At 42.0% G+C, this 288358-nt stretch overlaps 1 protein-coding gene across 1 annotated transcript; it reads right to left on the bottom strand.

Moving 5' to 3' along the window:
- Positions 1-60461: 60461 nt before the first annotated feature.
- On the bottom strand, positions 60462-214950 carry TACR3 (tachykinin receptor 3). Its single transcript, XM_075860611.1, has 5 exons — positions 214409-214950; positions 150390-150575; positions 123398-123548; positions 64930-65126; positions 60462-63960 (listed from the first exon to the last, which is right to left on the bottom strand). Exons 1-5 carry the CDS (start codon positions 214852-214854, stop codon positions 63639-63641), a joined length of 1302 nt encoding a protein of 433 aa, XP_075716726.1. The 5' UTR covers positions 214855-214950; the 3' UTR covers positions 60462-63638.
- Between the last annotated feature and the right edge of the window lie 73408 nt (positions 214951-288358).

The following is a 288358-nucleotide window of genomic DNA, read 5'->3' as shown; positions in this document are numbered from 1 at the left end:
ACGCCCCGATGTACGCACATAATACACGCCCACTTGGACTTTTACTTTTAACCACACCCACTTGGACTTTTGCAAGCCTCATTTGCATAACTACAAAAATGGTCATAACTTGGCCAAAAATGCTCGTTTTTTAAAAATAAAAACGTTACTGTAATCTACATTGCAGCGCCTATCTGCTGCAATAGCAGATAGGGGTTGCAAAATCTGGTGACAGAGCCTCTTTAAGCATTCCCCTAATATTTACTAAAAAGTGGCCTCAAAGTTTAGCTCTAAAAAGATTACTTTTCTTTTATGATATTTGTGCTCTGTATTGTATAGTTTTTGTTACTTTGTTAATCACTATAACACGACCCACATAGGATTACCTATAAAATAAAATATTTTATTTCTTTAAGTAACATACACTATAAAACAATGCTATTTACAGTGAGAGGATTGATAATTTTGGCATATGTGTGTTCACATAGAATTTTTTTCTCATATCTCATATCTGCTGCTGCAATATGCTAAAATGTATTCTAAAAGACTCATACATAAGACCGCAGGGAGCACTCTATTTACTTAACAAACTTAATTAGGACAGCTTGGTATTTGCAAAATAAAAGTGATGCAACAAATTTCCAAAAAACCTCAGTATTTTGATCTTATTATAGTAAATACAAATAAATAGCATATTAAGATGTATCACAAGTTTGTATGTATTTATCAGGGAATTTGATAATTCACTAACGTAATATTATCAGAGTTGCACCTTTTACAAAAAGTAGATATAAGATGAAAATAAGTCTGTGGGGATGTGGGAAATTTAAAATACCCTGTCACTTCACTGCAGGCACGGTCACACCATTGGTGCCAGCCTATATGCAGGATATTGTGATGCCTATTAACATTTTATGACAGCCTCTGAGAACACTGCATTCATAGAAAACAAGTTGTCATAGACAGCATCTTTATAATCCTAGCACCACAGAGCAACGGATGGAGGTCTGAAATTCCCTGCAGCACCGTAGGGACACTAAGGGCACGTCCAGACGTAGCAGAGTTTTTCCGCTGCAAATGTTGGTGCAGATTTGGGGCAATTACGCAACGAATCTGCACCAACATTTGCATATTTGACAGGTAATTCAGACGTTGCAGAAAAGACAGCGGACTTGCCACATTTTTCAGTTTTTGCATTGCAAAGGCTGAAATCCGCAGTGAAATTCCGCTTCTTCTCCGCAACAGACAGTGCATGCTGTGGAGGAAAAATTCCGCACCGCAGCCTATGGTCCGCAACAGAGTTTTCTGCAACGTTTGAACTAACTTGCCTAAAAATGTATTGAAACAACTGTAAAAAACGGCTGCTGGAGAATTCCACTGCGGACTGTCCGCAGCAGAATTCCACAGCAATTCCGCCACGTCTAGCCGTGACCTAATAGATCACTCCTGTTTGAAAATATGATCTGATAGGATATAATTCCCTAACATAATCCTTAAAGTGGGCTCCAAACCAGAGCTCCATTCAAAATGTAATTCTCATTGGCCATATTACATTACCATACAAGTCTGTTACAGGTCTACCTGTTGTGACACTCAATACAAAGTTGGGAGCTACTTCTGAAGAAAGGCAAATTTATCACATTGAGAAATGACTCTGTATAAAAAGATGATTATGAATGCTACATATTGTTATCATTTAAAAAAAAAAAAAGGGGAGATATATATATTTTTGCAGTCAATTGTTTTTACAGCTGCTACGGAACTGTTTTGCTTTTTTTTCTGCATTTTTGCCAAAATAAAAATTTATATAAATTAAATGATAATATAAATGTAGCAAAAAACTGGCACCTACATAAAAGTACAACTCGTCCTGCAAAAAGCAAAGTCTCATACAACTACATCGAACAAAAAATAAAAAAAGCTATGAGAGCTGGGATGCAAACAGGGAAATATAAAAAAAATGTTGCTATCCTCAAGGCCAAAATTGCCCATGTCCTTAAGGACTTAAGATGAATTACATCAATTAAAGTACAAATTTATTGCGTACCCTAAGGTGACAACCTTGTTTCAAGGAAGTGCCTTAAGGCACTATTCGTGCGGTATCAAAAAGTAGAGGATCTTCACGTCAATACTTGCAAGAAGACTCCCCTGTTTCACTGTCACCCCCTCTAGTCTGCATAAAGGGTCCATACTGTCACACGTATGGGATGGTAAGCCCTCTACAAAACCCCTCAAGATCTAATACAGGTATATTTTTGGGTTTTGAGTTAGGCTATCAATCCCCAACCCAATGGAACTTCCTTTTTGTCAGGCTGTAAAATGTTGCGATATGTGCATGTGGTGGGTACAAAAAAAAAAAATCACACTCAGCTTCCGATATTTCTTTTTGGCCTTTATCCAAGATGTTCTTTAAATAATTTTACATTTCAGGAGGGAATTAATCTTACAGAGTTGATAGCATTTGAGGTAATTTAAAAGTCTAAGGCCCTGTTCACACAAAGGTTTTTTTGCAGGCAGGCATATTTAAGAAATTTTGGTGAAGATTTTGACCTGCCTGCAAATTCTTGCCACGATTTTTGCAGCGTTTTTCGCCCGCAGGCCATTGAGCGCCACAGGCAAAAAAACACAGCGAAAAAAAGCTTTCTCTGCCTCCCATTGATTTTAATGGATGATCAGAGGTGGAACCATGGCAAGAAAGAGCATGCTGCTTTTTTTTACCGCGAGAAGCTAAAAATCACAGCGGAAAAAAAACGCCTCAATAGGAGGAGGTTTCGGACATTTTTTGCCGCTGATGCCGAAATGGTTTCCGTGTCAAAATAAGCGTGAAAAAACTCTGTGTGAACTTGGTCTTAGAGACATCTTTTGATAGTCCTCACTTTTACCCCCCTTATTCAATCTTTTACCCATGATCTCTTTATCTATTGGTTAGAAATACCAGTGTTTGCTTCATTGTTAGGTTGTGTAGTGTTTTATTTGGCATGAAGAACATCATACAAAAGGATTAATGCTAGAGATATCATTTATTGGTGCCATTTTGTTAGTCTTGCAACGAAGTGAGTTAAAGGGACTCTCCCCTCTGTCCCTTTCCATACTCTCTAGCAATTCCACGTGTGGTAACTCTTCTATTGGTATGCCTAATAGTTGACAGTCACAAAGGTCTTTTTGTCTACCAAATTTGTGCCATTTAAATTTCAGAATGAATAGGCTCACATCTTTTGTCCATATGCATTTGTCATAAGAGTTCGGACAGTTTCTCTTCCAATAACTGTTTTCATTGTAAATTAACAATAAGCATTTTATTCTCTTTGCATATGTCTAATTCATGTGGGGTCATTGGGTGGATAGTTTTTTCTCAGGGTTGCCCCTTTCATGGTAAGTGCTCTGCTGTATAGGTAAAAGTGGAGGTGGAGTATAGGGTAGGCGATCCTTGCAACCACTGTGCCTCTTATTATTACTACCTTTAAGGGTATGTTCACATGCTTAGCAAAAAAACGTGTGAAAATACAGAGCTGTTTTCAAGGGAAGACAGCTCCTGATTTTCAGGAGTTTTTCAGCGGTGTTTTTTACGGCCGTTTTTTAAGCTGTTTTCTATAGAGTCAATGAAAAATGGCTCCAAAAACGGCTCAAGGAGTAACATGCACTTCTTTTTCGCGGGCGTTTTTTTCCCCCGTCGGAAAAGAACGCAGTTTTTCCCATTGAAATCAATGGGCATATGTTTGGAGGCGTTCTGCTTCTCATTTTTCGGCCGTTTTTGTACCCCAGCAGTTACAATGGTAAAATATGATTGTTGTTGAAAAATGTCTGTATTGCTATAATATAATTTTTTTAGTAAGAGTAGTAAAAGTTAAGTTAGGACCTTATTGGTGAATCTACAAACAAACCATGTATGTAGTCTGATCCTTCAGCCATACTTTATTTCACTACAAAAGTATAAATAATACAAAAGTATAAATAATAAATATAGACAATCCTAGACATAGCCCTTAAATGCTCTGATATGTCATAGATACATAAAAATGACATTGGTGAAGTGATCTAGAAACACCACAGATTTCCAGAACGAAAGGTCTTCATGGAGAGCTAAAACCTCTTTGAACTGCTTAGATTTTTGTTCCTGAAAATCTGACACAACATTTTAAGAAAAGGAAAATTCCAATCAACTGCTTGGAATGATGTGTCAAATTTACAGGAACATAGATACATTAAGGTATAGTCACACGTGGGAGATTTGTTGTAGAAATTTCTGCAACTATCCCTTTTATTTTAATAAATCCTTGCAGAAATCCATGCACATCCTGAAGAAAACACCTCATTCACACGTATGGGACGGATTTTCAGTCTCAGAAATTTCTGTAACAAATCTGCCCTGTGTGAAGGGGGTGAAAGGGGTTTATCGCTCTGCAGGGCCATTTTGTTCTTAAAACAATTGCTGGTCACAAAATTGCTGGTACAACAGAAGATCATTTTGGCTTTCCAGCTGCAGGAGCTTCCACTGTGCTTTGTTTGACAGAGCTGTAATACAACGCTCATATAATTCTATAGGACCCTATTGTACCTCCGTATACCTTCGATTTCAGATGGAGACATACAGAGGTTTTGGATTATATTAAATTTGACAGAAAAAAAAATCTTGGCATGTTCCATGAAATAATTCCTTAATTTGACGCCATACAGACCACCATACATAGGCAGTTAACTCTATACATCCTCTGTTCACTGCTCTGTCATGTGCATTAAGCCTTTGTCTCCCTTTCTGTACCTCCATTCGCTTACTTTCTTAACATAGTAATGTAATAATTTAGCATAAACTACTGACAAAGAAAAACCATTGTTTTAATGTGAAACATCTTGTTGTTTAATGCTGCTTTGCCTGGTGATTCTTTATTGAAATCTTAATTAAATGCAAATGCGCCATTAGTAAGTGCCATCTGTTCATATTGTAACTGTATGTCAACCTGGATTAAAATAAGGATTTCAGGAGAATATAGGTGAGTATGTGAAAATAAGATAACATTACTTCCACCCCTATCATGCTGTATCCAGGAAATTATTTTAGAAAGACCTTGCAAAGGAGGAGTTATTAATTTATAATCCTGTTCAGTATTAGGGCATGGTCACACGTGGCGTATTTCTGCAGACACTGTCCGCATCAATGCTGCACATAATCTGCGTTACAGATTCCTTTGCGCCTTTGCCTAAAATGTGCAGTAAATTGCTGCGGATTAGTCGCTGCAGATTCAGGTGAAGAGTACATCCTGCTCTCTTTTAAAACATTCCATCTCAGTCTGGCTATAGACCTCGAAACACATAGGCCCAGCCAGAATGATGAAATATCCTGTTTATAAAAGCAATCCGCAACGCAACACACATAACATCTGCAGATTTCATTGCATAATTTTGCAACTCCATTGAAGTCAATGGAGAAATTCCGCCACAAGTACGCATCAAGTCTGCAACAGCCAGCGTATGCTGCGTACACCAAATTCCGCACCACAGCCTATGGTCCGCAGCTGGATCAATCCTGTACAACCCTAGATTCATTCATTGTATTGCTGATCCTTCCTCTGTTCAAGTATAATTGTATGTTTCAATTATCTGAATCTTCCTATTATATGTTTAAAATAAAATACCCACAATGTGTCTATTTTTGCTTCAAGTTGAAGACTAGGCATGATTTGTGTAAAGGATCTGCCAGACACAGCTTCTGTGTCGACGCCCGTGGGTAATCAGTCTGCACCTGCTCCTAAGTCTGAGAGAGTGACACGATCTTCTACCAGTCAGGCTGGGAGGCTGAGGAGTAGGAGAGCCTATAACAGCCTGGCCACACGGAGCTAGCTCCCGCCCTCTGTCTATTTATACCTACATTTCCTGCTCCTCCATTGCCTGTGATTCTTTTCTGTTTCCTGGCTCTGCTGCTCCTGCTATGATTATTGACCTTGCTTCATTTTTGACCCTGGCTTTACTGACTACGCTCCTGCTCTGCGATTTGTACCTCGTGCACTCCTGGTTTGACTCGGCTCGTTCACTACTCTTGTTGCTCACTGTGTTGCCGTGGGCAACTGCCCCATTTCCCTTAGCTTCTGTGTACCCTTGTCTGTTTGTCTGTCGTGCACTTATTGAGCGTAGGGACCGTCGCCAAGTTGTACGCCGTCGCCTAGGTCGGGCTGTTGCAAGTAGGCAGGGACTGAGTGGTGGGTAGATTAGGGCTCACCTGTCTGTCTCCCTACACCGTCATTACATAATCACAGGCCCATATACCTTTTCTACCCTGGTCCCTGACACAACTATGAACCCCCTTGAGACCCTGGCTCAGCAAATGCAGGGCCTCTCCATACAGGTCCAAGCCCTGGCTCAGAAGGGCAACCAGCATGATGCTACCCTGGTAGTGCCCCCCACCTCACCTCTTGAACCCCACCTCAAGTTGCCTGACCGGTTCTCAGGGGACCGGAAGACTTTTTTCTCCTTTCGGGAGAGTTGTAGGCTCTATTTCCGTTTAAAGCCCCACTCCTCAGGTTCTGAGAGCCAGCGAGTGGGTATAATTATGTCCCGGCTCCAGGACGGGCCCCAAGAATGGGCCTTCTCCTTGGCTCCTGACGCCCCTGAACTTTCCTCTGTTGATCTTTTTTTTTCCGCTCTCGGGCTCATATATGACGAGACTGACAAGACTGCCTTTGCCGAGAGTCAGCTGGTGACCTTACGTCAGGGTAAGAGACCCGTTGAGGAGTACTGTTCTGACTTTAGGAAGTGGTGTGTAGCTTCTCGGTGGAATGACCCTGCCTTGAGGTGCCAGTTTAGATTGGGTCTGTTAAATGCCCTGAAAGACCTGTTAGTTAACTATCCCTCTTCTGACTCCCTAGATCTGGTTATACAATGACAGAAAAAACATTAAAGCGCACAATAGTGCATGAAACTGTATATACAAGTGTGAACAGAGTGCAAGTGATGCTAACCTGGTGCGGTTATGCTGGGAGCATAACATCCAGTGGAGCAGAATCCGAAATACCTGAACGGTATGATGGTATTGGAGTAGGGTTGCAGCCCAGGACCCGGTTTGAGAACTTGGCAAGAGGTCTCAACGTTGATATAGAAGGAATAAAAGAAAAAGAACGGGTACTTTCCAGGCGCTACCGATCGGAATGATCATCCGTGATAAGTATAAACCATATGTCTCAAGGATGGAGATAAGGTCAGTAGTTGAAGGATTTATTTGTGCAGGTATATAAAACAACAGCAGACTGTTTAACAGCGGACTGTTTTGAAACCGGACCGGTTTCTTCCTCGGGTAGCATACAAATGAATAGGTGGGTGGGGTGTCAGTTAAATAACCAAGTTAAAGGTCGGTTTGACGTAAGAACTACCGGGTCAGGTATACAAGTCAAATCTGTTAAGCATACGTATGAAACAATACACATAATTTTACAAATAATTACAAACAATTAGATAAAAATGTTAGATAAAACAGTGTCTGTGTTATATTTAATACTTAATTGACTTCCAATTATTATATAATAAATAACAATTAAAAAATTCCTTTATTATTATGGTTTAAAAAATATATATATGAATATGTTTTATCTTAAAAAATGTGTGTGAGTTTTTCTGGGAAACAAAAAATACCTCAACAAAATACCATGAATTCATGTTCATTTACAAAAGGGAGCTCAAAATGTAGTAAAAAGAGATGTTTATGCTGTTCCAGCATACTTACTACAGACATTTTTCGATCAAATCAAACGAAAAATGAATATCAAATTGAAACACATCTAAACTGTCAGTCAAATTATGTAATATATCTCATCAATTGCATTTGCGGTCTCCAATACGTGGGAAGAATCATACAACCTTTTACACTGTCGTTTAAATAAGCATCGCTCTAATTGTAGAAAAAAATTCCTTCTACACAGTATCTCTAAACACTGCACTTTATTTCACAATGATGATTTTAACTGTTTTAATATCATACCCATTGAACATATAAACGAAAGCCGAGTGGAGAGGTTCGACTCACTCTGTAAAAGAGAAATCTACTGGATATATAAACTTAAGACCTTAAAACCTGAAGGTCTTAATGAAATCACAGAGATAATAATTTAATAAAACAAATTTATCTTAGATGAGGTCCATTGGACATAAATAGTTAATAAATTTGTTATATATTACAATATATTCTTTAATAACCGGCAAAGATTGTACGAAAGAAGAAAACATATACCTCTAATAACAAGAGACATAAAATATGACCACTCCGATTCAAAGAAGTACTGAAACAGTCTTGAAAGCAGGATTGAGATCAGAAAAGAATCAGTACACCTATTACTATTTGTTATGAGAAAAGCACATTTGCAGTGAAAGCGCATATAAACATATATATATGCACATAACATACAAAAAAAACTATTAAATCAGTTTTCTTAGCTTAATACCTACAAATCGACACAATTAATCTAAGAATAAAATAAAATGAGCAAAAGTGGAATTTATACTTCAGTACAATCCCAAGAATAATTGAAAAATAAGATGATACTCCATTTGTATGCTGAGCTTCTTCTATGACAATTACAGATGCGAAATAAACAAGATTTTAAACCACAGATAGATCTTAAACTATTAATATAATAAGAAAACTATCGAAGATATCTTTATAGATCCTTTTACCAACTCACACACATTTTTTAAGATAAAACATATACATATATATATTTTTTAAACCATAATAATAAAGGAATTTTTCAATTTTTTAATTGTTATTTATTATATAATAATTGGAAGTCAATTAAGTATTAAATATAACACAGACACTGTTTTATCTAACATTTTTATCTAATTGTTTGTAATTATTTGTAAAATTATGTGTATTGTTTCATACGTATGCTTAACAGATTTGACTTGTATACCTGACCCGACCTTTATATAAAAGAGTATCCGGCACACCAATATAGAAAAAAAGGTATTTTTTTATTTTGTTTTTGTTTCTAATGCCAGTGGCAGAGTGCGACGTTTCGGTCTAGGTGACCTTCATCAGGCACTGAGCCGTGCTGGGCAACTGAATTGACGAGCGCTAGTGGTGCTGATAGCGGCTGGCCGCTGTATCATGGCGCCATGACCCCCCCATGATGGCTCCCGAGGTTCCGTTGCTTCATTCTTCCACGGAAAACTCGGATGAACCTATGCAACTCGGGGCCTCTGTGTCCCCCCAACAACGTAGAGCGTTCCGCAGGAAGAATGGTCTCTACTTCTACTGTGGGGATGACAAGCATCAAGTGAACAACTGTCCTAGGCGTAAGAATAAGCAGCCTGAAGAACTTCCGTGCCTAAGTGACCATCGGGGAGGTCATTTGGGCGCACAGGTAGTTCCCGTATATATGAAACCTAATAAGATCTTGCTTCCCTTTCAGGTCTCTTTTGAGGGTAGGTCTGCCACCGGCAGTGCCTTCGTGGATTCAGGGTCTTCTGCTAATATTATGTCTGTGGAATTTGCTATGTCTCTAGCTATGCCATAGATTGACTTGCCTAAACCTGTCCCGCTAGTGGGTATCGACTCTACTCCTCTTGCTAAAGGTTATTTTACACAGCATACCCCTGTTTTTGAACTCCTTGTTGGCTCCATGCATTTGGAGCAGTGCTCTGTACTGGTGATGCAGGGATTGGTTTTAAGCCTACCCTGGTTGCAGATGCATAATCCCATGTTTAACTGGATCACTGGGGATCTTACCAAATGGGGTAATGAATGCATGACGTCATGTTTTTCTGTTAATTTTATCTCTCTCCCTGAGGAGGTGAACATTCTACCTGAGTTTATTCAGGACTTCGCTGATGTTTTTTCTAAAAAGGCCTCCGAAGTGTTACCACCTCATAGAGAATTCGATTGCGCAATCGATTTGGTACCAGGAGCTAAGCTCCCTAAGGGTAGGATACTTAATCTCTCTTGTCCCAAACGTGAAGCCATGAGAGAGTATATCCAGGAATGCCTGGCCAAGGGTTACATTCGCCCCTCTACTTCTCCGGTAGGTGCTGGCTTCTTCTTCGTAGGGAAGAAGGATGGTGGCCATAGCCCGTGCATTGACTACCGAAACTTGAATAAGGTCACTGTAAGGAACCAGTATCCCCTTCCTTTGATTCCTGATCTCTTCAATCAGGTTCAGGGGGCCCAATGGTTCTCTAAGTTTGATCTACGGAGGGCGTATAACCTTATCCGCATCAAAGAGGGGGATGAGTGGAAGACTGCGTTTAACACGCCCGAAGGTCATTTCGAATACCTCGTCATGCCCTTTGGGTTGTGTAATGCTCCCGCGGTCTTCCAGAATTTCATAAATGAGATTTTAAGAGACTACCTGGGGGTATTTCTTGTAGTGTACCTTGATGACATACTTGTGTTTTCCAAGGACTGGTCCTCCCACATTGAGCATGTCAGGAAGGTGCTCCAGGCCCTTCGTGAAAGCAAACTGTTTGCTAAAACCGAAAAATGTGTGTTTGGGGTGCAGGAGATACTTTTTTTGGGTCAAATCCTCACTCCTCATGAATTCCGCATAGACCCTGCCAAGGTTCAGGCTGTGGCTGAATGGGTCCAACCTGCCTCCCTGAAGGCGTTACAGTGCTTCCTGGGGTTTGCTAATTATTACAGGAGATTTATTGCTAACTTCTCGGTCATCGCTAAGCCTCTTACGGATCTTACTCGCAAAGGTGCTGACCTCCTCCACTGGCCTCCAGAGGCGGTCCAGGCTTTTGAGGTCCTTAAGAAGTGCTTTATCTCGGCCCCTGTGCTGATTCAGCCTAACCAAATGGAGCCATTCATCGTGGAGGTTGACGCCTCCGAGGTGGGAGTGGGTGCTGTCTTGTCCCAGGGTACCAGGTCCCTCACCCATCTCCGTCCCTGTGCTTACTTCTCCAGGAAGTTCTCGCCCACTGAGAGTAACTATGATATTGGCAACCGCAAACTCTTAGCCATTAAATGGCCATTTGAAGAGTGGCGCCACTTCCTGGAGGGGGCTAGGCACCAGGTAACGGTCCTTACTGACCACAAGAATCTGTTTTTCTTAGAATGTGCCCGGAGGCTAAACCCGAGACAAGCTCGATGGGCGTTATTTTTTACTAGATTCAACTTTTTGGTCACCTATAGGGCTGGGTCTAAAAATATTAAGGCTGATGCACTGTCACGTAGCTTCATGGCCAGCCCTCCTACGGAGGAAGATCCTGCTTGTATTTTGCCTCCCGGTATAATCATTTCTTCTATTGATTCTGATTTAGTCTCCGAAATTGCAGCTGATCAAGGTTCAGCTCCCGGGAACCTTCCTGAGAACAAGCTGTTTGTTCCCCTGCAATTCCGGCTAAGGGTACTCAGGGAAAATCATGACTCTGCACTATCTGTCCATCCAGGCATCCTGGGTACCAAGCATTTCATTGGCAGAAACTATTGGTGGCCTGGGTTGCTTAAAGACGTTAAGGCCTACGTCGCCGCTTGTGAAATTTGTGCTAGGTCCAAGACTCCCAGGTCCCGACCAGCGGGCTTGCTATGTTCTTTGCCCATTCCCCAGAGACCTTGAACCCATATCTCCATGGATTTTATCACCGATTTGCCTCCATCTCAAGGCAAGTCGTGGTGTGGGTTGTAGTAGACCGTTTCAGTAAGATGTGCCACTTTGTGCCCCTCAAGAAACTACCCAATGCTAAGACGTTAGCTACCTTGTTTGTCAAACACATCCTGCGTCTCCATGGGGTTCCTGTCAATATTGTTTCTGACAGAGGGGTACAATTTGTTTCATTGTTTTGGAGAGCCTTCTGTAAAAAGTTGGAGATTGATCTGTCCTTCTCCTCGGCCTTCCATCCTGAAACTAATGGTCAAACTGAGAGGACTAATCAGTATCTAGAACAATATTTAAGGTGTTTCATCTCGGACTGTCAAGATGATTGGGTCTACTTCATTCCCCTCGCCGAATTTTCCCTTAATAACCGCGTCAGTAGCTAGTCAGGGGTCTCCCCCTTTTTCTGTAATTTTGGGTTTAATCCACGTTTCTCCTCCGTTTCACCTGGTAGTTCCAACAATCCTGAGGTAGATGTCGTTCATCAGGAACTGTTCACAGTCTGAGCCCAGGTTAAGAAGAACCTAGAGGCGTCCCAGAGCATACAAAAGACTAGAGATAGAAGACGTTCTGCTAACCCTTTGTTTGTGGTCGGGGATCTGGTGTGGCTATCTTCTAAAAATTTGCGCCTTAAAGTCCCATCCAAAAAATTTGCTCCCCGATATATAGGGTCGTACAAGGTCATTGAAGTCCTTAACCCTGTCTCCTTCCGACTGGAGTTACCCCCGTCTTTTCGAGTACACAACGTGTTTCATGCCTCCCTCCTTAAATGCTGCTCCCCGTCCTTGGCTCCCTCGAGGAAACCTCCGGTCCCTGTTCTCACCCCTGAAGGGGTAGAATTCGAGGTGGCCAAGATTGTGGACAGCAGGATGGTCCAAGGCTCCCTCCAGTACCTGGTACATTGGAGAGGATACGGGCCTCAGGAGAGGACTTGGGTACCCGCCCGGGATGTTTACGCTGGGGTATTGCTCAGGAGGTTCCATCTTCGCTTCCCCAATAAGCCAGGTCCACCTAGAAAGGGTCCAGTGGCCCCTCTTAAAAGGGGTTGTACTGTAAAGGATCTGCCAGACACAGCTTCAGTGTCGACGCCCGTGGGTAATCAGTCTGCACCTGCTCCTAAGTCTGAGAGAGTGACACTATCTTCTACCAGTCAGGCTGGGAGGCTGAGGAGTGGGAGAGCCTATCACAGCCTGGCCAGATGGAGCTAGTTCCCGCCCTCTGTCTATTTATAACTGCATTTCCTGCTCCTCCTTTGCCTGTGATTCTTTTCTGTTTCCTGGCTCTGCTGCTCCTGCTATGATTATTGACCTTGCTTCATTTTTGACCCTGGCTTTACTGACTACGCTCCTGCTCTGCGATTTGTACCTCGTGCACTCCTGGTTTGACTCGGCTCGTTCACTACTCTTGTTGCTCACTGTGTTGCCGTGGGCAACTGCCCCATTTCCCTTAGCTTCTGTGTACCCTTGTCTGTTTGTCTGTCGTGCACTTATTGAGCGTAGGGACCGTAGACCAGTTGTACGCCGTCACCTAGGACGGGTCGTTGCAAGTAGGCAGGGACTGAGTGGCGGGTAGATTAGGGCTCACCTGTCTGTCTCCCTACCCCGTCATTACAATTTGTATTCTCTTGTTTTTTCTCCTTGCTAGAAACAGTTTATTTACTGGTGTCCAACCACAGTATATTTCACATAAGAAGATAATATAAACTTTTTGCATATAAAAAAAATGAACCTGACTCAATTTGACACATTTAGCTTTCTCCTCTGAAAACAACAACCCCCAAATCTGGAAAATAGTATTTTTATTGATATATTCAAAATTATGTTTTAAGTTTTCCAATTGTCTTGCGTTGTTTTGATGATCTGTAAGGTTTTCTCTTGTGGGCATCATTCACTTAAAGAAGTTGTCTCGTCAGGAGGACTCTTTCCTATAAGGTCATATGAAAGTTATGGAGGAGGATCCTTCGCTTGCTAACAAGCAGCAACTCTCGATCTAGCAGATGAGGTCTGTCCATGTAGTGCATGGGTGGCCATTCATGCGTGCAATACTGCATTTCCCCTGTCGCAGTTAATGTGAGCAGTCAACGGCAACTTCTACCAGCAAAATTCAGTCAAGAATATGCAACATAGAGAAAAACAGTTTCTTGTTATGCTTGGGGAAATTAATTTTGATAATGAATTGTTTCTTTTGCAAAGTAACACTATAAAAACAACTATTGTTTTCTGTTAGTCGATGTTGGTGTTTGAAGTTTTTTAATACGCCTTTTTCGATTGCTTCTTTTTGCTCATGATTGACCATTACTTTATTCCTTATTATTAAAAAATGAACAAGTTAAAAATGTTTTTTTCTCTTAAGAAATGGATCAGCTAAGTTTATTTAAATTATTTGGATAACCTATGGATTGTGGAAAAGTAGAGACTACTATGTATTATGTTGTGTCTCCTGGTTGCTGACTATTTTGTTTCTTGGGTAATATTTAGGCTAATTTTCCAGTGCATTTTAACACTTTCTGAAGTAAAGCTTAAAGTGGTATTCCCATCTCAGACATTTATGTACAGCTCCAAGTTACAGTGAAAAAGTGTAAAAATAAAAGAATAAAGTTCCTAACAATCCTTTCTGACAAAAAATGAAATCAATAAATATACATAATATAGCTCAAACCCACAAACCCATCCCCCAGAGCAATCACTGTCATACCGCTAGCCAAGACCCAATCACCTTAAATTGCACATGTAATACTTCAAAATGGTAGACAATGACCAAAACTAAGAAAAGGTCTATTTTAGGGTAACTCTACATTATTACCAGAAACAAAATAGCTAAAAAATAAAAAAAACATATTGTTTTAAATATTTTTTTTCAATCTATAAGCCTACAAGTTTTAAAAAAAGCAAAAATTATGTATATAATAATAATAATAAGAATAAAAACCTGCATTGTTAAAAAAAAAAAACTAAAACAAATAACTACAGCCATTAGCTAGTGCCTTCTCTGCTCCTAGCTCTGGATGCGGAAAAGGCATTAGACCGGGTTTATTGGGGCTATTTGGAGGCTGTTCTCTCCCGGTTTAGTTTTGCAGGTTTTATCAAATTAGCAATTTTAGCACTCTACTCATTCCCCTCAGCTACAATATTGACTTCTAGACTTCTCTCAAACTCTTTCCCCATTACTAATGGAATTTGTCAGGGGTGCCCCCTATCTTATCTGATTTTTGCCATGATGATGGAACTTCTGTCAGAGTCTATTAGACAAAATCCCTTAATACATGGTATTCAGGTTGGGCATTAACAGCACTTTCCCCCCAGACTCCCTTACCAAAAGTGCAAAATACACTGGATCTTTTTGGGAAACTTTGTAAAATAAGATCAATCATAGTAAATCTCATATTTTTAATGTAGGTCTAATCCCGTAGTACACAAACTAACATTCAATCTTTTTATCCCTTTCAGTGGAATGATATTAAAATGTCATATTTGGGTATTTTTCTTAACAGTTCCTCGAACCAGATATTTAAACATAATTACACGCCTTTCCTTACCAGTATCCCTCAAACTCTTAACTGATACTCTCATGTCTCACACCCCGGGAAAATTATGATTATGCCCATCAATCTTTCCTTATTTTGTACATTATTAATCCCCCTTCCAAGAACCTTTTTGAAAAAACAGCAAAATATAATTAATGACTTTATTTGGACAAGTGAAAAACAAAAGTAAAATTTCCTATGATTATTAGAAAATGTAATAAGGGTGGTATGGGTGTACAGATGTATTAATATACCATTGGGCACAACCAATTATGCTTTTGGTGATCCCCGATCTCACGTAAAAAATTGTCCCAAATTAAACAAAGTAGGTTGCACCAACCTATTATATCTCTGTTGGACATCAAACCGAGTAATCCTCCTTGTTTCGAAGCTCTTTGGTTTCCAAGCTTACAAGCTTCTATGTCTGCATGTAAGGCATATTCCAAAGTTCTGACCCATGTTGCACTCACACGTTTAGGTAATCTGCCTCTATCGTACTTGCTGACTGAATTGCCATATCTTTTACTTGAAAATTGTGTTTCCTCAGAAATTACACATGTTCGGTCTTTGTATTTGATGGCTCTCAGTTGCATGCATTCCGATGATAAACCCATAAATATTGTGCTAACCAAGATATCTCCGTCCTTCACATATCGTGTCTTCTTTAACTCGTTATATACTAGTGGAGGTAACTCCGACTTTTATGACAACTTAATTACTTACTTATTGGTAGATAAACCCTCCTTCTTTATAAAATGGAAATCTGAATTTAAGCTATCTTTTCCTCTTGGAAATTGGTGCAGAGCCTTTAATTGGACCAAAAAGGTTTAGAGGTATGTGAAATACTGGGAGAAATCCCATAAACTTTTATTAAGGTGGTACCTAACCAGCTAAATCCAGCCAATCATACTCGAAGCTATACTGGAGGGGATGCAGACTTAAAAGTTCATATATATTTATATCTGGTGGCATTGCTCTGTTATGTATTTATTCTAAGTTGATATATTTAATTTAATTTCCACAGTATCTGATCTGGCTATAGCACTGTTTCTTAAAAAAAGGAGAATATCCCACTTAAAGCGAACGTGTTGGTGAGCCATATCATCATAACTGCTCGTCTAATGATTGCTAGATCCTGGAAGACTGCTGTGGCCCCCTCAATTCCCGAAGCTATAGTTATAGTTAAGAGCTCCTTTGATATGGAACATATGTTTGCTCTTAGAGTGCACAAGTTGCCTGACATGCAATCCAAGTGATAATATTCCTTTTTTTCCTCAAATAATGGGCATCTCGCGTCACCCTAAGTACTATTGAATTTCTTTGCTTACTGCACGAATAGATTCTTATTTAAACTCAGGTTGTCCGTCTTATACAAAGTAATTATAATTTGTGTATCGTAGTTTGTGATCTCTATTCTTGGTACTGTTGTAACTATTGGGTTATTTGCCTATTTTTGTATTTCTTTTTTATAACATGATATTTGAATTTATATTTTACTATATATGGAGGTCTGCCTAAGTTCCTTGGAAAATGGAAGTAATGCATTGATACCCTTGATCCCAACAATAAAAATGATAGAATTAAAAAAAAAAAGAAAAAAAGATATGCTATAATTGCTTAATATGCGGTTGTAAATGCTTCTAACCTACATGTGATATGTGTGATGATGTACCAGGTGGAGTTTACTATGGTTTTATGATTATAATTACTATTTTCTTTTCTTTACCTTTTTTTCTTTTTTGCTGAAACTACTGTGGCAGCTTCTATATATTTACTCCCTACGCAGAGATTCACTGCTGTTTTTATGAATAATGTATGTATGTATGCAGTTACTAACTGTTTATTTGATCTGTCAGAATGTTCTTTCTACAGTAAAATCTCAATAAAAATTTATTGTTGAAAAAAATAAAGTTACAGCTTTCTAACAAAGGTGGGCTAAACGGTGTCTAGTCCTGACGGCTCAAATAGCCTGGACCTGAACCGGTCAAAAACTCCACCAGATGTGCGGAACCTCATGAGCAGGACAGGTGAAAGAGATGTGAGGTCGGGACAGATAGAAGCAGAACAAGAGAGAATAGTAACAAGATGTGTAGGGTGTTGATGCCAATATAGTGTTTGTTTCACCATATAAGCAAATATAAAGCACATGACCACACTGCTATTTAGTGATTATTATAATGGGTATGTCACATGATTGTATTACCTAAGCCAGAGGCATAGTTAGGTTCTCCTGCACCCGGGGGAAAGATTCAGTTTGGCCCCCGACACCAACTTCTTTCCCGACATCTCCGTCCGCCTCGCCATGTTTTATTTCTCTATCAATCAATGAGATGTAATTTTTTGTTCAAATTTTTTTTAATGTAAAGCATAAATTCATTTGTACATTTTACAAGCAATATAGTTACATAATATAACAGTACATTAAAAGAAAATAAATAAAATAAGTCAGTGCGTCTGACTAAAACAGATTGTATAACTGAGGCTAATCAGGCTATATGGTGACATAATGAACAGACTCCCCTTGTAGATAGTGCCACACCCCCCCTAAAGATAGTGCCTCACACAGCCCCCTGTAGATAGTGCCACACGGCCCCCCCTGTAGAATTTTGCCACACTCCTCCTTAGTAGATAGTGCCACACACACCCCCTGTAGTGCCACACATACCCTCCTTGTAGATAAAGCCACACAGTCCCCCTTGTAGATTGCCACACACATACCCTGTAGATAGTGCCACACATCCCCCTTGTAGATAAAGCCACACAGACCCCCTTTGTAGATAGTGCCACAAAACCCTCCTTGTAGAAGGAGCTACACAGCTCCCTGCTGTAGATAGTGCCACACAGCCCCCTTGTAGATAGAGCCACAGAGCCCCCTACTGTAGATAGTGCCACACAGGCCCCTCTTGTAGATAGTGCCACACAGCCCCCTCTTGTAGAAAGTGCCACACAGCCCCCCTTATAGATACCAACACACGGCCCCCCTTACAAATAAAAAAAACTTGTACTCACCTAGCCCCATTCCCACAACAAATGGAGCAGATCCACAGCCTACTTAGTAGCCTATGAGATGGGACCCTTACGTAGGTTGGCATGATCCATTGACGTCATCGCACCGGCTTGAGCAAGGATCCTGTCCCAGCGCCTTAGCGAATGAGAGGGCAGGGAGCTAGCTCCTTGCTCCGCCATAGTAATTAACTGTATCTGCATTCTTAGGACATAGATACAATTGAATTTGGCAGTCGTCTAATGCCGGTGCAGGCAAAGCCACCGGGAATGAGGGAGCCCGTGCCGCCCGGCACAGGCCCCCTTTCCTCATGCTGCGGGCCCCATAACAGCCGCTATGGCTGCTAGAGCGGTAGTTCTGCCACTGGCGGCAACTGTATCAGCAGGACCTGGTCAGTAGTGACATTGCGGCGAACCCCCCTTCCTTCCCTCCCTCCTAGTTGTGCCCGCGGCACATGCCCTGCCTGCCCCTTCCCATTGCAACACCCCTGCCTAAACACATCTTGTAAATATAAAATGACCTGGTTCGCAGGGTCCACATTGTGCGATTTTGTTGTTTGTCTGTTGTGCATTTAAACGCTGCGCAAAAAAATTTTGGCCATGAATTTACACATCACGTATTTGTTGCAGTATTTTGAGTCAAAACCAGTATTGGATACAGTAGGAAGGAGAAGTATAAGTTATTCCTTCATATTTCCCTTTTTTTTTTAAACCACTTCTGGCTTTGGTTTTAACCTCTTAATGACGCAGACAGTTTCTGCATTTTTATTTTAGTTTTTTCCTCTCCATTTTTCAAAAGGCATAACTTTTATACTTTTCCGTCCACAAAGCCGTATGATGGCTTGTTTTTTGCGTGACTAGTTGTAGTTTTTTATGGCAGCATTTAATGTACGATGTAATGTACTGGGAAACTGAAAAACAATTATATTTGTGGGGTGAAATTGGCAAAAAAAACGCGATTCCAGCATTGCTTTCTGGATTTAGATTTACGGCATTCATCGTGTGGTACAAATGGCATGTTAAATTTATTTTATGGGTTGATATGACTACAGCGATACAAGATGTATATAGTTTTTTATGTTTTACTACTTTTATAAAAAAAAACTATTTGATAAAAAAAAAAATTGTGTTACCACATCCTGAGAGCCATAACGTTTTAATATTTTCATTGATTAAGCGGTATGAGGACTTATTTTTTGCAGGGTGAGCTTTAGATTTTATTGGTATCATTTTCAGGTACAGGTAACATATGAATCACTTTTTATTTCATTTTTTTGGGGAGCTAAAATGTAAAAAAAAAATAGCAATATGGGTGTTCTTTTCTTTAGTAATTTAATAATTTTGACTTTTATGGACGTGCTGATATCAGTTGCTTTCATTTATTTTTTTTTAACATTACTTCGGGGGAAAAAAATGGGGAAAGTTTTTTTTTTTTAATATTGTCATATTTTTTTGTACATTAAAAAAGCCTTTATTTAACTGTATTTAATATATTTTTAAGTCCCTGTAGGGGGCTTGAATCAGCGATAGTTGGTTTGCTTGTTTTATATACAGCAATATATACTGCAATGTATATCGTGATTTTGAAGGGCTTAAAAGATGTGCAAAGATGGCAGACCTGAGGGTCTTGATTAGGCCCCAGGCTGCCATGACAACCATCGGCACCTCGCGATCGTGTCGCGGAGGAACCGATGGGCTGTTGGAGGAGGCCGCCTTCCTCTATGTAATGATTTAGACTCCGGGGTCACTATAGAATGAATGTGAAGTCACCATTTTTGTCAAGATTTTCACCAAAATTTTTTTGCCTAAGCCATTTTTTTAAAATAAATTATAACAATGATATTAATTCAAAAGTTCTCAGCAATTTTTTTATTTACAAACGTCCTAAAACATTTTGATTAATTCTTAGTACAGTTAGTAAACGCAAAAATTGTTATGTTAAAGTTATTAAATAGGATTTTAGGTAATAACATGGTACATTAAAGATAAAAATGCTACCAGAAGAGAAAATCTTGCCCAATGGGGGGGCCATTTGTAATCTTAACAAGTATGTTTAACTTAAAGCATCACGCCATTGAAGGGAATTATGTAGTGTCTCTTTATGTCTTGAATGTTTAAAATGTCAATGAGTCACTGCTGTGAGGTCGCACACTCATAAACCCCTCCAGCTGTTTAAATCTCTTGTTTTGCTTTCCTTCCAGTTATGGAAAGATCAAACGTGATGGATCATTCCTGAATGCCAATCCTTCTTTAGTTGCGGATGAGCAAACACATTAATTGTTTGGTGTATTGTTTCTGAGTGACAGCTCTGAATATATTAACTAAAGCAAGCAATATTCTATAAAGGGTTATATATTCCCAAGAGTATGAAAGAATAAAAGGTTGTAATTAATAGGCATGACAAACAGTTGTTTTGTTTTTTTTTGCTATTAGGACATATGGTGTGTCTTGGGTTGAAAAAAATGTAGATTTGAGAGCAAAGCACAGTTTGGTCTTACCGTTATTGTTTTCTTTGCCACTGTATATTATCTTTAGTATATTTAGAGAAATTTTCAAAATATGAATTTGTAATAATTATAGCCTAACTTGAATTACAAAACCACTTCTCCATAATCTCAAGTCGGCCATACATAATAGATCAGGGGTCTCAAACTCGGCCGGGTAAGTGGGCCACATATAGAAAAAAATTCCAAGTTGACGGGTCACATTACTTTCAAATTATATACAATACAAAATTATTGTTAATCAATTAGTTATTTGAACTACTAAAATAATATTACATTACTATAACAATACTACATTACTATAATAATACTACATTACTATAACAATACTACATTGCTATAATACTATATTACTATAATAATACTACATTACAATAACAATACTACATTATTATAATAATACATTACTATAATACTACATTACTATAAGACTATATTACTATAATAATACTACATTACTATAATACTACATTGCTATAATAATGCTACATTACTATAACAATACATTACTATAACAATACTACATTACTATAACAATACTACATTATTATAATAAAATATTACTATAATACAATATTACTATAATACAACATTACTATAATACTATATTACTATAATACTACATTACTATAACAATACAACATTGCTATAATACTATATTACTATAATAATACTACATTACTATAACAATACTACATTACTTTAATACTATATTACTATAATAATACTACATTACTATAATACTATATTACTATAATACTATATTACTATAACAATACTACATTACTATAATACTATATTACTATAATAATACTATATTACTATAATAATATTACATTACTATAACAATACTACATTACTATAACAATACTACATTACTATAATACTATATTACTATAATAATACTACATTACTATAATACTATATTACTATAATAATACTACATTACTATAACAATACTACATTACTTAAATACTGCATTACAATAACAATACTACATTATTATAATAATACTACTACATTACTATAACACTACTACATTACTATAACAATACTACATTACTATAATACTATATTACTATAATAATACTACATTACTATAATACTATATTACTATAATAATACTACATTACTATAATAATATTACATTACTATAACAATACTACATTACTATAACAATACTACATTACTATAATACTATATTACTATAATAATACTACATTACTATAATACTATATTACTATAATACTACATTACTATAACAATACTACATTATTATAATAATACTACATTACTTAAATACTGCATTACTATAACAATACTACATTATTATAATAATACTACTACATTACTATAACACTACTACATTACTATAATAATACTACATTATTATAATACTACATTACTATAACAATACTACATTACTATAATATTAATACTATATTATTATAATATTACATTATTATAATAATGCTACATTAATATAACACTACATTACTATAATAATGCTACATTACTATAACAATACAACACTACCATAACAATACTACATTACTATAACAATACTACATTACTATAATAATACTATACTATAAAAGGGGAGACATTTCCTCAACCTGTTGCAGGAAAATTTTATGGGCCAGTTTGTGGAAGACCCGACTAGAGGTGAAGCTCTGTTGGATCTGGTCATTTCTAATAATGCAGATCTTGTTGGGAATGTCAATGTTCGTGAAAACCTCGGTAACAGTGATCATAATATAGTTACATTTTACCTATACTGTAAAAAACAAACGCAGGCTGGGAGGGCAAAAACATTTAATTTTAAGAAAGCCAATTTCCCCAGGATGAGGGCTGCAATTCAGGATATAGACTGGGAAGAACAAATGTCAAATAATGGAACAAATGATAAATGGGAGATTTTCAAATCTACTTTGAGTTATTATAGTGCAAAATTTATTCCTACAGGTAATAAGTATAAACGACTCAAATTAAACCCCACATGGCTTACACCTTCTGTGAAAGGGGCAATACATGACAAAAAAAGGGCATTTAAAAAATACAAATCTGAGGGTACAGCTGTAGCCTTTGTAAAATATAAAGAGCTTAATAAAATCTGTAAAAATGTAATAAAATTAGCAAAAATACAAAATGAAAGGCAGGTGGCCAAGGATAGTAAAACAAATCCTAAAAAATTCTTCAAGCATATAAATGCAAAAAAGCCAAGGTCTGAACATGTAGGACCCCTAGATAATGGTAATGGGGAGTTGATCACAGGGGATCAAGAGAAGGCAGAGTTACTAAATGGGTTCTTTAGCTCTGTATATACAACAGAAGAAAGAGCAGCTGATGTAGCCGGTGCCAGTGCTGTTAATATATCAGTTGATATACTGAATTGGATGAATGTAGAGATGGTCCAAGCTAAATTAAATAAAATAAATGTGCACAAGGCTCCGGGACCAGATGGGTTACACCCTAGAATTCTTAAAGAGCTTAGTTCAGTTATTTCTGTCCCCCTTTTCATAATATTCAGAGAATCTCTAGTGACTGGTATAGTGCCAAGGGACTGGCGCAGGGCAAATGTGGTGCCTATTTTCAAAAAGGGCTCTAGGTCTTCCCCGGGTAATTATAGACCAGTAAGCTTAACATCCATCGTGGGGAAAATGTTTGAGGGGCTATTGAGGGACTATATACAGGATTATGTGACAATAAATAGCATTATAAGTGACAGCCAGCACGGTTTTACTAAGGACAGAAGTTGTCAAACTAACCTAATCTGTTTTTATGAAGAGGTGAGCAGAAGTCTAGACAGAGGGGCCGCTGTGGATTTAGTGTTTTTAGACTTTGCAAAGGCATTTGACACTGTCCCCCATAGACGCCTAATGGGTAAATTAAGGACTATAGGTTTAGAAAATATAGTTTGTAATTGGATTGAGAATTGGCTCAAGGACCGTATCCAGAGGGTTGTGGTCAATGATTCCTTCTCTGAATGGTCCCCGGTTATAAGTGGTGTACCCCAGGGTTCAGTGCTGGGACCACTATTATTCAACTTATTTATTAATGATATAGAGGAAGGGATTAATAGCACTATTTCTATTTTTGCAGATGACACCAAGCTATGTAATATAGTTCAGACTATGGAAGATGTTCATGAATTACAGGCAGATTTAAACAAACTAAGTGTTTGGGCGTCCACTTGGCAAATGAAGTTTAATGTAGATAAATGTAAAGTTATGCATCTTGGTACCAACAACCTGCATGCATCATATGTCCTAGGGGGCGCTACACTGGCGGATTCACTTGTTGAGAAGGATCTGGGTGTACTTGTAAATCATAAACTCAATAACAGCATGCAGTGTCAATCAGCTGCTTCAAAGGCCAGCAGGATATTGTCGTGTATTAAAAGAGGCATGGACTCGCGGGACAGGGATGTAATAATGCCACTTTACAAAGCATTAGTGAGGCCTCATCTAGAATATGCAGTTCAGTTCTGGGCTCCAGTTCATAGAAAGGATGCCCTGGAGTTGGAAAAAATACAAAGAAGAGCAACGAAGCTAATAAGGGGCATGGAGAATTTAAGTTATGAGGAAAGATTGAAAGAATTAAACCTATTTAGCCTTGAAAAAAGAAGACTAAGGGGGGACATGATTAACTTATATAAATATATTAATGGCACATACAAAAAATATGGTGAAATCCTGTTCCTTGTAAAACCCCCTCAAAAAACAAGGGGGCACTCCCTCCGTCTGGAGAAAAAAAGGTTCAAGCTGCAGAGGCGACAAGGCTTCTTTACAGTGAGAACTGTGAATTTATGGAATAGCCTACCGCAGGAGCTGGTCACAGCAGGGACAGTAGATGGCTTTAAAAAAGGGTTAGATAATTTCCTAGAACAAAAAAATATTAGCTCCTATGTGTAGAAATTTTTCCTTCCCTTTTCCCTTCCCTTGGTTGAACTTGATGGACATGTGTCTTTTTTCAGCCGTACTAACTATGTAACTATGTAACTATGTAACTATGTAACTGTAATAATACTATATTACTACATTACTCTAATAATATTACTTTACTATAAGAATACCACATTACTATAATAATAATAATACTACATTACTGTAATAATACTATATTACTATAATACTACATTACTATAATAATACTACATTACTATAAGAATACCACATTACTATAACAATACTACATTACTATAATACTATACTACTATAATAATACTACATTACTATAAGAATACCACATTACTATAACAATACTACATTACTATAACAATAATACTACCATACTATAATAATACTATATTACTCTAATAATATTACATTCCTATAAGAATACTACATTACTATAATAATACATTACTTTAATAATACTACATTACTATAACAATACTACATTACTATAATAATAGCTCTAGGTTTAAACTTAACAGAAATTTGTGAGATTTCTCCACGTTCTTATTTCAAAAATTCAGTTTTACAGTTTAAGTGTCGCTAAATGCAGTCCGACGGCTCAGTTGGCATCATTTGGCAGACACGCAAATGTCAAGATTAGGCAGCCCCTTTTTAGATAGTGCCACAGAGCCCTCTATAGGTAATGCCACAGTGCCTTCTGTAGATACTGCAGCAGTGTCCTCTGTAGATAATACCACAGTGCCCTCTGTAGATAATGCCACAGTGCCCTCTGTAGATAAAGCCACAGTGCCCTCTGTAGATAATGCCACAGTGCCCTCTGTAGATAAGGCCACAGTGCCCTCTGTAGATAATGCCACAGTGCCCTCTGTAGATAAAGCCACAATACCCTCTGTAGATAATGCCACAGTACCCTCTGTAGATAATGCCACACACCCCTACGTAATGCCACTGTGTCCTCTGTAGATACTGCCACACACCCACCCATAGATAATGCCACAGTGGCCTCTGTAGATAATTCCACAGTGGCCTCTGTAGATAAACAGTGCCCTCTGTAGATGCTGCCACAGTGCCCTCTGTAGATGCTGCCACAGTGCCCTCTGTAGATGCTGCCACAGTGACCTCTGTAGATACTGCCACAGTGCCCTCTGTAGATGCTGCAACAGTGCCCTCTGCAGATAATGCCACACACACCCCTTGTAGATAGGGCCACCCCCCAGTAGATAGCTCCATTGGGGCTCGCTCTAGGAGTGGAATCCCCAGCCAGAGCATTGCCTCTGCTGGAGGAGCCCCTGGCATCACTGTCCATACACAGTGACGTCAGGGGATCCTCCTGGACTGGAATTTGATTTCAGGGGCAACGCCAGAGTCCCAGAGCGGAACACTAGTATAGTGGGGAAGCCACTGACATCAGTGTCCATATATGGACAGTGACGTCAGGGGCTTGCACAGAACTGGAGTCCTGGAGCAGAGCCGCTTCTAGCACTCTGCCTGGGATTCCAGCTCTGCTCCTGACATCACTGTTAATATATGGACAGAGATGTCCGGGGCAACCCCAGAGCTGGAGTCCCGGGCAGAGCGCTAGTAGCGCACCTACTGGGACCCCAGCTGTGCTCCTGACATTGTCAGGGATCATTACCATGTATATTGTTTGAAAAATATTATCCTCACACATATGTATATACATTTCAGTTCTTTGTGTAATATACTGATATATATAACAAGTTCTTTGTTCATGTCGGACACACCTATGGAAGACACCGCCCCCTGGAATGCAAGAAGAGTGAGTCTGAGAAACTGGTGGGGGCGTGGGCACTCCCACATCTCTGGGGAGGAGGCATGTGTCTCTTTCTGTGTTTCTTTGTTCTGAATAAAAAGTTTTTTTTCAGTCTTCCTCCTGACAGAGAGGGAAGCTGTACCAAACATCTGTGTGGTGTACTTCTCTCCAGGCATGCCTTCAGCTTTCAATTTACAGAGGTGGTTATTCGGTGTGAAATACGGACCTGACATTATCACTGTCCAGGTCTTGGGAAGCCCTAGAAATCAATATCCATATGTGGACAGCGATGTCAGGGGATTCCACAGAGTGCCGGGGCAGAGCCTATACTAGCGCTATGCCCGGGACTCTGCTCTGGGGAAGACCCTGACAACACTCAGGAAAAAGGGAAATAAGAATTGGACTGTTGGATTCTTTTGTTTATAAGAAGATAAGCCGCTGTCAAAGGCGTCTGAACCGAGCATGCATGTGTAATGAGAAATAACTGTCGGCCGAACATGTGGCCATCCTTAGGCATTTTAGACTACCATAATACATTATAATTTAAGAGTCCCTATTACATCCACAATATCCGGACCCTGTGCAGGTTTGCTGAATTAAACTTTGATTATCATAAAACCCTATGATGATTTAAGTTCATGGAGTAGAATCACGTGTGGTTTGAGTGTTTGGCAGTAATGTGGCTGCATTTTTTGGTCGCAAACTGGTCTAATAAAAACAAAATACTGTGCGACATGATGCTGAATGTTTTTTACTTAAAGGGGATATACCATATCAGGCATTTATGGCATATTGTGTGGAATATCCTGTGGTGTTGCCAGATAGTGTTGCCAGCCTCTACGTAACTCCCTAAAGGTCAAAGCCCCTTACTTTAAGAGTTTATTTTTGTCAGAAAGGGCTTGTAAATACAAAGCCCAAAACTCTAGCTATTGTACACAAACTTACACAAACTTACAGGGCCGAGCGGTGGATCGGGTGTTAGTGCCGTTGCCTTCCAAGATATTGCTTGGAGATTCAATTCACTTGCTTTTAAGAGTTCCTTTTTTCACCAAACTATTAAAAACTGCAAAGATTAATGCTCCAGTAAGTGCTGAGAGCTGACTCAGCGGTTAGTGCATTTTTTTTCTTTAATGCCCACACAAGTGCATTTTTTTTTTCTTACACTGATCTCAATGATCTCTCTATATTTTGGGGTGATAATTTTTTTCACCCAAGGTCTGGACGTAAATTTCTAATCCAGGGCTTCTTTACATGTTAATCCACTTTTGAAGTCTATTTAACCCGTTAGTGACCGGCCCATAGTGTTTCTACGTCGGTCACTAACGGGCCTTATTCCGATGCAATAGACTTTTTACGTCGCTGCATCGGAATAAGTAAACAGAGCAGGGAGCTGTCAAATCTCCCTGCTCTCAGCTGCCAGAGGTAGCGGAGGGCTGGGGGCATCCCTGTTCAACTGAGTGAGATCGATATTAGTATCGATCTCACCCGTTTAACCCTTCAGATGCGTGACTAGTAATAAAGTAAAAAAAAAGTTTAATAAAGTTAAGTAAAGAAAAGGTGAAAAAAAAATTATGAAAAACCCACTTTTCCCCTTACAAACTGCTTTACTATTAAAAAAACTAAATAAAGTAAAAAAGTTACGCATATTTGGTATCGCCGTGTCCGTAACGATCCCGACTATAAATCTATTACATTATTTAACCTGCACGGTGAACGCCGTAAAAAAATAAATAAAAAACTATGGAAAAATTGCTGTTTTCTGTGAATCCTGACTTTAACTCCTTAAGGACGCAGCCTAGTTTTGGCCTTAAGGCTCAGAGCCCATTTTTCAAATCTGACATATTTCACTTTATGTGGTAATAACGTCGGAATGCTTAAACCTATCCAAGCGAATCCAAGATTGTTTTCTCGTGACACATTGGGCTTCATGTTCGTGGTAAAATTTGGTCGATACATTCAGTGTTTATTGGTGAAAAATTGCAAAATGTAGAGAAAATTTTGAAAAAAATTGCATTTTTCAGAATTTAAATGCATCTGCTTGTAAAACAGACGGTTATACCACCCAAAATAGTTACTAGTTCACATTTCCCATATGTCTACTTTAGATTGGAATCATTTTTTGAACATTCTTTTATTTTTCTTGGACGTTGCAAGGCTTAGAACATAAACAGCAATTTCTCATATTTTTAAGAAAATTTCAAAAGCCTTTTTTTTAAGGTACCTCTTGAGTTCTGAAGTGGCTTTGTGGGGCCTATGTATTAGAAACCCCCATAAAACACCCCATTTTAAAAACTAGACCCCTCAAAGTATTCAAAACAGCATTTAGAAAGTTTTTTAACCCTTCAGGCATTTCACAGGAATTAAAGCAAAGTGGAGGTGAAATTTGCAAATTTCATTTTTCTTGCTGAATTTCAATTTTATTCATTTTTTTTTCTGTAACACAGAAGGTTTTACCAGAGAAACACTACTAAATATGTATTGTCCAGATTCTGCAGTTTTTAGAAATGTCCCACATGTGGCCCTACTGCGCTCGTGGACAAAAACACAAGCCCTAGAAGCAAAGAAGCACCTAGTGCATTTTGAGTCCTCTTTTTTATTAGAATATATTTTAGGCAGCATGCCAGGTTTGAAGAGGTGTTGAGGTGCCAAAACAGTAGGAATCCCCCAATAGTGACCCCATTTTGGAAACTACACCCCTCAAGGAATTCATTTAGGGTTGTTGTTACCATTTTGACTGCACAGTTTTTTCACAGCACGTATTTGAATTGGGCTCTGAAATGAAAAAAATGTCATTTTTTCCAATAAAATGTCATTTGTGATCAAAATTTCTTATTTTCACAGGGAACAAAATCCCCCATTTTGTTGCCCAATTTGTCCTTAGTGTGGCAATACCCTATTTGTGGTGATAAACTGCCGTTTGGGCCCATGGGATGGCTCAGAAGGAAAGGAGTGCTATATGTTTGTTGGAGTCCAGATTTTGTTGGATTGGTTTTCGGGTGCCATGTCGCATTTGCAGAGCCTCAGAGGTATCAAAGCAATGGAAACCCACCAAAAGTGACCCCATTTTGGAAACTACACCCCTCAAGGAATTCATTTATGGTTGTTGTTAGCATTTTGACCACACAGTTTTTTCACAGCACCTATTTCAATTGGGCTGTGACATTAAAAAAATGACATTTTTTCCAATAAGATGTAATTTTTTACCAAAATTTCTTATTTTCACAGGGAACAAAATACTCAATTTTGTTGCCCAATTTCTCCTGAGTGCATCAATACCCCATTTGTGGCAATAAACTGCCGTTTGGGCCCATGGGAGGCCTCAGAAGGGAAGGAGCGCTGTGTGTTCTTTGGAGTACAGATTTTGCTGGTTTGGTTTTCGGGTGCCATGTCGCATTTGCAGAGCCCCAGAGGTATCAAAGCAATGGAAACCCACCAGAAGTGACCCCATTTTGGAAACTACACCCCTCAAGGAATTCATTTATGGGTAATGTGACCATTTAGACTCCATAGTTTCTTCACAGAACTTATTTGAATTGGGCTGGGAATTAAAAAAAATATATATTTTTTCCAATAATATGTCATTTTAGCTCAAAAATTCTTATTTTCACAAGAAATAAAATACTCCATTTTGTTGCCCAATTTGTCCTGAGTGCGGCAATACCCCATTTGTGGTGATAAACTGCCGTTTGGGTCCATGGGAGGGCTCAGAAGGAAAGGAGCGCTGTGTGTTCTTTGGAGTACAGATTTTGCTGGATTGGTTTTCGGGTGCCATGTCGCATTTGCAGAGCCCCAGAGGTATCAAAGCAATGGAAACCCACCAAAAGTGACCCCATTTTGGAAACTACACCCCTCAAGGAATTCATTTATGGGTGTTGTGACCATTTTGACCCCATAGTTTTTTCACAGAACTTATTTGAATTGGGCTGGGAATGAAATCAAAATTATTTTGGTTCAAATAATATGTAGTTTTGGCTGAAAATTTCTTATTTTCACAAGAAACAAAATACCCCATTCTGTTGCGCAATTTGTTCTGAGTGCCGCAATACCCCATTTGTTGTGATAAACTGCCGTTTGGGCCCATGGGAGGGCTCAGAAGGAAAGGACCACCATTTGGCCTACTGGGGATTTTCTAGTGCGAAGTCATGTATGCAGAAGCCCCTGAGGTACCAGTACAGTTGAAACCCGCAAGAAGTGACCCCGTTTTAAAAACTACACCCTTAAGGCATTCATCTAGAGGTGTAGTGAGCATTTTGACCGGAGACCTACACCCCATAAACTGTAATGTGGGTTCTCCCTGGTATGGCAATACCCTACATGTGGCTGTTATCAGCTGCCTGGACACACAGCAGGGCCCAGAGGGGAAAGACGAGGGGGGATAAGCTGTGTGGAGTGCATCAGGGTAAGTAAAATTGGGGTAAATTATAAACCAAGGGATGTATGATAAATTTTAAAACACTCTTTCATACAGAGCTCTGGTTATTCGGGACACGTGTCACATTGATATATTGTGTCATCCATTATCGCCCTCTTATAGCAGACTTTGCACCTCTTTTGACTTTTTCCCTTCTTGCCAGTTTGGGGAACTTCTCCTGGAAAGTGTTGCCCTGGTACGATGCGTGTGGGCTCGCTTCCAGAAGTACTGGGTGCCCCCCCTTCTTGGTCCCTAAAGATTAGGTTCTTGATAATCACCTCTTGAAATTCCAGGAAAGTTCCGGTCTGGCCTGCACATCGACGTAGCATGTACGCATTGTACAAAGCCATCTGTATGATGTGCACGGCCAGCTTCTTATACCACACCGCATGGCGCTGTAGGGCTTCAGGGCTTGATCTTACAAGTCCACCCCTCCCATGTACCTATTGTAGTCCAGGATGCAGTCTGGTTTGGGGGTGGCCTTTCCTTCATATATCCTAAACCTGTAGGTATACCCTGATGCACTCTCGCAGCTTATACATCTTCACGCCATACCTTGCCCTCTTACCCGGCAGGTACTCGCGGAATTGAACCCTCCCTTTAAAATGTACCAGGGACTCATCAATAGAAATACACTTCTCGGGGGTGTATGCTGGGAAAACCGGGCACTGGAACGGTCTAATAGGGGTCTCCGTTTATACAAACGGTCAAAACTGGGGTCATCTCGGGGTGGGCACGGCTCATTATCAGTATAATGTAAGAAGCAAAGTATTGCCTCATTTATTTATTTTTTTAGGTTCCAGTTCAGTTCTGAAGTTGCTTTGAGGGGCCCATATATTAGAAACCCCTATCAAACACCCCATTTTAGAAACTAGACCCCTCAAAGTATTCACAACAGCATTTAGAAAGTTTATGAACCCTTTAGGTGTTTCACAAAAATTTAGAGCAAAGTAGAGGTGAAATTTACATTTTTTTTTTGTCAGAAAATCCTTTTTATACCATTTTTTTTATAACACAAAAGGATTTATCAGAGAAACGCAACTCAATACTTATTGCCCAGATTCTGCAGTTTTGAGAAATATCCCACATGTGGCCCTAGTGTGGTAATGGACTGAAGCACCGGCCTCCGAAGCAAAGGAGCACCTAGTGGATTTTGAAGCCTCTTTTTTATTAGGCACCATGTCCGGTTTGAAGAGGTCTTGTGGTGCCAAAACATTGGGAACCCCCCAAAAGTGACCCCAATTTGGAAACTAGACCCCTTGAGGAATCCATTGTAGTTTTCTTGGGGTGCATGCGGCTTTTTGATCAGTTTTTATTCTATTTTTAGGTGGCGTGGTGACTAAAAAACAGCAATTGTACGATTGTTTTTTTTTTCTTTTTTTTTTTACAGCGTTCACCGTGCGCTATAAATGACATATTCACTTTATTCTACGGGGCGATACGATTACGGCGATACCAGATGTTTATAGTTTTTTTTTATGTCTTATGGCGTTTGCACAATAAAATACGTTTTGTAAACAATCATTCACTTTTTGTGTTGCCTTATTCTAAGAGCCAGAACGTTTTTATTTTTCAATCAATAAAGCCGTGCGAGGACTTATTTTTTGCGTAACGAACTGTAGTTTTGTTCAGTACCATTTTTAGGTACATGCGACTTTTTGATCTCTTTTTATTCCATTTTTTGAGAGGTGAAGTGACCAAAGAATTGTGATTGTGGTTCGGTTTATTATTATTTGATTTTACGGCGTTCACCGTGCGGGATAAATAACGAAATAATTTTGTAGTTCAGGCCGTTACGGACGCGGCGATACCAATTATGTATAGTTTATTTGTTTGTTTATATATTTTTATTAATAATAAAAGGACTGATAAGGGAAAAAGGGGGATTTTTACTTTTATTACTTTTAAATCTTTTATTTTCTTATTTTTACACATCTTTTTTTACTTTATTACTTTGTCCCACTAGCGGACATGAGGACAGGAGGCCCTGATCGCTATTCTAATACACTGCACTACATGCGTAGTGCAGTGTATTAGAACTGTCAGCTACTCACTGACAGCAAGCATAGTGGGTCCTGACGTTGTCAGGACCCACTAGGCTTCCGTCTATGGCATAGCCGGACGCCATTGTTTGGTGTCCGGTTGCCATAGTCACCATCGCCGGCCGCTATCGCGTAGCAGGCCGGCGATGGCAGCTTAACCCCTAAAAAGCCGCGATCTCTATAGAACGCGGCTTTTAAGGGGTTAATCAGCGGGGACACAGCGATCGGTCCCCGCTGTAGGAGCTGTGACAGCTGCTGAACAAGACAGCAGCTGTCACAGCTCCTGTATGTGTCGGGAGGACGGCCGAAACGGCCGTTACTCCCGAGACGTACTATTACGGCATGGAGCGCGAACGATACAGCTGCCATGACGTAATAGTACGTCAAGGAGCGGGAAGGGGTTAAAAAAAAGTGATAAAAAATTATCAAAAAGTCGCATTTACTCCAAACTGGTACAAATAAAAACTACAAGTCTTCCTGCAGAAAATAAAGCCCTCATACAATTGCATCGGCGGAACAATAAAAAATGTATGGCTCTTCAAATATGGAGACACAAAAACAAATAATTTAAAAAAAAAAGCATTTTTACTGTGTAAAATAAGTAAAACATACAAAATCTATTCAAATTTGGCATCGGTGTAATCGTAACAACCCGCTGAATAAAGTTAATGTGTTATTTATACCACATGGTAAACGGCGTAGATTTAGTACGTGAAAAAGAGTGGCAAAATTTCAGTTTATTTTCTATTCCCCCCCCCCCAAAAAAAGTTAATAAAAGTTAATCAATAAATAATATGTACCCCAAAATGGTGCTATTAAAAAAATACAACTTGTCCCGCAAAAAACAAGACATTATACAGCTATGTCGACACAAAAATAAAAAAGTTATAGCTTTTGGAATGCGACGATGGAAAAACGTTAAAATAGCTTGGTCATTAGGATTTAAAATAGGCTGGTCATTAATGGGTTAATTAAGTACCCATGTGATCTCGTGTATGTGAGTGAAACAATGCAACATACAAGAGCAAATTTCTAAACTCAATGACACCATTTGTTGTAATGTGCACCTATTATTGTGGACTGTGTTTTTTTCCTTGGGATAACTGTGTATGGTGGGATCATGTAATATCCCTATGTGGTTTCTTACTTATTGTATTAAGCAAGATGTCCTGTATAGTATTGTAAGTTGCTATACTGATAGTACTGACATAATTGTGAGTGTATTCTAATGGCCTCTATAACTTTCGGGAACCTTCTAGTTGCAGGAACCTTTTACATTTTCCAGAGGTTTTGCAAGTGTTTCTGCAGATTTCAATGAAGCCATTCTCTACCCTGGACGTGTAGTTCCACCTGCCCCTCTGCTATATAACACAGATAGAGGAGGTGTGTGTGTCAGGCTGTGTGTGAGTCAGGTGTGTGTGAGCCAGCTGCGACGCTCTCCTTACTCAGCATGCCTGGTGTTGTGGATCTTGGAGGAAAGCTCCCAGTATAGAGGATCTTCAGGAGGATTTTGCCCCCAGTTCTTCTGAAGACTGATCAGACATCATCAACCATATTTAACCACATCCTGCTGCTTGTTTAATTTGTCAACTGTTCATTGTGTGGAAATAAAATACTTTGTTGGTGCCATAGGTATTTGTCGTCTCGTGACAATTACCTATTCCATATAATTTCCCGGAAACCAGACACACAGGCCCACATTTATCAATGTATTAACGTCTTTTGTTTGGTGCATTTATAATGTCTAATTTGCTTTTGCGCAACATTTAGAATTTAGAACCATTTGTGCCATGCACATCACTTGCGGCTTACTGCGTAAAAGTGAAAAAAGGCGCACATTTTTGACAAAAAAGGCAAGTGGCAAAATTTGCGCCTTTTTTAAGCTACTAAATTTGTATTAACCTAAATTCCCCCCATCATATCAATAATGTAGTCTAGCTTTAACTTAGAAATCGGCTAAAATGATGCCACTTTTAAAAAACTTGGACCACAATCACTTAGTTATGTTGCCAGATCATTGAAAAGCCTTATATACCAAGGATAGGCGGCAACAGGATCACTTTATTAAAAAACAAAAGTCATATTGGATCCACGCTTTACAAACAATTGGGTTTGAATAGAAAGTATGAAGAGAGCTATATCTAGAAAAAAGCATGTAGGTGATTACAAAAACAGGTTATACTTTTTTTTTTTTTATATAAATTGCAACTTTTTTTGTAGTGTCACTTGGATTGTGGATTATTTCATTTTACTAACATTGCTTATTTGTTTATCTCTATCTTAGGCGTAATAATCGTGACCCAAGAGGAGGTAGTTCAACATATTACTTCTTCCTTATGCTTTTTTTTAAATATTCCCTATACCTTTGTTACGTTATCCACCGTGGGATCATACACTATATGGACAAAAGTTTTGGAACACACCTATTAATCATTGAATTCAGCTGTATAATTTAGTCCCATGGCCACAGTAGTATAACATCAAGCACCTAGCCATGCAGTCTCCCTTTACAAACATTTGTGAAAGAATAAATTGTTCTAAAGAGCTCACTGAATTAGAGTGCAGTACTGTAGTAGGATGCCACTAATGCAACAATTCAGTTAGTGAAATTTCTTCCCTCCTAGATATTTCACGATCAACTGTGTGTGGTATTATTGCAAAGTCGAAGCGTTTAGGAACCACATCAACTCAGCAAGGAAATGGCAGACTACATAAAGCTACAGAGCAGGGTCACCGAGCGCTGAGGCGAATAGCACATAAAACTTACCAATGCCCTGCTGATTCGGTAACAGCAGAGTTCAAATCTCCTCTGACATTAAGATCAGCACAAAAACTATGCCCCGGGAGCTTCATGACATGGGTTTCCAAGGGCGAGCAGCTACATGCCAGCCTTACATCATTAAGCACAATGCCAAGAGTGGTGTAAAGCACAACGCCACTGGAGCAGTGGAAATGTGTTCTCTGCAGTGACGATTCACGCTTCTCTATCTTGCAGTGTGATGGACAAGTCTGGGTTTGACAAATGGCAGTAAAATGTTACCTGCCTGCCTGTAAAGTTGTGGGATAATGCTATGATGTTGAATTTCAGGGGTTGGACAAGGCCCACTAGTTCCAGTGAAGGGAAATCTTAATGCTTCAACATACCAAGATATTTTGGACAATTGTAGCTTTCAACTTTGTGGGAACAGTTTGGGGAAGGCCCTTTTATGATCCAGAATGACTGTGCCCAAGTGCTCAAAGCAAGTTCCATAAAGGCATGGTTGGGTGAGTTTGGTGTGGCAGAACTTGACTGGCCTGCACAGAGTCTTGACCTCGACCCCTTTGAACACCTTTAGAAAGAACTAGAACGGAGATTGCGAGTCAGGCCCTCTCGTCTAACATTAGTGTCTGACCTCACAAATATTCTTTTGGATGAATGGGCAAAAATTCTCACAGACACAATCCAAAATCTTGTAGGAAGCCTTCCCAGAAGGGTGGGAGCTTTTTTAAATGCAAAGGGGGGACCAACTCCATATTAATGCCTATGGATTTAGAATGGGATGACATAAACGCTTCTGTAGTTGTAATGTGTAGGTGTCCCAATACTTTTATACATATATTGAATGTTGTATGTGCTAATCTACCCTTATACTTACGTAAATAGAGATCTAAAATGCTACATTTTTTGGCTTTTGAGAATATCAGTTATTCATTTATTAGAATTAGAGATATATCCTAGAAAATCTCTTGTAGGCGCTTCTCCAACATGTTAAGTTCACACATTACTTACCTCCTGCCTTAGGGCTTTCTGTGTAGAGGTTTCCCTGGCACATGCATACTCATTTCCTCTCCCAAAGGCTTCCTATTATGTTTTTCCACTGTGATGGAACGTGGTGCCTGCGCTCACTTCTAGCAACGGCTTCCTGTTAGGGGGTTGTCAAAGCACCAGGGTAGATGCATGCACATTTACTATTTGAGAATTTCATGGCTTTCCTCTCAACAGCCGTAACTAAGCATGCACCACCATTTATATTATCATGTCTGCCCTAATTTCTTGAGGTTATTCAAGTTTATTTCTTTAACATGACATCTGGCTTTGACTTTTTATATTTGTTAAAATACTTTGAAGTTTGTCAGATTACTTTTTGTTTCTAAAGTATACAGTAGTAGATGGAGGATAACTTTTCTTTATCATCTATAGCCCTATTATCATATGGATACACCATTTTTTTCATACACTTTTTCTATAACTGTTTGGGTCAATATATGCCGTGTCTTTATATTTCTTTAGGGTGAAATTATTGTATTATTGCATTGCGGTTCGAATGAGTATATATTGTCATAATTTAGAAACATAGATTACCTTGTACAGGGTGGACCATTTATATGAATACACCTAAATAAAATGGGAATGGTTGGTGATATTAACTTCCTGTTTGTGGCAAATTAGTATATGGGAGGGGGGAAACTTTTCAAGCTGGGTGTTGACCATGGCGTCCATTTTGAAATTGGCCATTTTGTATCCAACTTTAGTTTTTTCAATGGGAAGAGGGTCATGTGACACATCAAACCTATCGAGAATTTCACAAGAAAAACAATGGTTTGCTTGGTTTTAACGTTACTTTATTCTTTCATGAGTTATTTACAAGTTTCTGACCACTTATAAAATGTGTTCAAAGTGCTGCCCATTGTGTTGGATTGTCAATGCAACCCTCTTCTCCCACTCTTCACACACTGATAGCAACACAGCAGAAGAAATGCCTCCCGATCTGACCCCCTTAGACTTTTATCTTTGGGGTCATCTGAAGGCAATTGTCTATGCTGTGAAGATACGAGATGTGCAGAACTGAAACTACGGATACTGGAAGCCTGTGCTAGCATTTCTTCTGCGGTGTTGCTATAAGTGTGTGAAGAGTGGGAGAAGAGGGTTGCATTGACAATCCAACACAATGGGCAGCACTTTGAACACATTTTATAAGTGGTCAGAAACTTGTAAATAACTCATGAAAGAATAAAGTAACGTTAAAACCAAGCACACCATTGTTTTTCTTGTGAAATTCTCGATGAGTTTGATGTGTCACATGACCCTCTTCCCATTGAAAAAACTAAAGATGGATACAAAATGGCCGACTTCAAAATGGCCGCCATGGTCAACACCCAGCTTGAAAAGTTTCCCCCCTCCCATATACTAATGTGCCACAAACAGGAAGTTAATATCACCAACCATTCCCATTTTATTTAGGTGTATCCATATAAATGGCCCACCCTGTACATTGTTCTTTGTATAGTTACATAGTTACATAGTTTGTACGGTTGAAAAAAGACATATGTCCATCAAGTTCAACCAAGGGATGGGAAAGGGGAAGTGGGATGGGAAAGGGGAGGTAAAAAATGTCTACACATAGGAGCTAATATTTTTTTGTTCTAGGAAATTATCTAAGCCTTTTTTAAAGCCATCTACTGTCCCTGCTGTGACCAGCTCCAGCGGTAGGCTATTCCATAAATTCACCGTTCTCACAGTAAAGAAGGCTTGTCGCCTCTGCAGGTTGAACCTTTCTTTTTCCAGACGGAGGGAGTGCCCCCTTGTTCTTTTAGGGGGTTTTACATGGAACAGGATTTCACCATATTTTTTGTATGTGCCATTCATATATTTATATAAGTTAAAGAGGCTCTGTCACCAGATTTTGCAACCCCTATCTGCTATTGCAGCAGATAGGCGCTGCAATGTAGATTACAGTAACGTTTTTATTTTTAAAAAACGAGCATTTTTGGCCAAGTTATGACCATTTTCGTATTTATGCAAATGAGGCTTGCAAAAGTACAACTGGGCGTGTTGAAAAGTAAAAGTACAACTGGGCGTGTATTATGTGCGTACATCGGGGCGTGTTTACTACTTTTAATAGCTGGGCGTTCTGAAGAGAAGTATCATCCACTTCTCTACACAACGCCCAGCTTCTGGCAGTGCAGATCTGTGACGTCACTCACAGGTCCTGCATCGTGTCGGCACCAGAGGCTACAGATGATTCTGCAGCAGCATCGGCGTTAGCAGGTAAGTCAATGTAGCTACTTACCTGCAAACGCTGATGCTACTGCAGAATCAACTGTAGCCTCTGGTGCCGACACGATGCAGGACCTGTGAGTGACGTCACAGATCTGCACTGCCAGAAGCTGGGCGTTCTGAAGAGAAGTGGATGATACTTCTCATCAGAAAGCCCAGCTAGTAAAAGTAGTAAACACGCCCCGATGTACGCACATAATACACGCCCACTTGGACTTTTACTTTTCAACACGCCCAGTTGTACTTTTGCAAGCCTCATTTGCATAAATACGAAAATGGTCATAACTTGGCCAAAAATGCTCGTTTTTTAAAAATAAAAACGTTACTGTAATCTACATTGCAGCGCCTATCTGCTGCAATAGCAGATAGGGGTTGCAAAATCTGGTGACAGAGCCTCTTTAATCATGTCCCCCCTTAGTCGTCTTTTCTCAAGGCTAAATAGGTTTAGTTCTTTTAATCTTTCCTCATAACTTAGATTCTCCATGCCCCTTATTAGCTTCGTTGCTCTTCTTTGTATTTTTTTCCAACTCCAGGGCATCCTTTCTATGGACTGGAGCCCAGAACTGGACTGCATATTCTAGATGAGGCCTCACTAATGCTTTGTAAAGTGGTAATATTACATCCCTGTCTCGCGAGTCCATGCCTCTTTTGATACACGACAATATTTTGCTGGCCTTTGAAGCAGCTGATTGACACTGCATGCTGTTATTTAGTTTATGATTTACAAGTACACCCAGATCCTTCTCAACAAGTGAATCCGCCAGTGTAGCTCCCCCTAGGACATATGATGCTTGCAGGTTGTTCGTACCCAGGTGCATAACTTTACATTTATCTACATTAAACTTCATTTGCCAAGTGGATGCCCAAACACTTAGTTTGTTTAAATCTGCCTGCAATTCACAAACATCTTCCATAGTCTGAACTATATTGCATAGCTTGGTGTCATCTGCAAAAATAGAAATAGTGCTATTAATCCCATCCTCTATATCATTAATAAATAAGTTGAATAATAGTGGTCCCAGCACTGAACCCTGGGGTACACCACTTATAACTGGGGACCATTCAGAGTAGGAATCATTGACCACAACTCTCTGGATACGGTCCTTGAGCCAATTCTCAATCCAATTACAAACTATACTTTCTAAACCTATAGTCCTTAATTTACCCATTAGACGTCTATGGGGGACAGTGTCAAATGCCTTTGCAAAGTCCAAAAACACTATATCCACAGCGGCCCCTCTGTCTAGGCTTCTGCTTACCTCTTCATATAAACAAATCAGGTTGGTTTGACAGCTTCTGTCCTTTGTAAAACCGTGCTGGCTGTCACTTATAATACTATTTATTGTCACATAATTCTGTATATAGTCCCTCAATAGCCCCTCAAACATTTTCCCCACAATTGATGTTAAGCTTACTGGTCTATAATTACCCGGCGAAGACCTAGAGCCCTTTTTGAAAATAGGCACCACATTTGCCCTGCGCCAGTCCCTTGGCACTATACCAGTCATGAGAGACTCTCTAAATATTATGAAGAGGGGGACAGAAATAACTGAACTAAGCTCCTTAAGAACTCTAGGGTGTAACCCATCTGGTCCCGGGGCCTTGTGTACATTTATTTTATTTAATTTAGCTTGCACCATATCTACATTCATCCAATTCAGTATATCAACTGATATATTAACAGCACTGGCAGCGGCTACATCAGCTGCTCCTTCTTCTGTTGTATATACAGAGCAGAAGAACCCATTTAGTAACTCTGCCTTCTCTTGATCCCCTGTGACCAACTCCCCCATTACCACTATCTAAGGGTCCTACATGTTCAGACCTTGGCTTTTTTGCATTTATATGCTTGAAGAATTTTTTAGGATTTGTTTTACTATCCTTGGCCACCTGCCTTTCATTTTGTATTTTTGCTGATTTTATTATCTTTTTACAGATTTTATTAAGCTCTTTATATTTTACAAAGGCTACAGCTGTACCCTCAGATTTGTATTTTTTAAATGCCCTTTTTTTGTCATGTATTGCCCTTTTTACAGAAGGTGTAAGCCATGTGGGGTTTAATTTTAGTCGTTTATACTTGTTACCTGTAGGAATAAATTTTGCACTATAATTACCCAAAGTAGATTTGAAAATCTCCAATTTATCATTTGTCCCATTATTTAACATTAGTTCTTCCCGGTCCATATCCTGAATTTCAGCCCTCATCCTGGGGAAATTGGCCTTCTTAAAATTAAAGAGGCTCTGTCACCAGATTTTGCAACCCCTATCTGCTATTGCAGCAGATAGGCGCTGCAATGTAGATTACAGTAACGTTTTTATTTTTAAAAAACGAGCATTTTTGGCCAAGTTATGACCATTTTCGTATTTATGCAAATGAGGCTTGCAAAAGTACAACTGGGCGTGTTGAAAAGTAAAAGTACAACTGGGCGTGTATTATGTGCGTACATCGGGGCGTGTTTACTACTTTTACTAGCTGGGTGTTCTGATGAGAAGTATCATCCACTTCTCTTCACAACGCCCAGCTTCTGGCAGTGCAGACACAGCCGTGTTCTCCAGAGATCACGCTGTGTCACCATTCACAGGTCCTGCATCGTGTCGGCACCAGAGGCTACAGATGATTCTGCAGCAGCATCGGCGTTTGCAGGTAAGTCGATGTAGCTACTTACCTGCAAATGCTGATGCTGCTGCAGAATCAAGTGTAGCCTCTGGTGCCGACACGATGCAGGACCTGTGAGTGACGTCACAGTGCTGCACTGCCAGAAGCTGGGCGTTGTGAAGAGAAGTGGATGACACTTCTATACACAACGCCCAGCTAGTAATAGTAGTAAACACGCCCCGATGTACGCACATAATACACGCCCAGTTGTACTTTTACTTTTCAACACGCCCAGTTGTACTTTTGCAAGCCTCATTTGCATAAATACGAAAATGGTCATAACTTGGCCAAAAATGCTCGTTTTTAAAAAATAAAAACGTTACTGTAATCTACATTGCAGCGCCTATCTGCTGCAATAGCAGATAGGGCTTGCAAAATCTGGTGACAGAGCCTCTTTAAATGTTTTTGCCCACCCAGCCTGCGTTTGTTTTTTACAGTATAGGTAAAATGTAACTATATTGTGATCACTGTTACCGAGGTTTTCACAAACATTGACGTTCCCAACAAGATCTGCATTATTAGAGATGACCAGATCCAACAGAGCTTCACCTCTAGTCGGGTCTTCCACAAACTGGCCCATAAAATTTTCCTGCAACAGGTTGAGGAAATGTCTCCCCTTTGCAGTTGAAGCCGAACCATGACACCAATTAATATCCCGGAAATTAAAATCTCCCATTATCACTACAGTGCCCGCCTGTGCAGCCCGCTCCATCTGTTTAGATATTTGATCTTCTATCTCTTCAGTTATATTGGGGGGTCTATAGATTACACCAAAAGTAATTTTTTCAGTTTTTACCTCCCTTTCTAGTTCCACCCACAAGGTTTCAACCTCCTCACAGTATTCACCCACTATTGTCTCATTCACACTCGCCTTCATATCGCTTCTCACATACAGACATACACCACCGCCTTTCCTATTTGCCCTGTCTTTCCGAAACAGTGTAAAACCCTGTAGATTTACAGCCCAATCATGTGAAGAGTCCAGCCATGTCTCAGCAACACCAACTATATCTATATCTTCTTCCAGTATCAAGGCCTCCAGCTCCCCCATTTTGCTTGCTAGACTTCTGGCATTTGTGAACATACACTTTAACTTGCCTTTAAATGTTTCACTTTCAGTATCAGAAATGTGATTATTTGACATTTGGGCCTTTTTATTTTAACTGCTGTTTTGTAACGAAAGGATCTCCTTATCTTGTTGCCTAGTCCTCTCCCCACCGTCTGTTTCTCCCCCCACCAATATAGTCTGACCCCTCTCTAACCTAACTACCCCTTTATTTTCTACATTGGCCTCCCTCCTCAGCCCTAGTTTAAACACTCCGCCACCACAGCTAGAATTCTCTCCCCCAGCACAGCGGACCCCCTTCCATTTAGGTGCAAATCATCTGCAGAATACAGTTTGTACCCCAATGAAAAGTCAGCCCAGTGCTCTAGGAACCCAAAACCTTCTTCTCTACACCAAGACTTAAGCCATGCATTTAACTCCCTGAGCTCCCGCTGTCTTTCCTGTGATGCGCATGGCACAGGCAGTATTCCTGAGAATACAACCTTGGAGGTTCTTCCCTTCAGCTTGTAGCCTAGTTCTTTAAAATTATTCTTAAGGCTCCTCCACCTACCATTTATTCTGTCATTGGTACCGAAATGGACCACAACAGCTGGATCATCACCAGCCCCTCCCAGCAATTTGTCCACCTGTTCCACCACATGCCGAACCCTGGCACCAGGGAGACAGCAAACCATTCGGTTGAGGCGGTCTTGGCGACAAATTATTCTATCCGTCTTCCTGATTATAGAATCCCCTACAACTATCAACTGTCTTGGCTTACCTGCATTACCATCCCGCCGACTACTAGCTGGGCTGTTCTCCCGGCTGTTAGGGAGATCAGTATCCACTAGGGCTGCCATTTCTGAGACCGACACCCTCGCATCATCACCCAACTTGGCAATTTTGCTTGGCATGTCAGAAACCGGATCGGCCTTCCTTTTCTTTGACCCCTTTCAACTGCCCCTAACTACATTAACCCAGCTACTTACCTGATCCTGCTCACCCATGTCTTCAACCTCCAGTTCTAACCCACTAACTGCATGCTCCGTGAGCAGCAAGCTCAGCTCAAGATTGTCTATCCTCCTCAGTGTTGCATTCTGCTCCTCCAGATCTCTAATGCGAGCTTCCAGGTGACCAACATGCTCACATCTGCCAAAGAGATATTCACCCTGGAACTCCGGCTCCAGTCGTGTATACATATGGCAAACTGTGCACTGAAGAAAACCTCCAATCTTGCTATCCATTATCCAAGTTACAACAAAACAGTGAACAATTGTCAAAGTAAAAGAAAAGTAGAGTACTTACTGGGGCTTCAACTCCTCTTTTCAACTCCGGTTTTAGAACTCCACTTAGATCACAAGCCACTTAAACTACCAAGCTCAGATACACTTTAAAATGCAGAGACTGCAGGGACGTGTCTTGCTGAGCTCCGTACATCCAGTGGACCCAAATGCAGCCTACAAAAGTTACTCAGACCTCAAAATGGTCAAGATTGGGGACAGTAATGCTAGGGATGCGCCGGAGACTTGCACTCCAGTTCCTTCTCAAAATGAAATGGAGAAATTCTTTAAGAGAGAGCCTGCTTCTCTCAGAAGCGGAGTCCCAAGATGGCACCGTCTTCCCAACGTCAGTGAGAGGACGAAGTCTCAGAAGCCTCTGAGGCAGAGAGTGAAGCAACGAGCATATCAGCAGACTCACCATTAACGAGAGCTTTCTTCAAACAGGTACTAGCGAAAGCCTTAGAGCCTGCCATAAAGGACTTAGCTGACATTAAACAAGTGGTCTGGCAAATTGGCCACAGGGTGGAAGTCTTAGAAAACTCCCAGGCTGCGATCCTGGAGTTTAATGGAGCTACTGTACAAAGTTTCTCCTCCTGTCAGACTGCTATTAACACCACTTTCAGATTTTTAGAGGACCAGGAAAATAGAAGCCGCAGAAATAACCTGCATTTCCGTAGTGTCCCCGAATCTGTGTCCACGTCATTGAAAGGGCCCATCGGGCTCTACGTCCAAGGCCGAAAGCAGATGATCCCCCTAAAGACATGATTTGTCGCTATCTCAACTTTAAAGTGAAAGACATGATCCTCTTTAAATCCAAGGAAGTTGCTCCTTTCCTATTTAAAGGTACAGTGATCTCGATTTACCAAGATTTAGCCGCTGCCACACTGCAGAAACACAGGAAGCTTAAGCCTCTAACTGACCTTTTAATAAACAAGAGAATTCTCTATGGATGGACTTTCCCTTTTTGACTTTCATTCTGAGCTTAGGGTCGGTGATTTACCATCTCCTCGTTGGGAGACCTTGAGGAAGTCTATACTTGCCTTGGGACTGCACCGTTACCTATTGAGGACTGGGACATTGTGACTGATCTTGCTTCTCTCCATCAAGTTAAAATACCCCCTTCATTGCATCTCTCCCTGGTCTGCTGAAACAATTTGACTACCTTATATATCATGGTTTGGTAGAAAAAAAATTCTAATGTCAGTTACTCTCCATAAGCTTACTTACCTTATGCAAGTTTTGCAAATACTGCTCATCAGGGTATTTTTCACAGCCATCAACAGATTATTCTCCAAAAAGCTTGTATATCTAGAGAAATCTTAACCCAACAGAAGCCCTGTGCTAGTATTAGTTTACCCGACCCAGAAAAATATTACCATGCCATACACTTATCTAGGGTTATTGATTGGGTTCAAGCCCCCTCTTACAAACCATGGATATCAGTGGAACGGGCTCACGGAGTGAACCTACTCATTACGATGCGGGTGTCGGCTGTACGTTACAGCTGACAATTCAGAGTAACGAGCGATCCGGCACGTTAAATGCCGCGTTCAATAGCAACCACGGCATTTAAATCGTAAGAAAGAGGGGGCGACACCCTCTAACAGCTCATCGCTCCCCCTGCAATGCAATCGCAGAGTGGCGATGGTTGCTATGGCTGCCTGGGGGCCTAATGAAGGCCCCCAGGTCCGCCATCTTTGTGCTCCTATTAAGCGCTGCCGGCAGGGCTTAACAGAAGCCTGTCAGAATCACGATATACTGCAATACATTAGTATTACAGTATATAGTGCAAGCGATCTAATGATCGCTGGTTGAAGTCCCCTAGGGGGACTAATAAAAAAAGTTACAATTTGTAAAATGAAGTTTATTTATGTAAAAAAAAAAATATATATTAAAAGTTAAAAAAAAACCTTTTCCCATTTTCCCCCTAGAGCATAGTAAAAAATAAATAAATAAACATAATTGGTATCGCCACATCCGCAAAAGTCTGAACTATTACAATATATCATTATTTAACCCGCATGGTGTACGCCGTAAAAAAAAATAAAAACACCAGAATCTCTATTTTTTTGTCACCTTATCTCCCACAAAAAATGAAATAAAAAGTGATAAAAACGTTGCATGTACCCCAGGTATCATTAAAAACGACAGCATATCCCGCAAAAAATAAGCCCTCATGCCACTTAAATATTAAAGTTATGACTTTTGGCGACACAAAATAAATTTTATTTTTTATTTGTAAAAGTAGTAAAATATAAAAAAAATATATATATATTTGGTATCGCCATAATCGTATTGACCCACAAAATAAAGTTAACATGTTGTTTTAATTGCACAGTAAATGCCGTAAAAACTAAGCGCAGCAAACAATGGAGGAATCGCTGTTATTTTCATTTTCTACCCCACAAATAATTTGTTTCCTGTTTCCTAGTACAGTATATGTCCCAATAAATGGTGCTACAAAAAACTACAACTCGTCCCGCAAAAATCAAGCCCTCATAGGACTATATCGACGGAAAAATAAAAAAGTTATGGCTTTTGGAATGTGGGGAGGAAAAAACGAAAATGAAAATCTGAAAAATGCCTGCGGCGGTAAGGGGTTAATATTATTTAACAAAGTAGCTGTGGAGGGGGTGAAACCCTATAACCTTGGCAACGTTAAAAGTATGGCGCAAATTCTCTTCGACACCGGACTTTCGCGTTTTACCATCTCCTCTTTTACAGGTTGGGGACCTGTTGGGTCTTGCTCCATTAGCCTTAAAAGAAAGCATTCCTGGTTCTGTCACCTCCTCAGGTTCCCCTTTACCTCAGCTTCTTGACAACTCGGGGACTCGGGGAACGTCTTATATGACAATTCCCTTGCCTCTAAACTTGGGATTCCCCTAACTCATTCACCTTTGCTCTTCTTCATTAAAGTAAAAGTTCAGTCCTTTTGATTGTCCCATACAGGTTCTATACCCTTAAAATGATTTGGTAAATTGTTATCTCAGTCGGTTCCGGTCATCACACCTATTTCATTAATATATAAAAAACTGATATTCTCTACTCCCTCTTCCTCCCCATATTTTCTTAGAATATGGGAGAAAGACCTGTACAGAGCTCTGTCCGACTCTGAGATAACTCGTGTAATGTCTGCTCCGCATAAGATTTCCAGATGTGTTAGGACACAGGAAAATGGTTACAAGATTTTGTACTATTGATATAAAAGCCCAGATGTGACTTCTATATTCTGATATTTGTTGGCGATGTACCAAACATAGAGGTTCCTTCTTTCATATCTGTTGGTCATGTGACGAGATTGCAAAATGGTGGAAGGATAAAAAGGATATAAATGTAATTCCATCTGCCAAACTAATATCCCCCTTCTCTAGACTTAGCCCTCTTGTCGATAACTCATTCAAATGTCACCACTGCCGTGTCCAAACTTTTGGAGAATTTGTTGGTTGCTGCCAAACTTTTCATTCTGTCATATTGGCTTTCGGTGGAGATTCCTTCTATGCTACACTGGATTTCTAAGGTAGACCAAATATATTGATTTGAGGAAATCTCTTATTGGGAGACTCATTTCAGGGATGCTTTCTTGAAAATATGGTTGCCATAGAAGCATTTTAGAAAATTTTAGCAATTTCCATTTCTGTTGCCCTTTTCGGAGATTATACAATTTGTTGTATTATGTTATAACAATGATATTTTGTGTACTTTTCATCATAATTGACCGTCTATAATCCAATCTTTGTAATATCGACATTGTACTTGTTATATTACACATGAACGTTGGTTTTCTTTATTTTATGTACTGTTCATTTAAGTTTTCAATAAAAAACTTTAAAACTCAAAAAAAGAAAAAAAAGGTCCGGAATGGACTGGAATGTCGAATGAAGTATCTGAATTATGTTGTGGATTAAAAAGCTGATTTAAGTTTTACAATCACTACTTAAAAGTATAGAATCAAGTTAGTGAGCTATGGATTATTATCTACTATATAGTGGATTGAAGAATAATTCCAGTAAATACCTGAATGTTATCGGGGTGAACTACGAGCTGCACATTTTTCTGTAACATTGTATTCATGCTTGATATAAGCATCAGTACAACTACTGCCTGGTTCCAGTGATTTGGAAAAGTTTGGCTTTATTACATAAGTTATCTAAATTTGGGAGACTGTGATTCTAATGTTGATTGCCCATGTCTATAAATATAAACCTTTTTGAAGCATAAACTATAAATTACTAGCTTTTAGTTAGCTTGAAAAAAAAAATGCTGATTGAAAAAAGAATTTAAAACACTCAATCTTTATATGGATGTAGCAGGTTCTGGCCTTGCACATTTATGGCATATCCGCAGAAAGGTGCCAAGAAAGGTGGCAAATGGTGTTTTATATATATATGTATATATATATATATATATATATATATATATATATATATATATATATATATATATATATATATATTAAAAAGTGTGATAAATTTGCGGCTAAATTTGTGACTTTTCTTGTCCCCCACAACATTTGAAAATTGATAAGAAAAGTTTAACGTGGTCTCCAAGGATACCTAGATTAGGCCATAAACTATGGTGCAAAGTAAACAAAAAATGGCGGAAATATTGGGTAAAATTCTACGCCTGCTCATAGCAGGTTTAGATTTAATTTTCTGAATGTCAAAGAGAGTCTAAAGTAAGCCAAATTGATTAAGAGCCATGTCATTTTTAATAAATTTGTCTATGCAAGAGATATCTGGATCAGAAAAACATAGCTCCAACCCCAATCAAGATATATTAAGAAATGTATCGGCACAGGGGGGGGGGGGGCTGATGCTGCTCTGAACGGACGTGCTTCTCAGAGCTCCGGATCTCTGCATTGTAATCTGGGTGAATCCTGCTTCCACATTGCCCCAACGTGTGTGGGAATAAATTTTTACCAGTCAGCAGATTACAGAGGATGTTTTGACACCTTGATAAAGATTGTCGGTTCATTTTTGAAGTTGCGTCCTAGCGTTGCATGTGAAGCCGGTGCCTCGATTTTGGGGCTGTCCCGTTCGTGGCCTTACTCATTGCTGGAGTCTGCACCGGAACCTTCCACAGTCACTCCTGCCTGAAGTCTTGGAGGTGTTGCAGCAGGGATAGCAGCGGAGGAGGTATATTTTCCTGGGGTAAGCACTCCCTCCCCAACCCTAAGATCGCGGCCTACAAGCGTGGCTGGAGCCGGGGACTAAATTTCTGGCCGGACAGTGTTTTGGCACACGGAACTCACCACTGATCACAGAAACTTTCAGGTGGGCACATACATCTTCCACCAACACCTCCCCTGCACCCCTGGACAGTAACGAGCACTTTTTCCTGAGACGTGCAGATTATATAGTTGAACTATTAGTGGTTGGTGGTTCATTTGCTTATGTCTATCCCCCTCACCACCACTGCAGAGGCCAGCAATACCTGACCCACGCAATTTCTCATCTTCTGGGATTGCAGCTAGTAAAAGGCATAGCCTTAATTTTTTCTGGACCGTGCTGCCGCATGGTCTGCACTCACCCTAATGTTTATACGCTGCAGAGCTTGGCTCTAATTTTTTAGGGGACTTTTGCTTGCCTCAACATTGTGCTTAAATGTGACATCCGTACCATGCTGTTGTTTAAGCATGACTGCTCGTTAAGGTTTTTAGATGTACAGGGACATCTAACCTATGACAGAACATCAGGAGTCTTTTCTGTGAAATCTCTATAGGGGCTCTATAGGGTCATAACTGGCTTGTTCAACTTCTTGTTGGAAACTGCCATAGCAATGGTGAAAATTGGCCTACAAAAATCCAGTTAGTGAAGGAACTTCATGACATCAAACAGGATGTCCTCCAGATTGGACAGAGGGTCGAACAGCTAGAATCTACCCAAGCTCAGTTGGTTGATTATACGGCAGCTTCTTCCTAAATTCCTTGCGTGTCAGAACCATTTCAACAAGATGATCGACTGGTTAGAGGAACAGAGGGAGACGTAGCAACCTTCGTCTGAAGGTGGTCCCGGGGTCGATTCCCTCAGAAGCCCTCCCTGCTTCCGTCAAACATTTGTTTATTAGAATTCTGGGTGATTCCTACTCTCATGAGATCTCTATTGAAAGAATACACGGAGCTCTGAGGGCCAAGCCCAATACAGCGGATCCACCCCTAGATGTTGTATGTGTAACTTCTATGGCCACGGTCTGTCGTTCTAACTTACCCCTTGATGAGCGTGGCCATGGACGTCCTGCTGCTATGCTGCGTCGTCCCCCTGTGAGGTGCCAGCACTCACTTCCGGATATCGAACCTGTCTCTCGGAGAGTGCGCGCGCTCGTGCCCACTCTTAAAGGGGCCAGCGCGCGCACCTGAAAATCATCATCATCTACTCATGAACTCCTGGACTATAGGAGGGTCACCGCCCTTCGTATCCTCGCCTGAGCGTTTTCTGTCTTGCAAATGGTCTCCTAAGTGTCTTCCAGCTTCCCAGTGTTTCCCGTTCCTGTATCCTGTATCCTGTTTCCCATGCTATCTGTACGATCCTAGTCTACTGCCGTGCTGAGCTGTTGTCGTGTTGTGCTGCATCTCCACGCCTGTTCTACTACTCCACGCTTGACATCTACCTGCTGCCTGGTCCCAGCCGAGCCTGCCTTGCTACTGTCTACATTGCCTCAGGTACCCTTTTCTGGACTATAGACTCTATACCCAGTGGGTGCACACACCGCCTCGTGACAGTACACTCAGGCCATGGACCCCGCTGGTTAATTTAAGTGCATGTCACCCTCCCAAGCCATGCAGGCGGACCTGCAGGATCTCCGAACAAGACAGGATCAACTTCTTGTAGCAGTGGACTCCATGGCTCAGCAGCTAGGGGTGCTAACTGCTTCCATTTCCTCTATACAAGCTCCTCCGACCGACCCTCATGCTACTTCTCCTGGCGGTTCCGGTTCGGATTCCCGATTCTTGCTGCCATTACCTTCTTGGTTCCATGGAGACGCAAGTACGTGCAAGAAATTTCTGAACCAATGCTATATCCATTTTTCTCTGCACGCCCGAGAATTTCCGTCGGACGAAACCAAGATCGCCTTCATCATGTCCCTACTTGCTGGCAAGGCCCTGGCATGGGCGAACCCAAACTGGGAACGACAGGGACCCGAGACTCGAGACTTCCAGGGGTTCGTGCAGCTATTCCGTACTGTTTTTGAGGAGCCAGGATGTGTTTCGTCGGCAGCCACGGCTATCTTCAACCTTCACCAAGAGGACTCCTCCATGGGCGAATACACCATCCAGTTCCAGACCCTGGTGGGAGATCTGTCCCGGAACAATGAGGCCTTTGTGGCGTCCTTCTGGCATGGCCTGTCGCCCAGGATCAAGGACGAACATGCTGCCCGAGACCTACCACCTGCCTTGGACGATCTGATTCTGCTGGCTACTTGGGTAGATATAAGGTTCAGGGAGAGGTCTCATGAGATGCAACAGGAGAGACGGCTTCCTAGATTGGCGCCTAACTTTCAACAACCCCTCTTGCCTTCATCTACTGCTACGCCCGAGGTGCCGATGCAGGTTGATAGCCTAAAATTGTCTATACAAGAGAAACAGCGCAGGCGCACCTCAGGACTCTGTCTGTATCGCGGCCTCGCCGGCCATGTCTTGCGTCTGTGTCCACAGAAACCAAAAAAACCCAATGCCTAGGTTTGGTTGGAGAGACAACCCTGGGCGCTACTGCATTTAATCGTGAACTCTCTTCCAAACTGTTTATTGCCGTTACCATCGTCTCTGGCGAGAGGCTCCATCAGGTTTCTGCCTACTTGGACTCTGGCTCTGCAGCTAATTTCATCCGTGAAAACCTTGTGGATCTTCTCCAGTTGCCCACTATTCGCCTGGAAAGGCCGTTGGTCGTTGCCTCAGTAGATGGACTGCCTTTGCCTGATCCAGTTTTTTCCATGACCAAGCCATTGAGACTTCAAGTAGGAGCTCATCTCCCTGTTTGTTCTGCCCAAGGCCATCAACCCCATGCTGCTGGGTTTGCCTTGGCTCCGTTTGCACGCCCCAGTCTTGGATTGGAACTCCAGAGAGGTTCTCCAGTGGGGTCCCAAGTGTCTCGACCGCTGCCTGGGTCATATCCATCCACCGCAGCCTTCTCCGAATCAGTCATTGGCAGGGTTGCCTCCGTGTTTCTCTCAGTTCGCTGATGTCTTCGACAAGAAGGAAGAAGAGACCTTGCCGCCTCATCGTGCCTATGATTGTTCGATCAAATATATACAGTCTCTCCCTGTCAGAGACTCAGTCTATGTTGACCTATATTAAGGAGAATCTGGAGAGGGGCTTCATTCGTAAATCCTCATTCCCGGCTGGAGCCGGGTTTTTCTTTGTCAAGAAGAAGGATGGATCCCTCCGTCCCTGCATTGACTACCGAGGCATCAATCGGATCATGGTGAAGAAGAGGTACCTTTTGCCTTTAATTTTGGAACTGTTCGATTGCATACGGGGGGCAAATTTTTTTTCTAAACTGGACTTGCGGGGGGCGTACAACCTGATTCGTATTCGTCAGGGTGACGAGTGGAAGACCGCATTTAATACTTGTGACGAGCACTATGAATAACTAGATATGCCCTTTGGCCTGTGTAACACCCCCACGGTGTTTCAAGAATTTGTCAATGACATTTCTAGTGATCTCATCTATATCTGTGTTGTGGTGTATCTCAATGACATTTTGATTTTTTCCCCAGATCCAGTAACTTATCAGAGTAATGTCCGCCAGGTGTTGCTTAGTTTAAGGGAGAATCATCTTTATGCAAAGCTGGAGAAGTGCATGTTTGAAAAAAGATCTCTTCCCTACCTAGGCTACATCATCTCCGATCAGGGCCTCAAAATGTACCCTGAGAAGGTAAAGGCTGTCCTGGAGTGGCTACGCCCCCAAGACTTAAGGGCCATACAACGCTTCCTGGGATTCGCAAACTTCTACCAGCTGTTTAACCCCAACTTCTCGTCATTGACAGCCCCCATCTCTTCCCTCACAAAGAAGGGTATGAATGCCAAAATGTGGACTTCGGAGGCTGAAGCCGCATTTGAGACCCTGAAAAAAGCCTTAACGTCAGCCTCTATACTTCACCACCCTGATGTGTCCCTACAGTTTTCTTTAGAGGTGGACGCTTCCTCTGTTGGTGCAGGTGCACTTTTGTTCCAGAGGGGTTCTAAAGGCAAGACTGTGGTATGTGGCTACTATTCCAAACAGTTTTCTTCCGCAGAGCGCAACTACTCGATTGGGGATCGGGAGTTACTGGCCATCAAGCTGGCCCTGCAGGAGTGGAGACATCTACTGGAAGGCGCAGTCCATCCTATCCTGGTCTTCACGGATCACAAGAATCTGACCTATTTACAGACGGCTCAACGGTTGAATCCTCGTCAAGCCAGGTGGTCGTTATTCTTTTCTCCATTCCGGTTCGAACTCCACTACCGACCTGCCGACAAGAATGTGAGGGCCGATGCCTTGTCTAGGTCATTTGAAACAGAGGACACTGTGGAGTCTCCACAGAATATTATTGATCCTTCCTGCATCGTCTCTGTGAACCCTCTGTAGGTTAGAGATATTCCTCCAGGAAAAACTTTTGTACGTCTGGCAGACAGAGGAAGAATCCTTCGCTGGGGTCACAGCTCCAAGCTGACAGGTCACGCGGGGACTCGTAAGACCCAAGACCTAATCGCCCGTCAGTTCTGGTGGCCCACGCTGCCCAAAGACGTCAGGGACTTAGCCTCTTCATGCACGGTATGCACAGCTAATAAAGTTGCCCACTCCAGACCAGCTTGTCTTCCTCAACCACTGCCTGTGCCCGATGCCCCCTGGCAGCATGTTGGTATGGACTTTGTCACGAATCTACCTCTCTCTGCGGGTTGCAGTGTGATCTGGGTGGTGGTGGATCGATTTTCTAAAATGGCTAATTTTTTTCCCCTGACTGGCTGACCTCTTCATTGTTTCGTATCAAGGGGACCAGTTCACTTCAACGATTTGGAGAGCACTCTGTGGTCACCTTGGTGTAAAGTTGGACTTGTCTTCGGCCTATCATCCCCAGTCCAATGGGCAAGTCGAGAGGATTAACCAAATTATGGAGAACTATCTGCGGCACTTTGTTTCCAGACGACATGATGACTGGGTGCAGCTGCTTCCTTGGACAGAATTCTCCTATAACAACCATACTAGTGAGTCCACCACCTCCAGCCCGTTCTTCATAGTCTACAGTCAACATCCTCGTATACCTCTTCCTGTCTCTACTATGCCCCAGGTGCCTGCAGCTGACTCGACCTTCAGGGACTTTTTGCAAATATGGCAGAAGACCCGATCTTCTATTCTGCTGGCGGTGGATCGCATGAAGGGAAAAGCAGATACTAGAAGACGGGATCCTCCTCAGTTTCTTCCAGGTACGAGAGTCTGGTTGTCCTCAAAGAATATCCAGCTGAGGGTGTCGTCCTGCAAATTTGCTCCCAGGTGCCTCGGACCCTTCGAGATCCTGCTACAAATGAACCCGGTGTCGTACAAGCTGCGGCTGCCTCCTACACTCAAGATCCCTAACTCCTTCCATGTATCCTTGCTGAAGCCCGTGGTCCTGAACCGCAACTCCAGGACTCCTAGTTCCGCATTGGCTCCTGGCGGTTCGTCAGGGACTTTCGAGGTAAGGGAGATTCTAGCCACCAAGAGGGTGGGAGGAAGGACGTTTTATTTGGTGGATTGGAGGGGATTCGGCCCAGAAGAGAGGTCTTGGGAGCCAGAGGAGAACATGAATACCCCTGTCTCATAAGTAAGTTTCTCTCCCGTTCTGGTCCCAAGAAGAAGGGGCATAAGAGGGGGGATACTGTAACGTCTATGGCCGCGGTCTGTCGTTCTAACTTACCCCTTGATGACCGCGGCCATGGACGTCCTGCTGCTGTGCTGTGTCGTCCCCCTGTGAGGCGCCGGCACTCACTTCCGGGTATCGAGCCTGAAAATCATCATCATCTACTCATGAACTCCTGGACTATAAGAGGGTCACCGCCCTTCTTATCCTCGCCTGAGCATTGTTGTTGTTTCCCTTAGTCTGTCTTGCAAATGGTCTCCTAAGTGTCTTCCAGCTTCCCAGTGTTTCCCGTTCCTGTATCCTGTATCCTGTTTGCCGTGCTATCTGTACCATCCTGGTCTACTGCCATGCTGAGCTGTTGTCGTGTTGTACTGCATCTCCACGCCTGTTCTACTACTCCATGCCTGACATCTACCTGCTGCCCGCTCCCAGCCGAGCCTCCCTTGCTACTGTCTACATTGCCTCAGGTACCCTTTTCTGGACTATAGACCTTACCTGTTTGGCCAGCTGCCATCCCACTACGCGGTACGGCCCAGTGGGTCCACACCCTGCCTCGTGACAGTATGCCGTCACTTCAGCTCTAGGACCAGAGACGACATACTAATGTCAGCACAAGACTCTGAACCCATTATGTGGGAGGGCTCGAAGATATCTATTTTTCAAGATCTCGCTAATGTTACTCTCTCCAAGAGACGCCTGTTTAAACCCCTCACGGATCTGCTCAGACGGAGGAAAATTCTCTACAGATGGCTGTTTCCCTTTGGAATTTCCTTTGCAGTGGACGGGAGATGCATGATGATACGTTCTTACGGGGACTTACCTGAAGTTCTGCAAGCTCTTGGGACACCGGATCTCCAGGTCTCTGATTGGTCTGCTGTTTGGGACGTAGCTGCCCTGCCAACCATTGCTCCTTCCACCCCGTGGGAGTCGAGTAGTTATGGTAGAGCCGACAAATTCTGCAAGCGAGCTGGTAAGCGCACGCCTAAGGGAATTCTCATGGACTCCACCTGAATACCCTGATGGATTTCGTAATTCTGTTTCCTTTGATGATGACCCCGATTGCTGAGATGGACTGGTACCTATCAGGGGAAGTTACTGTAGTATCCTTTTTTCATAGGAAGACTGTTTGACTAGTTAGGTCAAGTTTATCTCTGAATCTTGTCATTCTGTTATTTCTATAAGATGTCTGTGAGTAGTTGTGGCTATTTCTATAGACCTGACCATATAATAACTGTTTCTGTCATTTTCAATTATTTGAAACCAATACTGTATTATTATTTGTTCTTTAAATGTCCCTGAATGCATCTATTGCATCTATTTTTAGGTATATATGATACCTTGGATTAAATTTACTTTATGTAGTTACATAGTTTTACATTGTTTTCTTTCTTTCGCGGAGAGTGAAGTTCTCCACATGTGTCCTACGACCTTTGCGTTATCTACTCCACAGGGTTAGGAGTATCCTATCCTACTGAGGGGGCTTTCTAGTCGGCCTATTTGCAATCTGACCTTGAGATACTCAGACACAATTTGAAGTCCTTATTAAATGTCAGATCTGCTAAGTTGTACCAGAGAAGCACCTTTAAATTCTATGCACACGGAGATAGGGGCTCTAAAGTCATGATTGCTCTTCTCAAACGGTGAACAGACCTTTCCTTCATTCAGTAGATTAAAACGACATCTGGAGATAGTGTTAGGGATATTGATAATATAACCAAAGATTTTCTTGTCTTTTATACTTCTCTGTACAACTTACCAGAACATAAAGACGCAGAGGTATTCACAACTGAATTTCTGGACTCTATTAATCTCCCCTCTTTGACCCTAGAGGTAAAAAAATCTTTGTTGGCTCCCATTACGCTGCAAGAATTATCACAAGTACTAAGTTCTATCCCCAATGCTAAAAGCCCAGGGCCAGATGGCTTCCCTATTATATATTATAAGAAGTTTCATCACATTCTTACTTATACATTTTTAAATGTGTGTAATGACCTTCTGAAGGGTTCCTCTTTACCTCCTCAGGCTTTGGAAGCACACATTTCTCTGATTTCTAAGGAGGGAAAAGACAGGTCGCAATGTGGTAGCTACCACCCCATATCCCTCCTCAACTCAGACCTTAAGTGGTGGTCAAAACTCCTGGCCAATAGACTTAAGCCCCTACTCTCTAAGATTATCTCCTCAGAACAAGTTGGGTTTGTCCCTTTAAGAGAAGGAAAACATAATACCACCAGACTCATCAATATCATACATCATGCCTCTACGAGGAAGATCCCATTGGCCTTATTGAGTACAGATGCGGAAAAAGCATTTGATAGAGTACGGTGGTCTTATATTCATGAAACTCTCTTAAAATTTGGCTTGCCCCTCCCTTCATCTCAGCTATATTTTCCCTGTATTCGACCCCTAGAGCACGAATCCACCTTAATGGAACACTTTCCCCTTCATTTGACATTGCCAATGGAACCAGATAGGAGTGTCCACTTTCCCCCACTTAAAAAATAGTTCAGACTGACTCCATTCAGGGTTTAAAGCTGGGGGGGGGGGGGATAGTACATTCTATGGCAGCGTTTGCTGATGATCTTTTGGTGATAGTTAGTAACCCTTGACAAGCCTTCCCTGACATTCTACAGATTTTTGAATTATTTGGATGGGTTTATAATTTTAAAAATAATTACTCTAAGTCTGAAGTATTTAGTGTAGCTATTGGTGAACAAGATGCTAGGGAGCTTAAAACGTTAGGTCCGTTCAGGTGGCTTGATTCTCACATTAAGTATCTGGGAATAAACCTACCTAAAAACACTTTCTCATTGTATGCATTAAATTATGCATCGCTTGCACAAAAATTTCGCTCACACCTAGGTTCATTTAATATCCCATTCCTCTCATGGTCAGGTAGGAAAAACTACTTAAAATCATATATTCTCCCTCAATTATTATATATTGCAAACCGTATATCTATCCGCCTCCCTAATTCGTTTTTTTACGGTCATCAGACAGATCTTCTTTAAATTTTTATGGGTTAATAAAAGACTGAGACTGCCACATCGTTTGCTGATACTAAAGCCTGCTGCAGGTGGCATGGGTCTTCCCGATCCTCAGTGATATTATCAGGACACTCACCTCTGTAAATGGTTATCTTTGCTTAGACCAAAAGATTCCTCCCCTGACTTAATTGCGAAAAGGGCAATGATAACTCTACTCTTTGGTGTAGCTCTGCCACACTTAAATTACCGCAAACATGCCACTAGGGGCACGATAGAGGTTTGTCGTAGGTTCCTTCCTTCTAAAGATGCCTCCAAATCTATTTCCCCCCTTATGCCATTGGGACTGAATGTTTTAGGCTGTCCGGGACCTATTTACAGTTTGTGGAAACGACTGGAGAATATTACAATTGCTGAAGCTTTCAAAGGGGGGAGTATATCGGCCCTACGCTCTCTGATCACAGACTTGGGGGGTGGATCTTTGGATTTCCTGCAGACTATACATTTTAAAGACACTGTTAAACAATTTTCAATAAAATTCCCCCAGATTGCTGAACCGTCCTGGTTAGAAGCGCTTCTACTCCTTCCCTCCCTTCCCAGAGGTCTTCTTTCTAGAGTTTATGTGGGACTTCTCCTTGAGGGAGCTCCTGATAAACCGAGTAATTTGTTAGCATTGGGAACGGGAGCTGGGAATGACCTTTTCCAGAGATTCTGAGACACTCTCGTGGATTCTCCAGGTGTGTTAGAGTTCAGGAGAACTTTCACCAGATGGTACAGGACTCCTGATTTTCTTTGCAGAGCGGGTCTTACCCCATCTTATATCTGCTGGCGATGTGAGGATTTGAGTGGGACCATGACCCACATTTGGTGGGAGTGTACACACATCCAGCCCTTTTGGAGAGAGGTCTCTCATACTATTGAGACTATTACCAAATCTGCGGTTTTATTGTCAGCTCCTTTGATGCTATTGTTGGCCCCCTCGGGTGATTTCTCTCCCAAAAAACAAGATCTCACTACTCACCTTATCACGGCAGCAACGTTGCTTATCCCCTTGCACTAGCGATCCAGGGATCCACCCACCATCAGAGAATGGTTCTCTAGAGTGGACTTCATTTGTAGGATGGAGGAGCTGTTGAGTTGGGAGCAGAGGAGACATGAGCGTTTCGTGGCAATATGGGAACCATGGCTAGCTTTCCGTAAGATAGATGGTGACACTCCCCAACCTCTCCCCGTTTCTGGTGTTTCCAGTTATCTGCCTGTCCCTCATGACCGACTAGTGCTGTTTTCCTCTTGGCTCCATTCTGGGTTTAGAATTTCTGATATAACCTTTCTTATTAATTATATTGTCTTCATATTGTAGATTTCGTGGAACTCTTTTGTTCACTTATTTGTATATAGTTCAATGTAATATCGTGTCTTGGAGGCACTTGCCTAGAATGGTTTTGATAATTGTTGGCAGGGCCTGCGTGCCCATATGTTATTTGCATTACTTGTCATAGTAGATTGTATGCCGAGATTACTTGGTTTGAAATATCTACTGTTTACATGTTTGATTTTTACTTATGTGCATAAATAAAAAGAGAATTGCAAAAAAAAAATGTATCAGCACAGAATGTTGAACCTAAAAATTCCCTTTAGGCTGGGTTCCCACGTAGCGGAACACTGTGGAATTTCCACAACGGAATTTTGTGTGGAAATTCTACAGCATTTACAGTTGCAACAAAGTGGATGAGATTTTGAAAATCCCATGCCCATGCTGCAGTTAAAAAAACCGTAGAGTAAACGTTAATTAATTGACCTGCGGTGCGGAGTTTCATTCCGCAGCATATCAATTTATTCTGCGTTTTTGTTGATTTTCTGTTGCAGGTTTTCCCCATTGTATTCAATGTGGATCCAAAACCTTCAACAGAAAGTATTCACAGCGATTACGCTGCAAAAATCACAACTACGGAAAAAAAAGACATACTTACCCAGAACACCCTCCAATCACAGGCTGCAGCATCACATGGCCTGCAACATCATCTCAGGAGACCGGACTATGGGTAGAGAAGAGGGAGGGAGCGAGTAAGTATAAACGTTTTTTTCCAGTGCGGAATCCAGTCCAAAAAATGCACTACAATGTCTTTCAGGTCGGATACGCTGCGTGATTTTTAGACTGCGTATCCGATCCATGGGAACCCACACTTAAGGTGATATAATTACTGTTTTTAAATTGTGAGTTTCTGGCTTGATCCTGATAGCAGTATAGTGTTTAGAAAAATGCCATTGTAGGGCCAAATGTAACAGCTAAAATGAAGGCATTTTTGTGGCAAAGGCTTGTTATTATGAATGGAGCAGTTGAGAACATTAGTCGAAGTAAAAAATGCAGTGCAACCTGTATGGAGTGCGAAAGCCCCTTTTGTATTTAATTTCTTTTTTATGTTTTCTAATAATACTTGAAGAATATATACGTAAGAGTTCAGTAAGTTCCCCAGATATATTCATACATCTTATTTTTAATTGTGAGGGTGACTATTAATGATTTTTTTAAACGAAGCTCCGTGATTGTCTTTGACCAAAAAAAATCATCTGTTTTTCTGTTTGTTTTTATATTCTTTTGAAGTCAGCCTTGCTTTTCTGAATGTAAAGTGAATATAATACCTTCCAAAACACATATTTTAACTCACGTAAGAGCATTTCAAATAATTTGCGCTTATGAACCTTTTTATTCTTTATTTAATTATATCACATTCTTATTAAATGGCACAATATATTGTAAATTCAATGAACATATTCTATCTGGATATAGGCTTTAAGCAAATTATATAAAGTTTTAACATCAATATATAAAATGTTGTTACAAATAAAATGCATACAAAGCATATTAAAATGATAAAATACACAATGCATTTGTTTTGGTGATTAATATAAAAAATGGTAATTGAATAAAATACACATATACTGTACATTGTATGTACATTGTACTTCTAAACACATAAAAGCAACGATATTCAATACTATTGGATAAACTTTCTGACAAGCTTATTTATATATTCACTTATCAAATATACTGTATATCATTGTGCTGTCATAATTCTTTTTTTTTTTGCAAGTAATTCATTAAAATTACTCCATGATTCTTGAAGGCTCTTTGAAAAATAGATGAACAATAATAACATAACAGAGAATCAAAGAATCATGAATCAAAGAAGTAAAGAATTAAACAAGAGTGTATAGATTATATTAGTATTTGAACACAATGTTCTGGTTATCCAGTTGTGGTTCAGATAATATTATAATATTGTAGAAAAATATGTCTGCAGAGAATTCCTATTCTATCTCAAGTAAACCTGCATATTGGAAGCAGTTTAGAATGAATGAGCAAGATCCTTTGATTTTACTAAATTTTGGACTCACATAGAACCAATATACATGAGTATAAGATCTGCCAGCAGTTTCAAAATAAATTTCTTTTAAAAACACTCTAATGGATGAGGCTGAGTATGGAATAAGAAATTACATTCAGTTCATGTGACAGAAGATTGTGTTGTTGCATGTTTTGTAATAGATTTGTATTTTTTTATATATTCATTTTGTTAGCTACAATATTGTATTATAGCATTCCCTTTCCACTGAATGGTATCCTTTTTATCTTTTGCATATTTGCTTTTTCCTGTCAAATGTAATCCCATGTAAAGGGATAAAAGCTATATAGATGTTGTGAAGGTTAATATTAAAGTAAATGCATTCAAACTAATTGTGAAACCTCAATTCACTACTGGACAATAGATTATAGTTAGAATTACAAATTTATTTAGAATATAAGACATTGTTTAAGCACTGGTATATTTTGGTAAAATTTTTCAATATTTTAAAAATTTTAATTTGGAGGAATGCTGGAACCTGCTTCTATATAGACAAAAATAGGAGTCTAAATGCTGTTAACAAAAGTTGTGCCCTATTAGTTAATTAGCTTTAAAGAGTCAACCATTCAAGGTGAAAAAATGAAAAATGTTTTTCACTTTTAATTTCTTTGTCTGAAAGACAAAATGACAACGTCCTGGATTGAAATTCCTGTTATTAGGCCTATGTCTATATTTTGGTAATTATTGGATAGGTAGCCTCTTTGTATTTGTGTGTGATATCTACTGCTTTTAAAATGTGATTTGAGTTTTCTGTACTATTATTTGTGCTGATTCTGTTTACTTTTTAATATATTGCTTTCCAATAATGAAAAAAATAATAGGAAGTGTCAGACTAGATAGATGCTGCACTATCTCAGATCAAATTATTTTTAATTGAATGAACTGAAGTTGAAAGTGAGCTGCAAAATCAGACCCTCGAGCATGGACTGTATCTGGTCAAATCTGGAGGGGCTGCAGGACGGACACGAACATTGCACTTTGATGACATACCAAATTGATATGTAATCAATCACTAAAAGTACAAAACTCCTTTAATAAAGACTTCAAAAAGAGTTGTTTAAATCAGTAGTATATAAGGAGGATATTCAGACTATAATACAATTGAATATGGTTTAAATAACAGAAAACATTAATGAGCATGAAAAGAATAAAGTGAATGAAAACAAATAAGATAACTAATTAAAAATATTTTAGAAAGTAGATATTTAGGTGCTGAGACAACAGAAAAAAAAATAATTTAGATAATGCAGGCATCATAGTTATGGCTTCTGCAAGTGGACAATGCAGACTATAGATTGCTGTAAACGGTACCAGCAGGAAAGAGGCATGGAATCTGTTCTTCCCTGCCCCTTTAGATCATGATTACATAACTAAATAATATTTAACATGGCTTAAAACCAGAGTTTCACTTTTGATATTCCACTAACAATTTTGTGAGTATTATCCATTATCCAATATATGTTTTCAAACATTAAAGGCTTTGAGTCCCTTTGCACTGAATTGGTTTCAAATGGTTCATTTGCTTCCTATATGCAAATTTAAGCAACTTTCAAAGTAGTTAAATAAATTCCTACCATTTTGTTGCTGTAGAGTCTGTGCAACTCCTGTACATTGCTGGCTGGTATGCTGATTCTGACATCAGATAGCACACTACTCCTGACTGTGTCTGCTCTGTCTGCTCTCCTTTTCTTTTCTCTCAGTGTTAGAGAAGGGGAAGGAAGTTGTACTTGGCAGATCAGGGTATGGAGAGGGACGAAAGCAGAGGGCAGATCACATAGGCTATAAGTATCAGAGCATAGATTGGGAGGAATGCACACATGGCAGTCTGAAATGGGGAGGGGTTTTTCCACTCAGGCTGTGTATCAGAATATAGAGAGATAACACATGACAGACTCTGCAGGGAGAGGAAAGGGGGATCACACACTTCTCACTAGTGTCTGTCAGTAAAAGGGAGAAAAGATACCTCATGAGCTGTAGAAGAAGAAACTGGTACACAGATAAAGCCGAAACGTGAGAGCTAGAGGAGGCAGCAGCCTTTTGGATTGACAGACCTCACATCCAGCATGTATTCCTTAGAGGGACATACCCACGTGAGAAAAGTCTAAAATTAGGAGCAGGTTGCAAACTGAACAGCAGGGGGTATGGGAATTAATGAAGGAATGGTGATTGCAGCTGGAAACTTAGTGCAACTTTTTTTTTGGTTTTAACTCAACGTAACCCCTAAACTATGTAAAAAATATTTTCCATGTCAAAGGAGTCCATAGCCTTTAAGCTACATATTTTCTCTTTCTCAACTGTGTGCCATAATATTTTATAATATATATTTTAGTCTACAAATGGTACTCAAAAAATAAAGTCACAAGTCATGCCGTCAATTGCACTGGCAATGCACAAAACAGCACAAAATATTACACATGCAAACACTATGTCTTTACATTCACCTACTGACACTTGATAAGTTTAAATATTGTGAGATAGGGGACTCACATGGAGCTGTTTTCTATGTTAGGCAACCTGGCTAAAATGCATGAAACTAACAAACCTCACCGATGCTCACAGCCAAATTTTTTATCATCAAATAGTTATCAGTCTTTTTTTCTTGTCATGCCTATTTCATTACAAGTTGAAAAACAATTGGCTGAAAATAGATTTTTGTTTTTAGTATTTAGTTATTAGTGCCTGTTTCACAATTCAGGAATAGCAATCTACTGACGTACAGGGTGAACTAATGAATATTGAATTTGTAGAGGCATCTGTAGAGTTTTGTCGGGAACAACCATTTAAAGTTGATTCGCTAGAAGCAACTCTTTTCTTGTGACTGTGAATAGACCTGGAGTTTTCACCATCATTTGGATCAAACACAACCGTCAAGCTTGATTCCATTCTGGATACTGTGTATAGACTGCTCTGCCTTGTTGGGTGGAATCTGGTGGATTTGAGCTCTAATTCATCATAACTGGATACTTCGATAAATGGACACCATCTGAATGCTCTTTTGAAACCGGCACGAAATCTGTAAAGGAACAAAACAGGACATAAAAAGATAAAAGCGACATAGAGAGATTACATATGTTGTCTCTATCCTGATCTAAGTTCATTTCAGTATAACCACATAAGGGAATGTGTGTTGCACCTGCAGCATGGTTCCTACAATATGGCCATGTTACAGAACTAGACCTAAGTATCTCCTAAGAAAAAAAGCAACTCCTTCATTTTTCCGACCAGTTTTGGTCTTAATCGCCAGATTCCCACCAATCATTCATGGTGTATATTGTTTATTTTTACTCATTTATTGTCATATAGTGTTTATTGTAGAAAACATTAAGCCACATACAGTAAATTAATATATTCAAATAATGTTAAAAACTAGTATAAAAGTAAATGAAATAAAAATGCAACTCATACATTTAGCAATGAATTACGACAATTAGAGAACATGTTCTATACACCAGGACAAAGAGCTTGTGCATGTTTTATAACACTGTACAAGCAATAGAGATTACGGATTTGAGAGCCCTAATATTTGCAAAATACAAGCTGACAAATGTATAAATGGCTATATAATTTCATATCTAGGTTACATTATGCAGATTGTAATCAAATTATGTTCATACATATTTCTATAAATAAGGTCTAAATTATGATTATGATCTCAAAACTAATGTGGGGAAGATGCAGTTAAGTTCCACTTACAACCCATCAGTTAAAACACAAAGTAATTCCTCATGCCACAGCTTATGATGGATATGTATCACATGAAACATTTTATTTCAGACCATTGACTCTAAACGCTTCTAACACTAATTATAAGACAGAATTCACAGTCTGGAAATTAGCCAAAGAATTTTCACTCCCTACGGGAAGCTTTTGCTGCCTTGTTAAACATTTAGAATAGCTGATTGAATACTTGAAGAGTAATTGTCATATCAGGCTCTCTAATTGATAGATCTGGGTGCAAGGTCTTCCTGCATTTTCCTCTTACCTTTTATTTAGACAGCAATATATTATAGGGTTGTACATTGTTGAGCTCATTGCCAGCCAAAAAATGGCCAAATAGATTTGTTGGATGTATTTCCATCTTTCCACTTTGATATCGAGTGCAGTAACAATAAAGAATATATGATAGGGAAGCCAACAAATTGCAAAGGTCACCACGACTACAATCATCATTTTCACCACCTGCAAAATTAAAGGACAATGCCAACATTACCAACTTCTTCTATCAGAAGCTGAAGCAAATGTAATTTATGATTGCTAAACAATCCGGCAAATATGTACCCATCATTTAGTATGTTTGTATATTAACTAAAAACTTTTGTGTGTACCAATGATGTGCATAAATGCCCGATAAAGCTGAATTGTTGATTATGATGATACACTATTTCGATATCTAGACTCATCTGCCATTTGGCAAGCTAAATACACATGACCATGAACTGTAAATTCATGCTTAAACTTAAAATGAATATCCAGCTGTAAACGCCATTTCAAACAGGGTCATACATATCATATGTTCCGGGGCACTGTAGGCAAAAGGTCCCACCATCTTTTTTTTAAAAGTACTTGCTACTAGTCTGCATGTAAAGAACTACATTAATTATTACCATGGCTTACCAACTAAATGCGTGAGTGTTTTACAAGAGAGTCAGCATGGTGTTATGTGACAATGAGCACTTCACTATATTACAGACCAAGGGGCCCAGATACAGTATTGCACAGGGACCCTCTGCTGTCTTTGTATGCCTCACATTTTGCATATACTGTAGAATTAATCAACCTAAAATTTTTTGACATGGATACAATTCTGGAATAACATACATGCTGCAACTCAGGATCAGAAAACAATACACAATAAAGTACATTTACCAAGTTACTCATCTTTCAGTTAGCAATTTATATTTATATAGACATACCCTTTAAAGGGAAACTCCAACCAAACAATAGTTTCCCTTGTGCTCCAAGGAATGTGTCCGTCTCTTACCTGTTCTTTTTTCTTGCTGCTTCTATCGCTAAATATCACACTGGGCAGTTGCATACCAACAGTATGAATTAGGCGTTGGTGGCATGCATTTTCTTATTGAGTCTGTGGGGATCTATGTGTCACTAATACAGGCACCAGAACTTCCTGTATGATGAAATTGCATGGACTGCTCCACACATGCCTTCCTAAGGGGTGTCAGGAACTACTTGTATAGTTACTGCTCATGATTAGACAAGATCCTATCACACAGTCAGAATAAAGAAGATCACAGCTCAGCCTCCCTGGCTCTATACTCATAATATCTTAGCTTATTCATGAGCATATTTAGGAAAGGATAATCACACTCTCTTCCCATAAGACAGAATTGGTACTGGCACCAGCTGCTCATGTGGTGCTGTACTGAGGCATCATGGGATTGATAGCACAGCAAAGAGAAAGACGGTTGAAATCCAAAGTTGAACATTGAAAATGACATCTGATCAGAAGCAAACAGAAGTCTGTGTTACATGGAAGTAAGTACAATATATATATATATATATATATATATATATATATATATATATACACATACAAATCTTCTTCTTTTTTTTTTTTTGCTTGAGAAAGGCTCCAGTGGACGGAGCTGAAACGTTGTATGGGCAATAAAGTACCCACTTTTTTCACCTAAACTATTGGAGTTGCTGCTCATTTTTTGATTCCTATATATATGTATATATATAGTCAAATCCAATACACAGGTCAGCACTCCAGGTTTAAGTGAAAGAAGGATCTTTTTATTCACCACATGCAACGTTTCAGGCCTGCTCAATGGGGCCTTTCTCAAGCAATACATTTCAGTGTTTAGGTGCACATATAAATACATAGTTTGTAACATCCTTGTAATCATGCAATAAAATTCCAATCATGCATAAAATCTTAATTCTAGTGTAAAACAATGTGATCAGAACATCACCATATGGTGTTTACATTTTGTCAATAAAATACGTGCAGTTGATAATAAGGGCAAACCACCCAAATTGTTGAAAATATTAAAATACAATCTAATTGGCTAAATGCCAATAGAGCCAGTGCAGGTGTAAAACATTCCAATAAAATGAACAAAATTAATTCAATGGTATTGAATCCGGCTCACCATTACTTGAATCCCCTTTCCTCTACCATGCTGTTTGATTCTGCCGATATTTCCGGGTGCCTGTTCACATGCGTCGAATAGCATGTCACTCTTGAGAACTTCGAATGAGTCGTGGAACGCACTCACTCCAATGGCACGCATCTCGCGCATGCTCTGTCTGTCAATGTGTTGGAAATCGTAACGGACGTAATACATTCACTTTTCACTCTATAATTTTGTGTATCTTCGATGATTCCCACAACTATGAATAAACCTCCTTAGTTATGCAAAATATTTTAGTACTGCTTTTGCTTTGTTTGTTTTTATGTATATATATATATATATATATATATATATATAGATAGATATATCTATATAAATATATATATATATATATATATATATATATATATATACATATATAAACATATATAGATATCTTTATCTATATATATATATCTATGTATATATATATATCTATATATATATCTATATATATATATATATATATATATATATAGATATATATATATATAGATATATATAGATATATATCTATATATAGATATATATCTATATATATATAAAGCCCGGATATAAATAGAAAATCAGGTGGTGGTTGCAGTGATGGATAGTTGTGTTTTAGCTGGAAATCTTTTTAGAATGTTAAATTATCTGAAAATATACCCAGATAGAAAGTGTTATGGAAAATGACTTAAAATGATTTTCCGCTTTGGAGACACTTTCCTAACATATAGCTAGTACCAAAACAGGAGGTATGATACATAATGGCAGTACCATTTCTGTACAATAGTATAGGTACAGTTTACAATAGCCTGTATTCTCTAGGGTGCTGCCTCTCTGCTCACTAGAGTCAGAGAATACAGACTCCATAGTGTGATTTATAGATCTACTGTGTACTATAGCAATGTAATGTAGGTATTAAATTTGCCACCAAAGTTGATCTTCACATTAGAAATGCTTTGCTATCATGATCTAATTTAATTCAACATATATAAAAGATTTACAAATTAAATTAAATCTCTATTTTACCAAAATAATATTTTCCAGCACACACTGTACCAACTCGCTACATCTTTATCTTACCATTAGTGCAAATGACTACTATCTTTTATTGTTTGCTATTCTGAAGGGCAAGTCTTCAGGTAACATAAGTCACAATAGATGCATTACTTAAAAGAACACAACCTACAAATGAAAGATAAAAGCAAACAGAGTATAAACTTGCCTACACTGTTTGTCAATCTGCATGATTTCCTGCATGCTCCCACTTGTATAGATCTACTGAGAACACAGGGGTTAATTTCCTGCTGCTCTCTCCCATTTTCATCTGTCAAAGAGAGTCTTGGCCAGTGGGTGTGGCTTAAAGGTTATGTACACCTTTGAAATATTTTTTTTTTTTTAATTAAAATATGTATCAGTGTGATTGGTGGAACTTTGAAATTACATTTTAATGAAAATAATTTTTCTTTTTTTTAGATACAGCTGCTTTTTATCCTGTAAGCAGAGCAGCTGTATAGTGTGCTGAAACCTGTATCCATCAGGTCAGTGGCACTGATGGGTTCAGTGTCAGCGAGTCCTATGTGTCTCTGACACGCAGGATCGAGCTGTTATAGACGGATTCAGGTCTTAGCGCATGATACAGCTGTGTATAGGACACAAAGCAGCTGTATTTAAAAAAGTAAAAATATTTTTTAATAAAATGTAATTACAAAGTTGCACCAATCACACTAATATATATATATATATATATATATATATATATATATATATATATGTATTTCAAAGGTGTACATAGCCTTTAACATTCTCTGTTAGGCTGGGTTCACACGACAGGGTCCCGCCCGAGCCCGAGTGTCGGCCGGTAAAATCGGCCATTTCGCCCGGCCGGTTTGCATAAAGTTTTGCATCCGTTCCGGGCCGGGCAGATCTGGACAGTGACATCAGCGGCAACTCCTGAAGGGGAATCCCCATGTGTTCGGGGATTCTGCTTCAGGAGTTTCCCCTGATGTCACTGCCCAGATATGGACAGAGACATCAAGCGCTCTGTCCAGGAGCGGAATCCCCGAAAACACGGGGATTCCGCTCCTTCAAGGAGCTAAAGTGGGGCTAGCACATAGCAGGGCGGGGAGATACCTCCCTGCTCTACTATAGTGACGTCGCTACAGTAGTAGCAGCCGCAGCAGCAGCTGCTAGCGGCGCCATGGAAGGTGTTGCCGGGCCAGGGCGCTTTTAAAACAAGCAGGGGAAGGGAGCCAGCGCAATGCTCCCTCCACCTGCTGTACACCCCGGCCCTGCCACACAGTGTACAGCGTACAGCCATTCGTCCGAATGGCATAAACTCCTCCTCCTCACATGCACTCTGCGCTGTGAGGAGGAGGAGAATGAGCGCAAGCGACGGAAAACCCGGCCATCACTCGGGACACATTCTGGTGATGGCCGTGTATTACCCGGCCCCATAGACTTCTAGTTGATGGCAGACAGTGCTGACTTTGAAATGGCTAAGGTGCTCTATTTTAGAGCCATTTATATGTAGGCTCTATTTGCCTCTTTTGCTGTCATTTCTATATACACACCCATTAGTGTATATTTATATGGGTGTAATTGGTTGCTGTGTCTGAACTCTTGCATCTAGTTTTGATCAAAATGTGCCACCTACTTGTGGTCTTTACTTAATAATCTGGATGCAAGATATTATGTATGTCAGCTCCACCTTACCCTTACAATACTTACTTATATAGTGTCATCCTGTTTTTAATTTTTCTATGATTTAAATTTGCATGTATCATTGTCTGGTACCTTTCTCATACAGTGGAAATCATCTTTAACTTTTAATGTGTTTTCTGTTATTTGTCTCAATAAAATTTTCAACTTTTAATTAACTTTCGGTGTGTCAGACTCCGTCCTTTAGGTTTATAATATATTAAGAGGGTAACCCTCCTTTCTTTTTCCCTTTCAGACATTTTATATTAATACAAAGATATTTATCTAATTAATGTTTAACTTTTGGGGATTGTGGGTTGGCTGGCTCTGCTCTTTTGGTGTTCTCCATATAGGCATAGTAGTATCAATATTTTATTTAGACTGTGAAACACTCGCAAAAAAAAGGTTCTATAATTAATATGTATTTGCGGCTAATTAAAATTTTCTGGAAAAACTCTCAATACTGAGGTTAGGAGAATGAAAGATTTACTGCAGCTAGTGAAACGTTTCTATTACTGTGGCGGGAATTGATTTTTTTGCCTTGCTAGATTGTGTTCCCTGCTGATGGGAGATGTATTAGGTGTCTTCTTTTACGTGGAATTGTATTGCTAGCTATTATCAACAAATTAAGATGAACAGAAGACTTGATCTAAATCACATAAAATTGTCCATAGGCATAAAATACCTCTTGGATAAACAGTGATTCGGTCAACAGTTATCAGTTCCGATTCACCACTAAAATGCATGTTTGGCTCCATTGTTGATATGTTATTCTCTTAGAGCAGGAAGGTATAAACAAATTCAAGACACACCTGACTCTGCATATCTCTGGGGAAAGAAAAGAGTTGACCAGCTGGATCCCTGTTTCCTCTAAGGGCAGCCCATGACTAAGTATTCCAAGCACGTCTAGTCTAACTGAAGTATCAATATGCACCACTCAGCCATAACATTAAAACCCCTCATCATCCTAAACATGCCTCTCAATTATACCTTATTCACCAGGCTTATTTATCCATGGCACATGTACCCAGGTACCGTTCAGGTAGAGAGGATGTTTGTCCCAAATGCACTCGAGAGTCTGGCACTATGACACCTTGCTTAGCGATACATCCAAATCCATGGTTTCTGGGCTCCAGTGGTTAGGTTTCTTCTTGATGTTATGGGTTCACCAATACTCCTCAGCCTGGCTAATGGAGGAGGAGAAATCTGCTTGTAAAGGGTTAATCTGCTAGAGGAGGAAAAGACAGCTGCTTGCTAAGGGTTCATTTGAGTCTCTGTCTACATATACATAGAGCCAGCAGCAGCCACACACTGATGAGAATGTTGGAGAGAAGCTGTGACAGAATTTAGCTTCTGTTGCTTTTGTATTTCTGGTGGGAGACTTTCCCATTCTCCAGACGACCCCTCCTCCTCGAGCAGCACCATTATACACAGGAGAATCATGTTACATTGCTGCTTATATAACAACATCCAGCATGCAGTAAGGTCGCAGCAGAGATCTTCCCCGTGCACACATGCTGCACACTCGCAGTACCCTCCCCCACAGTGGTCTCTCCCAGCTCAGAAGCAGAAAGTACTGTCATCTTCTGAGACTTGTACTGCTCATTGCTGCATGTGGAGGCGTCAGCTGAAGTTGTCTCAGATCTTAAATGGCCAGAGCTTTTAGCACTAAATTAGAGAGATTTACAATTTTCCTCATTATATATATTTGATAAAGGTTCTATATTTTGGTATCTCATTACTTTATAAGGTTACTTAAGAAGTGATAGATCCTCTTTAATTTCCATATGAATAAATCAAGAGTAATTTGTGTGTCATCTTGTCCATTATAAATGATCATACAGCCATGGTTTATAGTGTTTGCTAGCTGAAGCCTAGCAATTCTGAAATAACTGTATGCAAGTTGTAACATGTGTCACCTTGAATGTAAGACCCCATCGATGCGATAAGCCAATGGTGCTGAATGCATAATTAGCCATGCGGATGACTTTCATGGCCCTTTTCACTATCCTAAAATGGGGAATAAGCACTTTATTTTAGGGATTTGTCATGGAGATGCATTTAGCCACTGTAATACACTATATAAAAAACAAAACTGAACAAAATGTGAAATTTAGTTTAGGCATGCCACAAATGTTAGTAAAGCAATGGGCGCACTTTCTGACACATACTTTGTGAGATCATATATATTGTTATATCTATTTGTGATTGCTCCCCCGACGTTATAGGGATATGTTTATTGCTCTGAGCCTTCAGATTATTTAAGGGGATAAGTCCTTGATATACACATGTTTTAGTATATGTGGGTTTCATTTTGTTCCTATTCATGGTTCATGAGCCATAATTATCTGTGTTTTTTTCTCCATGAGTGATTTGTCCTTGAGCCGTATTTGGGGCTAGGACTTGGGTCCGGCATAAGGTTGAGCATTTTTAAATGTATTACATTTTGTCTGTTTTTGTATTATGCAATATTATAATATAATTATTCCATTTATATTTGAGGGGCAATCTGGCATAAGTGTCTTCTTGCTAAAAATATGCTATGTTTTTGTACATGTTGACTTGCGCTCTAAATAGATATTCTTGTTGCCCATTGTACATTGTTCTATTTCTAAGACTGGCGTATGAAAAGCCAATCTTAAAAAATTCCCCTTATTGTTTTTTCCTTGGAGAATGATTACAATTTCTAAAGTACAGCAACACAGAACAAAAATATATGACCTTCCATTTAATGTGAGTATGATGATTACATTTACAATGGAAAAACAATTAGTCCAATGAAGTGTTATAAATTACTGAGTGTCTTGTAGCAATACTTTTATGTAGATATATATATAGTATATACACAACATAATAAAGTCACAGTTACAGAGAGCCCATTACATTTGACAAGAATCCTAATGAATGCATTAAAAAAACGACTTTACTGTTTTTTAGTTTTGGAGAAGGTGGAGCAAATTTGTGCTCAAATTTTCAAAGAACTACAAAATGGCTAGCTAATAAGAATGGTTAGAGTTAACTATTGCCTGTGTTGTCTGGTAACTTTTATGTGCTGACTCCTTTAATAGAACATTCTCTGATACTTTTCTTGTTTTTGGCATTTGTACTATGTTCAGTAAAGCAATGGAATAGTAAAATCTAATTAATTTTAGGTATTTTTTGTACTAAAAAGTTATTTAATTGCAACTGGTATTATCACAGTTTTGTAATTGAACTCCACTGTTTTTGTGCTATTAGATCACTTTATAGGGTTCACAAATTTTAATCATTGCATAATTTTATGTATACGTTTTTCCCCCCACAAGACTAAATCGCAGCACTAGTAAGTTGCATTGTACCTTTCCAATTCGAGTTCCCCATTTCGTAAATCAAAAGCAATATGCCGGCCAATAGTGTATTCAGTGAATCAGTTTGCCAGGTTTATCATTTTCTTTTGACAAACGTAAATGAAAAATGATGCTTTTTTGCCATTAGTCTTAATTAAAAATATTGTTTTTATGTCTATAGCTTCTAAACAGTCCTTTGTTTCTCCATAGTAACAGACTACAAACAAACCCTGTGTAGTCTGATCCTGCAGTCATATTGCCATTCATCTGGCCCCTACTGTACTTCTTGCTCACCTACAAAATGTAACTAAGCAATAAGTAGAAGAGTTATAGAAGAAAATGCAACTGCATAATCAGACTGCACAGGTTTGCTAACCCTTTAATGACCAGCCTATTTTAAACCTTAATGACCAAGCAATTTTTTACGTTTTTACATTGTCGCATTCCAAGAGCTATAACTTTTTTATTTTTGCGTCGACATAGCTGTATAAGGTCTTGTTTTTTTCCGGGACAAGTTGTATTTTTTAATAGCCCCATTTTGGGGTATACATAATTTATTGATTAACTTTTATTAACTATTGTTTGGGGAAAAGAAAAAAAACTGGCATTTTCGCCACTCTTTTTTGCATCCTAAATCTAGGGGGTTGTGTGGCGCTATGTACAAAAGGGGGGCTGTGTATGGAGCTATCTACAGGGGGGCTGTGTGTGGCACTATCTAGCGGGGGCTGTGTGTGGCGCTATCTACAGGGGGGCTGTGTGTGGAGCTATCTACAGGGGGCTGTATGTGGTGCTATCTACAGGGGGCTGTATGTGGTGCTATCTACAGGGGGCTGTGTGTGGAGCTATCTACAGGGGGCTGTGTGTGGAGCTATCTACACGGGGGCTATGTGTGGAGCTATCTACAGGGGGCTGTGTGTGGAGCTATCTACAGTGGGCTGTGTGTGGAGCTATCTACAGGGGGGCTGTATGTGGAGCTATCTACAGGGGGCTGTGTGTGGAGCTATCTACAGGGGGGCTGTGTGTGGAGCTATCTACAGGGGGGTATGTGTGGCGCTATCTACAGGGGGCTGTGTGTGGCGCTATCTACAGGGGGCTGTGTGTGGCGCTATCTACAGGGGGGCTGTGTGTGGAGCTATCTACAGGGGGAGCTGTGTGTGGTGCTATCTACAGGGGGGATGTGTGTGGAGATATCTTCAGGGGGGCTGTGTGTGGAGCGATCTGCAAGGGAACTCATGGGGATGATTTTTCCATTGACCGGTAGCAGAGTTACACAACTGGAAAAAAAATCCCCATCATGTAACACTGCTACCTGTCAATTGAAAAGTCATCCACTACAGGATCTCCCTCTTGACTTTCATTGTTCTCAGCCTTTTGGTTTGTCCTGCAGCTGCTGCCGTGATGAGCAAATGTTATACCCAAGATAGGAAAAGTAACACAAAGACTACATAACCGGATCCATAATATCTGTGATATCCAGACAGTCTAGAGATCCGCAGTGAGAATGTGCGCTTGTTATTTGAAGAAGGATCTGGCCATGATTTGATGTGTTTATGCAGGATATTGGGCGTGGTTAGGGGCGTGGCTTAAAATGTCCCTCTTTTCCAAATTCAAAAGTTGGGAGGTATGTTACTGCCTGTAATACTGCCTGTTAAAACGGACAGGCATCTGCTAGGCCATGCCTCTGCAATCGTCAGATTTTCTGCTTTTAGGAGATATACAGTACAGGGTGTAGGGGTGTACAGACTTTCAAGATGTGCAGACCTTGTTTTTTAAAAGCTGTTACTTTATAACCGGTGCCCTTGAAAACAGCTTCGTATTTTGAGACGATTTTGAGTTTGCGTGTGAACATACCCTTACAGCTTTAGAGTTTTAGAGGGGGATGGAAAATTATATATCTATACAATCACCAATTTAATTTGCATGCAAAATTTGGTTGGTGGGTCAGTGCAATTTTGGTGTTTCTTGAACACACGCACCTGTCAATATAGACATGTGTAGTATGTATGAACTCCTCACATATGACAGTTTTTTGCAACGCACATTTTGTTAGCACAAGGGGTCTGCTAGAGTATGCATCTTTGTCGCAAAGTTTAATTTTCATTCAGTTTTTGCATATAATCCGTTTGATGCAAAGTTGTCTGATGGTGGTTGTGTGTATATATTATGCTTTATTTTTATACATGATATGCTATGCACTCTCAAAAAATGAATATTTTGGAAGCATAGTAGTTGTTTGCTGTGTGCATTAAATATTTTTAACACATTTGTGGGTGATGGCCAAATTTTGCATATTTCAGCATTTATCCCTTGTTGATGATACATGTTTTATTGTATATATGAACTTTGCACACCTTGGTCTATTATTATTTTTATATGGTTTATATGTGTAAACTTCTGCTTGTATGTGAAGTTTAGACGCAAATGTATGTTATAATGCATTTATTTTAAAAAATCATTCCTGTTTGTCACAAATTTACGTGAAGGTGGACATGGCTGCCAACAAAAAGTCAAGACAACTGTCACGGTATCTTCTTTCAGGAAATATAAATCCCTGAATTTAAAAATTGTTACTTTCTTTTAATTTTCCATCTTAAAATCCGAATTTTGGCCTCTTCACTTCTGGTGATTTTGTACAGATATGTGCATGTAGTCTTAGGCCCAAGCGCTATGTATCAACTCTGCACACATTGAGCTTTTATTTTGGAATGTTTTGGGGCATCTAATTTTCTGTTATGTCACACATTTAGCAATAAATATATTTTTATTTTGCATTTTTTAGGAAAACGTACATTTTGACACAAAATTACATGATGGTGCCTGTGTGTATAAAGTACTGAGTGTCATTTTGAGAATGTGCCATTTGCCTACTTCCAACACATATATAGATATGGGAATTTAGTATGAATTGTTTATTTTTCATTTTGATTTTATTTGCACAGGTCAAAATTTTAAAATTGTCCATGCTATCAGAGGTGCAAAATTTTCAAAAACTCATGGCAGCGAAAGATTAAAATGGGAAAGGGCACTGCTAAAGCTACCAAGCTTTAGGGCGGGTTCACACATAGCGGAATTTCACTTAAATTCCGCTGCGGACACTCCGCAGCGTTAATCCGCAGCGGAGCCGTTTCTCCATTGACTTTCACTTTAATTTAGCAGTGTTCGTTTCCACGATGCGTACAATTCCGCTGCGGAGCATAGGCTGCGGAGCGGAATTTGGTGTCCGCAGCATGCTCTGTCTGTTGCGGAGCAGTGGCGGACTGGTTGCGGACTCATGGCGGAATTTCTCCATTGACTTCAATGGAGAGTCAAAATTCCGCAATGAAGTCCGCAGATCTTATGTGTGCTGCGGAGCGTATTGTTTTTACTACCATGACATTTCTTCATTCTGGCTGGACCTATGTATTTCTAGGTCTACAGCCAGACTGAGGAAGTCAATGGGGCTCCCGTAATGACGGGAGCGTTGCTAGGAGACGTCTGTAAATAGTCACTGTCCAGGGTGCTGAAAGAGTTACGCGATCGGCAGTAACTGTTTCTGCACCCGGGACAGTGACTACCGATCTCAATATACATGTATCTGTAAAAAAAAATATAAGTTCATACTTACCGAGAACTCCCTGCGTCTGTCTACAGTCCGGCCTCCCAGGATGACGTTTCAGTGTAAGTGACGGCTGCAGCCAATCACAGGCCAAGCACAGGCTGCAGCGGTCACATGGACTGGAGCGTCATCCAGGGAGGTCGGGCCGGATGCCGAAAGAGGGACGCGTCACCAAGACAACGGGCGGTAAGTATGAATTTCTTTGACTTTCACTAGGGAAAGTGCTGTCCCTTCTCTCTATCCTGCACTGAATAGGGAGAAGAGAAGCACTTTTCCTGCAGTCCGCAGCGGCCAGTCCGCATCAATTTTCTGCACATTTTGTGCAGATCCGCTGCAGAATCTGCAACGCAGATTCTGTGCGGCATTGATGCGGACAGTTGCGGAGGAATTCCGCCATGTGTGGTCATGCCCTTAGTCTAACTACTGAATAGACAAAACCCTGAGTGACATGTAAGGCCCGGCTTATAAATTCTACAAATCCTTAATCGCACTTACATCACGTTGTTGCTGGCTCCTAAGTTTTGGAGCTACATAGCTCCTAGACCTGGCTAAGATTTACTACACACATAGATATATAAATAATCACTGCATACGTACACACAGTTTGCACACAGACTATATATATATATATATATATATATATATATATATATACAATATATACACTCCTCAACATTGAAATTGCAACACCAAGAAGGGCAAGCCGTATGGTTCTGCAAGTTGAGGAAGTAGCAGGTGTCGCTAAGATCTGCAAATAATCGAATTTTCAAGCACCCAGGTCCATTATGTGGTACATGGTGGGGGCATAAAAGCAATATTGAAAGCAAAGTTTTTTAGCCACATGAAACCTCAAAAATCGGATCATGTGGTGTGGGATGATTGTGCGATACCTCCTGTTCCTCGACATGCCAGTTATCACCACTTGTCGCAAACTGAGAGGGACAGAATCCTTGAAATGAGAGACCTTGGTTCATCACTCCGGCAGATAGCTAAACGCCTAGGCCGACATGTCAGCATTGTTCAACGTTGCGTGTCCCGCAGGTTGGGAGAACAACAACCAACGGGAATCACAGCAAGAGGTGCGCGGAGGAGAACCTCTGCACAGACTGATTGATTGGAAAAATGGTGCATAGTGATCCATTCTGTACTGCAAGTGAAATTGGACATCACATCCCAAGCCTAGGGCTGCAACCATTGTCGACACAAACCATCAGAAGGCGTTTGCACGACATTGGGCTACGTGTCAGACGTCCAGCTACAGGTGTTCCATTGACCACACTCTACCGCTCTCAAAGGCTATCATGGTGCCTAGCAAGACAGTAATGGAGGCTGGAATGGACGTCTATCCTCTTCAGCGATGAGTCCTGCTTTTGTCTAGGACGCAATAGATTGGTCTGGAGTCCATGTGTGCAATGCCATGAAAAGGCCTTCACAAGGGAACGTCACACTGGTCCTACTCCTAGGATTATGGGGTGGGGTGGCATAATGTACAGTAGCCGGACCCCTCTAGTCTTCCTTTCAGGTACACTAATAGCTTGGCGTTACATTGATTTTGGTAGTGGAACAAGTGCTATGGCCATTTCCCCAAAGTGTCCCAGAAGCCATTTTTCATAAGGACAATGCTGGGCCATATGTTGCTTGTGTTCCTGTGAGCAGCCTGCGTGGCCTAAACGTGCTACCATGGCCCTGGAGTTGTCTCTCATTGAGCACATCTGGCACGTCATTGGTTGACACTTGCGAAGGGAGCTGCCAGCAGCCAATCTTGATGATTTGTGTGCCCAAGTGCATTCAGTGTGGCATAACATTCCTCAGACAACCATTAATGATCTTATTGATAACAACCCAAGGCGTGCATTTCATCGTGGGCCGCTCATACTCGATACTAAATAAATTAAGATGTTTGGAATATTTTGTTTCCATTTTTTTAATCATTTGCATATCATTAACATGTCTAGCAATACTTTGTTTTCCGCAATTCCAAAAATTTTCCTTCTTGGTGTTGCAATTTCAGTGTTGAGGAGTAAATATATAAAATACTGTCAAAGCATGCTCAAATAACATTTCCATCAATCGGTTAAAAAATGGCCAAATGACAGAGTCAGAGAGTGCCTATGTATTTCCTTACCAATACATTCATATAAAGCACAAATGAACACTACCTAACTGTGACTTACTGTGCAGATAAACATTACATGCAATGTCCATGTAAATAATACATACAGGGTCCAGATAAATAATGCGTAGAGTGCCCAGAGAAATAGTGCGCACAACAACCAGATGAATGGTGTACACAGTGTTCAGATAAATAGTAACATATAAAGAACAGATAAATAATACGTAGAGTGCCCAGAGAAATAGTGCGCACAACAACCAGATGAATGGTGTACACAGTGTTCAGATAAATAGTAACATATAAAGAACAGATAAATAATACGTAGAGTGCCCAGAGAAATAGTGCGCACAACAACCAGATGAATGGTGTACACAGTGTTCAGATAAATAGTAACATATAAAGAACAGATAAATAATACGTAGAGTGCCAGAGAAATAGTGTGCACAACAACCAGATGAATGGTGTACACAGTGTTCAGATAAATAGTAACATACAAAGAACAGATAAATAATACGTAGAGTGCCCAGAGAAATAGTGCGCACAACAACCAGATGAATGGTGTATACAATGTTCAGATAAATAGTAACATATAAAGAACAGATAAATAATACGTAGAGTGCCCAGAGAAATAGTGTGCACAACAACCAGATGAATGGTGTACACAGTGTTCAGATAAATAGTAACATATAAAGAACAGATAAATAATACGTAGAGTGCCCAGAGAAATAGTGTGCACAACAACCAGATGAATGGTGTACACAGTGTTCAGATAAATAGTAACATATAAAGAACAGATAAATAATACGTAGAGTGCCCAGAGAAATAGTGCGCACAACAACCAGATGAATGGTGTATACAATGTTCAGATAAATAGTAACATACAAAGAACAGATAAATAATACGACTTATAGATAAACAGTGCATACCACAACCAGATAAATAGTGCACTGGACTCAGATAAATGACTCTATCATAGATAAATCATTTCATAAAGCATTTAGATAAATAGTGCACACAGTGACCAATACTTTTCTCCAACATTCAGACAAAAATTGCTTTCAGTGACAAAATAGTGGATACAGTGACTTGATAAATAATGTGAAAAGTAAATTGTGCCATACAGTGCCTACATAGTTCCATACTGCATCCAGTTTATAGTGTCCAGATAAATAGTGGCACAGCTCTTCTTATTGGTGCATACTGTATATTGAATGGGTTCTGATCCTCTAACAAAATTACACTGAGAATTTAAGTAAACATGTTACCCAGTTTTTGCAATATTACCGACTTTGTCTAGGGAGCAGAACTATAAATCACTCATATTACTGATATAAATAACTGCTTTTCTTTGCAGAATTTCTTCAATTCATATACAGTGGTAGGTTATCGTGTAGGTCTCGCCACAGATGCTCCCCATCAGCCACTTAGAGTTACACTTGCTTTTGTGGTCCAATAATATTTTCTCTTATGCTCTTGCTTAAAGAGAAACTCTATTTAACTCATGAAATCACATGTACCACCCCCTAACCTATCCCATGTTATAACAATCTTCAGAGTTTCCCCCATGTCACCTCCAACTTGTTTTTATAGAAGAGAATATTTTTCGATCCTGTCAGCCATCATGACTGTAGAAATCCCTACATGCAATAATTCTAAAAACGACATGACAATTGATGAATTGCCCAGGAATCACATATGGAGATGTAGTTAAATTACATCTATCAGAAGATTAGGTTATATATATGATTTCAAATAGTATTCAGGATGATGGAGAGCCACAAATGCAGGTCTAAGACATAGGAAAATAAACCTTATAGGCTGTAAACTGTGCACTGCGCAGCTGCATGCATGTCACAGGCAGTGTGCAAACTCCAGCCCACTGCAGGGGAGGTAGAGATAATAAAATAACTATAACTTTACCTAATTTACAGAAAATAGGAAGCAGCATAAAGGAGATTCATGGACAACAGCAGAATATACAGAGCTAAGAATATGTGCATTCTTAGGGTATGTTCACACGTTTAACCAAATACGTCTGAAAATACGGCGCTGTTTTCAACTGAAAACAGCTCCTGTTTTTCCAGCCGTTTTTTAATCAAATAGCGTTTTTCGCTGAGTTCTTTTTACAGCCGTTTTTGGAGCTGTTTTTCTATACAGTCAATGAAAAACTCCAAAAATGGCATGCACTTCTCTTTCGCGGCCGTTTTTCAAAAAACGCCTTTTCTGAACAGAACGCCGTTTTTCCCATTGAAATCAATGAGCAGATGTTTGGAGGCGTTCTGCTTCCGATTTTTCGGCCGTTTTTCGGCCGTTTACAGCCCGAGAAACGGCCGAAAATAAGCCGTGGGTACATAGCCTTAGATTTGTGATATGCAATGGCACAGGCACATTCTGCATTAGATTGATACCGAGACCGAGATATACAAGAGACCGCAGTGCCTTCAGACGTTATCATTACAGATGACAATTTATATGGGATACAATGTTATTTTGAGTTTCCCTTTACCAATCGATGACTAGAAATTTCTTTAAGAATTTCCTGAAAGCGAGCAGAATTCATGGTTCCTTCAGTATAATACAATTTTTCAGGTCCACCATCACACTGCCACCATCGACAGGTTTGACTGTTGTTATAGTGTTCTTATTGTGAAATGCAAAAAAAATATGTTTTTTAAGATGGGTCAAATGGTTGTTAAATAAGGCTTCGTTCACATCTGCGTCAGGGCTCTGTTCCGTCTGAGCTTTCCGTCAGAACGGAGCCCTTGACTGACACAAACTGAAACCGTAGGTTTCCGTTTACATCACCATTGATTTCAATGGTGACAGATCCGGTGCCAACGGTTTCCGTTTGTCACCGTTGTGCAAGGGTTCCGTCGTTTTAACTGGATGAATACTGTAGTCGACTAGATGTGAACTTAGCCTAACTTTGTTGATCAAAGGAAAGTATTTTTCCCTTTGTCTATCATTACACTTTGCTCAATGATGACGTTCAGACTATATGCATAATAATAGAAATCTGAGATGAGGCAAATGCTTTTTTCACAGTACTGTGTTCCATTGACAAATAGTTTGTTATATCATGTTCTTCTGAACTCTCAAACTGAATATAAATATGTTAAATGGAAGTTGTAGCATAATTTATGTCCGAGCCTTTATTTTACTTCTCTGACTGCTAATTATGTTTACAGCAGGATTACTATACCTAGAAATAAATTAGAGCAAGTAAAAATGGAAAGCAAACAAACACTTGCCTGTTTGCTAGTCAGAAAGGGATTCCGCAAATCCCTGAAACAATTATTTGTGAAATTAATTGTGAAATGTAGCAGAAAAAACGGTCTTTTAAATGTTGATTTTCTAAATTATTTGGCTGATTAGTTGGAACGGGTGGTGCTTAATTAGAAGGGAGAGGCTTAACCCTATCGCTGCCAGGGTTTTGTGGACATTTTGCATCTCTGGTAGTCACCACAAATCCTAAATTACTAAATAAAAAAATCATACTAAACCCCCATACTATTTTCTCAAAGTAGACATGCGGCACATTGTCAAAATGTAACTCAGTACTTTATACACACACAGGAACGTCATGCAATTTTGTGTCAAAAAACAATTTTTTCTTAAAAAAAAAAAGAATAAAAATTCATATTTGTGGTTAAAAGTGTGACCCAAGCAAAAAACAAGATACACGCCACATCCTAAAAATAAAAGTTCAAGACGTGCAGAGTTCATACTTACCACTTAGGCCCAGAATTAAAGAGACCAAAAATATGTTTTAAATTAGAAATGTTAAAAAGTAACAACCTATAAATCACTGGGATTTTTAAACCTTAAAAAGTGAATGCACCCCCAAACCCTATATATTTCCTAAAAGCTGACAACCTAACAATTCCAAATGTCTTGAAGTGCGGTTGGCACCCATGTCCACCTTCATGTAACTTTGTGACAAACCGGAATTATTTGTGAAAAAAAAGCATTAAAACATTTGTGCCTAAAACTCACATACAGATGTGCCATTCCTTACCTTTTCTCATATATCAACATATCCTGAGGTTTGTGGCGCAAGATGAACAGCTTTTAAAAAAAAAACACATGGTTTTGTGATACTCTGTCATGAGATGTTTATGCTTTATCCGCCTGTGTGTGGCCACTCAGTGGTTGTGATGTAAATTGCAGCCTGTCAAGGATTTTGCTAGCATGTGGTGATATTGTATTGAATTTGTTTCATGAGAAATTGGAGTCTATAACCAAATTTATGCAAAGGTAAGGAAGGACATGTCTATACAAGCAGAGGTTTACACTAAAATAAATGTAAATCTACTAGATCAAGCTGGGCAAAGTTCATATATACTATAAATGTCTATATCAACAAGAGCTTGTTCTCACAAAAATTCTAAAACAGAGGCCATGCAATATTTGTCTGTCATCGAAATATGTTAAAAATATATACTGCACACCGCAAACAGCTACTATGCCACCAAAGTGTATATTTTATGAGAGCACATAGCATACCATGTATAAAAATAAAACTTAATTTATATAAATAATCACCTTCACACAACTTTGTATCAAACTGGTTCTATGCAAAAATTGCATACAAATTATACTTCGACTTAAATGTTTATGTAAGCAAACCCCTTATACACAAAAATGTACTCTGCATAAGAACTGCAAGATGTGAGGAATTTAAACTTACCACACATGTCACAGGTGCAAGTTTAAAAGTAACGCCAAGAGTGAAGGAATGCGCCAACCAATTTTTGCATGCAAAAATGAATTGAGGATTATATAGGGATATACTTTTCCATCTCCCTATACAAACTCTAAGGCTATGTTCACATGTCGCAGTCAAAATACATTTTTTGCTGCGATTTTAAAACAATTGCAGAAAAAAACATGCAATTCTTTGAAAAGCGCAACAAAAAATACCAATTGACCGCTACGTGTGAGCACAGCCTAACCATAATCATTTATCTCAAGTTCCTAAACCTAATCTAATGTGTTAATACTGATTTTTTTTTTTTGTGGAACTAGTTGGAAAAGAAAGTTTATGGCGACTGTCAGTGGGTGAAAATGTATTTTCTGACTGACGGAAATCTTTTCCATCCATCAGAAATGTATGAAACATTTCTTTCTAGTGATAATCTTTGTCGTCATGAGTGTAGTGTGCAACAGGTATCGCTAATGAAGCGGTCATCAGATTTTACACTTAACATTGGGTACGGACAGTAAAGGAACAGTGTAAAATGTACAAATTTTATTGATGTTTGTGTGTGCATGTGGTGTGAGTGCTTAGTGCAACTTATTTGAAACTGCAATCTGGACACTGGTGAATGTTCCGATTGTGGAGTCAGTAAGCTGCCTAATAAGTTGCAGAGGGATGATTAGATGAGCTTCTGCCATATGTGACAACCAGAGAGTAAGGGCATGCCCACACGTGGCGGATTTCCTGCGCAACTGTCCGCATCAATGCCGCACAGAATCTGCGTTGCAGATACTGCGGCGGATCTGCCCAATATGTGCAGTAAATTGATGCGGACTAGCTGCTGCGGACTGCGGGAAAAGTGCTTCCCTTCTCTCTATCAGTGCAGGATAGAGAGAAGGAACAGCACTTTCCCTAGTGAAAGTAAATGAATTTCATACTTACCGGCCGTTGTCTTGGTGACGCGTCCCTCTTTCGGCATCCAGCCCGACCTCCCTGGATGACGCGGCAGTCCATGTGACCGCTGCAGCCTGTGATTGGCTGCAGCCGTCACTTAGACTGAAACGTCATCCTGGGAAGCCGGACTGGAGACAGAAGCAGGGAGTTCTCGGTAAGTATGAACTTCTATTTTTTTGACAGGTTGCTGTATATTGGGATCGGTAGTCACTGTCCAGGGTGCAGAAACAGTTACTGCCGATCGCTTAATTCTTTCAGCACCCTGGACAGTGACTATTTACTGACGTCTCCTAGCAATGCTCCCGTAATTACGGGAGCCCCATTGACTTCCTCAGTCTGGCTGTAGACCTAGAAATACATAGGTCCAGCCAGAATGAAGAAATGTCATGTCAAAAAAGCAAGACGCATCCGCAGCACATATAACATTTTCTTGACAGCTGCGGACTTCATTGCGGAATTTAGAATCTCCATTGAAGTCAATGGAGAAATTCCGCCATGAGTCCGCAACCAGTCCGCCACAACTCCGCAACAGCCCTAGCATGCTGCGGACACCAAATTCCGCTCCGCAGCCTATGCTCCGCAGCGGAATTTTACGCATCGTCTAAACGAACACTGCTAAATAAAAGTGGAAGTCAATGGACAAACGGCTCCGCTGCGGATTAACGCTGCGGAGTGTCCGCTGCGGAATTCAAGAGGAATTCCGCCACGTGTGGCTTTGCCCTAAGTCTGCTCCCTAATGAATTTTGGAGGTTGATAACATGAATAATAGTTCATGTTATCAGCCCCCTTAGGTCCTCTACAGTCATACAGGGACAGAAGTAAGATCACGGATTCTCCTCCTCTCTCTGAATGCTACCAGCACATTCTCCGCTACCCCTCTGTCCTCATCCACACGAGCTGAAGTTAGAGCTGCAAATATATGACTACTAGAATCTTGGCTTGAAACAAGACCCAGATTGCAGCGCTAGCTGCTATGGAGCCTGAACTACCGCCTTTAGTAGCAAGGACATAACAAATACATCCTTGGCATCTTAAGAGCCTCCCTGCAAGGATGTATGAGATACATCCTTGGCAGAGAAAGGGTTATTCTTGGCGGGGAAGGGATCATTTTTGCTTACCCGCATATTGTAAAGGGTGAAATAAACTGTGAACATCCGCAACAGAATGAGCATGCTGCAGATTTAAAAATCTTCATGAAAAATCTGCATTTCCATCCTGTGTGCTGGGGCTTTTCTGTCAAAACAATAACGTTAGGTTCTGCAGCCTCCCAGCAATAGAACAAACAATAGAAGCTTAATTTCTTTATATAAACCTACTGTTCTCATAGTCTTAGCAGGAAGAGTATGGTTAACATTAAATAAGGACTGGGAATAGAGTTTTGTTTCATTTTTGTTTTCTTATTTTTTTTTCATCCATTAGATTGCAATTTGAATGACAATTAAGAAAAATAAGTATATAATAGTGTAACGCCAGTGGCGGGTCCCACTCCTGCCAGTGGTCCCTGCTGCTAGATCCTGTAGCTTCCTCCATCTTCTGCATTCTCCTGCCCACAGCCTCTGTGTTCCTAGTCTCTTAAGGGTGAGCACGTGCAAAATTAAAAAATCACCCAATCATCCCTGCTGCTCCCCAGGTATATTTAGGGCACCTTCACCATCTCCCAGGTGCCTGAGCAATTTTGGAACAACCTAAAGTTATCCCTCAAAGGTTGTATGCACCTGATTCTGTTGCTATCAGTTATCAGTCTGTATCCAGTGGTCTGTTACCAGCCTGTGTCTGGTAATACGTTATCAGTCTGTATCCTGTAAACCGCTACCATTCTGGGTGCAGTAATCAGCTACCTGCCTGTGTCCAGCTGCCAGCTATCTGCCTGTCTTCTGCTGTCTGCTATTCATTTGTGATCTGCAGTCAAGCCTCCATCCGTCAAGGTACCATCTACCTGTGCCTGTCTTGCATCTGTCTGGCCAGCAGCTACTCCGCCGGAACCAACTCAAGAGGTAGCGACCTGGCAGTCCCCCCGCTGCAAATACCAGATCCCTGTATAGGGGTTAAAGGGTAAAGATCTGGGAGGCTGCTTAGACAATGCCCTTAGAGGTGGCCCTAAGCCAAACTGGCAGAGTAGTCCAGTGGGTCCACAAACCTGTTGGCAGGGGCGTAGCTAGGGGGGGCAGGCGGGGCAGGCGGGGCATGTGCCCCGGGCACAATCCGGTGGTAGGGAAGGGGGGCGCCGAAGAGCAGCTGATCGCTGCTGACAGGCGCCCGTATGTCGGACACCTGCAGCAGCTTTAGGAAGTGCCAGGAAATTACGGCGTTCTGACTGGGGTCTGTGACGGCCAGGGAGTGGACCAGTCCAGTCACCTTACCTGTCAGTGGACCTCACGTCAGTGACATGAGGTCAGATGAGACTCAGGTCAGGGGACAGGTCCACTTCCGTGCTGCAGCCTTCCAGCATCTGCCTCTACTCTGTGCTCTGCTGTGCCGAGAAGCAGAGAGGAAGCTCTGCCCACAGCCCGTCCTGACCTGTGATGCTGTCAGCAAGGAGACATGGTGAGTGTCTGTGTGTGTGTATGTGTGAATACAGTGTGTGTCTCTGTGTTTGTATGTGTATATGTTACAGTGTGTGTGTGTGTGTGTGTGTGTGTGTCTCTGTCTGTCTGTGTCTCTGCATGTGTTTGTCTCTTACATCTACTACATTATCTGTACTCAGAGAGTTATCGCTGTGTTATCTGTGGTGTTACATAGGACTGCAGGTAACATCTACTACATTATCTGTACTCAGGGAGTTATCACTGTATGTTATCTGTGGTGTTACATAGGACTGCAGGTAACATCTACTACATTATCTGTGCTCAGAGAGTTATCACTGTGTGTTATCTGTGGTGTTACATAGGACTGCAGGCAACAGCTACTACATTATCTGTACTGTGTAGCAGAGCTGAGATTGTAATTTAGCACAATGTGTTATCTGTGGTGTTACATAGGACTGCTTGTGCATATTTGCCTTTTATGTATTTGTATATGTTCCTGTCTGTGTATTTATCTGCCAGTGTGTCTGTGTGTGTGTGTGTGTGTGTGTGTGTCTATGTGTTTGTACGTCTATATATTTACCTGTATGTATATATTCCAGGATGCGTGTATGTATATTTGCCTGTATGTCTAAATATCTGTCTTTATGTATGTACAGTATATATGTTCCAGCGTGTCCATATATGTGTGGTTAATTTTTGGTTTGTGTAGGGGGCGGCAATAGAGAGTCCCGCACAGGGCGCCAGCCAACCTAAGACCGGCCCTGGCTGTCACCGACCCTAGTCAGAAGAAACTCAGCCGCTGCCTGCGCCGCATGACTTCCTCGGCTCCTCCGGTAAGTCACACCAGGCAGAGCGGAAAGTGGTAGCGGTAGGCTACCGCTCACCGGTCTGTTCACAGTGTGGCGCTAAGTACAAGGGGGGAGTGTGGCGCTATTTACAAGGGGGGGTGTGTGGCGCTATTTAAAAGGGGGGAATGTGGCACTATTTACAAGGGGAGGAGTGTGGCGCTATTTACAAAGGGGCAGCGGGCTGTGTGTGGCACTATCTACAAGGGGGGGAGTGTGCCGCTATCTACTAGGGGGGCAGCGGGCTGTGTGGCACTATCTACAAGGAGGGGAGTGTGCCGCTATCTACTAGGGGGGAAGCGGGCTGTTTGTGGCACTATCTACAAGGGGGGCTGTGTGGCGCTATCTACAGGGGGCTGTGTGTGGCCTCTTTAATTTATTTTTATGTTAATTACATTATAGAACTATATCGCTTGTAAAATGTAGAAATGCTTTTATACTCGCGTTGCATTAAAAAAATTGTGAAAAAAAAATTACACCTCATTGATTGGTAGGGAAAGAAAACATGGCAAGAGGGAAGGAGATGTCGGGAAATAAGTTGGGGGGGGTGCAGGAGAACCTAGCTACGCCTCTAGCTCATCTACAATGCCATTCAGAATCTCAGCAGTCGCCAGGGCCAGATGTTGCAGTACATGAATTCCTTGGCTGTACAGGAGAAGGTTAACCCATCTCCTGTCCTGCAGGCTGCGGCTCTAGCAACACCTCTGCCTACTGATCCAGGTCTTTACCTGCCACTGCTACCCAGGTATGATGGTATTCCAAGGCATGTCTAAGATTTATCAATTTATGCCAGATCCACTTCAAGCTGCACGCTTAACATTTTCCCACCGACCTGACTAAAATTACTTTTATGGTCTCTCTCTTGTCGGGACAAGCGTTGGCATTGGCCAATCCCATGTGGGAGCGTCAGGGACCAGAGAGCTCAAGTCTTCAAGCCTTTCTACAGGTATTCAGGGATGTATCCGAGGACCTGTTCTAATCTCGTCAGCATCTGCTGACAGTCTGAACATTCGCCAGGGCAATTCTGCCGTGGGCCAGTATGCAATACAATTCCGGACTCTGTCGACAGATGTTTTCTGGAATAACGAGGTCCTGGTCGCAACCTTCTGGCAGGGTTTGTCTGGCTGAATTAAGGAGGAGTTGGAAGGTCGTGAGTTGCCTCAAACCTGCATCTGCTCCGCCTGTGCCACAGACCCTATTAGGACTGCATCCATGCTACTCGGCCTATGCAGACATCTTCCATAAAAGAGAGGCAGATACGTTGCCACCACATCGACCCCTTGACTGTCCTGTTGATCTCCTGCCAGGGTCAATCCTCGAGGTCAAGTCTATCCACTGTCCCTTCCAGAGACTCTTGACATGTTTGAATACATCTGAGAAAACCTAGAAAGGGGGATCATCAGGAAGTCTTCTTTCCCAGCTGGAGCTGGTTTCTTCTTTGTCCAAAAGAAGGATGGATCTCTTCGCCCATGCATAGACTATCGTGGTCTTAACAAGATCACTATAAAGAACAAGTACCTATGTCCGTTAATCACAGAACTCTGATATAATCCATGGAGCTAAGATCTTCACTAAACTGAATCAGCACGGAGCATACAATCTGCTCTGCATCTGTAAAGGTGACTAGTGGAAGATGGCCTTTAATGCTCATGATGGCCACTATGAGTATCTCGTCATGCCATTTGATCTCTGTAATGTTCCTGCTGTTTTTCAAGATATTGTCAACCACATCTTCTGGGATCTGTTATTTTGGCAATATGGTGGTCTATCTATACAACATCCTGATTTTCTTGCCCGACTACACTACACTTAACTACACACCAAAAACATGTTCGTCAGGTCTTTCAACCGTTGCAAGAGAATAAGCTCTATGCAAAATTAGAGAAATACACTACCGTTCAAAAGTTTGGGGTCACCCAGACAAGTTTGTGTTTTCCATGAAAACTCACACTTATATTTATCAAATGAGTTGCAAAATGACTAGAAAATATAGTCAAGACATTGACAAGGTTAGAAATAATGATTTTTATTTGAAATAATAATTTTCTCCTTCAAACTTTGCTTTCGTCAAAGAATGCTCCATTTGCAGCAATTGCAGCATTGCAGACCTTTGGAATTCTAGCTGTTAATTTGCTGAGGTAATCGGGAGAAATTTCACCCCATGCTTCCAGAAGGCCCTCCCACAAGTTGGATTGGCTTGATGGGCACTTCTTGCGTACCATACGGTCAAGCTGCTCCCACAACAGCTCTATGGGGTTGAGATCTGGTGACTGCACTGGGCACTCCATTACAGATAGAATACCAGCTGCCTGCTTCTTCCCTAAATAGTTCTTGCATAATTTGGAGGTGTGCTTTTGGTCATTGTCCTGTTGTAGGATGAAATTGGCTCCAATCAAGCGCTGTCCACAGGGTATGGCATGGCGTTGCAAAATGGAGTGATAGCCTTCCTTATTCAAAATCCCTTTTATCTTGTACAAATCTCCCACTTTACCAGCACCAAAGCAACCCCAGACCATCACATTACCTCCACCATGCTTGAGAGATGGCGCCAGGCACTCTTCCAGCATCTTTTCAGTTGTTCTGTGTCTCACAAATGTTCTTCTGTGTGATCCAAACACCTCAAACTTCGATTCGTCTGTCCATAACACTTTTTTCCAATATTCCTCTGTCCAATGTCTGTGTGCTTTTGCCCATATTAATCTTTTCCTTTTATTAGCCAGTCTCAGATATGGCTTTTTCTTTGCCACTCTGCCCTGAAGGCCAGCATCCCAGAGTCGCCTCTTCATTGCAGACGTTGACACTGGCGTTTTGCGGGTACTATTTAATGAAGCTGCCAGTTGAGGACCTGTGAGGTGTCTATTTCTCAAACTAGAGACTCTAATGTACTTGTCTTGTTGCTCAGTTGTGCAGCGGGGCCTCCCACTTCTCTTTCTACTCTGGTTAGAGCCTGTTTGTGCTGTCCTCTGAAGGGAGTAGTACACACCATTGTAGGAAATCTTCAGTTTCTTGGCAATTTCTCGCATGGAATAGCCTTCATTTCTAAGAACAAGAATAGACTGTCGAGTTTCACATGAAAGCTCTCTTTTTCTAGCCATTTGGAGAGTTTAATCAAAACCACCAATGTAATGCTCCAGATTCTCAACTAGCTCAAAGGAAGGTCAGTTTTATAGCTCCTCTAAACAGCAAAACTGTTTACAGCGGTGCTAACATAATTGCACAAGGGTTTTCAAGTGTTTTCTAATCATCCATTAGCCTTCTAACAGAGTTAGCAAACACAATGTACCATTAGAACACTGGAGTGATGGTTGCTGGAAATGGGCCTCTATGCACCTATGTAGATATTGCATTAAAAACCAGACGTTTGCAGCTAGAATAGTCATTTACCACATTAACAATGTATAGAGTGTATTTCTGATTAATTTAATGTTATCTTCATTGAAAAAAACTGTGCTTTTCTTTCAAAAATAAGGAAATTTCTAAGTGACCCTAAACTTTTGAACGGTAGTGTATGTCTTCTTGAAATCCTCCCTTCCCTTTCTAGGTTATATCGTCTCTGACCAGAGACTGAAGATGGACCCGACAAAGTTTCTGCAGGGTTGAACTGGCCTCATCCTCAGGAACTCCGTGCAATTCAACGCTTTCGGAGATTTGCAAATTTCTACAGGCAGCTTCCCCATTTCTATTCATTACTGGCGTCTAGATCATCTCTTACAAAGAAAGGAGTGAATGGCAAGAATTTAACCCTGGAGGCCGATTCAGCTTTTCTTCAACTCAAAGAGTTTTTCTCTGCAAGGTAATCCGTTACCAATCTGCATCCTGTAATCCACTACCAGCCTGTGTCCAGTAATCCACTACCAGCCTACATCCAGTAATCCGCCACCAGTCTGCATCCAGTAATCCACTACCAGCCTGCATCCAGTAATCCGCTACATGCCTGTGTCCAGTTACTTGTTACCTGCCCGTGTCCAGCTGTCAGCTAACCTGCCTGTCTTCCGCTGTCTGCTATTCACCTGTCATCCGTGATCCGCAATCAAGCCCCATCCACCAAGGTACCATCTACCTGTGCCTGTCTTGCATCTGTCTGGCAAGAAGCCACTTTGCCAGGACCACCTCAAGAGGTATTGACCTGGCAGTCTCCCTGCAGTGAAGACCAGATTCTTGTAAAGGGATTAAAAGGCGAAGATCGGGGATGCTGTTTAGACAACACCCTCAGAGGTGGCCCTAACTGGTGGAGTAGCCCAGTGGCTCCACAAACCTACTGGTCATTACAAATAGTAGGTGCTACTTGAAAGAAAGAAATATCGTCCATTCCTTTACTATATATATATATATATATATATATATTTTCCATTACAGTGTATCTACAGAGATTGGTGTGTTTTAAAAATGTTACTATTGAACTGTACTATTCAGCAAGCATGTTTATGCACAGTGAGAGATGAAATGGGAGGGAGGGATTATAATTGCCTGCTAGGAAGAGCTGGAAGGGAAAGACCGCTTTAGTGAGAGAAAAATTTGCCTCATGAGAGCTAACATGACTGATAAAAGTAATAGTCAGAGAGCTATTTCCTAGCTAAAAAAAAAATTAATCAGAATAAATCTGGAGCACCAGTGGTCAAGCATACAAGAAAAAGACTGCAAACAGTTATTACATTAAAGGATTCAGGAATATAATACATTTTTATGTATTATTTTTGGTTTGAGCTAACGTAAAGATGGCTATACCGTTTCCCTTATATAAAGGGCCATTCAGCTTAGCTGAAAGGGAATATTGTTGTAGCAGGCGTGGTGACCTCTCTGGTGCTGTTTATATCCCTTGGAAGCATTGTAATCTTGTTTTAATAATTGTAGAGTTGTGGGGAACAGTCTGGCTGTACCCACAGACATTAAATGATATGATGGTTCTCAACAACATTGGTAAGATCTGCAAACAAATATGAAATGTGTATTGCCAACTTTAGCTTCGGAAGCTCCGTTTTTTTTATTCCGCTCCATTGGAAGATAATTACATTTATACTATGATACTCCAAACCAATGCAGTTTAAAATTGACATTGACATAATGTGATGCAGTGGAATTATACTATTAACTTAAGTGCTTGTGATTGCATTTGAACTGTTAAATGTTTTTAAACATACTATTTTATGACAGAGAGAATAAAACAACCTGTTAACTATTTTAAAACTACTATAAATAGACATACAGTATTAGGCTGTAGTATAACCTTAAAAATTCATAGAAATCTTGATGCTGAGAAAACAAGTGAGCGGAACAATCTTGCTAAAATAAAATCCCTGATAAACCTTGGAAGGCATTTAAATGTATGCAGAGATTAGATAGACTCAAAATAAGTAACTGGAACTATTGTGAAAAAGACTTGATTTTCTTTTCGGTTGATGAGTCATGAGTCATGAATGGAAAGTAGGATTTCAGTTTTTACAAATCGCTTCTTCACATTACAACTAATACCATAAATTAAATGAGAGAAACAAGGTTTACAAAGCAGGGCAGATTCACATACATGGTCAAATCCTCACTGTCTCACCATGGACTGGTGATTTAAATCCATACAAGGTCTCCAAGATAAAAAAAAAAAAAACATCTGACAGAAATCAGAAGGGGACATGTTGTCATCAGGACTGGCAGTAATGCTGCCTCAGACCAACCATATCAGAATGGAAGTAAAACCTTAAAATACGGATTTTCACATTTTTAATGTACATATGTAGCAATCTTTAAAGAGGTTGTCCACCTTCTGACAACTGATGACCTATCCACCGGATAGGTCATCAGTATGTAATCGGTGCGGGTACGAAACCCGGACCCCACACTGATAAGCCGCTTCGTGGCCAGAGCTATCTGCTTCCGGCTTGTACGTCCGGTACACGGAGGCACCGGACCAGCTGATCTGTGCGGGGCTATGGATAGGTTATCAGTTGTCAGAAGCTGGAAAACCCCTTTAACTTTCTCAATATCTTTTCAATGGTTTTGTTGTGTGATATCACACTGAAATCAGTTATCAGAATCAAGTTAAACTTTGCTACAGCTGTACTCTAAAGGGCATTTTAGAAAATGTATTTGGGTAGTTCTACTTTGCTAAAGGGGTTTTCCCAAGATCTCAACCATGGCTCTTTATGTAATATATGTAAAAAACAATAATATTTGCTAAATTTTCTATAATGCACCCTTTTTTTTAGTTATGACCACCCCCTAAATAACCTCAGCAATATCAGTGTTGTCGTCTCGTTGCTCCGGAGACGTTCTCCAGTACTTCTTCACTTTCCCGGAAAAGCATGCACAGTTTATCACCAATAGCTGAGAACCTGTCACTAGCTTTCCCTGTGCAACAAGTGTGCGCAGTAAGGGTATGTTCACACGCTAAACAAAAAACGGCTGTAAAATACGAAGCTTTTTTCAAGGGACAACAGCGTTGTTTACGGCCGTTTTTGGAGCTGTTTTTCTATTGACCCAATGAAAAACGGTTCCAAAAATGGCTCAAGAAGTGACATGCACTTCTTTATACTTTGCATTTTTTTTACTAGTGTTTTTTCAAATGGCCACGTAAAAAAAACGCCCCGTTGGAACGAAAGGCAGTTTCTCCCATTGAAATCAATGGGCAAATGTTTGGAGGTGTTCAGCTTCTGTATATTCAGCCGTTTTCCCAGGGCATTTATGGCGCAAAAAACTTCTGAAAATAAGCCGTGTGAACATACCCTAAAGATCGCTGTGCTATCCTGATTTATTCTCTGCGTTTACTATATACCGCCTGGCTGTGTTACAGCTGCAGCTGAGCATGCGCAGAAGATCGGACAGGGATCATCCAGGACAAGGCAGGGACATGCCTGCAGCAGGGAGAAGATGCAGGGGGCCGCGACATCTGGGAATTGTAGTTATCCAGGTAAAAAAAGGGAGGTCTTGTGGTCTAGGCAGCAGGACCGCCATATTTGCTTTGGGAAGAAGGCTGCACCAGCGGGACATAAGCAGTCTGAATACATAAAAATAAGTCGTCAATAAGTTTATTTTAGCATGTGGCAAGCTAATTTCATCATATAGGCAGGTCCTGGGCTTTTGGAAAAAAAATTGTGGGATAATTAGACAGTTTGTCATCAGATGCTGAGAATCCTCGGTCAAAGCTGTAAATGTCAAGCTGCAAATTTAGTGAAAATATAACTGTACTTTAGTTCACTTGTACTTCTACCTGGGGTGGTTCCAGTCTCCCTGCTCTGTAGGCAGATGCTGGGTTCTTGTGCAGATATTTCTATGTTTTTTGGCTGCTCACATTCTGGTAGAAAGGACACATCTGAAACAAGGACAAAGTGGAAGTGTTGTGTGTTTTATTAATCATGGGGTATGGGACTACTAATAAGGACTGGCAATATTACTAATAAGGAAGCACTCTAGCTGGCACTGTTATAGGCTGGTGTTACGGGGCTGTGGTCAATATTTTAAGGTAGGGCTTCTAGGTATTTTTATTTTTATGCCTACAGTCAACTTGACAATTTTACCTAAAAACTCTCAATTGGTGTTTTGTGTAGGTAGATGTTTTATGATGTGTAGGAAGGTTTGTTGGTAGATTTTGTATGTTATGCAGTAGGTATGTGACCTCACATACTCTGCTTGGCTGCACTGAATTTGATTGGTCCATACAGTCCAGGAGTTGGATCGTCCGGTCCTCCCTGGTTCTCCTGGACTGGATGTTAAAATAACAGCCGACCTGGGGATCTTGGGACAAGAGGAGTTCCGACCCAGTTCCCCTGAATTCAATTGCATTAGCATCCTTAGGATGACCTCAGCTCCCTGAGCCGCTATTCTGCGCTTGCTCTATGATGCAGGTGGAGAAATTGCGTGATCACACCACCTGCATCATTCCTCTGGAGCCAGCCCTGGCCAGTAAAGACAAGACTTGCATCGCTAGATGACAGCACAGGAACTGGGACAGGTGAGGATCTTTTACTTGGGCATGTGGCACTCCTATTTTCAGGGGGCACAGTGTCTATAATTAATAATTTCTGGGAACACAGTGTATATATATATGTTTTTTTCTTTGGTATAGTGTATATTATTTATTTCAGGGGGCACAGTTTATATTATTGTTTATTTCAGGGGCACAGTCTAAAGTATAATTCTTTTTAGGGGCATAGCGTATTTTATTATTCATTTCATGCGGTACAGTGTATATTATAATTCATTTTAGGGTATGCAGTGTATTGTATTGTTTAGTTCAGGGGGAAAAGTGTGTAGCGCTATTTTTTGGGTGACAGTGTGTGACACTATAATTTTTGAAAAGAGCACAGCGTGCGGCAGTATTATATTTAGGGGCATAATGTTTAGCACTATGAGGAGCTTGTCTTAGTTTAGAGGGTGAGGATCTGTTCCAAAAGAGAGAGTCCAAAGATGTCAGGGAGGCATACTCTGCAAAGACGAGAAGCAGCTGGAAAAATTAGTCATGGCCGAATGGAGAAGTGAAAGAAAAAGAACGACTTCAATCAGAGAATATATGTCACCTGTGAGCAATTGAATGTCATTGTGCAGTCTACTTCTGACTGTATTGCATCAGTAATAAATTCACTGTATGGTCTGCAGCTCGATGATGTCTGGCACTAGTATATGAAACAGCAACTCTTAGCATATCTTTACTTAACATTGTTCAAGAAACACTTGGAGCTCTCGTTTAACATGGTAAAAATGTCTATAGCTCGTGTTAACCTGATTAGGCATGGCATTTAGTTTATTTGATTATTAAAGTAGAAATAATTTTCCATGCCGTGCTACACCGCAGGCATCTCGCACGCAAGGTAGGTAACCTGTTGTTGAAAATTAGAATCGCACCTTGCTTCAGACACAAGCTGACCCATTCGACTCATTCACTATAAAGTGAAAGTTGCTACTAAAAAATGTGAAATATGTAGATTACTTGAAGAGAAAATATCATAAATAAGGAAATACTGTCTATCATAGGCTAATACTAATTAAACCTCAAAAATTGGTGACAGATACACCCTAACATCTTAACTTATCTCATTATATGTAGTTAATGCAACAGGAGAGGTAAGACCTTTCCACAAGACGTACCCTTGTGTGAGAACCGCCATCTAGAACACATCCTCATCCAAATTTACAGCACAATACTAGTCTTATAACTATTCATATTGTTTGTATGTTAGCTATTAAGTCAGTACAATGGTAGGATGCGGGTTATGTATTCTATGGCTGCTTTTAAGTACCAGTCCACCCATGTTCCAAAATACTATAAAAAGTCACTGAACCTTCCTAAGTAAATGGTGGTTAAACACTTAAGAGCCATTCTAGTGAGTTTAGAGCAATACGAAGGTCATGGTCCAGCATGCTGGAACTTATTATGAGGGGAACAAAATCTCCTGGGAAAAGGAAATGAGTTTGTTGCTGTTAGATTAGGCAGTGTCAAAATAAGTGGTTGGAACTATCACTCTGTGGAGATGAGCGAGTTATTTTTAAAGCAGGTTATTACCGTATCTATTAAAAACCCCTCATTCTTCTGAATTGAAAAATACAGCATCTAATTTAAAAGTTAGTTTCTGTAGTTTAAACTTATGCCTAGTAAAAGAATGAGATCTCTACTGCGCAGCAACTTTCCATCATAGAATACTGTAGTGATATAGTAAGTGCACTTTAAAGGTAATGGAATTTTTTTTGTTTTGTTTTGCTTCAATTTTTTTTTACTGAATCCCTTTTGTAATATACTTTTATTAAAAATGTTGCTTTGTTTAATTTTTGCAGCTTCTAAATATCCAATGTATATACAGTAGAAGCTGCAGAATGCCGAATCCGTCTGAGTGCACTGGTGTGCCGACTCGGCTTCTGTGTGCCTTTGACGCCTCATATAAGCCAAAGGGCTCATTTACACGAGCGTGTGCGTTTTGCGCACACAAAAAAACGCGGCATTTTTCTTGCGCATAAGGCACTTAACAGCTCCGTGTGTCAGCCCCGTATGATGCGCGGCTGCGTGATTTTCGCGCAGCCGTCATCATTATGACACTCCGTCTGGATGTTTGTAAACAGAAAAGCACGTGGTGCTTTTCTTTTTACATTCATAGTTTGACAGCTGTTGCGCGAATCACGCTCGTCCCACGGAAGTGCTTCCATGTGGCATGCGTGATTTTCACGCACCCATTGACTTCAATGGGAGCGTGATGCGCGAACAATGCACAAATATAGGACATGTCTTGAGTTTTTCGCAGCGGACTTACGCTGCGTAAAAATCACGCAACTGTCTGCACGGCCCCATAGTCTAATATAGGTTCGTGCGACGCGCGTGAAAATCATACAGAAAAACATACAGAACACAAATGTACAGTAGACATATCATTAGCTGCAATTTGTTGAGAAGTCACCTATTGTCACAAAATATACTGACCGGACGAGTAAATTAAACAAAATTGTGAGCAAACACAGCAAGATCAAAAAATATAGGCAATTTATTGCTGGAAAAATGTTTTTATTTGTTTTTCGTTAGGTCTCCCTGTTGGAATATCAAGTTGCACCAACTGTAAAACCAATATTTAAAATAAATAATGTAAATGAAAAAAACGTTTTTAATTTTTTTAAAAGAAAGGGGTTTTACAGAATGTAGGAAATGTAAGTTGTTTTAAAAAATGGTTATCGTAATAACGTACAGGAATGCCATAGTAGTGATGGTGGTAGTGAATTTAGGATAAAAAAAAAAAAAGTATAACATGCTATACTATGGGGTGAGTTTTGTTATTGATAGTTAATGTACCAAAATGATTGCTTGTTGAACAAAACTACCACTTTTTAAATGAATAAATAAACATTTCTCAAAAAGGGTACGAAGGACACCCTCAATCACGTAATTTTAAGAAAAACATTGTTGTCAGGTGAATAAGACTTGTTTCTTTGGTATCTTAAAAATCAAACCAAGTTAATGTTCCGTGCTGAAACCAAGTGGATTTTTTTTATTTGATTACAATGGCCCTGCGGAGACTTAATTATGGAATTGAACTGTTTGCTTTTTACGTTTTATATGTATGGGTTGGTATGTATACATTCATGCTTTATGGTGGATAAAATATTGTTGTTCTGTTTTTTTTCTTATTGACCCATTAGGATATTTCTTATTATAATTATCTTTAGTTCTGGATGTTTTGTTTGTAGTGGAAAATATATGTATATATGTATTCCATGGTTTTTAATCACTTATTCATAACAAGCATAGGATATAGATCTCATATTTAAGCTCTACATCACTTATATATTGAATAAGTCCATGTGGTCTTGTGATGCCAGTTTTTTCTAAATAAAAAAACGTTTACCCCAAAATGTTCGCTGCCACATAGGATTTGCATGTGACAAGCTGAATGCAGATCTCTAGACTTCACTGGTGGCGATATAAGCCAAGGAGGATACAATTCCATCCATGCACATTCAAAGAAAACGGCAAGTTTTTAAAAATGTATTAGCCATATAGTGGCTCGATTCAAAACAGCTCAATAGTAGTGATGTCACTCAAACTTGCCGGAACTTTAATTTTGTGCTGAGTTCGGGGAAACTCCACCAGTCGGGGCGTCCGGTAACTCAATCCAAAAGTGTAAGAATTGGAGCATTGATCGGGAAAAGATCAAAGGAGAAAACTATCAAATAAGCATACAGTAAGTAAACACTTTTATACACTCTCTATTAAAGAGGATTTATAGATTTGGTTTATTTCCCGCTAAAAATCGCTTTTCTATTTAATCCCTCAGTAGCACTTGTGTTTTTTAATCTTATCCATTTCACTCCTGTCCACTTAGTACACAGTAGTTGTGTCTTTTGTATATATTGAGCGCAGCAGTATATGCTTTTGTAAGTATTGATCTTTGTTTACATGGTGGGGCTGGGTTAACACCTACTGTTTGCATCTGTCTTTAGAGTCTAGAATAATTGATTCAATTAGACTCTAATACACTGTAGCGCTGATGATATTTTGGATTTGATATATAATTTTCCAATATAATTTCTGTATAAATTCCACACAGTTTTCCAGATCTCTGATTGTTACTATTCAATAGGAACATTTATTTATTACTTCCAGTTAAAAATAATAAAGTTAAAATTCTGTCCATGGTCATGTGATGGACACCCAGGTGCTGGGATCGTTACAATTAGAGTATGTATATAAGAGCTATGTCTTCTAACAATCCCAGCACCTGTGTGTCCATCACATGACCATGGATACAATTTTATCCACTGTAAGTCAACAATAAATGTTCCTACGGAATAACAAGAATCAGATATCTTGAAAACCGTGAGGAATTAATGCAGAAAGTATATTCGAAAATTGTATAACTTTTATTTATACAAAAAATAACAGTCATTTAAATGACTGTCCGAGTCTCTACGGAAAAGCTGGTAAGTGAGATACAGAAAACCGTAAATATATGCTTATTATGTGTGTTATCTAGTGGCGAGGTTAAGGACTGGAATATTTTAAGATTCTTTTTATGTGAATAGTCACATAAAAAAATAAACACCACCAAAAATAATAATCAAAAAATATTTAGAATAAAAACTTGATGCAAATATGTTATTTTCTGATGATGCATTTCCTTAAAGTGCCAAATCTATAATATCGATGGCCAACTTTAGTAATTTTTTAGAAAATTGAGATTATTAGATTTTGTTCCACTATAATTGGTTTCTAAATGCAGTAGATTGTTTAGGTAGTTTAATCCCACTACTGAGAATTGTTGTACATTACAGCCCTTACCGAGTTCTCTGGAAGAGTGGTGGCCTTTCCAGAAATATCTTATAGATGCACTTGTTTAAAGTGCATCTGTCTCATGATAGAGTTACTTTAATTCTAGAAACTTAACCACTACAGTGATCCCTCAGGTTACAATATTTTAAAATTACAATGATCTTTCCCAGGGAATCATAACTGCCAATTATATTTAAATTACAATGTCACAGATAGAGCAAATGTGGAGATTTAGCCAATCAGCATGGGCATTTAACTAATAATGTGCCTGTTAATAAGCGCATCACTTTAGGGGCAAGTAGAACTGATCAGCGGGCACTGTATTAGTGCATGCACTGATTGGCTGTCTAGACACTGAGGTACAATTTTTGTACTTCTACCTACCTGTATTATATGTACTGTACTACTATCTTCCTGCTATATATCTACTGTACCGCTCTCTACCTGTATTAAATCTACTGTGCTGCTGTCTGCCTGTGCTACATGTAGTGTACTGCTCCCTATCTACACTATATGTACTTCATAATTTACTGTTGTTGCACAAGGACCCTCTGCTGTTGCCATTTGCTGCTGCGATATCAGTGTTTTCATCTGGTGGGCAGCTCATCACAAATGTTTCTGTCATGTAAACTGAAGTGACATAACAAATGTGTTTCCATCTAATAAGTTGTCACAAGTGCTTTTTAGCTATGTAAACTGCTGTGAAAATAACAAATGTAAGTTAAACAGCTGTGACATCACAACAAGTGGATTCAGTCAAGTAAACATCGGATAGCTTATGTGATATCACAAGTGCCTTACAGTGGAGGTAACCCATTAGGACATCACATGTGGGTTTCAAACAGGTTACATGCTGACCTCACCAAGGTGAATTACAATGTGTAATCTATTGTGACAGAACAACTAGTTTTAGTCAAGTAAGCTACTGCGACATCACAACTAGTTTCAATCAGGTAAGCTCAGGGACAAATATACCATGTACTGTACCATGAAATTAGCATTTGGAAATCAAGGAGCCCGTATACTGTTCATAAAACATTGAATATTAAAAGGGGTTTCCCATCAGGGAAGTTTATGGCATATCCACAGGATATACCATAAATGTCAGATAGATGTGGGTCCCATGTCTCCCATCTCTATATCTAGAACGGTGCCCCCTAAACCCCGTTCTACCTTTCTCTGTTCCCGCTGCGACTTGTAATTTCCGACCATGCTGAGCTATATTGTTTCCTTAATTCCCATAGAAGTAAATGGCAGTTATGGAAGCAGCGTAGCACGCGAGCTACGCTGTTTCCGTAACTGCCATTTACTTCTATCGGAATTACGTAAACGGCGTAGCTCAGCGAGCTATACTGTTTTTATACTTACATGGTTGGAAGTGACAAGACGCAGCGGAACAGAGAAAGATAGTACGGGGTTTAGGGGGCTCTGATCTAGATATAGAGATGGGACCTGCATCTATTTGACATCTATCCTGTGGATATGCCATAAATGTCCCTGATGGGAAAACCCCTAGAAAGTTTACAATTTATTACTGCCATATTTGCAATACTCTAGGGCCATGTTCCCACGGGACGGATACGCTGCGAAAAACCACGCTGCGTATCCGACTTGGAGCCCGCAGTACATTCCATCAGGTGCGTTTTTTCGGACAAAATTTCCTCTGCGGAATGCAGCGGTAAAAAACGCTCATACTCGTTGTTATGGCAACGCATCCCTCTTTTGCAGTCCAGGCTGGCCTCCCAGGATGACGCTGCAGCCCATGTGACCGCTGCAGTCTGACATCATCCAAGCCGGCCTCCTGGGGTGACGTATCATCCCATGTGACCTCGCCTGCAGCCTGTGATTGGCTGCAGCGGTCACATGGGATGCAACGTCATCCCAGGGGGCCGGACTGCAGGAAGGAGGAGGGCATTCTGGGTAAGTATGATTTTATTTTTATTTTCCGTTGTTGCGTTTTTTGCGGCGTAATCGCTGCGAATACGCCACAAAGTTCGGAACACTGGTCTTTCTGTTGCAGGATTTGCATCCCCGTTGAATTCAATGGGGAAAACCCGCAACGGAAAATCAACAAAAACACAGCATAAATTGACATGCTGTGCAGGTCAATTTATTAACGTTTACGCTGCAGTGTTTTTTTCGCAGCGTGGGCATGGGATTTTCTGAATCTCATCCACTTTGATGCTACTGTAAATGCTGTGCAATTTCCGCACAGAATTCCATTGCGAAAATTCCACAGCGTTTACGCTACTTGGGAACCCGGCCTTAATGTGTGGTTCTCAGAGTACTAGCAGTTTGACTCGGATTGCTACCTTACCAGTAAAGCAACTGCCCGGCTGGTATCCACCTCAAGAAGCCAGTGCCACTAAGTTTTTTAGCGTCATTAATAATTGGCGATCAAAAACTTTAAGTAACTGCAGTCAATGTTATAACATTAAAAAAAATATTACTTACCCTTTAAATTCCTCTGCTGCTCCAGCACCGACGTACCAGTCCCCATTAATCCTGCAGCAATGACATACATAATTAACGTGACAGCTGCAACCAATCGAGGTTCATGATTGATTGCAGCAGTCATGTAAATGATCTACGTGACTTTATTGCTGCAGGACCAGCGGGGACCTCAAAACGTAGACACTGGAGTGGCAGAGAAATTTAAAAGGTGAGTATTATTTTTTTATTTTAGAACATTTTATTTCATTTTTTTTGTCTGGTCTGAGGTATGATCAGGACTCTGGAGTCACAAGGTGCACTGTGTGGGGCACTATAATAATAATAATCTTTATTTATATAGCGCCAACATATTACGCAGCACTTTACAATTTAGAGGGAACATGAAACAAGCAATATCAGACATTACATAGTGACAAAGTTAATTTACAATTCAAACCTGGGGAGTGAGGACCCTGCTCGCAAGAGCTTACAATCTATGAGGACATAAGGGAGACACAAAGTGTAATAGTGTTTGTTCTGTACAATGGTCCGGACATTTTTATACACATGGGGTGGTGACATAAGGCTGCATGAGCCGGTCACCAGCCAGTATCCGTGTATGATGGACATGAAGAGAAGGAGTGTGAGGGAATCTTATTCTGATGACTAATCTACTATGTGGGGCACTATCTAGAGATGGCACTATGTGGGGCACTTACCTAAAGATAGCACTGTGTGTGGCACTGTCTACTGAAGCACTGTGTGTGACACCGTCTACAGTAGGGAATCTGAGTCCTCAAAACCACACCTACTTTTTATGTGCGTTAACCAGACAGGAAAGGTGGCAACCCTAAGTTTGACAAGTGATTAAAGGGGTTGTCAGGGATTAGAAAAAAAATTATTATTTTTTTCTATCAATGGGACTTTGCGTCTTATTCCCATTCAATGAAATGGGTTCGGTATTTCAGTTCATTCCTATTTAATTACTCCCACCATGAAAGATTTTAATGAATAGTGCCATTGTGTGTTATTTTATTCCCGTTTCCTAGTACATTATATGGCAAAATAAATGGTGCTACGAAAAACTAAAACTCGTCCCGCAAAAATCAAGCCCTCATAGTACTATATCGACGGAAAAATAAAGACATTATGTCAGCTGTCACCCATAAGCTAAAATATTATCTTTTTAATGAATGCGTTATGAAAATTGATGACGTATACATTTAACGGATACAATTATAGTCTATGAGTGACAGATGCGACTGTTAAGCATCCGGTCGCAGTCTACATTTAACATATATGTCGTATACATCAAACATAGGCAAATAAATGTGATGTGAACAAGGCCTAAATTCAGATTGTTTTAAATGCAGATTTTTTCAGACTAAGCTGTCATATGTGTGTACATGAGGAATAACACTATTTCTGGTCATTATATGACTTGCATTCTGCGTTATTTAGCAGTTCCTCTCTCCAGTCTATAACTCTAAATCTCAGTTTTCTCTGAGCTAGTGAGTGGAGCCTAACTGCTATCATGTCTTCTCTACACTACACACGGAGAAGAGGAGAATTTTGCTCTCCTATCTCTGTCTATCTATCATATATATATATATATATATATATATATATATATATATATATATATAAAAGCTGCACTAGCATGGAGGAGATTATACAACAGTAACAGACCGAGAATCCAGCACTGGGTGACATTTAAATCTTACCAGAAGCTACTGCACGTCTGTGTGTGTCTGTGTCTCTCATTCTGCTCCTGCTCTCCTGCAACACTCCATAGACTTCTATGGACAGCATGTCTGTGTCTCTTTCTTCTCCTGCTCCCTCCTTCGGCTCCCCTTCCTCTCTTCATTGACTTCTATGGGCAGCATCTGTATCTATTTCTCTATCCCTCTGTTCCCTCCTCTTGCTTCCACCTCCCCTCCCCAAAAACTTCAATGATCAGTGTCTGTTTCTCCCACTCTGCTCCCTACTCCTGCTCCCCCTTCCCTCTCAGTAGACTTCTATGGGCATGGTGTCTGTGTCTTTCTCTTCTCCAGCTCTCTCCTTCTGCTCCTCCTCCTCTCACCATAAACTTCTATGGGCAGTGTCTTTGTCTATTTCTCTCTCACTCTGCTCCCTCCTCCTGTTCTCATCTTCTCTCTCCAGAATTCAAAGGACAGCATCCGTATGTCTGTCTCTCCCTATACTCCCTCCTCCTGCTCTCCACTTTCCCCTCCATAGACTTTTATTGGCAGTGTGTCTGTCTTTCTCTTCTCCTTTTCCCTCCTCCTGCTCCCCCTCCCATCTCCAAAGAATTCTATGGGTAGCATCCATGCCTCTTTCTCTCTCACTCTCCTCCCTCTTGCTATCCCATCAACTCTCCATAGACTTGTATGGGCAGCGTTTCTGTGTCTCTCTCTCCCACTCCGCCCCCCCTGCACCCTCCTCCCGTCTTCCATGTCTTTATAGGAAATGTGTCAATGTCTCTCACTATGCGCCATCCTAATGCTACCCTCTTCATATCCTTCTATAGGCAGCATGTTTGTGTCTCTATCCCTGCTCCCTCCTCCCCCCCACCTCTCCATAGACTTTTATTGGCAGGCAGTGAAGAGACACATCCTAACTTCCTGCAGTCCCTCTCCTCTGCTCTGTAACTAGGGAGGGATTTTGCTTGACAACATGGTGTGGACAGCAGATTGCAGGAAGGAAGACACTTAGTGATAGTCATTTCACACAGAGTTTGTATGGATTAAATAACTACATTTTAACAGTAAGTAAATGACAAAGTTGATATATATCACATATACAATTTGATTAGCAAAACTTATTTGAAAAGTGTCTATTTAAGTAGGTTTACCCACAATCCTATTTAAACCCTCGGATAACACAATGCAATATCATGTAAGTCATGCTGCACCTCTCAGGGATCATGGTCAAAGATGCCACTCCATCTGCCTGGCGAGGGGCGTGTTGGGCCATCCGGATCTTTGGTGTCCTCTTGCAATGTTACAGCTCCCTGCTCTATGTGCGGCTCCAGATGTGAAATAGAGACCCAGCAGCAACGTGTGACGCCACCTATTGGAGACTTTTAAAGGAGAACTGTTCCTGCAATTACTTACTTGGTTATCAGTCATGTTGGCGAATTTCCTGGCATTTTCCTGTTATTTCCTATGATTTCCTGTGTTTGACCTGTCTCTGGTTTGACTCTGCTTGATCTGACTACTTGTGTATCAATCTCTGGCCTAACCCCGACCCTACCTCCTGCTACCAATTTATGAATATGACTCTACTTGTAAGACGGTCAGCTTTTGGTGAATGTGTCCCTTGATCCTGTCATGGGACCCTGTAATACCCATGGCTGGGGGCCGTCAGGTTTACTCACCTCCTGACGGCCGCAACGATAGAACAGTGAGCGCTGGCCCGCATCTCCTCCTCAGGAGACGCCAGCAGTCACTTCTGCTTCACTCTGCTGTGTCCCGTAGGATGCGTGCTCACGATCGTGGCTGCTCTTAAAGGGCCAGCGTGCGCAACCTGAATTAGATAACCAAATTAGCCCATGAGCAATCTTGACTATAAGAAGGGCCCTGCCCCTTCCTGCATTGCCCGAGTTTTGTTGTCATTTACCTATGTTAGTCTCTGAAAATGGTCCCTTAAGTGTTTCCAAGTTCCAAGTGTCGTTTAGAGTTGGAATCGTGTCGTGCTGTGTACTACGACTTCCTGGTTACACCACGCCTGGTGTCCGCCTGCTGCCAAGGTCCCAGCCGAGCCTGTCTTCGCTACTGTCAAAGGTTACCACAGGTACACCTATCTGAACTATTGACTTTGACTTGTACCCTGTTGGCCAGCTGCTATACCGTCAAGGCGGTACGGCCCAGTGGATCCACGCACCCAACGTGACAGACCCCACCTGAGGATGGCGCTGTAAAGGAGACAGACACAATACAGTTCAATAAAACAAGACTTTTAGTCCACCAAGGGCACATTGCATAATGGTTACAACAATGGTACTTAGCGTAGCCATTCCAGGCTTGGCACACAGCTTCATGGTTACAGTCTCTGTAGGGCTCTTGGTTTAGTGCTTACAGTCTCTGAAGGACACACAGTGTCTGCCTTTTCAGCGACTAACACTTGCACAACCCAATCCTCTTTACAGTTCTCCTCTGGTTCTCTGCCACTCTAACATCCCCGTGAGTTACTTCACTAGCACATGACAGTCCCTCTCCTTGTGATCTCCAATCACACTTGACACTCCAACCATGAGGCAAGTCAAAACACCTTTATAGTCTGGCTCCACCCTTTAATGGAGCCCGCACTACTGTGTCTGCACATATGACGGGAGACTTCTCCAGCCCACCATGCCAGTCTGTCATGTCCATGGTCGCGGGCTGTCAGGTTCACTCACCTACTGACGGCCGCAGCCATGGGTCTGCGAACGCTGGCCCCAGTCTGCTCCTCAGGAGACGCCAGCACTCACTTCCGCTTACCTTGGCTGGGTCCCGTAGGGTGTGCGTGCACGCTCGTGCCCACTCTTAAAGGGCCAGCGTGCGCACCGGAGTTCAATGTCTAAAATAGCCCATGAGTACCATGGACTATAAGAAGGGCCCAGCTCCTTCATGCCATGCCTGAGCGTTGTTGTCATAACCTAAGTTTGTCTAGCAAATGGTCTCCTAATGTTTCCCAGTTCCCAGTGTTCCCCTTTCCTGTACCTGTATGATGTATCCCATGCTACCTGGTCAAGTGCCGTGCTGAGCTGTAGTCATGCTGTGCTGTATTCCATGCCTGTCCTGCTACACCATGCCTGACGTCTGCCTACTGCCTAAGTCCCAGCCGAACCTGTCATTGCTACTGTCCGAGCTGCCACAGGTACACTATACGAGCTATAGACTGTGACCTGCGTCCTGTTGGCCAGCTGCCATACCGTCAAGGCGGTACGGCCCAGTGGGTCCACGCACCCAACGTGACAGTATGCTCAAGCCATGGACCCCGCTGGTCGATCCAAGACCAAGATGACATCACAAGAGATGCGGACAGATATGCTGGACCTCCGGTCTTAACAGGACCAACTCCCCCAGGCCTTGAATATTCTCGCACGTTGGCAGGAGGCACAAGCTGACGTTCCTCCTACTACACCTTCTGGCAGTGTGGATCATCGATATTCTTTGCCACTTCCTGACCGCTATGATGGAGACGCAGGGACCTGACGTGGATTTTTGAACCAGTGCCAGATCCACTTTACCCTGTATGCAGGGGAATTTTCATCTGATGGCGCAAGGGTCGCTTTCATCATCTCTCTCCTCACTGGCAGGGCCCTTGCATGGGCGAATCTTATCTGGGAGAGACAAGGACGAGAGACCCATGACATCCACGGGTTCCTACAGACAGTTCTCACAGTGTTTGAGGAGCCTGGACGAGTCTCGTCTGCAGCAGCCTCCTTGATAAACCTATGCCAAGGAGACACCTCCGTAGGCGAGTTTGCCATCCACTTCCGCACCCCGGCAGGAGAACTGTTGTGGAACAATGAGGCCCTGGTGACTACATTCTGGCAGGGACTGTCTCCTAAGAATAAGGATGAGCTTTCCGCTCGAGATCTACCATCTACCCTGGATGACCTCATCCTTCTGGCCGCCTGGATTGATATAAGGATCCGAGAACGACTCCAAGAGGCTCGTCGGTAGGGAGGCCTTCCTAGTCCGGTTCCTACTTTGTAGCAACACCTATTGTCTTCAGATGCCGATCCGCCTAAGGAGTCTGTGAGGATGGACCAGTTTGGGCTATCTACCCAGGAGAGACCACGCAGACGCATTTCGGGACTCTGTCTATATAGCGGCCTCGGAGGCCATCTTGTCCGTCTGTGTCCCCAAAAGCCCCAAAGCCTAGGGTTGGTAGGAGAGACAACCTTGGGGAAAGAAGGACTTCCATCTAAATTGTCCATACTCGTGATCATAATGTCCGGTGAGAGAAAGCATCGGGTCTCTGCGTATCTGGACTCTGGATCCGCTGCTAATTTCATTCGAAGAAACCTGGTGGGTCTTCTCTAATTGCCCACAACCCCTCTGGAGAGGCCGTTGATGGTTGCATCAGTAAATGGACTACCTCTGCCAGACCCAGTTACAGCTGCCACCAAGCTGCTGAGGCTCCAAGTGGGAGCTCTCCGCTCTGAGCTTCTATAATTCTTTGTCTTGTCCAAGGCCGTTAACCCCGTGCTGCTGGGCCTGCCTTGACTTCGACTACATGCCCCAGTCCTGGACCGGAATTCTGGAGAGGTTCTCCAGTGGGGCCCCGAGTGTCACAACCGTTGCCTGCTACAGATTCGTTCGGCTCAGCCTCCTCTGCCCTGGTCATTGGCAGGATTGCCTGGTCATTATGCTGCATTTTCGGACGTCTTCAGCAAGAGGGAGGCGGAGACGCTACCCCCACACCGGGCGTATGACTGTCCTATCGAGCTGATTCCTGGTGCATCCGTTCCCCGTGGTAGGGTATAGCCTCTCTCCCTGCCAGAGACTTTATCCATGTCCGCCTATGTTAAGGAGAACTTGGAGAGGGGCTTCATATGGAAGTCTTCTTCCCCGGCAGGAGCCGGGTTCTTCTTCGTCAAGAAAAAGCATGTTTCTCTGCGTCCTTGTATTGACTACCGGGATCTCAACTACACCGTGTTCCAAATTATTATGCACATTGGATTTAAGTGTCATAAACATTTAATTATTAGTTTTTCAATTAAACTCATGGATGGTATTGTGTCTTAGGGCTCTTTGGATCAATGTATTCAATCTCAGACACCTGTGATAATTCGTTTGCCAGGTGTGCCCAATCAAAGGAAAACTACTTAAGAAGGACGTACTGTGAAAAGATTTGTGGCTGATTCAGAGCACAGACGGATTCGTTCAGATAAAGGCATAATGAGGAAGGTTTCTGCCAGACAAATTAATAGGCTAAGGAAAGCACCTGCTAAAATGCCATTGCAAATCAGCAAACAGGTATTTGAAGCCGCTGGTGCCTCTGGAGTCCCGCGAACCTCACGGTGTAGGATCCTCCAGAGGTTTGCAAGTCTGTATAAAGCTATTATTCGGCCATCCCTAAACAATGCTCACAAGCAGAAACGGTTGCAGTGGGCTCAGAAATACATGAAGACTAATTTTCAAAACCGTGTTGCTTACTGATGAGTGCCGTGCAAACCTGGATGGTCCAGATGGATGGTTGGTGAATGGCCACCATGTCCCAACAAGGCTGCGATGTCAGCAAGGAGGTGGCGGAGTCATGTTTTGGGCTGGAATCATGGGGAGAGTGCTATTAGGCCCATTTAGGGTCCCTGACAGTGTGAAAATGACCTCTGCAAAGTACGTAGAGTTTATGACTGACCACTTTCTTCTGTGGTACAAAAAGAAGAACCGTGCCTTCCGTAGCAAAATTATCTTCATGCATGACAATGCACCATCTCATTGTAATGATGGGGGTAGGGAAACAGACAAGTCAGCCCTAATCTACCCGCCACTCAGTCCCTGCCTACTTGCAACGACCCGCCCTAGGCGACGGGGTACAACTGGGCGACGGTCCCTAAGCTCAGTAAGTGCACGACAGACAAACAGACAAGGGTACACAGAAGCAAGGGAAATGGGGCAGTTGCCCACGGCAACACCATGAGCAACAAGAGTGGTGAACGAGCCGAGTCAAACCAGGAGTGTACGAGGTACCAAACGCAGAGCAGGAGAGTAGTGAACAAGCCCAGTCAAATCAGGAGTGTACGAGGTACCAAACGCAGAGCAGGAGAGTAGTCAGTAAGCCAGGGTCAGTATGAAAAAGGGTCAAATAGTTCAGAAGCTGCAGCAGGGCCAGAAAACCAAACAAGAAGAATCACAAGCAAGGAGGAACAGGAAAGGCAGGTATAAATAGATAGAGGGCGGGAGCTAGCTCCGTCTGGCCAGGCTGTGATAGGCTCTCCCACTCCTAAGCCTGCCATCCTGAGTGGTGGAAGATGGAGTCAGTCTCACAGACATAGAAGCAGATGCAGACTGATTACCTATGGGCGTTGACACAGAAGCTGTGCCTGGCAGATCCTTTACACTCATGCTGCAAAGAATACCTCTGTGTCATTGGCTGCTATGGGCATAAAAGGAGAGAAACTCATGGTGTGGCCCCCATGTTCCCCTGACCTCGACCCTATTGAGAACCTTTGGAGCATCCTCAAGCAAAATATCTATGAGGGTGGGAGGCAGTTCACATCAAAACAGAAGCTCTGGGAGGCTATTCTGACATCCTGCAAAGATATTCAAGCAGAAACTGTCCAAATACTCACAAATTCAATGGATGCAAGAATTGCGAAGGTGATATCAAAGAAGGGGTCCTATGTTAACATGTAACTTGGCCTACTAAGTTTTTTTTGATTGAAAGAGCTTTTGATTTCTGTAAATATGTCCTCCTGATGCTGCAAATTCAACAAATTACCATTTTAGTTCTCTTTACAAACATTAAAATGTTTTGATCTCTGTTGTGCATAATAATTTGAAACAGTGCATTTTGAGTTTTTTACTTCTAAAAAAAAATCTGTTATTATTAGGAGATTTGTTCAATAAAATTTGCATTATACTCCAACGGTGGATGGCTTGAAGATTATACTGACTGTCATTTGCATCGACTATTTAGGAAAATCAGCGAAAAATAACATTTGCATAATAATTTGGAATGCGGTGTAGATCACAGTGAAAAATAAGTATTCTTTGCCACTGATCTCAGAACTGTTTGATCGTATACGTGGTGCCAAGATTTTTTCCAAACTAGACCTGCGTGGGGCTTACAAGCTAATCCGGATTCGCCGGGGTGACAAATGGAAGACTGCATTTAATACCCGTGACGGACGCTATGAATATCTAGTAATGCCCTTCGGCCTGTGTAATGCTCCCGCAGTCTTCCAGAAGTTCAATAATGACATCTTCCGTGACCTCCTCTATGTTTGTGTTGTGGTCTATCCTGATGACATCTTGATTTTTCCCTCCAGATCCTATGACTCATCAGAGACATGTCCGTCAAGTTTTGCTGCTGTTAAGGGAGAATCGTCTGTACGCCAAGTTGGAGAAGTGCATGTTTGAGAAAGATGCTGTACCCTTACTGGGCTACATCGTCTCTAACTGGTATAGTGCCAAGGGACTGGCGCAGCGCAAATGTGGTGCCTATTTTCAAAAAGGGCTCTAGGTCTTCCCCGGGTAATTATAGACCAGTAAGCTTAACATCCATCGTGGGGAAAATGTTTGAGGGGCTATTGAGGGACTATATACAGGATTATGTGACAATAAATAGCATTATAAGTGACAGCCAGCACGGTTTTACTAAGGACAGAAGTTGTCAAACTAACCTAATCTGTTTTTATGAAGAGGTGAGCAGAAGTCTAGACAGAGGGGCCGCTGTGGATTTAGTGTTTTTGGACTTTGCAAAGGCATTTGACACTGTCCCCCATAGACGCCTAATGGGTAAATTAAGGACTATAGGTTTAGAAAATATAGTTTGTAATTGGATTGAGAATTGGCTCAAGGACCGTATCCAGAGAGTTGTGGTCAATGATTCCTACTCTGAATGGTCCCCGGTAATAAGTGGTGTACCCCAGGGTTCAGTGCTGGGACCACTATTATTCAACTTATTTATTAATGATATAGAAGATGGGATTAATAGCACTATTTCTATTTTTGCAGATGACACCAAGCTATGTAATATAGTTCAGTCTATGGAAGATGTTCATGAATTGCAGGCAGATTTAAACAAACTAAGTGTTTGGGCGTCCACTTGGCAGATGAAGTTTAATGTAGATAAATGTAAAGTTATGCATCTGGGTACCAACAACCTGCATGCATCATATGTCCTAGGGGGAGCTACACTGGCTGATTCAGTTGTTGTGAAGGATCTGGGTGTACTTGTAAATCATAAACTCAATAAGAGCATGCAGTGTCAATCAGCTGCTTCAAAGGCCAGCAGGATATTGTCGTGTATTAAAAGAGGCATGGACTCACGGGACAGGGATGTAATATTGCCACTTTACAAAGCATTAGTGAGGCCTCATCTAGAATATGCAGTTCAGTTCTGGGCTCCAGTTCATAGAAAGGATGCCCTGGAGTTGGAAAAAATACAAAGAAGAGCAACGAAGCTAATTAGGGGCATGGAGAATTTAAGTTATGAGGAAAGATTGAAAGAATTAAACCTATTTAGCCTTGAAAAAAGACGACTAAGGGGGGACATGATTAACTTATATAAATATATTAATGGCACATACAAAAAATATGGTGAAATCCTGTTCCTTGTAAAACCCCCTCAAAAAACAAGGGGGCACTCCCTCCGTCTGGAGAAAAAAAGGTTCAAGCTGCAGAGGCGACAAGGCTTCTTTATCGTGAGAACTGTGAATCTATGGAATAGCCTACCGCAGGAGCTGGTCACAGCAGGGACAGTAGATGGCTTTAAAAAAGGGTTAGATCATTTCCTACAACAAAAAAATATTAGCTCCTATGTGTAGAAATTTTTCCTTCCCTTTTCCCTTCCCTTCGTTGAACTTGATGGACATGTGTCTTTTTTCAGCCGTACTAACTATGTAACTATGTAACTATGTAACTATGTAATCGAGGTCTCAAGATGGATCCTGAAAAGGTAAAATCCGTCCTGGAATGGCCACGCCCTCAAGGCTTGAGGGCCATACAGCTCTTTCTGGGATTCGCCAATTTTTACAGACAGTTCATTCCAAACTTCTCCTCACTGACATATCCTATCTCTGACCTCACCAAGAAGGGCATGAACGCCAAGGTATGGACTCCTGAGTCCGCATTCAATAGCCTGAAGAGTGCCTTCACGTCAGCCTCTATCCTCCATTATCCAGATGTTTCTCGACAGTTCTCGTTGGAGGTGGATGCCTCATCCGTCGGTTCTGGTGTACTCCTGTTCCAGAGAGGTTCCAAGGGCAAGTCAATGGTATGTGGATATTTCTGTGGGGATGACCTTTGTGTGCCTGGCTGACAGAGGGAGAATCCTCCGCTGGTGATACTCCTCTAGACTGGCAGGTCACGCGGGTACCCGTAAGACCCAAGACCTGATTGCCCGTCATTTCTGGTGGCCCATGCTGCCCAATTATGGACTTTGTTTCTTCCTGCTCAGTGTGTGCAGCTAACAAGTTTGCTCACTCCAGACACGCTGGTCTTCTCCAGCCGCTGCCGGTGTCCGATGCTCCGTGGCAGCATATAGCTATGGACTTTGTTACTGACCTGCCTCTCTCTGCAGGATGCAGTACAGTCTGGGTGGTGGTGGATGGATTTTCGAAAATGGCCCACTTCGTTCCTCTGACCGGCCTTCCTTCTGCTCCTCAACTGGCCAAGCTTTTCATCCAACACATCTTCCGTCTGCACGACTTGCCGCGGCATATTGTGTCTGATCGGGGGGTTCACTTCACCTCAATGTTCTGGAGAGCCCTCTCCGGACTCCTCGGTGTGAAATTGGACTTTTCCTCAGCCTACCATCCTCAGTTCAATAGTCAGGTCGAGAGGATCAATCAGATATTGGGGAACTACCTACACCACCTCATCTCCAAGCAGCATGACGACTGAGTGCAGCTGCTTCTGTGGTCTGAATTCTCATATAATAATCACACTAGCGAGTCCACTAGGAATACACCGTTCTTCATTGTCTATGGCCAACACCTACGAATTCCTCTCCCGGTGCCTAATACGTCCGAGGTACCAGCAGCTGACACTGCTTTTAGGGACTTCCTACAGATCTGGCAGCAGACTCGATCCTCGATCCTACTGGCGGTCGACCGCATTAAATGAAAGGCAGACACAAGGAGAAGAGAACCTCCTCAATTTCTCCCTGGCACAAAGGTCTGGTTGTCCTCTAGGAATATCCGACTCAGGGTGCCATCATACAAATTTGCTCCCAGGTTCCTCGGACCCTTCGAGATCCTACAGCAGATCAACCCTGTCGCCTACAAGCTTCGGCTGCCTCCTACCCTCAAGATCCCCAACTCCTTCCATGTCTCCCTCCTGAACCGCTATAACAAGACTCCTAGCCCTGCGGTTGCCTCCAGCGGCCCTTCGGACACCTTCGAGGTTAATGAGATCTTGGACACCAAGAGGGTAAGAACTTTTTATTTGGTGGATTGGAAGGGGTTTGGTCCTGAAGAGAGGTCCTGGGAGCCAGAGGAGAACCTCAATGCTCCTACCCTTCTGAAGAAGTTTCTCTCCTGCTCTGGACCCAAGAGGAGGGGGCGTAAAAGGGGGGATACTGTCAAGTCCATGGCTGCGGGCAGTCAGGTTCACTCACCTCCTGACGGCCGCAGCCATGGGTCACTTCCGCTTACCTTGGCCGGGTCCTGTAGGGTGCGCGCACGTTCGTGCCCACTCTTAAAGGGCCAGCGCGCGCACCGGAGTTCAATGTCTAAATGAGCCCATGAGTACCCTGGACTATAAGAAGGGCCCAGCCCCTTCCTCCCATGCCTGATCGTTGTTGTCGTACCTTAAGTACGTACCCCTGTATCCTGTATCCCGTGCTACCTGGTCAAGTGCTGTGCTGAGCTGTAGTCATGCTGTGCTGTATTCCACGCCTGTCCTGCTAAACCACGCCTGACGTCTGCCTGCTGCCTAAGTCCCAACTGAGCCTGTCATTGCTACTGTCCGAGCTGCCACAGGTACACTATACGAACTATAGACTATGACCTGCATCCTGTTGGCCAGCTGCCATACCGTCAAGGCGGTATGGCCCAGTGGGTCCACGCACCCAATGTGACACAGTCTCTGCACCTCAGGTTAGCCAGTACCAACCCAATAACGGTCTCTGGGATTTATTTTACTTGCCTATTGTCAAACTGCTTTTGCACTGGAGCACAGCTATGCTGTACTACTCTGTGTCAAGGTTCTGAAGTTGTCACCCCAGTTCTGACTTAGCCGAGAACCAGTATCCAGGTGCGCTTTTGGGCTAATAGTCGTATAGAGAGCGTTATAGCACCTGTGGCTGCAATATGAGGGGCTAGAAGAGAGTCTAAAATAATTGATTTTAAGCAGCTCTGAATATATGTAAATAAAGAGAAGTGTCTTAACCAAAGGGGGGAAAAAAACATGCAACATAAAAACAGTAATCTTAGTAATCCAAGGGCAACCAACAATGTGTTTTAATTCAATATTAGAACATTTAAGCCAAAGGTTCATTTGTTGCTTTGCACCGCGATTCACTGTTGTTTTCCTTTTCCTGGTGGAAATATCGACACAAAGCAAATATTTTGATTTTATTACCATTTCCCTTTTAGCTGGATATGTACATAGCAAGAAATACTCGAATGAAAGCTCTACTCAAAGTAAAAACACTATCAAATGAAATTTTGTTTATTATTTCTGGAGTGTCTTTCAGCCTTCAACTCAGCCTAATAAATGATGAAAGAAATTTTTCCATTATGTATATCTGTAGTACTCACAAACTATGATTTTCAGCCTGCTCAGCATAGATTGCTTACACATTGCAGCAAGCTTGATCAGACATAAAATATCATTATGGTATTGACAAGTTTGAAAGGCTAAAGCAAATATAAAAAGTGCACATTGCTGTTTTCTGTTACGCTCAGTATATGGGGAAAAAAACACACTATATTGATTAGAAATATTTTTAATGAATATGTTTCCCTGACCCCTAGTGGGTTCCCTTTCTGGCTGTTAATATTATGAGAACATGCTAAAACTCCAAAACTTATGCAGAATATCTTTTTTGAAATATATTAAAGGCTCTGTACACCTTCCAAATAAATTATTTTTTTAAATATAAAGGTCCGTGTGTTTTGTGCAAATTTATACTTTCGTTTTCATTAAAAATTATTTTTACTTTTTGAGATACAGCTGTTTTGTATCCTGTAAACAGAGCAGCTGTATTTTATGCTGAATCCTGTAACCGTCAGGTCCATGGGACTGACGGATTCGGTGCTAGCGGGTCCTGCAGGAATCAAAATCATCCATAAAAAAATAGTCTATAAGCAATATGTCATTAGAGACCACAATTGGTAACTATTTTCTATTGTACATTTCTGCCAATTTTTTTTGTAGTTTAAAATGATCTGGGTCAGCTCTGCATTACACAATCACTGACATGTCTTAACATTTTTGTCAGAACAACAAGAAGGCCTCCTTCACACACCCTTTTTGGTATTTTAACACGCATTTAAAAAATGCCATGCATTTTTAATGGTGTTTTTTACATGTGCTTTTTTTCTGGCGTTTTTAAAATCCTATAAAGAAATCTGTAGGAAAATAAAGACTAGAGCATGCTTCATTTTGAAAAAAACCTAACAGACATTAAAAAAACGCTCTAAAAATGCTTCATACCAAAATGCTGTGTATGTAGGTTTCTTCATATTTTACTATAGACTTTAAAGAGGCTCTGTCACCAGTTTATCAATTCCCTATCTCCTAACTAATATCATAGGCACTATGATGCTGATGACTACAATGTGATTTGTTTTCAAAAACGTTTATTTTTTGCAAAGTTATGAGCAATTTTCTAAATATGTAAATGAGCCTTTATTAGACAACTGGGAGGTAACAGCAGCGATTCTCCTGAGGTGAAGCTACCTCATAGCCTCTGACGGTCCAATCAGCATGAAGCTGCTTCACACAGTGTGAGAGACATTCTAGAGGGAAGGGATCACTTCAAACAGCCATATCTCGGGCTGTGAACCACCTAGAACAGCGGTGGTGGCATATCAAAGATGAGATTCTAATCTTTCATATGACACCAAGATCGCAGTTCCAGCTGTGAACAACCGGAGATATCGGCAGTTGAATACACAGTCGGGAATGGAAGCTGTATATTATATGATCACGCTGTGTTGCTGGGCAGAGAAGGCGGAGAAGCTGTATGGTGATTGGACAGCGTCATACAGAAAACATTATACCGCCCAGAGTGAAAAGAAAGAGTCACCTCCTATTTGACTATTAGAGCCACATTAGCATATTTAGAAAAATGCTCACAACTTTGCAAATAATAAAAGTTTTTTAAACAAATCACATATAGTTATGAGCAGCAAAGCGCCTAATACATTAGCTAGGAGACAGGGAATTGATAAACTGGTGACAGATCCTCTTTAAATGCAGCAAAAAAAACAAAAACAAACGTGCATACAATGCCATTTGAAAATGTGAGTAACCGGTGTGTGTGACTACAGCCTAAGGCCCCATGCACACGACCGTGTTCGGTCCGTGATATACGGTCCGCATGTCGGCTGCATGTCCCGGACCGAACACAGTGCAGGGAGTCGGGCTCCTAGCATCACACTTATCTATGACGATAGGGGTCACTGCCTGTCCGCGGAACTACTGTCCCGTACTGTAATCATGTTTTAGTGTGTGACAGTAGTTACGTGGATAGGCAGTGACACCTAGCGTCATAGATAAGTATGATGCTAGGAGCCCGGCTCCCTGTACTTTGTACGGTCCGGGTCAAGCGGCCGACATGCGGACCGTATATCACGGACCGAACACGGTCGTGTGCATGAGGCCTTAGGGAAAACTTTAGGGAAAACGGATACACTGTATCAGGCCTAGTGACTGGCCTGAGGGGGTGGTGCACAAGTCAGAGATTCAAGGCAAACCAAAGACATCAAAGTCATGCATTGCCTCTTAGACACACAATGTATAGGTTGTCAATTTCTTTAAAAAATGAATGCTGACATCATCGACACTTGTTACACTTGTTGCAGCTTTTTTCTCTGTGACAAACATTTTAATACCCTAGAAAATGTGTCAAAAACTACTTTGACGAATGAATGTTAGACAATGACACCTAATCTAAGATACACTTAATGTAAGTTATTAGTCCATTGGTATTGTCATCAGTTAAACATTTTGTGATTGCTGGAATTTAAAGAGGGTTTTCCATAAGTAAACATTAATGGTTAATAAAAGCAGAATGAATAGGCCTAGTCCCTCCAGTGAGCTCCACAGCCCATCAATGTTTATTAAGAGATACGTATGGCTCTGTCTGGTACAGCAGCTCAGCTCCGTTCAAGTCTCATTTTTTCTGCGGATTATTGGGGGTCTGAGGGTTTGGTCCACCACCGATCACACATCCTATTAATAGGCCATCAGTATATACTTTTAAAAATTCTTCAACTGGAGAACAGTTCAATGCATTTAAGGACACCCCATGCACATGCAGCAGAAAAAAAAATCCTCACAAAGTTGAGGCCAGCTGCAGATTTTCAAATCTGTTTTTGAACATTTGCTGCTTGGAAATGGGTTAAAGTGTCTGTTTTTGCACATTTGTATCTTAACAGTATAAATACTACTACCAAGCATATGCAGTGGTTGGGTAGTGCGCTGGCTGCTCTCAGAAAGAGGAATAGTTCATTTTTAATTGTTGTTAATTAATCTGGGATAACGGACAAGAGAACTTACTAAGTATCTAGCTTAATCACTAAATAATGAAAAGTTATACATCTTTCTTATATACTTTGTGTTTCAATTCTTCACCATTTTCATCCACAGCTTTAAACCACTGGCAGCAAAAAACTTGAAAATGATAAGGATTTGAAACACAAAGTATAATAGAAAGTAGTATAACTGATTATATATTGATGTCATAAACCAGAAAACCACTTAATTCAATGAACAGTTCCACCTTGTATTCTAAATAAATGGACAGTTCCAGCTTGTATTTTTCTTGCATTTATATATTCCTTTGATAAGGAGTATGTATATTATGAAAATGGTCAGAACAGAATTTTGGAACAAAAAAACGGCATATTTATAAAAGTGGTGGTTCCCCCTTATATAAACCCGCACCTGTTTTACAGAAACTGTAGCAATAATTATTACAATATAGTAATTTATAAAAGTCTAAGGCCCCATGCACACGAACGTGTTTTTGCGTCCGCAATTCCCACGAAAATGCACAGGAGAATTGCGGACCCATTCATTTCTATGGGCCCATACACACTATCCGTGTTTTCACGGGTCCCCGCATGTCCGCAAATCCGTGCCGCACAAACTCAGGACATGTCTTATTACGGCCCGCAAATTCGATGCGGACATGCCCATAGAAGTCAATGGGCCCGTGGAAAATGCGGGTACACCTCCGTGTGTCAACCGCAGTTTGCGGATTTGCGGAAGTGTTGCTAGGCGACGACCGGGAATGAGTTCTGTCGTCATCCTGTTTTACCTAGGCTTTTTTTTTTATCCGCATTTTGCGGATTACATACGGATGAACTGCGGATTACATACGGATGAACTGCGGAGGACATTTCACGGAACACGGTCCTGGAATTTGCGGACTAGAAAAACACTACGGTCGTGTGCATGAGGCCTAAATAATTCCTAGTCGTGCTATTCCTTTATATAATAATTCATCAAAATATTTTTAAACAATTACTACTAATGCTCTTTAAATAATAGTTAAGCAAAATGCAATGAAGTGAGAACTTTTTACGTACTATTTACGTACAATTTACTATTACTTCCATTTCGAAATGTAGCCCTAAAACTTATGCTGTGAGTTTGTTGTAAAGTCAGCTCTATAACGAAAGGAAAAAATTTCATTATTATCAATATTTTCCAAGCAACTACATATACAGACTCCTGCTATTCTTGTTAGAAAGACCAAGTATGGAAACTGTGAATTTGAATGCAATCCTGCAACATCAAAAAAATGCTCATCCGTATAGGAGCTCGGGGGTGTTGTGAAAGCATTAAAGCAGTGGGTGGCTACGTGTGCCTCGATGCATTACGTTTTACCTAGTGAAATTGGATTGGAACCATTGGCCTATGTTGTTCGAGCTGTGCACCTGTGTGTTCTAAACTTACCTACCAGACTAATGTTTGTTGCTGTTCATATTTTTAAATTAAAAATGTTAAAGTCAAATTCATCCCCAAAGATTATAATCATGTAACCCTTAGATATTGAGTATCAATTCTTAGAAAGCATTTAAAAAAAAATATTCTGAATGGGAATTAAATATACTATCTATTAATGAGGCAGACAATATGACAAGTTGTAACATCTGTGGTCGCTGACCACGAACTCCTTCCATCCGGTCGACGCCCTTCTCTCCAGAGATGTCTGCACATGCGGCCATCCTGTTCCACAATGACCACAAGGGTGCGCTCGCAAGCTCAGTCAGCCTTGGAGCGCACAATGGTGTGAGATTGAGCCGATTGCTTCTAGAGCATCCTGGACTATAAGAAGGGCTCTGCCCATTCCTATCTTGCCTGAGCCTTGTTGTCGTTATCCTAGTATGTCTATGCAAATGGTCTACTAGAGTTTTCCAGTTCCCAGTGTTCCCCGTTCTTGCTACCTGTAACCTGTATCCCTTGCTATCCTGGTCAAGTGCGATGTTGAGCTGAAGTCGCACTGTGCTGTGTTCCACGCCTGTCCTGCTACACCACGCCTGGCGCCTGCTGCCTAGTCCCAGCCAAGCCTGTCTTGCTACTGTCTGAGTTACCACAGGTACACTATACGAACTATTGACTGTGACCCGTGTCCTGTTGGCCAGCTGCCATACTATCAAGGCGGTACGGCCCAGTGGGTCCACGTACCCTTTGTGACACGAGAAAATTGTCTGTAACAAACGAACAAACACGTTTAATTGCTATAGTTTCTAGTGCTCTGTCAGATGAAAATTACTACCCAGCCTCAAATTTTTAGTGGTCCCATTGCTAGTCTTTACAGTTTTAATTCGATTTTACCAAACACAGAGAAAATACAGGCACAGAAGTATTAAGTGGCAGCCTGACTGACAACAGACAATGTCAGTCCAGAGAAATATCAGTTTTCAATTTCGGGGCGCAACAGTTTGGGGAAGGCTCTTGCCTGTTTCTACAGGACAATGTTCAATGGTTTGCTGAATCTCAACATTATTAACCTGCAATTTTATTTATGGCAGTAGTACATTTTACAAGAAAAGCTAGTCATATGTGGTGTTCTGTTAAGATCTAGGCACTTTATGGGGCTCTAGCATGCACTTTTTGGCAACTAGAGTTGCCCATTATTCCACAAAAAGAATTTCTAAACATATTTGGAAATATATTTTTGATTATAAAAGACTACTCTTTTTTTGATAGGTAACCCTAGAAAGTGGAAACGGAAACATTTTACTCGCTTTTCAGTTGAAGGAGCATCAGTTAAAGCTAAATCCGATGGACAGCTCAGCACACAAATGTAAATTAGACAGTTTAGAGATTCTTGTGTGATGATGAATTTGGAGAGCAACAGTTGGTAAACTTGAAATTATTTGAAGCGCTGTTATTAAAACCACTTCCAAAGGCTAAGGAAAGTGTTTTAGATAGTAAACCTTTCTTATGGAAATGTTATCTAGCTTACCCCTTAATATATACATGTAGTTTCCCCAGAAGAAGACTTAAATCTAAAGCTCAAAGTTTAATCCTATTTAAAGTTGCAATATAATATGTTCACACTTGACAGTCAGTAATGTTACCTCTCATTAAAGACCTTCTCTGCTGTTCTAACTCAAGTGAGTCCCGTTGCTTTCCGGAGGCCATTGATCCATTTGGCACTGTGTTAGCTGTCAGAATATCTAAGCCATTCCCTGGGGTAAGCCAATAATCAGTATGCTACTTTCATTAGAGTTGTAGTATTGGATATTTTGACAGCTTATAGGACAAAAGGGGGTCTCACAATTTAGAAATTGTCAGGACTTATACTATCCGGCGATAACTTGACAACCTTTCATCTTTTGCTTTCCTAAAATTCCTAAAAATAATGTGGCCCCCCAGTGACAAACATACACAGAAACAATAATGTGAAGCGGCCATGCCATTATCCTGCATTCTCGTTCTACATGTCAACAGAAAAGGCAATAGGTACGTACCAGTACACTCCCTGCTGCCTGCAATGTAGTAATTTCAATGGTTAGCGGCTGGAGTATCACTTTACTACTCTCATTATTTGGGGTATACAACAAGGCTTAAGCACCAGGTTCCCAGTCCTTTTGATGGTGAACGGGAATTGTGGCCCTGTAACAACCTTCCTCCCTTTTATATGGCACTGACAGAATCTCTTTGAGGTAAAATAAGAAGGTAAGCAGAAGTGAAAATGGATGGTAAAGGCTAGACAATTTCTTCCTATAGAGTCATAAAACATTTTAAACATCAGTCAAGAACAAAGTGCTTATTACGAGTAAGAATTGCTGTTATGTTTGGATACTGAAGGGAAAGCTGTGCGTTAAGGATAAAACCTGATGCGTAATTTATTACAGTCTGCAGCCTTTTGATATATTAACTATGGTATTCCATTTCTATTTTATACTATGTAACAAAATAAAATAAATGCTACTAGAAATACATCAACATAAAGTTCTCAAAAATACAAAAGGAATTTGTTTTTCAGAAATAGACACAAATAAGAAATAAAATAAAACAACAACAACAACAACAACAACAACAACAACAACAATACCTTACCTTTCTTTTTGCCCTGAGCTGTTCATGATATTTATCAGATGTGTCCCCAGGTATTTCTCCTCCCCACAGCGTTATTCCAACAATTGTATATGTTATGCCCATGACAAGTAATGGGAAGCAGTACACAAACAGAACCACAATAATTTGGTACCTAAAATGTGGAAAACAAGGAAGAGAATTGTAACATTTCTGATCATTTAAAAATTTACAAGAGAGGTATATGTCTAGTTCTTCTGACACCCCAAATATTTGTGACAGATTATCTGATTCTATGCCATGTAAAGATAAAATGAGTAGCGCACAGAACCATCACATATTACTTGACTGTACTCTCCGCAAATGACTGGCTTGTTGTCATCTTGGCACTTCTATGTTTCTCAAGTGATCTCTATCATCTCTTTTAGCAGCTTCCTGCAGGATATGACATCCGGAGCAGAATGATAGAAAATAATACTTGCTGCTGTCTTGATATGGAGCTGATAAGATGTATCACATTTGTAAAATTATTGATATGAACACATGTTACTCTGAGACCCTTGTTTTTTTTAATTGCCTCACCTCTTAATCTGCTATCATCACTGACAGGTGATCCCAAAAAAACATGCTCCACATTTTTTTTATGTGATTAGAGTGATACAGGAAAATAAAATGTATTCTTGGTTACGTTTCTTGTGGTGTTATAGGTAATATCATCAAAGTAAGGTTATTAGGAGGTCAGTTCATAACTCCTTCTGACACAGAAGATACATCTGATTTACAGAAGAAATGCAGATCTTTGGCTATCAAAGGATGTCCACTGTCTGACAAATGTTTAATTGGCCCTATCCTCACCAAGGTGCGAGATGTGCTGATTAAGAATTTGTCACCAGGGCTTGTATCTAATCTTAGATAGCATTCTCACCTAGGGCTGGAGGTAATTGCCCTCACATCCTGACCAAACATCTAAAGCTATGCAAATGGTTGCCTGTGGTGTGTCTGCCATGTGGACAAGGTAAGCATAGGCCATTGTTACATGTTTCAAAGAAAATATGATACATCAAGGCAAACCCCATCATAATTGATATTTGTAGTGACCCACATAGCTAGTTATGATCAGGGGAAAAAGCCCTCACATATATGTCAAATTCACATCCATACACCCAGAGGAAGTACGTGAAATTGGCTATTGGCTACAAACATGGGCCTAATATAGTGGTGTTTGATATTTCCTGGTTGGTAAATGTCTGCACAGGTGAATGCAGGTAATATTATATTTCCAGGAGATTCCTGCAAGAACACATGACCACTTTTATGTTTCTCTATAGAAATACAACTGTGTAATGGGAGGAGTACGCTTCATTATCATATGAACAGCCTCCTCTCAGTGACATCACCAGCCAGTGAACTGGAGGGAAAAACTGAGTTTAAAATGCCAGGAGAAGTGAGGGTCAGTGTCAGGCCTCATGCACACGACCGTATTTTTTCCCACCCGTAAATACTGGCGTAAATACGGGTCCGGTGTCACACGTATTCCACCCGTTTTGCACCAGTATTTACGAACCCGTGCCCGTAAATATGGGTCCGGTGTCACACGTATTCCACCCGTATTTACGAGCACGTTTTTGGCGGCAAAATAGCACTGCACTAATCGGCAGCCCCTTCTCTCTATCAGTGCAGGATAGAGAGAAGGGACAGCCTTTTCTGTAATAAAAGTTAAAGAAATTCATACTTACCCGGCCGTTGTCTTGGTGACGCGTCCCTCTCTTCATATCCAGCCCGACATCCATGGATGACGCGGCAGTCCATGTGACCGCTGCAGCCTGTGATTGACCTGTGATTGGCTGCAGCGGTCACATGGCCTGAAACGTCATCCAGGACGTCGGGCCGGATGTCGAGAGGGACGCGTCACCAAGGCAACGGGCGGGAGACCGGACTGGAGGAAGCAGGAAGTTGTCGGTAAGTATGAACGTCTTTTATTTTTATTTATATTATTTATATTTATTTTTTACAGGTTTATACTGATCGGTAGTCACTGTCCAGGGTGCTGAAAGAGTTACTGCCGATCAGTTAACTCTTTCAGCTTCCTGGACAGTGACTATTTACTGACGTCGCTTAGCAATGCTGCCGTAATGACGGGTGCACACATGTAGCCACCCGTCATTACGAGAGCTCCATAGACTTCTATGGACTGTCCGTGCCGTTATCACGGCCTGAAATAGGACATGTTCTATCTTTTTCAACGGCACGGGCACCTTCCCGTGAGAAAACGGGAAGGCACCCGTCGCCAATAGAAGTCTATGAGCCCGTTATTACGGGTCGTAATTACGACCCGTAATAACGGGAGTTTTTTTGGTCGTATGCATGAGGCCTCAGTCGTTGGAGATCCATATCTCGGTTGGAGTGACTGCCCATATTTTCAGCTGTTCCCACAGCCAGGATATCGCCGCTGTGCATCAGTAAGGTTTTGTTCTGTTTCTTTTATCCCTTTTATTTTTATAAACTGTTTGATTGCATTGTAACTGTATGTATATTTTTCATCTTTTAATCTGACACCTATTTTTTGTATTGCACTGCACTATTGTGTATTAAATTTGAAATAGTTATAAGTCTCTTCCTTGTAGTCTTACAGAACTTAATCTTCCGAAGGTGAGGAACGTTACCTGTATTTTATGTTCCATTTAGATAACCTGTGTTATTGTAACTGGTGTTAAGGGAACATAGAGACGTAGGCCCCTATTGCTTAGATAAGTATAGGTGGTGTTAGCATACTGTGGTATAAATTATTGGGGCGTTGGAAACCTATGTGAGTAATTTAGCATAATCCTGTCATCTAGAGTAGGTGGGCATGGATTTATGTGGTAAATTAATAAGCTCAGTAGTGTAGTTCACCCCTGTGACGTGACCTGAGATCGGCGATCGGCACATTTCTCATTACCTTTAGGGCTCATGCACACAACCATATTATGGCTCTGTTTTTTAGGACTTTATAAAGGTACATAGCGCCCGACAGAGCTTGAACAGCAGTGCATGAAGATTGTATGGCTCAATACTAAGAAGCAGTATGGCTGCCTTACACTACTATGCAAGATCCGTGCCAGCTCCCCTCTTGGTGCATACAACTTTTTGAGCACTTTTTATTGCATTTTTTGGTAGAGCCAAGGTGACCAAAAAACAATGATTTTGCCGTTTTAAATTTTTGATTTTTGACGGCGTTCACCGTGCGAGTTAAATAATGGTATATTGTAATAGTTTGGACTTTTACAGACACAGCGATAACAGTTTTGTGTATTTTTTTTACATTACTTTAGAGAAAAAATGTGAAAAGGTTATTTTTTTTTTACTTTAAATATTTATTAATTTTTTTTCACTAATAATAATTTACTTTTGTTTTTACACATTTTATTAGCCCTCCTAGGGGACTCAAACCAGTAATCAGTAGATAACTGGTACAATACACTGACGTGTGCTGTATATTATGATTTTTACAGGCTCCTGTAACAGCGCGATCGCTGTTCTTGGCCAGCTCCATACATCACCCCTCACACCATGACATGCTATTAAGTCATGGTGCGCAAAGGGGTTAAAGCGCAGTGTCTGGTGCAGAGTGAAAATTGCAATTTTCCACTGATATGCCATTTTAGTGCACTATATTTTATGCCCAGTTTGGGCCACTGTAGAAAAATACCTCCTAAAATATTAACCGGGTTCTCCTGGGTATGGCGATCCTATATCGGTGGAAGTAAACTGCTGTTTGGGCACGCTGCAGGGCTCAGAACGAAGGAGGCAGCATTTGGCTTTTGGAGCGCAGATTTAGCTTGGTAGTAGTTCTGTTTGGCGTTTTGCTGGTATTTCAGTTTATAATGTGGGGGCATATGTAATCTGTGCAGGGTACATCAGGGGCATAATAATACTGTATAATAATGTGGTAAATAAATAATAATCTGCAGATATGTGGCCAGTGCTGCACTGATAAATGGTTTCAAATCTTATCCGCTTTTGGAACACTACAGATTTTGCATCGCCATATTCTGAGAGCCAGAACTTCTTTATTTTTCCTCCACCGGAGCTGTATGAGGGCTTATTTGTCGCAGGACAATCTGTAGTTTTTATTGGTACCGTTTTGGGGTACATGCAATTTTTTTTGATCACTTTTTATTCAATTTTTTGGCAAGCAAGGTGACCAAAAACCATCAATTCTGACAATGTTTTTTATTCATTGTTTTATGGCGTTCACCCCTGGGCTATAAATGACCATTTTACTTTATTCTGCGGGTCGGTACGATTACGGCGATACCATATTTATATATTTTTTTATATTTTGCAGCGTTTGCGCCCGCCCAAAAAAAAAATCACTTATTTATAAAAGAATTATTTTTTTGTGTCACCATATTCTGAGCGCCATAACTTTTTTATTTTTCAGTCAAAAAAGCTGTGTAAGGGCTTGTTTTTTGCGGGACGGGTTGTAGTTTTTATTGGTACTATTTTGGCGTACAGGGGACTTTTTGATCACTTTTTATTGTATATTTTGAAGGGGTGTGACCAAAAATAGTGATGTTAGCATAGTTTTTTTACTTATTTTTTTTGGTGGTGTTCATCCTGCGGGTAAAATAATATTATAGTTTTATAGTTGGGGTTGTTACGAACCAAATATGTGAACTTTTTTAATGTGTTAATATTTTTCCTATAATAAAAGACTTATTATATTATTTTTTGTTTATGTAACTCCTAACTTTTATTTTTACACTTTTTTCAAACATTTTTATTATCTTTTTTTTTTACTTTTTTTACTTGTTCCACTAGGGGACATTGAAACTTGCAGCTCTGATCGCTGCTAGAACACATTACACTACCTACGTAGTGTAATGTGTTCTCTCATTGTGACATGACAGTCAGTGACGCCATCTTGATGATCAGGTACGTGGGGGCGGACGGGGGTGATCGGGGGTCTAATAGGGGGAACTGGGGACCGGACAAAAAGGACCTCGGTCTGTGCTCCGAGGCCTCAGCTACCTCCGTAGCTCAGTACACAGAGTTTAAGCGTCTGCCGGGGTGCTATCTTATGCCAAAGCGCTGCTGTGAAAAGGCAGCACTCTGGCATAAGTACCCTTAATGGCCGCCGTGAAAACACGTATAGGCGGTCATTAAGGGGTTAAACATGATGTGACATATTAGATATTTTTTGGCCCTTCTAAATCTAACATAGAGTATACCCATATAGAGTAGGTGCATGTGTACTAGGGGGGATATTATTGTATAGCCTCAAGCTACATTGTATTATTGGAAAATATGACTGTGCTCTATATAACCTTTCTCAACTATACTTTATAATTGTTTCTTCTAAGCTGTGTATTACGTTTGTGCTTGCCACTAAAATGTTTTTTTTATTTTTTATTTAGTTTATTTGTTCAGTCTCTGCAACAGTTGTGATTTTCATTTCAGAGAGATGAAAAAAAACGTGCCAATTTTCATGGGCAAATTATATAACTAAAAATGTGAACTCTTCTTTTGGTTCCAAAAATGTTTACAGTGGTATGCTTAGCCCATATTGTGAATCTCTCCAAGTAGTACATAACCGACATATTGATATGCCTTAAAAGCGTGATATCTTATTCTGTAATTTGTGCATCCGTGTTTCTTTTCATACTCAAGTGACAACCATGCATGTATGATACTTATCATTAATGCGTCTGCGCTATATTACCGTCGATCTTTGTCTCAAATTGGATGCGCCTGTGCTTGGAATAACGCATGCTCTGTAGTGTTTCTTGAACACTATTGTTGAGGCGGCCATCTTCACATACCACGCTAATGGGCTCTCTCCTGGTAACTTCGTTTTTGCTTGATTGATTTTTTGAGAACAGGTGGAACCTACTTTAATAATTAATAGTACTATATGAGGTATATAAGAGGAGACTTACTTCACCCGTTTTTCTGCTAGCACAATAAAATATTTACTGTTTCGTCTGTGTCTATGAATGCAATTTTCACACACTGTTTTCCACTGTTTTCTCTTTAAATCCAAACTGTTATTGTTTTACAAGTTAAATCACATCACATTATTAAACAAATATATGTAACGAATGCAAAAAGACAGTAAGGCAACATATCATTTGACATCTCACATAGCACGTGGAAGTCTTCAAATGATATAAAAGAGCATGCACACTTGTACAATAAACATTCTTTTGTAGATAACAGTAATCATAACTTTCAAAAAAGCTATGTTGCAAATAATGATCTGTCCTGAACCAGATCAAGGAGGACATCCAGATCAATACAAAAGAAAAAGAAATAAAAACAAACTCAAGAGGAAACAAAAATACATTCCCAGTGCGGAAATTACAGAGATATGACTGTAATAACGTTTAGGTATGCTTTTAGGTTGCATAATATGGACTATTCCCCCTGGTGGATAAATTGTGGGTAGTGATGATTTGGATTGCCAAAAGACTTTTCATAGATACAGGTGGTATTAAAGGGAACCTGTCACCAGCATTTCACCTATTAAACCAGCAATACCTGGTGGTAGTGGGTGAAAAATCGTTTCTATATAACCTATAATTGTCTTCTTAGTCGGCTCTGTAGCTTTAGTATTCAGTTTTTTAGTGTTCCCACACCGTATGCTAATGAGCAGAAAAGAGTCAGATCTTCGTTTGAAAAGAGTCAAATCTTCGTTTGAAAAGAGCCATATCTTCATTCTTCAAGTCTTTCCGAGTTTACCCCGCCTCCTTACTTTTGATTGACAGCTCCTTGCATTCCCCCAGCACACAAAATCTTGCGCTTGTGCATTGATGTCCTATTCTAGTGTGTGCACACAAAGAGACACCGGATTATTACGATAAAAAGCACAAAATGTTTGCAGACCGATATTTACAGTCGGAGAAGGAGTTTAGGAGACGGCAGCAATTAACTTTTTACAGCAGCGGTCAGTGAGGGATAAGTAAAGTTCAATAGGTGAAATGCTGGTGACAGGTTCCCTTTAAAGTGAGATATCACTTCTTGTATGTGGGATTGCACTGGGTTTTTCCAGTATCTGGTAATTAGTTTGGTGGACATGAGGTGTGCTATTTCAGTTGTGCAGTCAGAGGGAAAAGCATTTGTTCCCTTAAAAAGCAAAGTCATACTCGGGTTTACGTTTACATCTTGTTGGAGAAGGTTAAGGATTATTCTTCGTGTTGCATGCCAGAGAGGTTGTATTTTGTTACAGTAGCATAAAATATGACAGTGATCCTGTTTTTACACAGTTCCTCCAGCAGGTATGTGGACATAAGGGGAGGATCCTGTTGAGTCTAGCTGGGGTGTAGTACTGCCTTAGGCAGGTTTTAATAGCAGCTTTTTGATGTGAGATGCGCCTGAATGATTTGTATATCATATGAAGTGCGGATTGCCACCCTTTGGTAGTAATAGTAAGGGTATGTTCACACGCAGTGAGCAAAAATGTCTGAAAATACGGAGCTGTTTTCAGGTGAAAACATCTCCTGATTTGCAGACTTTTTTTAACATTTCGCATTTTTCGCAGCGTTTTTTACAGCCGTTTTTGGAGCTGTTTTTCAATGGAGTCAATCAAAAACGCCTCCAAAAATGTCCCAAGAAGTGTTCTGCACTTCTTTTGACGAGCCGTCATTTTATGCGCCATATTTTGACAGCTACGCGTAAAATAAAGGCTCGTGGGAACAGAATATTGTAAAACCCATTACAAGCAATGGGCAGATGTTTCTAGGCGTATTAGGGGCGTTTTTTTCAGGCTTAATTTGAGGCGTAAAACGCCCGAATTACGTCTAAAAATAGGCCGTGTGAACATACCCTAATATTTAGTTCTCCTTCCCAGTTGTTTATGTAATTTTTTTTTAAATAGCTCAGACTTTGTTCCAATTTAATTGTAAAACAATGATATCCCTCATTATAGTAATATACCAGGTTTGAGCATTGGTTTAAGTGGTTCGTTGTTTTTTGTAAGAACTCTCTAATTTGTAAAAATTTCACAAAATCTCTATTGGGTATCTGATAGTTGTCTTTCAGGTATGTGAAATTAGTTGTCCCTGTAGAATCATGTAGAATCTTCTGCTGTAGACATATTGTATGTTTTCCAGTTCTCCAGATCTAAGTTAGGAATATTGTCCTCAATAAAACCTAGAGGAATTTGGTCAAAGTGGCAATCAAATTTTTAAGCAGAGGTAGTAACAAAAACATTCTATACCTTGTCTGAGGTTTGTATGGAAGATAGATAAGAAGTTCTGGTTATAAGTTTCCAGAAGGGAGCAATCAGTCTAGAACCCCTTCCCAACATCCGCCGTATATAAACGGTGCTGCCGGGCAGGGCTTCTTGCAAAGCGCAGTACAATTACGTCATGGTGATAGTGCGGGCTCAGGAGCTGAGCCCGCACCATCACCGCCGGGTGCCAGCTGTAAGTTACAGCTGACACCCTGATGTAACGGCCTGGACCGGAGCTAGCTTCCGATCTGGCCAATTAACCCCTCAGATGCGGCGTTCAATAGAGATCGCAGCATCTGAGGGGTTTTTAGCCACCGGCACCCCAGCAACATGATCGCTGGGTTGCCGGTGGATGCAATGGCAATCGGAGGTCTAATACTGGCCTCCCGGTCTGCCAGCAATGGAAGCCTCCTATGCCCTGCTCGGAGGCGGGGCATAAAAGGCTTCCGGTACCATCGGCAAGTGGGTGTCCGCTGTATGTTACCCTGCTGTATCGGCAGGAACCAGAGATAGCTCCGATCCCTGCCATCAACCCATTAGATGCAGTGATCGAAAGCGATCGCTGCATCTTAGTGGTTTGTAGTAAATCAGCAGTCCTGCCTTGCGATGGTAAGGCTGCCGACTGCTACTATGGCAACAGGGGGCCTAACAATGGCCTTTTGTCTGCCATTACGGAAGCCGATTAGACCCCGCCTGGTTGCGGAGCCTGATTGGCTTGCTGTCAGTGAACAACTGACAGTTCTAATACATTGCACTACATAGGTAGTGTAATGTATTAGAACATCAATAAACAGTTGGACCTTCAAGTCACCTAGTGGGACTAAAAAAAAGTGTCAAAAAAGTAAAAATAAAAGTTGTAAAAAATAAAATAAAAGTTTAAAGTAATGAAATAAAACACAATAGACCCTTTTCCACTTATCAAGTCATTTATTATTGACAAAAAATTATAAACCATACATATTTGGTATCGCCGCGTCCGTAATGACCTGAACTATAAAAATATTATTGTAATGATGGGGGCAGGGAAACAGACAAGTGAGCCCTAATCTACCCGCCACTCAGTCCCTGCCTACTTGCAACGACCCGCACTAGGCGACGGGGTACAACTGGGCGACAGTCCCTACGCTCAATAAGTGCACGACAGACAAACAGACAAGGGTACACAGAAGCTAAGGGAAATGGGGCAGTTTCCCACGGCAACACCGTGAGCAACAAGAGTGGTGAACGAGCCGAATCACACCAGGAGTGTACGAGGTACCAAACGCAGAGCAGGAAAGTAGTGAACAAGTCGAGTCAAACCAGGAGTGTACGAGGTACCAAACGCAGAGCAGGAGAGTAGTCAGTAAGCCAGGGTCAGTATGAAGCAGGGACAAATAGTTCTAGAAGCTGCAGCAGGGCCAGGAAACCAAACGAGAAGAATCACAAGCAAGGAGGATCAGGAAAGGCAGGTATAAATAGACAGAGGGCGGGAGCTAGCTCCGTCTGGCCAGGCTGTGATAGGCTCTCCCACTCCTAAGCCTGCCATCCTGAGTGGTGGAAGATGGAGTCTGTCTCACAGACATAGAAGCAGGTGCAGACTGATTACCTATGGGCGTTGACACAGAAGCTGTGCCTGGCAGATCCTTTACAATTATGTTATTTTGTCATGCGCATTGAATGTCGTAAAAAAAACAACTAAAAAATACTGCCAGAATTGCTGTTTCTTTGGTCACTTTGTCCTCCAAAAATTGGAATAAAAAGTGATCAAAATGTTGCATGTATCCAAAAATGGTACCTATAAAAACTATAGTATGTCTCGCAAAAAACAAGCCCTCATATAGCGCCGTCGACTAAAAAATTAAAAAGTTAAGGTTCTCACAACATGGCGACAGAAAAAATAAATTATTTTTACAAAAGTAATTTTTGTTACATCCACGGCCATGGACCGTCGGGATTACTCACCCCTCGACGGCCGCAGCCATGGACTTGTGAGCGCTGGTCCCCATCTGCTCCCCAGGAGACGTCAGCGCTCACTTCCGCTCCACTCTGCTGTGTCCCGTAGGATGCGCGCGCACACTCGCGTCCGGTCTTAAAGGGCCAGTGCGCGCATATGTATATCATCAGTAATTAGCCCATGATCACCCTGGACTATAAGAAGGGCTCCGCCCTTTCACTCCTTGCCTGAGCGTTGTTTGTATTCCTCTGTTAGTCTTGCAAATGGTCCCTTAGTGTTATCCTGTTCCCGTGCCATGCTACCTGTATCCTGAATCCTGTGTTGTAGTTGTTCCTGTGCCCGCTATAGTGTTGGAGTCAAAATCTGCCATCGGCCACGTCTGCTGTGTTACACTACGTCTGGTGTCATCTGTCTTTTCTGCATCACCTGCCGTCAAGATCCCATCTGTGCCTAGCCATTGCTTCTGTCTGGACTATTAAAGGTACCTTTGTGCTGGGGCTATATATATTGGCTTGGTACACTGTAGTTTGGCCAGCTGCCATCACGGTGCGGCCCAATGGGTCCACACACCCTCAGATCGTGACAGTACGCTCAGGCCATGGACCCCGCTGGCCAACCCAAGAACATGATGACGTCACAAGCCATGCAGGCAGACATTTGTGACCTTAGGTCATGACAGGACCAACTCCTCCTGGCGGTGAATTCCATTGCACATCGGTTGGATGCACAAGCTGTAGCCGCCACAGCACCTGCTCCTGTTGCTCTGGCTGTTCCTCTTGCTACACCTCCTGCCAGTACCAGTGCTGACTTCCAATTCTCGCTGCCACTACCTCCTTGGTACGACAGAGATGCGAGGGCCTGTAGGGAATTTCTGAACCAGTGCCAGATCCACTTCAGCCTACATGCTAGAGCATTTCCTTCCGATAGTGCTAGGATCGCATTCATAGTCTCTCTCCTGGCTGGTAAAGCCCTGGCATGGGCGAATCCCATTTGGAACGTAAGGGACCAGAGACCCGTGACTTACAGTGCTTCCTACAAACAAACTGCAAAGTATTTGAGGAACCTGAACGAGTCTCTTGAGCCGCTCCATCCCTGCTGACCCTGTGCCAAGGAGACAACTCTGTGGGCGAGTACACCATTCGGTTCCGTACCCTGGCAGCCAAGCTGACCTGGAACAACAATCATTAGTGGCCACATTCTGGCAGGGTATATCCTCTGAGATCAAAGACGAGCTTGCCACTCGAGACCTGACCTCTACCCTAGATTACCTCATTGCTCTAGCCACCCGGATTGACATGCGGATTCAGGAATAGTCTCAAGAGGTATGCCGGTCCAGAAGACTTCCTAGGCTGGCTCCTACATTTCGGCAACCACTGTTGCCCTCATTAGCTACTCCACCTGAAGAGTCTATGAAAGTAGACCAACTCAAATTGTCTGTCCAAGAAAAACAACACAGACGCACTTCGGAACTATGTCTGTATTGCGGCCTCGGAGGCCATATTGTGCATTTGTGTCCCCAAAAAACAAAAAACTCCAGTCCCTAGGTTTGGTTGGAGAGACAACCCTAAGTGGAAGGGCGCTAAATAAAAGACTCTTTTCCAAATAGCACATCCCCGTGATCATAGTGTCCGGCGAGAAGATGCACCGGGTCTATACCTATCTGGACTCAGGATCCGCGGCAAACTTCATCCCGCAAGATTTAGTGGATCATCTGCAGTTGCCGACTGCTCCTATGGAGACGTCTTTGGCTATTGCCTCGGTGAATGGTCTTCCTCTGCCCGATCCGATCGTGTCTGAGACCAAGCCACTGAAGCTCCAAGTTGGAGCTCTTCACACTGAACTAATTACATTCCTTGTCTTGCCTAAAGCCATCAATCCGGTTTTGCTGGGTCTGCCTCGGCTCCAGTTGCATGCTCCAGTCCTGGATTGGAATTCAGGAGAAGTTCTCTAATGGGGTCCCAAATGTCCCCACCGCTGCCTATTACAGATACATCCTGTCCAGCCTCCTCAGCTTCAGTCATTAGCGGGATTATCGACTAATTATTCCCAGTTTGCAGACGTCTTCAGCAAAAAGGAATCTGAGATGCTTCCTCCACCACACCGATTGAACTGGTTCCTATCGCTTCTCCTCCCTGGGGACGGGTATATCCTCTCTCCTTGGCAGAAACTCAGTCCATGTCGGCCTATGTCAAGGAGAATCTGGAGAGGTGTTTCATATGAAAGTCTTCCTCCCCGGCCAGGGCTGGGTTCTTCTTCGTTAAGAAGAAATACGGATCTCTTCGACCTTGCATTGACTACCGTGGTCTCAACCAGATCACGATCAAGAAAAAATACCCGTTGCCACTAATATCCGAACTGTTTGACCGCATACGAGGAGCCAGGATTTTCTTTAAACTAAACTTGTGTGGTACTTACAATTTGATCTGAATCCGTCAAGGTGACAACTGCATTCAACACTTGAGACGGGCACTATGAATAGCTGGTGATGACCTTTGGTCTGTGTAACGCTCTCGCGGTCTTCCTGGAATGGCCACGCCCTCAGGGCCTGCGGTCCATACAGGGTTTTTTGGGATTCGCCAACTTCTACCGGCAGTTTATCTCAAACTTCCCATCACTGACAGCTCCCATCTCTACCCTTAGCAAGAGGGGTGTGAACTCCAAGGTGTGCACTCCAGAGGCAGAGTTCGCATTTATTCGTCTCAAAAAGGCCTTCACTTCAGCCTCGATCCTCCATCATCCTGACGTATCTCGGCAGTTTTCTTTGGAGGTGGACACCTCTTCTCTTGGTGCAGGTGGAGCACCAAAGGAAAGGCAGTAGTATGTGGCTACTACTCGAGACTTTTTTCTACTGCAGAGTACAATTACTCTATTGGGGATCGGGAGCGACTGGCGATCAAATTGGCTCTGAAGGAGTGGAGACATCTCTTTATAGAGGGCGCAGCTCATCCCATCCTGATATACACCGACCACCAGAACCTCAGCTATCTCCAATCGGCTCAAAGGCTAAACCCTCGTCAAGCCAGGTGGTCGCTGTTCTTCACCTGTTTCCAAGTTGTGCTCCACTACCGTCCTGCTGACAAAAATGTGAGGGTCGATGCCCTATCCAGCTCGTTTAAAATAGAGGATATTGTGGAGTCCCACTAATGTATCATAGACCCGTCCTGCATTATTACGGCTAATCCCCTGCAAGTTAGAGACATCCCTCTGGGGAGGACTTTTGAGCGGTTGGCAGGCAGGAGGAGAATCCTTTGCTGGGGACACAGCTCCAAACTGGCTGGACACGCGGGTGTTCGTAAGACTCGAGACCTGATAACTCGTCATTTCTGGTGGCCCACGCTGCCCAAAGATGTTGTGGGCTTTGTCTCTTCCTGCACTGTGTGTGCTTCAAAAAAGGTTGCTCACTCCAAGCCTGCCGGTCTGCTTCAACCTCTGCCTGTACCCAATACCCCTTGGCAGCACATTGCAATGGACTTTGTCACTGACCTCCCTCCATCAGGTGGATGAAATACTGTCTGGGTGGTGGTGGACCGGTTTTCAAAGATGGCACATTTTATCCCGCTGACTGGCCTACCTTCTGCTCCTCGACTGGCAAGTAGGATATGTACTAAACACACGTAGGATATTTCTAAATACTGCAGAATCTGGGCTTTATTGAGTTGCGTTTCTCTTGTGAAACCTTCTGTTTTACATAAAAAAATGAATTCAAAATGAATTTCTGCAAAAAAAAATTTCATTTGTAAATTTCACATCTACTTTGCTTTTGCTGAACTGGTCCTTGAAAAAAATAGCTGATAAATTTCTAAGCCTTGTAACGTCCTAGAAAAATAAAGGGACGTTCAAAAAACATTGCAAACATAAATTAGACATGTGGAAAATGTTAACTAGTAACTATTTTGTCTGGTATTACTATCTGTTTTACAAGCAGATACATTTAAATTTAGAAAAATTATAATTTTTGCAAATGTTCAAAAAATTTTGGTTTCTCACCAATAAATATTGAATTTATCGACTAATTTTTTTCACTAACATAAAGTCCAATATGTCACGAGAAAACAATCTCAGAATCACTTGGATAGGTAAAAGCATTCCAAAGTTATTACCACATGATGTGACACATGTCAGATTTGAAAAATAAGGCTCTGTCAGGAAGGTCAAAAGTGGCCACAGCGGGAAGGGGTTATAGGGAACCTTTCACCAGCATTTCACCTATTAAACCAGCAATACCTGGTGGAAGTGGGTGAAAAATCATTTTTATGTAACCTATAATTATCTTCTAAATAGGCCCTGTACCTTTAGTATCCAGTTTTTTTGTGTCTGCACTGTATGCTAATGAGCATAAATGAGTCATATCTCCGTTTGAAAAGACTCATATCTTCATTCCTCAAGCTTTTCCGAGTTAACCCCGCCTCCTTACTTTTGATTGACAGCTCCTCACCTCCTCTCAGCACACAAGAAATCCTGCGCTTGTACATCAATGTCCTGTTCTGGTGCGTGCGCACAACGGGGTCCATATCGGCACTGCGCAGCACCATAAAAGGCGCAAAATGTTTGCAGACATTATTTACAGTCGGAGGAGGAGTTTAGGAGTGGGGATAATGGCAATGAACTTTTGACAGCAGTGGCCAGCGAGGGTGAGTAGAGTTCAATAGGTGAAATGCTGGTCACAGGTTCCCTTTAAAGAGCTGCACCCATTAATATATCTTTCTATTTTTACCCAGCTGTTATTGGCGTTGCAAGACCACCAGTGTGATAGCTGTTCTAAAATACATACTGTGTATTAGTCCCGTAAATTTGATAATCCCAGACCATCTGCTTTTATTTTTAGTGTCACCACTATTTTTTCTTGAATTGCATTGTCTTTTGGATGTGTGGCAATCAATGCAATAGAATATATATGCAGTACCCGCCACTTTTCAGCTTAAGGTTTGGATTTTGGAGCGCATATTTTGCTGGAATGGTTTTCGGGCGCCATGTCAAATTTGAAAAAACCCCTACAGTACCAATATTGTGGAAATCCCAGAGAAGTGACCACATTTTGGAAACTTCACTAATCAAGTAATGCATCAAGAGCTGTAGTGAGCATTTTGACCCCACAGATGTATTTCAGAGTGTAAATTGCAATGTTTTTAATAGATATTCAATTTCAGTGCCCAATATGTTGTGCCCAGCTTGTGCCACTGTTAAAAGACAGCTCTCTAATTATAATGCAGTGTTTCCAAGTTTTAGCAACACCTTACAAGTGGCCCTAATCTTTTGCCTGGACATACGACAGGGCTCATGAGTAAAAGAGCATTATGCACATTTGAGGCCTAATTTTGTGATGTACACAGAATTGTCCGACAATTGCAGAGGCTCTAATTTAAAATGATAAAAGAAACCCCAAAGAAGTTTTGGAAACTACACCCTTTAAGGAATTTATCAATGGGTGAAGTAAGAATTTAGACTCTATAGGTGTTTTCCAGAAATTAATGCACAGCAGATGGTGCCAAGTGAAAATTGCAATTTTCCACTAATATGCCATTTCAGTGCCCAATATATTGTGCTCAGCATGTGCCATCGGAGACACACACCCCAGATATTGTTAATCACATTCCCTCAGAAACTGCGATTCCATACAGATGTGTCCTCCCTTAACGTATCTCTAAGACCTTGTTAACATCACATTATAGAGTTCCGTCAGAGGTATACGTCGGGTAGACTCCCAACGTATACCGCCAATGGAGGGCTGAAACGTATCCCACTGTACAGGTATAAAGTAGACTATATCTACTGAAACCCTCAGGCAAAGCGCTACTTGAAGCGCTGTGCTTGGGAAAGCTCCAGACATCACTGTCCATATATAGACAGTGATGTCAGAAGCTTTACAACGCCGGAGTTCCTGGCCAGAGCATCGCAAGCGCTCTAGCGAGGGACTCTGGTCCTGGAGAAACCCTTGACTTCACTGTTTACATAAGATGCCAAAATCCCCAGCCAGAGCAAAGCAATCCGCCCCTGGAGAAGCCCCTGTCATCCTTCACAATATTATTTGACCAGGGAGCAATAACAGCTAAGACCATTCGCGTGTCCAGTGAGCTTCACACTCACAAATTCATGCAGGTACAAATGGACATGACAACAATATTTATTTTACTGTTTTCTTTATGTATGCAAATATTTTAAAGCATACATTCCATAAACATATCTTTCATCCAAAAACGGTCATAATGGCTTACATTTATAAATATGCAAGTGGTTACTCGAGATGGAGATGCTGCAGGAGGGAAATACAGACAATAACATCATTTATTAATACACCAGTAATAACACCTTGTTAGCCTTAAAAATCCTGGGCACAAATTCAAAGTATAAGGTAGGTAAACCACAACCAAATTGAGATGACCGTCCCATACACCTATGGATTCGGATCTACTTAAACACACTAAAACTGCATGTTTCGTTAAGCCCATTGGAACTCAATGAGTCCAATGTATATATCTAATACACTTCTCTCTGGAGTTAACAAATCCTTAACTTTTTCTAACAAAAAAACATTGGAGATCATAGTTTCTATGATTATTCTCAAAGAAGTGAAGTGCTACTGTCGTCACCACATTTATTTTTATTTTGTTTTTTCCTCTTTACTTCCACACAGGCTACGGTAATTCATTTTGACTTTGTTCGCTATATAGCCTAATGGCCGATAGCTGTAAATTAAATTAGTTCAAGAGAGACACACGTGACTATCTGTATAATCGTGTCTACACCTGGGCAGAGGAAAGGAGAAGAGGTCGGGTGGATAAGCGTAGAAAAGGTATGGTTTCTAGTTTTGAAAGAGTATCTACTGACACTGATGGTTCATCAAGACAAAAGGCGTGAATGGTGCTCCGATCATCTATGAAGCAAGAACTCACTGATAATGAGATCACTCTGTTCGATAAGGGATTGGTATTGAAGTTGACTTTTAGAAATTCTGCAGGACTTTTAGTTTAAAATAGATTCTCTTGATATAAATATACAGAGAAAAACCGAATCTAATGATATTCCTATGTTGTTGAGATCTAATAGTCAATTTGATCCAGATGCAACAAATAAAATTGTTAAATCTTTAAGCAGGTGGTGTCCAATGAGGTTACAGAAAAATGGAATAAAAAAATAGGAAAAAGGACATAATTTATTTCAATGAGAAACAAAAGCGATTAAAACCTTGAAAGATAATAAATCAATTATAATTAAAAAGGTTAGGGTCACTGTCATTATGGACAGACAGAAATACTGTAAAGAGGCTGAGAGCCAGATATCTGATGTGTATGTATATAAACATTTGTTATCTGACCCAATATACACCTTCAAGCGTAAGATCGATTTGTTTCTCCATGATGATTTTTTTTGTATGATTATAGATGATGATTTAAAGAATGCATTAACTAATATCTTTCAATGAGTACAGATTTTATATCTACTAACAAGATTCATAAAAACTTGCAGAGTAAACCTGGACGTCCGATAGTATCGGGCGTCAATTTGGTTCTGCCCCCTTTGGCAGTATATTTAGACTCATACTTGCACAAAATAGTGAAAATGTTACCCCATTGCTTAAAAGAGACAACAGATTTCTTATGTCACATTGAGGCACTTGATGTCCGTAGTGTGACATATTTATGCAAATTTGACATCAGGAGTCTCTACACAAATTTTTTTTATAATGAAGGAGTAGGTGCAGTAAAAGAGAAATTATTATATGATGCATCTTTCAGCAACAAGAATATATGTGTTTTTTTTATGACACTGCTAGAATCTGTCCTGACACAGGATTATTTTAGGTTTAGAGATAATTTCTTCTTGTAGTTACAGGGGACATCAATGGGGTCCCCTGTTGCTCCAAGTTCTGCAAAAATCCTAATGTCAGTATTTGAAATTGAATATGTCATGAAAAGTTACTACAAAGAGCACATAGTGCTATGGCTCAGGTTTGTGGATGACGTGTTTGTGCTATTGCAGCGGATCAATGAAATGTTAAAACTTTTTGAAGGTTAGCTCAATAGTCAACATGAAATGATGTCCATATTTGAAGCTAAGCCAGTACACTTTTTGGATGTGGAAATGAAAAAGGAGGGTAGCGTAACCCACTACTACTTTATATACGAAACCTACGGACAGGAATAACCTGTTGAGAAGGGATAGCTTCTATGTTCCTCATTAATTCAGAGGCATTACAAAGAGTAAGTTTATGAGAGCCAGGAGAATACAGATAATGAATATATGAGTACCATAGAAAGAATAGCTGGACAGCTTGTTAATAAAGGTTACCCAGAAAAAGAGGTTATCAAAGTGGGGTGGAAATTGGTAAGCTCTCACATAAAATTTCACGGTCCCCTGGACCAAAGAAAATGCAAAATGGCCAACCCATGTTCTTTGCTACTTATGACAGCTATGCCAAAATAATTAGGAATACGGTTTTAAAATATTGGGCAGAGGAGCAGGACATGCTGGAGCAAGACCCAAAATATGTTTCTATCTTTAGGGATACCCTTAGGCAGCATCGGACTGGGGTCCCTTGGGCCCACCAGAGGGAATGATTCTGAGAGCCCATTCACCATCTCTACAGAATACGTGCACATTAACTTGTTGTTATCATTGTACATATCATCAATAAATTCTAATAGGTTATTTGTGAATCACCCATAAGAAATAGACTCTAGTGGCAACTGCTTGGCTGTTATTAATAAGCGTCTGTTGGAATAATATACTAGTCCTCCTATACATAGCGAAATATATTGAATATCTCTTTTCCCCTCTAGATACTTGTCCACTAATACTAACTGAGAATACAATACTCATAAATGGTAAAGGCAGTCCATGGATTTATTTTTTAATTCACAATTGTTTGTCCTTAGTAAAGTTAATAAAAACTTTTTTAGCATATATCAATAAAAAATGTTTTGTTTTAAGTGTGAATATACATAACCAATCACACAGTTAGTGGGAGTAAGTCCTTTGGATCGTGTTCACACAATCCTTGTGTTTGAATACATTATTAAGGGTGGCATGATATGCCATTCTATGAAAGGGACTCAGATCCCAATAAAAGTTTTTTTTTACATGCCTGTATAAGAATATTATATATCTGTTAAATCCCCTTGTGGAAAGTTTATGTAGGGCAAACGTCCCGTAATGTCAGGTTGAGTATCAACAAATGTTGATCGGCGGCCAGGAGGCTATATTGCGAACAAAGTCAAAATGAATTAGTGTCACGGTCACAGGGTATGTGGACCCACTAGGCCGCTCCGCCATAGCGGCGAGGCAGCTGGCCTAGTCACAGTCTATACAAGAGGCTATAGCAGTTTGTAACACACGGGTACCTGAACTAGTCCAGACAGTGGCCGAGGCTTCAGCACGGATGGAGGTGGGTGCAGCAGGCTGCGCCAGACATGGCAGATAATACTAGTCGTGGCAGACGACACTGGACGTGGCAAAAGACACTGGACGAAGCAAACGACACTGGATGTGGCAAACGACACTGGATGTGGCAAACGACACTGGACGTGGCAAACGACAGCAGGTTCAGTAGGACACGATTCCAACACTAATAGGCTCAGGAACCAGAACACAGCACGGGATACAGGATACAGGTAACAGGGCACGGGTAACAACTGGAACGGGATAACACTAAGGGACCATTTGCAAGACTGACATGGGATACACTAACAACGCTCAAGCAAGGATCAGAAGGGCAGGGCCATTTTTATAGTCCAGGAAATCATGTGTAGTTGATAATGATGATTTCCTAATGTGCACTTGCTGGTCCTTTAAATCCTGGCACGAGCAGACCGGAGCAGAAGTGAGCGCTGGCATCTCCTAGGAAGGAGATGCGAGCCAGAGCCCACAGATCCATGTCTGCGGCCATCGGGGGGTGAGTAAACCCGACGGCCTGCGGCCATGGACGCTACAATTAGCTTGTTTTGGAAAGAAAGAGGTGTATAAAAAGGTGGGAAAAATTCATGCAAAACACTAAAGAAAAAATTCCAGGATCTACTCAGCACACTATGAGGTAAAAAAAGATATATTTTATTAATTAATTGATGAGAAATTCTAAATAGAAGGATTGATATTATATGTGATCTAAGGTAAGAGTCATATGATGATAATAAAACCATTATAATACAGTTTTCCGGACTGTAACTACCCAGAAAGTCACCTGGCCAGGTAAGCTAAATAATAACATACATGGATGTAAAACAGAAGTTATCAGTATATCTCTCCTAAAGTATGTATAACAGACATCTATAATCAATTAAATATCAACAATAGAAAAATATGTCCATTTCCCTTCGTGGAATGTCAATGCATCCGGCAATAAATTCTCTTCCTTATTCCAATAATTATAAAGGGGGTATGACCAAGTGAAAAATGCATATCAATATTGGTCCGTAGTAGAACGATCCTGCTTTTCAATGATCACAAAAAATATATATAGCAATGCCCTTCGTGATATCTAAAAAAAGGACAAATTTGGTCAAATATCTATTTCCCAAGTAATAGATTGGAGAGGTGGAGGTAACCAAGCTGTGCAATTCTCCTTAGGTTACAGCAATTGATAGTTCACCGTTCGGATGAATGCATAGCCGTGGTTGACTTACCTTACACTTAGCCCGCTTTACCCTTAAAATTCCTACGTGAAATTCTATTACTGGTGTATTAATAAATTATGATTTTGTATGTATTACATACTTGATACTGTATATTACATAGTAAAATTTGGATAGTGTTTAATTGACTTACATGTGTGAAAGCTAGATGGCGTGTTCCAGAAGGAGTTACCTATTTAAGGTAATATCCAGATGAAGTATGCATGCTTGAGAAAGGCAGCATAAGGCTGGGTTCACACGAGCGTGTGCTTTTTGCACACGCAAAAAACGTGGCGTTTTGCCTGTGCAAAAGGCACTTAACAGCTCCGTGTGGCCTCAGCATATGATGTGCGGCTGCGTGCTTTTCGCGCAGCCGCCATCATTATGACACTCCGTTTGGATGTTTGTAAACAGAAAAGCACGTGGTGCTTTTCTGTTTTCATTCATCCTTTTCACAGCTGTTGCGCGAATCACGCTGGTCGCACGGAAGTGCTTCCGTGTGGCATGCGTGGTTTTCACGCACCCATTGACTTCAATGGGTGCGTGATGCGCGAAAAACGCCCAAAGAACGGACATGTCGTGACATTTTTTCAGCGGAGTCACGCTGAGTAAAAATCACGCACATGTCTGCACGGCCCCATAGACTAATATAGGTCTATGCGACGCGCGTGAAAATCACGCGCGTTGCACGGACGTATATCCCGTTCATCTGAATAAGCCCTAAGCGTGCACATGTGCCTATTTTCCTCCTGCAGTGTCTCTGTGTTGAGTAAGGACTTGTATCTTTCTAAATATAAGCCATTATAACTGTGTATTGGATGAAAACTTATATGTATGCTTTGAAATATGTGCATTGATTAAAAAATAAATAAAATAAATATTATTTGTCAAAGCCCCTCACATCACTGTCCATATATGGACAGTGATGTTTGGAGCAATTCGATGCTAGAATCCCCACTTTTGCTTACTGGACGGCTGTGATGAAATGTGGAAGTTTTTTACTGGATGGTCCAAGATTGTATTAAATTGGTATCATGAAAAAATTTATAATTTAATGCAATTAAAAAAAGTTAAGGGTGGACACATCTGTATATGTGGGGGCACACTGGGCTCAGAAGGGAAGCACCACCATTTGGCTACTGGAATGTTAATTTTGAAGGATTGGTTTTTGGGCGCCATGTCATTTTTGCAGAGCCTCTGAGGTACCAGTGCAGTGGAAACCTGTGAGAAGTGACCCCCATTTTAAAAACTACACCACTTAGGGTATTGATATAGGGTTATAATAATATAATATAGTAGTAGTATTACTTGGGGTTTTACTGGTATTCCAGCAGCCAACATATTTCATGCTGATTTTTTGTGCAACTGGCAAGAGGCCAAAGAGTCTAAATAAAGCCGTTACTGCCTTCAAGAAAAATACTGAAAAGAAGTGCAGGATTCCTCATGTTCTGTCCAGGAGACAAAGTGTGGCTAACTTCTAAATATATTTGTCATGTGACACCCTGTTGAAATTTTTATCCTCGATTTTTGGGTCCCTATGTTGGCTTAAAACAGATTAACCAAGTTTCTTACAAACTTTGTTTTCCTCAGTCTTTGCATTCACCCAATGCTTTTCATGTTTCTTTCCAAAATCATTTGGTCCGTAATAGTTTTGCCAAGATGACTTCTTATCCATTAGTTTCCTCTTCTGGTCCTGATGCTGAATTTGAGGTAGATTCTTGATGTCAAAAGATCCAGAGGCAAACTCTGTTTCCTCATTGGTTGTAAGCGCTCTCCTCTTGACTCTCCTGTTGCTGCTAGTGCGTGCAGGCTGTCTCTTCCTCTCTTAACGGGCAAGCCAATCCAACAAGCTTTCCTCAGTACAAAAGGTACCCTCTTCTTTGCTCAGTGCTTGAGCAATAGGGTTAGTTTGTTTGTAGCTTGTTACACTGCTGGATTACCTTTACCGACTCTGTCTGAACTTCTACCACGTCTTATTTGCTGCCTGCCCTGACCTTCTGCCTGTCTTTCATTACGACCGAACTCTGCCTGCCTTGACCTCTGATTTGTCTTACCGTAAGTGACCGTCTGCCTTCTGCCTTCACCTCTGCTAGTTTTAACCATGCATTAGTCTACTGTTTTTTCTACATAGTCTGTTCACGTCAGCCTTTGCCAACGGAGACTATAGGGGTAGCCACATGTGGATTCCTAGTAGCAAAGTCTACATCTTCGTACGGAGGTTAAAAGGTGAATACATGGGAATCCACTATGCTCTGCTCCCTGGTCGAGCTGCTTGCCAAACCGTTGTCAACACAGTGGGTTCACACACTGCAGGGGCTACATATTCCATGTGGTTTCTGATTCTACGTAAGGATGATATGAAAATAACTCATTGCTCAGTCATCCTCCAAGTAATGGCAATATTTTTCTTTATAGATGGATTCTGGATGTGACTTTACTGTTTGTATGGACTAGAAACAGCACGACTTGATGTTTTAAAATTAGTCCATGACTCTAAGCTGGATTGATACTTAGGCACTAAAAAGACTCCAGAACGTCTTTCCCAATCCTTTTGGTGGCCAAGCTTTAAGAATGATAATCAAAATTATATATTTCTACATGTGTGGTTTGTTCTCAAAATAAAATCTACGCTTTCCTCCTTTAGATTTGCTACAGTCTTTTCCCATTCTCGCCCTTGGTGGTCAGTTCTATGGATTCTTTTGGTTGACATGTCTCCTTTCAAAAAAAATGAACACCATCCTGGTTGTTGTATACCATTTCACGAAGATTTCCCATTTGATTTCAATCAAGGGAATACCCACAAACTGCTGTAATAATAATTTGGGAAGTATTCATATTAAATGGAATTCCAGACAGTGTCGTTTCTGATTTGAGGGGTACAATTCCGGAAAGGTTTTTGCTCTGCTCTTGGGGTAAAAGTAAACTTGTTTTATGCCTTTCATCCCCAAATAAATGGATAAACTGAAAGAACTAATTAAACTCTTGAACATGTCAGAGTAATAAATCTAATAACTGTTAGATTTATATTGTATTAATATTATCAAAATGGCTGCATTATATTGTTTGAGATATGTATTAGATATGTTTTAGATATCTTTTTAATCGTCTCTTAAATTAATGTATTCCCTATCATTTAAGATAGGGTAAAGATGACAACATCTGGCATTCCAAACTAATGGAATACTAGGAAGAAAGTCATTACCTTATATGGAAGTATTTTTGGGTGTATACCTATAGGTACTTGGCATCATCTGATTGGTTAATGTGTGTTAACTGAAAGCATGAACTTATAAATAAAAGCTCCGTCCACAGCCATTTTAGATTTCTGTACATCAAACCATTGTATGTGCAATCTCTCCCGATCTGTCATTTTTGTAAATATGAATAAATCCTGGACAAATTCTGTTATGGAGAAAAGGAACTCAAGAGTGATGGGGATTAATCTCACAAACAGTACCTTTGATGCTTCATTAATTATCTTCTGGATGACTGGCTGCTTTAATTACCCATAGTTGAGTTTTCATATAATAGCTCCGTAATGTTGAACTATACTCAAAGTCCTTTCTATGCTATAAACAGGCCTTCACCGAGATTTCATTCCTGATTTCCAACGTCTACCTTTCTTCCAGCAGTGACTGAAAGCTTGATAACATTATAAAAGATTCAACAAAAGATTGCTTTCTTTCACAGCGCTGCCTATTTACGTCCTATGGAAAGTGTGACTTTCCATTAGGACGTGAATCGGCGTAGGCTTCAACTCCTATCGGTATATCAGCATAGAATTTGCCTGTTTCCTGAGGGCATATGAGGCTTTTTAAGGCAATGCGCCATGACGTCAGATGTAGGGGTAGGAGTTTATTCTTGCGGTCTCGCGGGAAACGTAAAATTTGTCTGCACATCAACAGCACAATCATTCACCCCTATTTAGGGTAGCGTGTTTTTTTCACTGCATCACATGTGTGAAACTGGACAGCACAATATATTCTTTCCGTCTTTATCCTAATGCCATTACAAAGGGACGTGAGTAATAATACCTAATATAGTCTTAACACCATGTTTGTTTATTGTAATTTTTATTGGTATCTTAGCCATTTGCCTCTTTTTTCAACAAAATTTGATGTTGGGATATACTTTTTGCTTTTAAATTCCCTGATGAACCTGTTATTTTTCAGGGGAAATGCGTTGGAACTCTGCGCTTTCACTTTATAGTGACAGATGTCGCATATCTTAGTGCCTGTTTTGATTATTTCTTGCATTCACTAAAACACAATCTGACTAACGAATGTCATATGAAGACCGAAACATTATAATTGTGTATTGTGAATAATATATCATAGTCAGAAAATGGAGTGCCCAGTTTTACTTTTATTACACATACGGAGTGGAATCCTACCCGTGCACTCAAACAACAGAGGGTGCCGATGACTTTCAGTGGCAGCCGAGGGTCTGACAAAGGCCCCCAGGTCTGCCAGATGCATAAGCCTGTTGGGTTATACCTGAGACATAGCCTAATAGTTTGCCTGTCTACACTGACAAGCAATATATGCAAGTATTCCAAAGTTTAATGTAAGCGATAAATGGATTGCTGCTTCTTCTCCCCTAGTGGGACAAATACAAAAAGAGTTAAATGAAATTCACTAAGATTTAATAAAAATGTAATTCCCTTTCAGAAAATAAACTTTTTTTTCAAAAATAATATATAATGTTTTGAAAATAGTAAGAAATAAAATAATTGATATATGGTATTGCCACAGCCGTAATGACTGGTAGAAAAATCTAACCTATTAATTAAACCCTATTGCGTATGGTGTTAAAAAATAATGATATGAACCCCAAAATTATAAAAAGACAAAAAACTCGTCCTGACAAAAATAAGCTCCCATGTGGCTACATTCATGGGAAAATGTAGAAGTTATGTGTCTCAGAAAGTGGCACCCACAAAAGATCAGTTTTTTTCCCCATAAAATATTTAATCAGCAAAAGTAGTAAAACAGAAAAAAATCCATCTTTCAATTTAGTCATAAATTTCCAGGAGGAATAACTAAGGAACGACACATCGAAGAGTACTAAGAAAAAGTATGCCAACATTGTTATTTCATGGGGAATACAATTATTTACTAAAACAGACACGTCAGGAGAGATGGCAGGTCCTTTTTAAATATGCAAAATAGGGAGTTATTGTGTCAACCCTTTAAACGTGTTTTACTTTACTTGTTAGATATTAGTTTCCATAATTATTTTTGTAAATATATTGGTTTACTTACCTTGATCCTGAGTAACAGCCTGTATTATAGTCCACAACTGCACTAAAGATTCTGTCAGTTGCTTTTGGAAGCAGTTAGCAATTTGTCGACAGACAGCCCCCTAACTGCTGAGCTCCTACACCTCCGTGGATTTCTAAAAACGTTGAAACAAACTATAAACATAAAAAAGGGGTTGTTTCCGCAAAAGTCAACTTGGACATTGTTCTGCACCCCTCACACATTAGTGCACTTGAACTGTTCTCCTATTGCCGAGCATGTGTGCTGTTGACGTTAACTGGACTGTCATTGTGTATTGTACCATGTTTTTGTTTACAGGTATTGTCCAAGGGTGGAGTCAGACTGTAGACTGTAGAGGAGGTATTTTGGTGCACCTCATGGTCAGAGAATCAAGTGTGATTGGAGAACGTACAGAGATATCCTGTGAGGTGCAAGTGAAGTAAAACACGGGACTAACGGGTCAACGGCAATAGGTTGTCATGGCACCTGGAGGCCAAACAAACGCCTGCAGGTCTGCCATGGGCATGAACCTATTAGGCCTTGTCTAATATACTATGTCCATGATGCATTTTACAATTTAAAAATTGGAAGGATGTAATTTAACCTGTCCATCCACAGTGCAATTCTTGTCCCATTGTAGTATCAGATGAAAACATGGCAGTGTGTGTGAACAGCTTATTTCAGTGAAGATTTTCTTAATGACCTTCATAGTTATTTATATTGTATTTGCAACAATAAAAGAAAAAATGCATTCTTCTGTTAATAGTGCATGACCCTAATTTTCTGCAAAAATGATTTGAGAATAACATATTAATAAGTTCTATTTTTTTTGGTTGTCATGTTAAAATAACAAGCAAAGTGTATATGTAAGTAGCAATTCCACTTGACATTTAATTAACGGCTAAATTAGATTTTTAGCATTTTATCATGTTATCACAGATCCCAACTTATTTAAATAAATATAATATTTTTTGTTAAAATGCAAAATGAAAAGTATACGTACGTTAATTTTTTTCCAAACCCTGGCCAGACAAGCAAACATAGCGTCCTTCTTGGTGTTACTTTGATTTCGGAATAAAGGCACTGAGGGAAAGCCAGCACAAATGCAAAAACCCAGATACATCCGATGACCACTTTTGTTGAAGTAGCAGATAGACGTGGCTTCAATGGATTGATAATAGCCATATATCTATAATGCAAGCATATTAAACCATAATTGTCAAAATCATTAATTCATGTAAAGAACATTATATAGAAAATAAAATCTAACTAAGCTGAGTCCACTTGCAGCTTGCCTGCCCTTTGGATATTTTCTGTACATTTCTGAAGACTTTTAGTGTGGAATGAGTATATAATTCCTTTAAAATGCAGCCAACACTGATTTTGCGTGGGGAAGCCACGACTTACCAGGCTTCTGTAAGGGAAACGTATGTAGTATTACATGGCGACCATTCAGATGAATTGCCGTTCATGTAATACAGGGACGAGTCGAGTCCGCCAGAACAGAACCCCCTTTATGATGTTGATATACCTTAATAGGGCATATGGACGGGGATTGTCTTCATGTGATAACCCCTAAATTAAATAAGAGTAATTGGTATAGTTTGGTAATTAGTAAATCAGAAGTTCCCTTTGGGTGCCCATACATATAGTGGTTGGTGCCATGCGGCCAGAAACTGCATAGCTTAAATATCTATATAGATAGGAGCAAAGAGATTCGGAAAGTTGAGAATCTGCTGATTCTTTTTTTTGCCAAAACATTAGATTGGCCTTTGTGTCCCAAAATATGGATCTACCTCAATTTGTTGGAGCCCCCAAACAACTAGGGCAGTCTCCACTTATTGGGCAAAAAAGGCTTGTTGTGAAACCTTTTGGAGCTCGCACCATAATTTCATCAACCATTATAGGTTGAATGCTTGGATTTTTTTGGAAAGGTCTTTTCTGAATTCCATTGTTCAAGAGGGGTTACTTCTTGCTAAATCCCGATTGTTGTGCTGCTGGTAGGATGTAAGGAAAGCGTTGATTTCTAATGTTATCTGTTATCTAATCTGTTTTCCCTTAGTTTTCACAACAAGCTTCCCACCCTAGTTATGTTACTTCTTTATATTAAATACAAGGTGGAAGGGGCTACTTCAGCCTTCATAGGGTAAGTAGGGATTAATGTTATCAGTTTAATTGCTTAATTAAAGATCTGTTCTACTAGTTTACGGTGCCAGAAATACCCCATTGTTGTACTGCTGTTAGGTCTAAGGAAAAACAGGTTAACCTTAGAAATAAACGTATTTTATATGGTGATGTTGCGTGTATTTTAACATTTTTGCTCCATGTAGGGTTTTAAAGGAAGTTTAATTTGTACTTAATTAAACAGAACAGAATGTGTGAATGAGCCCTAAGAAAGTTAGTTTGTCACCCATTAGTTAATTTCATCCATATTTACTAACATCACAAAAACGATAAAATAATAATTTTGGTTTTATTTATGTTAAGAATTTAAATTTTATGCACAGTATATTCTAGGAATTACTATAATATATTTCTTTATCTCTTCTGCCTGAGATTTGCAATACAATTCCTGAGTCACAGCGCTCAAACAGTAGTAGACCAGAAAGGTGAAAGGTGGTAGAAGTGAGCAGGATGACTAATTCCTTCTAAGGTTTACAATAATCATAAGAGACTTGATTACGCCAGAGCTGCGGCCTCTGTTCATCTGCAAGTGACAATGAAGCTGATGGAACTAAAGAGAATGACTGGAAACAACAAGCAAACAAGCTTCTTCGCCTAGACAATATATCACACTTTACAGTTTTTTGTTAATCTGGATAAAATACAAATATACAGTTTATCGATTTATCAACTGGGGACTATTTTCTAAATATATTCAAGTATAAATCAAGAATTCATAAAAAAAATTTGTTATGTTACTTTGTATTATTATACATTCAATAAGTATGCAGTGTTGTGCTCTGTCTTTTTTCTACAGTTAAAATATTTTAAAATACTAAAGTAATGTTTGTATTAAACAATATTTATGTTAGAATATTTAAAAAAAAATCAGTTCTAAAAATTTGGCAGTCCAGATGAATTGTGTTTCACAATTTACATCTTATTTTAATGAATTATATGGTTAATATATAATCTGAATTTAAAAAAAGAAACTCAGTAATCATTAGGTTACGGCTGCAGAGGCATACATATTTAAGAAGAGCTGATGTAATAAAATTGCATGAAACTTCATAAGGCTTTATTCACACCATGTTTGAGGTATATAGTTAAGGTATATATATTTTTTCCTTAAAAAATGCATGCTGAACTGTATGCAGAACATATTGCATAGGGTGGTAAACTACCCTTTCAGTATTCTCAAAAAACAGTATCCAGATGTTATGCAGTTGGACACTGCCAGGGACACTCCTTTCCTTTGACTTTCATTTGGCCCATACAAACCAATGAAACCATAACAATATACAGTATGTGTGGATACATTTTTCCCTACCCCAATGTTTCCTTCTGTTGTAGCCCATAATAATGGTCCATAATAGTCTATTTTTTACCTTAGTAAGACAGTCACATACAAATCACATTTTGGTCTTCCCACAACAGATGTTTTACTTAGCAAATCATCATTGTATGGGACATACGCAAATTTTATAGCCAAAACTGGGACTGATTTAAAAAAAATCTAAATAATAATAATATTTTGTAGAACTCAATAACCAATTATTTACTAAAAAAACAAAACACAAATGTGCACACATACTGTATGACAGATTAAACTTTTCACTCCCTCCAGGTTAGTTGGTGGCAAGTTGATGTAGTGCAATATGACATTTTAACAATTTGTCACAAATGCCGCATATTTTAGCGGCATCACAACAAAAATGAATTTGTAGTAGAAATGATGTTACTGACTCAAGACCTTCTGTAGGGTATCATTGGCAGAGTTGGATCATGACTAAACGTGGTAACTTTAAAAAGCCTGTAAGATTCCATGTTGAGTTCTATTCCATGTGCCAGTCTCTGTAAATAATGGCCAACATTTTTCAAAAATATCTAAGAGAAAAACTTTTTTGTTTTTTCCATAGGAACCATTCACAGCATAGTTTGAATTTTTCTAAAACGTTTCAAAAAATATAAACTGAGATTATTGGTCATTATGGGTAACATTCCCCTTTTTTCTGTTAAACAGTTACGATAAAGTTTAATTTATTGTTTTACAATTTTTGTGAAATGTACAGGTGCCCATTTTTTAATAAAGGTAAACAAAAGCCAAGACATATTGTTAAGACAATGAGGGTATGTTCACACGCAGTAGTTTCAGACATAATTCGGGCCGATTACGCCTTGAATTACGCCTGAAAAAACGGCACCATTACGCCTCCAAACAGCTGCCCATTGCTTTCAATGGGTTTTACGGTTTTCTGTTCCCACGAGGTGTAATTTTACGTATCGCTGTCAAAATGCGGTGCATAAAAAGACGCCTGCGAAAAAGAAGTGCAACCCTCTTCTCCCACTCTTCACACACTGATGGCAACACCGCAGAAGAAATGCTAGCACAGGCTTCCAGTATCCGTAGTTTCAGTTGCTGCACATCTCGTATCTTCACAGCATAGACGATTGCCTTCAGATGACCCCAAAGATAAAAGTCTAAGGGGGTCAGATCGGGAGGCATTTCTTCTGCGGTATTGCTATCAGTGTGTGAAGAGTGGGAGAAGAGGGTTGCATTGACAATCCAACACAATGGTCAGCACTTTGAACACATTTTATAAGTGGTCAGAAACTTGTAAATAACTCATGAAAGAATAAAGTAACGTTAAAACCAAGCACACCATTGTTTTTCTTGTGAAATTCTCGATAAGTTTGATGTGTCACATGACCCTCTTCCTATTGAAAAAACTAAAGTTGGATACAAAATGGCCGACTTCAAAATGGCCGCCATGGTCAACACCCAGCTTGAAAAGTTTCCCCCCTCCCATATACTAATGTGCCACAAACAGGAAGTTAATATCACCAACCATTCCCATTTTATTTATGTGTATCCATATAAATGGCCCACCCTGTATATACGGCGCACACCGGGTGGGGGAATATGGAGCGGGCTCAAGGGCTGAGACCGCTCCATAGAGCGAGTATGTCGGCTGTGTGTCACAGCCGACACTTCCGGGTAACGAGCGGGATACCGTTCGAGAGCGATCCCGCTTGTTTAACCCGTTAAATGCCGCATTCAATAGCGATCGCGGCATTTAAATTACTAAAAACAGGGGGGCGACCCCCCCGGGTAACGTCCCAATACCCCCCCCCCCGGGGGGAAGGGATACGTTAGTTGGCATGGCAGCCTGGGGGCCTCCGGCAGGACTTCATAGGAGACTGTCAGAATCGCGATATACTGCAATACATTAGTATTGCAGTATATCGTGAAAGCGATCTGACGATCACTGTTTAAAGTCCCCTAGGGGGACAAGTAAAAAAAGTAAAGAACAGTAAAATAAAGTTTTTTTAACAAATAAAAAAAAAGAAAAAAATTAAAAGCTAAAAAAAAAAACCTTTTCCTATTTCCCCTCAAGCACAATGTAAAAACAATAAAAAGCTAACATAACTGGTATCGACGCGTCCATAAAAGTCTGAACTATTACAATATATCATCATTTAGTCCGCACGGTGAACGCCATAAAAAATTAAAAATGAAAAACATCAGAATTGCTGTTTTTTGGTCCCTTCTTCTCCCTCAAAAAATGAAATAAAAAGTGATCAAAAAGTCTTACATACCCCAAAATGGTATCAATATAAACTGCAGCTCGCCCCACAAAAAATAAGCCCTCACACGGCTAAATCGACAGAAAAATAAAAACGTTATGGCTCTCAGAATGTGGCGACAAAACGAAAATTTTATTTTTAACAATCAGTTTTTTCCTTGTAAAAGTAGTAAAACATAAAGAAAACTATAGAAATTTGGTATGTCTGTAATTGTATTGACCCGCAGAATAAAGTTAATATGCCATTTTTACAGTACGGTGAACTACGTAAAAACAAAACCACACAAAATGTTGAGGAATCGCTGTTTTTTTCCTATTCCACCCCACATATATTTTTTTCTTGTTTCCCACTACATTATATGGTACAAAATATGGTGCTGTGAAAATCTACAACTCGTCCTGCAAAAAACAAGCCCTCATATGGCAATATGAATGAAAAAATAAAATAGTTATGACTTTTGAAAGGTGGGGAGGAAAAAACAAAAGTGAAAATCTGAAAAATGGCTGCAGAGGGAAGGGGTTAATGCTCGCTAAATTTCAAGTAAATTAAACTATTTGAATCAAAGTGAGGCAAAAAAAAAATTCTGCATTACCCACAGACATAGTTCAGAGCAGCCTTTTTTTTGTCATTTACAGGATATTGCCTTTGCTGTCAGTACACCGCAAGAACACAAGTTGAACACACAGAATTATGTATAAATGTATTTCATTTTGAATCAATTCGACAGTTTTCAGCATCTTTAATGGATGCCACTTCACACCTTGACTACATGAATGAATAATTTTAAAGTACTTATTATTTTTTCTTTAAATAGAGAACGTTTCGATGTATAAATCAGTCAGTCATAGCTTATATGTGCTTGAAATACAGGCAAAATAGCCTTTCTAAACTATCTACAAAAAAAAGATGAAAAAGATTGTCAACATATTTCCCTAAGTCTAAGAAAACTTCTAAGGTTTCTCCAGGATGTAGTTCGCCATCCATAAAGAAACTTTTTACTGCTCTTTTTTCTCTCTCTACCCTAATTGGAATGCTAAGGGACTACATGGCATACAGGGAGCTTTCTGAACCAAGAAGAGTCTATTCATTACTGAAAACTGACAAGCATGTCATGGAAGGCAAGTGTACTTTTGTATGAGCACTGATACTTTAGGTTATTCCCTAAGCTTTAATACTGCATACCCTCCACTGCACCCATGTTGAACGACACTCAGATGACAAGGAATATCTAGAGAATTAATTTCTCTCCTTTGATATGATAATTTAGGAACAGATGGCAAAAGCTCAATCAATCTTGAAGATACTTATCCTTGATAGAAGCATTTCTGTTAGCAACCAGTTACCTTTTTTTGTTCATTGGTAAATTCACTGAAGTTTAGATGGATATTCTCATTTTACATTGAATTATGAAATCATTTGTATATATATATCAATACATTGTCCATATAATAAATCTATAAAGTCCCTTAATAATGTTCAAATATGAATGCTTTACTGCTAGCAAATATTGGTTTCATACACTATGCGAGCAACAGTACTGTATCTGTCACAAGCTTACCCTGATTCGCTCTAGCACCATTTTGTCCTGCCAGCTGCTATCCGCAATGCCGTGCGGCACAGAGGATCCAAATAGATCAAGGTCTCTTTGATTGATGGTATCCATTGTTAAAGAAGCACTTCGTTGAATTATCACCCCCTCCCCCCGGTTTGACATGTGCTGAAATGTAGTGCAATATTGTCTATCAGCTTACCTGGTTCTCTTTTTTACCCCGTAGTCTCTCCTTTACAGGCCATCCGGGGGTCACGTGAGCTTCATTCTGACTTTATAAATCCTACAGCGTCTGCTGTAGAAACCTCTGCTGTAGAAACCGGAGGTTAGACTATCAATAAAGTCTATGAGACTCAGATCAAGGCTCTCATGGACTTGATTGAGACACTGACTGCAGACACTGTAGGATTCAGAGAGTCCAAGTGGAGATTATGTGACACCCGAGTGGCCCAGAATAGAGCGGCTACAGGTAAAGTAGAGAACCAGGTAAGCCAATATACAACAGTAAACTACATTTAGCCACATGTTAAAACAGGGGGAAGGGACGGAAAAAATTATTCACTGGAGTGCTTCTTTAAGGGTATTCAAAATATTCCTGTAGATATAACTACTTGAGGAAATAGTATAGGGAGGAACCACAGCAATAACAGAAAAAACAGGGGATGTATAACATCCCACCAACTCACTGCTCACCTACTTTCATTGAATGCCAACAGCAAGTGAAAAGAAATTCAACTTTATACTATGAAATTTATACTAAATAACATCCAGCACAAAACTGCTCTTGTACTGCTGCAAGACACAAGACTACAATCACAGTGGTTAAATTTTTTTTATTTTATTGCCACAATGAAGGTCCTGAGACATGCACTTCATGTTATCATTTTTTAGTTCATACTTAGGATACATCTACATACAGACAGAAAATAACTGCAAAATGGTGTTGGCATTTTTGCAGTTGCCGATTTTATGTGCTTCGATTTATTATCACCGCTGTATTGGTTTCTTAGAATTCAAGTGACTGTCCCATAAAAGTTTTGCAAATTTGGGCACACTCTAACAAAACATTTGCCAATTGTTCTCAAAACTGTAAAACTGGGGAAAAAAAGGTCTTTAAGGCTATGTACACCTTTGACATCGTTGTTTTTTGTTTTTTTTTATAAAATAGTGCAACGGTGTAATTGGTGCAACTTCATAAATACATTTTATTAAAAATTATTTAACTTTTAGAGATACAGCTGCTTTGTATACTGTATACATAGCAGCTGTATCTAGCGCTGAATCCTGTATTTGTCAGGTCCATGGCACTGACAGGTTCAGTGTCAGCGAGTCCTGTGTGTCTCGGACACGCAGGACCAAGCTGCTATCGATCACATCTAAGTTCATAACTTACATGTGATCAATAACAGGTGGATACTGCATGTCAGAGACACCCAGGACCCGTTGACACTGGACCAGTAAGACTCCTAAGGGTTAATTTACATGGTTTTCTTTTCACATTTTTTTGTAGTAACTTTTGAGTTTTATCAAACAGGCCAGGCCTTTTAATCTCTGTAATACAACATATCGGTCAATGTCTTTTGACAGGATTTTGTCACAGTCGAACACAGTTTAAATAAATCAGATATGATTTTAAGTTCCAGACATCACTCCAAATCAATGACAGTAATATGCGGACATGAAAAAATGTATAAGAAATATATGGTTTAGACAACCCTTTGTCATAACCCATATCTAACAGCATAAAGTTGGCCGCAGGTGCTTACTGCAACTCAACTTCAGGGAAAGGAAAGTAAAACATGTCACTGTATTAAATCATCATTTCACTCCTGCTACCAGGGACAGAATCCCCTGCCCCCTCCTCTTCCCATCACTTCTGAAGAGGATAGTAGTTTCCTTTGCTTGTCTCTTGGCATATCTGTGATAGTGGACCAGATTCAGTGTACAGAAAGAAGATTAAAGACAAATGCTACTAGAGTCGCACATCCAAAAACAATTCAAGTTACTTTATTACAATATACATGAAAAAGTACAAACAATGAGCAGAGCAGTACTCAAAAGGGAAAAACATCTAAAAACGAAAAGAGAGCGAATGCCTCTGGCCTAAATAAATGCAAAAGGGACCACCACTATTGCCCTATTAGAATTTAAGCATGGAAAATGTCACTTAAAAGAAAGGACACCCGGAAAAATCTGCATTTGAATGACTGAGAATGCAATGTCAAATATAGAATGCTAAGACAATGCAAATAAATCAAGACAGTGTGCAAGATAGGAAAATATGTGATTACCACACCATGCTGGTGGGACTAAAGACCGGGTCCTGTGAGGGCAAGAGTGGGGCTGAAACCCCACACATATCGGCGTTGGTATGGCTTCATCAGGGGTAATTCTCTTTGGACAAAATGCTGTATTTTATATCCCTAATGGTACAATATAATCTATGAATACATAGAGCTGACAAAGGTATGGAGCTAGTGGTGGCTGTAATGTACATGGACAAGACTCCTCTCAGCCCAAAGGACTCCATGCCTGGTTTACAAAAAACACTCTCCATCCCACACAGTTTAGACGCCAAATCTAGACAGGGACCAGGAAGTTAAGACACAATGCCCCTCTCAGGGATAAACACTGCCCCACTTCCTGTTTAAGGCTTATGGCCTCTAATATATTTTCAGTAAGAAACATGGTTACTTATTTATGGTCTTTTTTATGTACTATAGATCACACTGGTCTATTATATTTAGTGGGTAACTATCAGATGAGTTGGGATACTAAACTGTCTTCATTTCACAGATATTGCTCATGATTATATCTATATATGTATATTGTTTCACTTAATATGGTTGTCTTTGTTTTTATTTATTCTTTAGGGTTTTATTCAACCCCTTCCCGACCACCCGACGTAGATTAACGGGCTGCAGCGCTGGTCCTTGTGCCTGCAGCCCGTTAATCTACGTGTGCTCCTAACAGAGCACACAGGCATTCCCCGCAGTCCGGCATCTCCCAGTACAGGCTGCTACTAGCAGCCTTAGTACTGGCGCAAAATATCGGCTGGGATCACAGCGGTGATCCCCACTGATTAACCCCTTAAATGCGGCGGGAAAATAACGACCGCCGCACTTAAGTTGTTATAACAACATTGGCACCACACGTCGCGATTGCTTGGTGCCGATGATTGCTATGGCAACTGGAGGCCTAACAAAGGCCTCCGGTCTGCCATCTACAGAAGGTGATTAGGTCCTGTCAGAGGCAGGACCTAATATGCCCCCTGTCAGTGTGAAACTGACAGGTATAATACCCTGCAATACATAAGTATTGTAGGGTATTATAACAACGATCCAACAGTTGGATCTTCAAGTCCCTAGTGGGACTAAAAAAAAAATCTTTAAAAAACTTAAAAAAAGTAAAAAATAAAAAAGTAAAAGTTCAAAGCAATAAAATTAACAATTTTCCCTTAAAAAAGTCCTTTATTATTAGAAAAAAATGAAAAATAAATAAAATAAACTATGCATAATTGATATCGCCGCGTCTGTAGCAGCCTGAACTATAAAAATCTAATGTAATTTATCCCGCACGGTGACCGCCATAAAAAAATAAAATAACTATACCAGAATCACTATTTTTAGTCACTTCAGCTCTCAAAAAATTTAATAAGTAGGGATCAAAAAGTCGCATGTACCCAAAAATGGTACCAATAAAAACGACAGTTTGTTCCACAAAAAACAAGGTCTCACACAGCTTTATTGATGGGAAAATAAAAAAGTTATGGCTCTTAGAATATGGCGACACAAAAACAAAATATTTTTTTTAAAACCGTGTGTTTATCGAGCAGACACTGTAAAACATAAAAAACTTATATACATGTCATCGCCGTAATCGCATCGACCCACAGAATAAATTAAATCTGTAATTTATAATGCACGGTGAACGCCGTAAAAAAAAAAAAGAATAAAAAACAGTAGAAGTTTTCACTGACTAATTACACTAAATTCAGCAAAAAACCTGTGGGATCAAAATGCTCACTATACCCCTAGATAAATTCTTTTTAGGGCTGTAGTTTCCCAAATGAGGTCACTTCTGGGGTGTGGTCGCTCATGGGCTTTGCAAATGCGACATGACACCCGAAACCCAATCCAGCAAACCTGAGCTCCAAAATCCAAATAGCGCTCCTTCCCTTATGAGCCCTGCCGTGCTCAGGCTCATTATTGCCGTAATCGGGAGAAATTGCTTTACAAATCTTGGGGTGCTTTTTCTTCTTTATGACTTGTAAAAATTTATCATTTCTACGTTTTATTGGAAAAAATTTAGAATTTTCTTTTTATGGACTAATTCTACTAAATTCAGCAAAAAACTTGTGGGGTTAAAATGCTCCTTATACCACGCTATAAAATCCTTGAGGGGTGCAGTTTGCCAAATGGTGTCTTTTTGGGGGTGTTTCCGCTGTTTTGGCCCGACAAGACCTCTTCAAACCTGACATGGTGCCTAAACTATATTCTAATAAAAAGGAGGCCCCAAAATCCACTCTGTGTTCTTTTGCTTCTGAGGCCCTTGTTTCAGTCCAATAGGACACTAGGGCAATATGTGGGATATTTCTAAAAACTGCAGAATCTGGGCAATAAATATTGAGTTGCATTTCTCTGGTAAAATCTTCTGTGTTACAGAAAAGAATGGATTAAAATGGATTTTCTGACAAAACATTTTTGTAGATTTTACCTCTACTTTGCTTTAATTCCTGTGAAACACCTAAAGGGTTAAGAAACTTTCTAAAAGCTGTTTTGAAAACAGGGGTGCAGTTTTTAAAATTAGGTGACTTATGGGGGGTTTTAACATATAAGGCCCTCAAAAGCCACTTCAGAACTGAACTGGTACCTATAAAAATAGGTTTTGGAAATGTTCTTGAAAATGTGAGAAATTGCTGCTAAAGTTCTAAGCCTTGTAACGTCCTAGAAAAATAAAAGGATTTTCAAAAAACAATGCCAACATAATGTATACATATGGGAAATGTTTTTTAGTAACTATTTTGTGTGGTATTGCTATCTGTTTTACAAACAGATACATTTAAATTTAGAAAAATGCTAATTTTTGCACATTTTCTCCAAATCTTGGTATTTTTTCACAAACAAATACTGAATTTATTGATCACATGTTTAAGCTAACATAAAGTACAACATGTCACGAGAAAACAATCTCAGAATCACTTGGATAGGTAAAAGCATTAAGCAAAGTTCTAACCACATAAAGTGACACGTCAGATTTGAAAAAATCGGCTTCCTCCACAATGACAAAACAGGCTCAGTCCTGAAGGGGTTAAAAAAAGGATATATGCATTTATCATGGCTGCATTGTGCGTGCACTCTTTTCGCCATTCGACATGATTTGGGCTGTCTCTGTAAGTTACCCCTGATCAAGCCATACTAACGGCGATACGCATGGCTCAGCCTCACTCTTGCCCTCACCGGTCTTTAATTCCACCATCATGTGGTAATCGCATCTTTTTCTATCTTGCACAATGTCTCATTATTTATTTGCATTGTCTTTGCATTCTATATTTGACATTGCATTCTCAGTCATTCAAATACAGATTTTCCAGGTGTCCTTTCTTTCAAGTGATATTTTTACTGTTTAAATTCTAATAGGGCAATAGTGGGGGTCACTTTGGCATATATTTAGGCCAAGGACATGTGCTCTCTTTTCTTCATTTTTAAATGTTTTTTTTTTCCCTTTTGAGTACTGCTGTGCTCATTGTTTGTAATATTTCATGTACAGTATATTGTAATAAAGTAACTGAAATTTTGTTTTGGATGTGTGACTAGTAGCATTTGTCTTTCCTCTTCTTTCTGTGTACTTCTCACATGTTTGTTGAGTCAGCACACCGAGCCCCTTTTTAAATGTATTGTCGTGCCCTAATTTTTTTGTTTACCAGATTCAGTATACCACATTGCAGAAATTGTGGCAAAATCCAGCCGTACTTATCCAAACTTCCAATACAACTCATCTTTATTTCTCACATTGATCTCAAAGACATAACAAAAGACCAACAGTCATCAGATCTTCAAATACATCTACACATCAAAAGATGTATCTTAAGGTCTCTTAAACACTTCAACCCCCCCCCCCCATATTGAACCCAACAATTTATTTCTTGAGTAAATTGAATCTGTTTAAAATGTGCCCATCTAAAATGTAAACATATATTAGATCCATGCATAAGGTTCGAGTCCACAGGTTTTAATAACACAAATCAATATGTTTGACACTGTTGTACCTCTTGAAATCTTGTGTACACTTCAAAGTTTACATGATCTAATGTATGGAAACATATTATTATTACCTTTTATATTCAATAAAAAGAAGAAAAAAGAAGAAAGTGAATGCTTATTCTGCATTTGTAAATTTGTCTATAAAATTGCTAAGCTCCATTGGTTACTGAGAAATAATATACTGTCATTGTCACTGCTTAATCCTAGAAGATAATTACCGAAGAGGAACATTATGGACAAGCTACTGAAAATCTAATTTTAGAAAGCATCTTGATCCCCCCCCCCCCTCCAAATTAGATTCATTGCAGTCATTTCCAGGGACTAAGATAAATTCCCAACACGTATGTGCTAGCTGTACTGAGTTAGTAGAATAGCATTAATGTGGTATTATTGGATTTAATCTCACCTTGGTTCAATGTAATAGCACAACTGCCTCTTCTGGTTATGTCGCATTCCATGACATGGAAAAATCCCCAAATTCTGTGGAGTGGTTTAGCAGTGAAATAAGTACAGCTAAAAATGTTAAAATATTAGCTTTGCCATTTATTAGAATCAGGAAAGAAATGTGGCTACCTTTAAGTGGCTATTAGGTCTAGAATTTCCTTTTTTTAAACTTTTAACAAAATGATTACAATTAATTGAAGAAATTCAGCTACCCACTCACACGATCATTTAGAGTATTTTTCCTTCCAAAGTCAGTCATGCAAATATAATTGCATAATAATTACACCAGCGTCAAGACAGTCACACAAGTATTTTCTATTATCATATTATGCATAATTAGTAGACTAAAGTCCCATTTAGACGAGTCAATGATCAGACGCTCGTTCCTTATCATTAACCTGTATAAAAAGGTTTTCTAATACTTTTCAACTAAGAACAATACCTGGCGTTTACCCTGTTTATGAATATTTTGTCTGCTGCACCGGGGAGAGACTTCTATGCTGATCTCTCGGTACGCTAGTATTAATAAATCTCCCCCAATGTGTCTTCAAAAATCAGCAATGAACCTTAAAAGGGAACTTCCAAAGCTTTCAACCAATGTACTGTATAATGCTAGAAGCATAAGCAATAAATTAATGTGTAGCGCCAGATGCAATTGACAGGAAAAATCTGTGGTTCCATAAAATAAGCCAAAACAACTAATGTAAGTTGAAAATTGTTACTATGGCAGCATCATTATATTCCTGAACAGAAAGGAGATTGTTTAAATGTGACGTATTTATATTTTAATGTACAGTATAATATATCATTTATTCATACAAAATGCATATTCTTTAAGTGTATCAAGACCGAATCATGTATGCTATGCTACAAAATGTTAGTTTATGTGATTTATTTTATTCATGTTTGACTCAGGCCCTCATGCTTCTAGTCTTGTCTCAGGCACAAACTTGTAAGTTTTTGTTTTTTTTGTTACTAGGAATTCAGCACAAAATATGGAAAAACCCCATAGATTTGGTGCCTGGTTAAAGTTTATATGTTTTGGTAACAACTGTGGGGCAGATTTACTAAGACTGGATATTCATACGCCAGACTTAGCTGTCTGCTGCATTGGAGTTAGATGCAACAGCGTCTTGTAGCATCCATGGCCGCGGTCCGTCGGGGTTACTCACCTCCCGACGCCCGCAGCCATGGATCTGTGAGCGCTGGTCCCCATCTCCTTCCTAGGAGACGCCAGCACTCACTTCCGCTCCGGTCCTCTGTGTCCCGTAAGTTGCGCGCGCACGCTCGTGCCAACTCTTAAAGGGCCAGCTGCACCCACCTCTATCTGTGCCAGAGCTGTGGCCACTGTCTGGACTACCCAGGTACCCTAGTGCGGGGGTGCCCTGTTGTTTGACCAGCTGCCTTCCCGCTATGGCGGTGCAGCCTAGTGGGTCCACATACCCACAAACCGTGACAGTACGCTCTGGCCATGGACCCCGCTGGTCAACCAGAGACTTTGAGGACACAAGCCATGCTGGCCGAGATGGAGGATCTCCTGTCACGGCAAGACCAACTCCTCATGTCGGTGAACGCCATTGCCCATCTGCTGGTTGCTCCAACCACAGTCGTCACCACACCCATTCTTGCTGCTCCTCCCGCTACACTTCCTGTCTGTACTAGTGCCGATCCCCTGTGCTGCTTGCCGCTACCTTCATGCTATGACGGAGACCCGAGGACCTGCAGGGGATTTTTGAATCAGTGCCAGATCCACTTCAGGCTACATAATCTTTACCATCCTCCTCAGTCATCCCACCAAAGGATCCTATGCAGTTGAACCGTGTCAAGTTGTCTACCCAGGAGAGACAACGCAGACGCACTTCTGGACTTTGTATTGCAGCCTCGGAGGCCATATTGTGCGTCTTTGTCCCCAGAGGCCAGAGAGACCCCAGTGCCTAGGATTGGTTGGAGAGACAAGCCTAGGTGGAATGGTACCAAATAAAGCACTCTGTTCCAAGTTGACTATTCCTGTGACCCTACTATCTGGCAAGAGGATGCATCGGGTTTCTGCCTATTTAGACTCCGGGTCTGCGGCAAACTTCATCCAAAAGGAGCTAGTGGATCATCTCCAGTTGCCCACAGTTCCCCTGGAGACATCTTTGGCTGTTGCCTCAGTAAATGGACTGCCTCTGCCTGACCCGATCGTTTCTAAAACCAAGCCGTTTAGGCTCCAGGTTGGAGTCCTTCATTCTGAACTAATTTCCTTCCTTGTTTTGCCCAAGGCCATCAACCCTGTTCTGCTGGGCCTGCCTTGGCTTCGACTGCATGCCCCAGTCCTGGACTGGAGTTCTGGAGAGGTTCTCCAATGGAGCTCCAAGTGCATCGGTCGTTGTCTGTTGCAGGTTCATCCTGTCCAGCCTCCTCTGCCTCAGTCATTGGCGGGACTGCCCCCCCATTTTGCTCAGTTTGCAGATGTATTCAGCAAAAGGGAGGCTGAGACGCTGCCTCCACATCGGACATATGACTTCCCCATTGAACTGGTTCCTAATGCCTCTCTTCCCCGTGGACGGGTATATCCTCTCTCCTTGCCATAGTCTCTATCCATGTCGGCCTATATCAAGGAGAATTTGGAGAGGGGTTTCATACGAAAGTCTTCCTTCCCGGCCGGGGCTGGGTTCTTCTTCGTTAAAAAGAAAGACAGATCCCTTCAACCCTGCATTGACTACCCTGGTCTCAAACAGATCACGATCAAGAACAAATACCCATTGCCACTTATATCTGAACTGTTTGACCGTATACGAGGAGGCAGAATTTTTTCTAAACTAGACTTGCGTGGGGCTTATAATTTGATCCGAATCCGTCAAGGGGACGAGTGGAAGATGCCGTTCAACACTCGAGATGGGCACTATGAATACCTGGTGATGCCATTCGGAATGTGTACCGCTCCCGCGGTCTTCCAGGAATTTGTTAATGATATCTTCCGAGATTTCCTCTATATCTGTGTTGTAGTTTATCTCGATGATATTTTGGTTTTCTCCCCAGATCCGACGACTCATTGGAGGCATGTCCGTCAAGTTCTACTATGATTAAGGGAGAATCGTTTATATGCCAAGCTGGAGAAGTGTGTCTTTGAGAAGAGTTTTCTGCCCTTCCTGGGATACATCATCTCGGATCAAGGTCTCAAGATGGATCCTGAGAAAGTGAGAGCTGTCCTGGAGAGGCCACGTCCTAAAGGCCTGAGGTCCATACAGCGTTTCCTGGGATTCGCCAATTTCTACCGGCAGTTTATCCCAAACTTCTCCTCACTGACAGCTCCCATCTCTACCCTTACCAAGAAGGGTGTGAACGCCAAGGTGTGGACTCCAGAGGCAGAGCCTGCATTTATTAGTCTCAAAAAAGCCTTCACTTCAGCCTCGATCCTCCATCATCTTGACGTGTCTCGTCAGTTTTCATTGGAGGTGGACGCTTCTTTTGTTGGTGCATGGCTTGTATGGCTTGTCCCTTCACATTGTGTCCAATCGGGAGGCTCAGTTTACTTCAAAGTTCTCGAGAGCCCTCTGTAAAATCCTGGATATGAGATTGGACTTTTCCTCAGCCTATCACACCCAGTCGAATGGGCAGGTCGAGAGGATTAACCAGATCATGGAGAATTATCTCCACCACTTCATCTCCTTACAGAATGATAACTGAGTACAGCTTCTTCCATGGGCCGAGTTCTTGTACAACAACCACACAAGCGAGTCCACCACTTCCACTCCGTTTTATATTGTGTACAGTCAACATCCTAGCGTCCCTCTTCCTGTGTCGACTACATCTCAAGTACCCGCTGCTGACTCTGCATTTGGGGACCTTCTGCAAATCTGGCAACAGACCCGGTCCTCTGTTTTGCTGGCAGTCGATCGCATGAAGCGAAAAGTGGATACAAAACAAAGGGAGCCGCCTCAGTATCTTCCAGGTACCAAAGTCTGGCTGTCCTGACGGAATATTCGTTTGAAGGTGCCTTCATACAAGTTTGCTCCCAGGTTCCTCTGTCCTTTTGAGATTCTGTAACAGATAAACCCTGTCTCCTATAAGCTGCGACTGCCTCCTACACTCAGAATCCCCAACTCCTTTCATGTGTCCCTCCTGAAACCAGTGGTCCTGAACTGCTACAGCAAGACTTCCAGTTCCCCAGTTGCTCTTAGCGGTTCTTCTGATGTGTTCGAGGTGAGGGAGATCCTGGACTGAAAAAGGGTAGGAGGAAGGACTTTCTACTTGGTGGACTGGAGGGGGTTGGGACCTGAGGAGAGGTCCCGGGAGCTGGAAGAGAACCTCAGTGCCCCAGCTCTTATTATAAAGTTCCTCTCTCGTTCTGGTCCCAAGAAGAGGGGCGTAAGAGGGGGGATAATGTAGCCTCTATGGCCGCAGGCCGTTGGGGTTACTAACCTCCTGACGCCCGCAGCCATGGATCTGTGAGCACTGGTCCCTATCTCCTTCCTAGGAGACGCCAGTGCTCACTTCTGCTCCAGTCCGCTGTGTCCCATAGGGTGAGTGCGCACGCTCGTGCCGGCTTTTAAAGGGCCAGCGTGCACATGAAGACAATCAACATCATCAACTCACATGATTTCCTGGACTATAAGAAGGCTCCTGCCCTTCTGATCCTTGCCTGAGCGTTGTTAGTGTTGTTAGTGTATCCCAAGTCTGTCAAGTCTGCAAATGGTCCCTTAGTGTTTCCTGTTCCAGTTGTTACCCGTGCCATGTTACCTGTTCCTGTATCCCGTGCTGTGTTCTTGTTCCTGTGCCTACTAGTGTTGGAGTCGTGTCTACTGCACCTGCTGTCATTTGCCACGTCCTGTGTCATCTGCCACGTCCTCTGTCATCTGCCATGTCCAGTATCATCTTCCATGTCCGATGTGATTCGCCACGTCTGGCGCAACCTGCGGCACTTGCTGTCATCCGCCACTTCTGGCGTTACCTGCTGCATCCACCTCCATCCGTGCCAGAGCTGCAGCCACTGTCTGGACTACCCAGGTACCCTAGTGCGGGACTTTGTATTACTCGGGTGCTCTGTTGCTTGGCCAGCTGCCTTACCGCTACAGCGGTGCGGCCTATTGGGTCCACATACACACAAACCATGAGACCTCTTAAAAAATCTGTTGCATCTTCCTGCTTGCCATGTGGTACAATAACCCCGGTCTTGTGACACAATTGTGGGGCCACAACCGTAGCAGTGCGCCATCTATCACTACCTCTTATCCCACCAGACATAAAATAAAAACTAAGTATATTCACCTCACTGTATATTCATTCTCCCATTCTGGTCCCCTGAGGCTCCCTTAAGGTACTTAGGCTGAACAGTGTCAGAGCCTATATGTGATGCAGCACTTAATGTCAACAATGCTTCGTCTTATACAACGTATGATTCTGCTCGGCGTCAGGACCATGTATGAGTCGTCACATGCTGAGAAAGCCTGAGGAGACCCGCAGGGGAGTTGAGAAGCAGTAAAGTGAGCATAATTTTTTATTCATTTAATTGTCTGAAGGGATGCAAAGTACAGGGCGTGGCACAAGCCTCTACCTTGCTATGCCCCACAGAGTGAAATCTACGCCAGCTATGAGCTGGTATAGATTCCCACTATAATTGACGCTCGTTTTCTGGCATACAGTTAGGTCCAGAATTATTTGGACAGTGACACAAGTTTTGTCATTTTAGCTGTTTACCAAAACATATTGAATATACAGCTATATAATGAATATGGGCTTAAGGTGCACACTCTCAGCTTTAATTTGAGTGTATTCACATCCTAATTTGAGGAAGGGTTTAGGAATTAGAGCTCTTTAAAACGTAGCAGCCACTTTTTCAAGGGACCAATAGTAATTGGACAATTATCTCCAAAGTTATTCAATGGGCTGCATGGGCTCTTCCCTCGTTAATCCATCATCAATTAAGCAGGTAAAAGGTCTGGAGTTGATTCCAGGTGTAGCATTTTTATTTGGAAGCTGTTGCTGTGAACCCACAACATGAGGTCAAAGGAGCTCCCAATGTAAGTGAAACAGACCATCGTTAGGCTGAAAAAATTAAGAAATCCATCAGGGAGATAGCACAAATGTTAGGAGTGGCCAAGTCAACAGTTTGGTACATTCTTGGAAAAAAAGTGCGCACTGGTGATCTCGTGCACTCCAAAAGACCTGGACGTCCACAGAAGACAACAGTGGTAGATGATTGCAGAATCCTATCCATGGTGAAGAAAAACCCCTCCACAACATGTACCCAAGTGAAGGACACTCTCATGGAAGTAGGTATATCAGTATCTTTGTTTACCATAAACTGATGATAGCAAATACAGAGGGTCCACCACCACAAGGTGCAAAGCATTAATCAGCCTCCAAAATAGAAAGGCCAGATTCTGGAACAGTATTCATTGGACAGATGAAACTAAGATCAACCTCTACCAGAATGATGGGAGGAAGAAAGTATGGAGAAGGCTCGGAACGGCTCATGATCTAAAGCACACCACATCCCCTGTAGAACATGGTGGAGGCAGTGTGATGGTATGTGCATGCATGGCCGCCAAAGGCCTGGGCCACTAGTGTTTATTGATGATGTGACTGAAGTCAGAAGCAGCCGGATGAATTCTGAAGTGTTCAGGGATATACTTTTTGCTCAGATTCAACCAAATGCAGCAATGTTGATTGGACGTTGCTTCACAGTACAGATGGACAATGACCTAAAACATACTGCGAAAGCAACCCAGGAGTTTTTTAAGGCAAAGAAGTGGAATATTCTGCAATGGCCAAGTCAATCACCAGATCTCAACCCGATCGAGCACGCATTTAACTTGCTTAAGACAAAAGTTAAGGCAGGAAGACCCACAAACAAGCAACAACTCAAGACAGCTGCAGTAAAGGCCTGGCAAAGCATTGCAAAGGAGGAAACCCAGCGTTTGGTGATGTTCATGGGTTCCAGACTTCTGGCAGTCATTTCCTGCAAAGGATTCTCCACAAAGTATTAAAAAATGTTTTTTTATTTATGGTAATGTTAATTTGACCAATTACTTTTGAGCCCCTGAAATGAGGAGGCTGTGTAGAAACATGGTTGCAATTCCTAAACGTTTCACAGGATATTTTTGTTCAACCCCTTGAACTAAACCTGAAAGTCTACACTTCAGTTGCATCTCCGTTGTTTCTATTCAAATCCAATGTGGTGGCATGCAGAGCCCAAATCATGAGGATTGTGTTACTGTCCAAATAATTCTGGACCTAACTGTATATTATAAGAAATTTGTCGGGCCGGCCCCCTTTTGCACAGCCACGGCCTACTAGGGCAATGCAAATTGCGACTTTTGTGCGCTTTTGCGACTTTTCTACTATAGAAAACTAATGTAGAAAGTTTGATTAATTTCCCTCAATGTTTCCACACTATCTTCTGTGCTGTCAATATCTGTAAATATACCCACCACAAGCATATATTATTGGCTGAATAGAGAATTTAAAACAAATATCAACTGTAATGTAATAAAATTGAAGGTGATTAACTTAATATTAGTTATGATGTGTTTTTTACACATTATAGAATGCTATATGTAATTGTATCTGGCTTTTTAGTTTGATATTTTAGATTTTTTTATATTCATTGATGTTTCTAAATTTAACATATATTTAGTCTATAAGATATTTACTAATACCTTTGGTGTAATTAACTTATGAAATCACTTTATTAAGGGAGTATTTTTACCCTCTCATGGGCGGCGGGAGGGGGGCGTGTTTTGGGCCTTCATGACCATAGTCAAAATTAAACTTTTGGAGTGTTGCATTCTAAAAGTGAGTTGTTGTTTTTTTTATTTTATATTTCTGATATATAGCTTTTATGGTTAGCCAATAAAGGTATCATACGTACTATACTTTTGTCTTTTTTGACACAGAAGTATTTAACATTGCATATTAGTCTACGCCAAAATGTTTTGTTTCTTTTTTAGAAGGACACATGAGGCTTACTGATAATTTAAAATTGGAGTGGATATTAATCAATTTTGTAGGTCTTTTTTTTAGAGAAACATGGTCAAACAGGAAAAAAAAAACAGTATTTCCTCATTTCACCTTGCTATTTTTTGCAGGACTCCTGTAGATGTCACAGTCACATGGTTCACTCAGTGTACCATGTGACCATGACGTCACGTGAGGGGCTTTCCAGCCACCAAGGAAGAGCCGATGCGGAAGAGCAAGAAGAGCTGCAGAGGGTGCCCGTAATGTATGTGTGTTGTATTGTACTGTCTGCGTTTGCGGTGGTGAGAGGGGCTTTAAATTACAATCCCCCCCACCTCTCTCCACCACAAACTGCATGATACAGTGTGAAGACCTCTGGGGGGTTGCGAACCACTCACTCCAACTGTATTTGCGTCCTCAGGACACAGAATCAGTTGAATTTAATGCTGGAGCAAGGAGCTGATGGCTCCTTCCTCCAGCATTCACTGTGCCATGAGCCATTAGAGGCTCGGCGCAGACTGTAGTGACGTCATCGCGCCTGTCTGCGCCGAGTCACTCATAACACAGGGCAAAGAAGGAGAAGGATCTCCTCCTCCACCAGTCGTGGGAACTTAGATAGGTAAGTAATTTAATTATTTTTATATTATGCACATATGGGGGCATTATACTGTATAGGGAGGGGCTGATATGGTGGCAGCTATGAGGGGCATTATACTGTGTGGGGTTGCTATAGGGGCATTATACTGTATGGGGGCATTTATTGGGGGCATTATACTGTGTTGGGCAGCTATGAGGGACATTATACTGTATTGGGTCTGCTATGAGGGCATTATACTGTAGGGCGACAGGCATGGGGGCATTATATTGTATGTTGTGCAGATATGGTGGCAGATATGGGGGCATTACTGTAAAGGATCTGCCAGACACAGCTTCTGTGTCGACGCCCGTGGTTAGTCAGTCTGCACCTGCTCCTAAGTCTGATAGAGTGACTCCTTCTTCCACCACCCAGGCTGGGAGGCTGAGGAGTGGGAGAGCCTATCACAGCCTGGCTAGATGGAGCTAGCTCCCGCCCTCTGTCTACCTTCATTTCCTGCTTCTCCTTTGCCTGTGATTCTGCTTGTTTCCTGGCTCTGCTGCTGCTGCTTGTACTTTTGTCCTCTGCTTCATATTGACCCTGGCTTTACTGACTACTCTCCAGCTCTGCGATTGGTACCTCGTACACTCCTGGTTTGACTCGGCTCATTCACTACTCTTGTAGCTCACGGTGTTGCCGTGGGCATCTGCCCCATTTCCCTTAGCTTCTTTGTACCCTTGTCTGTCTGTCTGTCGTGCACATAGTGAGAGTAGGGACCATCGCCCAGTTGTACGCCGTCACCTAGGACGGGCCGTTGCAAGTAGGCAGGGACTGAGTGGCGGGTAGATTAGGGCTCACCTGTCTGTCTCACTACCCCGTCTTTACAATTACACTGTGGGGGGACAGCTATGGGGACATTATACTGTATGGGGGGCTGATATGGTGGCAGCTATGGGGGCATTACACTGTGTGGAGACAGCTATGGGGCATTATACAGTGTGGGGCAGCAGAGGGGGGCATTATACTGTGTGGGGGAGACTATGGGGGGTATTATACTGTTTGGGACAGCTATGGGGGCATTACACTGTGGGGCGACAAGTATGGGGGGCTGATATGGTGGCAGCTATGGGGGCATTACACTGGTGGGACAGCTATGGGGGCCTTACTGTATGGGGGGCTTATATGTTGGCAGCTATGGGGGCATTACACTGTGGGGAGAAATCTATGGGGGCATTATACTGTGTTGGAAGCTAAGGGGGCATTGCACTGTGTAGGGGCAGCTATGAGGGGCATTATACTGTATGGGGCTGCTATGAGGGCATTATACTGTATGGGGGCATTTATGGGGGCATTATACTGTGTTGGACAGCTATGATGAACATTATACTGTATGGGCTCTGCTATGGGGGCTTTATACTGTGTGGGCCAGCTATGGAGGCATTACACTGTGGGGGGCAGCTAAACGGGGCATTATACTGTGTGGGGGCTGCAATGGGGGCATTATACTGTATGGGGTCTGTTATGGGGGCATTATACTGTATGGGCTGCTATGGGGGCATTGTACTGTATGGGGTCTGCTATGGGGGCATTATACTGTATTGGGTCTGCTATGGAGCATTATACTGTATGGGGCTGCTATGGGGACATTATATTGTATGGGGCTGCTTTTGGGGCAATATACTGTATGGGGGCATTTATGGGGGCATTATACTGTGTTGGGCAGCAATGGGGGCATTATACTGTATGGGGTCTGCTAGGGGGGCATTATACAGTGTGGGTAGCTGAGGGGGGCATTATACTGTGTGGGGCAGCTATAAGGGGTATTATACTATATGGGGGCAGCTATGGTGTGCATTATACTGTGTGGGCATCCATGGGGGCTGTTGGGCAAGGCGACTGTGAATAGGCGTGGCAGGGGTCTTGTAGTGTTGGGGAGGGGTAGGGGGGCCCAAGCTGAATTCTTGCACCAGGGCCCATGAGCCTTTAGCTACGCCCCTGGTCCCATACATTCTGCCTGACTGGAACATATTAATGCCTGAGCACCTGATATCCATGCAAAACCTGTTTGTGTCACGCAGAATGTCTAAAATTTGTGCGAGTGGTCTGAACTTTTTTGGGGGTAGGGGCATTTTATTTTTTCCTATTTTACGTTTTTATATTACTTTTTATAATTTTATGTTTATTTTTTTTACATTTTACTGTTTTTATCTATTCTTTATTTTATTTTTTTATATAGGGACACAAGTTAACAGGTAGCACATTATCTATGTGTTCCCTGCTGTCCACATATACAGATCACTGATAACAGTGTTCTAAGGTTAACAGCCCAGTGATCTGTACACACAGACATGCAAAGAAGACGCAGATCATGTTTTCTCTGCATGATTCCAGACCCTCTCTACACAGGGAATCCCTGTAATGTCATTACTGATGTCACGGAGTTAGCTAGCAATGCTCAAATGAAGAAGACGCTTCTACATTAGAAAACACAGGGCTCAATATGAGCGCTGTGTTAAGGTTTTTTTTGTGACAGGGAAATTGTTATTTCAGTTCCCTGTCACAGTCTGTGTGACAGCCCAATCCTGCCATTGGCACTGCGTGCGGGAGCGCATTGTGGCATCAAACTCAGCACATACAGTAACGGGATGCAGACACAAGCACCAGTCCAGAAGACCATTCATTTACGTGGTGTAGGCAGTAAGGCGTTAGAAACTCTTTGGGCAAACTGATATACTGTGTTATGCCAGTGCAGGGCCTGAGAGGTGGGGATGCATGTCTCAGAGATTCAAAGAACATAAAAGAAAGAACACATGTGTCATGCATCTGCCCCTCAGGTCCCATACTAAACATAATACAGTGGGGCAGATTTGCTAATACTGTCTACATGATAGACAGTGTAAACGTAGACCAGGCAGTCCGAAAATGGGCCAAATTTATCAAAATGGTGCATGCTGTATTATATGTTTGGGGCTTCTAGCTACGCATGCTAGACACTTTTCTCTTCCTTGTACCACCTATTAGTTGGCTTAGTTTAAGAAATGTTTTTGCGCCAAAATATGCACGGTGTTACAGTTTATGCCACATACTTTTTCTAAGACCACGCCCATTTCCCGCTAAGCCACATCTCCTTGTTGAACATGTACGGCATGTACGCCGGTATTCTAGCGCAGTTTGAATAGTAAATTTGCCCCAGTATATTCGTTTTGCCCAGAGAGTTCCTTTTTGTTAATGCACCATCAACATGTGAGCATGACATCAGTTATGGCTTTATAAAGGTCCTGCATGACCCAAATATTATCACTGCTAAATCTTGCGTGAATAAAGGCTTTGAACCTAAATCATTTTATTGTGATGTTGATCATTGCAATTTTATTTAACTAGTCACATCTATATTGGATAGGGCAATGTGGCTCATAATCCTGGGTCTCTAGTAATTAGCCAGCTGAAGTGGCTGGCAAGTACTATGTCTGCCCTGTAGCATCTCATTTCTCCGGCAATCTCTTCTATGTATTTGGCCTCCTTCACACACAGAATTTTTCTGGCTATTTAAATTGCATTAAAAACACTTCAACAAAAAACCACCAACATTTATTAAAATCTAACATGCATTCTTTATGGTATTTTTGGTGGCATTTTTCATTTAGTGTCCCCATAGAGAAGCCTATGGGGAAAAGCCTGAAAAAAACACCATACTCAGGAAAACGGCACTGACCACAAAAATGCCACAAACCAAAACAAAGATATGTATAGTGTAGTGTATGACACAGGTTATCAGGCCCAGACTTCAGGATGCTGCTTTATTCTCCATTAGGCAATGCACAGACTGACCAGACCCAGCACTCAGGGTCATGTCACATAACATTGTAACAATATGCAGCCAGCAATTTAACACATTAATGCCCCAGATACTACAACCCCTCCTTTCCTTGAAGAAAAGCTTAATTAACATGAACAAATTCTCAATAGTAATAACAGTTTGTATATGTTAAATAAATCGTACAGTGAAACAAACAACATGTTAGATTTGAAACTCTTGTCCATACACATAGTCCTTAAAGGGAATGTGTCGCTAGAAATTTTTTTTTTTTTAGTTAAACAATTTTTATTTGAGTGATTACACATTGTTTTATTTTTTACATTTTTTCACAAGTCAGGAAATATTATAAATTAGATTCTAATTTATAACATTTCCATGTGCTTGGCACTAGAGGGAGCAGTTCCCAAAATTGCAGTATGGTCAATGTGGTAAAGCAACCTCATTGCTTTATGCTGTAAATTTGGGGTAGACACACACTCTCTAGTGTCCTTACACAATCCCCCCTCCCTTATTCTGGCTAGTGCCAGGAGAAGGAGGGGGTTGAATCTTCAAACCTCCTACACTGTGTGCTGCCATTTTCTGAGCGACTGCACAGTGTAGGAGGATTAGATACAGTGCTACGCAGACAGTATAACACAAACACACACGAACATAATACACACATCACATACATAAATTACCTACTCCTGCCGCCGGTGCCGCCTCCGCTCCTATTCCTTGCGCCTTCGCTTCCTTGAACATATGGCCGGAAGCCGCGGCCGGAAGTCGTCATCTTACTGTCCGGCAGCGGCTTCCGGTCCACATGAAAATGGCGCCAGATTTCGCTCTGCTAACGAGCTTCGTTTTGATCTGTGCGGGGGCGGCGCAGAGAATGGAACGGCTCCTGTTCGCATTCTCTATGGGGAAGTATGTGCCGTATTCCATCTCTGTATGTGTCGTTAATCGACACATACAGAGATGAAAAAAAAATGGCAGCCCCGTAGAGAAGTAAAAGTAAGAAAAAAGTTAAAAGTACAAGACAAGAACACAAATAAATTAAAACACTAAGTGCAAAATGTTAAAAAAAAAAAAAAAAAAAAATTCATGACACCTTCCCTTTAACCCCTTCAGGACCAAGCTCATTTTGGCCTTCAGGACCAGACCCATTTTTTCAAATCTGACATATTTCAATTTATGTGGTAATAACTCCGGAATGCTTTTACCTATCAAAGTGATTCTGAGATTGTTTTCTCGTGACACATTGGACTTTATGATAGTGGAAAAATGTGGTCGATAAATTCAATATTTACCAGTGAAAAACACAAAAATTTTGTGAAAAATTGCAAAAATTAGCATTTTTCTAAATGTAAATGTATCTGCTTGTAAGACAGGCAGTTATACCACACAAAATTGTTGCTAATTAACATCCCCCATATGTCTACTTTAGATTGGCATCATTTTTTGAACGTCCTTTTATTTTTCTATGACGTCACAAGGCTTAGAACTTTAGCAGCAATTTCTCACATTTTCAAGAAAATTTCAAAAGGCTATTTTTACAGGGGCAGTTCAGTTGTGAAGCGTCTTTTAGGGCCTTATATATTAGAAACCACCAAAAAGTCACCCCATTTTAAAATCTTCACCTCTCAAAGTATTCAAAACAGCATTTAGAAAGTTTCTTAACCCTTTAAACGTTTCACAGGAATTAAAGCAACGTAGAGGTGAAATTTTCAAATGTCATTTTTTTTTTGCAGAAATTCATTTTAATCTTTTTTTTTTGTAACACAGAAGTTTTTACCAGAGAAACGCAACTCAATATTTATTGCCCAGATTCTGCAGTTTTTAGAAATATCCCACATGTGGCCCTAGTGCGGTAATGGACTGAAGCACCGGCCTCAGAAGCAAAGGAGCACATAGTGGATTTTGGGCCTCCTTTTTATTAGAAAATATTTTAGGCACCACGTCAGGTTTCAAGGGCTCTTTCGGTGCCAAAACAGTGGAAATCCACCAAAAGTGACCCCATTTGGGAAACTACACCCCTTGAGGAAATTATCTAGGGGTATAGTGAGCATTTTGACCCCGCAGGTTTTTTGCAAAAATTATTGGAAGTGGCCGTTAAAATTAAAATCGTCATTCTTTCAAAGAAAATGTAGGTTTAGCTAATTTTTTCTAATTTCCACGAGGACTAAAGGAGAAAAAGCACGACAACATTTGTAAAGCAATTTCTGCCGAGTAAAACAATACCCCACATGTGGTTATAAACGGATGTTTGGACAGACGGCGGAGCTTAGAAAGGAAAGAGCGCTATTTGGCTTTTGGAGCTCAAATTTAGCAGGAATGGTTTGCGCAGGCCATGTCGCATTTGCAAAGCCCCTGTGGGACCAAAACAGTGAAAACGCCAAAAAAGTGACTCCATTGAGAAAACTACACCCCTTGATGAATTCATCTAGGGGTGTAGTGAGCATTTTGCCCCCACAAGTGTTTCATAGATTTTATTAGAATTGGGCAGTGAAAATAAAAAAAATCCTTTTTCTCCAATAAGACGTAGCTTTAGCTCCAAATTTTTAATTTTCTCAACAAATAAAGGAAAAAAAACAAAACAACTTTTGTAAAGCAACTTCTCTGGAGTACGGCAATATCCCACACGTGGTCATAAACTGCTGTTTGGGCACACGGCAGGGCTCAGAAGGGAAGGAGCGCCATTTGCTCTTGGTGTACAGATTTTGCTGCATTTGGTTTCTGGTCGCTATGTTGCATTTGCAAAGTGCAAACAGTGGATCCCCCCAGAAGTGACCCCATTTTGGAAACAACACCCTCAAGGTATTCACCTAGGAGTGTAGTGAGCATGTTAACCCCACAGGTGTTTTGCAGAAATTCGTGTGCACACGATGTGGGAGAATGAAAATGGGAATTTTTCCTTAGATACGACAATATGTTGTGCCCAGCTTGTGCCACCATAACAAGACAGCTCTCAATTATTATGCGGTGTTTCCCTGTTTTAGAATCACCCTACATGTGGCCCTAATCTTTTGCCTGGACATTTGACAGGGCTCAGGAGTGAAAGAGTACCATGTAAATTTGAGGCCTAATTTGGCAACATATAAAGTATTGGTTCACAATTGCAGAGGCTTTGATGTGAAATAATAAAAGAAACACCTGAGAAGTGACCCCATTTTGGAAACTGCACCCCTCAAGGCATTTATTAAGAGGTGTAGTGAGCATTTTCACCCCACGTGTCTTTTCCATAAATGATTGCGCTGCGGAAGGTACAAATTTAAAATTTTCCCTAGATATGCCAATTCAGTGTCAAATATGTCGTGCCCAGCTTGTGCCACTGGGGACACACACCCAAAAATTGTTAAAAGGGTTCTCCCGGGTATGGTGATGCCATATATGTGGAAGTAAACTGCTGTTTGGGCACACTGTAGGGCTCAGATGGGTGGGAGCGCCATTTGGGTTTTGGAGCGTGGAATTTGCTTGGTAATAGTTTTGTTTGGAGTATCACTGTTGTTTCCGTTTATAATGTGGGGCATATCTGAGCTGGGCAGAGTACATCATGGGCATAGTCAGGTGTTATAATAATAAGGTAAAAAAAAATAATAAAATGATCCATAGATGTGTGTTACGCTGTGATCGATCCTTTCTGCACAGGCCGGCGTCGCACTGATAAATGTTGTTCCTTATCCCCCTTTTGGTCCACACTCCGCACCTTTGCAGTTTGGGGAATTTTGCCGGGAAAGTGTTGTCCTGGTATAATATGGGCACCGTCGCTTCCAGCAGATATATTTGGGCCGTCCCCTTCCTGGTTTCCTAATTTTAGTGCCTTGATACATCGCCTTTTGAAACAGAAGAAATGTTCCCCTCGGGCCGGCACAACTGGATATTTTTCTTTCCTGAATTATTGGAGCCTTAACTTATTTCATTTTTTCATAGACGTAGTGGTATGAGGGCTCTTTTTTTGCGGGGTAAGCTGTAGCTTTTATTGGTACCATATTGGGGTACATGCGACTTGCGATCACTTGTTATCCTTTTTTTGGGAGGCAAGGTGACAAAAAAAACAGCAATTCTGCCATAGTTTTTAGTTGTTTTTTTTTATACAGCGTCCACCATGCATTATAAACTACATGTTACCTTTATTCTGCGGGTCAGTACGATTCCGGCGATACCAAATTTATAGAACTTTTTTATAACTTTTTGCACAATAAAATTACTTTTGGAAAGAGAATGTATTTTTTCTGTCGCCAAGTTGTGAGAGCCATAACTTTTAAATTTTTTCGTCGATGGAGCTGTATGAGGGCTTGTTTTTTGCGAGACGAGGTATAGATTTTATAGGACATATTTTTGGATACATGCGACTTTTTGATCACTTTTTATTTCAATTTTTGGAAGACAGTGACCAAAAAAACAGTAATTATGGCAGTGTCTTTGAGTTTTTTTTTACAGCGTTCACTGCGCTGCATAAATAACATAATATTTTTATAGTTCAGGTCGTTACGGTCGCTGCGATACCAAATATGTATGGCTTTATTATTTTTTTCTATAATAAATGACTTGATAAGTGAAAAAGGACGATTGTGTTTTATTTTATTACTTTAAACTTTAATTGTATGTTTTACAACTTTTATTTTTACTTTTTTTACACTTTTCTTTAGTCCCACTAGGGGACTTGAATGCCCAACAGTTTGTTTGATGTTCTAATACATTGCACTACCTTTGGGCGCCTAATCAGCTTACGTAATGGCAGACAGGAGTCCATTGTTAGGGCTCCTGTTGCCATAGTAACAGTTGCCAGCCTTGCCATCGCATGGCAAGGCTGCCGATTTTCTACAAACCTCTAGGATGCAGCGATTACAATGGATCGCTGCATCGAAGGGGTTAATGCCAGGAATCGGAGCTAGCTCCGGTTCCTGCCGATACATCGGGGTGTCCGCTGTAACATACTGAGCCGGAAGCTGAGACGGCGCCATCTTGCCGATGGTACCGGAAGCCTCCTGGACCCCGCCGACGACGGGGCATAGGAGGATTCCGTTACTGGCGGACCGGGAGGTAAGCATTAGCCCTCCGATCGCCTTTGCAGCCACCGGCAACCCAGCGATCACGTTGCTGGGGTGCCGGTGGCTATAAACTCCTCACATGCTGCAATCTCTATTGAACGCAGCATGTGAGGGGTTAATCGGTCGGATCGGAGGCTAGCTCCGGTCCTTGCCGATACCTCAGGGTGCCAGCTGTAACATACAGCTGTCACCCGGCGGTGATGTCGCCGGCTCAGCTCCTGGTACAGTAACGTGAAAATGCGGTAAGACACAAGTTTTAATGACGTTACTGTACGTGATCCGGCGGGAAGGGGTTAAGGTATGCAGGTGGCTTTGTTGCTCGCTTGACTCTTGGTGGTTCAGATGTGGATGTTTGTGGGGTGGTGTCAGGAGTACCACTGCTACTTGTGGCTGGTTCACAATCATCCATCACTTGGCTTTCTGGCTCAACAAATTTCTTGACAAAAGATGAATTCCGCACTATTGTGCTGCCATCCGAATCCTCCAGAACCACTTGAGTGCCTCTTTTTTCCTTCACAACATAAGGATCAGGCTCAAAAAACGGAGACAGTTTGTTAAACCGGTTTGTTTGAAGCAATACTTTATCTCCTTGTTTGAGGTCACTATTTTGACAGTGGCATCGGTGGTTCACATAATGTTGACCCCGTATCTTTCTTTCCTCATCAACCTCCCTAAAACTCCCAAGACCAGTGGGAACTGGAACCAAAATATCTGGTCATTTTGTCCTGAATTGTCGTCCACAAAGGACTTCAGCATGACTGACCCCTGTAGTAGCATGTGGAGTTGTACGATAGGAAAACGCCACCATTCTTTCTTCCAGTCTCTGCCTTCCAAATTAGCAATTTGTAAAGTTTTTAACAGGGTCTGGTTCTGGCGTTCCACTTCTCCATTAGCCTGTGGCCAATATGGGGTTGTACGACGATGTACAATGGCATTTAAATTTAGATAGTCCTGAAATTCTTTCGAAGTAATCTGTGAGCCATTATCACTTACAATCAGCTTAGGCAAACCATGAGAAGCAAAGATATGATGGTTCCAACCCATCAATTACAGTTGACAAAGTTGCTTTAGTGAGAATTATTACCTCTTGCCAACATGAATAATAATCCACAACTACTAAAAGGTGGTGTCCAGATGGGATATCACACAGATCACACGTGCTTTTCTGTTTACAAAAATCCAAACGGAGTGTCATTAATGGTGGCGGCTGCGTGAAAAGCACGCAGCCACGCACCATATGAACATGACACACGGAGCTGTTAAGTGCCTTTTGCGCATGCAAAACGCCGCGTTTTTTGCGTGCGCAAAACGCACACACTCGTGTAAATCCGCCCTCAGGCATAATGGAGGCGTTTTACGCCTCGAATTACGCCTGAGAACACGGCTCCAATACGTCGGCAAACATCTGCACATTCATTTCAATGGGTTTGCTGATGTACTGTGTCGACGACCTGTAATTTTACACGTCACTGTCAAAAGACGGCGCGTAAAATAACAGCCTCGTCAAAGAAGTGAAAGTCACTTCTTGGGACGTAATTGGAGCCATTTTTCCATTGAATCCAATGAAGAACAGCTCCAAATTACGTCCGTAATGGACGCCCCGCAAAAGAGCTCCGTAATGTCAGACGTAAATGCATTTATCGTGTGCACATACCCTAATTCATTAAATGCACTTTGTTCAGCAGGACCCCACTTCCATGAGGTTGCTTTGTGAGTTAGGGTATGTGCACACGTGCACGTCCGTTACGGCTGAAATTACGGAGCTGTTTTCAGGAGAAAACAGCTCCGTAATTTCAGACGTAATTGCTCGTCCTTGCATTTTGCGAGGCGTCATTGACGGCCGTAATTTAGAGCTGTTCTTCCTTGAATTCAATGAAAAACGGCTCAAATTACGTCCAAAGAAGTATCCTGCACTTCTTTGACGAGGCAGTCATTTTACAAATTACAGGTCGTCGGCACAGTACGTCGGCAAACCCATTCAAATGAATGGGCAGATGTTTGCCGACGTATTGGAGCCGTATTTTCAGGCGTAAATCGAGGCATAATACGCCTCGTTTACGCCTGAAAATAGGTCGTGTGAACCCAGCCTTAACCATCTCAGAGGTTCCCTTAGGCTGGGTTCACACAACCTATTTTCAGACGTAAACGAGGTGTATTATGCCTCGTTTTACGCCTGAAAAAATGGCTCCAATACGTCGGCAAACATCTGCCCATTCATTTGAATGGGTTTGCCGACGTACTGTGCCGACGACCTGTCATTTACGCGTCGTCGTTTGACAGCTGTCAAACGACGTTGCGTAAAATGACTGCGTCGTCAAAGAAGTGCAGGACACTTCTTTGCAACGTAATTTGAGCCGTTTTTCATTGAATTCAATGAAGAACAGCTCAAGATTACGGGCGTCAATTACGCCTCGCAAAATGCGAGGAGGAGCATTTACGTATGAAACGACGGAGCTGTTTTCTCCTGAAAACAGTCTGTAATTTCAGACGTAAAAGCCAGTTATCATGTGCACATACCCTTAGGGTATGTTCACACGCTTAGCAAAAAACGTCTGAAAATACGGAGCTGTTACAGGTGTTTTTGAAGATGAAAATTAAGCTTCTTTTAATTTGGAGCTTCTTTTGAGGCGTCTTTTGAGGCTTCTTTTCAGGCGTTTTTCATAGTGTTCAATGGAAAATTAGCTCAAAAAAACACCTCAAGAAGTGACATGCTACTTCTTTTCACGGAGCGTCTTTTTATGCTCCGTTTTTTAAAACAGCGGCGTAAAATATGCCCCGACTGAACTAAATGCTATTTTTCCAATTGATATTAATGGGCAGATGTTTGTAGGCGTTCAGCTTCCATTTTTTCAGTAAACACCCCGAAATACGCCTGGAAACACTGCGTGTGAACATACCCTAAGGCTGGGTTCACACAACCTATTTTCAGACGTAATGGAGGCGTTTTACGCCTCGAATTACGTCTGAAAAAACGGCTCCAATACGTCGGCAAACATCTGCCCATTACTTTCAATGGGTTTGCCGATGTACTGTGCCGACGACCTGTCATTTTACGCGTTGCTGTCAAAAGACGGCTTGTAAAATTACAGCCTCGTCAAAAGAAGTGCAGGACACTTCATGGGACGATTTTGGAGCCGTTTTCTCATAGACTTCAATGAAAACAGCTCCAAAAACGGCCGTAAAAAACGCTGCGAAAACTCTGCGAAAACGCAGCGAAAAACGCGAGTTGCTCAAAAAACATCTGAAAATAAGAGGCTGTTTTCCCTTGAAAACAGCTCCGTATTTTGAGACGTTTTTGACTCTACGTGTGAACTTACCCTAACAGTTGCCATATCTGGAATAAACTTTGCACAGTAATTCATGAACCCAAGAAAACTGCGCACTTCTGCTGGGGTTTCAGGATTCCTGGCATCTGAGACGGCCTTGATCTTACTGTCCTCTGGACCAATACCTTTGTCTGACAGTACATGGCCCATGAAAGTCATTTTATTCATTTGAAATTTGTACTTTGTGTCATTGAGCGTTAAACCTTTCTCCTTTAAGCATTCAAGCACTGCACGAAGACGCTCATCATGCTCTTGTGTGGTTTTTCCCCACACAATGATATAATCGGAAATATTGTGTGTTCCTTCACAACCATGTAGCACTTGTTGGATGACATGTTGATAGGCCTCTGGTGCTGAGCATACTCCAAACATCAGGCGCTTATATCTGAAAAGACCTTTATGGCTTGCAAACGTTACCCTAGAAGCTGGGGTCAATTCAATTTGATGATAGCCCCATTTCAAATCCAATTTACTGAACACAGTCGCCCCATTCATCTCATGCAGAACATCTTCAATAGTGGGTATTGGGTGCCTTTCTCGGAGCACAGCTTGATTAGCACATCTCATATCTACACAGATCCAAATGTCATTTCCCTTTGGTACAACAACTAAAGGCGACACCCAGGAAGTAGGTCCCTCCACTGGTTCAATGATATCAAGTTCCAGTAATTCAGCAAGCTTCTGCTCCACAGGGGTCCTTAGACTGTATGGGAGTCTGCGTGTTGGCTGTGCAACAGCCTTTACATGTGGGTCTTTAAATTCCTCTTTCAATTTATGGATAGAATGACACAGCATGTTGATCTCTGCATTGTTTGTATCAGGGCCAATCCTTAGGTCCCCTAGTTCTATAGCTGTTTTGCGGCCAAGCAGAGGGGAACCTTTTCCATCAACCACAAAGAATTCAGTTCACAAGGCAGAGCCAGTGCCAGGTGTTTGGACAGAGGTGTAGAATTTGCCTTTAAGCTGCAGTGGATTACTGGAGCCATAAGTATAAATCTGCTTGTTGGTGCCGCACAACTTAACCCCTTAACGACCGCCCACCGTCTTTTGACGTCAGGCGGTGCAGGTACTCAGTCTACAGCGACGCCTTTTGGCGTCGCTGTAGTAGAGGGGGTTTAACGGCACCCTGGTGACATCTGCACTAAAAACCGGCTGTAAGTAACAGGTCCGGTTCTTAGCGCAGCCATCAGGACCTGCCGATTTCGTCGTAACAGCATGTGACCGCTGTGACAGCCAATCACAGCGGTCACATGCTGTTACTGCGTACAGAGCCGCCGGGAGTGTCTAAATGACAGCTCCTGCTCTAAGAACGAGCTGTTGCTAGCAGCTCTGTTCTTAGAGCAGTGATCAGGGGCCAATAGTATTGGTTCCTGATCTTTTGTGATCACTATGAGATCCAATCATAGTGATCACTACTGTAAAATAAAAGTAAAAACATGTATCTGTTTCTCCTCACTGTTCTAGCTGTGGAGAGAAACAGATACAAGTGTGTCAGTGTCCCCACACAAAATCACTTGTTCCACACACACAGTTTATTAAAAAAAAAAACATTTTTTTCAGTGTTATATAGTATATAGTATATACATATATATATAAATATAAATATAAATATATTTACTGTATATACTAAGAATCGTACTATAAACTACTTTCTTTTTAGGGTACGCTGTTAGACGGCATGTACGCTGTTAGGCCTCATGCACACGACCGTAGCCGTGTGCACGGCCGTGATTTTCGGGTCGGCCGGCTGCGGACTGTCAGCCACAGGCCGCCCGCAAATCGCGGGACATGCACATGGCCGCCACCATTGTTTTCAATGAGCCCGGACCGCAGAACAGGGCCGTAATAAGACATGCCCGTTCTTTCTGCGGTCTGGGCTCCCGGGCTGTGCAAGGACCGCAAAAACTACGGTCGTGTGCATGGCCCCATAGAAAAGAATGGGGCCGCAATTCTCCCGTGGATTTTTGGGGGAATTGCGGCCGCAAAAACTCGTTCATGTGCATGGGGCCTTAGATGGCGTAGGGTGCTGTTCTGGGCTTGGGTTTACGGTTTGTGTTAGGCGTATGGTTTAGGTTTAGGTTTAGGTTTGAAAAAAAAAAAAACGTAAAAAAAAAAACAAAAAAAATAAATAAAAAAGTTTAATTCTTTTAGTGTTCTTAGTTGATTAGGCTTCATGCACACGACCGTGCTCGTAATTACGACTCGTAATTACGAGCACGGCCGGGCACGGCCGGCCGCGGGCAGCCGGCCGCTTTTGCGAGCCGTGCTGTCATTATAAAGTATAGCAGCACGGCCCGTAAAATAGAAAAATAGAACATGTTCTATTTTTTTAACGGCACAGGCACCTTCCCGTGAGAAAACGGGAAGGTACCCGTGGGTAACAGAAGTCTATGAGCCCGTTATTGCAGGTCGTAATTACGACCCGCAATAACGGGTGTTTTTACGGTCGTGTGCATGAGGCCTTAGTTGATAAAAAAAAAATTGAAACCGCTAGTTCCATTTATTATTTGCGGTTTAGACTGTATTATCATTATGGCTGCCAGAAGATACAGCGTTGAGGAAGCCTATCAGATGCTATGCTCAGATACGGATTCTGCATCTGAAGTTGAGCTTTTAGGGTATGTGCACACGTAGTGACCAAAAACGTCTCAAAATACGGAGCTGTTTTCAAGGGAAAACAGAACCTGATTTTCAGACGTTTTTTGAGCAACTCACGGTTTTCGCTGCGTTTTCGATGTCCGTTTTTGGAGCTGTTTTCATTGGAGTCTATGAGAAAACGGCTCCAAAAACGTCCAAAGAAGTGTCCTGCATATAATGTATATAAGTGTCCTGCACTTCTTTTGACGAGGCTGTATTTTTACGCGTCGTCGTTTGACAGCTGTCAAACGACGACGCGTAAATGACAGGTTGTCTGCACAGTACGTCGGCAAACCCATTCAAATGAATGGGCAGATGTTTGCCGACGTATTGTAGCCCTATTTTCAGACGTAAAACGAGGCATAATACGCCTCGTTTACGCCTGAAAATAGGTTGTGTGAACCCAGCCTTACTTGAAAGCGACAGCGAAAGTGTCGCTTCAAGAGATTCTTTGGATATGAGACCCAGCATCAGTGATATGGGAGACGGCGCAGTTGCCACAACGTCCGTTCAAAGTGCAGCCCCTGAAATTGCACAACCCCATCAAACCGATTTAGTGTGGGAACCCACGAGTTTATTTTCTCCCACCATAAATGACTTTATTGCTACTCCTGGCATAAGTCCCAATGTCAGTAATTTTTCACCACTAAATTATTTTAATATTTTTATTACGGACCAAGTTTTGCAACATTTTGTGCAGGAAACAAATTTGTATGCCAGGCAGTACATTGCCAATAAGCCTTCGTCACCTAATGCCAGGTTGTGGAAACCCACAAATTTCAAAGGGCGTCTCTCATTCCGTCAATTCATACCCTCAAAAAGTGCAAAATACGGGGTAAAGATCTACAAGTTATGTGAAAGCACTACTGGCTACACATGTGTATTTAAGATCTACGAGGGTAAAGACAGTGAATTTAATCCACCAGGGTGCCCTCCAAATATTGGTACCACTGGTAAGATTGTGTGGGATTTAATTGGCCCTTTCCTACACAAGGAGTATCATGTATACACGGACAGTTTTTATACCAGTGTGCCATTGTTTAGCGCCCTTCATTGTGCCAACACCGGAGGCTGTGGCACAATACGCAGGAATCGCAAAGGTTTCCCACGTCAACTTGTGGATAAAAAACTACGAAAGGGGGAGTCATGCACTTTTCAAATTGAGAAGATGCTGGCTTTAAAATTTCGTGACCGCAAGGATGTCTACATGATCAGCACTGTCCATTCAAGTGCAACAGCAACTATTAGAGAATGTGGGGCCTCTGCAGATAGACAAAAGCCTGTGTGTGTCATCGGCTATAACAAATTCAGGTTGCGATGCAGAACGCATTTGTCCTGTACAAAAAATCAGCGGGCAGGGCGACATTCTTTGAATTTCAGGAGAAAGTGATTGAAGATCTCCTATTTCAATCTGCAAACCAGAGAGTAGTCCATGAGTCAGAGGATGTACACCGACTTGTTGAAAAACATTTTTTACACCCCATCCCTTCAACATCTAACCAAAAATACCCCAAAAAACGGTGTCGGGTCTGCAGCAAACGAGGACAGCGAAGTGAGTCACGATATTATTGTTCCGCTTGTCCTTCCAACCCTGGTCTATGCATAAGTCCCTGTTTTGTCCTTATCAATACACTATGGGCTTTATTACAGTTTTGTTCGGGTTTTTGGTGGACCTCTTACACCCGACAGTACTTCTAGAAATAGCGACATTAATTTGGGGAGTAGTGGTCCGTTACTGTATCTATACATACGGTGTGGGACACTGCCCCTTTATATATTCTACAGGTGATTGGTTGTTTTGTGCACATGGCGGTTCCTACCTTGCCGGGCAGGGGCTTGTTATGGTGTACCGCGTCACTTGGCACATTCATCCCTTATATAGGGATTGATGGAGCTAAAGAGACGTTGTATGACCAGTCACTTTGAATAATAAAGTCATTACAGCCCTACAAATTTTCTTTCATCCTGTGAACATGCTCTAGTTTTCCACATAGCTGGATACATTCTTCCTCCTTTTTTTTGGATATATTGCCTTTTTCCGCCAACAGTTTAATACATTTTCCCACTCTAACTTACTATATATCAGAGCGGGTTGATATACATAATGTCTATGGACTGACATGATTTCAGGACAGCTGCTTTCTTAGCACGACATAGTCATAGGGTGTAGAAACTGTTAGGGACATCTATTTCTCAATCTAGAAAAGTAGAATCCTCCCATTTTCAAAGCAAAATGTGTGTCCTGAAAGCCTCCGGGTCCTGCCGTGTGTCCAGGAAACACATTAGGGCCACAATGGGGATATTTTTGAACACAGGAGAAGCAGGGTGATACATTTTCTGGTGCATTTCCTTATTCTCATGTCCTCTGTACAAGAAATCTGACCTTAAAATGACACATTTGTGAAAAAAAGTGAAATAAAATTTTCTTTCCACCTGCTTTGCATTAATTCCTGCGAAAACTGTGGGGTCAAAATAGATGAATACCTTAAGCGGTCTAGTTTTCAAAATGGGGTCATTTATGGGGAGTTTCTATCTTTTTGGCAGCTCAGTGCCTCTATAAATGTGTAATGGGACCTGAAACATTTTCAAGCAAAATGTGTGTCTTCGGGTGCTACCTCCCTTTCGGGCCCTGCCGTGTGTCCAGGCAACGCATTAGGGTCACAATGGGGGCATTTATGAAAACAGGAGAAACAGGGCGATAGATTTTGGGGTGTGTTTCTTCATTCTGATGGTCGCTTTACAAAGAAATCGGTCTTCAAAGTGATACTTTTATATAAAAAGTGTTTGTTTTTTTTTATTTCACCTGCAATGCATTAAATTTAGCAAAAAACTGTGGGGTAAAAATACTCACTACACCCCTAGATAAATACCTTAAGGTGTCTAGTTTTCTAAATGGGGTCGTTTATGGGGAGTTTCTATCGTTCTGGCAGTTCAAAACCTCTCCAAATGTACAGTGGGGCCTAAAACATTTTCAAGCAAAAATGAGACCTGAATGCCTCCGGTTGCTCCCTTCCTTTCGGGCCCTGCCGTGTGTCCAGGCAACACATTAGGGTCACAATGTGGGCATTTTTGAAAACAGGAGAAACAGGGTGATAGATTTTGGGGTGCATTTCTTTATTCTCATGGTCGCTTTACAAAGAAATCGGTCTTCAAAGTGATACTTTTATGAAAAAAGTGAAATTATATTTTTTTACGCCTGCTTTGCATGAATTCTTACAAAAAAACTGTGGGGTCAAAATACTTACAACACCCTTTAATAAATACCTTAAGGGATGTAGTTTTCAAAATTGTGTCACTTGTGGGGGTTTCCACCATTCTGACACCTATGAGCCTCTGAAAACCTGGCTTGGTTGCAGGAAAACAAAATGTACTTCAAAATTTATAAAATCATTACTAAACTTGTAAGTCTTGTAAATTGCTCCAAAAAAAATATTTTTTTTCAAAAGTGCTGCCAAAATAGAGTAAAGCGATGGAAATATATATTTAATAAAAAAATTGTACAGTATGTATGTACATATGTGACATATTGCAGTAAAACATAGGGAAAAATGATAATTTTTACAAAATTTCTTCAATTTTTCTATTTTTTCATTAATTTCCGCAAATCGTATCAGTCTACTTTTACCACTAAAATAAAGTAAAACATGTGACGAAAAAACAATGTCAGAATTACTTGGATATTCAAAACTTTTGCAGAGTTATTCTCTGATAAAGTCAGACATACCAAATTTAACAAATCTGGCTTGGTCATTAAGGTCTTTTTAGGCCCGGTCATTAAGGGGTTAATGTGCTTTTCTCTGCTTTTCAGAATGTCCCAAGAAGCTAAGTCCATAACATTGCAAGTAGCTCCAGAATCAATCAGGACTTTAAAATCTGTGTCCCCAATCTTAATGGTTAATGTCCCAGCCTCCAGTGAGCACAGGGAGAAGATAAATTCACAGTCTGATGTGGTCTCTGCACCTGTACACATACTATTTACTTTTGCATTCTCCTCTTGTGCTTTAACCCTGTTTGTACTTTGAGTTTCTGACGCTGCACTTTTGCATACAGCTGCAAAGTGACCAATCTTTCCACAAGCCCAGCACGTTTTATTCTGTACCACAGGGTAGTCCTCACTCACGTGCCCCTCTCTGCCACATTTATTGCAGTTTGCAGAACTAGCTCTCTTTGCAAAATGTGCTCTCCCACTCCTGAAGTTCCTATTAGGGTATGTTCACACGAGGTCATTACGTCCGTAATTGACGGACGTATTTCGGCCGCAAGTACCGGACCAAACACAGTGCAGGGAGGCGGGCTCCTAGCATCACACTTATGTACGACGCTAGGAGTCCCTGCCTCGCTGCCGGACAACTGTCCCGTACTGTAATCATGTTTTCAGTACGGGACAGTTGTCCGGCAGCGAGACTCAGACTCCTAGCGTCGTACATAAGTAAGATGCTAGGAGCCCGACTCCCTGCACTGTGTTCGGTCCGGTACTTGCGGCCGAAATACGTCCGTCAATTACGGACGTAATGACCTCGTGTGAACATACAGTGAAGGAAATAAGTATTTGATCCCTTGCTGATTTTGTAAGTTTGCCCACTGTCAAAGACATGAACAGTCTAGAATTTTTAGGATAGGTTAATTTTACCAGTGAGAGATAGATTATATAAAAAAAAAAACTGAAAATCACATTGTCAAAATTATATATATTTATTTGCATTTTGCACAGAGAAATAAGTATTTGATCCCTTTGGCAAACAAGACTTAATACTTGGTGGCAAAACCCTTGTTGGCAAGCACAGCGGTCAGACTTTTTTTGTAGTTGATGATGAGGTTTGCACACATGTTAGATGGAATTTTGGCCCACTCCCCTTTGCAGATCATCTGTAAATCATTAAGATTTCGAGGCTGTCGCTTGGCAACTCGGATCTTCAGCTCCCTCCATAAGTTTTCGATGGGATTAAGGTCTCGAGACTGGCTAGGCCACTCCATGACCTTAATGTGCTTCTTTTTGAGCCACTCCTTTGTTGCCTTGGATGTATGTTTCGGGTCATTGTCGTGCTGGAAGACTCAGCCACGAGCCATTTTTAATGTCCTGCTGGAGGGAAGGAGGCTGTCACTCAGGATTTGACGGTACATGGCTCCATCCATTCTCCCATTGATGCGGTGAAATAGTCCTGTGCCCTTAGCAGAGAAACACCCCCAAAACATAATGTTTCCACCTCCATGCTTGACAGTGGGGACGGTGTTCTTTGGGTCATAGGCAGCATTTCTCTTCCTCCAAACACGGCGAGTTGAGTTAATGCCAAAGAGCTCAATTTTAGTCTCATCTGACAACAGCACCTTCTCCCAATCACTCTCAGAATCATCCAGATGTTCATTTGCAAACTTCAGATGGGCCTGTACATGTGCCTTCTTGAGTAGGGGGACCTTGCGGGCACTGCAGGATTTTAATCCATTACGGCGTAATGTGTTACCAATGGTTTTCTTGGTGACTGTGGTCCCAGCTGCCTTGAGATCATTAACAAGTTCCCCCCGTGTAGTTTTCGGCTGAGCTCTCACCTTCCTCAGGATCAAGGATACCCCACGAGGTGAGATTTTGCATGGAGCCCCAGATCGATGTTGATTGACAGTCATTTTGTATGTCTTCCATTTTCTTACTATTGCACCAACAGTTGTCTCCTTCTCACCCAACATCTTACTTATGGTTTTGTAGCCCATTCCAGCCTTGTACAGGTCTATGATCTTGTCCTTGACATCCTTAGAAAGCTCTTTGGTCTTGCCTATGTTGTAGAGGTTAGAGTCAGACTGATTAATTGAGTCTGTGGACAGGAGTCTTTTATACAGGTGACCATGTAAGACAGCTGTCTTTAATGCAGGCACCAAGTTGATTTGGAGCGTGTAACTGGTCTGGAGGAGGCTGAACTCTTAATGGTTGGTAGGGGATCAAATACTTATTTCTCTGTGCACAATGCAAATAAATATATATAATTTTGACAATGTGATTTTCTTCTTTTTTTTTTATATAATCTATCTCTCACTGGTAAAATTAACCTAGCCTGAAAATTCTAGACTGTTCATGTCTTTGACAGTGGGCAAACTTACAAAATCAGCGAGGGATCAAATACTTATTTCCTCCACTGTACCCTTATAGTAGGTAGGTTTAGACATTGCATTAACTGATGCAGACTCTTTGTTTTCATGACTTGCCTAAGTAAAGTTACCTCCAGCCGTATACCAGCTCGGAGGCACCGCTCACCTCTGCAGATGGCTCCAACCACCAGAAGACCACTTCAAAGGGATAACACCCTATGAAGTCTTCAACCATGTACCTTTTTTGGGAGACGCATACCCCCGATGCGACCCCCCCACCATTTCATACTGACCGACCTCAAGGACTCCCCCTGCCAGCTGCTATGACACCTGGACCTGCTCCGTAAGAAAATAAAACAACATGTTAAATAAGCACATAATAAAACAAAACAATCGTAGACGAACTCACATAACTACCACAAGTGACAAACCAAACAAAGGGCGGGAGGGTGGGAGCTTATGAAAATTATGTGTTTCTCCTCCCGCTGCTTCCAGCTCAATGCCGAAAACAGCGGGAAGACCAGTTACGTCCCCTAACTCCTCCCTACCTCTCATCTACCTCCCCCTTGCATCTCCCTCTTGTTAACCCTTTCCCTCCTAGGTTTTGTCATGGAGGCTTCCCCCTGAAGCCCTGCGGGCTGCGTCCAGCCTCTTCTTGACTTGCCTAAGTAGAGTCGTGTGTTATTGAACCTTCACTTAACCCTTCCTTTTTCCCCACCCCTACCTTTGAGAAAAGACACGTGACACCGAGGTTGGATGTGAAATGGCCACAGCAGCCGTTTATTAATTTTCATAGTTTAAAAATGCAATTTTGATCCGAAACATTCGGATAACTAATTAGGAATCCAACCAGAGAATTCCTCCTAATAATTCACATGACCCAACATGGGTCATAATCATAAATAACAATTAACGTTAACATTAATCCGAGCCGAGGAAGTCCTTGAAGCCATTTTTAGATATTCCTTTTATACCTCGAGTTAGCCATCTGCAACACCACCAAGACATTACCTCCAGCCGTAAACCTCTGCAGATGGCTCCAACCACCAGAAGACCACTTCAAAGGGATAACACCCTATGAAGTCTTCAACCATGTACCTTTTTTGGGGGACGCATACCCCCGATGCGACCCCCCCACCATTTCGTACTGACCGACCTCAAGGACTCCCCCCGCCACAGCGAAACAGGCCTTGACCACCTTAAGCCTGTGAGTTCCGCCACACCACCACCGCCCTTTCAATTCCTTCTGCTATTGCCAGACTCCACATATCAATCCCAACCTCGGTCAGATGAACCCCATCACTCCTCCAGTAGTTCCCCATTCCTGACTCCAAATCCCTGTGCCGCACACAAATACCCCCATTCTTGGCCACAAAACGGGACACCGCCCGATTTACCTTGATGCGAGCCTTATTGACCCTCTCCACTGACCTAGCCAGCCGCCAATGCTTCCTTGGAACAATGTCCGACCACACTATCACTAAGCCGGGATAAGAAACACACAAACACAACATATCGTGTTTGATATCCCGTACTAACTCACGAAAAGGGCGAACCCCCAAATCATTCCCACCCACGTGCAAAACCAAAACTTCCGGCACCCTATCCATCCGAGAGTATGTTTGGAATTCTGCTAACACCCTGCTCCACAACATACCTCTAAATCCCAGCCAATGCAAAACCGCGTCCTGCCGCGGAATGCGCAACTGGCGACCGTCAGGGCGGACGTCCGCCCTCAAAGCCCCCCAATGCACGTAAGAGTGACCCAACAACCACACAAGACAAGGAAGCTGATCTGAAACGGAAAAGAAAGTTAATTACAAGCACACAAACGTTTCCACTAACAACATGACTCATAACAAATGGGGGCGCACGTAGGACCTAAACCTGTTGGACTCCCAACGGCCAATGCGCCACACCCCTTCGTCATCCAAACCCCAAAGCCCCGCCTCAGTTGCTGTGCCAATCCTGAAGGAATGAGATGAGTAAAGACCCGCCGCGACGCCGACCGCCGCCAGGTATTTTTTAAATACTGCGCCAAATTGAAATCTGGACAAGAATGACCCATCCTTGTGACAAAGCAACGGCAACTCGGGCGACCCCACCTGTGGTTTAAAAGCCCGCCTGCAAGCGACCGGACACATCGCCGATCCCGGGAGGGCAAACAAAACTATCCGCTTTCCTTTACCCAGTTGGTCAGTTTTCGACCGCTGCAACCATACCTCGAGCCTGTCCCCATATAGGCTCACCTCCTCTAGTCTCAACCCCCCTGCCCGCTTGGTACTAGGAGAAACCAGCTCGCCAATTCTAAATGCCCCAAAGAACGTTAAAGAAAATGCTAACTGAAATAACTCCACCTCGGACGAAGAATGACAGACCGACACCAACGATACGCCCAAAGAGATGAGAAGAGAAAACGACACGGGCCTTCTACAATCCGCTTTTACCCTGCCTCGACGCAGACCCTTCAAAGCCTGTCCCACTAAAAACTCTTTGGACACATCCCGAAAACCCCGCAACTTAAAACCAAAAGCCAACGCAGCAATGAAACGATTGACCTTTGCCAACGAAAACCCCGCCTCCCAGGCGTCCCCCAACCAGTACAAAAGTGCCACCAACCTGTCATGATCCGTGCTGATGTTACCCAACTCTCTTACCCACTCATCCCACTGCTTCCAACAAGCAGAATAAGCCCTCCACATCGTACATGCCAATGACCTTTCCACCAATCGCTCTACGGGACCGAAACCAGATCCCAGAGATGTTCCGGACAAGCCAAATCGAGACGCTCCGCTCCCGGTGCCAATTGACGAAATCGATCCCACTGCGAGCGAGAAAGAGCATCAGCGATACAGTTCCGTACCCCCGGCACATGTACCGCCACCACCCACGCGTTCAAAGACAAACACACCAAAACTAAATGTCGCAACAACTGAACTACCGGAGGAGAGGAGGCAGTGATATTATTAATGGCCAGTACCACCCCCATGTTGTCGCAGTAAAAACGAACCTTCTTATCCCTGAGCCTGTCCCCCCAAATGGTCGCCGCAACCACGATAGGGAACAGCTCGAGCAGGGCCAGATTCCGCGTGAGTCCACTGGACACCCAGCTAGCCGGCCGTTTTCCTGCACACCAAGGACCACCCCCATACGCTCCAAACCCACCTGCACCAGCCGCATCCGTAAAAATTTGTAAATCACTCGTATCCTGCGCTGGAGCCATCCATAGCGAGCGACCGTTATACTGACCCAAAAACTCGTCCCAAACCTGCAAATCAGCCCGATGCTCTTCCTTGAGCCGCACAAAGTGATGTGGCGCACGAACCCCCGCCGTCGCAGCCGCCAAACGTCTACTAAAAACCCTCCCCATTGGCATAATCCGGCAAGCGAAATTCAACTTCCCCAGCAGTGACTGGAGATCGTGCAACGTAATTTTTCTTAATTTACAAGCCCGACGTACCTCCTGCCTCAATGACCCTAGCTTATCCGCCGGAAGACGACACTCCATTGCCACCGAATCAATTTAAATTCCTAAAAAACAAATGGTCGATACCGGGCCCTCAGTCTTTTCAGGCGCCAAAGGGATTCCAAAATCCCTCGCAACCTTCTGCAATGAATGAAGCAAATTACCGCAAATAGGCGAACCCCCCGGGCCGATGCACAAAAAATCATCCAAGTAATGTATCAAAGAGTCGACCCCGGCTACTCCCTTCGTCACCCATTCCACAAAGCTACTAAATGCCTCGAAATATGCGCAAGAAAGGGAACACCCCATCGGAAGGCACCTATCCACATAAAAAGCCCCGTTCCAAAAACAACCCAACAACTGTTGGCTTTCTGGATGAACCAGCAACAACCGAAAAGCCGCCTCAATGTCGGTTTTTGCTAACAGCGCGCCGTGCCCCGCAACCCGAACTAGCCCCACCGCCTTGTCGAATGATGTATACACAACGGAGCACAACTCGTGATCAATCCCATCATTCACCGACGAGCCCTTGGGAAACGATAAATGCTGAATTAAACGAAATTTTTTAGGCTCTCGCTTTGGCACAATACCCAATGGAGACACCACTAAATCCTTTATTGGCGGATCAACGAAAGGCCCTGCCATGCGCCCCAACAAAACTTCTTTCAACAATTTTTCCGACACGACCTCTGCATGCAAGTAAGCCGACTTAAGATTGCGCCGCGTAACCGGAACCTCATAAGGAGGCGGAGGAATAATGAAACCAACACAAAAACCTTCGTAAATTAACTTGGCCGCAACCCTATCCGGATACTCATTTAGATACGGGACCATCCTTTCCACCCTCACCGGCGACAATCCCTTGACCAGTCGAGGAGGACTGGTACCGCTTCTTCCGCATACATTTTGTAGCCCCGTGGGATGAACCATTACATTCCGAACACACGTGCTTGAACTTACACGTGGCCCCGAACTTACACTGGCCATCGTTAAATTGCCAGCAGAATCCCAGTTTTGCCCCTGAACCTTGCCCGGCCTGGCTGGACTGACCTCCTTGGCCAACGCTCCCGGGAAAGGACTGCTTCACCGGAGCCGTAACCCTCAACCAAAGCGCAATATCCTTCTGATCCCACCGAATCGCCGGCCGAACCGCCTTACGCTGACGGAATTGTTCATCGTACCTTAACCACGCCTGCCCCCCGTATGCCCTGTGAGCTTCCCCGGCATCAAAATAGCAAAATAACGCCGAGCAATTTTCCGGCGCCTTCTCTCCGATCACACTGGCTAATATGGCAAATGCCTGCGACCAATTGACGAACGTCTGCGGGATAAGCCTATACCGCCGACGTTCCTCCTCCTCCTTCTTACTCTCGTCCCGCTTGCCTTTATCCAAATTGAATTTTGCAAGCGGCAGAAGAGAAAAAATCTCCACATACTCGTCCGTCCAGATCCGCTCGCGAACCTCCTGTTTTAAGTGTGCCCGCAACGGATCTTCGAAGCAAACATACACCTCGCCACGAGCACGATCATCAAGTCGCACCCTATCGCCATCTTTTTGCGCCTCGGTCTGCACTGATACCGCGACCGCCTCTTTAGACGCCAGCCCTTCCACAACCCCTGGACGCGACTGTAACAATCCAACCTCCCGGGGACCTTCCCGAACTACTGCCGGGGACACCGCCGTAACTACCGGCGCCGCCGCCCTATCTAGGCGCCCGACCAGTTCCCGCAAGCAACCCACTAAATCCGCTAAGCCCCCGCCGTCGCGCCCGACCGCGCTGCTACCGGCAGCCGATGCCACGCTCGCTGCCCCCCCCCACCGACACCCGACATAAAAATCGCTGGATAAGGCAAAGAAGGAGTTATGCACTCACCGGGCTGCACAGGCGCTGTGTTCCTGTCAGCCGGACAATCCTGACCTCGCCGAAAATCGTCCACTTCGTCTTCTTCCAGATCCTCTCTCGCAGACGACTGGCCATCCCACCGACATCTCCTACACGGGGACAACGACGCACTGTCCGATGGGCCGGCCACCTGCCGCCCGACCGCGGGGACCCAGACTTCCGACCGGACCTGTTGCCTCGTCGTCGCTGCAGATCTAGGCGTCCTCCTCGACGGTCTCGAGGAAGCCATCCCCCTGGCCGGAACATCACCATGCGGGGCGGCCGTAGACTGTTCTCCGGTTCTTCCATCCGATGGAGGAGGGGTGACAGGGAGCCCGGCCTGCGACCCCCTGTTTACCGCCGGACCTCGTCGCGGCTGGGGATTCCTGCCAGGACGCAGGGCCTGGGAATATGCGGCCCTCCCAGCTGCCTGGCCTGCAGCGTCCTTTAACGGGCTCCCCTTGCGACACCGTGTCTGCGGGACCACCTCCGGGCTGAGGCGTTCTGGAGGGCGGGACCGCCGGGAGCGACGGGGAGACCCGGCCCGAGCCACCATCGCCCCTGACGACGCTCTCTGCCTCATGCGGGCTGGAGCGCGTGTTTCCGACTCCCCCCCGCCGCTACAGCACTGGCACTAGGGAGGGGGCCGGGGGAGGGGAGCCTGTCCCCCTGATCAACAGACCTCGGGCGCCGGGCGATGCTTCACCCGGGATCCTTGCCAGTGCGGCCACGGTCTCCTCTAACCAGCCGGGACCGTGGAATGCAGCTGCCGCACGCAGCTGCTCAAGCATGCCAACCTCCGACATGACAGGTAGGCAAAGAGCAGGGCAGCAGTGGGAGCTTATGAAAATTATTTGTTTCTCCTCCCGCTGCTTCCGGCTCAATGCCGAAAACAGCGGGTAGACCAGTTACGTCCCCTAACTCCTCCCTACCTCTCATCTACCTCCCGCTTGCATCTCCCTCTTGTTAACCCTTTCCCTCCTAGGTCTTGTCATGGAGGCTTCCCCCTGAAGCCCTGCGGGCTGCGTCCAGCCTCTTCTATATGCAAAGCCTGTAACTCTGACAGTTCAATGGTTCTTGCAATCTCCTGCAGACTGGGAAGTGTCAGATTGGGTTCTCTTAGCAATCTCCTTCTGAGGTGCAAGGAGGTGCATTTCTCAATAACCTGATCTCTGATTATTTCTTCACTTAGTGCACCAAAATCACAAGACTTTGCAAGATATTTTAACCGGGTCACATAACTGTCAATGGTTTCCCCCATTTCTTGTATTGCCTGTCTAAACTGATATCTTTCAAATGGAATGTTTTTCTTTGGGCCAAAGTACTCGCTCAGTCTGTTCATAGCTGTCTCATAGTCTGAATCTTCCCCTATTTCTCCCAGGATTTCAAAAATGTCCTGGACTTCTGGTCCCGCTAGATGCAACAGCAATGCTCTTTTCTGTGCAGGTGCAGTCACCCCTGTGGCTGCATCATAGAAGTTAAATCCTTTTTTATATTTGTCCCACCGCTGTGACAAACTAGTGTGGTCCCCAGACACATCGAAAGGTCCAATTGCTGGTAAATCAAGCAATCCAGCCATCCTCGTCGCCAAAATGTAGTGTATGACACAGGTTATCAGGGCCAGACTTCAGGATGCAGCCTTATTCTCCATTAGGCAATACACAGACTGACCACACCCAGCACTCTGGTCCAAGTCACATAACATTGTAACAATATGCAGCCAGCAATTTAACAAATTAATGCCCCAGATACTACATATAGTGCATTTTATATTTTACTATAGACTTAAATGTAACATTGGGCCACACTAAAAAAGCATGAAAAAAGTGTCACTAAAACGCCACAATGTGTGAATCCAGCTGCTCTCTGTTGCCACCTGCTGCTGAAGACATGACCTTGCATGGTTTACCTAATTTGAATGTAGTTGTAGGGGATTCTGTAATCATGAAGACGGAAAGAATAATTTGTCGCCAAGACCGCCTCAACCGAATGGTTTGCTGTCTTCCTGGTGCCAGGGTTCGTCATGTGGTGGAACGGGTAGATAAATTACTGGGAGGGGCTGGTGATGATCCAGCTGTGGTGGTCAATGTGGGAACCAACGACAGAATAAATGGTAGGTGGGGGAGCCTTAAGAATAATTTTAAAGAACTAGGCTACAAGCTGAAGGCAAGGACCTCCAAGGTAGTATTCTCAAGAATACTGCCCTGTGCCATGCGCATCACAGGAAAGACAGCGGGAGCTCAGGGAGTTAAATGCATGGCTTAAGTCTTGGTGTAGAGGAGAAGGCTTTGGGTTCCTAGAGCACTGGGCTGACTTTTCATTGGGGTACAAACTGTATTCTGCAGATTATTTCCACCTAAATGAAGGGGGTCCGCTGTGCTGGGGGAGAGAATTCTAGCTGGGGTGGCGGAGAATTTAAACTAGGGCTGAGGAGGGAGGTCAATGTAGAAAATAAAGGGGTAGTTAGGTTAGAGAGGGGTCAGACTATATTGGTGGGGGGGAGACTGTGGGGAGGGGGACTAGACAATTGGATAAGGAGATCCTTTTGTTACAAAACAGCAATGAAAACCAAAATGCACAAATAATTTCAAATAATCACATTTCTGATACCAAACGTGGCAATTTGAAATGCAAGTTAAAGTGCATGTTCACATGTGCCAGAAGTCTAGCAAGCAAAATGGGGGAGCTAGAGGCTGTCATGCCCATGGCCGCGGGCCGTCAGGCTCACTAACCTCCTGATGGCCGCAGCCATAGATTTGCGGGCAATGGCCCCGCTTACCTCGGCCGGGTCCCATAGGGTGCGCACGCACGATCGTGCCGGCTCTTAAAGGGCCAGCGCGCGCACCTGAGTTAAAATCAAAATTAACCCATCAGCACCCTGAACTATAAGAGGGGCCCAGCACCTTCCTGCCTTGCCTGAGCGTTGTTGTCTTACCTTAAGCTTGTCTAAGCAAATGGTCTCCTAGTGTTTCCCAGTTCCCACTGTTTCCCGTTCCTGCTACCTGTAACCTGTATCCCGTGAAATCCTGGTCAAGTGCCGTGTTGAGCTGAAGTCGTGCTGTGCTGTATACCACGCCTGGTACCTGCCTGCTGCCTAGTCCCAGCCGAGCCTGTCTTGCTACTGTCTGAGCTACCACAGGTACACTATACAAACTATAGACTGTGACCTGTGTCCTGTTGGCCACCTGCCACACCATCAAGGCGGTACGGCCCAGTGGGTCCATGTACCCAACGTGACAGAGGCCTTGGTACTGGAGGAACATATTGATATAGTTGGTGTCGCTGAAACATGGCTAGACTCTTCTCATGAATGGGCTGTAAATCTACAGGGTTTTACACTGTTTCGGAAAGACAGGACAAATAGGAATGGCGGTAGTGTATGTGTAATGGTGGGGGGGGTAGGGAAACGGACAAGTGAGCCCTAATCTACCCGCCACTCTGTCCCTGCCTACTTGCAACGACCCGCCCTAGGCGACGGGGTACAACTGGGCGGCGGTCCCTGCGCTCAGTAAGTGCATGACAAACACGACAAACAAACAAGGGAATACAAGCAAGGGAAATGGGCAGTTGCTCGCGGAAACACCGTGAGCAACAGAGTAGTGAACGAGCCGAGTCAAGCCAGGAGAGTGCGAGGTACAAAGCGAAAAGCAGAAGAGTAGTCGGTAAGCCGGGGTCTGTATGGAGCAGGATCAAAAAGTAGCAGGAGCTGTAGCTGGGCCAGGAAACCTCAAGGAAAGAATTCACAAGCACAGATGGACAGGAAGAGCAGGCTTAAATAGACCGAGGGCGGGAGCTAGCTGAGTCTGGCCAGGTTGCGATAGGCTCTCCCACTCCTAAGCCTGCCAGCCTGAGTGGAGGAAGCTGGTGTCTGTCTCAGGGATGTACACTCAGGTGTTGACTGATTAATTCTGGGAATTAACCCCGAAGCAGTGCCTGGCAGATCCTTTACAGTACCCCCCCTTTTATGAGGGGCCACCGGACCCTTTCTAAGTGGACCTGGCTTACTGGGGAAACGCAGGTGGAACCTCCTGACCAATACCCCAGCGTGAACATCCCGGGCGGGTACCCAAGTCCTCTCCTCGGGCCCGTATCCTCTCCAATGGACCAGGTACTGGAGGGAGCCTTGGACCATCTTGCTGTCCACGATCCTGGCCACCTCAAATTCCACCCCCTCAGGGGTGAGGACGGGAACAGGAGGTTTCCTCGAGGGGGCCAAGGACGGGGAGCAGCGTTTCAGGAGGGAGGCATGAAACACGTTGTGTATACGAAAAGACGGGGGTAACTCCAGCCGGAAAGAGACAGGACTGAGGACCTCAATGACCTTATACGGCCCAATAAACCGGGGAGCAAACTTTTTGGACGGAACCTTGAGACGCAAGTTCCTGGATGACAACCACACCAGATCCCCGACCACAAACAGGGGGTTAGCAGAACGTCTTCTATCGGCCTGAGCCTTCTGTATGCTCTGGGACGCCTCTAGGTTCTTCTGAACCTGGGCCCAGACTGTGCACAGATCCCGATGAACGACCTCCACCTCGGGATTGTTGGAACAACCAGGTGAAACGGAGGAGAACCGTGGATTAAACCCAAAATTACAGAAAAAGGGAGAGACCCCTGACGAGTTACTGACCCGGTTATTAAGGGAAAATTCGGCGAGGGGAATGAAAGAAACCCAATCAAATTGACAGTCAGAGACAAAACATCTTAAGTATTGTTCTAGAGACTGATTAGTCCTCTCCGTTTGGCCATTGGTTTCAGGATGGAAAGCAGAGGAGAAGGACAGATCAATCCCCAACTTATTACAGAAGGCTCTCCAAAACAATGAAACAAATTGTACCCCCCTGTCAGAAACAATATTGACGGGGACCCCATGGAGACGCAGGATGTGTTTGATAAACAAGGTAGCCAACGTCTTGGCGTTGGGTAGTTTCTTGAGGGGCACAAAGTGGCACATTTTACTGAAGCGGTCTACCACCACCCACACCACCGACTTGCCTTGGGATGGAGGCAAATCGGTGATAAAATCCATGGAGATATGTGTCCAAGGTCTCTGGGGAATGGGCAACGAACGCAGTAAGCCCGCTGGTCGGGACCTGGGAGTCTTGGACCTGGCACAAACCTCACAGGCGGCGACGTAGGCCTTAACGTCTTTAGGCAAACCAGGCCACCAATAATTTCTGGTAATGAGGTGTTTGGTACCCAGGATGCCTGGATGGCCAGATAGTGCGGAGTCGTGATTTTCCCTAAGTACCCTTAGCCGGAATTGCAGGGGAACAAACAGCTTGTTCTCAGGAAGGTTCCCAGGAGCTGAACCTTGATCAGCAGCAATTTCAGAGACTAAATCGGACTCGATAGAGGAAATGACTATACCTGGAGGCAAAATACAAACAGGATCTTCCTCCGAAGGAGGGCTGGCCATGAAGCTACGCGACAGTGCATCCGCCTTAATATTTTTAGACCCGGCCCTATAGGTAACCAAAAAATTGAATCTGGTAAAAAACAACGCCCATCGAGCTTGTCTCGGGTTTAGCCTCCGGGCAGATTCTAGGAAAACCAGATTCTTGTGGTCGGTAAGGACCGTTACCTGGTGCCTAGCCCCCTCCAGGAAGTGGCGCCACTCTTCAAATGCCCATTTAATGGCTAAAAGTTCGCGGTTGCCAATATCATAGTTACACTGCGTGGGCGAAAACTTCCTAGAAAAGTAAGCACAGGGGCGGAGATGGGTGAGGGAGCTGGTACCCTGGGACAAGACGGCCCCCACTCCCACCTCGGACGCGTCAACCTCCACAATAAATGGCTCCCTTTGGTTGGGCTGAACCAGCACGGGGGCCGAGATAAAGCACTTCTTGAGGGTCTCAAAAGCCTGGACGGCCTCAGGGGGCCAATGGAGGACATCAGCACCCTTGCGAGTGAGGTCCGTAAGAGGCTTAGCGACGACCGAGAAGTTAGCAATAAATCTCCTGTAATAGTTAGCGAACCCCAAAAAACACTGTAGCGCTTTCAGGGAGGCAGGTTGGACCCATTCAGCCACAGCCTGAACCTTGGCAGGGTCCATGCGGAATTCATGAGGAGTGAGGATTTGACCTAAAAATGGTATCTCCTGTACCCCAAATACACATTTTTCGATTTTGGCAAACAGTTTGTTTTCTCGAAGGACCTGGAGCACTTTCCTGACATGCTCTATGTGGGAGGACCAGTCCCTGGAAAACACCAATATGTCATCAAGGTACACTACAAGAAATATCCCCAGGTAATTTCTCAAAATCTCATTTATGAAGTTCTGGAAGACCGCAGGGGCATTGCACAACCCAAAGGGCATGACGAGGTATTCGAAATGGCCTTCGGGCGTGTTAAACGCAGTCTTCCACTCATCCCCCTCTTTGATGCGAATAAGGTTATACGCCCCCCGTAGATCCAATTTAGAGAACCATTGGGCCCCCTGAACCTGATTAAAGAGATCAGGAATCAAAGGAAGGGGATACTGGTTCCTTACCGTGACCTTATTCAGGCCACGGTAGTCAATGCATGGCCTAAGACCCCCATCCTTCTTCCCTACGAAGAAGAAGCCAGCACCTACCGGAGAAGAAGAGGGACGAATGTAACCCTTGGCCAGGGATTCCTGGATATACTCCCTCATGGCTTCACGTTCGGGACAAGAAAGGTTAAATATCCTACCCTTAGGAAGCTTAGCTCCTGGTACCAATTCGATAGCGCAATCGTATTCTCTATGAGGCGGTAATACTTCGGAGGCCTCTTTAGAGAAAACATCAGCGAAGTCCTGAACAAACTCGGGTAGCGTATTCACCTCCTTAGGGGGAGAAATAGAATTAACAGAAAAACATGACGTACAACATTCATTACCCCATTTGGTTAGCTCCCCAGTATTCCAGTCAAACGTAGGATTATGCAACTGCAACCAGGGAAGACCTAGAACCAAATCGTACGATAATCCCTGCATCAATAGTACAGAGCATTGCTCCAAATGCATGGAGCCAACAAGGAGTTCAAAAACAGGGGTATGCTGTGTAAAATAACCATTAGCAAGAGGAGTGGAGTCGATACCCACTACCGGAACAGGTTTAGGCAAATCAATCAGAGGCATAGCGAGAGACATAGCAAATTCCACAGACATGATATTAGTAGAGGACCCTGAATCCACGAAGGCACTGCCGGTAGCAGACCTACCACCAAAAGAGACCTGAAAGGGAAGCAATATCTTAGTACGTTTCATATTTACGGGAAATACCTGTGCGCCCAAGTGACCTCCCCGATGATCACTTAGACGCGGGAGCTCTCTGACAGCATTCTTACGCTTGGGACAGTTGTTTACTTGATGCTTGACATCCCCACAGTAGAAGCAGAGACCATTCTTCCTGCGGAATTCTCTACGTTGTTGAGGGGACACGGAGGCCCCGAGTTGCATAGGTATTTCTGAGTCTTTAGGGGAGAAACGAAGCAACGGGACTTCGGGAGGCATCATGGGGGAGTCGGAGGAAAAAACACATAAACGTTCACGTTGTCGTTCCCTGAGACGTCGGTCAAGTCGTACCACTAAAGCCATAACCTGGTCTAAGGAGTCAGAAGAGGGATAACTAACTAGCAGGTCTTTCAGGGCATTCGACAGACCCAACCTAAACTGGCACCTTAAGGCAGGGTCATTCCACCGAGAAGCTACGCACCACTTCCTAAAGTCAGAGCAATACTCCTCAACAGGTCTCTTACCCTGACGTAAGGTCACCAGCTGACTCTCGGCAAAGGCAGTTCTGTCAGTCTCGTCATAAATAAGTCCGAGGGCAGAAAAGAAACAATCAACGGAGGAAAGTTCAGGGGCGCCAGGAGCCAAGGAGAAGGCCCACTCTTGGGGCCCTTCCTGGAGCCGGGACATAATTATACCCACCCGCTGGCTCTCAGAACCTGAGGAGTGAGGCTTTAAGCGAAAGTAAAGCCTACAACTCTCCCGAAAGGAGAGAAAAGCCCTCCGGTCACCTGAGAACCGGTCGGGCAACTTGAGGTGGGGTTCAAGGGGTGCGGTGAGGGGAACTACCAAGGTAGCATCAGGCTGGTTGACCCTCTGAGCCAGGGCCTGGACCTGTAGGGAGAGACCCTGCATTTGCTGAGCCAGGGTTTCACGGGGTTCCATAATGGTGTCAGGGACCAGGGTAGACTAGGTATAGGGCTTGTGAATTTGTAATGGTGGGGGGGGGGTAGGGAAACGGACAAGTGAGCCCTAATCTACCCGCCACTCTGTCCCTGCCTACTTGCAACGACCCGCCCTAGGCGACGGGGTACAACTGGGCGGCGGTCCCTGCGCTCAGTAAGTGCATGACAAACACGACAAACAAACAAGGGAATACAAGCAAGGGAAATGGGCAGTTGCTCGCGGAAACACCGTGAGCAACAGAGTAGTGAACGAGCCGAGTCAAGCCAGGAGAGTGCGAGGTACAAAGCGAAAAGCAGAAGAGTAGTCGGTAAGCCGGGGTCTGTATGGAGCAGGATCAAAAAGTAGCAGGAGCTGTAGCTGGGCCAGGAAACCTCAAGGAAAGAATTCACAAGCACAGATGGACAGGAAGAGCAGGCTTAAATAGACCGAGGGCGGGAGCTAGCTGAGTCTGGCCAGGTTGCGATAGGCTCTCCCACTCCTAAGCCTGCCAGCCTGAGTGGAGGAAGCTGGTGTCTGTCTCAGGGATGTACACTCAGGTGTTGACTGATTAATTCTGGGAATTAACCCCGAAGCAGTGCCTGGCAGATCCTTTACAGTATGTCTGTATGTGAGAAGTGACATGAGGAGGTTGAAACCTTGTGGGTGGAATTACAAAGGGAGGTAAACACTGAAAAAATGTTGGTGTAATCTATAGACCCCCCAATATAACTGAGGAGATGTAAGTTCAGCTATATAAACAGATGGAGCGGGCTGCACAGGCGGGTACTGTAGAGATAATGGGAGATTTTAATTACAGGGATATTAATTGGTGTCATGGTTCGGCTACAACTGCCAAAGGGAGACATTTCCTCAACCTGTTGCAGGGAAATTTTATGGGCCAGTTTGTGGTAGACCCGACTAGAGGTGAAGCTCTGTTGGATTTGGTCATTTCTAATAATGCAGAGCTTGTTGGGAACAAAAATAGAGAAAAAAGGGGGGGGGGAGGAGTCCTCCAGCTCACCTGACACTGTGGATTGTGTCGCTGCAGCGTCCGGATCCTCGTGTCGGCACACGATATGAAGCAGGTAAGGAAAGGAGAGATGTGGACCAGCGCTGCGTGAGGTTTAAAATGGAAGCGGGTTTCCAAGTTTAATGTTCTTAGTTTAAAAGGTAGTCCAGAGAGAGTTAGTCCTGGTGTGTGGGTAAGCGGGCGGTGGTATCCTCGGAGCCTACGCGTTTCGGATGCAACTGCGTCCTTAGTCTTGGCTGAAATGTATTACATTGTATGACATTTCAGCCAAGACTAAGGACGCAGTTGCATCCGAAACGCGTAGGCTCCGAGGATACCACCGCCCGCTTACCCACACACCAGGACTAACTCTCTCTGGACTACCTTTTAAACTAAGAACATTAAACTTGGAAACCCGCTTCCATTTTAAACCTCACGCAGCGCTGGTCCACATCTCTCCTTTCCTTACTTGTTGGGAACGTCAATGTTAGTGAAAACCTCAGTAACAGTGATCAGTGATCAGTTAATATAGTTATATTTTACCTGGGTCCTCTAATATTCAACTTATTTATTAATGATATAGAGGATAGTGTTAATAGCACTATTTATATTTTTGCAGATGACACCAAGCTATGAAGTATTGTTCAGTCAATACAAGATGTTTGTATATTGCAAGCTGATTTGGACACACTAAGTGTTTGGTCATACACTTGGCAAATTAGGTTTAATGTAGATAAATTTAAAGTTATGCACCTGGGTACGAACAACCTGCACACATTATATGTCCTAGGGGGAGCTACACTGAGGGAGTCACTTGTTGAGAACAATCTGGGTGTACTTGTAGATCATAAACTAAATAACAGCATGCAATGTCAATCAGCTGCTTCTAAGGCCAGCAAGATATTGTCGTGTATCAAAAGAGGCATGGACTCGCAGGACAGGGATATAATATTACCACTTTACAAAGCATTAGTGAGGCCTCATCTAGAATATGCAGTTCAGTTCTGGGCTCCAGTTCATAGAAAGGATGCCCTGGAGTTGGAAAAAATACAAAGAAGAGCAACAAAGCTAATAAGTGGCATGGAGAATCTAACTTATGAGGAAAGATTAAAAGAATTAAACCTATTTAGCCTTGAAAAGAGATGACTAAGGGGGGACATGATTAACTTATATAAATATATAAATGGCACATACAAAAAATATGGTGAAATCCTGTTCCATGTAAAACCCCCTCAAAAAACAAGGGGGCACTCCCTCCGTCTAGAGAAAAAAAGGTTCAATCTGCAGAGACGACAAGCCTTCTTTACTGTGAGAACTGTGAATCTATGGAATAGCCTACCGCAGGAGCTGGTCACAGCAGGGACAGTAGATGGCTTTAAAAAAGGCTTAGATAATTTCCTAGAACTAAAAAATATCAACTCCTATGTCAATGTGTAGAAATTTTTCCCTTCCCTTTGCCCATCCCTTGGTTGAGCTTGATGGACATGTGTCTTTTTTCAACCATACTAACTATGTAACTATGAATGGGCAAGGCACAGAAAGTAGTTGTGATGAGTTCACCAGTGACATTTAGCATCTTCCCTTATGTATCCTGGCTCAAAACACCAGCCTATTGTCTCAGCAGTCAGATTTCTTGTATCCCTGACAACATTTTACATTACATGTAATTATATATCTGCTGTTCTCTTGCTGACCTGAACTATTTCCTGATCTAGCTATTAACCTCTGTGTGCTTTAACCTATACCACTCCCGTGAGTCAGCATCACACATGTGACTGTCTGATTATAATTTGGCCTGGCCAACAATAGTGTACTTATGCTTTAGGTTTCTCAGGCTGCTACTAATGGAGGTTATTCAGGAAACTGCAAACCCTTGCATAGCCCCAAGTCAAATCTAATACCAACCCTGTGGGTCAAAACTACTGGTTCATGACCGTAGGATTTGGAGCTCTGGTTATTCCACATAAATGAAGGTTGGATTCTTTTGATCAAAAACAGAGGCATTTAAGTATACAAGAGATCAGGGTCAGATTAAGGTAGGTGGAGGCCCCTGGGTAAAAAATTTGGTGTGGGGCCCCACATAATTGAAATTGTTATACTTCCTTCTGCTAAATTTTCTCCTGGCTTTGGCTCAAAAAAATGCAGCAAAATATGCACCAAAAAAATCGGCGTTTCCGCAACGTGATTCCTAAGCCTCAGGCCAGAGCCACACGGGTCGAGTTCGCGGCAGGTTAGCCACTACGTCATTGATGGTGGCGAACCCACTGCATTTTACAGTGGCAGTTCAGTGGATGGGATTTTAACAAATCACATCTACTTACTACAGAAAAAAACTGTGTTTTTCACTGTGGGTTTAGAACCCGCAACATGTCAGTTGTTTGATGTTGGTTTGTGCGCGTATTTCAACCTTTACAATGCAAAAGTTGAAATTCTGCAAGCAAAAAGGGCCATTAAAAATGTGGCACAAACCAGCCAATTTCAGCGGGCTTATGCCACGTGCAGAACCACTGCGGAATGTCCGCAACGGATAACCCACAGCAGACCTGCCCCATGTGACCTTAGCTTTTGGGTGGATTCGCACATGGAATCATTTTATATCACGGACAAATCTGCCACAAAAACTCCATGTCTTATATATAGATTTTCTACAGATTTCACCTTTTGCAAGGCGTGAAATACACAGGGAGACTGTCTCAAAATGTAAGACATGTGGATTTTGCAGTAGATTTGTTTGTGGTGTAAAATTATGCCATGTGTGAATCCATCCTAAGAATTCTAGGATTGTCTGTAGTCTTATCCAGCATCCGTATGGCCCTTTTATTGCACAGTTTGTCTAAACTAATCTACAGATGCCCTTTTGGCAAATGCGAGGTAAATTTTATAAATACTCATAAGAATAAAATGGTGGAGAGTGTAGGTTTTTTGTCACCAGTAGTCACTACAGATGGAAAACATCCCACCATTTTATCCAAGATGGCCAAATATAGAAGAACATAGATAACCTCTATCAGATATTTTTTAACACAAGGCTAATTCCAATACATGATTTGCTGAGAAAAAAAGTATAATTTCTTTCCATCCTTAGGCCTCACAGACAAGTGAATTGTCTCAGTATTTGAGCGTCCATATTATGGATGTGCCTCCTGGCCCTATCTATGATGCTCTGCAGTCTTGGTCAGTAGACCCGCAATCGGGCTGGGATCCACATCTGTAATATGGATGCTCAAATACTGAGACAATTCACTTGTCTGTGAGAGCCCTCAGGGTATATTCAGACTTATGTTGTTTTGTTTTTTTCCAAACAACCTGCCACCGCCATGATTTTGACGTAGTTGTGGGCTTGCGTCAATAAACCTTGACATGATCACTAGGTCACTTTAATCTGAAATATATTAAAGGAAGAAGCGCCTCATGGTACAGAACTACCAAAAACAGTGAAGAGACTGTAAACACAGGTGTAAGAATAATCCTCACCTGGGGTAGTTGTGCGGTATCCAGGCACAACACAGTTTAAGAGCAAAATAAATATTGTAGTTGCTGCTGCTTCCTAGCCAATGGCACCACAAAGCTCCACCGCGTCGTTTTGCATTCAGACGAGAAATATTTTTGGGAAGTCAAACAGTGTTACTTCATCAAGAAGGTGGTAATGAAACTCGCTTGGTTATAATTCAGTCTTTAAAAGGGTGACGCGTTTCAGGTGTTGAAAGGTGTCACCCCATTAAAGACTGTATTATAACCAAGCAAGTTTCATTACCTCCTTCTTGATGAAGTAGCGCTGTTTGACTTCCAAAAATGTTTTCTCATCTGAATAATCACTAGATCAGTCTGACATAGTGGTCATGTCACGGTTTATTGACTACCTCAAAATCTTGTCAGAATATACCATCATACAACAGGACAGCCTGGTGTCCTTCACCCCACACCACTTTGGGACAATGGGACAAAGTTTTTTACTGCTGCAGATCACATTGTAAATTGAGTACATTTTTACATGTACTGAATCCTGAGGCAGGGAGGGCATTGCAGAAGAATGCAATGGGGCTTTAATAGAAACAACCCTCTGTCTGATGAGAGACTGAAGCCACTCTTACTGTACCTACCTAGCTAGCTAAAACCTTTTTCTTTCTCACCTTTTTTCACTCCAATGCTGAAAGCCCCCTCTCTGCTGTTTTTTTCCAGTCCACTGAGACTGAGTTGAGATGTAGCTGCCCCTGCCTACACAATCTCTTTACTAGATGTAGAAAGTCACAAATGAAGTCACTATCACAGATTAGTTCTCTTTGCGCAGCAATAAATAGTTGGGGGAGAAGCTCCCAACTCACTGCTGCACAGAGTAACTTAGGCTAGGGAGGTTGCTGGTAGGGTGCAATGACAGCGCTGGGCAGATTAGTTCTTCTGCCTGGTAGTTTATCTTGTGCATGCAAGAAATAACTAGGGGGGAGCTCTCCACTCTACTGTCTGAGCAGCAGTGACTTACAAAGAGAAGACACAGCAGGTTCTCCAGCAGCGAAGTCCAGAACCATGTATAGGGGTTGTAGGGTTATAGGATGAATACCTGGGGTCAAATTAGACTCCGCTCCTTTGTTTAGCCCTACATCAAATCCATTAACAAAGTGGCTTCACACCACCCATAGCAGGCCCCATGACAGTCTCACTATCCACATCCAAAAAAAAAAAAAAAAGTATGTCTTTGAAGAGTATGTAAGATTACTCATGTTTAATTTCTAGGTAAGAACATCTCACAAAATTATTTATTATGGCCAACACATGAGACATCTGCATAGAAACGAACTTTTACATTCTCTGAGCACTAAATTAATTCAACCAGATAGCTTGATGAATCAAGTCAGAGAGACGCTTAATAGCAATCACAAACAGTAGGGGGGAAGGTGACAACCTTGGCAAGCTCCTCTTCTTAGATCAAAGGTGATACCTCCCTGTGGAGCAGCGCACCACTTCCCTTCCTTGTCGACGGCTGCTCTTGTATAGCAGCACCTTCGACACGTCCTTTTGCAGCCTCAAATGGTTTCCATGTCAACAAGTGTGGCCCAATGAGATAATTGAGAGCAGGGTGTTTTAAGGGGCATCGCTTTCCAGACTTTGCCTGAATCTCAGGGTTAGTGACCTCTGAATGCTTGAAGTATTGACTTGCATTGTGTCTTTTGTTTCTGGCTACAAGTTTTGCTACTATTTGCCATTCAGATTGTATGCCTTGTATCTTTCTCATGTACTCTCTATTATTGACCTCAGCTCCATCTCCTGACTATGTCTTGGATTTTTCCCAGTACCTCTGCCCATCTCAGACTGTTTTTACAATATTAATCATCCGTTATTCTGACCAGTGTATCTACTCTACACCTTGACATCTTCTAAAGCCCACCTGCCACTGCTCAGTAACTACTTCGGTGACCTAGGGATCAAAATGGCAAAGTCCATATCTCTTTGCAGGGCTTAAGGGTAAGGAATGGTAGGGTTCCTTACACTCTAAACCCTGGCTTAGTCAGTATAAAAAGTTTGCAGCATAGAGGTTCCACTTTCATGCTGAGTTCTATAACAAAAGGTTTCCAAAGCATATCTGCTAGCTATCATTCTAGGCTTGGGCCAGGGATGTAAATGTCCAATCTAAATTAAAAAAAGGGGGTTCCAAAATCTAACTTCTCTAGCAATACCAAGTTATATAGCTACTCTAGAGAATACAATTCATTGGCAGTTTCCATGAAGACCATTACCTTAAAGCCATTATTTATGTGTCGTAACTGTAGATTCATATACAGCCTTCTAAAGTTAACTGCCATGAACTTTTCAGACACCATGACTGTTAGTGGGTTCCCTCAGTAAGGGCTTTTGCTACTAGGCGAGGATAGGAAAGTTTATTTAGAAGAAAAAAAATCTTCCTAGGATCTTGCATTATGACTAATAGATGAGAGTCATGAATGGTGAACCGACATTTATAAAACAGAATTCCCTGACAGGGGATTTGAAAAAGTGTTTTCTAAACCAGGCAACCTTTCAAAGTATATATGAATACGGAATGTATCAAGTTAAACATGCCAAAAAAAAAATCAGCAATGTTATATGCAAGCTGTTGTCAGCGCTAGCTTTCATGAAAGATAGACTTTTCTTCATTTCTCTAGTTCATTCTTAAAACAAACATGAACTGCAATACCACTTCATCTGTATAGCTCATAAATTAATCTCCACTTGTAAAATCGAAAATTACTTCTCAAAATCAAATGTCTGGAAATTATTTGACATGGACAAAGTGGATTATTAGTGGGCATGTGGTAATCTGTCTGCAGCACCACAGTGGTGCATGTACTTTAATGCCCAGTAAGCACATATCTAATCAGCAACCACTAGTTTACAATAGGATAGTAAAATAGGAGATTTAAATATGAATTTATTATTTTGAAAATGTTATAACTTTTCATTTGCAAACTAGCGCAATATAATAGACACTGCGATCCATGTATCATTCTGACTTCAAATGTTTCCTGTATGTTAGAAAATATGTCACTTATAGAATCAGCCATATTTACCTATGTCATGCACCGTTCTTTTCCTCACCAAACAACCAATAGGTCAGATATTTTGCAACTTGTAATACTGAGACACATATAAACTCTTTAAACTCTAATAAAATACATGTACGATAAAGCTACCCTGAAGTCTCAACAGATTCATTCAATTCTCTGCAATTTGTAAAAAATTAATCTGTAGACCCCTTTTTGGTGGCATTAAAATTAGAACTAACTTGTCATTTGACCACATGAATACATTATACATGTTGCAATATTCTCAAGTCACAGCTTTTTACTTTAAAAATATTGTGAGAACTATTATTTATGTTTATTTTTTTAAATGGTACAATGTGTTAAATAATATGTTACATTGTAAACCCCATCGTTTCCTATATACTTGCTCTATTTGACAGTTCTAGGCTGATTTACATGTTTTAGACACATCAATATTCATGCACAAAACTATATTTTCACACATACATTATTGTACGGTATAACAATCTTATAGACATGTATGAAAATGAAAATATAATATTGGACAAAGATCAACTAAAAATGACAGTGTGTTTCACGTGGACCTGTGTTGGATCACTCACCTATCCACAGCTATAGCAGACATGGAGTAGATGCTGGCAAAGATAGCTGTAATTGGGAAGAAGTTGTGGAATCTACAATATGCCTCTCCGAAGTACCATTCATTGTGAAGAGCGTATATGAAATTCACCAAGGTATTGAAAGCAGCCATTGATGCATCAGAGAAAGCCAGGCTGACCAGAAAATAGTTTGTGACTGTCCTCATTCTTTTGTGAGCTAGTATGATCCACATGACAATAATATTACCGAATACAGCTACAGCCACCATTAATCCATAAGCCAATGACCAAAGGGCTATACGCCAGGGAGGTTGCACAAATCTATGAGAAACTGGGGAAGTGACATTAGTAGTTTGGGTCACATTCTTCTGCCATAGCAAACCTTCCCCAAGTGGAGCAAAAATTCCCACTCCATCCACTGCTGTCACATTTATTGGAGGAGAGGTCATAGTTAACCCTTCTATTGACGCAAAAACCTTGTAACAGTTCAGATGATCAGTATAGGAATATCAAGGAAAGGTCCATCATAAAGTCAACTAAATGCTGTTTCTACACGTTTCCAAGAATAAACGCAGGGGAAACGGAAGATAAAAACTTCTTGTCAAGTTCCCCACCAGCCAGCTAAGAACAAGTGAAGGTAAAGACAGCTGTACAAGGCTTTTATAGAATGTCTCCTCCAATGTCTGGGAAAATGCCTGTGACATCACAGTAAGGAGGGGGACGAGTAAAAGACCACCGGGTGCTCTTCTGCACGCCTGCATGGTGCACAGGTAGGCTCAGCAGCGCTTACACATCCCTCTGGCAGAGCAGTGCCAGCCAGTGTTTGTCACTGGTGCCAGGATGCTAGTGCCACCATGCCCGCAGCTTGCTGTGATGCTGCGCTGTGTATTTACTGAGAGCGTGAGGTCCGTAGTGCTGAAATGTCTCGTTGCCGACGCTGCTGCACAGTATAGAAGACATTTACGGAATATAAACCCACTCCCATAGCTGTTGGTAAGCACCAGACCTCTCTATCTGTTTTTGTGTAATCCACCAGGGTCCATGCTGAAGTTACTAGAGCGATTCTTCCAGGAAGACGGCTGTAAGACCAGTGTAAACTGAGCTATTGGCTGCCTGGATGAAGAATAACTATAGTGTGCGGCTAATCCGCGTCTAACACACTGCTCAGTGCACTAGGACGGCCGTTAACCCCGCATATACTGATGCTCATCTGAAAAGAATCAGAGAAATTAGATGTTTTCTTGCTAATCATAAAATAAGCAGAGTTTTAGGCATAAATAAATATAAAACGCAGGCTACTTGATCACATATCAACACATTTACAGTGTTATTGCCCTCCTCCACTATCCACACTCATGTCTGCTCGGCAAAGTACAGCACTTATTATATCAATGAAGAAAGCTGCTGCTATAAAGCCTACATTTCCTGACTATAGCAATATATATTCTCCACACTCTGCCAAATGCTCAGTTACAGATGCAGGCTGTGCTCTATTGCCATATGTGGACTCAAGAAATGTGTTCGTTCTATCTATCTATCTATCTATCTATCTATCTATCTATCTATCTATCTATCTATCTATCTATCTATCTATCTATCTATCTGTCTGTCTGTCTGTCTGTCTGTCTGTCTGTCTGTCTGTCTGTCTGTCTGTCTGTCTGTCTGTCTATCTATCTATCTATCTATCTATCTATCTATCTATCTATCTATCTCTGTCTCTCTCTCTATTTATCTCTCTATTTATCATCTATCTATCTATCTATCTATCTATCTATCTATCTATCTATCTATCTATCTATCTATCTATCTATCTATCTATCTATCTATCTATCTATCTATCTATCTATCTATCTATCTATCATCTATCATCTATCATAGAAAGCCATGACTAAGGACGCAGATCGCGTCTGAAACGCGTAGGCACCCGCCTTTCCTCTTCAACTAGCCATTGGACTCTAAAGAAACACAGATTGTCTATTTTTAAACTACCCTTTGTCGCAAAATAAAACTTGGAAGAAGTTTCCAATTTTAAATGATATTCCTGGTCTCAGCGCTGGATCCTTTCCTACTCCTTCCTTTCTTTTCTTACATTAGCTTGTACTATTGATTTATGCGTTTGTTTGTTAAAAACTTAGTAAACATTTAAAGGGGTTTTTCCATTATCATTATTTATCACATATCCACATATGATCCGTGGGGGTCCGAGCAATGGGACCCACACTGATTACGAGAACGGACTTACCTCGTCATTCTTGGGAGCCCCATAGGAATGGAGCGGTAGTGCACATGCTCGACCACTGCTCCATTCATTTTCATGAGGCTGCAAAGTGCTATCTTCCGCAACCCCATAGAAATGAACCAAGTGGCCAAACATGAGGCACCCAGGAATGGCAAGGTAAGCCGATTTTCGTGATCAGTGGAGGTTCTAGTGGTCAGACACCCGCCAATCAAATATTTATCACCTATCCTATTATAGGAAAAAGCTCAAAACATTAAAAAAGTATACATATTTGGTATTGCCGTGTCCGTAAAGACCCAAACTATAAAATTATAAGCTTATTTTTCCCGCACATTGAACGCTGTAGGAAAAAAAAAAAAAAAAAGACAATGCTAGAATCGCTATTTTTTTGGTCACCACCCCTCTCAAAACATAAAATAAAAAGTGATTGATAGTCACATATACCCCAAAATTGTACCAATAAAACTACAACCCATCCTGCAATAAACAAGCCCTTACACAGCTTTTTTTTTTACTGAAAAATAAAAAAACTTATGGTTATCAGAATATTGTGACACAAAAAATAAATGATTTAAAAAAAAATATATATTTTATTGTGCAAATGCTTTAAAAAAAAAAAAACCACGATATACATTTGGTAAAGTTCAGGTTCTCAGAATATGGTGACACAAAAGGTACAGAGTGTGTTCCAAAAGGGGGATAAGATTGGGCACCATTTATCAGTGCGACAGCGGCGACATATCTGCATATTATTTATTTACCACATTATTATACCCTCTTATTATACCCTGATGTACTCTGCACAGCTTACATATGCCCCCACATTATAAACTGAAAAACAGAACAACTACCAAGCAAAATCTGCGCTCCAAAAGCCAAATGGTGCTCCCTCTCTTTTGAACCCTACAGTGTGCCCAAAATGCTGTTTACTTATATATGGCATTCCCATACCGGCTTTACAGATTATGAGGTATTTGTATTCAGTGGCACAAACTTGGCACAACATATTGTGCACTAAAATGGTAGATCAGTGGAATATGTCTGAGATAGTTTTCTCGTGACATATTGTACTTTATGTTAGTGGAAAAATTTGGTCGATACATTCAGCATTTATTTGAAAAACACCAAAATTAGAACTAGCAAAAGTTTGCAATTTTCGAAATTTAAATGTATCTGCTTGTAAAACAGATAGTGATACCACACAAAATAGTTACTAGTTAACATTTCCAAAATGTGTCTGCTTAATGTTGGTATCGTTTTTTGAGCATACTTTTAATTTTTCAGCACGTTACAAGTCTTAGAACTTTAGAAGCAATTTCTCAAATTTTCCCAAAAAAATCAAAAAACTATTTTTTAATGGACCGGTTCAGTTCTGAAGTAATTTTGCGGGCCTTATATATAAGAAAGTCCCTATACATTAGCCCATTTTAAAAGTGGCACCCCTTAAAGTATTTAAAACAGCATTCAGAAAGTTTCTTAAGCCTTTAGGCGTTTCACAGGAATTAAAGCAAAGTAGAGGTGAAATTTACAAATTTAAGTTTTTTTAGCCAAAATTGATTTGTAATAAAAAAAATTTGTAGCACAGGTTTACCTGAGAATTGGAACGTAATATTTATTGCCCAGATTCTGTCATTTTTTTTAATTATCCCACATGTGGCCCTAGTGTGCCACTGGACTGAAAGACAGGCCTAAGAAGCAAAGGAGCAACTAGTAGATTATTGGGCCTCCTTTTTTTTTTAGAATATATTTTAGGCACAATGTCAGGTTTGAAGAGTTCTGGTGCCAAAATAGTGGAAACCCCCAAAAGTGACCCTATTTTGGAAACTACACCCTCAAGAAATTTATCTAGACGTATAGTTAGCATTTTGACCCCACATTTTGCTAAATTTATTGCAATTAGTCTGTGAAAATGAAAAAAAAAAAGTAGACATATTTAATTTTTACAAGGAATAAAGGAGAATTTATCAAAGGGTATAGTGAGCAATTTAACCCCACAGGTTTTTTGTTGAATTTAGTGGAATTAGGCCATGAAAATGAAAATCTATGTTTTTTCTAATAAAATGTAGTTTTAGCTCAGATTTTTCAATTTTAGATAAAGGAGTAAAAGCACCCCAACATTTGTAAAGCAATTTCTCCTGATTACGGCAATACCCTATATGTAGTATAGGGTATTTTTCTAGGGGTATAGTTAGCATTTTGACCGACAGGATTTTTGCAGAATTTAGTGGAATTAGGCCGTGAAACTGAAAATCTACTTTTTAAAAAAAAATAAAATAGAGATTACATTTTTTCAAGGATTAAAGGAGAAAAAGCACCCCAACATTTGTAAAGCAATTTCTCCCGATTATAGAAATACCCAATATTTGGTAATAAACTGCTGTTTTGTCCCATGGCAGGGCTCAGAAGGGAAAGAGCGCCATTTGGATTTTGGAGCACAGATTTTGCTGGAATGGTTTTCGGTGCCATGTTGCAACGACCTGGAGGAACCAAAACAGTGGTAACCCCCCAAGTGACCCCATTTTGGAAACGACACACCTCAAGGAATTTTTTTAGGGGTATAGTTAGCATTTTGACCCCACAGGTGTTTTGCAGAATTTAGTGAAATTAGGCCAAGAAAATGAAAATCTACTTTTTTTCTGAAAAAACTTAGAAGTTTTAAATTTTTAGAAGGAAAAAAGGAGAAAAAGCACCCCAACACCCCAACATTTGTAAAGCAATTTCTCCCGATTATGGCATTACCTCATATGTGGTAATAAACTGATGTTTGGACACATGCCAGGGCTTAGAAGGGAAGGAGCGCTTTTTGGCTCAAATTTAGCTGGAATGCGATTGAGTGTTATGTCACATTTGCAAAGCCCCTAATGGACCAAAACATTGAAAACACCCCAAAAGTGAACCCATTTGGGAAACTGCTCCCCTTAAAGAATCTATCTAGGGGTATAGTAAGCACAGGGTATAGTAAGACTCCACAGGTCTTTTGCAGAATTTATTAGAATTAGCCTGTGAAAATGAATATAATGAATTAATTTAAAAAACAACAACAACATTTGTAAAGCAATACCCCACACGTGGTCATAAATGTTTTTTTCATTAGAAATTAACTTACCCTTTCAGGACTGATCCATTTTTTGCTTTTTCATATAATTTTTTTACTCCCCGCATTCCAAGAGCCATAACTTTTTTATTTTTCCATCAATAGAGTGGTGTGAGGGCTTTTTTTTTGTGCGGGAGGAGTTGTAGTTTATATTGACACCATTTAAAGTACAATATAATGTACTGGGAAACTGAAATGTTTTTTTTTACGGCTTTCACTGTGCGGTAAAAACGACAACTTAAGTTTATTCTGCGGCTCAATATGATTACAGTGATACAAAATTTATATAGGTTTTTTTAAATTTTACTACTTTTACAAAGAAAAAACTATTTGTTAAAAAAAATATTTCGTTTCACCACATTCCGAGAGCCGTAACTTTTTTAATTTTTTAGTCAATTCAGCGATGTGAGAGCTTATTATTTGCAGAACAAGCTGTAGTTTTTGTTAGTACCATATGTTTGGTACATAGAACTTTTTGATCACTTTTTATTACATTTTTTTTTAGAGCTAAGGTGACCAAAAAACAGCGATTTGGGCGTTTTAAATTCTTTCTTCTTTTAATGTGTTCACCGTGCCAGTTAAATAATGGTATTTTATAATAGTTCCGACTTTTACGGATGCAGTGATACCAGTTTTTTATTTTTTTTGACATTGCTTTAGAGGAAAAATGGGAAAAGTTATTTTTTTAACTTTTAATTTTTATTTTTTTCACTACTAATAACTTTTTTTAACACATTTTATTAGTCCCCCTCGGGTACTTGAACCTGCGATCGTTAGCTCGCTGGTACAGTACACTGCAATACTAATGTATTACAGTATCAGTACATTCAGTACAGTCATTTTCTACAGGCTTCTGTAACAGCATGATCGCTGTTTCTGTCCATTAGTTCCAGGTGTAAGCTGTAATACACAGCTGACACCCATAGTGTATGGAGCGGGCTCAGAACGTGAGTCCGCTCCAAACATCACCCCTCGCACCACAATGTGCTTTTACATCATGGTGCGTGAAGGGGTTAATGAGCAGCGCATGGTGCAAAGTAAAAATTGCAATTTTCCACTGATATGCTATTTTAGTGCACAATATGTTGTGCCCAGTTTGTGCGACTGAAGACAAATACCTCATAAAATGTTAAGCGTGTTCCCCTGGGTATGGTGATGTCATATATGTAGACGTAAATTACTGTTTGGGCACACTGTAGGGCTCAGAAGGGAGGGAGCGCAGATTTAGCTTGGTAGTAGTTCTGTTTGGGGTATTACTGGTATTTCAGTTTATCACATCATGGCATAATAAGAGGGTATAATAATGTGGTAAATAAATAATAATCCGCAGATGTGTGGTCAGTGTCGCACTGATCAATGGTGCCTAGTTTTATCCACTTTTGGAACACTCTGCACATTTTGCGTCACTATATTCTGAGAGCCAGAACTTTTTTATTTTTTCTCTAACGGAGCTGTGTGAGGGCTTATTTGTTGCGGGACAATCTGTAGTTTTCATTGGTACTATTTGGGGTACATGCAATTTTTTTATCACTTTTTATTCCATATTTCGTCAAGCAAGGTGACCAAAGACCAGCAATTCTGACAATGTCTTTTATTCTTTTTTTTTTTTTTTACAGTGTTCACCGTGGTCTATAAATTACATTTTTACTTTATTCTGCGGGTTTATACAATTACGGTGATGCCATATGTATATATTTTTTTTATTTTGCACAGTAAAATCACTTTTTTTTACAATTATTTATTTTTTGTGCCACCATATTCTGAGAGACATAACTTTTTACATTTTTAGTCAAAAAAGCTGAGTAAGGGCTTGTTTTTTTGTGGGACGGGTTGTAGGTTTTATTGGTACTATTGTTGGGGTACATGCAACTTTTTTTTTTACTTTTTATTCTATATTTTGGGAGGAGTGGTGACCAAAAAAAATAGCAATTCTGTCATTGTTTTTTTTTTTTGCGGTGTTCTTTGTGCGGGAAAAATAACATTATGGTTTTATAGTTTGGGTTGGTACGAACGCGGTGATACCAAATATGTGTACTTTTTTTGACGCTTTCATTTTTTTCCTATAATAAAAGCCTTATTATAGGAAAAAACTGTTGTTTTTTTTTAACTAATAACTTTTATTTTTACACTTTTATAAAACATTTTTATTAACTTGTTTTTTTGTCCCACTAGGGGGCTTGAAGACCTGGAGCAGTGATCGCTGCTATAATACGTAGTATAAGGAAATAACACTGAGAAAAAGGAGTCAGGCACTACTAGTAGAATATCAACTTTATTATGACAATTAAAAGATGAGGACATATAAAAAACTACAGAAGATTCAAAATAAGGTCTGTATAGGGACCATGTATATAATAGCGTTAGCACCACAAACAATAATAATGAATACAAACATGCACAGTGCGTATTATTGATAAACGTAGAGCAGGCATTAACATGACTCAAATGTGCAAACTATTTTTTACATGATAGTGTGGAGTCTCTATTTCTGTAAGTTTTAGAATTTTTGGAGGTGTTAAACATCACGTTGGTATCACCTAGCCATTAACCTGTCCTGTGAGATTTGTGGTTACTACAGCGTCAGTGTGACGCTGACAGTCCCTCGGCAATCGCAATAGATCGCCGCATTTAAGGGATTAATTGCCTAAATAGATTATTTCGATGGACCGCTGGCAGGCAACAGTGAAGTGTCAGCTGTCGGGGACAGCTGACCTCCCGGTTCCCGGACACTGCTTATCGTATCTCAGTGGTGGATTAAGTAAACCATCTTCTCTGATGTCGTTCTCTTTTTTCTTTTCTCCTCCATATGATGCAGGCCGTTATGGCGACTTCTCCTAACCACTGAAAAGTTTCCTGATGAGACATCTTGGCCCCTCACTTCTGCAGCCATTTCCAGCCTCTACAGAACACAAAAATTGAGACACCAAGGCCCAAGCCCATACATTGAAGGGGTTGTCCAGGCCCGGACCGGTCTTTCATACTGATGACCTATCCACAGTTAATCAATAAGTCCCATGTACCCCAAAACATTACCAATCAAAACTACGTCTCGTCCTGCAAAAAACAAACCCAAAAATTCACTACATTGAATGAAAAATAAAAAAAATGACAGCTCTTGGAATGCCGCGATGCGAAAACAAATAATTTTAGTTTAAAACTGTTTTTATTGTGCAAAAGTCGTAAAACATAAAAAACCTCTACATATGTGGTATCGTCTTAATCGTACCGACCCATAGAACAAAGTTAATGTGTTATTTATGCTGCACATTGAACGGCGTGAATTTAAAACGCATAGAACAATGGCAGAATTTCAGGGTTTTTTCTATTCCACCGAAAAAAAGTTAATAAAAGTTAATCAAAAAATGGTGGATTAAGTAGACCATCTTCTCTGATGTCGTTCTCTTTTTTCTTTTCTCCTCCATATGATGCAGGCCGTTATGGCGACTTCTCCTAACCACTGAAAAGTTTCCTGATGAGACATCTTGGCCCCTCACTTCTGCAGCCATTTCCAGCCTCTACAGAACACAAAAATTGAGACACCAAGGCCCAGGCCCATACATTGAAGGGGTTGTCCAGGCCCGGACCGGTCTTTCATACTGATGACCTATCCACAGGATAGGTCATCAGTATATGAACGGTGCGGGTCCGACACCCGCTACCTGCACTGATCACCTTTTGTAGCTGCCTTCGGGCACCGGAAGTTATGCAGTGTTCAGTGCCCGTAGTGCCAGAAGCAGATGACTCCATATACTGCATTGCGGCTGTGCTGCAGAACTTCAACTCTGCTTCTATTCACTTGAAAAGGAGCAGAGCTGCAGTATTGCGACCGGAGCCATCTGCTTCCGGCACGGACATCCGGTGCCCGTAGGCAGCCGGAGCAGCTGATCAGCGCAGAGTCTGGCTTTCAGACCCTCACCGATCATATACTTATGACCTATCCTGTGGATAGGTCATAAGTATGAAAAAACTATCTGTGCATAGACAATGCCTTTTCCTCAGACTAATAAATTCTGACCCCAGAACAGACCCTAGAATACATACAGACCCCAGACCTTCTAAACCATTGCAGTCCCCAGACCAGGTCCCCTAAACAAATACAGACCCCCCCAACAAGCACCCTAAATAAATACGGACCCTAGACAAGACCCCCTAAATACAGACTTGCTTCTACATTCACATTGCATTTACACCAGTCCCACTGAAGGACTTGCCTGTTCAACCTGCCTCTCTCACTCTCATGGTGATTGCTTCTGTCATTGGAGATTTAGTTAGGAATAACAAGGAAAAGAAAAAACTCCCAGTGTTCGTTCTGTTGATGTGAAAGCATCAAATGGTGAAGACAACGCGAGTTTTAGGAAAATAAAACCTTTTATTAAAACCGTGTCACAGAGGGGGTTAAAAGTAATAAAAGGTTTATTTCCCCATCTGTGACGGGGTTTCAATAAAAGGTTTTATTTCTCTGAAACTCAAGTTGTTTTCACAATTTGAAGCTTTCACATCTTTCCACTTAGAGAAGTTTATAGGAGGTTTGACCCCGAGTGTTCCTTTGCCTTTGATAACATGATAGTAGCCTTCAGTTTAAAAAAATCCTGAAGCGGAATCCCCATCCATAGAATTGCCGGTGTGGTGGCCGGTGATTCGGCTCCAGGAGTACCCCTTGACGTCACTGTTCATAAATGGACAGAGACGTCAGGGGCTTCCCCTGTAGTGGAATCCCCGGTCACAGCGTTGGCAACGCTGTCGTCGCGGATTCCACTTCAGGGGTTGCCCCTGATGTCACTGTCCATATATGGACAGAGACATCAAGTTCTCCGTCCAGGAGAACTATCCCCAGCCAAAGGGGGATTTTGTTTCTTCAGGGAGCTACAGTGGTGCTAACTACAGGAATGGGTGGTGCTATCTACAAGGGGGCTGTGTGGCACTACCTACAAGGGGGTGTCTGGCTCCACCCTCAAGGGGGTTGTGTGGCAGCTACTTTCAAGGGTGCAGTGCGGCACTACCTACAGGGGGGTTTGGCACTACCTACAAGGGGACTGTGTGGCACTAACTACAAGGGAGCTGTGTGGCACTACCTACAAAGGGGCTATGTGGCACCAGCTACAATGGGGCTGTGTGGCACTACCTACAGGGGGCTGTGTGGCACTATCTGCAGGGGCATCTGTGAGTGGTGGGCTGATGGTCATTTTACTGTGAGTGAGGGGCTGAAGGACATTTTACTGTAAGTGGCTGGCTGATGGTAATTTTACTGTGAGTGGTGGGCTAATGGTCATTTTACTGTGAGTGGCGGGCTGATGGTTATTTTACTGTGAGTGGTGGGCTGATGGTCTTCAAGTGGTTTCCACCTCTGACCTCCAATTGAAATTAATAGGAGGCAGAAAATACCTGCGCCGCTCGTTTTTCTTTTTTGCCTGCAAAAAGAAGTCAAATAATGCTGAAGGAATTTTGTGGAAGTTTTTTTCTGCCTTACAAAAAATGCTGTGTGAACATACCATAAGAATGTAGTGCTTGTTTTTAGCTGTTTTCTGTCTTTCACTAAACAACTTTTGGTAGGGGTGCCCTGAGGAATTATTTTTTTCCAGTGGTGCCTCGAGTCTGAAAAGGTTGGGAAACTCTGTACTAGGCTACAGGATCATGCCGGCCTACGCAAGGATTCCGTCATCGGCGTTGTGGAGCAGCTCAGTTCGTCATGGGAACGGTGAGGGGCTGTATGGCACTGTCCACATGGGGAGGTGGGGGCTGTATAGCACTGTCTACAAGGAGGAGGTGGCTGATTATGGCACTGTCTACAGGGAGGCTGTATGGCATAATCTACAGGGGGCACTACCTATAAGGGGGGCTGTGTGTGGCAGCCAGGGGAGGGGGGCATTATACTGTGTGGAGGCCACTAAGCCGACACTATACTGTGTAGGGGCACTACAGGGGGCAATATACTGTGTGGCACTTAGGGGGCATAATACTGTGTGAAGAAAATACTGTGTCCTTGAAAGGGTTAAAATATATAATATTATTAAATATTATTATTATACTGTATAGGGGCACTAAAAGGGGCATTATACTTTTTTATGGGGCATTTTTTTTTATGGGGTGTGTCGCCGAAAGATAATTTCACACAGGGTGCCATCTATCCTAAGGCCGACCCTGATTGTTCATAATCGAGCTAATCATCGCCTAAAGAATGTAAGTAACGGTCACCATTGATAAGTTTATATGGGACTCTAAGAAACATAAATAATAGTCATTGTCACTAAAGTACCATGGTTCCAGGCTTTGACCTATTTGGACTCTGTTCCTCCCAAGTTTTGTGACGCTGCCTTTGATAGTGACCAATAGCCCAGTGGTTAGTTTCATAGCCTCCTGCTAAAGTGTGGAGCACAAAGTACTTTTGGTCATTGCTTTTGTCACCGGGAGTTTAAAATGAATATTGGTCAAAGCTCCAGGAAGAGTAACTAGCAATCAAACAGTGTGTGAGTAGCCCAGCAGTTAGCATTGTTACCTCCTGCTGATGGGCTTGCAGATTCAATCCTACTCCTCTTAGCCCTTGCTTTTGTTATTGGGGCCTAAAATGAGCAGAGGTCAAAGCCCCAGGAAAAGTAACCAGAAACCTAAGGGATCGCCGGTAACCCGGTGCTTTTAGTGTCGGCGAGTTCTGCTCAAGAGCTTGATGGTTCAAACTTGGTTCCTTTATTTGTTATGTTGGGCTTAAAATGAGCAAATGTCAAAGCCCCAGGAAGAGTAACCAGAAACCAAAGAGCATGCCGGTAGCCCAGGGGGTGGTGTTGTCACTTCCTGTTAAAGGGCTTGCCGATCCACCATTTCCCCAAATCCGCTGCAACTGGTCTGCCATTATACCAAATTGGTCCTCTGATTCCAATGGCGCTAATGGAAGCCTCAGAATGAGCATGACAATAGGCCAGTGGTTTGTGCTGCTGCTTCCTGCCAATGGACTTAGTGGTTTAAGTCTGCATCTTTCACTCTCCTTTTTTATTATTTATGTATTTTTTAACGTAGGTGTATGAAGCTTTATTTTTTTGTGGGACGAGTTGTACTTTATCTACTAGTCACTTTTTGGTGCATATACATTAGTGTTTCATTTATATGAATATTTATTTTGCCAAAAAGGCATAGAAAAAGCAATTCCGTCCAGTGCATACACTCTTCATCATAAATTATGCTATAAATGTTTTGTACAAGTTGTAAAACTTGTGGCATTACCAAATATGTGTATATTATTTTTGTCACTAATATTTAATGAAGTGTATTTAGTGTAGAATACGCGCGCGCACGTGTGTGTGTGTGTGTGTGTGTGTGTGTGTGTGTGTGTATGTGTTGTTGTTTTTTAACTGATTTTCTTTTAACTTCTTAGTAACCACCAATATGCCTTTTCACGACGGTCACTAAGGGGCCTTAGGCTAGGCCGTCACCTTTTCACCGTGGCCCAGTCTAAGTCCTGCAGGGGTGTCCCGTGCAGGCTGGAGTCGGGTCTCGGCTGTCTGATGACAGCCGGGCTCCTGCTCCAACGACCACGATCGAATTTTACTTAAATCGTGGCCCTTCAACCCGTTAAATGCCGTGGTCAATAGCGACCGCTGCATTTAACTTGTTTACAGAGGGTTGGAAGCTCCCTCTGTCACCCATCGGCGGCCCGCAAATGCAATCGCGGTCCTCCGATGGGGTGTCATGGCAGCCGGGGGCTTGATGAAAGCCCCCAGGTCTGCCATGAGCATATGCCTATTTGGACATGTCAGAGGCACGTCCTAATAGATTGCCTGTCAGATTTACACTGACGGGCAATAATGATTTTGTATATTAAGTATACCAAAACATCATAGCAGCGATCTAAAGATTGCATAGTAAAGTCCCCTAGTGGGACTAATAAAATAAGTAAGTAATGTGAAATAAAAATTATTAATAAAAATGACAGTAAAAAAAAAATATTTTCCCATAAAAAGTGGTTTTATTTAGTAAAAGTGTAAAAAATAAATAAAAGTACACATATATGGTATCGCTGCGACCATAATGACTCAAACAATAAAGTTAATCTGTAATTTAAGGCGCAAGGTGAACACCGTAAAAAAAACGCAAAAAACAATGGCGAAATTGCTATTTTTTTCCATTGCCCCCCCCAAAAAATCATAATAAAAGTTAATCAATAAGTCCCATGTACCCCAAAACATTACCAATCAAAACTACGTCTCGTCCTGCAAAAAACAAACCCAAAAATTCACTACATTGAATGAAAAATATAAAAAATTACAGCTCTTGGAATGCCGCGATGCAAAAACAAATAATTTTAGTTTAAAACTGTTTTTATTGTGCAAAAGTCGTAAAACATAAAAAACCTCTACATATGTGGTATCGTCTTAATCGTACCGACCCATAGAACAAAGTTAATGTGTTATTTATGCTGCACATTGAACGGCGTGAATTTAAAACGCATAGAACAATGGCAGAATTTCAGGGTTTTTTCTATTCCACCGAAAAAAAGTTAATAAAAGTTAATCAAAAAATGATATGTACCCCAAAATAGTGCCATTAAAAAGTACAACTACTCCCGCTAAAAAAAAGTCCTCATACAGCTATGTCAACAAAAAAATAAAAAAGTTATAGCTCTTTGAATGCGACTATAGAAAAACGAAAAAAATTGCTTGGTCATTAGGGCCTAAAATAGGCTGGTCAATAAGGGGTTAAAAATGCTTTTTGGTGTATTCAATTTACTTTATTTTTCTTTTTAATCCCATAGGGGATTTTTATCTTTTATTTTTTAAACATTATTTATTTACAAATTCCAGTACATTAACCTGTTTACTAATAGTACCCAGGCAGTTGATAAGGTATACCCAAGTATGCTCTAACAATTAGAAATACGGTCAGATATATGACTGCTTTTGTTTAGGCTTAAAATGAGCACCCCATGTCACTGGTTCTGGGTCAAGGGGTTGCCAGTTTGAACCTCTCTTTCTTCAGTGGTTAGGGTTGTAACCTCTTAGTGACCAACAGTACGCCTTTTTACGTTCCTCACTAATGGGCTTTAGGCTAAGGCGACGCCTTTTCACGTGATCGCTTTAGCCTAAAGTAGCGCCGAAACGGAAGATCAGAGCTCCGTTCTCTCAGCTACCGGAGGTAGCTGAGAGTTCGGAGCAATGACCAGAGACCATAACAAGTGGTCTCTGGTCACGTGATCGCCGTGAATCGTTATTTCACGGCGTTCACGCTAAAGCGGCAGATCATCGCCATTTCTCTCTCCTCTCATGGAATAACTCCTTAGAGAGGAGAGAGAACGGGTAATAAGTGTTCCCCCACCCCTCCCACGTCCGATCCTCCCACGTCCGACCCTCCCCCTCGTCCGATCCCCCCCCCCCAAAATGGCGCACGCATGCACAGTGCATAGCTCCGTTCTCTCAGCTACCGGAGGTAGCTGAGTGTTCGGAGCAACGATCAGAGACCATCACGAGTGGTCTCTGGTCATGTGATCGCCGTGAATCGTTATAACGATAATATATTCACGGTAAAGCAGCAGATCGTTGCCATTTCTCTCTCCTCTCATGGAATAACTCCTTAGAGAGGAGAGAGAACGGGTAATTAGTGTGTCCCCCCCTCCCACGTCCGATCCCCCCCCGTCCGATTCCCCTTCATGTCTGACCCCCCCCCTGGTCCGACCCCCCACTCGTCCGATCTCCCCCCCAAAATTGCGCCCGCATGCGCAGTGCAAAGCTTACCAGTGTAGCTGGCACAGCAACAGTCAGGGACCGTTGTGACTGGTCCCTGATCAGGTGATCTCTGTGATAAAACCTATCACAGAGATCACTGACAGTTATTTTCATAACACAGCCAGGACATGCGCTGTGTTTCTCTCTCCTCCCATTGTAGTTGTTCTGAGAGGAGAGAGAGATCAGTCTGCGTCCTTTTCTGTGAAGGAAAAAAAAGTGAAAAAAATCATCTTTCTAATATATACATATATATATAATATATCAAATCTATATTAGCGTCAGCGCTAGATTAGCGTTCGTGCTAGTTTAGCGTTAGTGCTAGTTTAGCGTTAGTGCTAGATTAGCGTTAGTGCTAGTTTAGCGTTACTTTAGGTTTAGTGCTAGTTTAGCGTTACTTTAGGGTTAGGGCTAGTTTAGCGTTCGTGTTTAGGGCCGTTAGAATTTATTTTACGTCTGTTATATAAAAAAAAAATATATAAAAAAATAAATAATAATTTGTGCAGTTTTTAGGTTTTTAGGTTTACTTTAGGGTTAGGACTTATAGGGCATATATATATATATATATATATATATATATATACACATATCTATAAATATGTCTCAGCGTATGTACAGCGCGGAGCAAGCCTACGCCTTGCTATGTTCCGACACTTCTGAAAGCAAAACAGACACTGCTTCAGAATTTGTTTCCGCCAGTGACAGTGATTCTAATTCTACCGCTGAACCCCATAGTCCTATGGTGGTAGATACGTCAGTCGCTGTAGAGGTGTCAAGTGCAGGGCCGAGTGTTGCAGTCCCTCTCGTGATGTGGGATCCTGCACTATCATTTTCCCCCCAAGTACCCCAATTTGAAGCGACTCCAGGAATTAGTGTTGACGTCCACAATTTTACCGCCTATAATTTTTTTCATTTATTTGTATGCGATGCGGTCCTAGACTTGATAGTCCAGCAGACTAATCTGTATGCTAGGCAGTTTGTTCTGCAAAAGCCTGCGTCTATGTACTCCAGAATGTGGAACCCCACAAGTGTCCCAGAAATAAAAAAAAATTTAGGCATTACCCTCAATATGGGTTTGGTTAAAAAAACATCTGTCCGGTCCTACTGGACTTCTAGTGCTGTCCACGCTACCCCTGTATTTGCAGCAGTGATGTCCAGAAACCGCTATGAGGCCCTAATGCGATTCATGCATTTTACTGACAATTCCCAAGTCCCCCCAAGAAGTGACCCAGCCTATGATCGGCTTAATAAATGAAGAAATTAAGGCCATTAATCACCCTTCTAAGTGATTTATTTCTAAAGTTGTATACCCCTGATAAAAATTTGTCTGTAGATGAATCGCTCATGAGCTTCAAAGGCCGTCTTTCCTTTCGTCAATTCATCCCTTCCAAACGAGCCAGATATGGAGTGAAATTGTACAAAGTGTGCGAGAGCACAACGAGTTACACCTGCGGTTTCAAAATATATGAAGGCAGGGACCGCCAAATTCATACCCCAGGCTGCCCAGAAACTATTGGCACCTCTGGCAAAATTATGTGGAACCTAATGGAGCCATTTCTGCACAAGGGGTACCACGTCTATACAGACAACTTTTATACAGGTGTTGCCCTTTATAAAGCCCTCCATGCTGCAAATACAGGGGCCTGTGGGACAGTACGGAAGAACAGAGTGGGACTCCCACAACAGTTGGTGTCCAGGCATTTGGGAAAAGGGACATCCATGGCCCTTGAAAGTGAGGAATTACTTGCAGTGAAGTGGGCCGACAAGAAGGATGTCTACATGCTGTCCACCGTACACTCGGACACCACTGTGGCAATTACGGAGAGGGGGGCTACCACTGCAAAGCAGAAACCTGTCTGTGTAACAGACTATAACAAATTTATGGCGGGTGTAGACCTTTCCGACCAGGTGCTTCAGCCTTACCTGGTGAAGCGCAAAAATAAGGCCTGGTACAAAAAGGTAGCAATCTACCTCATCCAGGTTGCTACCTATAACAGTTTTGTTATTTTCAAAAAAGCCCAAGGAACGCTCACTTTTCTTCAATTTCAGGAGAAGGTCATTGAGCATCTCCTTTTTGAGTCCACTATACCTGCAGAATCCTGCGAATCTGAGGATGTGCGAAGGCTTTCAGAGCGCCACTTTTTACACCCTATTCCTTCCACTGAGAAGGTGTCGGGTATGTAGCAAGCATGGCAGGAGGAGGGATACCCGCTTTTATTGCCCCATGTGTCCATCAAAACCAGCCCTTTGTAACTACCCCTGTTTCGAAACCTTTCACACGGTTGCAAATTACTAGAATTTAACACAAAAAAAAAAAAAAATGGGTGGTGGCTCTTTTTAGGGAGTCAATTTCTTTATATTTTCTTTTTAGTTTGTGGGCTTTCCAAGTACGGATTATTTCTTGTGAGAGAGGTTGTAGAGCACATTTTTTTCAGACCGTGAAACTAATTTTACCCCTTATGATTTTTTTTATTTATTTGTGGGTGATCAAGTGCTGGAATTAATTGTCCAGTACAAAATCCCACATCCACAATTTTTTTTATTTTGACTGTTCTTATGACTATGTCCTGCCACATACAGCTGTTACATTCCTAATTCTGTACCATGATACGGGCATGATCTTTTTTTTTATTTGGAGGATCTCTAATAATCGAGCTGTTCCTTATCAATACACCATGGGCTTTGTTACAGTTCTTCTGGAAATACTGATATCATTTTGGGGATTAGTGATCCTTTACTGTTCCTATAGATGGTTTTGGACACTGTCCCTTTATATATTCTGTAGGTGATTGGTTGTTTTGTGCACATAGCGGTTCCTACCTTGCCGGGCAGGGGCCTGTTATGGTGTACCGCGTAACTTGGCACATTCGTCCCTCATAAGGATTGATGGAGCTAAAGAGACGTTGTACAACCAGTCACTGAAAAAAACCAAAACCTTGTCATGACAGCCCTGCAGGTGTTCTTTTATCTAGTGAACAGACTCGAGTTTGCAACATAGTTGGATACATTTTCCTCCATTTGTTTGAAGATATTGCCCGTCACTCCAGTACAGTTTATTTTTTCCTCTCTGACTGATTTTATATTAGGACAGAATTCTGTCCAAAATGACATCATAATGGCACAAACTGCTTCTTCAGCAAGACATAGTCATAAGTACAGGCAAATACGTCTATAGCAACATGTATCCATTATGAATACACGGCTTCACTTCTCTTCTGTATGCCGCACAAATTTATTAATGTGGCATATTTCTAACAAAATAACTTTCTACCACGTCTCCTCTATTTCATGTGGAAACGTAACAAGAATTTGAAGAAAACATTATATACCCATAGTGTCTGAAATGATACCCATTATTTCCTCCTTTAAAAATTTTTGGTCTGCATGCTCACTACACCACTAGATGAATACCTTTTAGGGGTTTCGTTTTTAAAATGGGGTCATTTCTGCGTGTTTTTTTTTTTGTTCAGGCAGCTCAATGCCTCTAAATGCATGATATGGGGCCTAGAATTTATTCAATTGTGCCCTGAAAGCCAAAGGGTGCTCCCTCTCCTTTTGGCCCAGCCACACGTCTAATAAGCAGATTGGGGCAACAATGGGAGTATTTTTGAAAACAGGAGAAACCGGGTGATTAGATTTTGGGGTGTGTTTCTTAATTTTCATGGTCGCTTTACAAAGAAATCGGTCTTCAAAGTGATACTTTTATATAAAAAGTGTTTTGTTTTTTTAATTTCACCTGCTATGCATTAAATTTAGCAAAAAACTGTGGGGTCAAAATACTCACTACACCCCTAGATAAATACCTTAAGGGGTCTAGTTTTCTAAATGGGGTCGTTTATGGGGAGTTTCTATCGTTCTGGTAGTTCAAAACCTCTCCAAATGTACAGTCGGGCCTAAAACATTTTCAAGCAAAATATGAGTCCTGAAAGCCTCCGGGTGCTCCCTCCCTTTCGGGCCCTGCCGTGTGTCCAAGCAACGCATTAGGGTCACAATGGGGGCATTTTTGAAAACAGGAGAAACAGGGTGATAGATTTTGGCATGTGTTTCTTCATTCTCATGGTCGCTTTACAAAGAAATCGGTCTTCAAATTTATACTTTTATGAAAAAAGTGAAATTATATTTTTTTACGCCTGCTTTGCATGAATTCTTACAAAAAACTGTGGGGTCAAAATACTTACAACACCCCTTAATAAATACCTTAAGGGGTGTAGTTTTCAAAATGGGGTCACTTGTGGGGGTTTCCACCATTCTGACACTTATGAGCCTCTGAAAACCTGGCTTGGTGCAGGAAAACAAAATGTACTTCAAAATGTATAAAATTCTTACTAAACTTCTAAGTCTTCTAAATTGCTCAAAAATTATTTTTTTTTTTCAAAAGTGCTGCCAAAATAGAGTAAAGCGATGGAAATATATATTTAATAAAAAAAATTGTACAGTATGTATGTACATATGTGACCTATTGCAGTTAAAAATAGGGAAAAATTATAATTTTTACAAAATTTCCGCAAATCGTATCAGTCTAGTTTTACCACTAAAATAAAGTACAACATGTGACGAAAAAATAATGTCAGAATTACTTGGATATTCAAAACTTTCACAGAGTTATTCTCTGATAAAGTCACACATACCAGATTTGACAAATTTGGCTTGGTCATTAAGGTCCAAACAAGCTTGGTCACTAAGGGGTTAATTCATGAGTGAAAATCCTTTTTTCCCCCCCTTTTTTATACTTAAGGCTACTATCATATATTATAGAGGGCAAAATGCAGTAGGGGTCAAACCAACCCAATACGATTTGCATAAGTAGAAATATCCAGCAGTGGTGTGATGTTAGCCTTACGGCTTTCCAAGGTTATGGGTTTGAACCCTATAGCTACCGAACTTCAATGAGTGTAATTAATGTTCATTATCAATATGTGAAGCCTGGGACTGGGAAATAATATTTATCATCGATAAGGTAAGCTAATAACATGGTGCTGTATAGTAAGAATAATGGAGCGACTGCAGTAGTGGGGACTGAAGGTAGGGGCAGAGGTATAGACTAGAGTGAGGAGTATCAAAGAGGGGAAAGACACATGTGTAGTTGGGGGTAGGAAGTGTAGCAAGAGTACAGAGATGGTTTAAGAGTGGGATACAAGTGTGGTCAATAAAAGGAGGATGATAGTTGGGAGATTGACAAGGGCAGGTCAGGGGTAAAAAGGATTGGGGCTGAGCACAGGAAGTGGCAAAAATACTTGAGTAATTAAAAAAAATATATATTAAAGTTGTGCTGTTAAACAATAAAAATACTTACTTTTTGGGGGGCATCTACTCCAGGTCTTCTTTTACTTTTTCTCGGTGCACTTTTACTCCATGTTTTGTATCCATAATTTGCTTCCAGTTTTCTTTAGCATCGGTGCATCATTCTTATGACTTTGCTTGGCCTTGACACTGGTTCACAATCTTCTACCACTTTTGCCTTAACACCAGTCTACCATGCCTGCAAACCCACTTCTGCCATTCCTCTGAACTCCTCTGAATCCACTTTTGAATTGACACTGGTCCAACATCTCCCTGAATCCACAATCTGCTTCCACATTTCTTTTTCACCATTTCACCAAATCCTCAATATGCTGTGATATTTTTTTGTAATCCACAACCATCTTCCATTTCTTGCTGGCACTCTACTGCTTCCATTGTCCCTCGAGCCAATGACCTGCTTTTCCCACTGCTGAGTTGGTTGTTGTGAAATGTATTTTCATTCAAACCCACAACCTAAGCATTCCAAGTAGGCAACGCTAACCCCTGCGCTACACAACTATAGGTTATTGACTTCGACTTTGACCTGTTTGAGCTCTGCGCCTGCAGAAGACGGAGTTTGTGGTTACTTAGTTTGTAATTGCTTTTTCCATTTTATTTTGATACAAAATTGTGTCACGTTCTGGGTTGAGCGTACCTCTCTCTCTTTTGGCTGCTGCTTTTGTCATCTGGCACTTAAAAAGAGCAAAGGTCCAAGTCACCAAAACCAAAGTACACACTAGGCTAAGGGCTTACTGATTCAATTATCTTGCTCTTGGTCGTTGAATTTGTCAGTCAGGGTTTAAAAACTACACAGGTCAAAACTCCAGGAAGATTTCTGTAGAAAGAGCAAGTCTGAAGTGGTACAGTGGTCATGGCTGTTGTCATTCAAGTTTGAATCGGGACAGATTTTTTAAGAATATTTTTTATACTCATGGTAATGTTCATCATCGATAAGATAAGTATAAGATAAGTTGGTCGACCATATTTCATATCCACTTCCAATGACTATTTATGTCATTCCTATGAATCAACGATCTGCTTCCACTCTTTCTGGGCACATACTTTCATCTGGGCTTTGATGGGAATCATACCCATGATCTTAGCACCAATGCAGCATAGCCAAACACTGCGCTGTCTGGATTCTGACTCAGGTTTTGACATGTTTAGGCTCTTTGGCTGCCAAGGACTGCCTGCATCCTTCGCTTAATTTCATTCTGAGTAGCATAGCACATAGGGAAATCTAAAAAGTAAAAGTCCCGTCTGAAAATGAATAAAGTGCTTGTGGGTAGTAAAAGAACAACTACTGTGGTACAGTAGTCATTGTTGATATGTCCCTTTCCTTTGTGCTTGGCAGAAAGTGTGTCCATGGCCCAACACCCATACCCACACACACATATAAATACAGACAAATGCACAAGCACAGAGTACATTTGTATGTAGACAACTTAGCATACAAACATGCAGCTTTACATGGATGCCTACATATTAAAATACATACATATATCAATTCCAACTGCAGCCTGACATTGCAGATGGTGATCTCAGGTTTGTTTTTGGCTGCTCAGCAATGGACACTGCATAATGTGTACTGCCAAATTGTAGCTGATGTCCTCCCATTCAATAACTCTTAAAGGGGTTCTCCGCTTTGGACAATCACTATGTATTAAAAGGTCCCTTGACAATGAGCTGATAACAAATTGTCCCCCTGCTGGGTTCCCCAATGATCAGCTGTAATCTGTAGGGAAACCAGGCAATAATTGTTCATTTTCCCTGCAGCACCACCATTGGAGAATTTAAGCATTACACAGTGTCCATTCATATCAATGTGTTGCATGTGTAATGCAGGACAGGTCCTCCAGAGCGAGGGATGCTCTTTATAACTGCTCTCCACTCTGGCGAAGAGATGAGAATCCTGAACAGAGGACCCCCTCTATTAACTTAGAATTCCCTAAATAGGTGTATGACAATAGGTTGGACAAACGCTTAAAGCAGTGTTCACATGTAGCCACACTACTAAAAAAACAAACAATGCAGCAAAACTGCTTGTACATAAATTAATACAAACTAAGGCTGAGGTAGACAGAGGGGCCACAGTCGGTCCTGTAAAACCATATTGAAGAATTATGTATTGGTATCATAGTCACAGTTACCTACAGGGTTTTATGTTGCATTTTCATCCAATTGAAGTCAATGAGGTACAGCCATGGTAAAAATGTTAAGCAACTCAGAGAGATAGGGCATGCGGCAAATTAAACATTATGCCTTTAACTGCAAGGCAACACTTGTCCAAAATGGCAGCAAAGTTGTGAGCACAGCCATATTGTCAGACCTGTATAAGCACACAACATATTCTTAAAAATACTCTCATAGTAGTGGTTACCAACACTGCTAACAGGTGCTTTAAAAAATACGTTCAAAATAGAGATAAAGGGGGCTTGGACTTTGATCTGTAATTTGTCAAATACTCTGATGAAACAATGTGTGTGCTATAATTTTCATAGCTTTGGTATTAGCAATACATTTTTTTTAATGTTATAGGCACAGAGAAACTGTGAGGAACAAATCCAGGGAAAAAATGGATTTTCTTGAACTGAGATTCATTTTAACATTATTGTAAAATGCACTCTTGGTATATTGGAGCATGTTTTAATAAGTTGCAAGTTCCATTTTGTAGACAGATGTAGCAATCCTTATCTTGACTCCAATCACTTAAGCCATTGAAAACCATTGAAAAAGTCAAGTTAAAGTTTCTTGCCATGGGTAAAGATTGTTACATCAGTTCTAAAGCTTAAATGTAAATCTGAAGTCGCATTGCAAATTTTTAAACCATAAGATAGCGTATAATATATTCTTGATTTTACTCTGAAAAAAGTACCAATCTATTCCAGACGAAGAACCCACAATCAAATTAGTATTCTCTGCAATAACTGAATTAAAATGAATTCCAGTTTTAAAAATACATTTATGCAAACTGCAGTGATTTCAGATAGCACAAATGTATGCTTTATTTACCCAGAGACTAATTTCTGATGTTAACATGTTGATTATTCTGTTGAAGGGGTTGTTCCATGATTTAATGATACATTTCTCTATTAGATCATGCAAAACATAAAAATTTTCAATTTAAATAATAAAAATAAAATGTTCCTGTATTTAGATATTGCTGTCACATGCTTGTTATAGTACCCCAGAGTTTTTTTTTATTTGATTTCAGAATGTTCACCTTATGTGTGTATTGCCAGTGGACACATGCCAAGTAGCTTAGTCCATTCAGTTCAGTCTATTATCTGAACTGAAGGAGGGCAAAAAAAAAAAAAAAATAACATAAGGCAAAAGTCAATTTTTTTTCCTTTTGAATTCTTATAGTAAATTCACTATGACAACTTCCTCAGTCTCACTGCTCTTACAATAGAGAATCCCCTTCTCTGTTGGTGTAGAAACCTTCTTTCCTCTAGACATAGAGGATGCCCACTTTTTATACTCACAGTCCTGTGTATGGATAGATCATGAGAAAAAATCCCTGTATATAACTTTACAGTATATTTTTTACATAGTTTTTAGGTCACCCCCTAATTTTGATAATCTTTCTGGGTATTTAGGTCACTGATTCTGTTCATTAATTTGGTTGCCCATCTATGAACCTGCACTCAATCTCTACTATGTCTTTCTTGTGTACTGGTACCCAACATTGTACACATTAATACTGACCAGAGCACGGAATGATATTGTTCAGGCCAGCTAATATAAATTAGCGCATTGTAGCGGCTACTTCAGACCAACACTAAACACATTAGGTGGATGTTCTGACAGGGAATTAAAAGAACGCTAGGAATGACATAACAAGTATCAAACAGCAATACATTTTTCATTTACAACATAAGAGAACAAAGGTGAAGATCAAATACTCAATACAGATATACATAGCTAAAGACAGATGGTAGGTAAATCAAGAAGACGCACAGGCCTTAGGTCTCTCACACTCGAGCATGTTTGGTCCGTGATATACGGTCCTTATGTCGGCCGCATTTCCCCGACTGAACACACTGCAGGGAGTCGGGCTCCTAGCATTATATTTATCTATGACGCTGGGTGTCAATGCCTCGCTGTGGGAAAACTGTCCCGTACTGTAATCATGTTTTCAGTATGGGACAGTAGTTCCACAGCGAGGCAGTGACACCTAGCGTCATAGATAACTATAATGCTAGAAGACCGGCTCCCTGCAGTGTTTTCGGTCCGGGAAATGCGGCCGACGTACGGACTGTATATCATGGACCAAACACGCTTGTGTGTGAGAGGCCTAAACATAAAACCTAGCTCCAAGAAGAACTGTTGTATCTGTAAATTTTGTTATACATACAATATAAACATTGAACTATTTACAAGTTCCTATTTGAAATTATACACATAGCAAATGGATCTGAGACAAAGCGAAATGGGCATTCTAGAGTGTGTAACCCTCATATCTTAGTATGTATGATGCACACATATAGCCGTATTTACCTTGACTTTTAACGCATTAAATAAACAGTGGCTAGATCTCTTATCTTGACTTTTTCAATGACATTTCAATGGCTTTTGTTGTGTGATATCACGCTGCAGCAAGATATCAGAATAAAGTTAAAGAGGCTCTGTCACCAGATTATAAGTGCCCTCTTTCCTACATAATCTGATTGGAGCTGTAATGTAGATAACAGCAGTGGTTTTTATTTTGAAAAACGATCATTTTTGAGCAAGTTATGAGCAATTTTAGATTTATGCTAATTAGTTTCTTAAAGACCAACTGGGCGTGTTTTTACTTTTGACCAAGTGGGGCGTTGTGGAGAGAAATGTATGACGCTGACCAATCAGCCTCATACACTTCTCATTGTTCCAGCCCAGCTTCTTTCACTGCACAATCACACTGTGCTGTGGATCATACATTGTTCCACAGCACACTGTGCTGTGGAACAATGAGAAGTGTATGAGGCTGATTGATCACTGATTGGTCAGCCTCATACACTTCTTTACAACACCCACTTGGTCAAAAGTAAAAACATGCCCAGTTGGTCTTTAAGAAACTAATTAGCATAAATCTAAAATTGCTCATAACTTGCTCAAAAATGATCGTTTTTCAAAATAAAAACCACTGCTGTTATCTACATTCCAGCGCCGATCAGATTATGTAGGAGACAGGGCACTTATGATCTGGTGACAGAGCCTCTTTAAAGATGCCTACATCCGTAGTGACTAATAGTTAATCTCGAGGAGGGAGGGGCTGTAAACCTGTTGTAGGTAGTTGTTTCTTAACCCCTTATCGACTTCCGCCATATATATACAGCGCACACTGGGTGGGGGAGTATGGAACAGGCTCACGGGCTGAGCCCGCTCCATAGAGCGAGTGTGTCGGCTGTGTGTTACAGCCGACACTTCCGGGTAATGAGCTTGTTTAACACGTTAAATGCTGCGGTCAGTAGCGACCACGGCATTTAAATGACTAAAAACAGGGGAGCAACCCTGTAACGTTCCAACGCCCCCCCACGGCGAGATCGGGGGGTGCCGTTGGTTGGCATGGCAACCTGAAGGCTGTCAAAATCACGATATACTGCAATACATCAGTATTGCAGTATATCGTGCAAGCGATCTAACGATCGCTGGTTAAAGTCCCCAAGGGGGACAAGTAAAAAAATTAAAAACCAGTAAAATAAAGTTTTTGTAATAAATTAAAAAAAATTTTTAAATTAAAAGTAAAAAAAAAACCTTTTCTAATATATCATTATTTAGTCTGCACGGTGAACGCCGTAAAAATTAAAAACATCAGAATTGTTGTTTTTTGATCACTTCACCTCCCACAAAAAATGAAATAAAAAGTGATGAAAAAGCCTCATGTACCCCAAAATTATACCAATATAAACTACAGCTCGCCCCGCAAAAAATAAGCCCTCATACCGCTAAATCGATGAAAAAATAAGAAAGTGAGAGCCGGGCCGCAACTTCAATTGAGATAGACTACTGGTAGTGTTTAAGATAGGCTGCAGGGCTGATAGCTGATGTTGTATATTAAAAACTGTGATGCCCGACGGTCCCCTAGAAGAAGTTGTGACCCGGCTCTCACACAGGATGCCTGGCCGCTTCCGCTCTGCTCGCGAGCAGAGTCACTGGAGGGCAGGGCAGCAGCACTCCTTGCTTCCCTCAACTCCTACCCAGCCTGCCTTTCCCATCACTTTCACGCTGCCTCCGTTCAGCACACGAGCGGAGGAAGATTATCGCTGGTAATCAGTGGTTTCTCAGTGCTCTGGTACACAACCACAGAGCTATTGGCAGCATACATTACAGGGAGATCGGCTCATTGACAGAACTGCCACTTAATTTGCCCTCATTCATACAAAGTCAGGGGGGAAATCAGAGTATCAGTTTCAAATTGTTGATGCCAGGTTTTATTACCACCACCCTTTGTTTTATACTGCCTTGACATATACAACCCAGTCTCATCTTGTGACCACAATATTGACACTGGCACGACATATGAAGCAACTTGAGTAGAATCATATGTTGACACAGAAGCTTCTGTCTCAACTCAGGTGTGGTTATATGTCATTCTGACAATCCATCCCCACAGACACTTTTCCCATGTATGGCCAATATCAATAGATGACTACAGTACAATGGGTTTGGGCATATATCAGTAATAGAGATGAGCGAACTTTTCAAAAGTTCGGTTCGGCTAGTTCGCCGAATTTCACAAAAAAGTTCGATTCGGACCGAACTAGTTCGGACCGAACCTGTCACTTACGTGCGCCGAGCATGCTACTGTCTCGGGTGCTGATAGAGTTAATGGGCTGCACTAACTCTTTCAGCAACCTTGACAGTACATGCTCGGCGCGCGGAAAATACAATTTAAATGTAATAAAAAAATAAAAATTATACGTTCGTACTTACTTTCCTCCTGTCCGGCCTCCAGCGATGACGTTTCATCCCTTTCGCCGCTGCAGCCAATCACAGGCTGTAGTGGCGGTCACGCACGTCAGGATGACGCTTCATCCCACGTGACCGCCTCTGCAGCCAATCACAGGCTGCAGCGGCGACATGGATGAAACGTCATCGCTGGAGGCCGGACAGGAGGAAAGTAAGTATGAACGTATTATTATTATTTTTGGCATGTATGTATGTTTGCATGTATGTATGTATGTATGTTGTCATGTATGTATGTATATATGTGCATGTATGTTTGCATGTATGTTGGCATGTATGTATATATGTGTGTATGTATATTTGCATGTATATATTTGCATGTATGTTTGCATGTATGTATGTTTGCATGAATGTATGTTTGTATGTATGTATGTTTGCATGAATGTATGTTTGCATGAATGTAATTTTGCATGTATGTATGTTGTCATGTATGTATGTTGTCATGTATGTTGTCATGTATGTATGTATATATGTGCATGTATGTTTGTATGTATATTTGCATGTATATATTTGCATGTATGTATGTTTGCATGTGTGTATGTTTGCATGTATGTATGTTGGCATGTATGTATATATGTGCATGTATATTTGCATGTATATATTTGCATGTATGTTTGCATGTATGTATGTATGTTTGCATTTTATGTATGTTTGCATGTATGTATGTATGTATGTTTGCATGTATGTATGTATGTCGTCATGTATGTATGTTGTCATGTATGTATATATGTGCATGTTTGTATGTATATTTGCATGTATGTATGTTTGTATTTATGTATGTTTGCATGAATGTATATTTGCATGTATGTATGTATGTATGTATGTTGTCATGTATGTTGGCATGTATGTATACATGTTTGTATGTATGTATGTATGTTTGCATGTATGTATGTATGTATGTATGTATGTTGTCATGTATGTTTGCATGTTTTTATTTTTGCATGTATGTTTGCATGTATGTAATTATGTTTGCATGTATTTATGTTTGCATGTATATTTGTGCATGCTTGTATATATGTATGTATGTATCTTTGCATGTTTGTATGTATGGTTTCATGTGTGTGTGTGTGTGTATGCATGTATGTATGATAGTTTGCATGTATGTATGTGTGTATGTTTGTATATATGTATGTATGTATGTATGTTTGTTTGTATATATGTCTGTATGGCCATGTATGATACGGTCTGCTGGCACCCTGTATCTAAGTCAACTTCGTGGCAGGCTTCTATACATGGTATAACAGTCAATATCACACATTAAACTGAATCTAAGCCTACGACATGTTTTATTTCATATTTTTTTTTTTTACAGGTTTGGTGTTTGGACTACGTCGGTTTCGAGGACTACTTCGATGACTGTTTTTTTTTCTACAATAAAATGGTTAATGAGGGTTGTGTTGGGGGTGCTTTATTTCAATAAAATATTTTATCTATATCTTTGTCTTTTTCTTTTCAAATTTTATTACTACCACTTTAGTAATGGCCGCTGTCTGAGTGACAACATCCATTACTAAGGCGAGGCTTAGTGTTAGCCGGTGCAGAGGCTAACACTAACCATCATTATTACCCCGGTACCCACCACCACCAGGGGTGCCGGGAAGAGCCAGGTACGATCCAGTACCCGACCATCTATTGTGATGGCTGGGCTCTGGGGCGGCCGCAGGCTGGTATTATGAGGCTGGGAAGGGCCAAAAACAGTGGACCTTCCCACCCTTGTAATGCTAGGCTGCTGCTGCTGTGTTGTATCTGGCTGGTTATAAAAGTGGGGGGGACCCCCACGTCATTTTTTTTTTATTATTTATTTATTTTATTTTTTGAAAAAGACATGGGGTTCCACCCAATTTATCATAACCAGCCACATACAACACAGTGTTATTAGCCTGGGAATGGACAAAACCAGTGGCCCTTCCCACCCATGTAATGCCAGACTGCTGCGGCCTTGTATATGGCTGGTTATTAAAAATGTGGGGGACCCAACGTCTATTGTTAAATTTGTTAAATTAAAAAAAAAAAACGACGTGGGGTCCCCCCCATTTTTATAACCAGCCCGATACAACACAGCAGCAGAAGCCTAGCATTACAATGGTGGGAAGGTCCACTGTTTTTGGCCCTTCCCAGCCTCATAATACCAGCCTACGGCCGCCCCAGTACCCGACCATCACAACAGATGGTCGGGTACTGGATCGTACCAAGCTCTTCCCGGCACCCCTGGTGGTGGTGGGTACCGGGGTAATAATGGGTGGTTAGTGCTAGCCTCTGCACCGGCTAACACTAAGTACCGCCTTAATAATGGACGCTGTCAATCAGCCAACTGCCATTATCTAGGCACTAATAAAGTTTAAAAAAAACCACAAAGACAATTCTTTTTTATTGAAATAAGAAATCCCCAACAAAACCCTCGTTAACCATTTTATTAAAATTTGAAAAAAACGTAGTTCTACGCAGTAGTCCAACGAATCGAAGATGTAGTCCAATCGGTACATCAAAATCTGCAACAACATAAAAACAGTTATCAATGTGAACAATAACAATACTTCTACTCACCTACACACATATATACACGCACACACACACAAACAACCATACACAAACACACACATATACACAAACACACATATAAACAAACACACCCATATATACACAAACACACACACATAAACACACACCCATATACACAAACACACACATATACAAACACACACACACACACACACAAACATCTACACACAAACATATATACAAATACACCCATATATATACACAAACACACCCATATATACACAAACACACACATAAACACACCCATATACACACATATACACAAACACACACATATACAAAAACACACACACACAAACATCTACACACAAACATATACACATACACCCATATATACACACACATATATATACACAAACACATATACACAAACACACCCATATATACACAAACACACATAAACACAAACACACATATAAAAACAAAAACAGACAAAGACACATACCCAAACACACACACTGTTTCTTTTAAATGCTGCTGGGGAACCCGCTCGATCCACTATATAAGGCTGCGCTATAGTGCAGCATTTAAAAGAAACAGGATCCTGACCTGTCCATAGAGTTTAAGGCAGCACAGAGTATTTCAGGAGATGAGCGTGCAGATTCAGTGCTGCTGTGAACTCTGCTCTTACCATTACGTAGCTCTCAGTCTGTTACCTCTCCTCCACTCCTGTCCTCAATAACACCTTCACATGATTGGCAAGTCACCACGTAATGGTAAGAGCAGAGTTCACAGCAGCACAGAGTATTTCAGGAGATGAGCGTGCGGATCTTGTGCGGGGTGGTGACTTGCCAATCATGTGAAGGTGTTATTGAGGACAGGAGTGGAGGAGAGGTAACAGACTGAGAGCTACGTAATGGTAAGGGCAGAGTTCACAGCAGCACTGAATCTGCACGCTCATCTCCTGAAATACTCTGTGCTGCCTTAAACTCTGTGGACAGGTCAGGATCCTGTTTCTTTTAAATGCTGCACTGTAGCGCAGCCTTATATAGTGGATCGAGCGGGTTCCCTAGCAGCATTTAAAAGAAACAGGATCCTGACCTGTCCACAGAGTTTAAGGCAGCACAGAGTATTTCAAGAGAGGAGCACGGCCGGCCACAGGCAGCCGGTCGTTTTTCCAAGCCGTGCTCCCATTATGCACACGACCGTAAAAACACCCGTTATTGCGGGTCGTAATTACGACCCGCAATAACGGGCTCATAGACTTCTGTTACCCACGGGTACCTTCCCGTTTTCTCACGGGAAGGTGCCCGTGCCGTTAAAAAAATAGAACATGTTCTATTTTTCTATTTTACTGGCCGTGCTGCTATAAATTTTAGGGTATGTTCACACGACAGCGTCCGTAACGGCTGAAATTACGGGGATGTTTCCGCCTGAAAACATCCCCGTAATTTCAGCCGTATCGGCATGTGCAGGCGCTTGAACACCGCGTCCATTACGGACGTAATTGGCGCTGCTATTCATTGGAGTCAATGAATAACGGCTCCAATTACGGCCAAAGAAGTGACAGGTCACTTCTTTGATGCGGGCGTCTATTTACGCGCCGTCATTTGACAGCGGCGCGTAAATATACGCCTCGTGTGAACAGACAAACGTCTGCCCATTGCTTTCAATGGGCAGATGTTTGTCAGCGCTATCGAGTCGCTATTTTCGGGCGTAATTCGGGGCAAAAAATCCAGAATTACATCCGTAATTAGTGCGTGTGAACACAGGGTATGTTCACACGCACTAATTACGGACGTAATTCGGGCGTTTTTGCCCCGAATTACGTCCAAAAATAGCGCCTCGATAGCGCTGACAAACATCTGCCCACTGAAAGCAATGGGCAGACGTTTGTCTGTTCACACGAGGCGTAATTTACGCGCCGCTGTCAAATGACGGCGCGTAAATAGACGCCCGCGTCAAAGAAGTGACCTGTCACTTCTTTGGCCGTAATTGGAGCCGTTATTCATTGACTCCAATGAATAGCAGCGCCAATTACGTCCGTAATGGACGCGGCGTTCAAACGCCTGCATATGCCGTAACGGCTGAAATTACGGGGATGTTTTCAGGCGGAAACATCCCCGTAATTTCAGCGGTAACAGACGCTGTCGTGTGAACATACCCTTATAATGACAGCACGGCTCGTAAAAGCGGCCGGCTGCCCGTGGCCGGCCGTGCTCGTAATTACGAGTCGTAATTACGAGCACGACCCGTAAAATAAAAAAATAGAACATGTTCTATCTTTTTAACGGCACGGGCACCTTCCCGTGAGAAAACGGGAAGGTACCCGTGGCTAACAGAAGTCTATGTGCCCGCTATTTAGGGTCGTAATTACGACCCTTAATAACGGGTGTTTTTACGGTCGTGTGCATGAGGCCCCGTAATGACGGGTGGCTACATGTGTGCACCCGTCATTACGGCAGCGTTGCTAGGCGACGTCAGTAAATAGTCACTCTTCAGGGTGCTGAAAGAGTTAACTGATCGGCAGTAACTGTTTCAGCACCCTGGACAGTGACTACCGATCACAATATAGAGCAACCTGTAAAAAAAAAAAGACGTTCATACTTACCGGGAACTCCCTGCTTCCTCCAGTCCGGTCTCCTGGCCGTTGCCTTGGTGACGCGTCCCTCGCGACATCCGGCCCGACATTCCTTGATGACGATGCAGCCCATGTGAGCGCTGCAGCCAATCACGGGCTGCAGAGGCCTCTGCAGCCAATCACGGGCTGCAGAGGCCTCTGCAGCCAATCACAGGCTGCAGAGGCCTCTGCAGCCAATCACAGGCTGCCGCGTCAGAAAAGAAGGTCGGACTGGAGGAAGAAGAGGGACTCGTCCGCAAGACAACGACCAGGTACGTATGAAATGCTTTTTATTTTATTTTTAATCAGCAGCCTCTTTTCTCTGTCAGTGATTGATAGAGACAAGTGGCTGCCGATTTGTATAATATTTTTGACCGGGTTCGGTCAAAACGGGTTCGGCCGAACCCGGTGAAGTTCGGATTCGCTGCGAACCGAACTTTTCCGGAAGTTCGGACCGAAACCGGGTTCGGTTGTCCCGGTTCGCTCATCTCTAATCAGTAACTAGGGTTAATTGTTTCCCTCCAATGCAGAACAATAGGGGTCTCTGCAATAGTTTAATATATGCTGAATGTTGATTTTTTTAAATCAAATTATCAATAATTAATAAAGAATTTATTTGATCAGCTATTGTTATACCTCCACACACTTTTCCACTTCCCCCTTTCCCTACAATTGTATGCCTAAATATTTAATTTGTACATTAGGCCAATGAAATGGCACAATTCTCTTGAGGCTTTCTACTTGCCCAATAGGGTCTGAGATATAGATGGCTTCAGATTTAGCATAATTAATCTTAAAGTTGGAAACCCAACCAAAGGTCTCAAAGATCTGTAGGATCTGTGGAAAGGCTTGTTTGGGATTTGTAATAATTAGTAGGAGATCGTCAGCAAGTGCAGCTGTTTCATGAAAGTGAGTATCTATCTGTAATCCTTGAATAATATCCGATTGTCAAATTCTCTGAAGGAGAGTTTCCATTGTTAAAATAAATAAGGTAGGGGACAGAGGGCGGCCCTGATGAGTACAATTTGTGATAAGGAATGTGGTGGATAATGTACCGCTCATTCTCAGTCTTGGGAATCGTATAAAGAAAGAAGATTGTGCTAATAAATGGTTCAGGAAATCCAAACCTGCCAAGTGTAGGGTGGATATATGACCATCTAACTCTGTCAAACGCTTTCTCAGCATCAGTTCCTAATAAAAATAGTGGCAAGCGTTTAGAAGAGGCATGATGAATCAGATTTATAATTTAGTCGTATTGTGTCTACCTTCTCTCCTCGGAACAAAGCCCACCTGTTCAGGCGAGATTCAATTGGAAAGCAAGGTTTTAATCCTATTCGCTAGAATCTTTGTCCGCCATTTGATGTCAATGTTCAAGAGTGAGATTGGACGATAGCTTCCACAATGGGAAGGGTATTTTCCCTCTTTCGGGATTAAAGTAATATAAGCTTCTAATGATTGTCGAGTGAGGCGGAAGCCCTTGAGAAGTTCCTCACATACATGTTGGAAGTGTGGGAGGAGGGTAGTATTAAACTTTTTATAATAACTAGTGGGTAGTCTGTCTGGTCCAGGGGATTTACCGTTAGGCATTGTGGTGAGGGTCAGGAGTAATTCCTGTTGTGTTATAGGTCTCATCGATAAATATTTATCTTCCTCAGATAATGCTGGTAGTGTAGTGGAGTTGAAAAAGGAATTAGTATGGCCTTCTGCCTGGGGGGGGGGGGTGTTAATTTAGGTTGTATAGTGGCGAGTAGTAATTAATGAATTCTTTTGAGATTTTTTCAGTATTTGTCACGGAAGTGCCAGAGTGTGTTTTAATATTGTGAATAAAGAAGTTTTCCCTTCTTTGTTTGCATAGGGCAAAGGTTTCATTAAGTCTCTAAGTCCATTCCCTGGAGGTAAGTCGGAGAAGGATATGGAAATTGAGAACGGGGCATGGTCGGATAGTGTTATGGACCCAATGTCTGTTGCTCTAACGCTGGTTAAATACCTACCAGAAAGTAAAATATAATCAATCCTATGGTAGGAATTATGTATTTGGGAGAAAAAAAGTGTAGTCACTGGTATTAGGATAATGGATGCGCGATACATCAAGCAAGTCAAGTGAGGTCAGATTGGTTTTAAGTCTTCTCAAAGCCCTATATGGAATGGCAGATTTGTGTGTGGAGGTATCTGTTAGCGGGTCTAGTGCTAAATTAAAATATCCTGCCACTATCAACAGCCCCTCAGCGAAACATCTAAATTTTTCCAGGATGTCAATTAACCAAGAGACTTGGTGCTGGTTGGGAGTATATATATTTGCTATCAAAACTTTGACATTTGCTATAGTTCCTTTTATAAATATGGCTCTTCCTTCCATATCAAGGTATGACGTTTCAAAGACAAAGGGGGTATTGTCATGGATTGCTAAACTCACACCTTTAGATGCAGATGTGGGATGTGTACTGTGGTACCATGTTTTGTAATGAGAACGGGATAGGGAGGGTATATGGTGTGATATAAAGTTAGTTTCCTGCAGTAGGAGGATATTACTTTGCGTATTTCTAAGGAGGGTAAGAACCTGGCTACGCTTCCTAGGGTCGTTGAAGCCCTTAACATTATATGAGGTAATGGTTATATCATTTTGTGACATGATAGGCATGTAAAGGTGGAACAAGGAATATATGACATCTCAGCTCTTTTGTTCAAACAATGTATAGTAGAAGGTACATTGGAAGAGAGTAGTTAGCTAGCTTCATCTAATGTCTCAATTATGTGTGGAAAATTAGGCAATAACATAAGCCCTTTGAAGGGGCATATAGAATACTGAACCAAGTTTTGGAACCAAAAAAGAAACCTATAAGTAGGTATGATGATCAACATCAATAGATCCGTGCAAGATTGATCTAGTATATATGTGTAAAGTGTCAGTGTGTGTACGCTTATTTTTTCAACTATTATAATAAACTCATGAACATTCCAGCTCACCTGTGTGAGCCAAAGTATCTGTAAGCAAATGTTAACATATGGCATAACAATAAAGAAAATATATGGCAGGTCAGGCATGCCTGAGTGAGAGGTATAGTTGGATTAATGTAGGGGAGAGTAAGGTAGTATAAGTAAGGTAGAGTAAGGTAGTCTTGTCGTTACCCTAAGCTGAAAAAACATTTCAAAATAAGTATCTTTGACTCTCTTCAGAAAATGCGCTGGTCAATGCAGCCTCTTTGTGTCAAGCCTCCTGAGACCTAGAGCAATAGAGCATCTTCACTGTTTTGAAGAGGATCAAGATATTGTATAAATCTTGTATAAACATCAGAAGCACATACGAGTATAGAGTTCAGAGATAGAAATCATTACTTGGCGAGAGAGTAATCTTAATCCGTCTCCTAAGTAGAAAAAACATTAGTTATAATAGGTATACAAGAAACAATTAACAGTTAACAATTTCTCACTGGATTACTGATGAGGAGTTCACTTGGGATCCATATTAATCCGACTGGGTGTGATTTTGCCCGAAAGTCTCCAGGCTTTAGAAGTTTTACCATGGCTGTTGAATTCCGATGGCGTAGGGGGAGTGTTTGAAGGTAGGCGAGAGAGATCTTGGATGACAGTCCAATCCGAGACGGATAAATCTGTGATGAGAATTTTGAGGGCTTCTGGGAGGGCATGGTGTTTGCGCAGAAGCAAGCGTTTCCCTTCCACTGAAAAACGTAATCCAAAGGGAAAGAGCCAACGATATGGGATGTTCCTGTGTCTAAGGATGTCTGTGAGAGGTTTTGCATCCTTCTTTTAGAGAGGGTGACGTTGGCTAAATCCCGAAATACTTGTATGGTATCACCATCCCATATGATTTGGGCAGACTCCCTAGCGGCCCCTAAAATGTCATCTCTGATTTTGGAGTTGAGAAGGAGGCATATAATGTCTCTGGGTGGTTCTTGGGGCATTGGCTTTGGATTTAGGGCTCTCTCCTCTCTCTCAATCATTATGTATCCAGTATATTTGTCTCCCAATATTTGGATGAAGAGTTGTTTGAGAGAAGGCTGAAGTGATTATTGTTCTACTGACTCTGGGATGACTTTGAGCCTTAAATTATTTCTCCTTCCCCTATTATCTTGATCCTCACAACCAATCTATTATTTTATTCATATGACCTTGGTTGGTGTTAAAGGCTGAAGTCAAGGCTTCGGTTTATGAAATGATTTGGGCCTGGGAACTTTCTAGCTGCTCCACCCTATGTCTGATTTGACAAACTTCTTGTTTGATTTCTTGCAATTAGTTTACAATCGGGTTTAATGCTTTCGTGAGTGCTCTGTTAATAAATTATCTCGAGATAGGTTGCTCATTGGGAGGTAGGAGGCTGTCATTGTCGCTGTCATCGCCTTTAAGAAGGGTGGTCATAGTTGTGGATGAACTAGATTTTTGGAGTAGTACTGTAATGACGGGGTAGGGAGACAGACAGTTGAGCCCTAATCTACCCGCCACTCAGTCCCTGCCTACTTGCACGGCCCGTCCTAGGCGACGGGGCATACAACTGGGCGACGGACCCTACGCTCAATATGTGCATGACAGACAAACAGACAAGGGTACACAGAAGCTAAGGGAAATGGGGCAGTTGGCCACGGCAACACCGTGAGCAACAAGAGTAGTGAACGAGCAGAGTCAAACCAGGAGTGTACATGGTGCCAAACGCAGAGCAGGAGAGTAGTCAGTAAAGCCAGGGTCAATATGAAGAGGAGGTCAATAGGAAAAGCAGGAACAGCAGAGCCAGGAAGCAAAAGAATCACAGGCAAAGGACAAGAAGCAAATGAAGGTATAAGTAGACCAAGGGCGGGAGCTAGGACCGTCTAGCCAGGCTGTGATAGGTTCTCCCACTCCTCAGCCTACCAGCCTGAGTGGTAGCAGAACGAGTCACTCTAGCAGACCTAGGCACAGATGCAGGCTGATTAACCACGGGCCTTGACACAGAAGCTGTGTCTGGCAAATCCTTTACAGTACCCCCCCCCTTTTATGAGGGGCCACTGGACCTTTCCTAGGTGGACCTGGCTTGTTGGGGAACCGAAGATGGAACTTCCTAAGCAATAACCCGGCGTGAACATCCAGGCGGGTACCCAAGTCCTCTCCTCAGGCCCGTTTCCTCTCCAATGGACCAGGTACTGGAGGGAGCCTTAGACCATCCTGCTGTCAACAATCTTGGCCAACTCGAATTCTACCCCTTCAGGGGTGAGAACAGGGACCGGAGGTTTACTCGAGGTAGTCTTCTCAGTTTGGCCATTAGTTTCAGGATGGAAGGCCGAGGAGAAGGACAGATCAATCTCCAGCTTCTTACAGAAAGCTCTACAAAACAATGAAACAAATTGTATCCCTCTGTCAGAAACAATATTGACAGGAACCCCATGGAGACGCAGGATGTGTTTGACAAACAAGGTAGCTAACATCTTGGCATTGGGTAGTTTCTTGAGGGGCACAAAGTGGCACATGTTACTGAAACGGTCTACTACTACCCACACCAGCGACTTGCCTTGGGATGGAGGCAGATCGGTGATAAAATCCATGGATATATGGGTCCAAGGTCTCTGGGGAATGGGCAAAGAACATAGTAAGCCCGCTGGTCGGGACCTGGAAGTCTTGGACCAAGCACAAATTTCACAAGCAGCGACATAGGCCTTAACGTCTTCAGGCAATCCAGGCCACCAATATGTTCTAGAAATGAGGTGCTTGGTACCCAGGATGCCTGGATGGCCAGCCGCAATTTCGGAGACTAAGTCAGAATCAACAGAGGATATGATTATACCTGGGGGCAAAACACCAGCAGGATCCTCCTCCTCCGAAGGAGGGCTGGCAATGAAGCTACGCGACAGTGCATCAGCTTTAATATTATTAGACCCAGCCCTATAGGTGACCACAAAGTTGAATCTAGTAAAAAAGAAACGCCCATCGAGCTTGTCTTGGGTTTAGATTCTAGGAAAACCAGATTCTTGTGGTCGGTAAGGACCGTTACCTGGTGCCTAGCCCCCTCTAGGAACTGGCACCACTCTTCAAATGCCCATTTAATGGCTAAGAGTTTGCGGTTGCCAACGTCATAGTTACTCTCAGTGGGGGAGAACTTCCTGGAGAAGTAGGCACAGGGACGGAGATGGGTGAGAGACCTAGTACCCTGGGACAAGACAGCACCCACTCCCACTTCGGAGGCGTCAATCTCCACGATGAATAGCTCCATCTGGTTAGGCTGAATCAGCACTGGGGCAGAGATAAAGCACTTCTTAAGGATCTCAAAAGCCTGGACCGCCTCCGGAGGCTAGTGGAGGAGATCAGCACCCTTGCGAGTAAGGTCCGTAAGAGGCTTAGCGATGACCGAGAAGTTAGCAAAAAATCTCCTGTAATAATTAGAAAACCCCAGGAAGCACAGTAAAGCCTTCAGGGAGGCAGGTTGGACCCATTCAGCCACAGCCTGAACCTTGGCAGGGTCCATGCAGAATTCGTTAGGAGTGAGAATTTGACCCAAAAATGGTATCTCCTGCACCCCAAACACACATTTTTAGGTTTTAGCAAAGAGTTTGTTTTCCCGAAGGGCCTGGAGAACCTTCCTGACATGCTCAATGTGGGAGGACCAGTCCTTGGAAAACACAAGTATATCATCAATGTACACTACAAGATATACCCCCAGGTAGTCTCTTAAAATCTCATTTATGAAATTCTGGAAGACCGCGGGAGCATTACACAACCCAAAGGGCATGACGAGGTATTCGAAATGACCTTCGGGCATGTTAAACGCAGTCTTCCACTCATCCCCTTCTCTGATTCGGATAAGGTTATAAGCCTCCCGAAGATCAAACTTAGAGAACCATTGAGCCCCCTGAACCTGATTGAAGAGATCAGGAATCAGAGGAAGGGGATATTGGTTCCTTACAGTGACCTTATTCAAGTTTCGGTAATCGATGCACGGCCTAAGACCACCATCCTTCTTCCCTACGAAGAAAAAGCCAGCACCTACCGGAGAAGTAGGGGGGCGACTGTAACCCTTGGCCAGGCTTTCCTGGATATATTCTCTCATGGCTTCACGTTCGGGACAAGAGAGATTAAATATCCTACCTTTAGGGAGCTTAGCTCCTGGTACCAAATCGATTGTGCAATCGTACTCTCTATGAGGAGGTAACTCTTCGGAGGCTTTTTTAGAAAAAACATCAGCAAAGTCCTGAATAAACTCAGGTAGAGTGTTCACCTCCTCAGCGAGAGAAACCAAATTAATGGAAAAACAGGACGTCATGCATTCATTACCCTATTTAGTAAGATCCCCAGTATTCCAGTTAAACGTGGGAAGGCCTAAAACCAAATCGGACAATAATCCCTGCATCACCAACACAGAACACTGCTCCAAATTAATGGATCCAACAATGAGTTCAAAAACAGGGGTATGCTGCGTAAAATAGCCATTAGCAAGTGGAGTGGAGTCGATACCCACTACCGGGACAGGTTTAGGCAAATCAATCAATGGCATAGCTAGAGACATAGCAAACTCCACAGACATAATATTAGCAGAAGACCCTGAACCCACAAAGGCACTGCCGGTGGCAGACCTACCATCAAACGAGATCTGAAAGGGAAGCAAGACCTTATTATGTTTCATATTTACGGGAAATACCTGTGCGCCCAAGCGACCTCCCTGATGGTCACTTAGGCGTGGAAGTTTTCCGGCTGGAGTATTCTTGCACCTAGGACAGTCGTTCACTTGATGCTTGTCATCCCCACAGTAGAAGCAGAGACCATTCTTCCTGCGGAGCTCTCTACATTGTTGGGGAGACACGGAGTCCCCGAGTTGCATTGGTTCATACGAGTTTTCCGTGAAAGAACGAAGCAACGGAACCTCGGGAGCCAACATAGGGGAGCCAGAGGAGAAGTCACAAAAACGTTCAAGTCATCGTTCCCTGAGACGTCGGTCAAGACGATATCGCTAAAGCCATAACCTGATCAAGAGAGTCAGAAGAGGGATAACTAACTAACAGGTCTTTCAGGGCGTTTGACAGACCCAATCTAAACTGGCACCTCAGGGCAGGGTCATTCCACCGAGACGCTACACACCACTTCTTAAAGTCAGAACAGTACTCCTCAATGGGTCTCTTACCCTGACGTAAGGTCACCAGCTGACTCTCGGCAAAGGCAGTCTTGTCAGTCTCGTCATAGATGAGCCCGAGCGCAGAAAAAAAAATTCAACAGAAGAAAGTTCAGGGGCGTCAGGAGCCAAGGAGAAGGCCCATTCCTGGGGGCTGTCCTGGAGACGGGACATAATTATACCCACTCGCTGGCTCTCAGAACCTGAGGAGTGGGGATTTAAACGGAAATAGAGCCTACAACTCTCCCGAAAGGAGAAAAAAGTCTTCCGGTCCCCTGAGAACCGGTCAGGCAACTTGAGGTGGGGTTCAAGAGGTGAATTGGAGGGCACCACCTGGGTCGCATCACACTGGTTGCACCTCTGAGCTAGGTCTTGGACCTGTAGGGAGAGACCCTGCATTTGCTGAGCCAGGGCCTCAAGGGAGTCTATAGTTGTGTCTGGGACCAGGGTAGAAAAGGTATAGGGCCTGTGATTATGTAATGACGGTGTAGGGAGACAGACATGTGAGCCCTAATCTACCCGCCACTCAGTTCCTGCCTACTTGCACGGCCCATCCTAGGCGATGGCGTACAACTGGGCGACGGTCCCTACGCTCAATATGTGCACGACAGACAAACAGACAAGGGTACACACAAGCTAAGGGAAATGGGGCAGTTGCCCACAGCAACACCGTGAGCAACAAGAATAGTGAACGAGCCGAGACAAACCAGGAGTGTACGTGGTGCCAAACGCAGAGCAGGAGAGTAGTCAGTAAAGCCAGGGTCAATATGAAGAAGAGGTCAATAGGAAAAGTAGGAACAGCAGAGCCAGGAAGCAAAAGAACCACAGGCAAAGGACAAGCAGCAAATGAAGGTATAAGTAGACCAAGGGCGGGAGCTAGGACCGTCTGGCCAGGCTGTGATAGGTTCTCCCACTCCTCATCCTACCAGCCTGAGTGGTAGCACAACGAGTCACTCTAGCAGACTGTAAAGGGAAGTGTCCCTATATATATATATATATATATATATATGTATGTATATATGTATATATATGTATATATATATATAGTGTATATGTACAGTGTATGTGTATATGTATATGTATATATATATACACATATATATAATATATATGTGTATGTATAATACATATAATGTATCATGAGCCAGGGCTGTAACAACAACAGCCCTGGTCATGAATGCGGTTGGAAGCAGAGCAAGACAATTAGCATTGCCCTGCTTTGTTAGGAAACCATGGAGACAAGTGTAGTTATCCCCTGTCTCCATTTCAAGTCTCCCGCGCGCACGGACTGTCTCGTGCTCATGAGTCGGCTGGTGATACATTATCACCATGCCGACCCATGCTAGCCAGGGGCAAGCGCCACATTCCCCGCTGCGAGCGTACCGACAGGGTTAAATAGCCCTGCGTCGGTACGCTCAGGAGCCGAAGCTAGCTGGAGCTAGCAGAAGATGATCAGCTGAGTGCTGCCTGCCTGCCTCCCACACCACCGACCCGGCTCACCTCTCTCTCCTCCAAAGACCTGGGCTCCTGCTCCTGCCTCTGCTGCTCCACAAAGTCACGCTAAGTATCAAGTGTAGCAGCAGCTACACTTAACCCTGTCTCTCCCTGTCTCTTCTTGCTGTAACCCTTGCTTCCCTGAGTTAACCCCTTGATCTCCCTGAGTACTGTCCCTACTGTCCCTGAGTTAACCCTTGCTTCCCTGAGTTAACCCCTTGCTCTCCATGAGTCCCTACTGTCCCCGAGTTAACCCTTGCTTCCCTGAGTTAACCCTTGAGTCCCTGAGTTAACCCCTTGCTCTCCCTGAGTCCCTACTGTCCCAGCGTTAACCCTTGCTTCCCTGTTTAACCCCTTGCTCTCCCTGAGTAAGTTAACCCCTTTTTCTCCCTGAGTTAACCCTTGCTGTCCCAGAGTCCCTGAGTTAACCCTTGCTATCCCAGAGTCCCTGAGTTAACCCTTGCTGTCCCAGAGTCCCTGAGTTAACCCTTGCTGTCCCAGAGTCCCTGAGTTAACCCTTGCTGTCCCAGAGTCCCTGAGTTAACCCTTGCTGTCCCAGAGTCCCTGAATTAACCCTTGCTGTCCCAGAGTCCCTGAGTTAACCCTTGCTATCTGTTTTACACAGTACCCCATTCCCATTGGTCCTCCTTATCCCGTATTAACCCTTAGTATATAGCGAAAGTTATATTAGGAGGGAGTGGGATAGAGATAGAGAGCGTGTGAGAATCACAAGTAACTTATGTGTATTGTGTTGTAACGTAACTGTATTCTCTGTATTTTTAGGTAAGTGGGTGGCGGTATAATATTGTGATACCGTGTTTATACTGTACTGTGATTAGTTACTGTATTATACATATGAGAGTGATTACTGTATGTTAATAAATATTACCTTTATTTACTATACGGTCTTATTCCCTTGAGTAGCCGCTAAAGCAATTAGATCGACGTTAGTATAAGGAAAAGGTAAGGGAATTAGGCATAACCCTAGTGACCCTGTTTATAAAGGCGGTAGTAATAGTGGGTGTCACTAACCAGTGAATCCCGCTATTACCCCACCCCCTTTAACACAGACCTAGGCACAGATACAGGCTGATTAACCACGGGCGTTGACACAGAAGCTGTGTCTGGCAAATCTTTTACAAGTACCATTGCAATCGAGCTGTTATGTGGACCTGAAAGGTTCTTCTTAAGGTGGTTGTCAAGATTACTGTTTTTAGTAGTTGAATTGGTCTCTCTCGCTTTTTGTTTGCCAATTTTGACCATTGTGAAGTTGTCAACTGAGTATGGTTGTAAAATGATCGGTGCAGGATGAATCCCAACAGATCAATGTTATTTCCCAGAAAACTCTTCTAACTGTCAGGTGACATACTTGCTAGGAATTATATTTATTCATTTATTTGTTTGTATGTTTTTTGTTGTTTTTTTTGTGGTTGTTGTTGTTGTTGTTGTTGTTGTTGTTGTTGTTGTTGTTGTTTTCTTTCACCAGAAGACACTGCATTAACAAAATGCCCTCAGATTATACAAAACTCCAGAATGATGCACCAAGAGGTTGCAAACCAGCCACATAAGAACTGTGCAATGACTTCTAATTGCACAATAATGTAATCATATTCTATGTAGTCATGCCAGATTAAATAATCTTACAATACAAATGGACACATTTTATAAGGTATATAGGTTTTATACAGCATGACAAATGACTGTAGAATGTGAAGTGACTAGTAGTGAAGTATAGGGTGCAGGTATTTGTTTTGTATAGGTTCCTATTATATTATGCCTGCGGATATATTCCAAGTTTTTCAATACAGAAAATGCTTTATTTTTCATTCTGACTAGAATTATACCCATTTGGATAGTCAGAGAATTAAGCAGAGATATCAAGACAGGAAAATAACAGGTTAAGACTCACATCAGTAAATATATAGATCAGTAGAAGATGTTTGGATGAAAAATAGATCAGTAAGCATGCAGCATCAAAATCAGAACAGATAAATTACCTAATGCTGCACATCCTATCAATTGAAAAGGCGAATAGGGCTAGTGTTGAAAAAATCTGCATTCCTCATAAGCTAGAATATACAATAAAGTCAGAGTATGATTTTTGGCTCAGTGCAAAGCAATAGATGAAAGGAATATTTCTATAAATATAGACCTTACAGCTTCTTTATATGTAGAAAACATGTTATATGAGATTATTAAAAAAAAAGAGCATACTCTTTTTCCAGGTTATGCCGTCGTTTAGTAATTGGTAAGTGTCCAGGGTTGCCAACCTCCAATTCAGTAATTTCTGGACAACTGAGCTAAAAATCACGGACAGACCCAAATTTTTACGGACACATTAAAAAATTATTGCCTGTGCAGTGTGCTAGGAGTGGCTCACCAATCATAGCCCCGCTTATAGCTTTCCCACAAAAATGTAGGGCTAAGATAGAGCCACGTGACTCAGGTCAGGTGACTGGACTGGTCTACCCCCGGCACTGATGTCACTCAGACCATCATTCACTTGGCTCTGTCCGCCCTCCTCCTGCTCCTTGTTTGCGCTGCACATGTACATTTTATGCAAAAAAAATGGGACATAGAATGTAATTAAAACCCACAGAAAAGGCCATACTCACAAATTAGGAGGAGGGTAAAAAACCCGTTCCAAACAGGACGCGACCAGGTCAGCGAATGCTTCTGAAGGGAAGTGCCCAGGTGTGTTTAAATAATGATAGCCACTCCCACTAACCTTAAGGGGAGTGGTGTGTTGGGCATGGAGGTAAGTGTGTAATGGAAAAAATAAATAATAAAGTACTGTGTATGGTATACATGTGAGGTATAGGGGACATTACTAAGTGTAGTGTGTAGAAATCAGGGCTGTGAGTGTTACAAAAACGTGAGTGTAGTGAGTAAAACATGGAGGCATAATGTTTGGATAGTGAGGCACAGCATATATCGCCGAATAGCAGCCTATTTAGAACGCCCATACTGTAAGAGAGCGGGCTGCCCTGCATGCAGTGCCAAACATCTGCACACCATGCTCTCCCAGCACCATAAGACCCGGCCGCGTCCTGAAAAAAAGGTATGTACAATGTAAGTAACCATGAAAAAACATGGGGTATTAGTTGTCGTTTTGGTCAAAAGAACGCAAGCTCGCAATCCACGTCACGTATCCCCACACTTGCAAGTCCCTACCTAGAACTTTTAGTTCCAAAATCTAAGATATGCAAAAAAATTGGGACATAGAATGTAATTAAAACCACAGAAAAGGCCATACTCACAGATTATATAATTATTGAATACTATGTAACTATTTCTTATTTTAATACAAAAAGCAAAAAAAAAAGAACACCTAAGGAAATGTTAAATAATGTTGCCTCACTTGTGCCTATCAAAGAAGTCTTGCAGTAGAAAATAATTATTTTAGTACATATATTTAGCAAGGCATTCCATTGTAAATATGAATTTTAATTTATTTTGAAGTAAAAAGTATCATACTATATATACAATGCATCAGATTGTCCTCCCGACAATGCAATGACTCATTTTCTGTTCTCCCTGTGAAGAGATAAATACTAACACCCAAAGTGGTAAAGGGCAGTGAATGGGGTAATACCAACTTCCCTGGTGATCTAGGGTAGTGAAGAGTTTAATGCAAACCTCTCTGGTGGTCTAGGGTAATAAAGGTATAATTCAGTAAGGATTATTCTAGTCAAAAGATATGTATAAAAGTCTGTTTCTAAATTTTGCTATCTTAATTTGCTATCTGAATTTTTCTATCCTTGAGAATTAGACCGTGTTTTTTTTGTTTTAATGAAAGCTTTCAGTAACATTTTCTAAGGAATGTGTTTATGCAGTTTTGGCCATTTACATTATTTTATATGTATGTGTCACTTCTTTGTGTTTAGTAATGAGCCTCATTTATGAAAACTAGTGCAGTCAAACGGTAGAGAAGTTACTCTAAACATAAAAGCAGTGATCTGATTGGTTATTATAGTTAACTCTTTCATTGGCTTATTGTTTATACTGAGATTACGAGATAATATTTTCTATGAAATATATGAAGCATAAAGTAGTCATTACATAAGTACAAGATACAGTAAGCTACCAGTCTGAAATATTTTACAAACTTCAACTTGCATAGGGCTAAGCAAATGAATATACAATATGCATTATAGCTATAAAGAAATGAATATGGTCCATTGAACAATGCAGCAATTAAGTAGAAATCAGAGATTTGCGTGCCTATATATGTGCTAATGGTTGAATATTTAAAGAACTTACTTTGCCTTACTGTCAGCAGAATTCATTTACATGCTTTAAAATAATTGTGCTAAAACGAATGAACCACGTTTATATTTATGAACTGTAGAAAATGTAATTGTCTCATTAATAAAGGCACCTATTCAACGAAGGTAACATTTAAAAACAAAATATTACAGTATAATTAGCTTAGTCTATGATAAAACCAGACTAAAGCCTCATTCACACTTGTATTTTGGTCAGTATTTTGCGTCAGATTTTTTTAAGCCCATCCCAGTATTATAACCTAAACACAGAAAAAGTATAATGGGAAGATTTGTATTAATTCCATAGAGTAGACCCATTCCTGGTTTTGGCTTACAAATACTGATGCAAAATATTGAATCTACAAGCCTTATCTTAGCATGTTGCAAAAAGCAATAAGAGACCCTTTGTGTTCTAGGGTGCAGTTGGTGCAGAGCATGTAGTAGTAGGTAACCTTTGTTCCCTAAAGGGGGTTTTACACTGGACGTTTATCGGGCAAAGGAGCATTCTAGGAACGCTCGTTGCCGATAATTGCCCAATGTGAACAGGGGACAAATCAGCAGAGGCTCGATCATCTGCTGGTCGTATCGTTTTAAAAAAGTGAAAGATTATCGTTGTCGGCAGCATATCTCCCTGTGTAATCAGGGAGACGTGCTGCCGACATAAAAATAATGTATGGGGACGAGCTATCGGAGTAACGACCGCTCGTCCCCATCCATAGCTCCGTGTGACAGGAGCAAACAAGCGCCGATCAACGATGTCTCTTTGATCGGCGCTCGCAGCACCGGCCACTTATCGGCCGGTGTAAAAGGACCTAAACTGCAGTTTGGATCCTCCACTGTTTGAGATGCAAAGGATGGTAATTTTCAGCACTTATAGGGATTGTTAAAGCCCTTTTACACTAGCAAATTATGGGGAAAACGAGCGCTCACAGAACACACGTTGCTGATAATTGGCCTGTGTAAACAGGGCAGCGATCAGCAGATGAACGAGCAAACACTGCTGATCATATCATTTTAAAAGTTAAAAAAAAGAATCGTTTTCGGCAGCATATCTCCCTGTGTAAAAAGGGAGACGTGCTGCCGACATGATGAAAATGTATGGGGACGAGCGATCGGAGTAGCGAGCGTTCGTCCTCATACTAGCTCCTTCAGAAAGGAGCAGATGAGTGCCGATCAATGAGCTGTCTCGTTAAACGGCGCTCGTTTACAATGCCCAGGACGGTCCGTGTAAGAGGGCCTTTACTCTTCTTCCTTACATAGAAGTGAATGATGGAGTTGCATCTCCAAGAGCTGGTCAACTAAAAGCTCATTAAATTTGTCAATTTACAGACTTATATCAATATATCCAATTAAGACTAGATTGTAAGCTCTCTCATAGATTGTAAACTCTTGCGAGCAGGGTCCTCACTCCCCTTGTTTGAATTGATAATTCGTTTTATTACTATGTAATGTCTCATATTATCTGTATATGTACCCTCCAAACTGTAAAGTGCTGTGAAGTATGTTGCTGCTATATAAATAAGGATTATTATTATTATTAGGTAGGCATATTTACTTACCTGTTTCCTGCACCCTGTCCCCTAGAGACTCCCAATGCTTTTGCAAAGTTCTTAACTACTGACAAAACAATGTCTGAAACCGCAAATAAAGACATGTTCATTGCCCTCAGAAGTTACCTGCATAGAGACATTGCTAAAATCTTTATCTTACTTTAAGCTGCAGTAAACTAATTGTGAGGTCTCAAAGTGTAAGGTCTCAAAATGGCATCTTTTGCATCTGTCCACATTCAATTGGTGGACTCGCACAATTACCTAGAAGATCATTTTCTTTGCTACAAGCAGTGGCGTAACTCTGGGGTTGCAGCAGTCACAGTTGTGAGTAGGCCCCTAGGCCAGGGACCCCACAGGCCACCCTCTACACACGATGCAGGTCACAGGTTCCCTCACCAAACTATGCAGCTGTATCAATAGGTCATAAAGACTCAGTGACCATTCCTTGTCCTGACCTTGCACGCCCCCCCCCCCCCAGGCACTCCAAATGTATTTAGGAAGCAGCTACAATTGAAAAAGCCTAACCAGTGCTGGCAAGGCAAGAGAACATCGTTTCTTGCCATGCCACTTTTCCTGTGATGCAAGTGGTGCGATGACTTGATCGCCCCACATACATTGTTCCACTGAAGCAGGAGTAATTTTTATTTGTTCAAGGGGACACTGTGTGGCTCTTCATTTTGAGAGGGCACAGACTGAGGCACTATCTACAGGGGGCACTGTGTGTGTGTGTGTGTGTGTGTGTGTGTGTGTGTGCGTGTGTGTGTGCTTCACTGTGCGTGACACTAGAGAGGGCACTGTGTGTTATACTATCTACAGAGAACCTTGAAATAAAAAAGCAGAAAAACACGGCGCCACATGGGGCAGGCCATCAAGAAATTTATGCTAAACAAATAAGTGAGGTTGATTGCACTCACTAAGTGGGGTTGTGCAACTTCAGGCACAACACTGATGTAAGCAGAGGATAGTAATGTGATGAAGCTGCAGCTAGTTCAAATCCGGTCCACACTCAAGGTAAACACCAGATTTGCATAATAACAATTATTTGAAAATAAAAAAGCTGAACCATAAACAGCGCTGCTAATATCAACAATGAGTCCAAGGTAATAATAAAGAGTATAACAGCTTTATTAGAGGCTAAATATGGCTACACGTTTCAACACTGTACCAGTGTCTTCCTCAGGCCATTAGCCACTGGTATAGTATTGAAACGTGTAGCCATATTTGGCCTCTAATAAAGCTGTTATATTCTTTATTATTAGCCTGCTCTTATTGGACTCATTGTTGATGTTAATAGCGCTGTTTATAGTTCAGCTTTTTTATTTTCAAATAATTGTTATTATACAATATACAGAGAGCACTGTGTGTGGGGCACTCTTAACAGGGGGCACTGTGTGTGCAAGGCACTATCTACAGGGGACAATGTGTGAAGGGCACAATCTACAGGGGGCACTGTGTGTGGGACACCAGCTACAAAGGGCACTGTGTGTGGAACACTACATACAGGGGGCTCCAGTGACGGGCACCATGAATAGGGCCCACTGTGTTTGTGGGGCACTACAAGCAGGGGGTATTGTGTGTGGGGCACTATGAACAGGAGGCACTGTGTGTGGGGCACTACAGATAGGGTGTACTGCGGGGGCACTATGAACAAGAGGCACTATGTGGGGCATTATGTACAGGGGGTATTGTGTGTGGGGTCCTATGAATAGGGGGCACTGTGTGTGTGTGCGTGTGTGCGTGCGTGCGTGCATGTGTGTGTGTGTGTGTGTGTGTGTGTGTGCGTGATTATCATTGAGCACAGTGTGTGAATTAATTGTATTCCGGGTGCACAGTGCATGGTACTATTATATTCAGGGGTGCAATGTGTGGCCTTATGAGGATTTGATATTAGTATATACACTACCGTTCGAAAGTTTGGGGTCACCCAGACAATTTTGTGTTTTCCATGAAAACTCACACTTATATTTATAAAATGAGTTGCAAAATGACTAGAAAATATAGTCAAGACATTGACAAGGTTAGAAATAATGATTTTTATTTGAAATAATAATTTCCTCCTTCAAACTTTGCTTTCGTCAATGAATGCTCCATTTGCAGCAATTACAGCATTGCAGACCTTTGGCATTCTAGCTGTTAATTTGCTGAGGTAATCGGGAGAAATTTCACCCCATGCTTCCAGAAGCCCCTCCCACAAGTTGGATTGGCTTGATGGGCACTTCTTGCGTACCATACGGTCAAGCTGCTCCCACAACAGCTTTATGGGGTTGAGATCTGGTGACTGCGCTGGCCACTCCATTACAGATAGAATACCAGCTGCCTGCTTCTTCCCTTAATAGTTCTTGCATAATTTGGAGGTCTGCTTTGGCTCCAATCAAGCGCTGTCCACAGGGTATGGCATGGCATTGCAAAATGGAGTGATAGCCTTCCTTATTCAAAATCCCTTTTACCTTGTACAAATCTCCCACTTTACCAGCACCAAAGCAACCCCATACCATCACATTACCTCCACCATGCTTGACAGATGGCGTCAGGCACTCTTCCAGCATCTTTTCAGTTGTTCTGCGTCTCACAAATGTTCTTCTCTGTGATCCAAACACCTCAAACTTCGATTCGTCTGTCCATAACACTTTTTTCCAATCTTCCTCTGTCCAATGTCTGTGTGGTTTTGCCCATATTAATCTTTTCCTTTTATTAGCCAGTCTCAGATATGGCTTTTTCTTTGCCACTCTGCCCTGAAGGCCAGCATCCCGGAGTCGCCTCTTCGCTGTAGACGTTGACACTGGCGTTTTGCGGGTACTATTTAATGAAGCTGCCAGTTGAGGACCTGTGAGGCGTCTATTTCTCAAACTAGAGACTCTAATGAACTTGTCTTGTTGCTCAGTTGTGCAGCGGGGCCTCCCACTTCTCTTTCTACTCTGGTTAGAGCCTGTTTGTGCTGTCCTCTGAAGGGAGTAGTACACACCGTTGTAGGAAATCTTCAGTTTCTTGGCAATTTCTCGCATGGAATAGCCTTCATTTCTAAGAACAGGAATAGACTGTCGAGTTTCACATGAAAGCTCTCTTTTTCTAGCCATTTGGAGAGTATAATCGAACCGACAAATGTAATGCTCCAGATTCTCAACTAGCTCAAAGGAAGGTCAGTTTTATAGCTCCTCTAAACAGCAAAACTGTTTACAGCGGTGCTAACATAATTGCACAAGGGTTTTCAAGTGTTTTCTAATCATCCATGAGCCTTCTAACACAGTTAGCAAACACAATGTACCATTAGAACACTGGCGTGATGGTTCCTGGAAATGGGCCTCTATACACCTATGTAGATTTTGCATTAAAAACCAGACGTTTGCAGCTAGAATAGTCATTTAGCACATTAACAATGTATAGAGTGTATTTCTGATTAATTTAATGTTATCTTCATTGAAAAAAACTGTGCTTTTCTTTCAAAAATAAGGACATTTCTAAGTGACCCTAAACTTTTGAAAGGTAGTGTAGATGCAGATGTGTGGGAAAAATAAGGAGCCAAAGAAATCTGAATGGCAAATTTTACAGAGAGGAACAGTGGCCAGGAGAAGTCTTCTTCGAGGTCTGAACCAGATGGAGAAGAAAATAAAAGAGAAAAACTCTTATCAGAGAAGATGTCACTGAATGTAAATGTTTATTCTCCCTTTGACTGATCAATACTTTATTCACTGTATGATCTGAAGCGAAATGATTGCTGGTATCATTTTGTAAAATTACAACTCCCAAAATATCCTTACCAATGTTCAGGCCATACTGAGAGCTGTAGTTTTGTGCCATACAAATTCATATGACTGGGCTAACCTGGGCTAACTGTAAAATATGTTTGTACTGAGCTGGTGCCGTATATATGTGCTAAACTTTGTTCTGGTACTGTATTCATGTACTGAGCTTGGTTCGGGTGCTGTATATATGTACTGAGTGTCACGATCTGTGGGTATGTGGACCCACTGGGCCGTACCGCCGTAGCGGGATAGCAGCTGGCCAAACAGTGTACCAAGTCAATGTCTATATAGTCCAAGCACAAGGGTACCTGTAGCAGTTCAGACAGTAGTAATGGCTAGGCTCAGATGGGACCTTGGCAACAGACACCAGGTGTGGTGTAACACAGCAAGCGTGACCGATGGCACAACATGACTCCAACTTTCTAAGGCACAGGAACAACGGTAGCATGGGATACAGGATACAGGTAGCAGGTATGGGAACACTGGGAACAGGATAACACTAAGGGAACATTTGCAAGACTAACACGGGTAAACACAACAATGCTCAGGCAATGAGTGAAAGGGCAGAGCCCTTTTTATAGTCCAGGGTGATCATGGGTTAATTGATTATTATTTTCATGTGCGTGCACTGGCACTTTAAGGCCGGGCACGAGCGTGCGCGTGCACCCTACGTGATACAGCAGAACGGAGTGGAAGTGAGTGCTGGTGTCTCATGGGAAGGAGTTGCAGGCCAGCGCTTACAGATCCATGGCTGCGGCCGTCGGGTGTGAGTAATCCCGACGGTCCGCGGCCTGGTGCTGTATCTATGTATTAAGCTTGAATATATATATATATATATATATAAAGGAGTTTGTGACAGAAAATAGTATTATAAGTGACAGCGAGCACAATTCTACTAAGGACAGAAGTTGCAAGAACCATCCTGATTTGTTTTTATGAAGAGGTTAGTAGAAGCCTTGAGGGACCACTGTAGATATTGTGTTTTTCCACTTTACAAAGACATTAGAAACTGTTCCTCATAGACGCCTAATGGTTAAATTAAAGACTATGTACACCTTTAAAATAGTTTTTTTTTCTTAACTTAGATGTGATCAATAACAGGTGGATCCTGCGTGTCAGAGACATGCAGGACCCGCTGACACTAAACACTTCAGTCCCGCTGACGTGTCGGATTCAGGTCTCAGCGCTGGATACAGCTGCTCTGTATACAGAATACAAAGCAGCTGTATCACAAAATGTGAAAATAATTTTTTGTAAAAAATATTTAGAAAGTTGCACTAAACACACTGAAAGTCCTTTTTGATAAAAAAAAATATATATATATTTCAAAGCTGTACATAGCCTTTAAGATCTATAGATTTAGAAAGAATAGTTTGTAAATGGATTCAAAATTGGCTCAATGACCGTATCCAGAGAGCTGTGGTCAATGATTCCTACTCGGAATGGTCCACGGTTATATGTGGTGTACCCCAAGGTTCAGTGCTGGGCCTGATATTGCTCACCTTATTTATTAATGATACAGAGGATGGGATTAATAGCACTATTTCTAATTTTTTTTAGATGACACCAAGCTATGTAGTGTATAGTTCTGTCTACGGAAGATGTTCGTAAATTACAAGCTGACTTGGAGTGTATGGGCATCCACTTGGCAAATGAGGTTTAATGTAGAGAAATGTAAAGTTATACATCTGGGTACCAACAATCTGCATGCACCATATGCCCTAGGTGGCGTTAAACTGGAAGTGTGACTTATTGAGAAGGAACTGGGTGTACTTTTAGATCATAGACTACATAACAGCATTCAATGTCTGTTATGTATTAAAATAATGATGGGCTTGTGGGACAGGGATATAATATTACCACTTTACAAAGCATTAGTGATGCCTCATCTGGAATATGCAGTTCAGTTCTCGGTTCCAGTTCATAGAAAAGCCCTGGAGTTGGAAAAAAAATAGAAAGAAAAGCAACTAAACTAATAAGGGGCATGGAGAATCTAAGTTATGAGGAAAGATTAAAATAATTACATTTATTTAGTCTTAAAAACATACGACTGTGGGGGGACATGATTAATTTGTATAAGTTCTTAAATGGCCCGTACAAAAAATGCAGTGAAAACCTATTCTATGTAAAATTAAAAGACAAAGGGGCACTCCCTCCATCTAGAGAAAAAAAGGTTTAATCTCCAGAGGCAGCAAGCCTTCTTTACCATAAGAATTGTGAATCTGGACCTACCTCAGGAGCTGGTCACAGCAGGAACAGTAGATGGCGTTAAAAAAAAGGCTTAGATAATTTCTTAGAACAAAACAATATCAGCTCCTACGTCAATGTATAGAATTCTTGTTTAAATGTTGATCCATTGTGATCGCCACTTAGGATCAGGAGGGAAAAGAGAAGGAGTTAAGCCCATAAGATCCCATTGGGGAGGCGTTGACTCTAACTCCAGAGCTACTTCTCTGCTCTTTGACTTTTTTTGTCACAGATTCTGTATGAATCCTTGAAGAAAAACCTCCATGTGTCGAAATCTGAGGCACTCAGAGGTACAGTATGGACCCATTGATTTTTATGGGCGATGTATTACATAGCTGTACAATATGGATCAGTAAAACAGCTTTGTGCATGGACACATATAGTTGTATTTCCTCACAATTATTATGCCTGATTGAACATATAAGATCTACCTAGTGTTTTAGTTTATTATTCAGTAACCTTATCCTAAAGTACATTTTTGACCAGAAAATGCTTTTTGGTTATACTACTTGCATCAGAGAAAAGGTTGCTAGATATACAGTATGGTAATTTATTAATTTATTTGGTTTAGCGGTTGACCTGACAATTTTTTCATCGGTCTCCAATTTTAAACTTATGCCAATCATCAGCTGTAGTGTGGGATGAGTGAAATTCTTCCAGGAGGATTAAGAGGCAATTGACAAGAATTGCATAAAAATAAACTATATGCTAATATTCTCAAGATGCACACAATAAGCGAGCAATCCTCAAACTTATTTTCATCCATTTTATTGCTTCATTTTTTGATTTTCCCTATTTAGAAGTATTTAATGGTAAAGCTGTATATTTCAAGTCAATAATATTAGATCGCGACAAAAATGGGTGTACATGTGTGGCAAATGTAATATGTGTTTTAGACACTTTTCGCGCCTCCCTTGGCATTGTGTCCTCGAAAAATGGGCGACCTAAAATGCACAAAATGTATTAATGGTGTGCACCATTTTTAGGTGCAAACTATTGGTGTAACGTAAGCTAGCCAAAAGGTGGCATAAATCGTGATAAATTTAGGCAGCCTCATTATGTTTTTATTTATATATGCAATGTTTAAAATCATTGTTAATTGTTCTATCTGTGATTAGCAGTTTAATCACTTTAAACCCTAGGTGACATGACATACAGTATACATGTACGTGACAGCCGCCAAGGGGAAATATGGAGCGGACTTACAGCCAACATCTCACTGCAATGGGTAAAATCAAAGATAGCGATGGTACCGCCTGTTTAACAACTTAGATGCCGTGGTCAAAAGCGACCGTGGCATTTAAGCCATTAGAAAAAGGGGGACGGCCCTTTCCAACAGCCCATCGCACACCCTTCTGCTGATGGTTGTCATGGCAGCCTGGGGGCCTAATGAAGAGGCATGGCTTAATAGTAGCAGGTATAAAACACAATATACTCTGGGCGACGGAAGCTTAGCAGAAGGCTCCGACCACTGTATAGCAGCCGTGCTGGTTTACTGCAGCTCTGTCCTATTCACTTAAATACGATCAGAGTTGCAGTACTGCAGCAAGGCTTCCTTACATTGGTCAAAGCCTTCTGCTTCAAGGACCGAGCCCTGCATAGCTTGCAGCGCCGGAGGCAGCCTAAACACATCTGATCGGCGCGCGGTCCAGGTGTCGGATAAGTTATCAATATAGAAAACAGCCGCGAACATGGACAACCCTTTTAAGGCACCCTCCCCTTTACTTTTTACCAGAGCAATTTGGTTAATTTGGTCCTGTAGTGTACGTTGGAGTACTTATGTCTTGGATTTCCTGTTATTGAAACGGCTTGTTCCCTGATTACATTTATTGTGTATCGTCTGCCCTGATCTTCTGCCAGTCTTCCGTTGTGATCGAACTCTGCCTGCCCTGACCTTCGGCCAGACTTACCGTGGTGATCATACTCTATCTGTCATGACGTCTGCCTGTCTGACTACGATTACCACCCACTACCTTGGTATGAAAAGGTATACTCAGGTCTGTACACGTCAGTCGTTGCTATTGGAGACTACTCTGGACTTGAATCTGTGCATGCATAAAACATTTAAAGGGGTTTTCCTACCATTAAATATCATATTTATTATATAAGTTAAAAAACATGAACAATGTTTGCTATTTACATGCTGTTAAAAAAATGATCCAGTGAAGAGTTATGATATTTACTTACATAGTATGGTGCATAGCAATGTCAGGGGCGTAGCTAGGGGGGGACGACAGGTGGGGCATGTGCCCTGGGTGCAACTGGGAGAGACAGTAGGAGGGCATTGCACCGGGCGCAGGTACAATTGACTACTCCTCCTGGAGCGGACTCTCCCCTGATGTCACTATCCATATATGGACAGTGATGTCAGGGGCTCCTCCTCCAGGAGAGGAATCATACCACCCATCTTTCCTGGCCGGCTGGTGGTGTGTCCCGCAGTCAACTGTTTCTGCGTCCTCAGGACGCAGATACAGATGAACTTAATGCTGAAGCAAGTAACCGTAAGCTCCCTGCTTCAGTATTAGTTCAGAGTGGATGAGCAGAGGGAGCTCCTCCGCTTGCCGTGGTTTCCCCGGGCACAGCACTACTTAGAGCTCTGTGCCCGGGGAAGCCCTTGACGTCACTGTCCATATATGGACAGCATGTCAGTGGCTCCTCTGAAGCGGAATCCCCGTTGCCGACGCTATGGCAGGGGATTCCACTCCAGGAGTAGCACCTGACGTTACTGTCCATATATGGACAGTGACGTCACTGTCCATATATGAACAGTAGCATCAAGGAGCGGAATCCCCAGCCTATGCTCTGGCTGGGGATTCTGCTCCTAGAGGGAGTCCCAATAGCACTATCTACATGGGCACTGTGGCACTATCTACATAGGCACTGGCACTAGGGGCAACTACTGTAAGAGGGCATTATACTGTATTGGGCAATTATGGGGCATTTTAATGTATAGGGGCATCTAAGGCAGCATTATACTGTATGGGGCAGCTATGGGGGAATTATACTGTATGGGGTAGCTATAGGGGCATTATACTGTATGGGGCAGCTGTGGGGGGCATTCTACTGTATGGGGCAGCTATAGGGCACTATACTGTATGGGGCAGCTATGGGGGCATTAAGCTGTATGGGGCAGCTTTGGGTGGCATTATGCTGTATGGGGAAATTATGGGGCATTATACTGTGTAGGGCAGCTATGGGGGCATTATACTGTGTGGGGGAAGCTATAGGTTCATTATGCTGTATGGGGCAGCTATAGAGGCTTTATGCTGTATGGGGGAATATGATTGGGCATTATACTGCATGGGGCATCTGTGTGAGCATTATACTGAATGGGGGCATCTGTGTGGGCATTATACTGTATGGGGACATTTGTGTGGGCTTTATACTGTATGGGTGCATCTATGGGGGCATTATACTGTATGGTGGCAGCTATGGGGTCATTATACTGTTTGGTGGCAGCTAGAGGGCATTATACTATTTAAGGGCAGCTAGAGGGCATTATACTGTGTTGCTATGCATGCCACATTGGTTGTCCTTTTTGATACTTGAAAGTTGGGAGGTATGGAGGAATCCCCGGCCAAAGCGTTGCCGACGCTCTTCCCGGGGATTCCAATCCTGGAGAAGCCCCTGACATCACTATCCGTATATGGACAGTGACATCAGAGTCTCCTCTAGGGAGACCTAATGGCGTTATGTACAGGGAGGAGGGGTGTAGTGCTATCTACACCAGGGTGTGTGTGGCACATTTACATGGGGATGTGTGGCACTCTCTACAAGGGGAGTGTGTGTGGCACTATCTACAAAGGGGGATGTGGCACTATCTACAAGGGGGTGTGTGTGGCACTATCTACAGGGGGGGCTGTGTGGCACTATCTACAGGGGGGCTGTGTGGTACTATCTACAAGGGGGGTGATTATCTATAGAGGGAACTGTGGTACTATCTACAGGGGGACTGTGTGGCACTATCTACAGAGGGCTGTGTGGCACTATCTACAAGGGCAGGCTGTTAATTATGTCACCATATAGTCTCATTAGCCTCAGTTATACAATCTGTTTTAGTACAGCACACTGACCTCTTTATTTGTTTTCTTTAAATTTATTGTTATGTTAACTCCCTTATTCAACTATATTACTTGTAAAATGTACAAATGGTTTTATGCTCTTTATAGGGACATTATACTGTATGGGGGAATTTGATTGGGCATTATACTGCATGGGGGCATCTGTGTGAGCATTATACTGCATGGGGGCATCTGTGTGGACATTATACTGTATGGGGGCATCTGTGTGGGCTTTATATTGTATGCGTGCATCTATGGGGGCATTATACCATATGGGGGCAGCTATGAGGTCATTATACTTTATGGTGGACGCTAGAGGGCATTATACTGGGTAAGGGCAGCTAAAGGGCATTATACTGTGTTGCTATGCGTGCCGCATCGGTTGGTTGTTCCTCTTTGTGGACACTTGAAAGTTGGGAGGTATGGAGGAATCCCCTGTTAAAGCATTGCCGACGCTCTTCCCGGGGATTCCGCTCATGGAGAAGCCCCTGATGTCACTATCCGTATATGGACAGTGACATCAGAGGCTCCTATAGGGAGACCCAATGGCACTATGTACAGGGAGGAGGGGTGTAGTGCTATCTACAGGAGGGCGTATGTGACATTATTTACAAGCGGCTGTGTGGCACTATCTACAAGGGGGTGTGTGGCACGATCTACAACGGGCCATGTGGCACTATCTACAAGGGTGTGTGTGTGGCAATATCTACAGGGCGCTGTGTGGCACTACCTACAATTAGGGCGTGTGGCACTATCTACAAGGGGGGATATGGCCCTATCTACAAGGGGGTGTGTGTGGCACTATCTACAGGGGGGCTGTGTGGCACTATCTAAAAGAAGGGGTGACTATCTGAGATGGCACTGTGTCACTATCTACAGGGAGCTGTGTGGCACTGTCAACAAGAGGAGGTGTGTGGAACTAACTACAGTGGGAATGGCACTATCTACAGGGGGCTGCGTGGCACTATCTACAAGGGGAAGCTGTTCATTATATCACCATATAGTCCCATTAGCCTCAGTTATAAAATCTGTTTTAGTACAACACACTGACCTCTTTATTTATTTTCTTTTAATTTATTGTTCTGTTAACTCCCTTATATAACTATATTGCATGCAAAATGTACAAAAGGTTTTATGCTCGAATTACATAAAATAAAAGGTGAAAAAAAATTACATCTGTAGTGTCCCAGAAATGGTACTTCTGTTCCACTACGTTGTGCAACAAGAGGATGTAATCATTTGAATGTTTTACCATGTTATAACCTTATTTTATTGTCCTATGCAATGTATGTATTAGTTACTATCACTTTAAACCACAGTAGAAGCTGTGGACGTTAGGTATCCACTAGAGAATATATAGTGAGAATATATAGAGAGAATATATAGTGATGAAAACATATACGTTTTATGTATGCAAACGTAGGGTTTAAGATTGCATATGTCGTCCATACGTCGCCATTGACTTCAACACAGATTAAAAACGTATACGTGTGGTATACGTTTTGGAAAAGTACTGAAAAGCGTAGTAGACTACACTTTTCAGGACATGGAAAAAAGGATAGAACGTAAGCACACAAAATGTTTGCACAAACTACACCATTTGGGCATCCGTCCTGACCATAGAAATCAATGTACACGCTGTGGTACACGCTTTGACACAGGTTTTTTAATGTCAAAACATGGTACGTCAGACGTACAGTTAAAGCGAGACTTGAACTTAACCTCAGTCAGTGTCAGTGTGTTAGTTAGGCCCCATGCACACGACCGTAATTTTGGTCCGCAATTACGGACCATAATTGCGGATCAAAATACGGTTCCATTAATTTCTTTGGCTCACGGACACCTTCCCGTATATTTACGGGAAGGTGTCCGGGCCGTAGAAAGCTTCCGTTAAAAATAGGACATGTCCTATTTTTTTATTGTATGGACTGTGCTTCCATGCTTTATAACGGGAGCACGGCCCGCAAATGCGGGTGACTATCCATGACCGTTCCCGTAAACACGGACTGTGATTACGGGCAAGGTTGTGGGCATGGGGCCTTAGGCTGTGAGTGAGTACTGGTGCAGCTATACAGTTCTATTGTGAACCACCAATCTTCATCACATCATTCACAAATCTTCAATAATTTTAATTGTGGTGCTAAAAGTGTGCAGCTGCAAGCTGATACAGACGTCACGGATGTGACGTCACTCATTGTTTTGTATGTATCTAATAGTGCCACCAAAAATTGGCATATTCATTTACATCAAGCATTTATACAGCGCTGTTATACTTCAGTGTCTATCCAAGTGACAATTCTTTTCCAAATAAATGTATTTTAAATTTAAAACAGCTCGGTTGGTGGTGGCAGAAATGTTGTGAGCACTGCTGGTGGTGGCTTTGTGCGGGCATCTCCTGTGTGGGAGTTTTCCTCTACATCGCCGGCTGCAGAACTATCGCAGTGTGCAAGCTCTGCAGGCAGAGAGTAAGCTGTGTCTGTTTATGCACAAGTAAAGGAACTACAGCTTCCCTTCATCACATGAAGTGGCATCAACAGCTCAAGTGGAAAAATCAAACTGGCCAGCATTATGAGTAAGACTGTTCTCCTCCTCCTCCCTGTCATCACTCTAGTAGCCAGGCCACATCCACAAGTAGTACATGATTGTCGTTGTCATCACATCATCACCATCAACACCATCATCTACTGCTTCTCCTTCTGATTCGACTACTCCTCTTCCTCCTCCGTTCCATAATTAGTCTTAATGGAATGTCTGAGCAGGAAACAAGAATACGCACCCAGCAATCCACTTGTGTGCCAACTGAACTACCAACTCCCAATGTCATGCCCCTGATATTCATATTAAATCAAATGCTCACACTGATGCAACAAGGGATGGAGGAAGAACAGCATCAACATGTTGCTCGCCACCCTTTGGTTGTTGGGACCCACATGGACAATGCCACATGCAGGAGGACGTGGAGGAGGATGAGGAGCTAGAACTTGAGGAGAAGGAGAATGAGGAGTAGTTAGTGGTGGAAGGTGACTTGGTGTTTTCACAGGCAGAGGATGAGGATGAGGATGAAACTCATTGTCACAGACATGTTGATGACGACGGTGGCCATGACCAATCATTGCAGTGCGGGCGGAGAACGAAAGAACTTGGTACTCGGACATGATGGCGAGCATGCTAAGATGCATGCCTGGTTGCTTATGTGCTAGTAAGCGTATCTTTAGCATTAAGCAAAATAATGGCTTATATAGCCATGCTTTTAGACCCTCACTATAAAAGCAAATTGAGGGAATGATTTCCTGCTTCTGAAAAGGATGACAAATTGGTCTATTACCAGGATACGCTCTGTACTCCGTTTGACATAGCTTACACAATACAGACACCTGCCAGCCGTGTGTCTGACCAGAAGAACCTCTCCGCTTCCCGCTGAGTTGCCGCTCTACTGCCTCTGCCAGCGCTACTGCTACAGCAAGAAGCAGAAGTAGTAGCGCCAGCAGCCAAAATAGTTTGCTGAACATGATGGAACAGTTTTTTCATCTGACACACATCAGAAAACGGATATTCACTGCCTGAACAACCAGGTCAGTCATACATGGGCTGTGCGCTTTTAGCCCTGACCCCATGCAGGGGCGTAGCTAGGGGGGGGGCAGGCGGGGCACGTGCCCCAGGCACAGCTCAGAGGGGGGCACCAGCGCCACCTCCTCCTGAACTATAATTGTACCTGTGTCGCAAGGACACAGGTACAATTAGAAGCAATGAATGACCGGGCACGTTCCGTGCCCGGCCATTCAGCGCCTCCCCACAAATGAAGCGACTGGTACCTTTTGTACCAGTGACGCTTCCGGCGATGAAAGGCACTGACTGACTGGCAGGGAAAGTCATCCTGCCCAGCCAATCAGCGCCTTTCATAGACGCCGCGTTCAACCCCCTGGAGACCTGCGCAGAAGAGAGCAGGTCTCCATGGCTGCCGAATGGCGTGGGAGCGGGAATAAGGTGAGTTTGAATATTTTTTTATTTCTTTTTAATTGTAATAGAAGTGGGTGGACGGACTATATCTACAGGGGGACTATATCTACAGGGGGTGGGCTATATACATGGGGACTATATCTACAGGGGGGCTATATCTACAGGGGGTGGGCTATATACAGGGGGACTATATCTACAGGGGGGCTATATCTACAGGGGGTGGGCTATATACAGGTGGACTATATCTACAGGGGGTGGGCTGTAGATATGGTCCCCCTGTAGATATGGTCCCCCTGTAGATAGCCCACCCCTGTAGATAGCCCACCCCTGTATATATAGTCCCCCTATAGATATAGTCCCCCTGTAGATATAGCCCACCCCTGTATATAGTATCCCACAAATAGCTCCCCCTATAGTGCTCCACAGAAAGCCCACCCCTGTATATAGCCCCCTTGTAGATATAGTCCACCCCTGTATATAGTGCTCCACAGATAGCCCACCCTTGTATATAGTATATACAGGGGTGGGCTATCTGTGGAGCACTATATACAGGGATGGACTATCTAGTGGAGCACTATATACAGGGGTGGACTATCTAGTGGAGCACTATATACAGGGGTGGGCTATATGGCAGGCACTATCTACAGGGGACTCTATGGCAGGTACTATCTACAGGGGGCACAGTGTGTGTGTGTGTGTGTGTGTGTGTAGGACACGGTGTATGGTGCTATTATAATTAGAGGTGCAGTGTATGGCGCTATTATATTTAGGGGCATAGTGTGTGGTATAATGATAACTTTATATTTATTTATAAGTGCAGAAATGTTGGAAAAGTGAGAAGCTGAAGACATGTGAGCGGCAAACTGCAGAAATGGGTTGTGACCGGGAGAATTCATCATAGAGGTCTGGACCGGATGGAGAAAAAGAACTAGAATCTGAGATGTCACCGGTGAGTCACTTAATGTAAATGTTTATTCTGCCTCTAATCAGTACTGTAGTCACTGTATGATCTGCAGCGAGATGATGGGTGATATGATTATGATAGGATTTATTTTTTGTGAAACGGCATCTCCCAGCATATCCTTACCATTGTTTGGGCCATGCTGGGAGCTTAGTTTTACGCCGTACACACCTATACGGCAGGGGTTGCACTAAATTGAGCTGTATTTGTGCTGGTGTAGTATATATGTAGTGAGCTTGCTTCTGGGGCTGTATATATGTACTGAGCTTGGTTCTGGTGTTGTGTATAGAACCATATTGCTTGTAAAATGTACAAATGTTTTTATGCTCGCGTTACATAAAAAGAAATGACACGTCGATTGGTAGAGAAAACAAACACGGCGAGGGGGAAGGAGATGTCGGGAAAGAGGTTGGGGGGGGGGCGCCGAACGGAATCTTTGCCCCGGGTGCTGGAGAACCTAGCTACGCCTCTGCCCCATGGACTTCTGAGTCCGTAGATTGGACCAGTGTCAGAAACTGGCCCAGTTTGCCATCCGTGTACTGTCTGGTCCACCCTCCACTGTACTGTCAGAGAGGGTATTCAGCATGGCAGATGGCGCTGTGACACTGAAGCAGACAAAATTGTTCTCCACAAGTGTGGAAAACAAAACCTCTGCCTGTTGCCAATGAATAGATCTGCCAATTCTGGCAGTAGGGACTGGCTATTTATTACCTGTCAAATTATGCCACTTCTGCTGTCTGCCTGTCCATTATGTTCCATACTTTACTACTGCTGCTACTACTACCTCTGCTGCTGCTGCTACTACTACTACTACTACTACTAGCCCTACAAGGCCATAAAATCACCTTGCATTGTATTTAACTTCTTCACAACATCTGTATATATATGGAGCCCGCACCATGACCTTCGGGTGTCAGCTGTATGCTACAGCTGACACCCTGCTGTAATGGCCAGGACCGACTGGAGCTGGTCTCTGATCCGACCAATTAACCCCTCTGATGCTGTGCTCAATAGCGATCGCAGCATCTGAGGTGTTTTTAGCCAACTGGCTCCCCAGCAACCAGATAACTGGGGTGCCGATGGTTAGTATGGCAACTGGAGGCTTAACAATAGCCTCCATGTCTGCCTTGTACGGATTCCTATGAAGACCCGTCGCAGCTGACAGCTCTAATACACTGCACTACATATGTAGTGCAGTGTACTAGAATTACGTGCAGGCCTTAAAGTCCCCTAGTGGGGCAAACATTAATAAAAATAAATAAAAAATAAAACCCAAAATTGCCTTTTTTCACATAAGTCTTTTATTATAAAGAAGATAATATTTACTGTTTGTAGTGTAACATTATGTCTCCTAACCATCTCTCTTACCTCTTCTGCGTCTCTTAGAACTTTATTCAACTCATCTAAAGGAAGACTAATATTAGGTGTTGGCAATGGGTCCGGTACCCATACTGTGCTTACAATCTCATCCAAATCCAGGAGAAATACAATAGTCTGGTTTTTCCATTCTATATGGCTAACATTAAATATACATCCGGAAAAGGGTACCTGTAGTGAAAAAGGTTTTAGTGTTTTGGGGTCATCCGTAACCATACATACACTCTGTGGTTTTATCTCTATATACATTGAAAAATGTTCTGCTGGTATTACTGAGAAAGGGCATATATTGTGCTCATATTCCATAAAGTCTTAGTGGTGCATATAGTCCAATCTATAAAAGCAGACATATCTTTGTAAGCTCGATATTGGGTGAGTACAGATTCATTAAAAACATTAAGGAAATTTTGCTCCACTTTTAACTGTAATTGTTGTGTCTCAAAACTTGTGGGTAACCACTGGGCACCCAAAGCTATGGCTTCTTCTATGTTGCTTCCGACTGAGGCCAATTTATTGGCCATTACTTCTAGCTGTACACCGTTTAGGATTCCCATCCCTGTTCCTGCTCCTCCTAAAAGGGTATCATACCATTCCCTTTTTACTCTACATGCCTTATCCTTAGGAAATGTGATGTTCCAATGCACTATCTTTCTTTGCTCCCTATAGGCCATAGGCACACAAGTCTGGGGAATCCTATTTATCGAGGTGTTTACATGTTCCGGACGCCTACCTCCTACTAGAGTTTGTATAATTGTTACGAACCAGGTTCTTCCGATGATTCGGGTAGAGTTCACACAAATCACCATTTTTACAGTACTATTCATTAGTATAGGGCTATCTATTTTGGACAATGAACAATTAGTCAGCATTCCTGACCGATTACTATGATCTCTCAAATCTTGCAAACGCATTAATCTGCTCATGTCGCAGCAGGACATTTTCACCCGGGCTTCATAAGTCACATTTGTTACAGTATCCTCATCAGGGAATTTCATATATATTACTCCCCGCTGGGATCCACCTCCTGTATACCAGTCTACAAGTTCGTTGGTCTTGGTAAGGTTAAATAATCCGCTACAAATTTGTCTAGAAGGACAACTAAATCCATCTTGAATCCGAATGTTGTTGGATATTACCCATCCCCACTGCAATGTCCCTTGCATTCTGGTTATCGCATGTGCGGGAGCTCTGGATTCGGACCTGTGAAGAATAAGTCCCACCACCCCCAAAATCAGCAAAATCTTCATCTTGATTCTTTAGATGACCTTTCTCTTTCGTCTTCTGGCGTGTAGAGAACCTTCTTACAATGGCTGGCGTGGATCCAACTGGCTTTTCCTTCAAGTTTCACTGAAGTACTTGTGGTCAGGAGCACCTGAAACGGACCGTCAAATCTGGGATCAAGACTTTTCCGAACGTGTCTCTTGACCACTACCCAATCTCCTGGTACGAGGGAATGTGCACCACCTAGAGAATTTGGGTCTGGAATAGAAGAAAATACTTGACCATGCACTTTAGCCAGTTGTTTATGCAAGGCACATACATAATCTGTGAGTCTACCGTACTGCATCTGGAGCACCTGTGGAAAGTACAATCCTAACCTAGGACCTCCCCCAAATAGAATCTCATAGGGACTCAGACCTGTCTTTTTATTGGGCGTATATCTTACTGAAAATAAAGCCAGGGGAAGACACTCTGTCCATGGTTTACCTGTTTCCACCATAGCCTTCTGTATTTTCAGTTTTAGAGTCCCATTCATCCTTTCAACCTTACCGCTACTTTGTGGATGGTATGGGGTATGGAATGCCTGTTCTATCCCTAAAGTTGACATAATATGTTGCATAATTTCTCCTGTAAAGTGAGTACCTCTATCACTTTCAATAGTTTCTGGTACACCATACCTGCAAATCACATCTGCCATCAACTTCTTGGCGGTGGAGGTGGCATTGGCCTTTGACACTGGAAACGCTTCGGGCCATCCTGAAAACATATCAACACATACTCATAGGTTCCCACCTTTGGCAATTGGATATAGTCAATCTGTAGTCTCTGAAAAGGATACAAGGGTCTTGGCATATGTCTCATAGGGACCTTTACCACCTTACCAATATTGTTCTGGGCACAGATCATACACCCCTGCGTATACTGGGCTGCTAATGTCCCAAACCCTGGAGCAAACCAGTACCGACTAACCAGGTTGCACATAGTTGTTTTTGACTGGTGGGTAATCCCATGGGCTACTTGAACCATCATGGGGTATAGTGTCCTGGGCAGGCATACCCGTCCCTCTAAATACCACAAACCATCAGTCTTTGCTTCAGCCCCTTTACCTGTCCATTTGATCTTTTCTTCATCTGTGGCTTGTCTCTGTAGTGTCAGCAAAATATCCGAGCTGACTGAAGTGTGTATATCCTCTAGGTTGGTGATTACGAAAGTGTTGGCCAGAATAGGCCTTGTCCTTGCTACCTCTTTAGCGGTTTTGTCTGCAAAGTCATTTCCTTTAGCCTCTTCACTGCTGTTTCTTGTGTGAGCCCTGATCTTCACCACTGCCACCTCTTTTGGCAACAATAAACTTTCCATCAAATATTTGACTAGATCTGCATTTTTAATAGGTGTACCCGCTGATGTGAGGAACGCCCTTACTCTCCAAATAGGACCATAGTCATGTGCTATGCCAAAAGCATATTTGGAATCTGTGTATATGTTAGCTGTCTTTCCCTCAGCTTGTCTACATGCTTCGGCTAAAGCTTTCAGCTCCGCTTCTTGTGCTGACATGTGCGGTGGGAGTGCTTCTGCTTTACATACTTCATATGGGGTGACCACCGCATACCCTGTATAAAATTTACCATCTATACCATACCTGGAACCATCCACAAAGAGAACTAACTCTGGATTCTGTAATGGTGAATCCTTAATATGTTCAAACCCCATTGTCTCTTGTTGCATGAGCTGCAAGCAGTCATGATCATCCTGTGAAGGAAGAAAATCTGACCAAATACCTGATTCTTCTCCCCCTTGCTCCAGAGGCAGTAAAGTAGCTGGGTTCAGAGTAGTACAACGTTGAATAGTGACATTATCAGGTAACTGTAAGGCACATTGAATTTTCGTATGCCGAGCAACAGAGAGATGTTTTGGCTGTACTTGAGATAAAAGAGCAGACATATCATGAGGAGCATAAACAGTTACAGGAAAATTAAGGACAATCTGTTGAGCTTTGTCTAATACTTCTGTAGCAGCAATTAACGCTCTAACACAAGATGGGGACCCTCTAGCAACTGGGTCCAGCCGTACAGAATAATATGCAACAGGCCTTTGTTTTTGGCCATGGTCCTGTGTGAGAACCGCTGCTGTCTGAATACTCAATCTAAGAGTATAAAAATTTTCCTCTGCTTCTGGTGACACCTTGAAAGCGGCCAGAGAACAAATGGACTTTCAATTTGACGGCTCGAAACTATTATTTTTTCAGGACTTAGCACCTAGCACCCTCGCAAAGCGACGAATCCTGAAGCCCATAACGGATACTTTGCTGGGTAAGAAGTTGCCAGTGAGATGGCTGTTTCCATTCGGCTTGGCGACTGCGAAAGATGGCCGCCAAATTACCCTCCGCGACCCGGCTGACCTTCCGAAATTCTGGGAAAAAACAGGCATAACACCCATGGAGATACCATCCTGGCTGCCATTTGATCTTACTGTTGACCCTCTTATATTCTATCAGCTCTGCCTTCTAAAAAATTCACTTTTGACATCCCCTACGGGTGTTTTTTTAACCATTTGCATACGTAGATGCGTTGTTGCGCTTTTTGATAGAGGGCTAATGCATATATCGGGTAAGATAATAGTGCTTCACCCTAAAATTGGCTTTCTGCTAAAATTAGATGATACTGTTTCTGGAGGTGGTTTCCCTCCTTAATGGCGCTGTGCCTCACACCCCCTCCCTTGCAGGTTATTAGCAAGGGCACATCACTTTGGGCCGTTGGGGTTATTCACCTATGTGTGGACATCAGCATGAGGTTAGATATGTGCCTTCTAACATTAATATGTTCGTTTATACCCAACTTAAATGGCCTAGAAGATGTGTTTCACTGTTTATGTGTATAGAAATTGTTGTTATGTTGGATCTGTGATCGAGCTTGGGCTACACTACATCTGTTTCACAGTGAGATAGATAGATGGCTTCATGCAAAGTCTTAACATTTAATGTTAAAGGGCTGAACATCCCGGAAAAACTAAGCCAAGTGTTTAATTTGTTGAGAAGAGAAGATGCTGACTTTGTCTTCTTGCAAGAGACACACTTTAAAACTAATAAAGTCCCGTCGCTACCCACAAAGCCTTATGACAAGTGGTTCCACTGCACTTATCATACGGCGTCAAGAGGCGTTTCTATTGCAATACGGAACAATATTCCGTTTATTCTGGATGCCTCACAAATTGACCCACTTGGCAGATATATATTCCTCAAAGGTACGGTTTCTAACATGAAAATTACATTAGTCAACCTTTATGCACCAAATGTGAGACAGGCGCAGTGGATGATAAAAGTGTTGCAGATTCTTCAGCCGTTCTTTGAAGGTTTGGTGATAATGGGCGGTAATCTCAATTTAGCATTAGAACCGAGTATGGATTCCTCTTCGGGGGCATCTCATATTGCACATAAGACCCTCAGACGCCTTAAAGTGCTCCAAACCAAAATGCAGCTGAGAGACATATGGAGACTTCATCATCCGACTGGGAAGGATTACTCCTTCTATTCAACTCCACATGACTCGTATCAACGCTTAGATTATTTATTTCTGTCTGAAAAATATCTGCCCCAGGTGGCATCATCCTCGATAGGGAACATTACCATCTCGGACCACGCTCCGGTCTCTGTTAAGTTCACCTTAAAGGAGATGCCTGTTAGAGGATGGAACTGGAGACTTAATGATACACTCTACAGAAAACTCTAAAGATGTATATGTAATGGCAGGAAGGAGGTGAAGGGAAAGTGAGCCCTAATCTACCCACCGCCCTGTCCCTGCCTACTTGCAACGACCCGCTCTAGGCGACGGGGTACAACTGGGCGGCGGTCCCTACGCTGTCTAAGTGCACGGGAGAACAAACAGGGAACACGCAAGGGAAGGGGCAGTAGCCCACGGAACGCCGCGAGGAAACGGAGCGGGGAATGAGTAGTCAGGACCAGGATGAAGTGGAGTATACCAATGTGAGCACGGAGAAGGAAGCAAGCCAGGGGCAAAGCGAAGCAGGTTAAGCGGAACTGCAGCAAGGCAGAAGCACGGCAGAAGCAGGCTGGAGCAAGCAGCAGTGGGGCCAGGAATCCAGAAGAATTACAAGCACTGAGGAAGAGAACACGGCAGGTAATAAAGGACAGGGGGCGGAGCTAACTCCGGCTGACCAGGCCGCGATAGGCTCTCCCACTCCTGAGCCTGCCACCCTGGTTGGTGGGAGACGGTGTCAGTCTAACAGGTCTGGCCTCAGGTGTGGATTGATTAATCCCAGGAGTATACCTAGACGTAGTACCTGGCAGATCCCTAACAGTACTCCCCCTTTTATGAGGGGCCACCGGACCCTTACTAAGAGGACCCGGTTTAGTAGGGAAGAGAAGGTGGAACCTCCTGATCAATACCCCAGCGTGAACATCACGGGCAGGTACCCAAGTCCTCTCCTCCGGCCCGTATCCTCTCCAATGGACCAGGTACTGGAGGGAGCCCTGGACCATCCTACTGTCCATAATCTTGGCCACCTCGAATTCCACCCCCTCAGGGGTGAGAACGGGAACAGGAGGTTTCCTCGAGGGGGACCAGGACGGGGAGCAGCGTTTAAGGAGGGAGGCATGGAAGACATCATGTATGCGAAAGGATGGGGGCAGCTCCAGACGGAAGGATACAGGGTTGAGGACTTCAATGATCTTATAAGGTCCAATAAATCGGGGAGCAAACTTCCTGGACGGGACCTTAAGGCGCAAGTTCCTGGACGACAACCAGACCAAATCCCCGACGACAAACCGGGGGTTAGCAGAACGTCTACTATCAGCCTGAATCTTTTGTGCGCTCTGGGACGCCTCTAGGTTCTTCTGAACCTGGGCCCAGACTGTGCACAGTTCCCGATGAACATCCTCTACCTCAGGATTATTGGAACAACCAGGGGAAATGGAGGAGAACCTTGGGTTAAACCCGAAATTACAGAAAAACGGGGAGACCCCTGACGAGTTACTGACCCGGTTATTCAGGGAAAATTCAGCAAGGGGAAGGAAAGAGACCCAATCGAATTGACAGTCAGAGATGAAACACCTTAAATATTGTTCCAGGGATTGGTTAGTCCTTTCCGTTTGGCCATTAGTTTCGGGATGGAAGGCGGAGGAGAAGGACAGATCAATCTCCAACTTTTTACAAAAAGCTCTCCAAAATAAGGAAACAAATTGTACCCCTCTGTCAGAAACGATATTGACTGGGGCCCCATGGAGACGCAGGATGTGTTTCACAAACAAAGAAGCTAACGTCTTGGCGTTAGGTAGCTTCTTAAGGGGCACAAAGTGGCACATCTTGCTGAAGCGGTCTACTACCACCCACACCACCGACTTGCCCTGAGATGGGGGCAAATCGGTGATAAAATCCATGGAGATATGGGTCCAAGGTCTCTGGTGAATGGGCAAGGAACGTAGTAAGCCCGCAGGTCGGGACCTGGGGGTTTTGGACCTAGCGCAAACCTCACAAGCGGCGACGTAAGCCCTAACGTCTTTAGGCAACCCAGGCCACCAATAGTTTCTGGTAATGAGGTGTTTGGTGCCCAAGATGCCAGGATGACCAGATAGAGCGGAGTCATGGTTTTCCCTGAGTACCCTTAGCCGGTATTGCAGGGGAACAAACAGTTTGTCCCCAGGGACGTTCCCGGGAGCTGAACCCTGATCAGCCGCGATATCAGAAGCTAGATCAGAATCCGTGGCAGAAACGATTATACCAGGGGGTAAAATACAAGCAGGATCCTTCTCGGAAGGAGGATTGGCCATGAAGCTACGTGACAGAGCATCAGCCTTAATATTCTTGGACCCAGCCCTATAGGTAACCAAGAAATTAAATCTGGTAAAGAATAGTGCCCACCGAGCTTGTCTAGGATTAAGCCTCCGGGCCGATTCTAGGAAAACCAGATTCTTGTGATCCGTAAGGACCGTTACCTGGTGTCTGGCCCCCTCCAGGAAGTGCCGCCACTCTTCAAAAGCCCATTTAATGGCTAGAAGTTCGCGGTTGCCAATATCATAGTTACTCTCCGTGGGCGAAAACTTCCTAGAGAAGTAAGCACAGGGGCGGAGATGGGTGAGGGAGCTGGTACCCTGGGACAAGACGGCCCCCACTCCCACCTCGGATGCGTCAACCTCCACAATAAATGGCTTCTCTTGGTTGGGCTGAATCAGCACGGGGGCCGAGATAAAGCACTTCTTGAGGGTCTCAAAGGCCTGGACGGCCTCAGGGGGCCAATGGAGGACATCAGCACCCTTGCGAGTAAGGTCCGTAAGAGGCTTAGCGACGACCGAGAAGTTGGCAATAAATCTCCTGTAATAGTTGGCGAACCCTAAAAAACACTGTAACGCCTTAAGGGAGGCAGGTTGGACCCATTCCGCCACAGCCTGAACCTTGGCAGGGTCCATGCGGAATTCATGAGGAGTGAGGATTTGCCCTAAAAATGGTATCTCCTGTACCCCAAAGACACATTTTTCAGTTTTAGCAAACAGATTATTCTCCCGAAGGACCTGGAGCACCTTCCTGACATGCTCCACGTGGGAGGACCAGTCCTTGGAAAACACCAGTATGTCATCAAGGTACACAACAAGAAAATTACCCAGGTAATCTCTCAGGATTTCATTAATAAAATTCTGGAAGACAGCAGGGGCATTACACAACCCAAAGGGCATGACCAGGTATTCGAAATGACCCTCGGGTGTGTTGAACGCAGTTTTCCACTCATCCCCCTCTTTGATGCGGATAAGGTTATATGCCCTCCGTAGATCGAACTTAGAAAACCATTGGGCTCCCTGAACCTGATTAAAAAGATCCGGAATCAAAGGAAGTGGGTACTGGTTCCTTACGGTGACCTTATTCAGGTTACGATAATCAATGCACGGCCTAAGACCACCATCCTTCTTCCCCACGAAGAAGAAGCCAGCACCTACAGGAGAAGTCGAGGGGCGAATGAAACCCTTGGCCAGGCATTCTTGGATATACACCCTCATAGCTTCACGTTCAGGACATGAAAGATTAAATATCCTACACTTAGGAAGCTTGGCACCAGGCACCAAATCGATGGCGCAATCGTAATCTCTATGGGGGGGCAACACCTCGGAGGCCTCCTTAGAAAACACATCGGCGAAGTCCTGAACAAACTCAGGAAGCGTGTTTACCTCCTCCCGGGGAGAAATAGAGTTAACAGAAAGACATGACATCAGGCATTCACTACCCCATTTGGTGAGATCCCCAGTATTCCAATCAAACGTGGGATTATGCAACTGCAACCAGGGAAGACCTAATACCAGATCAGACGATAATCCCTGCATCACCAGTACAGAGCACTGCTCCAAATGCATGGAGCCAACCAGAAGTTCAAAAACAGGAGTATGCTGAGTAAAATAACCATTAGCAAGGGGAGTTGAGTCGATACCTACTACAGGGATAGGATAAGGTAAATCAATAAAAGGCATCTTTAGAGACATAGCAAATTCCACAGACATGATATTAGCAGATGAGCCAGAATCCACGAAAGCACTGCCCGTGGCAGACCGGCCAGCAAACGAGACCTGAAAGGGAAGCAAAATTTTATTGCGTTTCACATTAACGGGAAATACCTGTGCGCCCAAGTGACCTCCCCGATGATCACTTAGGCGCGGAAGTTTTCCGGCTTTTTATTCTTGCGCCTGGGACAGGTGTTCAGTAGATGCTTGTCGTCCCCACAGTAGAAGCAGAGACCATTCATTCTGCGAAACTCCCTACGTTGTCGAGGGGACATGGAGGCCCCGAGTTGCATAGGTACCTCCGAGTCCTCCGTGGAGGGGCGAGGAGACGGGACCTCGGGGGGGATCGCAGAAAAGTCAGAGGGGAGCACATTGAAACGTTAAAGCTGACGTTCCCTGAGACGTCGGTCAAGTCGTACTGCTAGGGCCATAACCTGGTCAAGGGAGTCAGAAGAGGGGAGTCAGAAGAGGGGTAGCTAACCAGCAGATCCTTCAGGGCGTCAGATGATCCTAACCTAAACTGGCACCTTAGGGCCGGATCGTTCCACCGAGAAGCTACGCACCACTTTCTAAAATCAGAACAGTATTCCTCAACCGGTCTCCTACCCTGACGTAAGGTCACCAGCTGACTCTCGGCTAAAGCAGTCCTGTCAGTCTCGTCGTAAATGAGTCCGAGGGCAGAGAAAAAACGATCAACAGAGGAAAGTTCAGGGGCGTCAGGAGCCAAGGAGAAGGCCCTTCCTGGAGTCGGGATATGATGATACCCACCCGCTGGTTCTCGGAACCTGAGGAGTGGGGTTTTAGGCGGAAATACAGTCTGCAACTCTCCCGGAAGGAGACAAACGTCTTACGGTCCCCTGAGAACCGGTCAGGTAACTTGAGGTCGGGTTCTAGAGGTGAGGTGAGGGGTACTACTAAGGCAGCGTCAACCTGGTTGACCCTCTGGGCCAGGGCCTGGACCTGTAGGGAGAGGCCCTGCATCTGCTGGGTCAGGGTCTCAAGGGGGTCCATGATAGCGTCAGCGTAGGAGAAATGGTAGACTAGGTATGGGCTTGTAATTATGTAATGGCAGGAAGGAGGTGAAGGGAAAGTGAGCCCTAATCTACCCACCGCCCTGT

This window comes from Rhinoderma darwinii, chromosome 1 (genome assembly GCF_050947455.1).
Source record: "Rhinoderma darwinii isolate aRhiDar2 chromosome 1, aRhiDar2.hap1, whole genome shotgun sequence".
NCBI lineage: Eukaryota > Metazoa > Chordata > Amphibia > Anura > Rhinodermatidae > Rhinoderma > Rhinoderma darwinii.
Note: the sequence above shows the minus strand (reverse complement) of the source record. Positions and strands in the feature narration are given on the sequence as shown.

Excerpts from the sequence above, each read along its gene's own strand:
- TACR3 (XM_075860611.1), bottom strand. The coding sequence starts at position 214,854 with ATGACCTCTCCTCCAATAAATGTGACAGCAGTGGATGGAGTGGGAATT. Across the intron at positions 123,549-150,389 it reads GGGTTTGGAAAAAAATTAAC|GTACCAAATTATTGTGGTTC; the intron begins GTACGTATACTT and ends TCCACATTTTAG. Across the intron at positions 63,961-64,929 it reads TATTGCTGTCTAAATAAAAG|ATTTCGTGCCGGTTTCAAAA; the intron begins GTAAGAGGAAAA and ends GTTCCTTTACAG.